A 288,358-nucleotide genomic window follows, 5' to 3' on the forward strand; every position below is an offset into this window, starting at 1 on the left:
TTCAAAATAAAGTTAATATTAACTTTAAAAAAATATATTTGAATTTGACCACATTTGACCATATTTGGCCGGTCAAATATCGGTCAATTGACCGAAACGTATTTGACCGGTCAAATGCACAACCCTGACTAAACGTCCCAATTTTTCATCAAAAATTTCTTTATATTTTTCTTTTAAATTAATCATGGCCTTCTTTAACAACACTAAATCCTCGTTATTTTCATTTTCTATTTTTTTTCTCACCAATTTCACCGGAAAATTTTGTGCTACAAGCAATTTTTCCCTTTCCCAATTCAATTCTTTGTAAATTTCATCACCATTCATATAACTATCCTCCAATCCCATTTTTTTTGGAATCAACTTTTTGTCTACCTCAAAACTAAAATTTTCATCACTTGTTTTCAAAATATTATCCATTTCTACATCCACAAAAATATCATCAACATTCAAATCAATATTTTCCTCAGAATCATATATTACAACTTGTTTATTATTCATACACTCAGGCTCCTCCTGAATCATTTTTTTTATTTATAATTATTTCATTTCTCTGAATTTCCTCAAAATCATTTCTCAAATTCTTAATTTCCTCAATTTTTAATATTCCAATTTCCGAAATTCCATTAATTTCATTATCACAAATTTCCTGATTATCATTTTCCATATTTTCCACTTTAACATTTTCTAAAATTTCAATTCCCACTATTTCATTTTCTACAAATTCATTTTCCCGATTTTTCATATTCACCTCCTTTACAGATGTTTCCAATACTTCAATATTTTTATCATCCTTTTTCCCTTGAAATATATTCAAAAATTTACTTTCTAATCCAAATTTCGATATCCAATTCCATCCCAAAATCGCACCCACCTCTTCTTTTATTATCCACAAATCCAAGAACTGCACTTCCCCCCATTCATTAACACCGGCAAATTCACTTTTTCCAAAACCGAAATAACAGTCCATTTAACTGCTTAATTATCATTTTATCATTTATTAATCGCTCATTCGGCCATAAATTCGAAAATTCCCTATACCCCATTACCGATATAGTTGCTCCCATATCTAACAACATTATAATTTCCTTATTTCCCACATTAATTTTCACGCGCGGACATTCATCATAATTAATATCTTTTTTCATCGAAACTGGCATAACACAAATTTATATTCGCCCTGGGCCACTCATTCCCCTTATTTTTCATCACTAATTCATTACTATTTTTCTTTTCTTCAATTTCCAAATTATTTTCAATATTTAGTACATTCCCTAATAATAAAATTTTTCCCTTGTCTACTGGGTTTTCCGATGTAATAGCCCCACATATTAATTCCTGTCCACCATATAGTCATGTGACCGGACAATCTCTCGCATAATGTCCAAACGACAGTTGAAACATGTTACATCTTCGACTTTCCTTTTTTCATAGATATTTTTTTCCCCTTTTTTTATATATTCTACCGCCGGAAATGCTTTAGAATCTTCTTGTTGATTCTTAAAACACTTATCATGACCATGACCAAAATTTCCACAATTTCCACAAGCTTTTTGAATTTCATTCACCAATTTATACGTAGGAACATAACATTCCTCAGTTTTATGCCCTTTATTTCTACACCTTTTACAAATTATAGTTAACACATTTGGATTTCTCCTTTCATTACATCCTCTACTTATATGTCCAAACTTCCCACAATTATAACACTTTTTATTTTCCCTTTCATCATTCCCATACACTCCTTTTCCTTCACTTTTCTTTTCCAATTCTTCTATTTTAATTTTATTTCTGTCATTTCTGTTCTCAACATCTCTTTTTCCCTTTCAATCAACTCCATTTTTTCCCTTTTCCTCCTTTCTTCCATTTCTTTTTTCTCTATCTCTTTCCTTTCATTTTCCCATTCTTCCCTCATTTCTCTTCTTATTTCTTCAATATTAATCTCCTTTTTTTTATGTTCCATTTTTCCAATTTCATTTTCCTTTTTTTTTTCATTTTCCTTTTTTTTTTTCATTTTCTCCAATTTTTCCATTTTCTCTTTTTTCAGACTCTCTAACGAAATCTGTTTTATTAATATCAATATCACATACCTTTTTTTTAGAATCTCTGACGATATCTGTCTTTAATATTTCCTTTTTTTCATTTTCATTTTTCATCATATATATTTCATTAAATAAATTTTCAATATTCCTCTTAAATTTTTCAATTTTTTTATTTTTCTCCCTTTCCACTTGCTCTAACATTCTTACTCGATTTATATCTTTATTTCCATTTCTTTTCTTATACCAAAAATATATTATAACCCACAATATAAAAACCATTAATATTTCAAAATACATTTTTAACGGCTCAACATTTTTGACCTCAAAATAATTGTTGGTCTTAATATTTTTGCGATTTAGCATTTCCTTAAAATTATTTTTAATTTAAACTCTTAATTTTCAAATTTCAAATTCTTTAATTCTATAATAAACTTATCAATAACTTTATCAAAAAAATTTTAACTGACTTAAATGATAAAATATACAATATCGAAATTATTACGAAAATCCCTAATACACAATAATACATAAAATTTCAACAAAAATATAAACTTTTACCTTATTTTTACGAATTTCCTTTTTCCTTTTTATAAATCTTTGGCCTGTTTCGTAATAGTAGTCATTGTTGTTCCGAATTAATTTTTTTTTATACAGGTATCTTTTAAATTAGAGGCACCACTTTTGAGATACTCTTTTATTTTCCAAAATTCAAACTTTTATTTTCTTTTAAAAACCAATAAAAAAAAATCAATAATATATTTTATACATTAAAAAAATCAATATTATTTTAATATTAATAAATAAACAAACATATGCCTAGAACAGGTGTCTATTTAGATGACGTAATTATTTCTGGTCGAAATGATGAGGAGCACTTAAATAATTTGCGAATAGTGTTAGACAGATTACATGCAGCAGGTCTTAAGGCGAAATTGACAAAAGTGAGATTTTTACAAAAATTTCCATTTTTTATAGGTGATAATTGATAAATTAGGTATACACCCTAACCCGGAAAAAGTGAAGGCTATCCGAAATGCACCTAACCCTAAAAATATACAACAACTTAGATCTTTTCTAGGACTAGTTAATTATCATGAACGTTTTATTCGCACTCTACATTGTAAAGCGGCGCTATTACATAGATTAACGAGCGTGAAAGTACCTTGGCGGGTCGAAAGATGAACAAAATTCCTTCGATGAGGTTAAGAAATTATAGTCATCAGAGGAAACGTTAATTCCTTATAACGCGCAGTTCCCTATAATTTTGGAATGCGACGCATCTGATTCAGGATTAGGGGCTGTGTTGTTACATCAATTAGTAGATGGAAGGACAAAACCTATTTCGTTCGCGTCACGTACTTATTAGAATCAGAGAAACACTACGCTCCAATTGATAAAGAAGCTCGAGCACTTTTATTTGGTATTGAAAAATTTCTTTCATTTATTTATGGTAGAAATTTTTTTACTTCGAACTGATCATAAACCATTAGAGCGATTATTTGGGGAGAAACGCGATTTACCTAAAATTTCTAATAATCGTTTGACACGTTGGGCCTGGAAGATGGCTTCTTATGATTTTACAATAGAATATAGACCTGGTAATAAAAATGTAATCGCCGACGCATTATCAAGGTTTCCGATATTAGACACGGAAGAGAATCAAGATTCAAAACATGCTTTGGATATTCGAAGTATTAATTTGGATGATATGCAATTGTTAGAAAATATGCTACGAAAAGAGTCGAAGCAAGATTTAATATTAAAAAAAAGTAGCAATACATATTCAGCAAAGTTGGCGAAACTTTTATCGTCATAAAGATAAAAAAATAGTTAATTTTTATAATCGACGGGAAGAGCTTTCTGTCGATCGTGATATTATAGAATGGAATGGGAGATTGGTTATTCCTAATAAATTAAGAAATGCAGTGTAGGAATGATTCACCGGGGACATCCTGGAGAAAATATAATGAAATCTATTTTTAGATTGTATTGCTGGTGGCCCAGATGTGAAGTTGATATAGAAAATTTTATCAAAATATGTTCAGGATGCTAGAAAAATAGACCTAGTATTCGAGAAGTACCTCTATATTCTTGGACTGTTGGGAAGGAATCTTGGGAGCGAATCTATATTGATTTTGCTGGACCAGTAGATTCGCGATATTGGCTAAATGGTGTCGATTCCTACTCCAAATGGTTAGAAGTTGATCTAATTCAAAATACCTCTGCTGATGCTATGATAAAACGACCAAAAAAATGGTTTGCTAGGTTTGGAATATCAAAGTACATTGTGTCAGACAATGGACCATAATTCTTATCTGGGGAATTCCGTAGGTATTGTGATTTAAATAATATACGTCATATACGTTCGGCACCCTATCATCCAAAAACTAATGGATTAGCTGAATGTACAGTACGAACTTTGAAAGGTCGGTATTATGCGACGAGTGATTCAATTAGCGATCCCGAAGAAGCTATGACACAGGTTTTAACAACCTACCGATTGGGAGAGCATAGCTCCACAGGGAGATCTCCTGCTAAAATTATGTTTGGGAGGCAATTGAAAACAAGTCTGGATTGGATCCAACCAAATGCCGAACACAAAATAGTAAAGGCCAATGATAGACAAAACCTTCATCATGATTTACATTCAAAGGAAAGAGAATTTGAAATCTCACAACCTGTATGGTTAAATAATGAAAATACCAATGGTTGGAGAGAGGGAGTAATTAAAGAAAGAATAGAACCTTATTCTTATATTGTTGAATCTTCCGGGAAAACATTACGGAAGCATGCAGATCAGTTAAGAAATCGTTTAGTTATCCCAAATCATGAAAGTTCTTTGGAAGTTAGAGAAATGGTTGTGCCAGTGAATGAAGAAAATACAAATACAAATACAAATACCACATTACGTTGTTCATCAAGAAACCGTAAACCTACAAAGAGGTTTATTAAAGAAATCTAACTTTAAAATGTTTGAAGGAAATGTAATAAATTAATAAATTAATAAAATAATATTTATAGATATTATATATAAAAATAGAATAGAATATTCGAAAATTAATTAATATAAATTTGATGTTTGAAATAAATTGAAATAATAGTAGTGGTATTACTACAAAATCCTTATTATATTTATTAAAAATATTACATAATATATTTCTAATTACATGAATTATAAAAGAAATGCTTATCTCTACTCCTGAAATCACGATAATTTTTAATATTCAACTGCAAATAAATATAAATTTTTATAAATTTTAACTCTTAAGAATAATTAATTTTCCTAAATTTAAACTCTTAGAAACGATTATTTATTTTAAGCTTTTAAATCTTTATATATTATTCAAAATATTTTATAATACATTTCTATGAATTGCAGTAAAAAAGTAATTTTCTAATTACATAAACTGAAGAATAAATTATAATATTTTTTAGAAACATATTCAAGAAATATCAATAATTATTCAAATTCTTCAAACTATAACTCTTAACTTGATTGATATTATTCCTAAAATTAAACAAATCATAAATATTTAAGCAAAAGATTTAAAAAATATATAGTCATATCTTATAAAAAATCAAATTTTTTCTAAGCCTGATTTGCTTTTTATTAACGATGATTGTCTGAAACAGTCTATTAAGGTATTCGATTAATCAGGTTTCCAAGCTACCCCACGGTATTTGGAGGATTTAACGCAATATATATAAATTTTAACATTAAATTAATTTTACAAAATATTCATAAATAATATTAAATTATTTAACAAAATTTTTATAAATGATATTAGACATAATGTTTTAAATAATTTTATTTACCGCGATATAATAGACCAATCAGAAAATGGACAAATTTACGATCGACTTTACGATTCAAATCTAATTTTTATGATGATTATATGGGGCATAATTATAACTAATGTCTGTCAATAACATTCGATCATGGCTAGCGAGATATAAAGTAACGTAATCATTCATATTCTTAATAATATATTTAAAATATGTTATGCGGTTAAGATTATTTAATTTTTATTTTAAAATTAACATTTTTTTTAGGCAATCACGCTATATGAGTATCTTATATCATGAATATAACAATATAATATATCTTTTAATTTGAATTACATTTAAATTATTTTATATAATATCAAATTAAATTATGCTATTTTATAGAACAAAGTATACTTTACTAAATTATATAAGACTCATTTTAATTTTAAGCTTATATTTACTCATTACCTTTTCACTCTATGCTTACGAATTCGATTTTCACTTTTATATATTGGCTGATCTTGAAATTATCATTATAGAAAATAAAATGTTTATCATGTATCAGGATATAAAATCCTGATCTCAATTTTAATTATTTTACTGATGGCATTATATTATAATTTATTTTATAAGATGTCAAAAGTATTTTTTTTTCAGATGAAGTTCATATAACTTTGCCATGTCCCAAGTATGAAATACTTTTTTTAACACAAATAAAGAAAATTTAAGGCAATAAGTTAACACTTTGTAATTTGGATTGCTCCCTAATTCAAATATTTTAACCTTGTTGTCTAGCAGCTCAAATCTAAAAAAACTTAATAAAAATATAAACTTAGGTTAAATTCTGATAAATATAAATGAGGATCTGAATGAAGATTCTTATGAAGATGATCTAATAAGATTTTTTATAAATAAAGGTCATTCCTTAAATATTATAAATAAATTACCTTAATTAATTTTTATTTATTTATTATATATAATACAACCCTTCCTTCCTTTGCCTGTTGAATAATTTTTAGCAAAGCAAAAGCTGAGTTGAGCACTAAACACTCTTTTTCATCTGATCAAAATTTAAAATCAATTGTTGCTAAAAATAAAAAATTATAGCTATAATATATTATTTTTATATATAATGTTAGTATTAACAATTTTTAATAGCAAGTAACATGTTCCTTTTTTCAAACATGATGAGTTATTTAATCCATGAATTGGGATAGTAGACCAAAAAGATAATGGGAAGAACACAATATTCACCATAACGAATATTTTTCAATATTTTTAATAATATTAATTAAATGTTTTCTTTATATTGTTTGCAGACCTGTAATTGTCAGCAACCTTTTAATATATATGAATAAAATTCCACTGTGTTTATAATCATCAAATTGGAAATATGTTTTTTCATAAGACATTCAGCCAAATCTGTCATAATGACATTCTGAAAGCTATGCTTGCATTTGATAGTGATGCACAGAATTATGCTAATACAATTTTGGAACTCTTTCAAATCATGAGCCATTTATTAATTTCATTTTTATCATCAATGTATTTCCTCATCCCATTTATTGCAAGATGCACATTGAGCTTTTGTCAGATACAAAATCATTTAATACACTAACATAATGGAGAAGGTCTGCAGGTGAGTTATCTTTTCTTTAATATTACCAGATAAGATAATAATAAAGGCTAAATTATATAATTTATATAGTATTTTTATTACTAATTATCTCAATTAGCATCTATTAACCTATTTGCATATTGTGTTTTAAGGCAGTAATGAATTAATTTCCTTTGATACCAGTCTGACTTCTATTTTCCTTCAATTTTATGAATCAAAATTTATTTATTTTCCTAGCTTCTTAAGCTTTTATAATTTAGCTTTTTGAAATATTAAATAAACATTCATTTAGAAATTATAAAGAGATTTAGAACATACCTTGCATATCCTTAAACAATTGTAGAATACAAATCTCTCACTTTATTGATTTTTCTGTCTAGGTAAACTGATTGTTCTTTACTAAAGCCTTAAAGATATATTGGACAATTCAAATAGAACATCACAAATTTAGGTGAGATCTGATAAGAGATCACAGCTTTATTATCGGATCAACATCAAGTTAAATTTTACACTTTTGTTAGATTCTGTTGAATTTTCGAAATGCAAAAAGCCTCATAATTATTCTAAAGGCTAAGTGATTGTCATGATTACACTTATTATTGCATTGGATACCACTAATTCTGAACAGTTATTTAAACAATACAGGGTATAATCGTCAAATACAATGTGCAAAAGGTGTGTTGCTAAAATAGGGAAGGGTTAGTTTTTAGAATTAAATGTACTATTAATACTACAATTTTGTTTATAAAATATCTTATAATGTTAATTTTGTTATAAAAAATATTAATTGGAAATACCAGAGTTGTTAAAGTATATAGAAACAAGTATATAGATACTGTATCTAAATTTAAAAATGTGTATCTGTATCTATATTTAGATAGATTTTTGATTAAATTATCTGTATCTGGATATTATTTTAGATATATCTGTATCTGTTTTAAACAGGAAATTTGGGATAAAACAATTTATGAAATGTTCACGAAATTTGCTATTGAAAGCATTTTTACAGTCTACTTTGATAATAGCTATGTTAGGAAAAGGATTTTAGAATACAAATTGCAAGCAAAGCTATGTCTACTCCCTTAATACCAAATCCTAATAAGTATACTTAATAACTTAAGACCCTGGGTTTTGACCCATGACAATTATTTTTGCCAATAATCTTCTAAATAGCCCATTGCTCTGGGGTGGATACCACCACAGTGTTCGTGAGATAATTAGGTGCCCTCATAATTGATTCAACCTATGATGGCAGGTCTTTTTTTTATAAGAGTATTTAGGAAGGTTAAGCATTTAAGTTATTTTTTGAGAATGTAGATTTTAAACGAAGTGAGAGAGCAAAAACCATTGCGTTTGGATGTGGAAAATCTCTTAAAATAATTGATATATATCATAACTCACAAATCATATTTTTTCTATTACATATTTTTCATAATATATTTGGCCTTTTCTCTAAAAATTTATAGAATTTTTGGAAGGATGAATACGGATAATCTATTTCTCTCATTTGACTATTATTCTGATTCATCCATCGTCAAATGAAGGTAAAAATTATTATTTATCCATATGGAGAAAATTCTGATTACCCGTCATTCTTGACGGGCTATCAGCTAGTATAAAATAATAATTTAAAAAATTACATTAAACAAATTCAATATAATAATAAATATAAAATATAAAAAATGATCAATCCTTATTTTTATGTTATTTTTTAAAAAAATTAATATATCATTTTTTTAAAGATATTTTAAAGCAGCTGGTTCCGATTATTTAATATCCATAGTATTTTTTTTTTAAAATGAAATTTTTAAAGTAGGTGTTATACTCAAAATGATAAAGCAACTTGTGAATGAGTTTTGTCTAAATAACCAATTATTATCGTCAGGAATACAATACGCTTTTTGAAACTTCATAATGCGGGTAGAAAAAAACAAGAGTCTGCCATACCGATGCAATATGTGTCCTAGATCTTTTTTAATTATGGGAGCTTCCTTTTGGCTTGAGCCTCGGTCAATTTTTGACTCAAAAACAAGCTGAATTTAGGGCTAAGCCGGCTTGGCCCGACGTTTTACAACACTAACAAAAAATAAATTTCTGCTCAAAAGTCGGCTTGAGCCAAGTCATGAGCCGACTCAAGCCAGCCGACTAATTTAGCTCAAAGAGCTGGCTTGAGTCAATTTTCGACTCAAAAACTAGATGAGTTTAGGGCTCAGCCGTTTAACAACAAAAATAAATTTTGGCTAAGACGGCTTGAGGCAACTCCTTAGCAGGCTTGAACCGACTCGAACCAGCCGACTAAAATGGCTTAATGAGGTGGCTTGAACCTTTGTCAATTTTCGACTCAAAAACTGGCTGAGTTTAGGGCTAAGCCGGCTTGGCTCAGCGTTTAGCAACACTAACACTAATCTCAAATAAATAAATTTCGCCTCAATAATCGGCTTCAGGGAGCCAACGGCTGAGCCAGCCGGCTCAATGAGCCGGTTAGAGCCTGAGCCGAATTTTTGGCTCAAAAACTGGCTGAGTTTTCGGCTAAGCCGGCTTGGCTCAGCCGTTTAACAATACTAATCACAACCACGTTTTAGGCTGTGTCCTAAATATTATATATAATAATTAAATTTATTAATTTTGAAGAATAAAATAACATAAGATATTTATAATGTAAAAATAAAATGTTCTTTTAAATCATTTTTCGTCATTTATTAAAATTTATTTTTGAAATATTAGAAATAAATAAATTTTTTAAAATTTTATTTGAATTTTACTATTTTTATAAATAAAAAAATGCAACATAGATGGTGTTATATTAAAAATTATTTATAATATATAATTTTTAATAAAAATATGAATAGTATTGTGATTAAAAAATCAATTGAGTATAACCAAGAATGATGTCCTGGGGCGATATATAAGCCGTCAGCCCATACAAATATGATTTTATTAGGACGCTAATTGTAAAATAAACATATTTTAAAATTTTATACACTAACAATATAAAAATAAATACCTCTTATTTTAATCTTATCTCATTTTGTGCTTATTAATAGAATTTCTTGAGACGATAATTTGTAGGTACGTCCTGTCACTGTAATAGGATCTACTATTGTTATTATTTGATTAATGGGTAACCATATCTTTTCCGCAATTGAAGGCTAAAAGAAGGATGGTGATGGTCCATGGGAATGTAAAAAGGAAATATATATCTCCTCAGTAATTTCATTCTTTTCTAGTACTGTGGCTAACCACCAAAAATCGTCATAAGCACATGTTACGAATCCTTTAATATCGGCAAAAGACAAATTATCGGCATTTGAGATATTGTTAATTTGAAAGTCCTCTGCATATGAATATATTTTTGATTTAAGTTTACTTAAACTTAAAGGAAATATAGCATGTATTTCCCGAGTTCCTGGAATGGGACTAGCGAAATTAAATCTTTCTCGTAGTTTAATCTCTTGTAAATTGTATGGTTCGTTGGTTATATACGTAAAATTTACTGATGGCATGTTTTGTTTTGCAAATTGATATAAATCAACTGGCATTAAAATGTGTCCAGAACTGATGCGCTGAAGGCTTGAACGTGCTGCTAATATTTTTAATGTTCCGCCAAGGCCATAACATGGACCTTTTCCATGGGATGAAGCTGAAAAATGCCATTCAGTTGCTACAAAATCTGATTCATGATATCACAGATTTATAAAAAAATTTCTGTTTTTATATTGCGCAGCTGATCCGTCAGAGCAGTAATATATTTTATTTGACTTTTTGCTGAATTGATTGGTTAAAAATTTTATCATTTTAGTCTGGTATAAATGTACTGCAATAACATTATGTTGAAGTGACTCTTATATTACCACATAATTAAGGTTTTCTATATTGCCATTATTATTATATGCTATCATAGGATGGATAGTGGCTTGATTATTATTCCAGTGGAATCCTTGAACAGCGTCTTGGATTATAAATGCATAATTTTCAGAGAATCACAAATTATCATAAATACATTTGGTTGTAAAAAATGTTTAAGTTTTGAAATATATGATGATTGATTGGTAGCGATGATAGGAATAAAAAAAATAAAATAAGCTGATAAAATCGTTATTTTCAAATAATAACGATAGTAGATCCACAACAATGAAAGGATATATCTACAAATTATGGCCTTAGGAATTTCTATTAATAAGCGCAAAATTATAATAGTTTGAATATAAAATTTTAAAATATGTTTATTTTACAATATAGCGTCAATAAAATAATATCTGTATGAGCTGCCTGCTTATATATCGCCCCAGGACATCATTCTTGGTTATACTCAATTGATTTTTTAATTTTAATCATAATACTATACATATTTTTATTAAAAATTCTATATTATAAAAAATTTAATATAACGCCATCTATATTGCATTTTTTATTTATAAAAATAATATAAATTCAAATAAAATTAAAAAAACAAAAACAAAAATGGCTATCGAGATTTTTTATTAAATCGTTTAATATAAAGGTAATAACATTTTTAGTGAATATTAACACCCAAAAAAAATCCCTTCCTAACAATGTTAATTTTTTATTTAAATAAGATAACACCTGTAATTTTTTAATTTATTTTTTATATTTTCCAACGTAAAATTTTAAGGGCTATAAATTGATATATAATTTGTAACTATCTTAAGTATTTTTTAAAATAACAAGATTTAATGAAATCTCGCATTTCGCGATTTTCGTCTTTGAAGGCGTATATCTTTGGATCTGGTTGAGCTATCACTCTAAAATTTAAATTATTAACATTTACAACATAAATAACTAACATGCCAAGTTTCATTCATTTTTGAGATGGTCGGCCGAAAATCTCGTTTTTTGGTCGATTTAACGTGGAATCAATCACCCATATCCAAAAGTTCCCATAGAGAATCAGCATAAGTTTCAACCCGACCCCATCAGATTTTCTAAAAATTTTACTAAAGTTTGCATATATTATAACTAGGGGGGTATCGATACCACTTTTTGGAGGCCGATCCGATATTCCAGATATTAAATTGATATCGGCCGATAACCGATCCGATATCTTATCTAATTTTGTATTCTGTAAAGATACCTATGGTTTTAATTTTTAATATACTTTTTATTAGTATAACATCTATAATTTTACTTTACCATAACATATGTCATTTAAATATATTATAATGATCAGTTATAGTTTATATTCAATTCAATTGCAATTCTAAAAGTATATAAAATATTTTTATTGATATAAATTACTTATTTATATAATAAATAATAACATTAATCTATTTACATAATTAGTAATAAACAAATATATTATGAAATGTGAAATTAATATTTAAAATTAAAATATCGAAGATTTCTTTTTAGAAATACCAAAATTTCCAATTTATCAGATGTCATTATCTCTAGCATCACTAAAAACACATTCTGAAGATTATTGAACACTTTTAATCAGAATGCGAAAAAAAATTACTATATGGCAGAATGTTTATTAACTAATTAATATATTAAAAAAATTAAAAATAAAAATGAATTTCGATTTTATTTATAAAAATAAATGGTTTTAGATATAACTTTTTCTAAAAAATTTTATATTTTATTTTTGTTAAAAACGCCATTTATCGGATCGGAAAATTTTATAATATATGCCGATAACCGATATTTTAAAATGGATGAAATATCGGCCCGATCCGATATTAAATATCGGTACATCCTTAATTATAACTAATAAAATATTACCTACCAATTCTGAACAGCGGCTGACATACGGGCCTCTAAAGGTCCATAAAAAGAGGCATTTTTGACAAATTGTTTAATTTTAGATATCTTTGGATAGAATTTTTATATTAAATATATAAATATAGATATTGAGAAAAGCCTTTTTAAAAAAATCTTATTCCATTTTATGTTTATTAAATAAATTTTCTGATCGAGTATTTTATAATTATCCTCATCTACATATATAATTTATCAATATTATGACTATCAACTTCTGAATATAATTTTCTTTTAATTTTATTCAAACCCAAAGGAATTATCATGTGCATTTTTTGAATTTCGGGAATTGCGGGAGCTTGTCTGAATTGTTCTTACACTTCATATCTTCTACATTATATTTTCCATTAGTCTCATATGTAATTAATAGCTAACATAATTTCTTTAACAAAATTATATAAATCAATCGATTTTATAATTTGCCCAGAAATGGGCTGGAACGTGGAACCAATCTTTTTAATGTGCCTCCAAGACATGATGTTGCTGTCCGATTCACGAAAACATAGACTTATAAAGTTTTTCTTTTATATTGTGCGGCTGTCATCAGTACATTAATATATTTTGCTAAGTTTGTGGCCAAATATATCAGTCAAAAAATTTATTATTCAATTGTGATACAAATGAACAGCAATAATGTCATGATAATGCAATTATGAACGATGTAATTAATATTTTGTACTTTAACAACATTATTATTATAAACTACCATAGAATGGATTGTCGCTATATAATTATTCCAATGGAATCCTTCAGCAGTATCTTGGATCACCAAAGAATTATTTTCCGAAAAGCCACATTATCAATATATTTATATTTCGAACATATAAAAAAATGTCTGAAAATGGGTCAAATAGATTTACAAACTCTTCAGCCGGTTTTGTGTTTTCAGTATGTTCTCGAAGTTATAAAAAAATGTCTGAAAATGGGTGCAATTTTTTCTGTAAAAAGATTTACAAACTCTTCAGCCGGTTTTATGTTTTCAGGGTGGTCCTATCAACAGATGCTCATTATTATAATGTTATATGATCTATATCCTTTCTTTAAATTTATATTTATAGTTGTTTTGAATTGAAAACTTACTGGGGGAATAATCGCATTCACCCAAATAGCAACTATAGAGTGATGGGTTGCATATATTTTTTGCTAATATATTTTATAATGGCTCACCCTGTTTAGTTGTTAATTTTTCAAGGTTACCATCGATATACATCAACTTTAAATTTTGATGTATTGCACAGACACATGAGTTCTGCTAGATCCAGCTAATACTTAATTTTTTGCATAAATCCGGGTTTCAAAAAGCTGACTTTTATATTAAGATACACTTCTTTAAATCCTTTCAAATTATTTGGAACTAATATTTTGTGGAACCTTGTTTTCCCCCTTTCTGCCTAGCATCACACGACCTGCTTCATTCTAAGAATAAAATTTTTCTATGATTATCAACAGTGTTTATAATTATTCGCCACATTTTAAATATGGGGATGACATAACTTTAAGTTTTTTGGATCTTTTCACCAAAGCAATTTTTTTTTGTTTTTAATTTTCGACAATCTCATCCTTTTAATTATATTCTACTTAATCTTCTGCTCCTAATACAAGGCTTAAGGCTTTTGTTATTTATCTTAGTTTTCTTGTATTTTTTTCTGCTATCTTTTTTTTAATTGGTGGCTCACCTAATTAAAAACGATTAACATGTTTAGAGAATGCAAAATCAGATATATCGGATTGGTAATCGGGCGATATCTATTAAATATTGGTAATATCGGATCTGATCGCCTCCAGAAATTATTAGCACTATCAACATTGTTTTCGAACAAAAGAAAAAAAATTTTAATAGATGAGCTTAAATTTAGGATTTTTATAAGGTTAATTTTACCATATAAGATTTGGAAAGTAGGTTAATGATGGATACTGCATAGTCAATGTAAGTAATTTTCTAAATAACAACCTAATTTGCTAAATACCGACCAAAATTTATTAAATTGTAAGACCTTCTTATTATTTAACATATTAACGGAATCACATGTTCGAGTCCGATCTCCTATATTATCATCCTCCAAGGATGGAACTACCAAGTTGGATTAAGGAAAAAAACATGACCTTTGCGCAAATTCTAACCTAGAACCATTGGTTTGGCAAGCGACGCTCTTGTCGACTAGGCCACAGACACTTTCCAAAATTCACGAGTTTTCAAATATATATTAGGGGAGACCGGGGTTATATTGTCCATAAAAAATTGAGAGGCTGTGAAAAGGAGGAGAAATAATTTATCAAAATAATTTTGATGTTATTTTATTCTTTATATAATTATCTACGGTAGAAATTAATATCTAATAAAAAAATATTATATATTTTTTTAAATTTAAATTTAAAAAAAATGAAAATTTTTGAGTCATGAAAAAGAGACGGGGGATGTATTATCCTTTTGTGGGGCATGTTTTAGACTATCATTTTCTAAGCATTTTATTCATTTTTTTCATATAAAAATCATAAAAATCACAACAAACATATAATATTAACATACAACACATTTATTACATATAAAAAATGGATTAAAATCACAATATGATCCATGTGCCCATAAATGACAATCCAATCTTCATTATGGTGGTGAGTTTGATAGTTTTTGTGGCACACTAAACAAAATTCTTTTTTGCCAGCATTCATATTTAAACTTTTTTTATTGTTGGTTTGATTTTTTTTTCAGATTATTAGCCCTAGATCTGGCTATTTTTTTGTAAGGTGAAGAGGGGAGGGAGAGTCAATAGAACTATACCACTGTCAGAGCACAGCTCAATGACTTCAATAGATTGATGAGATTTATGATTATCTAATATAAGCAAAACTTTTTTATCTTGACTGGGCTTAGTGTATTTTATAAAATGATTTTAAAAATATATAAAATCTTCAGCCAGCATCCACCCAGAACCATTAGACACGCCAATGCATCCTACAGGGCCATCTCTTAAATAATGATCATAAAATTTTTTCCTGGGATATATAAACATAGGTGGAATAGAATTTCCTAGAGCATTGACAGCAATTGCCAAGGTCATAAGTGTACCACATTCTGATGTAGTAATTGCCAGAACCTGTTTTTCGCCTTTCCTTGCAAAAACTTTATTAGGCCGTTGAACTGTTGTTAATCCTATGAAAATATTAAAGATTTGCTATCATTTATATTTTAATTAACCAGTTTCATCCATATTATATATATCACATGGTAGAAAGTTATTTTCCCTCGTGACAGTCAAATAATTAAAAAATAAATCAACCATTTTCATATTAAAATTGGTAGCCCTGGCTATACTTGTAGCCTCTGGTGTTCTCAAAGAAATGGTTGGATTTCTTTTAATAAATGCTCCAACCCAGTCTTCACCAGCTGATTGAGTTATTTCACAAGATTTTGGTACTTGTAAACTATACCTCTTGGCCATTTGATAAGCTAAAATTCTAACCTAAATTTAAACATAAGACATTAAATTATTTATATATTAAGGCAATCTAATTAAAATCCTAATTCTTAAATTTTATTCTGAATTTATTTAATAATTAATATAATAAAATATATCATACATAATTAAACCTCTAATGTATAGGTAAGAACCAAAATATGTTTTAATGCATGATATAATTTAATGCTAAATCAATGAATAAATCATTTTAAAATTAATATACATGGCAGCATCATTTTATTTTAAATATATATCATACACACATAATTAAATCTTTAATATATAGGTAAGATATGATTTAATGCATGATATAATATATATAATGCTACATTGAATAAATCATTTTAAAATTAATATTAATACATGGCAGCATCATTTTAAAATTAATATATATATACATGGCAGCATCATTTTATTTACATATATATCATACACACTTAAATAAATATCATTCTAATGTATAAGTTAAATTCTTACTTTAAAGTATTTTAAAATTAATAAAGATGTTTCATTAACATATAATGTAAATAATTTAAAAAAATTTTCTCAAGTTTATTATTATTTAACTAAAGAAATACCATGGCATAAATTAAAGATTATAAAAAAAATCATTTTACAGAGATATATGATATAACAAAGGATTAAAATACTTGATTAGGGCATAATCCTGAAAATAATCTTGATCCTTTAATTAAATAATCTGTTAATTTAGCTTCTTGAATAGGAGAAAATACTGATCTGTAAAGATATCGCTCTTGAAAATCTTCATTTCTTTTGAACAATTTATTATACCTCTTAATGCTTAGTTTCTTAAATATATACTAATTTAAATATATAAATATACCTCCCATAACTTAAATTCGTATTCATGGTTATAACTGTCAAAGGTATCTAATATTTCAGCATTTGAAGAATATTTGCCTTTTGATTATCATTATTTTCTTTGTTAGTTTTTCTAATATATGTTCGAACCATTTTACAAAATCAGAACCAATATTTTAATGAATGTATGTAAAAGGAAAAGACGCACCCCGCTAATACCTTCCCCAGGTCCACAGGATCATTTAAAAATTAAATTTAGAATATTAAAATAACATAATGATTGTCAATATTTTTATATATGATAAAATGGAGATTTTTTTATCATTTAGAATTTATATTAAGTCTGAACAATATAAAAAAAGTTATTCGTGAAAATGTAAAATTTAAAAAAGTTACTTTGGGTATGTTGAAACTTAAATTTGCATTTAAAATTTTTCATGAGCAATTTTGTCCGAAACAATTTTGGATCTACTTAAGCACCTTATTATAATACATATTTGGCTTAAATTACAAATCTTAAACTTTATTAATTTTTAAATTATTTGAGAAGGAAATACTTACCCCGGGAACACACTATCCCCGGTCTCCCCTATAAATAAATTTAGCAGTACCTATTCAAAAAATAAAAAAATACAAGATATCATTAACCTGGAAAATAGGGGTTATACCATGTTAAATGAGCAAGAAAACCAAGATTTTCGGCCGATCCCTTTCAATTTCTATAAAAAGTTGTAAGCTGGTTATATATGTTCGCATTAAATCATAAACAAAATTCAAGATCATTAACAACTATATGGAGATAATCGAGGTTAAAGGTCTAAAAATCATCTTTTTTAGCTTTGATGTTAAATGATTAGTTTTTAATTTTAAACTAAATTAGATGAATACTGAATCTAATATTAATATATTAGGTCAATAATTGAAAATTTTTGTGAAAAAATCAAATTTTTTTTTTTTAAAAATATAAGTCATCTTATGGTCAGTAGAAAATTTGAAATTAATATTTCGAAATGAATATGATCTCCAATTTTTAATTTTTTAAGAAATATTATTCGTTTAGTATTTTTTTAATAATTTCTTCAGCAATTAGCATGGCTGGATATTTATTTAAAAAAAATATTGCGAATTTTATACTCTAAAAAATAGATGTTTCTATATATAATAGTTTTAATATGATAAAAGTCATTTTAAATTGCTTACAACTCATGTATAACATATCATGCAAAATTGATTATATAATTTGTAAACCTCATTCCCCTGAGATATTTGCAGGATATAAATTTTTAATAGTTTTTTTTGTTTAAATGTAAAGTGAAAATAATTAAAAAATCTGACTAGCACACGAATAAAAAGTAGGCTTAAAGAAGTACAATAAAATTATTAAGGGAAAAATCGAAAATCACATTTATAACCAGGCCTAAGATTCTTTTATGGAATTGTCATAATCTTAAATTAATAAAAAAACCAAATCAACAAAATTTAAGTTTTTTTCGAAGGTCAATTTTTTTTGCTAAAAATTTATGATTTCAATTTGATTTTTTTTAATCAATATATATAACTAAAAATTTACTTTATAAAATTTTGGTTATCAAATGAATTTGAGCAAAAAAGATTTCTATGATCAATGTCTTTGAATTTTGAGCAAATGTTAAACACTGAAAAAAATATTAAAATAAAAGTCAGTTGTTTTTTTAAAAAAATAAGCTGATTAAATAAATCGTGAAAACCCTAATCAATAAATCGCAGTTGCTAAAAATATTAATTGATTACTTTAATATTTTTTCGCAAATTCTAAAAAAATAATATTAATTTATTTAACATTTTTCTTAAATTTTTTTAAAAATTAATTTTATATTTTTACATGCCTTTAAAAATAAAGAAATTTTTATAAATGAAACCTTTATAAGATAAGCTAAGGTGTATTGTGAATAAACCAAAACATAAAAATTTTAAAAAGAATTTATATCCTGTACTACCTTAGATACTTAGTATAAATAGCGATTTATATATTCAGGAAAAAATATGTAATACGTGCCTCCACCAGTTAAGTAAATTTGGCTAAGACATTCCTGAAGAATTTATATTTCCAATGACCTATAATCAGGAGTAGAGGTCTGCATTGGGCGCGATTTCGGCCTCTAAGTGGGCAAGCAAATGGGCGGGTAAAATTTTTTTGAGAATTGGCAAGCGGGTGGGCGAGTTAAGAAATTTAAACAATGGGCGGGCGGGTTATGGAAATTTAAAATTTTTGTTCAAAAACAAACTAAAGAAAAATCATAATTAATTAAATGATCAATAACAATATTTCTTTTTTTATTGTACCAATCGTTTTTTTAAGTGAAGAACACTACTAGTGTTGTTAAACGGCTCAATTTCAGCCGATTTTTAAATACGGCTAACTCAATATTTTAAATAGAAAAATATTTCATAAGCCTCGGAATTTCACTAATAAATGTCTAAATGTTTGTGCTATCTATGAGCGAAGTCGTTAGGCTTGCATAAAATTTTTATGGATAAAATATCGAGTTAGCCGTTTTTAAAAATCGGCTCAAATCGAGCCATTTAACAACACTAAACACTACTATTTTTTCGACATCTTTATTTTTCCCAACATATATAATGTCTCGTAATGGATTTAATTGTTGTACCCGGATGTCCCGTATGCAATATATGCAAAACTCTTTTTTGAAGTGAGTACGGAATGATTAATCTGCCATTTCAAAATAAAATACCGTCATCATTTTCTATTTCATCTATTCTTGTTCTAAAAGCTTGTAATTCTGGTGCTTGATTTTGTATATTTGTACCATTTCTTTTCTTGATAGAGTTAATGTGTCATAAGTAAGGTTTCTTATATATTTTACTGTTTTATTTTCACTTGTTATTCTACATTTTTCTCTATGGGTTTCGCGATAAAGCATCTGCAATTATATTATTAGCGCCATTCTTGTACATTATATTATAATCATATGCAGATAATTTATAAGCCCAACGTAATAATCTTTGGTTTGTTAATGAGCTTAAATCTCTGTTATTACCATATATCTTTATTAAAGGTTTGTGGTCTGTTCAAATTTTAAATTTTCGTCCATACAAATAGTTATGAGATTTTTCTACGCTGTTTATTATTACTTTTGCTTCTTTGTCTATTGTAGAATAATTCATTTCAGCGTCTTGTAAAGTTCTTGAGGTGTAAGCTAGGAAATTCGTTACCATTATCATATTTTTGCATGAATACAGCTCCAAATCCTTGGTTATATGCATCTGTTTCTAATATTAACTCGAGGTCTGGTTTATAAAACTGTATAGTAATTTGTTCTGTTACTATTCCTAATAGCATGAAACGATTACGAAAATAGCACGATATTTTATTTTGGAATGACAGATTAATCTTCGTACTCACTTCAAAAAAGAGTTTTACATATATTTCATACGGGACATCCGGATCTCACTTGCAGGAAGAGGATATACTTCAGACGAATATCCTACTTTGGTGGAAACGACAAGAGATTTGACAAAGCTATCAAGACTAGCAATAAAAATTTTGGCAATTCCTGCAACTAGTGCTTCTGAACGAGGATTTAGCATTGCTGGAAGGTTTTTAGAACAAAGAAGAACGTGTTTGAATCCAGAAAATGTCGATTCATTATTATCTTTGCATTATAATTACATATAATATCAATTTTATATTTATTTCATAAATATTCAGTTTGATCAAATAAATTGTTCAAAATTTAAATGAATATTTTTTTTATGCTTAATTTAATTTCCTAAATTATAAACTTTTTGTAGAGGTGTAATGCTCAAATATTTTTATTAGATGCTTAAAAAATTGAAAGAATGGCCATTATTAAATTTTATAAGTGGACTTGGGTTAAAATTTTTTATAAATAATGGGCGGGCGGGTAAAAAATTTTAGACTAATGGGCGGGCGGGTTAAATTTTTTTAAAACATTGGGTGGTCGGGCTTTAGTCCAAAAACCCGCCCCATTCAGACCTCTAATCAGGAGGCCTTTGAATCTATTCATGAAACATTACACAATATTTGAGAATCACCTTTAAAGGAAAACGTTTAATGAAGAAAAAAAATATCCTAAAAATAAAATTTATAAGATTGAAAAAGCAATAAAGAGTAAAGTTTGAGAAATATCTGATTCCGAGAAGGATAATCCAATTAAAGATGAAAATTCTTATTATATTAAAGGATATCTTTGATAAATTATCAACAATATTAAATTCTTACAATTTTGCCACAAAGATAGAGGTCAATAAAATTCAAAAGGAATTAAACGTGACATACCTGGCAAGAAATATGATGGTCAAAGAAACTGGAATTCTCTCATTCTCATAACATAAGGCAGGAAAGACACTAAACAAAATTTTAATTTGTCAAGGATTTTTAAAGTTCTGATGAAATAAGCTAACTCATACCTGGAATAAAAGATGTTGCATTTGTTAAAGGCGAGAAATAACCAGACCAAAAAAGACTAATATTGAATAATCTTAAAGAGACATTCAAGATGTTTAAAGAATAATACCCATATATATCAATTGGATTCTCTAAATTTGGCGAACTTAGGCCCTAAAACTGTATTTTAGTTGGAGCTAGTGGCACACAGTGTTCAGAATGTGAAATTAATGCTAATGTATTAGCTGAAATCACAGCGGAGAAAATTACTGTATAAATTCTTTATCTTTTGTTGACGCAAATTATTTGTAATCCCTCTCAGTCAGTTTAAACAAATTGTGATCAATGCCTTAGTATAAAATATCTTATTTATATCAATCAGAGAAATCGTGTAGAATATGTCACTTTTAAATAATGGATCACGGTGGATAGAGCAAATTTTGAAAAAATTATAAAGTCCGTTGATAATTTTTCTATTGGAAAAAGTTCAAATTTTACTTCACTCGTTTATAACTAAACAGCAAACTTTTGAAGAGCTCCAAAGAAAATTTAAAAGATGGTGAATTTTTAACAATTATAGATTATTCTAAAAATTATTCATATATTTTACAAGATGAAGTGTAAGGATTTCACTGGAACAACGTGCAAGCTACTATACTTCCATTTGTGGCCTATTATAAATCTGGAGAAGATTTAAAAATATTAGTTTTGTTATCTTTTTAAATTATATTATAGGGTATCCCATTCAAAAAAGGAAAAGTCCCAATCAAAAAAGGAAAAGGGTCAATCATAAAAGGAAAAAGTTCAATCAAAAAAGAAAAAGTGTTAATCAAAAAAGGAAAAGTTCCAACCCATTCATGAAAGAAAATATTTTTTTCTTGTCAATTTTTCTTAAATTTTTATTTATTATATTATTCCTTCTTATTTTATTTCTAAATTTTTGTGATTTCTTTACTTTATTTTTTCTTATTATCTTTTCTCAGTTTATTTTTCTTCTCATTTTTTTTGATTCTTTTGTCTTTTTAATAATAATTTGTGCATTTTCCCTGTTATTTTTATCTTTACACAATTTTTTAAACAATTTTTTCCTTTTTACATCATACATATTTATATTTTTATCTTTTACATTAATTTCTAAGTCTTTTCTCAATTTAATTTTCTTCTCATTTTTGATAATTCTTTTTTGTAATTTTTAATTGTCACAGTTTTTATTTCTCAATGGCAGACAATAAAATTTTAAATAATAATTTAAAAATGATTATATTTTAGTAATTTACATATCGTTTGGTATTACAGTTCAAACTATTTAATTTTAAAAAGGTTCATTATAACCAAACGATTAATTTAATTCAGCAATTGTAATTAAATAATTTGATATGTAAAAAATTCTAATAAATAAATATCTGCCATTAAGTAATAAAAATTAAGTGAAAATTAAAAATAATTACAAAAAAGAATTATTAAAAATAAGAAGAAAAAAAAATTAAGAAAAGATCAGAAAAATAAAAATTAAAAATGACTTAAAGAGATTGGAAAAATTAGAAATATATGTAAAAGAATACAATATAAGGAGAAAAAATCATAAAAAGTCAAAATATTGATATGTATGATGAAAAAAAGGAAAGAATTGTTTAAAAAATGGTGTAGAGGTGAAGAAAAATAACGGAAAATTTTTAAGTTATTTTTAAAAAGACAAAAGAATTATCAAAAATGAGAAGAAAAATAAATTGAGAAAAGATATAGAATTAAGTAAATAAATCGAAAAAGGTTAGAAATAAAATAAGAAGGAATACTAAAAATAAATAAAAATTTAAGAAAAATTGACAATAAAAAAAATTTAAAAAATAATGATTTTCCTTTTTTAAACAAGAATTTTCCTTTTTTGATTGACACTTTCCTTTTTTCTTTGACACTTTTCCTTTTTTGATAACCTTATCCTTTTTTGTTCGACACTTTTCCTTTTTTGTTCGGACCTTTTCTTTTTATGATTGACCCTTTTTTCCTTTTTTGTTCGAATTTTCCTTTTTTGTTCGGACCTTTTCCTTTTTTGATCGTACATTTTCCTTTTATGATTGAAATTTTTCCTTTTTTAAGGACTTTTCCTTTTTTGAATGGGAAACCCTGTATCTGTTTTATATATTGTTTTGCGGCTTATAAATCAATTTAAATTATCGTTAAATGTAAAAGTTAAATAATGGAAAATTAAAGATTACAATTATAAATTAGTATATATTAATTTAATTGAAAATTTATATAATATTAATAATTTAAGTAAGGGAAAATTTGTGAATTCTTCATCTAAAAAGTAGCATTAACTTTGCTTTGGCCTGTACATCTTTATTCGCGTTTTTGTTTTTGTCATTAATTTTTGCTGTCTGTTATCGCTTGAGATCCAAGTTCCTTTTTAGCGCCAACGTTATAATTGTGAACAAAATAGTCTAAGCCTACTATGCACAGGGGTTTCCATCATTGAAAGTATAAAACTGAGATGATTACACTTAATTATGTTTAGGGCCAACCTTTGACGTAATTAATATCCATCGTTGAGATCCTCACTCCTAGTAAAGATCCGATGCCCTAGGTCTTTAAAAGATGCCAGGGCATGATAGCCGAACGATGTTTAAGTAATGATGATATATGGTAGAAATGCATAGTTGGCAGGTAGCGATGGCGAATATTAAGCGATTTTTTTTCCTCGGCGTCCAATAGAGCATCCCTATTTATATTGGAAGGGGCTAGAGAATCTATATGAGATCCCATGTTCGGAATTCCCCCCTTTTCCAGATGGTTGAACTATCAGGTAATGACAAAGAATACAGTGATAGGGTATCACCATATCGCAAATGAGTCTAAGACCAATGGCATGACGTAGCTCATCGTTGCTTACGAGCTGGTTAAGATTTCGCAATGGAAAGCCTCGAGCTGCGGAAATTCCTCGGGTTGGCTCCTCTATTTAAAGTATGCAACGGAGTTGACAACTAGAGGCTTATCCCAGTCCTTCTATAGTGCCGATGAGGCAAGATCGATTAATGAGAGAAATTTCCAGAGATCAATTGCCTGCAGAAGCAAGGGGTCAGGATGTTTTGTGAGTGTGTGTATGATTGGCTCGTAAGATAGGCAAGAGTACATGAACGCACTAACGGAAAGTAGTGAGGGTGACCTTATACCAATGTCAGGCGCGTACGCAGGAATTTGGTCTGGGAGGGGATAATAAAATTTTTTAAGAAATATTATTGTTTTTTAAAAATATCAAGCATAAATTTATTAGAACTAATAGCTATTTCTAATACACAATTTTAAATTAATGTGAATTATAAAAAAATTATATATATAAATCATCATATAAAAAACTATAAAATAAATGTGAATTAAAAAATATTAAACGGATATAACTGGCGGTATAGAAAAACTATAAAATAAATGTGAATTATAAAATATAAAGTGAATATATCCACTATATGAATTATTTAAATGACCCAAAATAGAAATTTGAATTTTTTGAGCCTTTAAAATTTATATAAATAAAAAATTTAAATGTTGGAAATATAAATTAATACACAAAATGTTTCTTAGGAATAATTGTATTTTATATGTTATATATTTATATGTAAAATCCAATCTTCGTTGGGATTGAGCTAATTTTTCAATTATCTCATCCTTGCTTGTGTCAAATGCCTATGAATATTCAAAATATTCAAACCTTTCAATCTACTTTCAGAAGTTGTACTTCTTGGTATGTTTTTCAGAGACCTGCAGACCCGGCCCCTGGACAGGACCGTATTTTAATTTTTTAAATATACCCGGGCCTGGCCCGATTTTTTTAAAAAAAACATCCGGGCGAGGCCTGAATTTTTTTTAAAAAAAATATCCGGGGCCGGGTTGTATATTTTAAAACAGCATATATTTGAAATCGTTATTATTAGCTAACAAAATCAAAAAGAAATATAATTTATTATAAAAAAATCCGGGCCGGGCCTGAAAATTTTATTTAAAAAAAGCCGGGGAGGGCTTAAAGATTTTTTTAAAAACCCGAACCGGGCCGTTAAAATTTTTTAAAAAAAATCCGGGCCATGGCCTGCAAATGGTACCTCTGCAGGGCTCTGTTATTCTTAAAAATGAGAATGTTCTCTCATTAGTTTACTAATGGGAAGAGTTGCTAATATATATAAACCCTTTTAAAACATTGGGAATATAATTTAAATGTGTTTGATATGCAAGGCATCCATAGCATTTTTGGGACTATATCAACCATAGTTAATTTTATAAATATAGTTATTCAGCTAATAAGGCATCATAAGATACTTAACATCTTCATGATAAAAATCTAACAAAATTATATTTTTTCTATCACCATCTGAAAAAGGTTGGTAAGGCTTTTATGGAAGTAATATCTGAGATAAGTGCTGCATGATGAATTAAAATAATTCATTTATTTGGGTTATAAATGTATCTAAGAGAGGAGACATTTGTTTTATAATACTCTTCTACTCATCCTATATTAATGTTTTAACGATGAGCTTGCCTTGCTGCAAGTCGAAGGATACAAATATTAAACACATATAGCTCTGCTTTTGACTCAACAATAACATATAAAATATGAAATTCTTCATCAACATTAGCCCTAATTTCCTTGAGTTCTAATAAAATGCTCTCCGCTATTCTCATCTTCTTAATCAAGTCAATGTCATGTTTTTGAAAAGTATTACTGTAGTTGTATAATTAAATAATACATTATAATGAGAAAAAAAAATTGGAATAAGCATTGAATCCAATAATTTTATTGCTTCTGAGGAAATATTTCTTTCAGGCCATTGTGATATTTCAGTAATAGCAAATAATCGGCTCTTCTAACTCCATGAAAGCTGTTACTGCTTGAAGCTTGCAATTTCTTTCTCCCTGTTCGACAAGGAATTTCAGAAACAATTATTATTTGACTAGAAATTTGAAAATGGTAGATTATTACGCCACTAAAAATTTGAAAATAATAAGTAAATATCACGCCGGAAAACTTGAAATCGAAATTAATTGATAAAATAACTTAGTAGATGAATGTGATAAATAAATGTAATTAAATATTTAATATGAGATAGGAATAAATATTAACAAATATAAATTAATATAAACAATAATATTTTTGATAAATATATCCGACTACTGCATTTTTTGGCTGGGAGGGGTTTGTCCCCTTACCCTTCCCCCCCCGCTGCGTACGCGCCTGACCAATGCTACCGGATTTATTTGGTAAGGTAACCTGTAACCAAGATAGATCGTCAAATTTAAGTTTGAGTATATCTTCTGTGAGGCGTTTAATCTCGAGCTCATACGCAGCGAGGATGACATCGTATTGGAAGAATAGTCACGATAGCAGTGTATATAAAATTCTTAGAATTAGAAGGTAGTTCTTCAATAGGAAGAAATCCTGGTGGGCTTGTCAATATAAGAATCGCAAAAATTTTCTATAAATATGCCTTCATAAATACGATTTTAATATTCCTGCCGAATGACTTTTCTTCGGCAGCAAAAATGCGTATGACGGGATAGGAGGAATTGTCAAAAGATTAATTGCCAGATCTTCAAAGGCCATACAAAAATTAATCCTAACCCCATTAGAATTATATAATTATGTAAAAGAAAATATTAATGGAATTCTTGAAAATATATCAAATCTAGTATACATCGAAGGGGAATTAGCCCTTCGTAAAAGATTTAATTCTGCAATCCCACATGGGACCCAAAAAATATATCAAAATAGACTAAACACAAATATATCAAATTTCAAAAAAACTAGCATAAATCAAGTTTCGTTTTTAAATGAGGAAATTATATAAAATATTAATGGATATGCAACATGTATATATGATGATAGAGGTGGTTAGGATTTATAATCGGAAAAATGATACAAATGAAGTAAAAACCCGATTTTTACACCCTTGTGGACCTTCAGCCTCATTTAGATTACCTTTGACTAGACCTGTGCGCCGCCGGCAATTTTATTCACGCCGGAACAGCCGCCGATTGAGATCAGCGGCGTGAGCCGGCTAGCCGCCGATTTTTCTTATGGGGGCGGCACGGCGTGTATAATATTTAGAATGTTGTTTAATTATATTTATATATTACATATTATATTTAAATATGAATATTAACATTAATATAATAAAACATGAATTGTATTCTATTGCTTTATATAATAGAATAGTGTATATCATTTAAATTCATTCATTAATTATTTTTATGGATTTGTGCGTTTTAAACCACCCTATATACAATTATGAAATAACAACTCTCTACTAATCAAAAATCAAGTTATGTGTGGAAGTACTTTGGAAATCTTATTTTGAAGAATGAGAATAAGAAAAGCACGATAATGCCTGATTATATTTATTGTGAACCTTGTTTAAAATTGGGGAAAAAAGATGAGGAAGATTCGGATAAAAATAATCCATTTTCACAGTAATTTATTTTAATTTTAGACTTATATTTATATATAATTTATATTTTAGTTATGATATCAAATGTTATAGCAAAAATATAAGTACGAGTAACCTTTTTCGTCACTTAATTAATGTGCATAAAATATCAGAAAAAACTAATAATAATAAATCCATTCAAACTCTAAAAATGTTTCTAAAGCCAACGCCAACATGTAGCAAGAATATAAAAGATAAAAAATGGCTCTTAGGTTAGTATTAATGTTTATTAATATTCATTTTAAATTTTTAAATGGTTTGTTAAATTAATTTTATTAAGCTCTATTTGTTCAAAACAACTAAATTTTTTAGTTTGTTTTGTCAGCTCTTATTTTGAGAACTTTTTAATGTACAAACTTAATATATAATTTATTAAAATAATTATGTAAAACTTTAAAACAACTAAATTTTTAGTTTGTTTATTGTCAGCTCTATTTTGAGATCCTTTTAATGCATAATTTAAATTTATTAAAATAATTATGTAAAACTTTAAAACAACTAAATTTCTAGTTTGTTTATTGTCAGCTCTACTTTGAGATCCTTTTAATGTATAAACTTAATATATAATTTAAATTTATTAAAATAATTATGTAAAACTTTAAAACAACTAAATTTTTAGTTTGTTTATTGTCAGCTCTATTTTGAGAACTTTTTAATGTACAAACTTAATATATAATTTATTAAAATAATTATGTAAAACTTTAAAACACTAATTTTTTAGTTTGTTTATTGTCAGCTCTATTTTGAGATCTTTTTAATGAATAAACTAAAAATATATTTTATTAAATTATGTAAAACTTTATTTTGAAAGTTCAAAACTAAATCAAATTTTTTATTTGTTTCTCTTTTTTAAATATCTTTTTTCTAATAGGGCGAAATTATGTTTTGATGTGCTGCTTAGATTTATTGCCATTTGATTCTATTAGCAATAATGGGATGACAGATTTTCTAAAGGTTTAAAATTTAAATAAAATGATTATTAAAAAATAAATTGCCTAAAAAAATAGAAATATAAGATAATTGATTCCTCATCAGAATTGCCTAATAGGACAACTATTAGTCGGGGAGCACTTGATGATGTTTATTGTTCTATAAAGGCACATGTTTTAAACCTGATTGATTCTGGTCCAAAATTCTGTTCCATTACTTTTGATTTATGGACCGATCATTTCAAGCGGCGAAATTATATTACATTTAGTCTTCATCATTTAGATGAAAATTTTGATTTAGAATATTTTACCCTGGCAACCCGAAATGTGACTCAAAAGCATACTGGGGAAACCATATTATCGGAGATTGATGGTATCGAAGAGGAGTTTCATTTAAAAGCCAAAATAATACAAATGGTAACTGATGCAGGGGCAAATGTCAAAAGAAGCGTCAGATTGGGGGATTATGAGCATCATTTATGCTTAGGCCATGGATTACATAATTTGGTTACAGTTGATGGCATAAAAAAAGTTGCCAGAATTGATAATCTCCTTAAAAAAATTAGAGAAATTATTTCAGCCCTCAGATATCGAGTAGCTGATTTGGAATGTGAAATTGAAGATGAGCATCTTAAATGTCTCCAATCAATTTATGAGACAGGTCATATCTTGGATATTGATGATTCTGATCCATACCTTATCATTTTGATAACGAAGCGGATAATAGAAATGTCATTACACCAACCAATCTATATAATACAAAAACGTTAAAATTAAATTGCCCTACCCACTGGCACAGCATATTAATTATGCTAGAAAGTGTTCGTAGCGTGAACAAAAATCCTATTAATAATGTTTTGAATAAAATAGGAAAACAATGGTTAAAACTTTTTAATAATGAATGGGATATGATTGACGAGCTTTATGCCGTATTAATTCCATTCCGAGAGTCGGTGGAATTTCTTTCCTCCCAAAAGGGATCGACTATAAATCTAGGGTTATTATTTCGCAGTGAAATAGAAACCCACATACAGATCAATATATCTGATTCCTCAGATATTATTTGTTTAAAAGAAAATATGCAAAAAAAGCTTGACCATAGGTTTCTAATTACTGAACTTCAAGTTATTTTATATTTTTATTAATAAAATTATATTTTGAACATTAGATATTAGCGACTCTCCTTGATCCCAGATTTCAAAATCTGAAAATTGTGTCAGAATATTTTAATTCAAATTCTACTACATCATTGCAATTTTTAACAAGACATTTAAAACTTTTAGAAAATGATAAAAATGCACAAAGTGAAATCCAAGTTGAAGATAATGGGGAGACTTCCAGTTCTTATATCGCCAAAATAGCTCGTAAACATTCCATTCCAGGCAGTGATTATAACAATATAAGTAATTTAGAACAAGAATGCCATATTTTGCTAAGCCAAAATAATATCTCAGAAGAGGATGCATTAACCTTTTGGAAGAAAAAGCAACTGGAACTTCCTAGGCTTGCTAATTTAGCTAGGAAGGTTCTTTGTATACCTGCAACCAGTACACCCAGCGAAAGAATTTTTTCCATTGCTGGATTAATACTCAATGCAAAAAGGACTTCTTTATGTCCCACCAATCTTGATAAAATTCTATTTATTCATGATAATTATAATTTAGCTAAATCTGAATTCTAATTTATTATATTTCTTACTTAATATTTTGTTTGCATTCCAAATATATATTTGTTATAATAAAAATCAATAGAATATTACTAATATGTGTTGTTTATGTGACTCTGATCTGAGTGAAAATGCAATTTCTTAGTCTATTTCTGAGAATGAGAAAATACATGAATTTAAATGAAGTGAGACAGGAAATAATTTAAGAAATAAACTATGTTAACAATGTGTTAGAAAAGAGCGCCAAATTATAAAAAAATGTAATACATTGATTTATAAATTAAATTTATTAAAAATTTTTTTAAATAAATATCGCGCCGCCACCGGCGACAATTTAGTAGGCGGCGGCGAAATCCGCGCGCCGCCGAACGCCGATAAAAAATTAAAAAAAACCGCCGCCGTCAATTGAGACATCGGCGCACAGGTCTACCTTTGACAGATGATGTTTTAGTTTTTCTCAAATCTCATAATGCTGGTTAATCCTTCTATTCCCACCGGTTGAACATATATTATCTCCTGAAGAAATCTTACAAGCTAGCCAGGCTTTGTATTCCTTTAGATATAGTAAGATTTAATTAATTTATAAACTCTCTTAAAGGCAAAATTTGGGAAGATTTCAATGATATATACATTAAAATATATTTAAGCAACAAAAAAATGAATTTTAACATATTAAAACTATTTTATTTAGCGCCATCTATTTTTTAAAGTATAAAAATAACAATATTTTTTTAAATAAATATCCAGCTATGCTAATTATTGAAGAAATTATTAAAAAATATAGCAAAAAATTAAAAATTGAATATCATATTCATTTCGAAATATTAATTAAAAAAATTAATTTTGATGTTTTTGCCATAATTATCAATTATTGACTTAGCTATTAATATTAGATTCAATATTCTATCTTATTTAGTTTTAAATTAAGGCATATACCTTTGGATCTGGTTGAACTAGCACTCTAAAATTTTGATTTTCTTAACATTTACAACATAAATAACTAACATGCAAAGTTTCATTCATTTTTGAGATGGTCGGCCGAATCGGTCGATTTGTCATGGAATTACCCATTAATAAAAAGCAAAAAAAGACGATTTTTCCACCTTTAAACCCGATTATCTCCGTTAACCAATGGGCTAAAAATTTTTTTAAGATATGTGAATATATAACCAGCCTACAATTTATCTAAATCGAAAAGGGTCGGTCAAAAGATGGTTGATTTGAAATGGAATGACTTAAATACGGAATCTAATTATTTTAATGAAGGAGGTTTGAAAGAATGATATCAAATAATTTCTATTCTAAAAATATCATCATTGTGCCATCTTGAGATCACTAAAAGGAAATTTGTTCATTCATACAAAAATTTTAATTAATAAATATTTGAAACTTGGAAGACTTAATGACATTTACTTTTTATAAATATTTTTTTAAAATGTATGAAAAAAAATTAACTATTACATTGAAGGAATATATAAATCCTTGCTTAGACATGACGTCCAGCTATAAATTTTTAAAGAATATTTCGATTCTTTTTATGCGATATCATTGATGCGCAAAATTATATAAATTAAATTTATTTATTTAGAAATTAAAAAAAATAATTTTATGAATATTCAGTTGATTTTTATTTAAATAAATTATAAGTTTATTGTAAAAATTATATTTTTTAATAATTATTCGTTTTGGAATTTCTTGGAAAAAATGATAAAAATCGAGGTATTGATATTTTTTTTAAATATAAAAAAATGATGTTTATGTATTTTTGCTGTCATAATAATAATAACAGTTGCAAACCCTGTATAATCAGTGTTTAGCAGATTTGATGAGAAACATTTCCATATTTAATTTATTTGCAAATAAAATTATTTGATTTGCTAAAATAGTATATCTATATATTCTATCAATTTTTACAAGTTAAATAATTTTTGGAAATGTTTTCTATTAAATCTGTACAATACTTTAAAACAATGATAAAATAGGATTTGAAATATAAATAATATTAACAATTTTCATCTGATATGCGAGAACGTTTTGCAGTTAAAACGGAATTTACTACTTGAAATGGCGTTTACAGAACCTTAAAGTAGGATTGCCGTGTTCTATTTAATGAATAAAATTTTTATTATAGGAAATTTATAATGTTTATCTAGTGAAAGCCAATCAGAACCAATTCAAAACACTTTACAGCCAAAAGAATTATTCAATAAAGTCGTCTGAATTGGTCCTGGTTGAAGGTAGTTTTGTTTCTTAATTCACCTCGAGAAAAGCGAGATTTCAGAATTGACATTTTGTTCATGGGCTTCTTCAATTCTAGATTTTTCTATAGATTTCTTTAAATATGATAATATGTTTTGTAGGGTTGTGCCGACCCACAAATTTTTCATAGATCAGATCCGATATTACTAAAAAACGGATCCTATGCCGATCCGATATTTATATTGATTTTTATTTACCATCTATCTTTGTATAACAATGTCATAAAAATATCAATATTTGCTATTTAAAAAAAAACTGACTAATTTCACTAATGAAAGTGTATTTATTTTTTTTATTCTCCAAAAGTTAATAATCTCATTTTAAATTTTTGCAATGTTTATAGGTGAATATAGTGTTAACAGCTCCATTTAGCCAATTTTTAAAAAGGTCTAAATCAAAATTTTAGCCAAAATATTACCTAAACCTCGAAATTTTGCCAATATAAGTCAAATCCTTTCTGCTATCTCTGGGCAAAATCAATAAGCTTGAGTAATTTACTTTTGACCAAAATTTTGAGTTAACTTTTTTAAAATTGGCTAAATCGAGCAATTTAGTAAAACTAGCTGAATTCATTATTAGATTTAAATTCCTTTTCTTGTTGCATATAATATTACAAAAAATAGTGTAAAATTTTAAAATATTTTTTTTAAACCTTACAAAAAATAATTTTTTTTTTTAAAGTTAATAAATTTTATTAAGTATTATGGAATTGTTTATTAAATAAAAAAATTGCATGATTATATACATAATTATAAAATAACCCCAAAACAATAAAAAATATTTGATAAGATCGGGTTTTTAAAAAATATCGGGCTGATCCGATATTTTCTGAAAACGCTAAATTGGTGCCGATTTAATTCGATATTTAATATCGGCGTTCATTTAGTTGAAACCTTATCCAAATCCATTGGGATATAGGGAAGACGGGAGTACACTGGGCATGCTTTTGTAATCCTCATAAAAACTATATATGTTAACTAAGAAGAGCTAACTAACTATAATATAATATGTATTTAATTTTTAGAAATAATATAAACTTGAAAATATTAAAATTTTTAAGTAGAAATGGTCACATTGGACATAGTTGTAAGGGGATAATCAAATGAGCCCCATATGACTAACCACACGCTTGTCCCTTTTACTTATTTACCGATCTCTCAATTAAAAATATGTTAATTATTTTTAAAATCTCTTATCTTATACCTTAATTGTTTTATTTCTTCATCAATATGATAATATGTAAAAGACAATAAACGCACAACGTCATTAAATGAAACGTTATTAGCATAATAATGCCGCAAATTTATGATCTTTTCATAATTATATTTTTTTTTATAAATGTTTTAGAGTTTAAAGAAAAGCGATCTCGCTAATTTCGCTTGTGATATACATTCCCACGATGCCCTGATAAATGATATATTCTACGTTTTAAACGATCCCAGGCATCAAGTAAAACATTATTTATTATTATTACTTTCAAATATATTTTTTTTAAAAACAAAATATATTTATCTGTGTATGACGAAACCGCTATTTCTAAAATTTATATATAATTTATCTGAGTTGTTAACGCTTCTTCAAAGGAGCTAGCTCTCGCTCATAACATTTCAGAATCATCTAACTCCTGTTTTCGATATTGGGTTTTTAAATAGTGCCCCCCCCCCCCCACCCACTATTGAAAAACACAAAATAAAATCATATCTTTCTATATATTTTAATAACAAAAATGAGGCTAAAAAAATTTATAATCCTTTATTTGCTTTTAAAAGTAGCAAAGTTTCTAAATTTGAATCTGTCAAGCATCCACGCCTCTAGCCTAAAACCTCTATAGCAATACTAAACAAGCGCTCAACAAGAGCATTAGAGGGAAGAGGGGTATTGTATTTAGAAAAAATATTTTTTAAATCATTATAATTATTAAATATATTTATTCAGGTATTGTTTGTTAAAAAAAATATCTTTTATATTCTCTTCCAGATATCTATTTAATTGAATCCAAAAAGATCTTCAATCATTTGAAGGATATTTTCGGTGTAATTATAGGTACTTTTATGTTAGGAATTTTTTTTAAAATAAAATTAATTATGTTTTGAGTCCCTATTTTAGTAGCTGCTTTTCCACTCTCAATTCAATTTGAATGCAAGAATAATAGCAGTATAGATATTATCATCATTATAAACCAGGATTGTGTATTCTGCCAAATATGGGCAAATTCAAATATATGTTTTTTCAAGTCCATATTAACTTATTTTGAATATAATAATAAAATAAATCTATAATATTAATTTTTTAAATTCATTGTCATTCAATAACTAACGTTTAGCTCTCCTTAACAGAGCCTGTTCTGATTCATATTCAATATTTTCATTTTCTTTAATATTTTTTAATCAATTTTCCTGATGTCGAGATCTTCAATCGATTTCTATTTTCATAAGAATATTAATCCAAATCGACCTATTTCTTTCTAAAAAAGAAGTAGAACTAGGAATTGTTAGTCTCTTAATGGGCATGGTGGGCAAAGTTTAATCTATACATAAATTGTTATTAAACATGGTATTTTTGCCTCTGAAATTAATTATGTCCCTTAAAATATTTTTTTATTGTTCTTTCCTAAAAACAACCCATGTGATCTTTTTGTTCTTTCCTAAAAACAACCCATGTGATCTTTTTGTTTTCCTCCCATCCACTAGGAAAACTAAATCCCATGTCAGAAAATAACTGACATTTGATGTATTATATTAAATTTATTTCTTCTTTTTTTCAACAGCTACAACAATCACCATCTAAAATGGTTTCTTGAATTATATCACATACTTCATTGAATTCACTAGTAGTGAGATGCTCCTCTTGATATTGGGGACCCAAAATATTCAACATTTGTGATCACATGTATTTATATCGTTTTCTCCTTTTTTTAAACATATTCTTTATTTTTTTCTTAAGATTTTTTTAGAGTATTGATATTTGACCAGGTCAAATACTCCTCCGGTCAATTGACTAAATTTGACCGGTCAATTGACCGACTTGCCAACCCTGAAACAGTTGAAAATTTGCAATAAAGTTATGAAAAAATATATAATTTGTTTTTATAAAATTATAAACCTTTCTGTAGTTATCAAAATTCTAAATCTGTAAGATCATTTAATTTTCAAGGGAGTCTAGAAATAATTGGAGTTAAAATAACCCATAACTATATTAAGATCACCTTCAAGGTTTTTTTTCAAAGATTCTTTACCTGAAATTTATTAATTTTCTAAATTTTTTTAATAAATTTGCATTACTTTGAGTAAATTGTATATATGGTTTATGTTATCACATAATCTTTCTTTCTTTCTTTAAGATCTTTTTCGCTTAATATTTTATCGTGGTATTTGAATATATCAAATATCTTCCCTTTTAAAATTATATTTACAATATTTAAGGGTAGTGTTGTTAAACGGCCCGATTAAAATATTAGTCAAAATAATATGATGTAAGTCTCGAGATTTGGCATATAGAGGTCCAAACCGTTCTGCCACATAAAAATCTCCAGGCTTACATATAATTATTTTGGTTAAAATCTTAATCGGGCCATTTATAAAAATCGGGTCATAACACTATTTATGGGTATATTTTGTTAATTTCATAGAGACTGACGAGTAGGATATAATTTTAAAGCTTGATTTTCTAAAGCTCTACATCAACGGTGACTGCTAAATTGATATTATAGCAGATACCACGTAATTGCTTCGATTCTAGGAGCGGTTATACATAGGGATATGATGTTTGGGAATTTCTCTTATAGTTTCCTCAATTTTCTTAATGTGTTTTTAAATCAAATAATCACGATTTATTATATCATATTTTGCTAAAATATTTTTTCCTCGTGGCTCATAAATCATAATATATTTATGCATACGTTCATTCTCGATAATATAATAATAGCGTAACTCAAGTAATATTCATTTTATGTAAATTTTTAAATTAGCAGAAATATATTTCATGTAATAACTGAGGTAAGATAAAGGATATTAATTATTAAAGATTAGAGAGATATGTAACAGGGTTGGTGGTTAATTGAATGTATGGGAAATATGGATTAGGTAGGGTTAATTCATTTTTTAAATAGAAAATTTGACAAGTCATGTAATTATAGATTAACTAATAAAAATTCTAATGATGTAACGGCAATTTCCTTGAGTTAAGTCTAAATTTTTTAATATAAAATTTTAAACTTGTCTAAATTAATCATTATTCTATCATTAAAATTTTCTAAATTAATTACCTAGAATATTTTGTATATTTTCCAATAATATTATTTGTGTTCGAAATTGTCATTTAGTTAATTTTTTTTTTTCTCTTTAGCTTTCACCTTTTCTGGTGGTAACCTCCTTCAACATCTCTCTATACTTCTTTATATTGGCTCTAACTTTATGGCCCCATTGAAGTTTTGGCCTTCCTCTTTTACGTTTGCCCATCACTTCCAAACTCTTAACTTTATTTCCTATGTAGTTCATAGGCCTTCTCATTGTGTGCCCATACCACCTAAGTCTGTTGGCACTACCTTTAAACTACTTAGTATTCTTGTACTGCGCACTTTATCCTTTCATGTTACCCCAGCCTCATCTCCATGGTTTGTAGACTTCTCTCGTCTGATTCTTTGGTTGGCCATGTTTCCGAACTATATAGAATAGTTGGTTGTACTATGGAACTGTAAATTTTTCCCTTTAATTTGTGTGGGATTCTTTTATCAAATAGCACTCCAGATAAAGATCTCCACTTTAGCCACCCTTGATTAATCTTACTCTTTATCTCTTTTTCTATTGTGCCGTTTGTTTGTATAGTGTAGCCCAAATATTTGCAGCTTTCAATTGCCGATATCTGCCATTCATTTATATCAATACTCTCTGTTTTATCTCCTCCTATCACCATATACAAGGCTTTCTATTGGAATATCGTCTGGACCCCTAGCTTTGTTGTTTTTCATATGCTTGAGGCATGTGATTATTTCTTGTTGTTTTATTGGTTGTACAAGGTTTTGACATGGGGAGTGTTCGTCTAGATGCAGTATGTGCGGATTAAAGTTGAGAAGCTCCTGAAAATATTCTCTCCATCTATTCATTATTTCTTTTTCCTTTATTATCAATTTCCCATCTTTATTTTTGATTACTTTCGGAGCTCCGTTTATATCCCAGAGTTCTTTTCTCGCTGTTTGGCTAATCTGTATATTTTATTTTGCCCTTCTTTGGTATGTAGATCTTCGTACTCATCGTATGCCATAGATTTGGCTCTAGACACCGCCTTTGTAGCTAATCTCTTGGATTTTTTGTATCTTGTCTTGTCATCTGCGTTTTTGGATTTGTACCATATTTTATAAATAGTTCTTTGTATGATTTGTTGCCTCCTCTTGTCAAGCCTAGTGTCGATTTGGCAGTGTCTATTAATCTGGATGAAAGGTCTGTCCACATTTTTTCACTGACTTGTGAGGAATCTATTGTTTCAATTGTTTGCATTGATTGCAAATAATAATTTGACCCTCATTAGTGATGCCTGGACAAAGAGTAGAATTTATTATAATTTTATAGCAATGGCAAGCCCCATATTCTATAAATTATTGAAACAGGCACCATTATGAAAGAATAACACAAAAAATAATACCATTCACAATAACTGATAATAGAGTAATTTGAAATAAGCATGGACAGTATAAGAAATAAGCATTTAACAAACGAATACATCGGTTCATGGACTTAATTAGTTTTGAAAGAATTTGGCAAATAAAATATTGCCAATTAAAAATTAATAGCTAAGGCTAAAAATTTATGAAAATATGCAGAATTAAAAATAATCTTTTATCATTTAGTAAACTAGTTTTATAAGAGCAAATCTCCAATTTAGGAAAAACAACTTATTGGACATTTCATGTCAAATCGATCAAAGAAGGCATATTTTCGGTCGAAATTGTAAACAATTTCTGGAATTATTTAGGTTAAAAACGAGGGAGCCATTTATATTAGCTCGCTAGCACACCTGGCTCGAGAAACAGGGCCTTAAAGGTGAGAAAATAGTGACTTTTGAATCTGTAATTTTAAAATGCTTATATCTCAAAGACTATTTATCGCAAAAATAAATATAATATATTATCATTGTAGGCAAAAGAATCTCTAAAGACCTTTCATAAGAAGAAAAAAATTTGAATAATTAACTTCGAGTTTACTTATATTGTGTTGGTTTTCTAAATCGGCTTTACCGGAATAGCCATTTTTACCAAAGATTGAAATCTTTATTTGCATGAAATAGATGGCGATATATGAAACTACGGATTATGGTTAAAATTTTGTTGCTTATTTACCAATAACGGGATATTTTTATTTTTTATACTAAAATATTCCTTATTTCTGGGCCATTCCATGTCATATCAATCAAAAAAGGTACATTTTCCGTCGACCCCTTTTGTAATTGTTTAAAATTGCTGCAATAATTTAAATAGGTGAAAAATTAAGAAAACCTTAAATAATAACTCGCTACATTTAGTTCACGAGATTCAGAGCCTCAATTGCGAAAAACGAAGAATTTCGCACCTTTAAAATTTTAAAATTGCTTTTATTTCAAAAACTTTTTAAGGCATTAATTCTATTAAAATGAATTTAAATAAAAGAGAATACATCGTTCAGGCAGATTTTTCTTTGTGATTCAAGATGAAATACTAGGATTTCACGGGACTAACCGCATACCATGTATCCTTTTGTGATTTATTACAAGACATATAATAATTTAAATCATTTATATTATATAACTTTTTTCCATATAAAAATTCTTTGAATATTGTAGCCCTAAATATGATGGCAAGAGTTTCTCTTTCTATTTGGCTATAGTTTTTCTCTGCCGCATTTAGCGCCTTGAGGCGAATGCAGGTCTTTCTTACCCCCTTCTATATGTTTAATTCTGGTGATTTTTTTACTGTCTCAGTATTTATCTGTAGTTCTAATCCCGTTTTTAAAACATTATGTCCTAAGTACACTAAATTTTGTTTGAAAAATTTATATTTTTCTATCTTTAGCCTGATTCCGTTTTTACCAAAAGGTAGTCTTGAATATTTAAATAATCTTCTATGCATATTGATTTCAAGATATTTTTAGACTCCTCCCCTACTTTAATTTGAAAATATGATCTGAGAGATCCAATATTGAAAATTCCTCTCCTTTTCTCAACTGTCTAATAAATCTTGGATTCTTGGATTGGGTATGAATCAACATTAACATTTTGATTTAGTCCTTTTAAAATCCCTACAAATTATTTTTTCTATTACTCTTATTTTTAGCAATATGTATAAATCTTTTTCAACTTTTTCTTTTAATGTATATGATATGGGACGTGATTTATAGAAATTTAGTTTCTCTTTTTTCATATGTATATTTGTGCCTTAAAATCTTTCAAACAGCCCAATATATTAATGTTATTTATTTGTATGGCTCTTTCAGGTATTTCAGTCATTTTTGGAAATTTAATTATCCAGTTTCTTCCAATTAGATTTTTTATATATCCTTTTCTAATTATGAGAGGTAATTCTAATGTTATATTGTAATAGTGATAGGGAAGAGGGTAAAACGATAGGCATTTTGCATATTTACCATAAAAATTTTAAACTAGAGTCAAACACAACAAATTATAGATCAATATGTAGTCCCATCCCTCATCTACAAGATAAAAAAAGTGTAGCCCTCTATCTATAATATTTTAGGAGCTATGATTAGTTATGTCAAACTACTCATTTTCGTCATTTTACCCTGAGTTCGGGGTAATAAGCACTAGGGTAAAGTGGTTAAAATAATATTTGACACATATTTATTATTTTATTTAACAAATATGACAAATTTATGATTTTTATTTACTAACTAATCAATACATAAGGATATGAATAATTTTAATAATTACCAATACCAGTTCTATAGACTTAAAATGATATAATTAATTAAATAAATTCAATTAATTTCATAATTTTTATAATGCTCAATTCAAATAATTTGGTAACACTTTATTAGTAATGCTAAATTCAAATATATATTGTATTTCATAATTTTAATAATACTCAATTCAAATATCAATATTAATTTGGTAACTTTAATAAAAATGCTCAATTACCGTTTTTCTCTTAGATTTCTCATGGGGTAGGATTTTATCGGATAATTTGTAAAGGGAAGACGTAATCCCCAACGATTACAAATGGCATAGCTTCATTAAAACTTGGAAAAGGCTTAGGAGGGATCAAATTCTCCTCAGATATTTCTCTCTCTCCATGCTCTATAAAACAAATTAATTCTTCCTCGTTATTAGGATTTGGTTTCTGACAAAATCTTCCTCTGAAAAAATACATTTTCAATGGGATTATAATAAGGGCTATATGTTGGTAAATATATCCTTTCTATTTATTCTCTATTTGTATGGATATTATGAAATGGAATATTATCCATCTCAAAAATCTTAATCATAATGATTTTATTTTCATTCACAAAGTGGCAGTGTATAACGTTGCAACTCATGAAGAACCTCAATCTGAATATTTCCGCAATCGTTTAGAGCTGCAATGATAGTATAATTCATTGTCTTTATCTAGTGTTACAATGGCTCGATTTGAGCCGATTTTTAAAAAAGGTTAACTCAATATTTTAGCCGGAAAAATATTAAGCAAGCCTGAAGATTCTGGTCATACATAAATGGCACAAAGGTTTATTTTATTAACGAAGTCTCGAGGCTTAAGCAATTTATCTGCCTAAAATATTGAGTTAGCCATTTTTAAAAATCGGCTCAAACCAAGCCGTTTAACAACACTATCTTTATCCCTTGAACCTTTTTAATAATCTTTTTATTTTATAAAAATCCTTATAACCCTCTCATTGATACTGAAAACTGCTCTCATTGAAATAATTTTTCTTTCATATAATCTACATCCACAAACCAATTTGCGTATTCTTTGCGATGTATAATATAAACCCTATAAATTTCGGACTATGAACATTTAAAATTATTTTAATTCAAAATGCAAAACCTACTGCGCATGTCGGGAAAACCTATTAAACTATCGCCTTACCGAAAAATGACAGGGAAATTAATAAATTATTTAAAAAAAACAAAAGAGAATGATCAAAAATGAAAAGATAAAATTCCCATTTAATTTAAATGTAGGATGGATATGAGGGGCATTGATATTATCATTAGAAATGTATAATTTATTTTTATAAAATTATAAACCTTTTATCAATGCCGCTTAAGTAACACTCTAGAAGAGATTAACAAAACTCAAAATCTGCAGAATAATTTAACTATGAAATGAGTATAGAAATAAACAGAGTAAAAAACCTATATTCATAACTTTGACTCGTCAATTTAAATAGGAAAATTATATAAAATCTACAGTTCTACGGAACCATTCTAATTCAATCCGACCCTAACTGGATTGGTCAAATTCGGACCGACAATTTCGAGGCTTAAATCCGAATCGCCCTTGATTTTAAAATTTATATTGGACTCGGAGCCTTATAAAAGTTTAAGAAATTTTGTTTTCCTAATATTTATAAATTTTACACCAAAATTGTTTTATTCTTTAGTTCTTAAAATTTTGCCACTTGCGTAAAATATCGTACTTTTTCAATAACCCCTCAAAAATCGGATCGTTCTCGAACCTATTTCTAAAATACAATTTTGAATTAGGCTCTAATCTTTGAAATAAATACATAAATTGCATCGATCGGATAAAATTATTTTTTCGAATCGGGTCATTTTTGAAAAGTGGATCTAATTAAACCTATTTAAATTTATTTTAAACCATTTTCGAAACTTTAAAAACAGGAATACGATCCTGTGTATCATCAGCTCTACGATTTTTACCGTTCCGAAGAACATAAATTGCGTCTGTTCTGTGTTCAGTTTATTCCCACCCTCGTGTATACCTATCTCAAAGAACATTCCAGGCTAAAAGGGTTCGATGCTGAAGTAAGATAAGGGCATGAATTTAAGAATATAATTCCTTTTATTTACCAGTAACCATTTTATTTGCGATATATATATTTAAAAAAAATGTAAATATATTTATTCTCCCAAAGATTTACTCGAAGCTAGAATCCTTCCTTGTGTCTATTCACAACTTGGTAAAAATATTATTTATTATAATATTAATAATTTTTATTTATTATTTTTTGTACAAACGATTTGAGTTTGATATTTGAATTGACCAAAATTTTGAATTAGACATGATAGTGCTCCCTAAAATAATCGTTGTTTTCTAATAATTTGGTGCGTAGTTAATGGGCCGTTGATATTCTCTTAAATTTTATAAAAGTGAGGCCCTAATCGTCTTGTAAATAGGTTTCGATTAGAGGCCTTCTATGGGTGGATTTTAACCCGAAAGCCCCCTCACTTTTAAAACAAATTTAACCAACTCCCAGCCCAATGTTTAGGTTTGGACATCTATTAGCGAAATGGCGAGGTGTAGGCAATATTTTACTTGCTATAATATTGAGTTAGTTTTTAAAAATTGGTTCAAAACGAGCCGTTTAACAACTCTTAATTGAAGTCAATTCTGCCTATTTCGCCCGAAAGATATTTAAAATCTGCCCGCCAATTGGTTTAAAAATATTTGTTAACCCGCCACCTCACATAACCCGCCCAATGTTTAATCTTTAGAAATCTCTCACTTTATCCATTAAAATATAAAAAAAATATTTTTAGTCTTTAGCAAATGGAATATTGCAATGTGATACGAGCGATATGCAAGGATGCGAGATTTTCTACCCATTGAACCATCCCAGTATTTATCACAATGTATTATTTTTTAAATAAATTCTCAAAGTTTTATCTTTTGATTTCGTAAAAACATCATTAGTTATATATCTTGTAGCTTGAGTATAGGTGGGACCTGATTAAATTTTTAGACAGTAAATTATTAATTTTGTTTTGTATTAATTTTCTCACATTCTTGATTATTATAGAATTCTACTTCACTCATCAATTTTGCTGAATAGAGATTTAAATATATTTACTTGGCTATACTCTTTAATAAATTTACGTTCTTGAGAGTTATATAACGTATAAGCCCATGGACACCTAACTCATCAAGTTCTTTTTGTTTTCACATAATATTTTATTTAACAAAATCATAGATTCATAATACGAATTCCATCTAGTGGAATTTTGGCAAATCAGATACCTACCCATTTTTTTGATATTATCTGCCATATTATTAGACATAATTTGTTTATTCCATAAAGATTGACACTTTTGGAAGGAACTTATATTTTAACTGATAAAATAAAAAACCAATATTAAACTCAGTTTAACATTTTATATTGCATAAATTTAAATAAAATAAAATTTCATTTTTATTAAATTTTTTAATTATCAAATAAGTAGATTTATTAATATTTAAAAAATAATTTAACATTAAATTTAAATCCACTCCAACCCTAAAAGGAGCTATCTACCGCTCCCGCACCTGGATTTAGGTGTTTTTGAAAAAGTGTAGGGCGCTCCAGGAGCGCCTTAACAACTCTGGCAAAAACCAAATTATATCATAAAATATATTTTGATAATTTCTTTACCTCATTCAAACTTTTGTCATACTTAAAACAAATGGGATATTTTACAACTGGAACTGTGAGGAAGAATAGAATAGAGCATTACCCAGTTGAATCTATAAAGGCTGTAGCAAAAAAAGAAAGAGGATATTATGATTATTAATTCGAAAAATTAAATGAAATAATTATAGTTCGTTGGAAGGATTATTCGGTGGTGACCGTTGCATCGACATGCCACACCATCTATTTCAAGTAATTTCAAGAAAATATCTTCAAGATAAAAATTCCTCAACCAAATATGAACACTGCTTGTAACAAACAAATCGGAGAGGGAATGATGGTGACCAATATTCACCAATTTTATCGATGTAGTTTTGGTAAATTCGTGGAAAATCTGGAAATTCGTGAATCAAGATGAGTAGAAGAGTTTGCTATATTCAACTAGTGCTGTAAAGTAACGTCAAAAAACGTCTTACCTTTTTTTTAAGAAAAGAAACGTCATACCTTATCATTTTCTAGAAGTAACGGTAACGCGTTTCTTTTTTTTTTGGGTAACGGTAACGCAAAACGTTACTCGTTACTTTAAATTTTTTCTTAAAAAAATATTAATAAAAAAACATATTTTATTGTGCTATAAAATTACTTTTATTTATTTTTAATATAAATAATAAACCGAGTTTTTAATTCATATCAACCACCCCTTTATTTCTTATTTAAATTTTCGCTCATTATTTTCAATCAAATTTTAATCTAACTAATATTCAATCAAAATTCAAAGTATATATTAATATTATTATTCTATATTATAATTTATTTTAAGAATATATGCCAAACTCTATAATAGTTGATTCATCTGATGAAGAAAATTTAACCCTTCCTTGGCCTCAATTTGAGACATATTTTATTCCAATAAAGAAAATTAAGGGTACAAAATCGACACTTTGTAAATGTAGATTATGTCCTATCACAAATATATCAACCTCGATGTCTAGCAGTTCCAATTTAAAAAAACATATGAAGGTAAAAAGATGAAATAATATATTATTATTTTTAGATTTTAATAATGATATTAATATAATATACTATTATTTTAAACATGTGTATTATAAAATAACCATTAAAATAAGTATACTTTCATAATATTTTGAAAAGCTTAATCATGAAATTTAGATATAAAACAATTGAATTATACTATAGTATATAGGACTGGGAACCAACATTAAAAACGTAAGATTAACAAAATATCTAATGCATTGGGTTTAAACAATATCTTCTATTTCTTGTTTTAGTCTTGCTATTTGTTTAATATCAAATTGTTAATAAATTTAAAGAATAAGATAGTGATTTTAATATATATTTTAAACATATGTTAATTAAAGAAATTTTCTCTCATAATATTTGAAAAGCTTAATTATGAAATTAAAATATAAGCAATTAAATTATACTATAGTATATAGTGCAGGAAACCTACATTAAAAACTCAAGATTAATAAAATATAATTATTGCTAGATATTTTTCCTGATTCCTTTTTAAATGATAATTCTGAATTATGAAAAAAATAAGAAATTGAAAAACCTTTGGCCATCAGAATATCAATTTTTAATTTTTTAGTGAGGGATTCAAAATGCAGTTAAATTTTTAATCTACAATTATTAAAAAAGCTTAGTTATTTTTAATAAAAAATTCAGTAATAAATAATTATATTAATTATATTTTGTTTAAAATATAGGCTTTACATTCCTCATGTTTGAAAGAAATAAATGAAAACTTAAATAGTAATAAAAGAAAAAAAATTGAAACTAATCAACTCACAATCATTAATATGCAGAATCCATCTACATCAAAGATCAATATAACTCAATCAACTGTTGATGAATTAGTTTTTAATTTTGTAATTGAAGAATTACAACCATTTTCAATTGTAGAAAGCCCTGCATTTATTAATATTATCAAAAAATTGCAGCCATTTAAAAATGTGATATCAAAACCTACCCTTGTATCAAAAATTAACAAAGCTGGTGAAACCATGACAAAAAAATTAGTAGATTTATTGCGTATTCCAGAAATTGTTTGTACAACTTTGGATTCTTGGTCAGCTTATCATCGGTATATAAAATATTGTTGTAGATTGATAATATTGCCTTTTAAAAAGTTCTTATTTAGGGGTGACTGTACACTGGCTACACCCAGACACACTTGAGAGGGTTTCAGCTTGCCTAGCTTGTAAAATGCTAAATCAAAAACACACATTTGATTACCTAGCAAAAATAATCTTTGAAATTTTTACCAATTATAAGATACAAAATAGTGACCAAATGCATTACAGATAATGCAAGAAATTATATAAAAGCTTTCAAGTAAACAAAAATTATTATATATTTACTAAAAATTTATTAGAGTATATGAACAAGAAGAAGAACCGGATGATGAAATAGTTCATCTGCTATTATGTGATCTATTTGAGAATCATAATGATAGTATTGTATACCTACCCAAGCATCATTCCTGTTCAGCACACACTTTAAATCTGATTGCAAGTGTTGACATTGAAAAGGCAAATAACGATGTCCATTTTAAAGCCATTTCAAAAATTAAATTTTCTAAATGTAAGCTATTGTGGAATAAACATGGGCAATCTTCAAATTGTGCAATCATTTTTAAGGAAAACATGAGGAAGATATCTTATTAAACCGGTTATAACAAGATGGAACTGTTTTTATAACTCCTTGAAATTAATAGATGGTCTTATTAAGGAGAATTGCCAAAAATTTGATGACTCTTGTGATAAATCTGAATTGCAGATTTTTAGATAGCGACAAGTCGTTCATGGATGAATTTTGTATGGTTAGTGTAAATTAAGAAATATTATATGTATATATATGTTTTATAGGTTATGGACCTAATTGCTACGTCTCTTTCTATTTTAGAGAGCGAAGGAAAAATGTATTTGGGATATCTCACTCCCACAATAACCATTATAAAATTAAAACTTAAAAAAATGGCTTTAAATCATTATAAGTTTTGTAAGCCACATATTGACTCAATCCTGGAAGGCATAGATAAGAGGCATACATTTCAAATATTGCTTATATTTTGATTTTATTTTCAATAGATTCAAACACATCTACAAAGATGAATATATACTATCAGCAATGATTCACCCACTATTTAAATTAGATTGGCCTTGGATAAAATCAGAGATGAATAAACAAAGAATGCAAGATCTTATTTTCATTTTGAGAAAAGATCTTGATAGAGAAAGAGCAGACCTGATTCCCTTATCCAAAACAAATACCAAAATATTTTCTGATAAAGATAAATTTTTTTTTGATGAGGAAATTAATGAAAATCCTTGTGAAGATGTTTTATTAAATTTTTTTTCAAAATAAAGATACTTCTTTAAATATTTTTAATAAATTCCCCGAGTTAAAATTTTTATTTATTAAATATAATACCATCTTCCCATCCTCTGCTCCAATTGAACGTGTGTTTAGCACGGCGAAGGCTGTGTTGAGCACTAAGCGCTCTTGTTTGTCTCATGAAAATTTTCAAAATCAATTATTGCTAAAAATAAATAAAAAATTATTACAAAAAAATGTTATCTTATGATTATATATTATATATGAAAATTTTTATAATAAGATCTCATCATTTTATGTATTATTTTTTATAGTTTTGTCTATATTATATATTGTAAGAAAAAATAAATATATTTTTGTATATAATATTTAATTTTTTTTAAGTAACGAATAATACGTTACTTTTTTGAAAAGTCAGTAAAGCGCGTTCCTTTTTAAAAAGGTAACGAGTAAGGGTAAAGCATTCTTTTTTTCCAATGTAACGAGTAACGGTAACGCGTTTCTTTTTTGAGTTAACGTTTACAGCACTACATTTAACTACCTCCCTCAAACACCAGTAAAAATTGAGAAATATATTAGTACAGGGCACGCAAGCCAGTTAGCACTAAGGAGTGAAAACACTACTGCATCTGGACATTATTTATCCAAAATTATAGATGGGAAAAGACGCAGATGCAGATATTGTCATACGCACTTATGATATATGTTCCAAACATGCTAAATCGTACCTCATATTAAATGTAAGGATTTTCATAATATATACATTTCCCTTTTTTATTATATATTACAAAAAAGAATAAAGATTTCTGTTGTTTTTTGATCTTATAGTATTATACATAATTTTTATCTTTTTTAAACTCATGGTGGTTAGATATGCACCTGGCTAAATTTTCTATTTAGGATTATTTTTTTGGCTGATTTTTTTAGAATATCATATTTGAGCATTAATAAATATAATATATTTAATAAGCGAGAATCACGTTGAATAAAAACCCACTAGAATGGTGAAAACTTCACAGAGATTGTTTTCCCGTTTTATCTAATATGGCGAAAAATATATTATTAATACAGGGATCTTCAACCCCATGGCGACTCTTTTCTGTTGGCGTGCATATCTTTACCAAATATAGAATGTCGTTAAAATAAGATATAATCGGAAAAACTTTGGATATGAATATTATATTGATTTTTCTACATTATATTTAAATATACTCTATATGCATGCTTCTATTTTAACTTACTAATAAAATTTTTTATCTTTTATCCATTTGATCTTATTTGATTTATGGAAAAATAAAATTTTCGAATCGAATAATTATTTTATTATTCCTACGAATAATGAATTATTCGATTTAAACGTATACGAATAATAAATCGAATACGAATAATGCAATCATTTGATTCGTATTTTATAGGTATAATCTTGAGCAACAAGTAACATAATAATTGTTTATAATTTTTTTGAGCAGTAAATTAATCAGAATAAGCAGTATTTTTATTATCAAAGAATTAATCTATTGGCCATTATTTATATAGTTCTATTTTAACAGCATTTTTATTTTTTCTTAAATCCAAATATCTGCTGGATTTTTTGGTTCTCAACTCTTAGCATTATTACCAGGTTCATCAGAAATCCATTGTTAAGGTTTAAAAAAAATTAGAAACTTCCCAAGTTAATAGTAATGTTAATTATTGATATGAAGAATTTTGCCAGGTGGCCTAGTGGGTTATGATGTAAGCTTGGAAACAGAAGGTCCCAGGTTAGATCCTGGTAAAGAACGTAAAAATTTCCGGGTTTTTGTTCGATGAATGATGTGTAAAGACATATGGTAAGATGAATTTTGGAGCTTAGAGATGACACCCCGGTCACCGACAAGCTTGGACAGCCGGGTGCTAAGGATATTTATCCAATAAACAAAAATGAAGGACACAAATGAAAATACGAATATGAAAGCTTGTGCGTTCCCTCCAAGCGACGCGCAGGGTGTAGACATCCATCATGCGAAAAGTAAAATAAAGTTCAAAGCAAAGAAGACAAGGTTAGCAAATTTGAATATTGGTACACTTAAAGGTAAGACGAGTGAATTGGCACCAATGTTGAACATGAGATGGAAAGGTCAGAAGACTTTAATGATTGGAGATGGGTATAAATTGTACTATAATGGAATTGTTAGCAATAGGAACACACCATCCTCAGTCAAGATCTTACCTCCTCAGTAGTAGAAGTCAACAGGATCTCTGATAGACTAATGAAGATAAAACTCTGCATTGGTCAATCAATACTACACATCCTTCCAGTATATGCTCCTCAAACAGGATGAAGGAAGAAGAGAAAGATGACTTTAGAGCTATCCTAGATGAAGCTGTAATGGAAATCCCTAAGGATGACCTACTCATAATAGATGGTGACTTAAATGCTCATGTGGGAAAAGCAAGAGACAGCTAAAAAAAGCATCATGGTGGTTTTGGATATGGAGGAAGAAATGATGAAGGAGAGCACATACTGAAATTTGTGCAAGCCTTTGACCCTGCCATAACCAACACCTACTATAGGAAAAAGACAGTCATTTAATAACATACGAAAGTGGTACAAGGAAAACACAGATAGATTACATGCTAATCTCTCGCAGAAGATTAAAAGATGTGATAGACTGCAAAGTCATCCCAGGAGAAGATAACTCCGCACAACACAAGCCACTAGTCAAAGATTTACACATCTCAAATAAATCCACTTAAAACAAAATATAACTGGAACCATGCATCAAATGGGGCAAATTTAAAACAATGACAGATGCCTTTGCAATCAATGCAAACATTGAAACAATAGATTCTTCACAAGTCAGTGAAAAAATGAGGACAGATCTTTCATCCAGATTAATAGACACTGCCATTGTGGGAGTGAGATATCCCAAATACATTTTTCCTTCGCTCTCTAAAATAGAAAGAGCCGTAGCAATTAGGTCCATAACCTATAAAACATATAATATTTCTTAATTTACACTAACCATACAAAATTCATCCATGAACGACTTGTCGCTATCTAAAAATCTGCAATTCAGATTTATCACAAGAGTCATCAAATTTTTGGCAATTCTCCTTAATAAGACCATCTATTAATTTCAAGGAGTTATAAAAACAGTTCCATCTTGTTATAACCGGTTTAATAAGATATCTTCTCATGTTTTCCTTAAAAATGATTGCACAATTTGAAGATTGCCCATGTTTATTCCACAATAGCTTACATTTAGAAAATTTAATTTTTGAAATGGCTTTAAAATGGACATCGTTATTTGCCTTTTCAATGTCAACACTTGCAATCAGATTTAAAGTGTGTGCTGAACAGGAATGATGCTTGGGTAGGTATACAATACTATCATTATGATTCTCAAATAGATCACATTAGCAGATGAACTATTTCATCATCCGGTTCTTCTTCTTGTTCATATACTCTAATAAATTTTTAGTAAATATATAATAATTTTTTTTACTTGAAAGCTTTTATATAATTTCTTGCATTATCTGTAATGCATTTGGTCACTATTTTGTATCTTATAATTGGTAAAAATTTCAAAGATTATTTTTGCTAGGTAATCAAATGTGTGTTTTTGATTTAGCATTTTACAAGCTAGGCAAGCTGAAACCCTCTCAAGTGTGTCTGGGTGTAGCCAGTGTACAGTCACCCCTAAATAAGAACTTTTTAAAAGGCAATATTATCAATCTACAACAATATTTTATATACCGATGATAAGCTGACCAAAAATCCAAAGTTGTACAAACAATTTCTGGAATACGCAATAAATCCACTAATTTTTTTTGTCATGTTTTCACCAGCAATGTTAATTTTTGATACATGGGTAGGCCTTGATATCATATTTTTGGATGGCTGCAATTTTTTGATAATATTAATAAATGCAGGGCTTTCTACAATTGAAAATGGTTGTAATTCATCAATTACAAAATTAAAAACTAATTCATCAACAGTTGATTGAGTTATATTGATCTTTGATGTAGATGGATTCTGCATATCAATGATTGTGAGTTGATTGGTTTCAATTTTTTTTCTTTTATTACTATTTAAGTTTTCATTTATTTCTTTCAAACATGAGGAATGTAAAACCTATATTTTAAACAAAATATAATTATTTATTACTGAATTTTTTATTAAAAATAACTAAGGTTTTTTAAAAATTGAAGATTAAAAATTTAACTGCATTTTGAATCCCTCACTAAAAAATTAAAAATTGATATTCTGATGGCCAAAGATTTTTCAATTTCTTATTTTTTTATTCAAAATTATTATTTAAAAAGGAATCAAGAAAAATATCTAGGTTCTGTTCTCTAAAATAATATTGCTTCAGTTTCATTATATATTTAAAAATACATAAAATAAAGTTTTTTAAATTCATATTAACTATTTGAAGTAATACCAATAGCAATACTAAACCAAGAAATAGAAGATATTGTTTAAACCCTATACTATATTGAACCAATACCAATATTTTATTAATCTTGAGTTTTTAATGTAGGTTCCCAGCACTATATACTATAGTATAATTTAATTGCTTATATTTTAATTTCATAATTAACCTTTTCAAATATTATGAGAGAAAATTTCTTTAATTAACATATGTTTAAAATAATAATATATTAAAATCACTATCTTATTCTTTAAATTTATTAACAATTTGATATTAAACAAATAGCAAGACCAAAACAAGAAATAGAAGATATTGTTTAAACCCAATACATTAGATATTTTGTTAATCTTAAGTTTTTAATGTAGGTTCCCAGTTCTATATACTATTGTATAATTCAAATGTTTTATATCTAAATTTCTTGATTTAGCTTTTCAAAATATTATGAAAGTATACTTATTTTAATGGTTATTTTATAATACTTATATGTTTAAAATAATAGTATATTATATTAATATCATTATGAAAATCTAAAAATAATAATATATTATTTCATCTTTTTACCTTCATATGTTTTTTTTAAATTGGAACTGCTCGACATCGAGGTTGATATATTTGTGTTAGGACATAATCTACATTTACAAAGTGTCGATTTTGTACCCTTAATTTTCTTTATTGGAATAAAATATGTCTCAAATTGAGGCCATGGAAGGGTTAAATTTTCTTCATCAGAAGAATCAACTATTATAGAGTTTGGCATATATTCTTAAAATAAATTATAATATTGAATAATATTATTAATATATACTTTGAATTTTGATTGACTATTAGTTAGATTAAAATTTGATTGAAAATAACTAGCGAAAATTTAAATAAGAATGAAAGGAATGGTGGTTGATATGAATTAAAAACTCGGTTTATTATTTATATTAAAAATAAATAAAAGTAATTTTATAGCATAATAAAATAGTTTATTTATTAATATTTTTTTAAGAAAAAATTTAAAGTAACGAGTAACGTTTTGCGTTACCGTTACCCAAAAAAAATAAACGCGTTACCGTTACTCGTTACTTCTAGAAAAAATAACGACGTTAGTAATGTCGTTACATTTTTGACGTTACTTTCCAGCACTAATAAAAACATTAAAAATGAATTTCCTGATGTTTTTTTAACATAAAGTAGTGAACATTACTTCTAAGAATAATATTTTAACCAACAATAGAATTGTTTTAATTAAGCAACAATAAACTTTATATCAAATTTCAATATATGAATGTAAATATGTTTAATAGGAAGTTTGGGAATCAAATCTCAATGACACTTTTTGTCAACTCTTGAATTTCTGGAATGAGAGATTTTTTTTGAAAGTGATTTACAGATTTTGATAATTAATTAGAAAAATTTCAATAAAATTATGCAAGATAATCTATTTTATAAAAAAAATATGAAGATATTAATACAAATTAAAAATCTGGAGAGCTGGGTATCATCTCAAGTTTATTTGGGATAGGGCAAAAAGTTAGTAGCTTGCACTTGATGGAGAATAGAAAAAATTATTCTAAAGCCTAATTTTATTAAAATAATATATTTTATTTTGCTTATAATTTTTAAATGACTTGCTACGATTATTCATTCTTAAATACGATTTATTTTTCATATATTTTGTGTTTATTGCTATAATAATAAAATCATGAAACCGAAATCTTTATCTTTATTGGTTATTTCATAAAACATATTTATGGATTTTGAAAATCGTGCCTGAAAACCTTAAAAAATTAGAACCGGACCTGCCCTGGGGCTAATTTGGACTTGCCGGGTCGTCATTTAATGAAGATTTTAAAAATAACTATAACAATAAAAGATAAAATACACTTGCCCATAAAAATAAAACAACTAATCTTATACATATATTATGACGAATTCTAATAATCTTTATTTTCAAAAAATCCATCAATTATTTGGGTAAAAAGCCACAATTTATTTCTTCAGCCATCTTGTCAGAGCATTATGGAATTTTTTCGGATCTTAGCCTCGATCGTTCTCGTTTTTTGATCAATAATATGTCAATATCGCATTTCAATCAGGCGATTTCCAGTGATTGCAATTATGGTCAGCGTTCTGTCGATTTTTTATATTTTGACCAAATACCTGATACCGAACTGGTATTCACCATCAACGCCCAAAATAGGTATGTTATAAAACAATATAATAAACGTAAGTTATAAAGTTAGTTTGCAATGCAAAATATTAAATAAGTTATGAAGACTGAAGTATATTTAAAAGTTATTTTTTCTAAAATTCGAAATGATTTATATTTAAACTCTATACATATATTATATGTTCTTTTTTAAAAGAACGGAGTGAAGTAAATTAAAAAAAAATTATTGGATTTCAAAACCTACCAATATTTACACGCTTGTATATTCATTTGTTTTGAACATAGATTTCAAATACTGACCGTTCTCATATACCTCTACAATTTATTCCTGGCCGAATATCCTTTGAGATCTCTTAAGTTAGCCTGTATGGTCGTTGTTAAGTAAAAACTTGTATCATTTATAGATAGATTACAAAATTTAATATAGAATACATCTTACTTATGACGTTTCACAAGTCGATCAGAAATTTAACATCGTTTTTATAAAATATAATAATTATTCATTCGATACTATTTGTTTAATCTGGGGTAAATAGTTTGTATGAATTATATATTTTATAATTAATTTTGACATGAATCAATACAAGATTACCCGCGCAGTGCTGCTAATTTATTTTTTATTTTTAGACCCTTTCCTAATTTTAAGGAGGGTTTGAGCCCTTTGCCAAAATATTTCAACATTTTTTCAAAAAAATTTGAATCCCCTTTCACTTTATCTTGATTTAAAATTTTTATATATTTTTAGTATTATTTTATAGCCACATAGAAGATGAAACAAAAATTTTATTTTTCAATATTTTTATTTTCAACTAAAATAAAAATTTTAATTTCTCACATTTTAACAATTTTTATAGATTTTATAAAAAATTATCAGGTTAATAAAGGTAAAAGAATATTTTTTTGAAAATATTAAATATTAAAAAAGAGGCGAATAAAATCGGTACTCTTTAGAGAAGAATGACAGGTTTTAAAATTTTTACTTTATTTCAGGGGCCTTAACTCCACGGGGGTAATTATTTATCCAGAAAATTATTTTTAAACTTTTGAGATTGTACAATTCCTTCTGATAAAAGTTAACAAAAGGGAGACTCTTTAGTTCCTCTTATCTTTAGCTTAGGCATACATAACCTAATCAATTCTTTAAAAAAACTCTTTTAACCTACATTAATATATGGTATCTGTAGATGACACCATCTGCGGAATAGCTAAAAATATATACAGCAATAGATTAAGAGTTGAATTCTCTAAAAATAGATCTTACTCTTCTTCTCCGTTCAATAGCGATTTCCAGATTTATCCAGGTTGGCTTGTTTCCCCGATTTAATCATTAGGATTTGTAGCAAGGTTTTTGCTCGGATGCCCTTCCTAACATCAACTCCTTAAGGTGGTTTTTACACCCAATCGAGGAGACGGTGATCCTATTCTAGACCCATACCACAGGGAACCTTTTAGAACTTTATTAGCCGCCAAAAGACGTAGCCACTACCCCTCCACGATGAGGCTGAAGGTTGAATTTTAGGGGAAAATATGCCTTACTCTAAATATAGCTAAATCTGAAATATGTTTTTTAAATTCAAATTCCTGAGGTTTATAATTATTAAAGAAAGTGAAATAAAACTTGATTCACCTTTAAACAGTTATTCCAACTGTGAGGTGTTCATGGATTTTTTTTAAAAGGATTATTATGATTGGAAAATATTTTAAGACGAAAACCTTCACAGCAAAGTTTTTTTCTTCTAAAAAAATATTTATTTTTACCAAAAACTTTACATTCTCTTCTTTTTTTTAAAATAATTAAATTATTAATTGTTTATGAATTTTTTAAAATATTTTAGAAAATATTTTAATTTTAACTGGGGCATCTCACAATTACCCTCGAAAATGGGAGGTTTAGATTTGTATCTTTCTTTATTTTTGACATTACGTTTGATGATCAACGAATGATATATTCTTTTATCACTCCCTAAGAAAGCTTTTAAATATGACCTTGACCGATTGGAAGTCTCTAGCATTACCTGAAGATGTTATATCCACAGTTTTAGCACACCAATCAATTTTTGAACCTATAATGAAAAAAAATTTAAAACACTCCCCCTTTTGAGTATGTTTAACTATTACAAAATGCTGATTGTAATAATGATTATGAATGGTTGGAAGCAATACCAAGTTGTAACCTAGGTAACCTTTTATCAGATGAACAATTAAAAGTTACCATAGGCCACCGATTAGGATGTAACACCTTTAAATCACATAGCATAAAATGTAAAATAAAGGTTGATTCCAATGGAAAACATGGTCATAATTGATTGAGTTATTGGCCATACTCTTACTAGGGCTCAAATACCGAACATCCTGGAGCCTGTCAATATATAATCAGATATGGCCTGAAGTTAGTTAGTTTAAATTCGGTATATTGTTTAGGTCAATCCTTAATATGGGACTTCATATGGGTCTCTTCATTTCCAAGAAATGTTAACTCTAATCCATTGATATAGTCGAGAAAAAAAATTAATATTAGAAATAAACAGATTATGTTTTTTACCAATCGTTATCGCTTCCCATAGACATATGCAAACCCGTGTAAGTGTGAAAGTAAAAACTGAGATTTTAAAATCTCACACCATCAAAATCTCACGGCTAATACCGTGTGAAAGTGAAATCATGAGATTTTGATTTTTATCACATCAAATATATTTTTTTGGGGGAAGGGGGGGGGCATTTAAAATTCCAAAATCTCTCGGCTATTCAATATTTCAAAATCTCATGGATTTTTTTTAAAATCTCACATTATGGAATTCAATACGTATAGCTTAAATTGCCTCAAATTTAAAACGGATTTAAAATAAATTACGATGTTCAATATAACCACAGAAATGATAAGTATGATAAATAATAATATTTTTGCATGAAATTTTTATAAAATATAATTTTAAAATTTATATAGATAAATTTTTATCAATAAATCGCCGGGGTGGCCTAATGGGTTAGATGTATGCCTGGAAACAGAAGGACGGTTCAATCCTGGTAAGGATCATAAAAACTTTCAAATTTTTCTTCGATGACTGATGTGTAAAGACATATGGTAAGATGAATTTCGGAGCTTAGAGATGACACACCGGTCATCAACAGGCCTGGACAGCCGGGTGCTAAGGATACTTATCCAATAAACAAAATGAAGGAAACAAATGGAAATATGAATACGAAAGCTAGGGCGTTCCCTCCAAGCGACGCGCAGGGTGTAGACCGCCATCCTATGAAAAGTAAAGTAAAGGTCAAAGCAAAGAAGACAAGATTAGCAAGTTTGAATATTGGGACGCTTAAAGGTAAGACGAGAGAGTTGGCATCAATGTTGAACAATAGAAAAGTTGATATAGCGTGCATACAAGAGACGAAATGGAAAGATAAGAAGACTTTAATGATTGGAAATGGGTATAAATTGTACTATAATGGAATTGTTAGCAATAGGAACGGTGTCGGCATCATCCTCAGTCAAGATCTAACCTCCTCAGTAGTAGAAGTCAACAGGATCTCTGATAGACTAATGAAGATAAAACTGCATTGGTCAATCAATACTACACATCCTTCAGTATATGCTCCTCAAACAGGTTGCAAGGAAGAAGAGAAAGATGACTTTAGAGCTATCCTTGATGTAGCTGTAATGGAAATCCCTAAATATGACCTAGTCATAATTGGTGGTGACATAAAGGCACATGTGGGGAAAGCAAGAGATAGCTACAAAAGGCATCATGGTAGTTTTGGATATGGAGAAAGAAATGATGAAGGAGAACACGTACTGAAATTTGTGCAAGCCTTTGACCTTGCCTTAACCAACACTTACTATAGGAAAAAAGACCATTTTATAACATACGAAAGTGGTACAAGGAAAACACGGATAGATTGCGTGCTAATCTCTCGCAGAAGATTAAAAGATGTAATAGACTGCAAAGTCATCCCAGGAGAAGATATCGCCGCACAACACAAGCCACTAGTCAAGGATTTACACATCTCAAATAAATCCACTCAAAACAAGATATAACTGGAACCATGCATCAAATAGGGCAAATTAAAAACAATGACCGATGCCTTTGCAATCAATGCAAACATTGAAACAAAAGATTCCTCACAAGTCTATGAAAAAATGTGGACAGATCTTTCATCCAGATTAATAGACACTGCCAAATCGACACTAGGCTTGACAAGGGGAGGCAACAAATCATACAAAGAACTATGTTGGTGGAATGAACAGGTATTAACCACTATAAAGGAGAAAAAAGCCCTATATAAAATATGGTTCAAATCCAAAAACTCAGATGACAAGACAAATTACAAAAAATCCAAGAGAATAGCTACAAAGGCGGTGGTTAGGGCCAAATCTATGGCATACGATGACATGTATGAAAAACTACATACCAAAGAAGGGCAAAATAAAATATACAGATTAGCCAAACAGCGAGAAAAGAACTCTAGGGATATAAACGGAGCTCCGAAAGTAATCAAAAATAAAGATGGGAAATTGATAATAAAGGAAAAAGAAATAATGAATAGATGGAAAGATTATTTTCAGGAGCTTCTCAACTTTAATCCCCCATATTACATCTAGACGAACACTCCCCATGTCAAAACCTTGTACAACCTATAACAGAACAAGAAATAATTACATGCCTCAATCATATGAAAAACAACAAAGTTAGGGGTAGACGATATTCCAATAGAAATCTTTAAAGCACTAGGAGATGATAAATCTATACACAAAAATACCTGGAAATGAAGAGGTTCCCCAAAAATGGAGGCAGAGCTATCTAGTTCCTATCTTCAAAAATAAAGGGGATCCACACAATTGTCAAAATTACAGGGGTATAAAACTAATGTCACACTGTCTAAAACTATACGAAAAAATAATAGAAAAAAGATTAAGAGACATAATCGAAATAGAAGAGACTTAGTTTGGCTTTATGCCTGGATAATCAACAACTGATGCTATCCACGCAATTAGGCAAATGAGTGAAAAATACAGGGAAAAGAACAATAAGCTACACATGGTCTTTCTCGATCTTGAAAAGGCCTTCGATAGAATCCCAAGAAAACTTATCTGGTGGGCGCTACGCCACAAAAAGGTTCTTCCCGAAAAATATATAAGAATATACAGGATATGTATATGGGCCATACAACAATGGTCCGTAGCACAATAGGTACTTCAGCAGGCTTCACAATAGCCGAAGGAGTTCATCAAGGGTCGGCTCTCAGTCCACTTCTCTTCATTACAATAGATGTATTAGCACAGTCTATACCTCAAACAGTCCCAAGGAATATTTACTTATGATTATGTTTGCCGGATCCAAGGATGAAATGAAAGAAAGATTAGTGAGTTGGATAAATATCCTAGAAAAGCACGGACTAAAAGTAAATAGAGAAAAGACTGAGTATATGGTGATAGGAGGAGATGAAACAGAGAGTATTGATATAAATGAATGGCAGATATCGACAATTGAAAGCTGCAAATATTTGGGCTCCACTATACAAACAAACGGCACAATAGAAAAAGTGATAAAGAGTAAAATTAATCAAGGATGGTTAAAGTGGAAATCTTTATCTGGAGTGCTATTTGACAAAATAATCCCACATTAAAGAAAAAAATTTACAGAATCATAGTACAACCAACTATTCTATATAGCTCGGAAACATGGCCAACCAAAGAATCAGACGAGATAAGTCTACAAACTATTGAGATGAGAATGCTGAGAATGATTGCTGGGGTAACAAGAAAGGATAAAGTGCGCAGTACAAGAATACTAAGTAGTTTAAAGGTAGTGCCCATTAAGACTAAGTTAATGGTAAACAGACTTAGGTGGTACAGGCACACAATGAGAAGGCTTATGAACTACATAGGAAATAAGGTTGAGAGTTTGGACATGATGGTCAAACGTAAAAGAGGAAGGCCAAAACTTCAATGGGGCCATAAAGCTAGAGCCAATATAAAGAAGTATAAATTAGATAAAGAGATTGTATGAATAACATAAAGTGGAGAGATATGTTGAAGGAGCTTACCACCAGAAAAGGTGAAAGCTAAAGAAAAATTTTTTTTATATCAATAAAGTTCTTCATCTATCTTCTTATTTTTTCATCGAATTTTTTATAAGATGCCAAATTTGAAGTTTATTTTAATATTAGTGACCCAATTAAAATATATGTACAAAATAATATAGTTATCTTTAAAATATTATTTTTAAGCATTTGAATTGTTTTATAGAATAATTTTTGTCGTAAACGTAACCCAGGATGGCCGAAATAATATACTAATTCCTTTTGAATAAGTCGTATTTATATATTTAAAAAAAAATATCCCCCAATTTTTAATAATTAATTTTATATTTCAATGGTAAATAAAATAAGCATTACTTAAATATAATTATATTTTGAGATTAGCAATTTAGATAAAGATTTATTATTGTTTCTTTGCATAGAATGGGGACTGATTTTTAGAGGTAGGGTAGAATTTGAGGGTTTGCCTTTAGTAAATTTTCTTACATAGAAACTCTACATCTATTGCATACTACTTTTTGTCATTAAATTAATGACGAATATATCTTGTAAGGAAATCTGATGAGGAAATGTTAAGACGCCTCTGAATAGCTATGGGATCAGAGTCTTTTATTCTATTACCCATTTGGAAAAGAAAAGACAAAAATTTTGGAAGAGCAGTGAAAAAATTTTTTTAAATATAATAGAACGAATATTTGTTATTTAACACAAAATTGAATGAGCATAAATTATTAAAAGTAAATCGTTAACAAAATAATTTTGGCTGAGATATATTTTTAAAGATATTATATTTTATTGTACCTTACAATTATACACAATTATTGGAAAAAAATTTATATATTTGAAAATTACAATTATATAAAGTCATTAATTCTTGATATCTTTTATTGATTGAGAATCAAGTTCCCCTTTAGCGTTGACATTATAATTGGGAGCAAAATAGCCAAAGTCTATTTAGGGGGTTTCGGATATTGAAAGAGTAAAGCTGAGATAGTTGTATATTCTTATGTTTATGGCTAATCTTTGGCGTAGGTAGAATCTCTCTAGGATCCTCGGTCCTAGCAATTTTGTTTTCCCGGCTCTTTAAAGAAGGCCAGGCATGAACGACGTTAGAGTCTTGGCGATTATTGGTAGGAATGTATAACTGGCAGGTAACGATGGTTAATATTTATCTAGTTTATTCCCTCGGCATCTAGTATGACATCTCTATTTATATTGGAAGTGGCAAGAGGATCGATGCATGAGAAATCTCAAGTTAGGAATTCCCTTCTCTTCCAAGAGATGATAATCGAACCATCGGGCCGCTTACCATCCGAATTGTAAAGGCCAGGTTGATGGGATTCCTGCGGATTTTAAGGCCCTGGCAATGGTATCATTGCATTTTGAATGAGTAATGAATCTGCCTCTACAGCGCTTCAGTGTCGAGAGTGATGGCCTTTCGAGTTGACCGACGTTTGACTGAGGATACAGTGATAAGGCATTATCATATCGCAATTAAGACCGATGGTGTGACGTAGTTCATCATTGCTTAAGAGCTGGTCAAGGTTTCGTGATGGGAAATCCTCGAAAAATTCGTATCCACTATCTGCGCTAATGGAGAAAAGTAGAGAATGGTCCTCGGATTGGCTCCTCGATTTAAGGTATGCAACGGAGTAGCCAACTAGAGGTTTATCCCAATCCTTCTGTAGTGTGGACGATGGAGGATCGACTAATGAGAGGGACTTCCATAGATTAATTCCCTGTAGAAGTAAGAAGTCAGGATGTTTTGTGAGTGTGTAGGTGACTTTATGCCAATGCCGCCGGATTTGGTTGGTAAGGCAGCCTGTAACCAAGATAGGTCTCTAAATTTAAGATTGAGTATATTTTCTGCGAGGCGTTTAATCTCAAGTTTATGCGCAGCATGGTTGACGTCGTATTGAAAAATTCGTGACGATCGGAGTGTATATAAAATTCTTGGAATTAGAATAAGAAGAAAGCTTCGTGAGCTGGGAGTTGGGATAGTGTAACGCGCATGAGGGATATCTCGTAAAATATCGACGAAGAACTTGATAAAGGACTCGTCTTTACTTACTGGAGATCCGAGATGTGTTAAAGCGTTCAATGGTTTATGATTGAACATAGTATCGTGGTTAAGGTCGATGATTCCAAGAGGACAATATTCGCTGTTGTCTTGATTAATTCGCAGTCCCAAACTGCTCTCGCTGGATTTTATTATATGGATTGCCTTCATAACTTCAACCGGTGGGCCGCCTAGTATACCATCGTCGATATACCAGTTATAAAGACTTAGCTTGCATTGGTCATTAATGCCTCATATTAGCCTATTAATTCCCAGACAGAATAAAAAGCCTAGAGCTCCACCTTGTATCCAATCACAAGAAGGATTCAATCTATATCCAAATTGAAGATGCGAGGGATTAGCATAACGATAGAAGAAAAATTGTGAGTATTCCGGGTAGAGGGTGATGATAGGATTTAGAAACGCTCCACGCCTTAGAAGTTAGATGGAGTCCGTTTGCAGATACATCCGGGTCATGTGAAGGGATACCTCACATCCATCTTTTACGTTGACCCCTAATTGATTCGCGCAAAAGTGATTGGATATTGTGAACTACTAGCTTGGCGGTTAATCAGCGCCAAGTAGTTCCAATATCGATTGGGCGAATATCTTTTTTAGGTTTATGGAGAGCGATGAGTTTAGCTCCGTATATTAGTGTTATAATGGCGGGTGGTATGTCTCCAATAAGCATACGGTTGATTAATTGGATAATTTTTTCTAAAACGTCACATTGTTGTGTTATGTAAGGTGCGGTTAGGTCCTGTGGAAATATTGGGCGAAACCCATCGAACCCAGGTGAGGAATCGCGTTTGAAGGAGAGAATGGCCTTTCTAACATCGCTTGCGGTATAAGTGGCTTCAATTAGAGGAGCCTCAGGGTAAGTCGGTATTTCTTTCTTAAAATCTTGTAAGTGGTGTTTTAGGAGAAGAGCCTGATAAGTTGCTAGCTCATAGGGGCCAGCTTATTGTCGTAAGTTGCCAGACGTATAGCGGATTTAACATTCAGGTTGTTTAAAATTTTAGATAGCCTTGTCTTGGTGAGCAGGTCATTTTTGTGATTTATATTTTTATCTGTGTCATCACTCTTAAAAAATGTGATAATGTGTTTGATGGGTAAGGGGTCAAGGAAGTCAAGTTTTTCGCAACTTGAAGCCTTGCTCCCTTAGGTATTCGTGAAATTACCAATGGTTTTGGTGTCGTTAGAAATATTTCTACATTTGTGAAGTATTTGGAAATGCATTTTTATATGAAAAATTTTAACAAATATGATGTAATACAATCTTTAAATTTTCTAAAATTTTAGCAAATAATTTTTTAGCAGCCTCAATTTCATTTACTAATCCCTCTTCAGTAATATTGTTATCCAAAAAGATTTTAATTTATTTATGTGTAGAAAATTTAAATGGTCATTTGTTAATTTTTGTCTTAGGATCCCATTCTTCAATGTATTCTGTAATTATTATGTTTTCCAAGAACTCTTTTTTCAGGAACTTTCAGTTGGTAAAACCCGTTTTGTTATAGGTTTATTCGCCACTGTTTAAGTTATAGTTCTTACAAAGAAAGCAAAAATCTACAATTAATTCAACACATTTGTATTTATAAAACTTTAAAAAAATCTTCTTTCATCATTGCAATTTTTTTGAGTGATGTTGACCTATTTGGTATTACTTGATCTAGATCAGTTGGTTCTAAAAAATATTTGGAATAAGAATAACTAAAAGATCCAACCTCTTCTTTTTGTTTTTGGAACCACAGGCTTATTTTCCTTCTGAATTTTGGCGTCTATATCATTTTGATCTTCATCCACCAAATTAACTATGTATTTTCATTACAATATAGGGTGCTGTTAGTGCTACTACGTATTTCAGCTTGTGTTAAAAAGGATTTATATTTTAGCCAATAATATTATGTAAGCTTTTAGATTTTGCTCATAGATGGCAGCAAGGTTTTAACCTCTATTTCCTAAAATCTTAATCAGATCATTTAATCTTACTTTTTAGCAACTAATTTCAGCAGACATGAATGAATATATTTTTTAAACTGATAGCGGAACAGCAATTTTTTTCTCTTTACTTTCTTATTTTTAGAGAATTTATCCAAAAAATACTTTTTTCAAAAACCAAACGATTTTCTAAAAAATATTGAGGGGGGGGAGTGTTTGAAATTAATGGGGCAGCCCCCCCCCCAAGAAAGAAAGAAATAACAAAAAACTAAAAAAATATCGAGGGTAGGTAATATAGACTCACCAACAAGACCACTAATTACACTTAATGAAGTAATTTTATTTGTATATATAAATAGACTATTTAATTATATGCAATTAGGCTTATGTACAAATTGGCCAAGATAAGGGAGAAGAAAAGTCGCGATGTCGGAGTCCTTAAAATAGTCAAAAACGAGGAGGGTCAAACCCTATTCAAGCCGAAGGAGGTGATGGAAAGGCGGAAAGGATATTTCAAGGAACTTATGAATATTGTTAATGACAAAGATTTCCTTCCCTATATTGAGCCAAACATAAGCATGGTAGAACTTTCAGGAGGATGAAGTTAGGACGCAGAACAAGATGCAAAAGGTAAAAGATAATAGTGGCCCAGATGGAATTCCTATGGAAGCATGGGTCGGATGCCGAAAAGAAGGAGTCATGACCTTGACGAACCTCTTTAACAAGATGTTGGGAGAAGAACGAATTCTTAATCAATGGAGAGCAAGCACGATTATACCCTATTCAAAGGCAAAGGAGACCCTCAGGAGTGTGGTAATTACAGAGGTCAAGCTAACTTGCCACTCCTTATGGAAAGGATCTTAGTAACAAGGCTGAAGAACAAGGTGGAAATATCGGCTAACCAATTAGGATTTGTGGCCGGCAAATCCACAATTGATCTGATCTTCGCACTAAGACAAATGAGGGATAAATATGGAGAAAAGAAACCTACATATGGTCTTTATTGACTTGGAGATGTCATAATTTTTAAAGGGATCATGACTATCCGGGATCTTCACGGGATTTAAAGGGATCCCTTTAAAATTTCAATTTTTTAAAGGATAAAGAACTATACGGTAATATCACTGGGGCAGAGATTGACCTCCAGTTGAATAAATCTTTTGATTAGCTATCGAATGATACCCTATACTAGACATATCTTATATCATAAGGCCAAAAAAAACAAAATTGAAAATGAAAAACACAACGAAACTCGCGGAAAACGCTTTTAAAATAAGATTCCTCTTTATCACGATTAAAACGTGATAATCCCGTATTGACACCGTCCCTCGCGATTTAATATGGTGGTGCTTGAGAAAACAAAATATCCCTGATGCATATGTACGGCTTATGCAAAATATATATGAAGCTTCAACTTCTTGCGTTAGAACGACAGTTGGAGACTCTAAACCTTTTAGGGTTGAAATTGGATTACATCAAGGATCTGCTCTAAGTCCTTTTTTATTCAATATAATTATGGACACGATAACGAGAGACATCCAAACGCCATCTCCTTGGTGTATGCTATATGCCGATGATATAGTACTATGCGAAGAGACAAAGGAGAAAGTATTCTAAAAAGCCGAAAAGTGGTCAAAACGCTTAGCTGGATATGGTTTAAAGGTCAACAATCGAAAAACGGTATACATGGAGATGAACGTTACAGGCACCCCATCGCTGGATGACCAATTAAAGTACCCAAAAGTAGACAGGTTTACATACCTAGGCTCGATGCTACATCAAGAGGGAGGTTGCGCAAAAGAAGTCAATGGATCCAAAAAGGATGGCTTAAATGGCGAAGTATATTCGGTGTAATGTGCGACAAGAAGATGCCAATATGGTTGAAAAGCAAAGCTTACAAATTCATCGTAAGACCGGTGTTACTCTATGGAAGTGAAACATGGGCATACGCTACGGAAGAAAAGTTATTACAAGCCACGGAGATGAGAATGATACGGTGGAGCTTGGGGTATACTAAACTCGACCATATGACGAATGACTGTCTCAGAACAAAAATGAGTATTCAACCTATAGCAGACTTGATAAACGAAAATCGGTTAAGGTGGTATGGTCATATACTAAGAAGGGAGACGAATGATGTAAATCGAAAAGTATTGGACATGGAGGTGCCGGGGAAGAGAGGAAGAGGACGACCTCATGTTACGTGGAAAGATCAAGTAGACAAAGTTATGATGACTAAGAAGATAAATCCGGACATGGCCCTTACTCGATCAAGATGGAAGAAACTTATCAAAACAAACCCCACGACTGTGGGACCATATGCATGATAAAGAAGAAGATATTAAAAATAGAAATTATATTATATCCTTTTTTTGCTTAATGATGTTTATTGATTTTATATCTCCCATTATTCGACCTAATATTGTAAAAATATAAAGATGAGCTCTTGAAATGAAACAATGTATCTCTTGCAAAGCATTATTATAATATTATTCTAAAATATAGATTATAATTAAACAGTTATGTTTTATATCATTACTGTCTTTATATAATAATGTTAATAATTAATTTTACTTTAGATATCGCTTCAAATCATTGGGGGCCATTTATATCAAAATCTCACAACCATTCGTGTGATTTTAATAAATTGATAAAGTGAAATTAAAATCTCATAGATAACTTACACACGTTTCACCGAAACTTAATCTTTTAAAAAATATAGGCGGCTAAATAAGAACCCTTACATCAGAACCTAAGGAATTTTATTATCTAACAAAAATTTTATACAATTTTAAATATAATTATTTGTATTTTTTGGGAACTTATAGTCCCAATTCCATTTTTATAAAATGAGCGTTTTTCTATTATAGGTTATGATTGGAATATTATATGAATTAAATAATCAATAAAATAAAAAATATTAAAAAAAATAAATTATAATTATATGCAAATAGAATGTGAAAGATTTAATATTTCTAAAACTGTTCACAATATTTATAAATTTAAGGATATGATCAAATTCCACGCAAAAACATATTGAATCAAAACCATATTAACAAAGATAACATTTTAGTGTATTTCATATATTATATATTTTTATTTTGTCTACAACCATTTTATAATAATTTTATACATTCTTATTTCCTATAAGTTTGTGTATACATACATAATTTTACTCGTGATTTCGATGAATTAATAAAATCTAAAAATGGTTGAACATAGTAAGATATATTTTTTTTTAAAGTTAAAAGTCTTGATAAATTAGACAACTAGCTAAGTTAGGCAAAAATCGTGGTTTCAGTGGTCCCAAATTATAAAGATTTGACTATATATAGAACACTATTTTTAAATCATCGTTACCATTAAAAAATATGGGTAACATTAAATAAGAATACACTACCTAAATCCGGTTGGTTGTATAAATATTTACTTTGTTAAAAGCACGTGTTTATCTAGTTTCAACGAACACCTCCATAGAGCATCCATTAGGAACTCTCTTTACGAAGATACTCCCGAAAACAGGATATTGGCAAACGAAAATTTATACGTCCAATTTCTTAGGACGATCTACTTTTGCTTGTAAGATAACCTAAATCTCCTTACTCCTTTTATCTTTTTTAATATTTTTTTCGTTTAATTTTAATAAGGTTTTTTAATAACGGTCAGATGGATAGATTAAATTGGAATAAAAAATTATCTAAGGAAGATTGGAATGTGGATGATCTAGAAGTTTATCAAAATTTTAATTTTTATAAAGAATAGAAATAAATTCAATCCAAATTTTTTAAATGTTGGTGTATTTCAGAAGACCAAAATATTTAACATTAACATATTTAATTTTTCTATCCATTAAACAAGGTACAATGGTGTTTCAGAACAAGCCCTAGAGGCCCTAGAAGCTTTGAATACACGATCAACCTATCACCTCTACTCGAGAATACTTATGGTATAATTAATAATATAAAATGTTCATCTTTTTTTATTTTCATCTTTTGTTTTAGTATATAATAAAAACCTAAGAATTTGATCACTTTTGTTTTTTGTCCGAAACGAGAAGATCAAAAAAATAATATTTAGAATTATATATTTTTTGGCAAATCAAAGCAATATTTTCCACCGATGTTGGTAGCCCTTCCTAATTAACAGGACTTATTATAATTAAAATTTTACCTCAAAAAATTTTCTAATTCATAGTTCTTTTCGTAAACTTATTACAAACCAAGGAAGGGGGTGCCAGAAAAATAATTTAATGTAATTTAAATTAATTCGGTTTAACTTATAGAAGATTACTTCTCTTATATGTAAAATTAACTACAATTAAATATATTTAAATTTATTAGTATATTTCAACAATAAAACAAAATCAATTTTTTCCACCGATGTCGGTAGCCGTTCCTAATTATAAAAAAAGATTACTACTCTTATATGTAAAATCTACAATAAAAATATATTTAAATTTATTAGTGTATTTCAACAATAAAACAAATATAATTAAATAATATCAAAATCAAATCCATGTTGGATGATCTAAAATTTTGTACAAAAACATGGCTACAAATTACCCTTCCCAAAAAATATGGGGGACTTAGGCTACGCTCTTTATTCCTATCAATCGTATCATTCGTATCACCTTCCAATAGTAACCATAATTTACTCTGAAAAACCAGCCAAAGGTTTGTTACTTTATCTTGTGTTATCTAGCTGGTCCATACGTAACAGAGGGAACAAATTATCCTACAGTTAGATCACAAAAGGATTGGGCTATAGCTATCCTATCACGCTCCGTATTTACTTTCATGCAATGACGTAGCAGCTTGCAAACCTCTATTTATGGACAAATCCTGCCATGAATGGCTAGAGAACTATTCAAGCAAAACTAGTAGGTTACTTCTTACAGACGCCGAATTTAGTTATGCAGTGGCAATCATATTAGGTCTCAGCTCTATAAATGTCAAAGATGCGGAGCACATCCATTGTCTTTTATAGATACATATACATAGGGCATGAAAAAATTAATAGAATAATCCAAAATTTATTATTCAAAGATAAGTATCTTGCGAAGGAAAAGAAACTATATTATGCGTTTGTTGATTTGGAGATAGCATTTAACAAAAGTGCCACTCGAGGTTACTAGATGGGCCTTGAGAAAATCAGGTGTGGAGGAATGCTTGGTTATGGCAGTGATGGAAATGTATGCGGGAGCACAAACTGTAGTACGGACAGATGATGAAGATAATCAAAGCTTTGAAGAGGTAAGACCTCATTAAGGATCCATGCTGAGTCCATTATTATTTATCTTAGTAATGGATGTGGTGGCTAGAGAAATGCGAGAAGGACTTCCCTGGGAGTTATTATATGCAGATGACTTTGTATTAATGGAAAACAGTGAGGAAGAATTGAGGGATAAAATTAGTAATAGAAACAAAGGGCCTGAAAATGAATACATATACAGCAAAGACAACGGTGACTATTGGTGGGAAATCTAAAGATGGAGGAATCCGTAAGTGGTCTTGTGGTGTATGTGGGAAAGGAGTTGCTAGAAATTTAATCCAATGCACCAGATTCTAGAAATGGGTAAATAATAGATGTCGCGAGAAAAAAGGAAGTCTGATGTTAGCAAGAATGACCTTTATTTGTAGAACGTGCATAAAATGGATACATAATACTGATAACATAGAAAATGGTTTAGATATTGGCAATGGTTACCCACGAGAAAAGGGGATAAGTTTTGTTATTTGGGTGATATGCTAAAAGCAGATGGTGGTGTAGATTCTGCTGTTGTTGCTAGGGTCAGAAAAGCATGAAGTAGTTTAGAGAGATGTCGTCTATTCTAACAAATAAAAAAATTTCTCTGGTTAAAAGGGAAAGTATACGTAAGCTGTGTGAAAAGTTGTTTAGTTCATGGAATCATGGGCAATGAAAGCGACCAACCACGAAGCCAAATTTGAAAGAACAGAGATTAGGATGATAAGATGGATGTGTGAAATATCTCTGAGAGAGAGAAAAACTAGCAATGAATTGCGAGCAAGATTGGGTAGAAAAATAATTGGAGTAGTAATGCGAAGTAATAGACTAAGAAGGTTTGGGCATGTGGAACATAAGACAAAAGATGACTGGGTAAAGAGGTACACCTTGATAAGGATCAAATAAAATAGAAATATTTTATATGTATATGGAAATCAATTATTTTTATATTTTAATATTCTCTTATTTACCAGTATAAAATCAATATGAAATAATTATTAGTATTTTATTAAAAATATTTTAGTGTATAAAAATTAAAAAAATAATACTGAACTTTTTAATTTTTATCTATAGTATCATCCACATTTTGTATTATTTCACTACTTATATAATTATATATAATAGTTTAAAAATTTCATTGCTTCTTTAATTTCACTTGGTACTTTCTTTACATTATTTACCAAAATATACACCAAATCCTATTCAGATCACTGTCGTTTCCAACATTTTATCAAAATATTTCACCAATGGATCTCTTTTAACCCTATAACCCCTTTTACAGGTCTTACATTCTCATTTGTGATACTATTTAATGTTCATCGAGGAATAATGAAAGTGGTAAAAAATAATAGAGAATCATACCATTTCTATGGAGTGCTAGATTTAGCAGCATCCACTCAATGTGTTATTTTTCCTTTATAAAGGAATCTCTCAAATTCTACTATTTTAATTTGCATACTATTGGGGATGAATTAATTCTGGTAAATAATTAATAATTTATATAGGGTAATCTTATTTAAATAAAGATTTTTATTTTTTAATATATTAAAAGAAATATTAATTATTTTATAATTATAAATTAGTATTTTATTATTCAGATTTGTGAGGAAATGTCTAGTGCCCTAAAGGGATTAAGGATCATATGGATATATTTTTAAAGAAAAAACTTAGTGTGATTAGGGAGTATCGTGTGGATAATAAATACTAATAAGGGGAAATAAGATAGAAAAGAAGACTGAGGTTAATTTACTAGAAATAATAAGAATAGTTTCTAGTAAATTAAAAATATAAAATTTGAGTTTGACTTTTAGATTTAAAATCTTATATTGCTGATAATATTCGGCATGAAGGAATACATTTCCTCACAAATCTGTACAATAAAAATATAGTTCCTACCTTCAAAAATAAAGGGGATCCACACAATTGTCAAAATTACAAGGGCATAAAATGAATGTCACGCTGTCTTAAACTTTACGAAAAAATAATAGAAAAAAGGTTAAGAGACATAGTCTAAATCAGGGTTGGCAAGTCGGTCAATTGACCAGTCAAATTCAGTCAATTGACCGGTCAATTGACCGGAGGAGTATTTGACCTGTCAAATACGGTCAAATACTCTAAAAAATTTAAAGGAAAAATAAATTAAAAATATGTTTAAAAAAGGGAAAAAAGATGTAAATACATGTGATCACAATGTTTGCTTATTTTTCGGGTCCACAATATCAAGAGGAGAACTCACTAGTAGTGTAATTAATGAAGTATGTGATATAATTCAAGAATTAGCTATTTTACAAGGTAGTGATGACCAAAATATTTTAAGTGATATAATTAATTTCAGAAGCAAAAACAGCATGTTTAATATAGCAAAATATGTAGAAAGTAGTAATTTCCAGAAACAATCAATTCCGACCTCAAGTTAATAGATTAAACTTTATCTACGCTGCCCATTAAGAGACTAACAATTCCTAGTTCTACTTCTTCTTTAGAAAGAAATAGGTCGATTTGGGTTAATACTCTTATGAAAATAGAAATCGATTTAAGATCTAAGATATCAGGAAAATTGTTTAAAAAATATTAAAGAAAATGATAATATTGAATATGAATCAGAACAAGACTCTGATACAGATAGCTACACGTTAGTTATTGAATGAATTTAAAAAATTAATATTATAGATTCATTTTACTATTATATTCAAAATAAAGTTAATATTAACTTTAAAAAAATATATTTGAATTTGACCACATTTGACCGTATTTGACCATATTTGGCCGGTCAAATGCACAACCCTGGTCTAAATAGGAGAGACTCAGTTTGGCTTTATGTCTGGAAGATCAACGACTGATGCAATCCACGCAATTAGGCAAATAAGCGAAAAATACAGAGAAAATGATAAAAAGCTATACATGGTCTTTCTCTATCTAGAAAAGGCCTTTGATAGAATCCCAAGAAAACTTATCCTGTGAGCGCTACGCCACAAGAGGATTCCAGAAAAATATATTAGAATAATAGAGGATATGTATATGGGCCAAAATAGCTGAGTGAGTTCACCAAGGGTCGGCTCTCAGCCCACTTCTCTTCATAACAGTAATAGTTGTATTATCACAGTCTATACCACAAACAGTCCCGTGGAATATGTATTTGCAGATGATATTGTGATACTTGCCGAATCCAAAGATGAAAGAAAGATTAGTGAGTTGGATAAATATCCTAAAAAGCACGGACCAAAAGTAAACAAAGAAAAGACAGGGTATATGGTGATAGGAGATGAAACATAGAGCATTGATATAAATGAATGGCAGATATCGGCAGAAAGCTGCAAATATTTTGCTACACTATACAAACAAACGGCACAATAGAGAAAGAGATAAAGAAAATTGATCGAGGGTGGTTAAAGTGGAGATCTTTATCTGGAGCGCTTTTTGACAAAAGAATCCCTCACAAATTGAAGGGAAAAATTTACAGTTCCACAGTACAATCAACTATTCTATATGGTTCGGAAACATGGTCAACCAAAGAAGACGAAAAAAGTCTACAAACTATGGAGATGAGAATGCTGAGGATGATTGCTGGGGTATCAAGAAAGGTTAAGGTGCGAAGTACAAGAATTCTATAAAGTTTAAAGGTAGTACCTATTAAGACTAAGACAATAGTGAACAGACTTAGGTGGTATGGGCACACAATGAGAAGGCCTATAAACTATATAGGAAATAAGGTTAAGAGTTTGGAAGTGATGGGCAAATGTAAAAGAGGAAGGCCAAAACTTCAATGGGGCAATAAACTTCGAGCTAATATGAAGAATGTAAATTAAATAAAAGAGAGCATGAATAACATAAAGTGGAGAGAGATATTGAAGGAACTTACCACTAGAAAAAGTGAAAGTTAAAAAGGAAAAAAATTTATTAAAATTCATATTGAATATTAATTTACTATAAATAGTATTTAATTAAAAAATATATATTGATTAAAAATTCTAATTATAAAGTACTCAACATGAGGTAATGCAATATAAAAGTATTATTTACTTTTTATCACATAATGTCCATACTTCATCTACATAATATTTTAAGAAAGAGGAAGCGATTAAGATCTTTATATTTTAAAAGAACCGACCAAATGATAATAAGATGATCTTCATTCGTAACATCTCAAATTACTTTCTTATAAGGATAATTATATACATAATTATATAGCGCCTAAAATGCTAAAATTTTAAATCGAAACAAACATAAATATCTAACTTTATCCGAAATTATAAAATTAGGATTCAGGTTCTGCCTGGAAAAAATTATAATCTTACTGTGAAATTTAAAATCTATTCATTTACTGATTGTTTCTTTTTTGAATATAATCGATTCATTTACTGATTGCTCCTTTTTTGAAATTTAAACGTTCATAAATTTCATGTTTCCACTTGTTAATATTTCTTTAAAAAATCAATTATTTCTGTATTTTTTAATTGTCCAAGAATTTGAGGTAAGCACTATTAAATGGTGTTATATGCCTCCGAACCCATGATAGTAGATAGAAGTGTTGGTGATTTTACTCTTTCGTCTATAATATTATTCATCTGGAATTTATCAAATTGTGATAAGTATGCATGAATTACAGTGGATCTTGTAATTTCAAATATATACGACTACACCATGTTAATCTTGTATATCAATTATCTCAGGAAATTATATTTATTCTTTCAATAATCGTGATATATATTTCATAATAAACAATTAACTTTTAAGTTTAATTATAAATAAAAACAATTAATTTTATAATACGAAAAGGCTGAACTGAATTTATATACAAACAAATATAAACACCACCTGCAGTATATTTTTCCCGATCCCGGTCTAAATTTTCAACACTTGTATGGTGATTGCAAACCAAATATCCACATTGTGGGTCATTCCTTCAAAATTTATATTGGATCTAAATTTCCCCGTCCAGATATTTTGGCATACCTGTTATATTTTATATATTTTGAAAGGTTATAATATTCAACAACTTTATTTGAATATTTGCCATACAATAATATAACATATTTATATTTAATATTATATAAAAAGTCAGTTAAATTGAATACTTATTAATTAAATTGAATAATTATAGAATAGTATATATATATATACAAGAATTGAAAAGAAAAAACTATTAACTATATATTTGATTAAGCTTCTAAACGATATAAAAATACCAATTTTCTTTTTTCTTTTAAGGTATGTCATTATATCTAACAAAGCCCTAGCAGTATTAAATTGCCTAACATATAATTCTAGATATGAACATCACTAATTGTAGTATCAACTATATATACATACAAATGTTAAAATAAATATAATTCCTAAATACTGCACATATTCAATAGGTATGTATTTTTCACAAATTTCCATGAAATTAATTAAAAATCAAAGCTATTTATCATCACCAAACATATTTAAATAGCGTATACAAAAATTAATGTTAAAAATAATAAATTTGAACAAGTTTATAATAAGATATATGCGGTAAGCTTATTTTACATTCATAAATATTAAAAATTAATTTTTCTAGTTTTTTAATTGAATATTTACCATGCAGTATAGGTAACACCTTAAGAGTCAATAAGATTCTCTTTATATTTATATTATTTTCGTCATATTAAAAAAAGATGGTAGGATGCATCAAAAATTCTATCCTTCCGTCTCCCGCCATGATGTCTCAACTAAGTAGGTCCCTTAAGTACCGCCCGCTTGATCTGACCTCTTCCCCGTTGGCTCTCTATCTATCTTCCGTTCCGATGACGCACGCCCCCAAATCAGCCATAACCAACGCTTCTTTCAAGCTCAAAAAATTGCCTGGTTTATTACCAATAAATAACACATTTTTAGGTATATTATATTAGTTTCTTGCAAAAGCCCGGCACGACCCATGGAATTAAGAATATCTCTAACTAAAAATTATTATTTTATTCTCTATATCTTTTTCTTTGTCAACTACAATATTATTTCTCTGAAAGAGATTGCATAAAAATATAATATAATTAAAAAATTTATATATATATTTGAATGCAAAGAATAATTTGGTTCTATTATCAAGTCTAGTAACGCGTTTTCTTCCGAGAAGAAGTCTTTTTAGTGCTATTCTGTCATTTTGATAAGAACACTTCTTAATAAAATACGTGATTACTGATAGTGGTTGGCGAAACTCAACGCTTTTTTTATAAATCGCGATTTTAATCAAATATTTTAATTAAGGAGATTTAAAAATATCTTATATTATAATTTTTTTATATCAATATATTACCTTGCAAGTTAATGCTTCAAGAAGCGCGGTTAGGAAATTGTTCAAATAACATATTGATAAGCCAAGACCTAATTTAACCTTTTGTCAAATAAAAAACCATTGTCGAATATAAATTTAATGATATGGGCATAACCGTTTTTTAAAACAAACTAGCTAGTCATCAGTTAATCAGAAATAAAGTCATTCAATATATTCTAAATTGATTTTTTATCAAATGAAAAGCCGTCAGTCAAAAATTCGATATGTACCAAGAATTTTAAAAAATTTAACTAATCGATATCATTGAGTCGTAAGAACATTTTGAAACGAATAATATTATGAATATCCTCAAATAAAACTGTTAAACCAAATTTAAAATCTTATTTTATACTAATAAAATAATGTTAGTTTATTATTTTTAATTTTAGCTATTGTTATTTCCAAATTTGATTTCCTGATATATTTGCACAATTTAAAAAGCTAAGGTAATATTAAGGCATTTTTGGATTCCGTTCCCGTTCGGGACATATATATAGCGTTCCACCTTCGAAACTTTCTTTAACGAGTTCTTTATAAAATACCAAATTTTATTTAAAAAGAAATGAGTAGGGAGGGGCACAAAATTTTAAGCCAAAGGAGAACGAAAAGTGTCGTTCCTTTCGCGTTCTATCGTTTTCCCAAAGATCCATTCCTCTTTGATTAATACCCTTAATTTTCAAAAATCGTAATTATAAGTTTTCTGACAATTGTTTGATGAATTCCCAAAATCAATAATTCTTCGCTCTCCTCTTTCTATTAGAGGTTGGTTTATAAATTATATTATGAAAAATATATTTTAATTAACCTTTGAAGATAAATCATTTATTTATGTGCAACACAATATTTTACAACTTAATTTTTAAATTGTTTATTATATATCAGGAAATTTTGATAGAAAAGGATAAATATATATAATTTTTGAAATGAATTTAAAATTTTGTAGTTAATAAAGCATTATATTAACATGGTTGCAGTTAAAACAAAATTGAATTGTTTATTTTATTATGAATTTGTATACAAAGAAGAAATTATATTTTATAATAAAAAGTTTAATTTCTGACTAAATTACTACTAATATATGTTAACGATAATACAAAAATATTTGTCGAAATTACTACAAATGAACTAAATATACTTCAAAGATGGCGCAATCGATAAAAAGTCTAACGGATTCAAACCTGTAAAGATTGGTACGACTTAGAATTTAAAAACATACAACCAAGTTTAACATCATCACAAGAAAAATCAGTTATTAACAACAATAGGATGTGATACTTACAAAATTTAATTTATTTGCACCTGATAAGAGGTATAAGAAATACATAATATTTTGATCAAATTTGTTAATCCCAAACCGAATATAATAGTAGAGAGATATAATTTTTATCAATATAATCAAAAAATGAGGAAAAATTAATAGACTGTATGCAGAATCTTCGAAAATTATCAAAGACTTGTGAATTTTGAAAATATTTTAATACTTCTTTAATAGATAAATTTATATTTGGACTAAAAATTCCTAAAATATTACAAAGATTATTATCCGAGGATGATTTAGATATAAATAAGGCTATCAAATAGCTACTGCAGTAGAAACAGGTATAATTAAAACAAAAAAATGAAACTACAATTTATCAGTTAGAAGATGAACATAATAATATAAATATAATTAAAAAAGTTAATAATGATAATGATAAACAATCAAAACAATATAATAATTATAATAAAATCTACAAAAAACCAAATCCCTGCCACTCCTGCGGCGAAAATTCGTCCTTTCAAGAATGCCACTTGTTATAAATGTAACAAAATTACGCTCATTGCTCGAGTCTGTAGAAAAGATAGTGAATTTTATTAATAATACAAGTGAATATAATCCAGAATTTTAGGTGGATATCAAAATAAACAACCACGATATCAGAATGGAATTAGATACTGGAATGGGGTAACTATAATAAACGAAATAGATTGGGAAAAAACTTAATAATCCAGGATTAACAAATAGCATGCTACTTAAATGCTATACAGGTACCAATTTACCACTACTAGGTCAGACTATAGTAAAAGTACAATATAAAGGACGAACATTTGAACTATCTCATAATTACAAAAGGATATACAAAAAATCAAATTGGAAGAAACTGGATAACTAAATTTCCAAAAATGACTGAAATACCTTAAAGGGCCATACAAATAAATCATTAATATCCAAAATGAATTTCCTCGATTATTTACCAAATAATTAGGCTGTTTGAAAGATTTTAAGGCACAAATATAATGAAAAACGAGAAACCAAATTTCTGTAATCACGTCCCGTACCATACGCAATATCAGAAAATGTTGAAGAAGATTTAGACAGATTTAATCATTTACTTTATGCATCACCCATAGTAATTGTTCAAAAGAAAGATAAAAAATTAAATTTGCGGGGATTTTAAAAATACTATAAATCAAAATATTAGTATCAATTCATACGAAATACCAAGAATACAAGATTTATTAGCCAGTTAGGGAAAAGGAGAGGAATTTTCAATATTGGACCTCTCAATTGTGTAGAGAATGGGTCACAAAAATATCTTGTATACAGCATAGAAGATTATTTAAATATACAAGACTACTTTATAATATTATAATAACCAGGAACAAATTTAAAAAGGTACTAAAATATCTAGACAAAAATGGTATCACGCGAAAGATGGAAAAATATAAATTATTTAAACAAAATGTCGAGTACTTAGGACACAATATAATAAAACACGAGATTACAACTACAGAAAAAATTACTAAGGCAGTAAAAAAACCGCCAGAACCAAGAAGCCTATAACAATTGCAGTCATTTCTAGAGTTAGCAACATTTTATCAAAATTTATTTCAAATTTTGCAGACAAGACCAAATCATTATACAAATTATTAGAAAGAGCAGTAATTTGGAGGAGGACAAATGAATACAAAGACGCGTATAAAAAAATAAAGCAAGAAATAAGTAGTACTCCAATATTACAACATTATCATACAAAATTATCCATTATATTAGCAACAGATGCATCAGTCATAAGAATTGGGGTAGTAATATCACATATAGAAGGCAGTAAGGAGAGACCATTTGCATTCGCCTCAAGAACGCTAAATGTAGCCGAGAAAAATTAGAGCCAAATAGAAAGAGCTCTTGCTATCATATTTGGTGACTGCTAGAATACAAAGATGGACTATTTATTAGCAGGTTACCAATGTGAAATAGAATTTAAAAATAGTCGACAAATAGCCATGGTGACATGCTATCTCGATTTCCTAGACTGGGCACCACAATATTAAAAGAAGAATCAATAGATCAAATGCAGGTAGGAGAACAAACACCTTTGAATGAAAAATGAAATTGAAAGGAAAACAATACTAGATGAGGTACTTTCTAAAGTATACAGATATACAATAAACGGAGGGTGAATAAACTACCATACATGCTTAGGGGAGTATAGCCAAAAAAGGAGGGAATCACAAAAAAGTAGTTTATTTACTGTGGAGAACTAAATGATAATACTACAAATACCGAAACAACGTGTTAGACATAGTGTTGTAAACGAACGTATTTTGAACGCCTTCGTGAACGAAGTTCGCCTTTTTTTGAAAAAAATGAGTCGTTTTTGAGGAACTTTGAACGAGAACGCCTTAATTTTTTTGATGAACGCGTTAACTTTCATTCAATTTTACACTTTTTATTTTTTATTTATTTGAAAAATTTAATATTAGCCGAATTTTTTAAGAAAAATGTCTTACAATTTTTAATAAGCGGTTTTTCCTTTTTCACATTTCAATATTTTTAACACGCCATTATTATAGTTTTTGAATATTATTGTTTATATTTTAATTTAATAGATTAGCATAAGCATTTATTATTACCATCTAAATATGATAAATATTTTACAGTAACATCCTAATTTAAGGAACTAATTCAATACTTACCAAATGTAAAATATGGCCAAAAAGTATTATATCAGTTTCAAAATCTTCAAGTTCCAATTTAAAACGACATTTGGTTGTATATTAATTAGTCAGTTAATAATTTAGTAAATATAATTAAATTTTATATATTATATACATAGAATGAAAATGGTTGATATCATTTAGAATTTATTTTTAATGTCATTTTTTCAACTTAAAATTTAATCACTTTTTTATTTTAATCAAGGCTTTTATATTTTAATTGGAACACAATTTGAAGTATAAATTATGATATATTTTAATATAAAAATGACTTCTTTTATACCCAAGATTTTATATTTTTATAAAAATATTTAATATAAAATAATGATTTGTTTGTTATTCGATAAATTTTAATTTTAGATAAATTTTTTATAAGTCATTACTTTGCTATTACCAATTTAATAAAATATTATCATCTTTAGCATAATTTATCAAAAACTACCTTTATTTTTACAGAGTGCTCACGATGGTATGCTGCAAGAAATTAATGAATATTTAACAAATTATAGTGATAATAATAATAAAAAATTAAAAGCTGATAAATTAAACAACAAACTCTTCTTAATATGAAAAAAAATACATCAAATGTGATGCAGCCACAAAATGATGATGCAATTTTAGATTTTGTAATAGGTGAACTAGAGTCATTTAATATAGTTGAAAAACTTCCCTTTTTAAATATTTACAACCAAATAAAAAGGTTATGTCCACGCCCAACCCTTGTATCAAAAATATTTATAGATTATTATTGCAGTTGTGCCACTTAGAATATAGCCAAATTAGACACAGAAAATATTTTATTAAATCCCAAAATTACAATTTCAAAAAACAAACATAATATGAATAATGAATTTTTACAAATAATTCTTCCAAAATACAAAAAAAACATGACTCATTCTGAGTCTTATAATCTAAAGTCAAATCAAGGCGTCTATGTTAACAAACCAAATTAATTCGCGTTATAAAAATAGAATGAATTTATAAACAGTTAAAATATATACCAATATAATAATTAAAAAAATACCAATTATGACAATTATAACATCATGCTAGATAAAATAATAACTTCTTAAACCTAACAAATAATTCTTTTTATCACAGCAAATTCATGGTCATCATACCATCTGTATTTTTCTACATACTACTTTGAATCTATCAATTTTTAAAATATATTATTAGTTCATTTTTAGACATGACTGTACAGTGGTTGGTGTGTCACCGATAATGCAAGAAATTTTTTAAAAGCCTTTAGGTATAAATAAATAATCTATATTTTAATTTTTATGTTTATTTTTAAAAAGATTATAGATTATTTGACAAAATATCTGAAGGAGGAAAGATGAATTTTTATATGAGTTATTTGAAAATCAAAATAGAGATGAAAATCTTATTTATCTTCATAAACATCACTCTTGTGCTTGCCACAATCTTAATTTAATGGCAAGTGTTGATGCTGAAAATGCATAAGAAAATTTATTTTTTAAAAACATATTATAAAGGGCGTTTGATAAGTGCATGAGTGAAACCAAAAATGTTTTTTAATCAATGAAATATAAGCCAAAGACAGTGGTGTAGCTAGGAATTTTCCTTAGAGGGGGTCCATACATATAAAACCCTGGGGGGTTTCGCCTCCAGAACGGGCCTTCGGCCCTTTTGCCCGGCCTTCGGCTGGGTTTATCTTAAAAATCCTATTTGATTTTCTTATCATATAAAAGTTCTATAATTATCGATCATTTTAATTAGTGTTGTTAATCGGCTCGATTTGAGCCGATTTTATAAACAGCTAACTCAATATTTTAGCCAAAAAAATATTGCTCAAGCCTAGAGATTTCACGAATAATGTCTAAACCTTAGTATCATCCATGAGTAAAATTTTCAGGCTTGCATAATTTTCTGGCTAATGTATTGAGTTAGCCATATTGGCTCAAATTGAGCCATTAACAACACTAATTTTAATTAAAATAACACATTTCGAAATAACTTTTATAGATATACGTTATTTATTATACTTTTATAGAAATCAATATACAAATAAAAAGCGATTATTTAAAATATAAATATTTACTTTAATTATAAATTATATACTTTATAACTATTAGTATTACATATATAAATTGCTTTAATTATAAATGATATATTTTATAATTAGTAGTATTATATAACACATTTAAATTATAGATTAAAATATTATAAATGTTATATGTAATAAACTAAATGTTAAAAAATTTTATATATATTACAAAACATAAATTTTATATAAACTATTGTAAAACAATTTATAAATAACAAAATATAATTTTATGTAAACTAAATTTGAAACGATTGCTTTTGATTAAAAAAAAACTTTATATTTTATATATTTAACTTGTGACCCTTTAGCCATTTCCTCTATGACCTCATTTGGGGTAGGATTAAGATCTCTATATATATTCAGAAGAGCCAATCCATTGGTCCTCGCCTAGCCAGAGGTTGCCCTTAAATAACTTTTAAGTCGAGTCAATTTCGAAAATGACCGCTCATTGGTGCAAGTAGTTAATTGGAAGAGTTGCTAATATTAATAAAAGTGTTTTGTTAATCGACCAAAAAAACGAGATTTTCGGCCGACCATCTCAAAAATGAATGAAACTTGGCATGTTGGTTATTTATGTTGTAAATGTTAATAAAATCAAAATTTTAGAGTGCTAGCTTAACCAGATCCAAAGATATACGCCTTCAAAGTCGAAAATCGCGAAGTGCGTGATTTCATTAAATCTTGTTATTTTAAAAAATATTTAAGATAGATTTGCAAATTATGTATCCTTTTCTAGCCCTTAAAATTTTACGTTGGAATATATAAAAAATAATTAAAAAATTCTAAGTGTTTTCTAATTTCCGGTAAAAATAAAAAATTAACATTGTTAGGAAGGGATTTTTTTGGCCAGGGATCCAAACCGAAACGAATATCGGTTCGGTTCAGGTTCGGATAAAAATCAAGGTTCAGGTTCGGTTCGCAAAAAATAAAAATATCGGTTCGGTTCGAACCTCTAAAAACTGGTTTGAACACTTTTGTATTCAAACTTACATTAGGATTATGTATAAGGAAAAAAAATTTTTTATTCCATAATTAAAATAAAAAGCCTTCATTTTTATTAATTGCACATTATAAAATAATATTTAATTTATAAATATAACAAATAAATATATCATATCAATGATTAATTTTTAATATGAACAATTACTTAAATTTTTTTTATTAAACCGCACAAATTAATATATTTTCAAAATTCGTCTCACTCATATTACATCTATAAAGAGGTTTAATTTTAAAAAAAACATCTTTCCACACTAACTTGCAGAGATCCAAACCAAAACGAATATCGGTTCAGGTTCGGATAAAAATAACGGTTCAGGTTCGGTTCGAACCTCTAAGAACCGGTTTGAACATTTTTGTATCCAAACCTACATTCGAATTATGTATAGGGAAAATATTTTTTTATTTTATCATTAATTTAAAAAACACATGTATAAAACCTTCATTTTTATTAATTGCACATTATAAAATAATATTTAATTAAATATAAAAATATGAATATATATCAATGATTAATTTTAATATGAACAATATTTTACTTTTTTTTTACTTAAATTTTTTTTATTAAGCCGCACAATTAATATATTTTCAAAATCGTCTCACTCAAATTACACAATGAGGAGATAATATAAATTTAATTGTTGAAAAACATCTTTCCACTTGGGTATCCGGCACTGCCAATATGATATCAGATTTGATGTGTCATTTATAATAATATTTTGGATTTAATTTTTCTCTAAGCATTATAATTTAAAAGTTTAAAATATTTTAAAAAAATGTTGTAAAATGCCAAACTAAAGTTTATAAAAATTATGATTGATACTTATCAATCAAATGTGATTGATGATAAAATAATTTGAATGTAATTGAAATTTTTTCAATATACTAATAATAACTTACATATTGTTTTATAAGCATAAGATCATGAGGCTCGAACCGGTTCAGAGACATTATAGTGGTTCGGTTCAGGTTCGGCTAGAATTTTTTTAGCGGTTTAGGTTCGGTTCAGGTTCGATAAAAATTACCGGTTTTTAGCGGTTTAACGGTTCGGTTCAGGTTCGGTTTGGATCCCTGCTAACTTGGGTAGCTGGCATTGCCAGTATGATATCATATTTGATGTGTCATTTATAATACTATATGTAAATAATTTATATATTAGATTTAAATTTTTTCTAGCCATTATGATTTGTAAGCTTAAAATATTTAAAAAATGTTGTAAAATGGCAATATACTAAAGTTTATAAAAATTATGACTGACGTTTATCAATCAAATGTAATTGATAATAATTAAATTTTTGCAATATACTACTAGTAATAACTTACACATTATTTTATAAGCATAAAATTATGAGACTCGAACCGGTTCAGAGGCATTTTAGCGGTTTGGTTCAGGTTCAGCTAGAAATATTTTTAGAGGTTTAGGTTCGATAAAATATACCAGTTTTTGCGGTTTAACGGTTCGGTTTGAACCCCTGTAATATTCACTAAAAATGTTTATTACCTTTATTAAACGATTTAATAAAAAATCTCGATAGCCGTTTTTGTTTTTTTAATTTTATTTGAATTTTTATAAATAAAAAAATGCAATATAGATGTCGTTATATTTATTTTTTTTATAATATATAATTTTTAATAAAAATATGAATAGTATTGTGATTAAAATTAAAAAGTCAATTGAGTATAACCAAGAATGATGTCCTGGGGCGATATATAAGCAGGCAGCCCATACAGATATTATTTTATTGACGCTATATTGTAAAATAAACATATTTTAAAATTTTATATTCAAACTATTATAATTTTGCGCTTATTAATAGAAAATCCTAAGGCCATAGTAGATATATCCTCTCATTGTTGTGTATCTACTATCGTTATTATTTGAAAATAACGATTTTATTAGCTTAATTAATTTTTTTATTCCTATCATCGCTACCAATCAATCATTATATATTTAAAAACTTAAACACTTTTTACAACCAAATGAATTTGTGATTTCTCTGAAAATTATGCATTTGTAATTCAAGACGCTGTTCAAGTATTCCACTGGAATAATAATCAAGCCACTATCCATCCTATGATACCATATTATAATAATAATGACAATATAGAAAACCTTAATTATATGGTAATATCATAGTCACTTCAGCATGATGTTGTTGCAGTACATTTATACTAGACTAAAATGATAAAATTTTTGACCATACAATTCAGCAAAAAGCCAAACAAAATATATTACTGCTCTCACGGATCAGCTGCGCAATATAAAAACATAAAATTTTTTATAAATCTGTGTTATCATGAATCAAATTTTGGTGTAGCAGCTGAATGGCATTTTTCAGCCACATCCCATGGAAAAGGTCCATGTGCGGAACATTAAAAAGATTAGCAGCACGTTCAAGCCTTCAGCGCATCAGTTCTGGACACATTTTAACTCCAGTTGATTTATATCAGTTTGCAAAACAAAACATGCTATCAGTAAATTTTACATATATAACCAACGAACAATACAATTTACAAGAGATTAAACTACGTGAAAGATTCGATTTAGCTCGTCCCATTCCAGGAACTCAGGAAATACATGCTGTATTTCCTTTGAGTTTAAGTAAACTTAAATCAAAAATATATTCATATGCAGAGGACTTTCAAATTAACAATATCTCAGCCGATAATTGTCATTTGCAATTTGTCTTTTGCCGATATTAAAGGATTCGTAACATGTGTTTATGACGATTTTTGGTGGTTAGCCACAGTACTAAAAAAGAATGAAATTACTGAGGAGATATGTATTTCCTATTTACATCCCCATGGACCATCACCATTTTTCTTTAACCCCACAATTACGGAAAAGATATGGTTACCCATTAATCAAATAATAACAATAGTAGATCCTATTACAGTGACAGGACGTACCTACAAATTATCGTCTCAAGAAATTCTATTAATAAGCACATAATGGGATAAGATTAAAACGTGGTATTTATTTTTATATTGTTTGTGTATAAAATTAAAAAATGTTTATTTTACAATATAGCCTCCTAATAAAATTATGTCTGTATGATATTTTATATTAGTATTATATTAATATAAATAAATTTATTATATAATTTTAGGTTAAAGGATTTCTGTTAACATATCGCCTCAGGACATCATTCTTGGTTATGCTCAATTGATTTTTAAATTTTAATCACAATACTTTTTATTAAAATTATATATTTTTAAAATAATTAATATAACGCCATCTATATTGCATTTTTTTATTTATAAAAATAATAAAAGTTAAAATAAAATTAAAAAAACAAAAATGGCTATCGAGATTTTTTTATTAAATCGTTTAATATAAAGGTAATAAACATTTTTAGTGAATATTAACACCCAAAAAAATTCCCTTCCTAACAATGTTAATTTTTTATTTTTAACGGAAATAAGAAAATACTTGGAAATTTTTAATTTTTTTTTATATTTTCCAACGTAAAATTTTAAGGCCTATAAAATTATATATAATTTGTAACTCTATCTTAAATATTTTTTAAAATAACAAGATTTAATGAAATCACACACTTCGCGATTTTCGACTTTGAAGGCGTATATCTTTGGATCTGGTTGAGCTAGCACTTAAAACTTTTTATTTTTTTAACATTTACAATATAAATAACTAAAATGCCAAATTTCATTCATTTTTGAGATGGTTGGTCGAATCGCTGGTCGATTTGTCATGGAATTACCCTGATTCCAAGGCTTACATGTCATCTATGATTAGTCTAGGTTTCTCAATATTAATTTTAAGTTTCTCACCCAAACTTAAACATCTATCATATATTGATAAAAAATGTTGCTGGCATTTACCTCAGCATCTTCAAATATTTTAAGAAACCTTGTTGATATTTTCCCTTTGAAGATATCTACTTAAATTTTCAGTTTTTAAAAAAATATAATTCATACAAAAAATTGATATAATAAAGGGGGTTTGGTAAATTGATAAACACAATTCTTGTATATTAGATGTCTCTTTTTCATTCCATCTACTTATCATTTTCAAAGTTTCAACTATGCCTTCCAATGCTTTAAGAAAGCCAGTAATTGAATCTTGTCTTTGAAGAAATCTTGTAAGCAATATATTTTTAATTTTTGAACTTTGGATCCATCTGTATCTTTTAAAACATCATACAACACCTTTGATCGCTTCCCAAAACTTAAAAATTTAATTATTTTGATACGATTTCTATGAAAAGATTACATGAATTATGTTAATAATTATTTACTTAAACTATTATCAATCTCACGAATTCCAAAAGCTTTGGAGATAATTAAATTTAGAGAATGTTCTCCACAATGTACATAGAGAGCTTTTGGGCATTTTTTTTATATAGGCCTGAACTCCATTAATTTTTCCAGACATTGCTGGAGCACCATCATATCCTTGGCCCCGAATTTTAGTTATATCAATATTTTTGTTTTTTAAAAAACATATGATTTGTTTGGCTATATTTTCTCCTGTATCATTATCAAGTGGAATAAATTGTAAAAAGAATTCACTAATTTTTAGGTATCCAAGTTTAATATTCGTATAACCAACGACATCTGTTGTTGATTTGAAATATCGGTTGTTTCATCTGCAAGTACAGAGAAAAAGGCAGATTTATTAACAATTTTAACCAAATTTTCAACAATAAAATTATTACATATGTTTATAATTGCATTTTGTATATCAGGAGATATATATAGGGCATTATTAGCCACATTGTCAAATATGATCTTCTCATTAACTAAAATTTCGTTATAATCCAGTTTACCACTCTTTTCTCTGTGGACTCTTAACGGCATTCCCTGCTTTACCCAGGTAAATGATGGCTTGAATAATAATTTGTAAATATTTACGATTATTTGTTACCCCTTTTGCTTTTAAATTTGAAAGTTGGGTGTCAATAGCTGGAATAACACTTTAGCAATTTGGGTTAAATTGGTTATCATGTTTACTAAGTTTTGATGATAGTTACATTTTTGATTAGATGAGAATCTCTCTTTTGCATGTTTGTATTTGGCAAATCCATGCGAAACAAACTCTCCCACGTTTGATGATTGATCCCACCATATCTAGTAGAGATCTGCAAAAGTAGGCCCGACCCGAACCCGGTCCGGCCCTATCAGGTTTCGGGCCGGGCTTAATATTTTTTAAGAAAATTCTTGCCGAGTAAGGTGGCCTTAGAAATTTTTTAAAATATATCTAAATTTATCGATTTTATGTTGAATTTTTTATGTAAAATAAAAATATGTGATATATTCATAGAAAATCGTTTATTTTGAGTAATTATAAAAATTAATTTCTATATTTAAATAAATTCTGGTCAGGCCGAGCCGGCAAAATTTTTTAAAAAAATTTCGGGTTCAGGCCAGGCAGGGTAAAACTTTATAAAAAAAATTTAAGCCAGGTCGGGCTTGAAAAATAGGCCCGATGCAGATCACAAATATCTAGGACCAAAGATTACACATACTTTACAATATGCATAATGTGTAAGATGAGAATAACTAAGCTATATATACTGATTTAGCCATTTATTTTGAAATGACAACTTTTTCATTTTAGAATTGATAAGAGGGAAAGTATATGATGAGGGAGGATACCATATTTTAGAATATATGTTGTAAATGAACTTGATACCTTAGGCTCTAATTTACCGTTCACATCAGGTATTATATAATTTTGTTTTAATATTTAGTCTTATAATTATAGAGATATGCAGTTATGCCGATTCAGATTTCCCATATGATTATCGAATTTTTTACACATCATATTAAAGAAATTATACATATATTCTAAAATATGGCATCCTCCCTCATCATATATTTTCTCTCAAATCAATTCTAAAATGAAAATTTCAACATAAATGGCTAAATCAGTATATGGCTTAGTTATTTTCATCTTACGCATTCTGCATATTATAAAGTATGTGTAATCTTTGGTCCTCGATATGGATGGTGGGATCAATCATCAAAAGTTGGGAGAGTTTATTTCTCATGGATTTGCCAAATACAAACATGCAAAAGAGAGATTCTCATTTTATCAAAAATGTAACTATCATCAAAACTCAGTAAACATGTTAACCAATTTAACCCAAACTGCTAAGGGTGTTATTCCAGCTATTGACACCCAACTTTCAAATTTAAAAGCAAAAGGGGCTACAAATAATCGTAAATATTTACAAATTATTATTCAAGCCATCATTTACCTGGGGAAAGCAGGGAATGCCGTTAAGAGGCCACAGAGAAAAGAGTAGTTAACTGGATTATAACGAAACTTCAGTTAATGAGGGTAACTTTAAAGAGTTCTCAAATCATATTGTCATCTAGGTGGTGATTAAACCAAGATCATATTTGACAATGTGGCTAATAAAGCCATATATATATCTCCTGATATACAAAATGCAATTATAAACATACGTAATAATTTTATTGTTGAAAAATTGGTTAAAATTGTTAATAAATCTACCCTTTTCTCTGTACTAGCAGATGAAACAACCAATATTTCAAATCAACAACAGATGTCGTTGGTCATCCGAATATTGTCTTAAGACAAAAGTGAAATTATTATAATTACTCATAAAATTACTAAATTATATAATATATAATTTTTTATAAAGTGAGTAACTTTAATTTATTTTTCTTAATAAAATTAAAATATAATTATAAAATTAAATTATAAATTAAGTAAAAAAATTAACGCACAATACAAACAGTGGAATATTATGTGTCGTAGATTTACAATATATATTATTTTATCTAATATATGACAATCAAATAATTTTTACCAATAGAAGATTATAAAATATTGATATGGACATCATAAAATATCTTTTAAAGAATGCAAATGAAAAAAATAATTCTATATTTGTTAAATTAATAAACATATCTATTAATATTTAATTTTCTACCATAACAAAATATTGTTACATTCATTTAAACATGAATTATAAATATTTTAGTTTAACATATGATTTATAAATATTTTAGTTCAACCAATATCAATCCTCTTTATTATTATTATTTAACAATGTAAATTCTAAGTGGTGATGGATATTGATCATGTTGATTATTTTCAAAGTTGGATATAAAGAACTAGTTTTACTAATAATTGATTGTATTTGTACTGGTATTTTTATTTTATTTAATCATATTTTTATTTCTAGCTTCTCACAATGCTAAATAAAAGTAAAATTAACATAACTCTTCCATAATCAAGTTTTTATTTAATTAATCATGACATTTTTACCTCTCCTCTTATTTCCCTTGGGATGGGCGTGTAAGTAAGTAGCTTTGGCTCTTGATTAAACAATAGTGATTGTGCTAGAGAAAAATATCCCATCATTCAGATAGTCCCAATAGGTAGTGTATTTTAACATTATATTTATATTCTTTTTAAGCTAATGTTGATGGTAAATTTTATTATAATAATTTATTGATCAATGATACTATCTTATAGATAATACATTCAAAAGTATTATCTGATTAAATTTGCTTATATTTTAAAAATATGTAGATAATTAATTTAGGAACTTTACCATGCTTTACAAATAAGAATGAATGCTGATTGTGAATTTAGAAAGATATTTAACAAGGTTCAAAAAAAGGTGCATTCATATAATATGATAATTAACATGCCAAGGAATAATATTTCAACATAATCAGTTGAGAAGTATTATAGAATTATGATTTTTATACCACATATGGATGTACTTTTAACTTAAATTGCAGAACATTGAATCATAAACTGTTGCTTAATAACTTCCAAATTTTGTTATCCTCTAATCCATCAGTGAGCATCTCGGATGAGATTAGAGATAAAATTCACTATTTATATACGTTTTATTTTCAAGATATGGTAGGGACATGATTGGAAGTAATTTAAATATTGGTATGCAAGCATAAAAAGAATGGACATTACGCCGTGCGTTCAATGTTTGTAAACACATATTAAACTTTCCAAACATTACAAAATTATTTCAAATTTTATCATGCTTACCTATTACGACATGTACTAATCAAAGACCTTTCTCGAATTTACGAAGGCTAAATTTGTGAAATATTACCTCACAAAATAGATTAAATGGCTTAGCGCTCATAAATATTCATCGAAAATTAACACCAGTTAATTCTGAATTAATTAATTATCAAATTCTAAAAGAAAATTAGATCTAACATTATAAATTATTACCACGTTTTTGTATTAATGTGTATATGTTTTTTATTTTATATAAACTAATAAAAAATATATTTCTATTTGTTCCAGACTTATTTTTGATAGATCTCTTAACCAATTTCTTATATTTTAATAAAGATTATATTTCTTTATTACAATGAACCTCCTATCTTGTAAAAATATTTTATAACTATAAGGTCTGGGGGGCGAAGCCCCCATGAATTTATTAATTCCCCCCCCCTTCCCCCCTAGGAAAATCCTGGCTATGCCTATGGCAGTAGCGTATCCAGGATTTTCTTATAGGGGGGGGGGAATTCTTGAGGGCTTCGCCCCCAAACCCTTATACCTGGCCTACGGCCGGGTCCTATGTTTTAGCTATTCTATTAAATTATTCATAATTTAATAATCATAATTTAATAATAATTATATTTCTTTTATTAACTATTATTTGCTAATTCGTGCTTATAGATATTACAAGCCTATTTTTTATTATTTCATGTTAGGTATATTATATCTAATAAAGTTTTTTTAAATGTAAAGTTGAAATAAAATGTAATGTCATTTTTTTTATAAAATTTGCTTTAAAAACTAGCCTCAGCTTAAATTCTCAAATATAAGTAAAATATAATTTTTTTATTGAAAATACTAATAGTAGTTTGTATAAAATATTGACTAGAAAATAATTAAATTAACAAGTTTTTTTTTAACTTCTTATCAAATACAATATTATACAAAATATTTTCTATAATTATAATGTGATTTTTAATTTTCGTGGGGATGTTGCCAATTCATCAAGAATTTCGTTTGTCGAGGAACCAAATCTCTTTGGATATTTAACAGAGATAACCCATTTAGCCGAGATTCAGTACTTCGTAAATATGTTTTCAACCCTCTCAAGTTGAAAAAAGTCCTTTCATTCGTACATGTTGTAATAGGCAAACATGCAAGAATATAAAACAACTTCAAAATATTAGGAAATTGAGCCAAGGTTTCTTACACCGATTGAGCGCATCAATAGCATGCTCAGGTAAAATAGCTAAACGTAGCAAATATTTATACCACAATTCGAATTCACGATTAAATTTATTTCAGTATCAATCTCATAGGAATAAAATTTTGCTAAATATTTAATTTTACCAATAGTGGCATTAGAAAACGAAGAAGGATCTTTGGGTAATAAAACTTGAAGATTGCTAAAGACTTGTTTTTTATCTAAAAACCTTACTTTTATTTGCGATAAAAAAGTATCTAAGAATGGGATGAAAATGGATATTTTATAATATTCTTCAGTTGAGCCAATATTTATTTTCATCTCAATAATGGCCTAGATGCTAGACGAGGTTTAATTAGTGTTATATCATAAAATTTAGCCTTCGATTCAACATCTAGAATTCATTCTTATTGTATCTACCTGTTCATGTATATTTTCCGCCAAATCAATAACCTGAACCAAATCTAAATTTGGTTTTTGTAAATTTCTACAAAGTAGTGAGCTAAAAATAATTTATTGATGCAACTAGCATCAATGATAAACTCTGATTGATCAATTGAATTCAATAATGATATCGCTTCTGACGTCACATTACTTTTTTTGCTTAGCCTTATTTTATTTCTATTTCTTCTGTTCTACTAAATGGAAGTAAAAATGAAAAATATTTAATAAATTATAGATATATATTAATAATTAAAATATTATTAAAAATACTTATTAATTCTAACTCACTACTAATTTTGAATTTAATAAAATAAATTATCGTTTGATTTCAATCTCGTCGACTAAATATTTTTCCATTTTATTAATATTTTTGAATAATATGTTGGAAAATTGATATTCATATATTTGTAAAATTTTGATTGGAGGGGGGGGGGGGTAAAATTTTTAATAACTTAAAATGATATTTATGAAAATAGTCTAATTTGCTATGGGGGCCTATGGTATCTAATTAATATTACAATCATCGTTTTAAATTGGAACTTGAAGATTTTGAAATTGATACAATATTTTTTGGACACATTTTACATTTGGTAATTATTGAATTAGTTATAAAATATTTATCATATTTAGGCCATGGAATTCAAAATCAGATGATGATGAAATAATAATATCAATGCTTATGCTATCTATTAAATGTAATATAAGCAATAATATTCAAATTAATAAACTATAATAATGGCGTGTTAAAAAAAATGTGAAAGGGAAGGAAAAAGTACTGATTAAAAAATATAAGACTTTTTTCTTATAAGATTCGGATAAATATTAAATTTTTAAAATAAATAAATATCAAAAGTGTTTTTATAATTGAATGAACGTTAAATTCGAACGCGTTCGTCAAAAAAAAGGTACACGTTCAAAGTTCTTCAAAAATAAAAGGAAAACCGTTCATCATTTTTTTCAAAAACACGAACTTCGTCGTTTACAACACTAGCTGAAAGTGATATAAATCGCTGGTCAGAAATAGTTCGAAATAGTTCCCATGCTCGTACAACCACCGAAAGCACGATAAATATATTAAGAAATATCTTTGCCAGATATTTCCTAAGATAATTGTTTCTACGGGCCATAATTCAACTATAAAGAATGATTTTTGCGAAAAATAGGAATACAATTAGTGCACGGAAGTCCATATCATCCTCAGACTAACGGCATGCCGAACGGTATGTTCGAACTTTTAAACAGAGCATGAGTAAAAGAAACCAAGGGGATTTAGAAACCAATTTGGCTATTTTCTCTAAAATTATCGAAACACACCGGGGGCAGAAAATGAACAAAATCTAGCCGAAATAATGCTTATAATTAAACCTGATTGTTATACCAAATATTTCAACGGGGGAACAAAAAAGGAAAGTTAGAATACTACATTCAAAAATTGGAAATAAATGTAAAAGTGTGGTCGCGCATTTACAATAATAAAAAAAAGATAAAAGCCATTATTAAAAAGCATACTCGGACTACGATGCGAAGTAAGTATAGAGGGTAAAATGAGTATACGTCATACTGATCATTTCAGGAAAGAACCGAAAATATATTAACCAAAGAGCACGAAGTGAAGAGAGAACTGAAGAATTAGTAAACCAAGAGGATGTAGTAAACAATAACGATGAAATGAACCTAATCGAAAAGGAGAAAAATGATACAAGTGTTGAAGGAAATATTACACAAAAGTTAGAAACTACAATAGGTCAAGATCAATATCCTAAAAGAATACCGGCGACATTAATATAAATGTTGTGTATTATATTGTTTATTTTATTATTTTTGTAAATTTTTTTTTCTTTTGTTACTTTATTCTACTGGTAATAATATAATTATAGTGAAGTAAATAAACAGAGTTTTTCACAAATGGTAGATCGAAATATTTATGTTGTCCTGACGGGTTTTGCCCACTCCATCTTAGCCAAAAAGGAATCGTGGACTGACAGATGTTTGTCAATTAATCTATGTGCCTGAAGGTGGCTAGCAATGAAAGCACATATTGAGATCGACAGTGGGGATCTTATACCAAGTCCGTCATTTTTGGAAGGAAGTGTGTCTTGATGCCAAGCAATATCTGTAAACTTGATATTTAAGCAGCCACTAAGAATTACTCTTATTCTGGTTTCGAATTTTACTAGATGCACCCTCTCTAAAAATAATGGGCTCGATCGCGTAAAGGATTTTATCGATGTTGAAAAAATTCCTAATTAAAAAAAAGGCCTTGTGAACTGAGAGACTGGGAAGAATGCGTTTTAAATTTTCAAATATATCGTCCATATCGCTAAAATAAGAATTTACTGGCTCCTCACTAATGGGAGAGCCCAAGTGCTATCAATTTTTTAAGGGGGCATGTTTAAAGCCAAAAACGTTTATTGGAATTGTATTGATTTCACAATATTCGGTTTTGGTTTGGTTGATTACAAGTCCGACTGTCAGTGGAAGCCTTAATAATATTAACAGCTTTTACACCCTAGCAGAATCGCCGGAGATGACCCCATCATCAATGTACTATAAATGTAGGGGTAGCGAGCAGTCATTTTTTATTTTAATGATCAAATTATGGATACCCAAACAAAATAATATCTAGGAGATCACCCTGCTGAATACCTTCAAAAGAAGTTAAGATATATGGCCAAATACTAAATGGAATGGTTTTTTATAGGATAAAAGGATATAGTTTGTAAAAACTGGGAAATGTTTTATAAATTGTGAAATGATTACTTATCTGTGAATGCTACTGTAAGCAGTCGATTTTAACAAGGTGTTGAGCGTTTGTAGCATTCTGAACATAAATACGAGTTATATGTGCAGCCGCTTCACATCCTGTGCTCGTTCCAACACCTAATTGAAGATGAAATGTTAGAAACTAATGCAGAAATCCTGCTAGCTAAGCTTACATAATCTCCTATATACAGCACCAAAGGTAATAGACCTGATATCACCATTCTTTTTCTCATGGCGACAAGTTTGGCTCCAAAAAAGAGTGCCTTTACGAATCTGGGACGTCACCATTGATGACCTTATTTCATAATTAAGTTATTTTATCCAATAAAGAGGTTTGACTGTTGACGATGGGAGTAGTTAAATCCTGAAGAAATAAATGTTTGATGTTTTCAAATCCAAGGGCCGCGTCTTTCTGAAAAGATCCCACTGATTTAAATACTTCTTCCGAAGTGAAAATTGAAAATAGGTTCTTGATTTCACAAATGATTTTAGCCTCCGGTGTTTGGAGATGCTTATCTAGTAGCCTTTGGTATGACACCACATCCACTGGAGCAAGTGTGTCAAAGGAGCTGCACAATCTAAGAGCACCATTTATGTCTAGATTGTTTATTATGTTATCGATTAGCTTCACCTTGAATTTTAAATCGTCCTGTTTTTTGGGCAAATGTGAGTTTTGATATCATAGGGTTCAAAATGATATTAGAAGATGCTACCTTAATATTCGTAAGTGAAAGAATTACCATTATGAGCAGGAATTTGGAAAGATCTGTGGCCGTGACTGCAACTAACGCCCGTGATATTTATTGAAAAAACTAAATATCGCACCCTCGTTTATTAAAGCTCAAAACTGATATACCAGTATATTTAAAAGATGTGTTTAATTCTTCCATTTTTTTATAATTATAATTTTTATTTACTTGAGAAAATTTACAAGGTAATATTTTATATTAATAATTTAAAAGTATTTTTATTGATCTTAAGGAGTAACAATGAAAGGAATATAAGATTAACATAGCCATATTTTAAATATCAATATCATTCAAAATAATTTTAGCTGTATTCTGCAAATTAAAAATAATACCCCAGCCCAATTTTTAAAATCAAGCATGGTCCAGATCTGTAATTCTGATATTTCAGATAAAACTAAGATGGCTTAAATTTAGGAAGCTTGGAAGGATTAGGGAATAACTAATATAAAGTAATACACCTTTTTTAAGGTTACAATGACATTCAAGAAGAACTACTTATTAACCTAAGCTTATAAAATTGAAAAAGTTCCAAATGCACAACACAATCCCCTATAGCAAACAATTCAAATTGAAAAACTAAAAAATTTGAATATGGGTGTATAAATGCAATAAATATTTTTAGATTATGCCCCTTAATTGTAACCATATTTAATATAAAAAATATAAATAAAAAAGGTTCCTAAAAATACATTCATTAGTTTTATATGGTACAATTTTTTGATGTATTTTGACATAAAATTTATTTTTAGTTTTATCATCTGCAAATTAAAAAATATTTTGAACCTTAGTTTTTTTAAAACACCCTAATATTTAATCAAAAAATATTAATTTATAAAATTTTAATTTCTTTGTCGTAATCTCGAAGACTCTAGTTTTTTTAAATAAATAAGAATTAAAAACATTATTTTATATTTATCTGGTTTCTTAGATTTTAAGCCTCCTGCAACTTCTAAGGCATTAATTTTCTTTTTTGTTCAAATTTTATTTATTATACATGGATAAATACAGATATTTACATTTAATAACTATGACCAATAGTCAAAACTGATAATTAACCTTCTAAAATATTAACTGTTATTGAAATGAATTTATAATATATTATTTACATGACAAAAATAGGCTACAACAAATATACTTTTATGCACATATACAATTAGTTAACTAGATACTACTTTTTATTAAAATATAAAAAATTCCTCAGGCATATATGTTTATAAATAAATTGATAATATATTATTTACAGGATAAAACTATACTATAATGATAATTTAAATTTCTTATATATATATATATATGGTGAATTCCATATCAAATCAACTAAGGTTTCAACCCGACCCCTTTCAATTTTCTTAAATTTTGTATACTGGTAGTATATACTATAACTAAGAAAAAAATGAAATTTTACCTTCCAACACTGTTTACCCGCTAAGATATGGTCGTTTAAAGCGCGGAGACAAAATGCACCTCATTTATTTTCAAATATCTCGAGAAATAATTTAAATTTTATTTTGTACCTTAATAAAAGTTCTTTAAAATCACATAAAAATAAATATGATAGACATTTGATTAATATCGAAAACCGGATGTGTAAAACCGGAAATGGCCATAGAAAAAAAAGGTTTTTTTTCAAATTTTTTTTTCTGTACATAGATATCACATTGCTTTATATTTGTACAAAATCCTAGATTGGGATGAACATGGGTTTAGGAGTTATCACTCTTTATATGGCTAAAATTGAACAAATTTAACATTAATATCATCATATTACTTTTTTTTATTTTTATCAAAATTTTTGAGAAGTGGCTGGAATAATGAGTTTTGTTTAACACTTTAGTTAAATTTTGTCTAGAAGTTACTTGACAAAATGATTCATATTTATAACTTTATTTACCTCAAATTGCATTACATATAATACAATCAAAAATTTATAATCAAAATATATCATATATTATATTCATCCAAGGAATTTTAATAAATTGTGACTTTTGTTTTCATCTAGGGGAATAAAAGCTTGGAACTTTGTGTTCCAGAAATTCTCTTTGCTCTCAAAAATCTGCTATGACTTTCAATGTTCATATATTCATTATTGCTCACAAATATATAATTTACCCCATAGATATTATTTCTTGCATAGTTAAATAAATTTATTGTTGTCAATATGTGATAGTGTTGTTAAACGGCTCATTTTGAGCCGATTTTTAAAAACGGCTAAATCCATATTTTAGCTAGAAAAATAATACCTAAACCTCGAAATTTCGCTAATTGATGTCTAGACCTTTGTGCCATCTATGAGCAAAATCTTCAGACTTGCGTAATATTATTTTGGATAATCGAGCCGTTTAACAACCTAATATGTGATGTTAATATGGACGTTGCAAGCTTGCTCGAGCTGCTAACCATTTAGTAACGCCCCCAAAATGTCGCATGGACTTTTACCTTGTGCGGTTTCAAATAATGTCACTCAGCCTTTATTCCAAAATCATTTTCATGATTGTAGATAATGAAATCTTTTATTTTTATATTGGTTACTGCTCCATCAGAAAAATAATAAATTTTAGCCACTCTATTAAATCCTTCCTTCAAAAATACGATCAATTTTTAAAATAAATAAAATGCACATGCGTTGTGCTTTAAACAATCTGATATAACCACTAAATTTACATGTTTTATTATGTTGTTTTCATGGTAATAAATTATAAGAGTTGATAGTGGCTTGATTATTGGTCTGATCTAATCCTTGTGCATGGTTCTGCACTACAAATGCATAATTTTCTGAAATGTCTGCAATAACTAAGAATTCGCCAACATTTAAATTGAATTTTAAAAAGTTTCGAATTAAATTGTTAATTATTCAATTAAATAATCTACATATTCGTCAGCGGATTTTGTCAGTGTTTCGAGGGTAGTTCGATCAACTGCCATCCATTGTTTGAATGTTTTATAATCTATAGAATTTTCGTCATATAATATATTAAGCCTTTCTCTTAGTTTTGAATATATGGGGGAAAAGATATTGTTGAATTTCAATTTTGGTAGATTATATGCTAAATGAAATATTTAAAATTATTTTGTCAAGTAATTTTAATTTCGAGATAAAATTTAACTAAAGTTTAAAACAGCTCATTATCCCAGCCATCTCTCAAAATTTTTTTATAAAGATAAAATAAAGTAAGGGCCTATCATTTAGACATAATTTTTAAATTAACATTATTTCATAACTATTCATTAAATTAAAATATGATGATATTAATGTTAAATTTGTTCAATTTTAGCCATATAAAGAGTGATAACTCCTAAACCCATATTCATCCCAGTCTAAAATTTTGTACAAATATAAAGGATTGTGCTATCTATCTACAGAAAAAAAATTTTTCTATGGCCATTTCCGGTTTTACACATCCGGTTTCCGATATTAATAAAATGTCCATCATATTTATTTTTATGTCATTTTAAAGAACTTTTATTAAGCTACAAAATAGAATTTAAATTATTTTTCTAACTTAATTATTACTCGAGATATTTGAAAATAAATGATGTGCATTTTGCTAAAAATATACCATTTTTCCGCGCTTTTAACGGCCATATCTTAGCGGTTAAACAGTTTGGAAGGTGAAATTTCATTTTTTTCTTAATTATAGTATATACTACCAATATACAAAATTTAAGAAAAATTAAAGGGGGTCGGGTTGAAAATTGACTTTTTTTGTTGATTTGATGGAATTCATATATGTTAGCGTCAATGTGTTATTTTCGGCAATGTACACATTGCCTGATTATTTTAGGCAATGTATTATTTTTGTAATATTATATTTTAATAATATTTTATTTATTATTAATGATTTTTTAAGATTATTATTTTACTTAATTTATAATTTTTTTTATAATATAATTTGTTTTATATTTAATATTTTTATAAAATGATTTTTGATCGCTAATTTTTAATATTATTTTTTACGTATTTTTTCCTGATATATCTTTTGATCGCTAATTTTTAATATTATTTTTTAAGATTATTTTTAAATAATTTTTAAGATAATTTTTATATATTTTAAATATTATTTTTTACGTATTTTTTCCATATATATCTTTTAATGGTTAATTTTTTTAGGTAAAAATATAAACATGTTATTATAAATAGAAAAGTGACAATTGTCATAATCAATATTTTAGAACTTTATTGAATTTTTTTAAAGCAAATGGGTAAAAATATATATTGTAAACAAGTTAAATAAAAATTTAAGTGAAATGGTACCATAGATAAGTGACAATTGTCATAATCGTTATTTTTGAAAATTTTTGAATTTTTTTAAAGTAAATAGGTGAGAATATATATTGTAAAGATGTTAAAATAAAATTTCAGTGAAGATGTACCTTAGAAAAGTGACAATTGTCATAATCGTTATTTTTGAATTTTTTAAAGCAAATGTGTAAAAATATATATTGTAGACAAGTTAAATTAAAATTTCAGTGAAGATGTATCATAGAATAATGACAATTGTCATAATCGTTATTTTTGAATTTTTTTAAAGCAAATGGGTAAAAATATATATTGTAAACAATTTAAATTAAAATTTCAGTGAAGATGTACCATAGAAAAGTGACAATTGTCATAATCGTTATTTTTGAATTTTTTTAAAGCAATGGGTAAAAATATATTGTAAACAAGTTAAATTATAATTTCAGTGAAGATGTACCATAGAAAAGTGACAATTGTCATATATGTTATTTTTGAACTTTTTTGAATTTTTTTAAAGCAAATGGGTAAAAATATATATTGTAAACAAGTTAAGAAGATGTACCATAAAAAAGGGACAATTGTCATAATCATTATTTTTAAACTTTTTTGAATTTTTTTATAGCAAATGGGTAAAAATATATATTGTAAACAAGTTAAATTAAAATTTCAGTGAAGATTTACCATAGAAAAGTGATAATTGTCATAATCTATATTTTTGAACTTTTTTGAGTTTTTTATAGTAAATAGGTAAAAATATATTGTAAACATGTTAAATTTAAACAAAATTCCTAAATTCCCTTTTAATTATTATAATTAAAATTAATGATGAGTTATTTTCCTGCAAATCGTTAATGCCTTGATTTTATAAAAACGAGAGATATAAAAATTTCGGTAGATTTATTAATGACTAAAAGTAAATATATTTTAGATATTAATTCACTTTAATTAATGAACGATATAAAATTACAAGTTTATTGGAATATTCTAAACATTAACTAAGATTATATGATATTTGCGAGAGGTGAAAACCTTTGGGTAATTTTTTTACATAATTTTATTGAATTATGTTCCCTCCTTGAAGGCCGTTGGCCAGTTTATATTTTAAATTTTATTTGGGTTTATACTCCTTTTTTAAAAATTTCTCACAAATTTTATAAGGTCGTTATTTTTAATATTTTCTTATTATTTTTTTGACGTCATATACACATTTTTAGTTTTTTGATAGGGGTAAATACTTTATAATTTTTAAATAATATTTACCAAATTAGATTTGGTAGAGGGTGGGGTCCCCCTCCCCGTTTGGTTCCTTTTCTATGGTAAATTTTCATTAAAATTTTAATTTAACTTGTTTACAATATTTATTTTTACCCATTTGCTTTAAAAATATTCAAAAATAACGATTATGACAATTGTCACTTTTCTATGGTACATCTTTACTGAAATTTTAATATAAGATGTTTACAATGTATATTTTTACCCATTTGCTTTTAAAAAATTCTTAAAAGTTCAAAAATAACGATTATGACAATTGTCACTTTTCTATGGTACATCTTCACTGAAATTTTAATTTTACTTGTTTACAATATATATTTTACCTATTTGCGTTAAAAAAATTCATAAAAGTTCAAAAATAACGATTATGACAATTGTCTCTTTTCTATGGTACATTTTCACTGAAATTTTAATTTAACTTGTTTACAAAATATATTTTTACCCATTTGCTTTAAAAAAATATAAAAAAGTTCAAAAATAACGATTATGACAATTGTCACTTTTCTATAGTACAGCTTCACTGAAATTTTAATTTAACTTGTTTACATATATTTTTACCTATTTACTTTAAAAAAAGTTCAAAAATATAGATTATGACAATTGTCATTTTTCTATGGTACATCCTCACTGAAGTTTTAATTTAAAATGTTTACAATATATATTTCTACCTATTTACTTTAAAAAAACTTAAAAAAGTTCAAAAATATAGATTATGACAATTGTCACTTTTCTATGGTACATCTTCACTGAAATTTCAAATTAACTTGTTTACAATATATATTTTTACCCATTTGCTTTAAAAAAGTTCAAAAATAACGATTATGACAATTGTCACTTTTCTATGGTACATTTTCATTGAAATTTTAATTTAACTTGTTTACAATATATATTTTTACCCATTTGCTTTAAAAAAATTCTAATAAGTTCAAAAATAACGATTATGACAATTGTCACTTTTCTATGGTACATCTTCACTGAAATTTTAATTTTACTTGTTTACAATATATATTTTTACCCATTTGCTTTAAAAAAATTCATAAAAGTTCAAAAATAACGATTATGACAATTGTCACTTTTCTATCGTACATTTTCACTGAAATTTTAACTTGTTTACAATATATATTTTTACCCATTTAAAAAAATTCAAAAAAGTTCAAACGATTATGACAATTGTCACTTTTCTATGGTACATCTTCACTAAAATTTTAATATAATATGTTTACAAAACATATTTTTACCAAAAAATAGCGATCAAAAGATATATCAGAAAAAAGGTTCATATAAAATAAATATATTAAAAATCCTTTAAAAAAATATATATATTCAAAAATATATACGATCATAAGATATACCAAAAAAAAGTACGTAAAAAATTAATATATAGATGTATCAGATTTAAAGTACCTAAAAAATTAATATATAAAAATTCATTTAAAAAATTTATGTTTAAAACAATTATCATTCAAAAAATATATTAAAAAATAATAAATAACAAATTAAAATACATTATTTCAGATAAATATATTTAAAATCCTTTTAAAAAATATATTATAAATATTTACTATTCAAAAGATGTACCAGAAAAAAAGTATGTAAAAAATTAATATATAAAAATATTTACGATCAAAGATGTATCAAAAAAAATAAACCTAAAAAATTAATATATTTGCTTTAAAAAAGTTCAAAAATGACGATTATGACAATTGTCACTTTCCTAGGGTACATCTTCAATGAAATTTTAATTTAACATGTTTGGGCCATTCCACGTCAAATCGATCACGATTCGGCCGACCTCTTTTCAAATTGTTAAAAATTTCGGAATTATTTAGACAGGTAAAAGAGTGAGAAAGCCGTTTATTTTAGCTCGCTAGCACACCTGGTTCTTGAGATATAGGGGCTCAAAGGTACAAAAAAGAGCCACTTTGGAATCTGTTAAATTTTTAAAATGCTTATATCTCAAAAACTATTTATAGTAAAAAATATTATAATATATCATTTTGTAGGTAAAGAAATTCTCTAATGGGCTAACAAAGAATAATAAATATTGGCGCCATTATAGGCTTTTAACATCCGGTTTGCCTTAATTGCTTTACCTGTATTTTTAAGCAAAATAGTGAGTTTGTTTTCGAATTTTTTTTATTGTTTTTTATTTAGACACCTTTGCTAAATATATATACAATATCAAAACCTTGGCGACGCTATCGACTCCAAAAATTGACAGAAAAAATAGATGGCGCTTTATGAAATTACGGATTATGGTTAAAATTTTGCTGCTAACTTATCAATAACCAGATATTTTCACTTTTTATATTAAAAAATTTTGATTTTCTATTAAATATACTAATTAACCGAGGAGCAGAGTGGGCATATGCCCATTAGACACTTAATAATGTAACAAATTTCCAATAATTAATATCTTTCATATAATTTTTTTAATTTTTAAGGTATCTACAATTTCATCGAAATTTTCATCATTTGATGAAGAAAGATAATGGTAAAATTTCAGTCGTTAAAACTTTTTTTTACTCTAGATATTTTTTTCTTCGAATATTTCTTTTCACACATACGCGTTTTCTTTTAATGAGAGACTCCCCATTTGATTGTAGGGATATATTAATGTTATCAATAGCCTCTTGATTAATTATATGAAGGGGAGAATCAATATCTACATTGTCATTTGAAGTATAAGGAATGTTTGATAATTTTTGTCGCCATGAAGAGCATATTAACATATCTAAATTGAATGGTAAATTTTTTTGGGGCATCCAGGGTAGAATCTTTCTTAGATTCTCGCGATAATAAGCATGTCTCTGTAGATTAAATGGGTTGCAACATTTTAATATTTGGTACGTCCATCTGTGATATAGAATAAAATTTTAATTGATCTACACTTAGAATACATGTTTTTGCACTCTCCAAATCCAGATTGTTAGTAGACACACGATAAAATTAATCTGAACGGACAGGTTAAAATTATTTCTCAGAAAGAGAGATCGTTTTAAACAATTTATTTTGTAAAATATAATCGAATATATGCCTAATATTTTTACTGCAGCTGTTATATATTATCGAGCTAATAAGTCATTCGCTCGCTATAGTAGCAAAGTAGAGATCTAAAAAATGTAAAACATTTTAATGATAGTAGGAGGAGGGGGAGGGCAGAACTGGAAAATTTTATCACAATTCTTATAAACGTATCAATATTTTCATTTTCCTTAAGAATAATATTTTTCAACCATTAGCGCCATCTACTTTTTTCTTCAATTTTTGGTAAAAATGTATATTATGGAAAAGTCAATAGCGTCGCCAAGGTTTTGACATCCTATATATATTTATAATAGGTGTCTAAATAAAAAGCAAAAAAAAAATTCGAAAACAAACTCACTATTTTGCTTAAAAGTACAGGTAAAGCAATTTAGGTAAACCGGATGTTTAAAGTCTATAATGGCGCCAATATTTATTATTCTTTGTTAGCTTATTAGAGAATATCTTTACCTACAAAATGATATATTATAATTTTTTTTACTATAAATAGTTTTTGAGATATAAGCATTTTAAAAATTTTACAGATTCCAAAGTGGCTCTTTTTTGTACCTTTGAGCCCCTATATCTCAAGAACCAGGGTTCTAGAGAGCTAAAATAAACGGCTTTCTCATTTTTTTACCTATCTAAATAATTCCAGAAATTTTTAACAATTTTAAAAGGGGTCGGTCGAAAAAGTGCCTTTTTTGATCGATTTGACATGGAATGTCCCGTTTACAAAATATATTTTTACCCATTTGCCTTAAATAAAGTTCAAAAATGACGATTATGACAATTGTCACTTTCCTATGATACATCTTCAATGAAATTTTAATTTAACATGTTTAAAAAATATATTTTTACCCATTTGCCTTAAAAAAGTTCAAAAATGACGATTATTACAATTGTCTCTTTCCTATGGTACATCTTCAATGAAATTTTAATTTAACATGTTAAATATATTTTTACCCATTTGCCTTAAAAAAATTCAAAAAAGTTTAAGAATGACGATTATAACAATTGTCACTTTCCTATGGTACATCTTCAATGAAATTTTAATTTAACATGTTTACAAAATATATTTTTACCCATTTGCTTTAAAAAAAGTTCAAAAATGACGATTATGACAATTGTCACTTTCCTATGGTACATCTTCAATGGAATTTTAATTTAACATATTTGGAAAATATATTTTTACATATTTGTCTTAAAAAATAAACTTCAAGTCTGAGTCGAAAAAAACGACCAAACTTCAAGTCTGAGTCGTAAAAAACGACCCAAACTTCAAGTCTGAGTCGATAATTACTACCCATATTTTGGGTCGAGGTCTTTTTTTCGGCTTGGACTCAGGTCGAGCTCGAAAAAAACGACCCTTATTTTGTGGGTCGAGGTCGTTTTTTTCGGCTTGAACTCGGGTCGAGGTCGAAAAAACGACCCGCTCTTTGGGTCGGGGTCGCGACTCGCGGCGTTTTAAAAACACTAAAAATAACACATTGACGCTTACATATACAACCAATAAATTTATTTATTTCAGGAATAATGAATAATGCATGAAATAAAAGCCATTTGTCATTTAAAAAAATGAAGATGTTTGTTTTAAGCAATGTAGCTGAATAAGAAATCTCAGTATCTGTAGCCCACGTGCCATTGCAACCCATTTTGTTTTTCACAATGTAATCCATTGTGTTATCTCCTATGAATTCACTAAAGAAGTTGATATGTTTTTCTTGGAGCATAAAAGATATCAGAACAGTCCTGATCAGGGTTGCCAGGTCAAAATTTTCAAATTGCGGGAGAAATTTAGTATTTTGCGGGAGAAATATGAAAATTGCGGTAGAAATATAAAAATTGCTAAAAAAAATTTTTTTGCGGGCCAATTGACTTAATTATCCGTGTATTATTTTTTATAATTAGTTTATATAAATGCAAAGTCGGTAAATATTTTTCAAAATAAAAAAATATCTTGATTTATTAAAATATATTAATTTAAAAAAAAAACCAACGATCTTTTTTAAATATAAAAGAATATAAAGATAAAAAAAAACAAACAAACTATTTTAATTTTACAATATTTTATGCGAATATCCCGCAAGACCGCAATTAGAAATCTACCGTGTGTGTGTAAAACATAATAGGAATAGGCGCTTACTTATCACTAGTGAAGGTCAACAGTCCGGTCCTATCGGTCTTAGACCGGGACTGGACCGGACCGATTGCCGGATCGATCTTTTTTTGAGGACCGTGGTCCGGTCTTTTATTAATATTTAAGTTTGCTTTACTATTCAATTATTATAATTTTTTTGTATATTTTATTTTATGAATTAATATTTAAGTTTGCTTTACTATTCAATTATTATAATTTTTTTGTATATTTTATTTTATGAATTTTTCTAGAGGAGTTATTTTAGATATTGTTAATTTTTATTTTACAATATGAAAACCATAAGTTTGTCCAAGAAACATTTTACTTATAGTCCCAATAAAAAACATAGAGTATGTGTTCACTGCAATACCAAATATAATGTATCGTCAGCAACAAGTTATAATTGTTTATGATTTTTTAAGCAGTAAATTAATCAAAATAAGCAGTATTATTATTAAAATATTTTGGTTATTATTTATATAGTTCTATTTTTTCTTAAGAAAATGTCTAAATAATTCATTTTCAAAATAACTTAACCTTATTCTTAATAAAATAATTAGGTACCTTAAGCAGGCATCTGATAAAACATAAAATATATACCTCTAATGATGAAAATGAAAATATCTCAAAAACACAATCTACTCTTAATTTTAATATGCCCCCCACAAGCACAAAATCACTTTCTTCAATACCATTGGATAAATTTCAAACTGAACATATGAACCAATTAATAATAAAATGTGTAATAATGGACTGTCTGCCAATGAAGACTTTTGAAAGTTCAGGTCTTCATAATTTAATCAAATATTTAAACTCAACTGCTACAATTTGGTCTAAAAACAAAGTTAAAAATTTTTATACAGCTAATTTTGAGAAACTAAGAAGTTCTTTAAAAGATATTTTAAATAAAAATAATTCTTTAATAAGCTTTACCACAGATATGTGGAGCAGTATAAATAAAGTTTCATTCATAGCCATTACTGCTCACTTTATTGACTCTTCTTTTACATTAAAAAATATTTTACTTGATATAAATCATATCCCATGTCCTCATACTTCTGAAGAAATATCCTTAGCTATAAAAGAAGTAATTGATGTATATCAATTGGAGAAGAATATACTGGCTTGTACTACAGATAATGCCAATAAAATCCTAAAAAGCATGGATATTTTGCAGAATATTTACAAGGAACAAACTTTAAAGGTTTCAGATGCTGTGCCCATATTCTAAACTTAATATCTCAGGAAGGTTTATCAACAATTACAACTATCCTAGAAAAGTGTAGAGACATTGCCTTTTCTATAAATAAATCAAGCATATGTACAAATATGTGAAAATAAGGGAATTACAAAATTTAAAATCCCTTCTGATATCCCTATTAGATGGAATAGCTCCTATTTAATGATGAATACAATTTATGAGGTATTTACATTTTTATCCAATTATTTTTAAAAAATATTTAATTTTTAGAACATGGATGCTATAGAAGAAGTAGTTGAATTACAAACAATTTAAAGGGGTTTTCTTTACTGAGTGTGAAAAAGAAGACCTTAAAGAGGCTGTAGATTTTCTAAGGCCCTTCTATAAAACCACACTTGATTTATCAGGATCCAAATATCCTACAGTTGGGATTTCCATATTATATATGGAGAATATAAATAATGAAATTTTTAATAATATAAAAAAGGATAATAACAATACAAGAAATTCTTAATAACATGCTGGTTAAAATGCAGAAATATCTCAAAGAAATATTTTGCTATGAATCATATGTCTCAACATTATTAGATCCGAGATTAAAACAAGTTTAAATGCCTAATACTCTTAATAGAATTGAGTATATCACCAAATTTTCAAAATATGGAAAAAAGAAAATAAAAAAAATACAGGAATAACGGATTCTCAGGTATGTTTTAAATATTTATTTATTAAATCCTAATTTTCAAACATTTGTGCCAGGAGGAAATCAATGAATTTAGTTTTTTAAAAAGAATTTTATCCCAAAAAAGAAATTCAGAAGGGGATTGTATATCCTCAGAAATCATTGAAGAAAATATATCAGAACTTCACACCTATTTAAATGAACCTCTTGTTTCTTTAAAGGATGACATATTAGTATGGTGGAAAACCAATAGTGAAAGGTCTTTTATATTTTGTAAAAGTCAATATAGTTTATTATTTAGATTTCCAGTCCTCTCATTAGCAGCTAGAAATTTTTTAGCAATTCAAGCAACATCTGTCCCCTGTGAACAAATATTTTCGAAGGCAGTAGATCTTGTCACTAAAAAAAGGAACAGGCTTTCAAACAAAACAATACAAGCTTTGATGTGTATGGGCTCTTGTTTAAAAAATGGAATAGATCTACCGCCTCCATTAAGCCCCTCTTCTAATTCCTTCCATAGCAACTCTACAAACAATGACATTAGCATTTATAAATTGAATATTTGCATTAATTATTATATTATTCATAATTAATTTTATATTGTTTATATAATACTCTTATATTTAATAAAATGATAAAACAAATTAAATTAGGACCGGTCTTTTTATTAAGGACCACGGTCTGGATCGATCTTTTTCTTAAGGACCGTGGTCCGGTCCGGTCCGAGGGTATCGGTCCAGTCCGGACCAAAGACCGGACCGTGACCTTCACTACAGGTATCAAGTTTAAATACATAATAAGATAATATTGTACTCATTTCAATGATAATAATTATTTTATTTATTATAGTTCAATCACATTATTATGATCAGTGCAGGAGAGTGTATCTACATTCATTGCAAAACAAAAATATTCTCCATAAATAAGAAATAATACAGATGCAACTACAGTTGCGGCAATTGTAATCACTTATCTTATAATACAACATTCACAGAGCTATTTATCATTACAATGTAGGTAGAATCTTTCCTCATAATATTTAACGACAAGATTAATGAAAGCTTTACTTGTGAACAAAAATGAGCAAGGGTATCATCAATGTTTTAGAACCTGAATCCTGGAGGTCAATTCTTGACGATTTGAAAGATGAGCATACATGCAATTCTAACAGATGCATCTAATAAGGAATATTTTAATATTTCCCTTGATCCTCTCCTCCGCTATTTCAACAAATTAAGGACCTTTCAATTAAACTATTAAATTTTTTTCCCTCAAATAGTGAAAAATCCAAAGACATAGCTAACCATATAATGGTAAATATAGCAGACTCGGGATTATCAATAAATTGCATGTCAGCTTTCTGATCTGATAATGCCTCAGTGAATTTGGAAAAAACCAGAGTATATTTATAGAATTAAGTCAGCATAATGTTGGTTGAGATTTGTTCCTAATACCCGCCATAACAGAATTATAAAATTTTATAAACCTTTAAAAAAAATATTTCTTAAATATAGATTTTAAAAGCTCTCCTAACATTTTGAAAATTTATTCCAATAATGAATGGCAGATGTATTAATTAGATGTTAACATGTTGGAAATCTACTACATGCTGTTAATGTGCAGTTGCAATAGGAAGAATCTTAACTAAGATTCATAAAATTATGCTGCAGATGTGTTCATCTTTACAGTTAAAAATTGACAATAAATTTTATGACGCCATTGCTAAAACTATATTAAAATGTTCAAATATTTTAAAAATACCGATAGACATTGATGTCTTGTTTGAGGAGATTGTAATGCTCTCTATTTTTGTTTTACAATGTAAAAAATATATTTATTTTATGCGAATGTATAAATAAGATTTTATAAAATATAAAAAAAATATGGAAAATGAAGTATTTTGTGAACGAGTCGTAGACATTATTGTTTAATTTATCGTTTTATTAATATCAAGAAATTATTTTACAAAAAGAAAAATCAGATATATCTAAACTATAAAAAATTCAACAGTATTTTAAACATAAAAAAGATTAATAAAGATTTTCAAAATTATTTTACAGGAAAAAATAAAGTATATCTAAACTATAAAAAATTCGTCCCTTTTATAGGGAAAATAAAAGGCGCAATTATAAATTAAAATTAAATTGGCGCAAAGTGAAAAAAAGAACGTTTTTGTGGAATCGAGTTGTGTTAGTTTTATCGTACATAATTGGGGATAAAACCTACCCCCCTAAACTTCCCGAAACTCAAAATATACCTTGGGATGCAGGGTGGTCTCCCGGACCCAACGGTCTAACTCATATTTTCGGATCACCTTACTGAGGACTCCTAAAGTAAGAAATCCAGTAAAGTGAGAGAAAACACAAAAGCCATATGTTTTATTTTCACTGTGTTTAATTTAAAACAAAATAAGGACCAAAAAGAGAAACCTTTTTTTTAACTTTCATTTTATTGTAAACAAAGGAGGGGTATTAAAAAAACTTTATTTATCTTTAACATAAACAAAAGAGGGGGATTAAAAAACTTTTTCATCTTAACCATAATAAAAGAGGAGGATAAAAAAAACTTTTTTTTTCATCTTTAACAGAAAATTAAATAGTTATAATGTTAATTATATTTTATTTGAGATTTAAATAATGGAACTAAACGTTTACCGTCGTTATTGAGAATAGATTTTTGCGGGAGATTTCCAATTGCGGTAGTTTTGCGGGAGAGAGATGTTTGCATGTAAACTAAAAAATTGCAGAAGTCTCCCGCTGATGGGGGAAGACATGGCAATCCTGGTCCTGATCATTTCATGATGTTGCTCATCATTGTTGATTTCCTTGCTAAGACATCTATAATAATATTTTGAATAGATTCTATAAGTTGTTATTAATAAAATACCTGAAAAAACAGTTTCCATCACTTATAATTGGATCAACCTTATCTACCTCATATTGATGTCAACAACAGACTTTATACAATAATGATTAAAAATATATTTCATTGCATAACTTAATATAGAATTAAAGTTTCTCATCATGAAGTAAGATATTTGTGTAATATATTATAAAATCTATTAACTAAGCCAGAAATTAGCTTATAAAATTGATAACATTTGGACTGAATTAAATTAAAATTTAGAATAGCATAAAATATCTGCATGTCATATTTAAATTAGATTTTTAAAAAATTGTTTATACAGTAAATTTTTAGCAGAGAAAGGAGAATCAAAAAATTTTGTTTTAACCAGCCATAGTTTACTATTTTAATTTAATATCTAAAAGAATATTTGAATGTACTTTAAGAATCTGTATATGATAAATTAAAACTATATTTCTAATTGATTAATTATTGAAATATAAACAAAATAAAATCCATTTTTTTTATAATATGGATGATTTTAAATCGCGGGCACATGGTGTTAAACATATTTAATAAACGATACGAGGGTGTGATATTTAGTTTTTTACTAAATATCACGGGCGTTAGTAGCAGTCATGGCCAAGATCTGTGGCCGAATAAAAGAAAGGCTGACCATGCATCCTTAGAGGAGAAGTTTTTTAACAGTTTATCAATACATTGAGCATAATTCGTGGGAACAACTTGTCTGGCACCTCTTGGAATTCTGGACATTAAACGAGGTTTGAGCAGTCCAAGGAATTGGTCAATGAAGGAATTGTTGAAATGAATATCAGGGATATTGAATTCGAGAATGCTTGATGTTGCAATATTTTCATGATTTAATGTAGATGGAACAGATGACTGTGTCACAGTATTAAAGAGGGAACTGCGGGGTATTGTTAGGAGGAATAGAGGGGACAGAGCCAGAAAGGGAGCATCTTTGTCAATTCACATTATGGGATTTTAAACAGACATGCCCAAGTATTAAAATAGAGTTTCTGCATTGAGAACATAAACTTCTTTCCAACATAATATGCAGGTCTTCCATTGGGTATTACAATCTGATGATCATTCATTAATATTTTTTATTATTTCATCAGAAAATAAAAACTGTTTACCAACTTCTTTGAATGCAAGCATATGTTGTTGCAAGAATCTATATTTCTTTCATTAATACTGATTACACACACAAGAATGACAATTAAAATAATTCAATAATTTCCATATTTTGCTACTAAAGATAAATAATATAATATTTACTTATGTATTAAGTTAGTTTCACTAAATTATTAATATTGTAATGTAGTTGTATAAATGTTTACTTATTTCTTTCATAATATTAATTATATAAGAATGATATCTAAAATAATTTCCATACTAACATTTTAAAAGTAATTTTGAATATATTTATATCATTGAACTCAGAATTTAATTCTCTATCCAAAACCGCTTAGATGTATTTTTTTACGTTTCCGGTTCACAGAATAAGTTTTTTGTCCCGAATGACATTTATAGGGGAAAGGCTAACATCTTAATCGTAATTTTGAATATATTAATATCATTGAACTCAGAATTTAATTCTCTATCCAAAACCGCTTAGATGTATTTTTTTACGTTTCCGGTTTACAAAATAAATTTTTTGTCGCGAAAGACATTTATAGGGGAAAGGCTAACATCTTAAACGTAATTTTGAATATAATTATATCAATGAACTCAGAATTTGATTCTCTATCCAAAACGGCTTAGATCTTTTTTTTTACGTTTCCGGTTCACAAAATAAATTTTTTGTCGCGAAAGACTTTTAACGGGGAAAGGCTAACATTTTAAAAATAATTTTGAATATATTTATATCATTGAACTCAGAATTTAATTCTCTATCCAAAACCGCTTAGATGTATTTTTTTACGTTTCTGGTTCACAAAATAAATTTTTTTTCGCGAAAGACATTTATAGGGTAAAGGCTAACATTTTAAGAGTAATTTTGAATATATTTATATCATTGAACTCAGAATTTAACCCTCTATCCAAAACCGCTTAGATGTATTTTTTTACGTTTCCGGTTCACAAAATAAATTCTATGTCGCGAAAGACTTTTATAGGGGAAATGCTAACCTTTTAAACGTAATTTTGAATATAATTATATCATTGAACTCAGAATTTAATTCTCTATCCAATACCGCTTAGATGTATTTTTTTACTTTTCCGGTTCACAAAATAAATTTTTGTCGCGAAAGACTTTTATCGGGGAAAGGCTAGCATTTTAAAAGTAATTTCTGAGTTCAATGATATAAATATATTCAAAATTACTTTTAAGATGTTAGCCTTTCCCCTATAAATGTCTTTCCCGACAAAAAATTTATTTTGTGAACCGGAAACGCAAAAAAATACATCTAAGCGGTTTTGGATAGAGACTAGAGAGTTAAATTCTTTACCAGAATTACCATCGCCCCATTTGTCATAAAACGATTCAGTTTGTTTAACAACAGTCGTAATTTGACTGGTCGATGGTATTTCATTTACTTCCTGAGCCTCTTGTAATTTAATATAATCTTTTATATAGTTTTCCGTCATTGATCTGTCCCTGACTACATACGTAATTGCTTGAATTTGGGACAGAGAAAAAGAGAAATAAAATGATACTTGTGTAAAACAAATTTTTCAATTAAAAAATGCTTTATATTAAGTAAAATCAATTTTATTTCTCCTTTTCGCTTTGAAAGGTATTACAAACTTTAAGAAGTGATATTCCTTTATTTGTTTTGGTAAAATATATTCTAAAAATTTAGATATGAATTATAAAAAAATATAATAATACTCTGAATAAATTTGCAGGAAATTAATAATTAGATTGATCTGTGGGTTGTTAGGTAGTGTTAACCATCACCCAATATTATATTAATCATAACTATAATATAATATAATCTTATAACTATTAACTCATAATGTAAAAATTTTTATAAAAAATATTAAGGCCCGGCACGGGTTTAACAATTTTAGGCCCGGCCCGGATATGTTTTAAAAAAATTTTTTTAGGCCCGGCCCAGCCCGGATATATTTAAAAAATCGGGCCTGCAGGTCTATGATATAAATATATTCAAAATTACTCTTAAAATGTTAGCCTTTCCCCTATAAATGTCTTTCGCGACAAAAAATTTATTTTGTGAACCGGAAACGTAAAAAAATACATCTAAGCGGTTTTGGATAGAGAATTAAATTCTGAGTTCAATGATATAAATATATTCAAAATTACTTTTAAAATGTTAGCCTTTCCCCTATAAATGTCTTACGCGACAAAAAATTTATTTTGTGAACCGGAAACGTAAAAAAATACATCTAAGCGGTTAAATTCTGAGTTTAATGATATAATTATATTCAAAATTACGTTTAAGATGTTAGCCTTTCCCTCTTAAATGCTTTCTCAAATTAAAAATACCTTAAAAATATTATGTTTCTCATTTACTTCTTTATCAAGTAATTACAATATATTTATACTTACTTAATATATAAAATAAAATCATAACCAAATATTATTTTAATTAATAATATTAATTTAAAAATTAATATAGTAAAATTAATTTTTTAAAACCGCAAATATTTCAAAGAATTAATAAAAAAATTGAAAAGATCTTAAGATTTCCATATTTTTACTATATTATAATGTAAAGTTATTATAATATTTTTTCTCTAAAAAAAGCAATCAATCAATCAAATATCTCATTACTAAACATTTTCTTTGTTATTTTTATTTTCAATATTATTTTTTAGCCTTTCGTATTACCAAGCCTTTCGACTTATAGACCTTGCGGTTAAAAAGATTAATATTATTTTTATAACGTTAAAAAGATTAATATTATTTTTACTATATTAAGAAATACTATTATTTTTAATACGTTAAAAAATTTACTATTATTTTTACTACATTAAAATATTTACTATTATTTTTACTACGTTAAAAAAATATACAAGAGGGAAGCAAATTTAATATTGCTTATTTTTTTTAATAAATTAAGAGAAAATCATGCCATGGTATTGTGTAATTTTACCATTAAAATATAAGCATTGGGGAAGAAAATAAAAAAATGCTTATTTTTTTAAAATAAATAAAAGAGAAAGAAATTTTTTTATATAATAATTTTTTCCTTAAATTTTTTAAATAAAAAATTTTTTCGTTTTTAAAATCCTTAATTAATTTAATGTTTAATAATTGTAATTGTATTATTGAAAATTTATTAACATTATCATTTAACTCAAGAAATTTTGATGCGAAAAGATTGATTATTAAAAAAGGAAGATCAAAACCAATTTTACAAAACTTAAAAAAGTAATCAAAAATTGCATCCGTAATTTTTCTATCGATAAATATGATAAATATGAATGGCTCACTGGATGTGAATATTCTAATTCTCTATATTGTTGGTCATGCCTATAATTCCCAAAGGAAAAATATGTTTGGAATGATAAAGGATTTTCGGATATGAGTAATTTTTCAAAGGCAGTTAAATGGCATGAAGAATCAACCGCTCATTTGCAGGATTCAATTATAAACATTTGGCCAAAATCGTATTGAAAATATGATAGATTCGATGCGCAAAATATCAATTGAACAGCATAATTCGAAAGTCAAATCAAATAGAGAAATATTGATCAACTCTATATGTTTTCTTGGAATTCAGGAGCTCGCATTCCGTGGTGATGATGAATCTTCTAATTCAGTAAATAGAGGAAATTATATTAAATTAATTTATATGCTGGCGGAAAAAATTTACTATTGAAATATCATTTAGAAAATAGTATAGTTTTTTATTGGACTATCAAGCGATATTTAAAATGATTTAATAAATTCCATTTCATATGTCTTACACCAAAAAATTCTAAATGAATTAGAAGAAACGGAATTTATATCAATAATATTAGATGAAACAACAGATATCAATAATAAATCTCAACTGGCTGTAGTTCTTTGATATGTTTTAAATACGGGACATTTATGAAACAAAATATTTATTAGATTTAAACGACACTTATTCTCAATTTTTCGACTTACACACGCTGGAAACTGAATTAAAGGTAGTGTTTGGGACGATGAATTTAGAAAGGATAAGAATGTTAATGAAATACTTGAATTTTTAATATGCACCGATTTGATGAAAAGTTTTAAAGAGTTTTTTAAATTATGCAAATTCATCTTAACTTTGGCTTCAACAATAGCAAGTGCAGAACGGAGTTTTTCATCTTTAAAAAAAATCAATCATTGCAGAAAACAGGATGAGTCAAAATCGATTATCGAATCTATCTTTGATTTCGATTGGAAAAAATTATTAAAAAATTTAAAATCTAGCGATAACTTTTATAATGCAGTACTTGATCATTTTACTCAAAAACAAAGACGAATACCACTAATTTATAAATCTTAATGTTTTTATGGTTTGAGTTTGACTAAAATATAAAAATAAAAAATTATTTTTGATTGCTTCCCTAGTAGTAAACTTGACGCTTCGTCACTGCCATAAAGTTATATATATTAATATTAATGTAGTTGTATAAATGTTATTTCTTTCAATAACATTGGTTATATAAGAATGACAACTAAAATAAGTTATAATTTCCATATTTTGAATGAATAATTTTAAATAATGTATTATTGTAATGTAATTGTATAAATGTTATTTCTTTCAATAACATTGATTACATAAGAATGACATATAAAATAAGTGAATAATTTCCACATTTTGAATGAATAATTTTAAATAATGTAATCTAAATCGTCAAATATATTTTAATATTACAATTTATTATATAGAGGAAAAGGAATATATAGGAAAATATATATTTATTATGGAAACATAAAATAAAATACAATAAATATTGGCGACCATTTATCTCTTCTTTTTTTTAAAATTATTTTAAAAAGTTTATTTTATTATTTTGCCATTATTTTGTGAAATTGCATACACATGATTTTATGATAAAATACAATAAAAAGTTAATTTTTGGCTACATTACTACCAATATATGCTAACGAACGATAATACAAAAATATCTGATATACTACAAATATGAACTAAATATACTTCTAAAATCATAATAATAAAATATATTAAAAGTTTAATAACCTAAATAACTAAAGATAATTAATTGTTTCTCTCATAAAATTAAATAGACAACAAAAATATGCCCATGTAACCTCTGCTAGAAAGGAATTCGTCTGGCACTAGAAATGTTACATTTGCGGATGCAAATATAAAAGACGAATTAATAAATTACCATTAAAGGAAAAAAAAAAGATAAAAGCTTATAAAATAATTTGGATATATATATACTAAGAGAATATAGTTTGTTATAGGTAGAAGGCTTCAATATATACATACTAAGAGAATATAGTTTGTTATAGGTAGAAGGCTTCATTACTATTGCCACTTATTTGGTCTAATGTTTTACTTAATAATGTGATATGATAGGAATTTCTCACCAATATCAAGGGTATATTGGTAATAAATAGGATCAATTACATTTACCATGTTCGCATATCTATTTATAGAAAGTTCGGCTGAAGGCATTTCTATTGGTTCGGGTTGCAAAATCAATACAAGTGTAATTCCAAGCTACTGGAAGACCAAGGTATAAGACCGATATTAAAATGATTTGGTTCAAGGTTATTTGGAATATTAGCCATTTTCAGAGTTTTTGAAATCAGGTACATTTGTATGCTTTGTGAAACGACCTCTGGAATGTGTTAAGGATGGTATCCTTTGGAATCTGATGGTATAGCAATGCATTTTGTAGGAAGCGATATATCGCACCCGAGACAAAGCTAAATAGCTATGCGCAGTTCTTTATTGCTGAGAAGAAGACCAAGATTTTGGAATATCCAACAACCATTCATTACTCGATTAAGAATTCATAATAACTTGAATGTGACATTGTTCTAATAAATCACTCGTTAAGTAGAAATCAACGAAGTGACTAGACGAATATCCAAGCTTTCTGGAGAGTGGATGTTCTGCATAGGCCAGGTTGACAATTGCTCTCCCAAGTTTGGAAAGCGTCTTGTATATCTGGATCATGAACGGAAGCTATCATCTCGAAATCTCGAACAGCTTAATCTTGAAGAGATATAAGCAGCAAGAGAGAGAAGATATGGATGACGGAAACTTATCCCGCCATTTTTTTTAAGGAAGAGAGAACCTTGGTGCCATGGCATATTTGATAATTTTATATTAATAATAGTTTCAAGCATGGTACAGATATTATAATATAGCTGACACTAGTGTTGTTGAACGGTTCGTTTTGGACCGATTTTTAAAAAGCGGCTAATTCAATATTTTATAGAAAAATATTACGCAAACCCTGAAGATTTTACTTGCAAAACTGTTATAGATATGGTATTTTGACTATTAATGGGTTAAATGTTGTGAATGTATTGTCATCCAAGCTTTTGAAAAACTTATTTATTTTATTTTTTTTATCTTTATGAAAATTACAAATAATTTATAAAAAAGATATATAATAATTAGAATTTTGTTCTTCTTAACTTTTGTTTTTTTTTACTTGTGATATTTAATCAGGGAAAAAAATGGAAATTTTTTTATTGGTAATGTTTAAGCTCATGATTCAGTATTATATTAATTTATAAGATTCAATTTTTTGACCTGTACCGGACTTGATCCTAAATTTTTATTTACCAGTACCGAATATAGAAAAATATTTATTAACTCTTATTAAGATGTAAATTTAATTCAGTAAAAATCTATTAGTTAAATATTATTTTCCCTTTTTACATTTTAATTCATTAAAATGAGTATATTTCTAAGGTTGAAATCTTAGAGAATTAATCCCAGCAGATTCATAGAATGCCCTCTCTCCAAATATTACCATTTATAAGTAGAAAAGATTTTAATAAACATGAATAATTAAGTGAAACACCAACAATGATGTTGGAGCATCTTGATAGTTTTTAACGTCTTTAAAAAAGTTGTATCAAATGCAAATTTAAGGTAAACAACTCAAATAATATAATTTTTTACAGAAATATATATATATAAATATCTATCATACTAGAGGACATCTCACCCGTTATGCCTCCATTCACGCAAGGACTCCACAAAAATTTGGAAACTTTAAAAGAGGAAGATCAGCGCATGGCCGAAGGCGAAACCAAACCTATAACAATATTTGCAGAGAAAAAAGTAAATATTCTTTAATTTTAATACCACTATATTGCAAGCAATTTGGATTTGGAGTTTTTTAATTTTTAAATAAAAGCTATACTTGTTTCAAAATATTAAAACTTAAATTTAAAATATTACAAAATTTAAAAAAAAATATTTTTGTTAAATTTTTCATTAAACGAAGTTTATCACGTGTTTTTCTATAAAGTTTTAAAAGTTTTCGATATTATTTTTTTAACAGTGCAATTATTGAATATAATATATATGGTAGTAATAATTTACAAAGATATATCACGCGACACTTTATCATACGACACTTTATCACGCGACACTTAATCACAACGACATTTTATCACAGCCACACTTTATAACGACTTCACTTTATTACTCAGTCATTTGATAACGCGACACTTTATCATGCGATAGTTGAACACGCGACATTTTATCATGCGACATTTTATTATGGTATACTTAAAACTTAATATAATATATTTGAAAAGTTAAATTTTATTAATATCTTATTTTTGACTTTTATGTTTGAATTCTGATATTTAAAAAATTTTTATTAATTTTTTTTGTATTAACTCATATTTTAATTTTCATAAATATTATCAAATCGAGCCGTTTAACAACACTAAGTTCCATCATTTTTCTTCTTTTTCATAAAAGTTTGAATTTGAAATTCAACTAACAATATGAATATAATTTTCAAACGAATATTTTAAAGATTTATTTTAGAATTTTATCTAGAAAAGCACCATTTTATTTATTTTATATTTAAAATCCAATTTTATTTCCAAAATTTGTCAAATTTTTAGCCAAAAATATTTTTAAAATCAAAATTTTATGTCCTTTAAAAATAAAGAAACAGGAGACATAAGCAATAAGAATGATTTCAATTTATACTTATTATTAATAAGTAACTATAAATCAATACATCACGAGTAAAAAATATAAATTATTTACAAAATCACCCCACTTAAATTTTCTTACGCATGATAAGGTATCGTCGTGATAAAGTGTCGCAAGATAAAATGACGCGTAATAAAGTGACTGAGTGATAAAGTGTCTTCGTGATAAAGTGTCGCCGTGATAAAATGTCGTCGTGATAAAGTGTTGCATGATAAAGTGACGCGTGATAAAGTGACTCCAAATCATATACCCATATATTAGTGTTGCTTATTGTTAAAAACTACCCCTAAGCCTAATTAGGTTTAGCCGAAAAATCGGATAACGACACAAAGAGATTTTCTTAACCCTCGTCTGGCTAACCAAGAAATTGTTGAGCATAATAAAGTCTATTACGCCCTCAATTTATTTGTTGCCTCATCAAGAATCACATTATGAACGTTCAATCATATATATGATAATCATAATACAATCCAAATAAACTGTAATACAAAATGTATGAAATATAATAATATATTATATAGCATTTATCACATTTTCCCACACTTAAGATTTTAAAACTCCTCAATCAGACGATGTGTAGGCTACCTCGATCGTTCTAGTTCCCGAAGTAATGAAGACATATTCTCTGGACCCGAATTTTGTCATTTCCATTTCGCCATTTCTTCCTCTATAGGTAGTCCTTCTACATTTTCCAAATTTTCGACTCCATATTTTCTTCCTCTCTCCCTGACTTCCCCATTTCTTTCACTACATCCAGTTTTCTTATATGATTAGCATCTTTTTGTATCGTTCTCTCTTTACTTTACCGAATAGTAGAATCTACCATTTTAATTATTCTTTCTCTCCACCTTGAATTGATTTCATTATATACCCATACAGGTTGTTGAATTCGTTTATCATGAGCTGCTTTTTGTCGCATATTAGATCGTTCCATCTCATCCTTAACATTTGGATGTGACCAATCTAATCCAGTTTTTATATTACTCCCCAACAATAGTTTTGCCGGTGAACGTTCAGTTGGATTGATGCTCGCCTATTCTGTATGCTGTGAAAACCTCTCCTAGCTTCCTTTGGCTACTTAATATCTTTTCTAGTGGCAAAATCGACTTTTAAGTGTTCATATTGTTCTTTAGCTAACCAATTCATTTTGGAGTGGTAAGGTTTTGAATATATTTATTTATATTTTTCTCTAAACATATTCTCCGAAATTCTCCAGAAATAAACCGAGGGCCATTATCTGACTCGATTTGACTTAGCGTTCCAAAACGTGCTAACCATTTCCTTAGCACCCTGATCATTTTTGTAGACGTGGTCTCTCTCATCAACTCGATCTCAACCCATTTAGAATATGCATCAACTCCAACTAATTATTAATATGAATCGATAGGTCCCGCGAAATCTAAATGAATGCATTCCCATGGCGTATTGTTCCACGAATATAAAGGAACCTCCATTATATGCAACCGGTTACTTTGACATGGAGTACATTGACGAATATGTTGTTCTATAGCTTTATCGCAATTAGGCCACCAACAATACATTCTAAAAATTGATTTCATAGCATTTATTCTTGAATGCCCCATGTGTATGATAGTTAATATTGATTTCCTCAACACGGTTGGAATAACCAACTTTCCATCATTGACATCTTGATCTACTGATAATTTCTCTTGATCTACTGATAATTTCTCCCAACGATTCCTAAGACAAACACATAATTTTTCATCAAACCCCACCCATCTTCACTCGATGTTTTCAATTGCTTTATTTAGAAACCTATCTTTCCTTGTTTCTTGAGTTCAACTTGACCAAAATTTATAGAGCAAATTCATAGCTCTAATTTTTAATGCATGTTTCTGGTCGATATTCGAACTCCATATTTGTTACTAGAAGTCTAGATAATATATCAGCCATTATATTTTCTTTTTCTGGACGATATTCAATTTCAAAATCATATGCGGACATTTTCCATCCCCAGCGTGTTAATCGACTATTTGATATTTTTGGTAATTCCTGCTTATTACTAAATAATTTTTCCAAAGATTTATGATCTGTTTGCAATATAAATTTTCGTCCAAAAATGAAAGATGAAATTTTTATATTCCAAAAAAGGTGCTCATGCCTCTTTTTCTATTGGTGCATTATTTTTCTCTGGCTCCATTTGTGTCACATTCTAATATGATTGGTAAGTCTGGTGAATAAGGAATTAAAGAGTTATCAGTTGACAAAAGCTGCTTTATTTTATTAAATACATCTTGCTACCTCTCAGACCAAACCCCATGAACTCTTAATGTTTGTTATATGCAGCGGAGCGGCTATACCATTTAAATATGGTGAAAATCTCTCGTGATAATTCACAAGTACTAAAAAAGATCGCAATTGATGTATATTTTTTAAGTTATATCATGTTTTAAAAATTTTGTAACATGGTACCCCGGATTTTTACCTTGAAAAGGGGTACATTTATTTTTTTTATGTAAAAATAATATTGGGCGTAAGGAATTATTATTATTATTTTGTTTAAAAATCGAAATATATGGATTAACCCACATCTATCCAATTATCCTTGAATCCCTGTCTGATGGCAAAAGACCAGATGGCCTTACAAATGTCCCTTAATTTAGTGGAAAACATATTATTTTGAATCACCTGTGACATCCAGTTTTCCCCCAACCCAAACTATTACAGCTGAGAGATCGAAAATCAGAAGTATCACGATTTTTAATATTTTATTTCACCTCAATACTTATTTCTACTAATGGATCCCCCTAGGCTACACTTTTTTAAGATTTATTTTAGGTAAAAAAATTCTTAAATCAATGGGGATAATGGATCCTCTTTTAAAATTTTACATTCAACCCAAATAACTTTTTCAGGCAGCATTTTAGTTTTTCGGATCAATTACGGCCTTTTTTTTTAAAAATATCTCATTGTTTTTTTTAATATGGCTTTTAAATTTTATTTTAACCCTGTATTGTATGGACGTATTTATAACTTAGTAAACTTAAATAACCAATGTGATTCCTTATCTCTATGCTTAAGTAAAACCATTTTATTTTTTTAAAATTATACAATTGTATAATCTCATCATTATAATATAAATAATATTTACTTCATATGAAAATCTGTAAAACAATTATGATTTGGCGTGAAACAAAGAGCCACACTACATTTTACATAACTAATTTCTGTAAATTATACTTTTACCAGTGTGCCATTCCTGCCTTATTTCCTTTTAAGGAATGGTATTGTTTCCTTGGCTAGATTTTTTTTGGAGCCCAGTCTTGATCGATGTACGTTTACCATTTTTGTAACTGACTTGTTATAAAATCATATATAATTTTCTGCTACTAAACTTAAAATCTAAACGATTGGATTCCTTCACATGTAAATTTCTGGATTTATAATCCCATTGATATACATTATGAAATAGTTATATAATTATATTTTATATTTTTAAGCATATATTGTCGCAATCATAAACAAAATAAAAGATGTAAATAAATATAATAACAATTTTTGTGTGTGACGTTGGACATCCCCTCTTGGTTAGTGAAGCAATAATCTCAGTGTATTAATAACTGGTTTGATCCGGTTTTGTTTACCCTAAGATAAAAACCAGGATAGCATTTCAAAAAAAACGATTGTTTATCAAATAGAACAAACTTTTCAAAAAACTTAAACATAGCACTCCTCCTCTCTTAATATGTTGCAACTTTAGGGTTTCTATTGGTGGGCCTGATGAAGGGTTATCTCCCACCTCTATGAGCTTAGATCCTCAGTTGAGTAAAATCCCCTAATTTTAGCTTAGCCTGGAGTGTTTTAGAAGGAAAATAAACTATAAAAACAATCGTAAGGGGATGTAAAAAAATCTTGTTATTAAAAAATATTAACCCAAACTGAATGAATACAAAAATAATATCCCCCTCCCTTGGCGTATGTTTACAGGGTAAAAAGGCCGGTTATTAGGAGTTTTCCTTTTTATAGGGATTTAGATGGTGTGATTGATACCTCGGTAGTAAGTGTAACGGAGTCTATGTACGTGGATTAGCTGATATTAATATCATTTTTAAACGGTGTTTGCTAGTATGGATGCTTGTCATCGGATGTTTCGGAACTACCGTAGTTTTCGTGTAGGCGATAACTGGGGACGTTCTTCGAACGGGTAAGCTATGTTAATTTTTCTTGAGGTGCAGTGGAGTTATGGATTTCGAAGCATTCTGGGAAATCGTTGCATGGGGTTTTGGGGTGTCTCTTTGGTTATTGCATGGTGGTGGGGGGGGGGATTTTGATTATTGTTTGTGAGAAGCTCTACTCTTTTGAGAACATGTAGGTTTTGGGTTGCTGAATTGTTCCTGGTGTTGGTGTCGGCGGTTAAATCCTTTATAGTGGTGACAAGGGCAACGGTCCTTGATTTAGTCGTTTGAGAGACGGATAGTTGGGATCGTTGTTCACGGCTTCGAGTCGGTGGTCATTTATTGGGGTGGCCCGGGCAACGTTCTTCTGTTTATGCTTCATCTTTAACGATTTGGGAGACTGAGAACAAATCTGGGCTTTAGGTTTTTGGTAATTAGTGGTTCATTCATATGAAAAATGGCCTTTTCGGAATCACAATATGGCACATTTTCAGGCCTCCTTATGGGATATATTGGATTTGGTTTTCAGTTCTGCTATAAATGTTTTCACTAGTGCAGGAAAATATGGTTGATTTTACGCATTTTTGCTATAATATCTCTTCCTTAAATAGAGAGGTGGTTTGGTTACTATTAAGCTTCGGATATGCAATTATCCCTGATATGTTATCCATGTTCTGAAGCATCCCCAAAAGGGCCGTAGCCAGGAATTTTCAGTTAGGGGGGCCAGCTGCTTATTTATGGGGGCTTATTTTTTTTAAATAAAACAAATAATTAAGCATTCATATAAATTTTTTGCTATCTTTATTAAAAAATTATTAATGTTATATGAATGCAAAATAATACTATAATATGAACATACAAAATATTACTATAATATAATACGACGATTTTTTATTTTAAAATTTTAACATAAATGAATTAAAGGATAAATTTTGTCTTAATTTATTTTTTCATAAGCCATCAATTCTAAATTTTGCTTACATTTGATCTTTCATCGACCCTCTAGTGCTGGATAGAACTCTCTTTATTATAGAGAAAGAAGCCACACAAGAAGCCGTTGGTTGATGATGGCTGCTGAGTAGCATTTATACAATTCTTTAAATGCATGATGATATTTTTTTTATACATAATATTTAGGATATTTTCAAAATTATGTGTTTCTTTAACTTCTGCAGCTAATAATCCTTTAGCTATTTTCATTTCATGATGTAAAATTTCCATATTTAAGTTTAATAATCAGGCCATTTTGTCCGATATAAAATAATCACTATCAAAGGGGGACAATGCATTAAAACTTGATAGAAATCTTGTGTAAATCTATCTAATAAATTATCCACAAAGTAATCAAAAATTCCCTTTTAAAGAACTCCAATTGGAGTCTTTTTCACATTCAAATTATAATTTGGTCTCGACTAAAAAATGTTGAAAATTTATAGGCGTTTTATGTATCCTTGATGATTTGTGGGGAGTGAGATTAAATTTTGCTAAAAGTTTTTCAGCCTTTATTCTAATCAAATAAATAGAATTATTGCTTCTTATATTTTTTTAATATATTGATAGTGGAATCAATACAATTTTTAGCATCCACTTGATAAGTACCTACTGACTGTTTATACTTATATAGTGGATCTAGTGTTTATCATATCTCATAAATTATAAAGGCTAATGTAACGTAATTTATATTAAAGTATTGAGATAAATAACCAGAGGCTTCGACAGAATCATGAGTGGAAACTCTGAATTAAGAGTTCTATTAGAAAAGTAAACTAATACTTCACCAATAGCCTTAAAATTAACATAAATGATGCGAGATGTTTCTAAATGACCAGCATCTCTGGTCTAAAAGTCTCATAAGAGTATGGCCTGCATATATACAAGATACGTTAAACCACCTAAAAAAAATTGCAATGCATTGAATAAATTTAAAAAAATTATAAATGATAACAATATTATTATACCAATTTTGAACCACTAGATACAACATGTGGTTGTAGCAATGTATAAAAGGAACTTTTTTATTAATTCATTTTTGAAGTAGGGTTTGCACTCCTCCATTTCGGCCAGACATTACGTTTGCACCATCATATGCCTGGTTTATCATATTCGTTGAATTAATATTTAACTCATTAAGTTGCTTTAAAATGCAATTAGTTATGCTTTTTTAAGCAGAAAAACACTGCAAATTAATAATCCTTATTAAATTTTTTTGAACTTCTCCAGAAAAAATATAAATAATTATTCTCAGGTTTTCACAACCTGATGCATCTTTTGTCACATCAGCCTTAAGACAAAAGTTAGGGCATCTCATTTTTATTATATTTATCTGAAATATAATCAAGCACCATATCAACCATAATAGATATTACTTCTTTTTGAATCTGGGTGTTGTAATCACGTATTTTTGTAATAGATTTCGTATTTTTATTTAATTCAGGATCTTTTTGGAGTGTATGAAAACATTGCTAGAATTAGTCCAGAAAGAATTAATTATGTTTTCTACATTTGCAGCATCCGTAATTTTTGTTGAACCAGTCCCACGGAAAGGTAGCTCCTGTATGTTAATAAATATCATGAAATATTGATTTAAGATCGTAAAGATTACTGTTAATTTGTTGGCTTACCAAAATTGTTGTTATCTCAGTATTTTCTTTATAATGCTAAAATATTCACCGCTGATTTAAATAACTGGTTATATCGTATAATTACCAAATTTTATAAAAATTTAATAAGAACCGTTTTTATTTTATAAATATTTACGGATCGGTATCAATTTGTTTCTATACATTTTGATTGTAAATAATTATCACTCTAAGTGGGGGGTCGAGGTCTTGGGGGGTCAGGAATAATTTTTATATATATCAATGTTTTTTATGATTTGCACCCAGATCTATATCAGAGACCTTCAAAAGGTAATAATATTGTGATTGAACCATAATAAATAAAATAATTATCATTGAAATAACTACAATTTAAACGTTATAATTAAGCGCCTATATAATGTTATACACAAACACACATGAAAATTATAAAATACGAATGAATGATGATTTATTATTGGAAAAAAATAAAACAGGATAGGAAGAAATTTACAAACAAGACATGTTTTTTAAATAAATATTTAAAATTTATTTTTAAAATATAAAAATAATCATTTACAAAAAAAGTTTTTTTTCCGTGTCTACGGCCCTGATCCCCAAGGTCGAATGGTGTGTCTGGAGAAGGATTTTAGAATGTGGTTTGGAGAGGTATTTGTTTGAAATAAGACCAATTCATTATAATTTGTATATTATTAACTTTTAGGGTTGCCATAAACATCTGATATTTCTCGTTTCCTATGATACTTAAATTATTTATATGTTTATATTATTTTCTGGGTATCTCTTTTGAATTTGATCTATTGTTGGGGATGGCATTGCCGGTAAGGTAAACTTTGGTAATATTGGTGTAGCTGGGGGTAATAGGAAAAAAAACCCCCGGAAAATAAACCCCCAGGAAATAAAACCCCCGGAAAAAAAACCCCTTGGGATTATTTTTATAACTCTCATATTTTAGTATAATCTAGCAATAATTTTTATTGAATTGGTATTTAGACTTGCAAGTTAATAATTTGTTTAAAATATTATGACCTCATCAACTTTTTGCTGATAGACCATTCATGCTTCCACCCCCACCTCCTCCTACTGTCATGGGCCTTGCTGGAGTTGGTGCGCCTCCTATGAATATGATGCACCATCCAAATTTGCCCCCCACCCAATAATATTATGGGTTATTTATATTTACTATTGATACTTAAGACGTTATGTATATATTCTAAATTATTAGAAGTAACTGTTTGCATAAATAGGCCAATCCAAACAGATTTTTTTAAAATACAAATTTATTTAAGCAGATAATCAATTTTTAGAAATACATCTGTATATAACTTGATTGGTTGTTAGCAGCCAGTATATAAAGAAATAGAAACCTAATTCATTGCATATTTAAAAGATGAATATTGAAATAAATTCGTGATTTATTATAATAGAAACAAATATACATTCACCCAATATACAATTTAATTCAGTTGAAACCAGTAAAATGCAAAGGGAAAATACTCGATTTTTTTGCATTTGGTCTTTTGAATATATGTGATCATTTTAATTTATATGATTTCTCACTTCATTGATATGCAACTACCTTTAGTTTTTAGCTTATTAAAATATATTATGATCATTAAGTTTTAAAATGTTTTATGATCATTAAGTTTTAAAATGTATTTTTAATCAAAAGAATAAAATTGTTTATAAATTAAAAACGCTATAATTGGTATTTAGACAATTGCAAGTTAATAATTTGTTAAAAATATTATTGTTTAGCAACTAGTTAAATGAACAGATACTAAAATGTATTATGATAATTATGTTTTAAAATGTATTTTTAATCAAAAGAATAAAAATTGTTTATAAATTAAAAACGCTATAATTGGTATTTAGACAATTGCAAGTTAATAATTTGTTAAAAATATTATTGCTCAGTAACTAGTTAAATGAACAGATATTAAAATTTATTATGATCATTATGTTTTAAAATGTATTTTTAATCAAAAGAATAAAAATTGTTTATCAATTAAAAACGCTATTGGTATTTATTTATAAAATTAAACAATAATAATTTGGATCTTTATACCGTATATAAATACAAAAAAAAAATTAAATTTACAAAAATATTTTATTCATAAAATTTATATTTTATAAAAAAAATTTAATGGATCTTATGGAAAGCTCATATTTGAAGGTTATTCTTATACCATACATAAAAAATGCTCAAACAAGATTAGATGGCGCTGCTCAAAGTATTCTTCTTTTAAATGCCGAGCAATACTTTTTCCAACACTCGATAATCAAGACCCGGTTCTTGATACAGCTCATAATCATCCATCAAATATTGATGGACTAGTAGCAATGAAATCCATTGCTAACATGAAGAAGCGATGTGCAGACTCTTTGGCAAAACCTCTTCAAATTTATGCAGAGGAAATTGTAAAATTAGACCAAAGGGTTCAGTCGCATATGTTATCGGAAGATTCTATAAAAAGAACTCTAAGGAATCATAAAGCAATGCAACACCCTTTAAATCTTGAGAATTTGGAAGACCTAGTTATTGAAGATATTAGTTTAAATATAATTATATTTTCATAAAAATTTAAATATTTGGGCAAATTGTGACTTCCAGAACTCAAAACGATTTTTATTATTTGATAATGGCCCACAAGCTGAAGAACGCATAATAATGTTCGCAACAGATGATTCCTTGAATCTAATATCTAATAGGACAGAGTGGTATATGGATGGTAATTTTGCCATGTCTCCAAAAAATTTTCTACAATTATATGTGATTAGTAGCAATAAACAATATTTTTATGACAGCGGTTTATTGTGTACTCCAGAATAACTCAAAGTACTTATGAAATAATATTTCAAACAATAATGTCTAAATGTTAGGAAAGGGATTTATTTCCTGATCCATTATATATATACATGGATTTCGAAAAGTCTGCTATGACCGCGGTTAAGAGTATCATTGGTATGATTTAATATGTTTAATAATTTATATTTATTTTTTCAATAAGTGGATCACATCGTAATTAGAGGATGTTTTTACTATTTGTGTCAAAGTACACATAGAAAAATTCAGAAGCTGGGTCTGGAAAGCGAATACAGGACCGATGAAACTCTTTTTTTTGTGGCATGATGGACGGCTTAGCATTCGTTCCATTATGTGATATGGACAATGCAATGACATTCCTGAGATCAGTTACTCCGAGCAATGGTAAGGACATTCTTGATTATTTCGATAAAAATTATGTCAATGGAGTATCAAGGGAGGTCATGAGAAGCAATTCTCAATCCCAAACACGTCGAATTGAGCCTCGATTTCCTCCAGAAACCTGGAACGTGAATCAGAGCTATCTCTCAGATGAAAAACGAACAAATAATCAATGCGAAGGTTGGAATCATCGTTTTTCTAATCTGGTTGGGAATAAACACCCATCAATCTGGGTACTCATTAAAAAATGAAATGCGAGGTGGCTGCCGATGAAACCAAACTTGAAAGATGGCGCGTAGGTAGTTGGACATCGAAAACAAAATGCAGAGTTCTAACAACCAGATTCGGCTAAAGAAACTTTGCGAAGAATACCGTGGTGCGAAGCCTTCCAGATTTTATAAGAGCGATTTCCTTCAATATTCGATGTCAACCCATATAATTATTATTATAAATTATAAAATTTGTATATACATAATCATGATTTACCAATAAAATAAACATTTCTTATTTCTAAGTTTTGTCAAATTTAGTCTATTTAATATCATTTAAAGATGGTATTGTATTTTTACTATAGTAAATTTTTTTACAATACATAGTTATTTTACTGAGGCATTTTTTCCCAGTACCAATTTAAACATCAGTTTTTCTTATTTAATCATTTTTTTATGGAGAGTAGGCCAAAAAATATACCTATATTATTAGGTCTTAACTAAATTCTATAAAAATGAAAAAAATTCTTGTGGGGTTTATTTTCCGGGGGTTTTTTTTCCTGGGGGTTTTTTTTCCTGGGGGTTTTTTTCCTGAGGGTTTATTTTGCGGGGTTTTTTTCCTGGGAGTTTATTTTCCGGGGTTTTTTTTCCAGGGGTTTTTTTCCGGGATTCGTAGCTGGGTTATGGGATAGATTTTTGTTGTCCCTATTCCTATTTGGGCAGGTAACGATAATGGCCAAATTTTCTATAATAATAACAACTTTAATTGTTTACTCTTACATAATTTAGGTTTGTAAATTTCGGGATGCATTGTCTATTGGGAGCCTATATAATTTCCGGGTAACTGGTTGGCATAATCATGTATTCTATATATTTGGTGATTAGGGTTTATATTTTATTATTTAAATTTAAAAAAGGCTGGTGGTAAAATGAAATAAAATTTTTTATTATTTAAATTTTTTTACATAAAATATCATTTACATTTTTTTACATAAAATATAATAAAAATGATTCCACCAATAAAATATTAAATTTAATAGTTTTTGTATATGTTATTTTTTAAATTAATAAATAAAGACTACATTTATAAATGAATAGAAAATCATTCATGAACCCGAAACCTTAAATTTATTAAGGGCTTAGGCTCAGTAAATTCATCTCGAAGCTAGGATTCACAGCTCTGATAATGATAACCACTTCTCCTTGTTTTCTTGATCACTTAAGTTGTTTGCTGTATAAGATGCCTATAAAATTATATTTACCAAAACGCAACCTTCATAAAGTGACCACTTAATGGTAGTATGACTTGTGGAAAAAATAAGACAAAGGTACACTTTAATAATATCAAAAGTAAAAAGTAATAATAAAATATGCAATCTTTAAAAGAAACCTAAAGTAAAATTATATAAAAGTACATTTTTTTTAAAAAACAAACAGCAATAAGCAAAACAGAAAATAAGAAAATCAAATGTCAACTCATTTTTTGAATTAGAATTAATTTTTAAATTTATTTATTAAAGTTAATAAATAAACTCCAAAAATAATAAAGATGTAGGAAAAGAAAGAATCAAATAAACAAAGAAAAACTAAAATCAAGACAAAATTTTTAATAGTTCTTGATTTTTGTTTTGTTTTTTTTAATCCCAGAGCTAAATGGAGGGTTTGCTTGGTCCAGTCTCTTGATATCATTTTTCGCCCCGGTCTGTCTTTGTTCTCAAATAATAACTGCTGTAAGATATTTATTATAATAGAAACCAGAGTTGTTAAAGTATCTATATATAATGGGTTATCTGTATCTAGATAGATTTTTGATTAAAGTATCTGTATCTAGATATATTTTTAAGAGGTATCCGTATCTGTTTTTAGATACTTTTTAAGATTCATTTTGATATACTTTTATTTAACACTTTTTTATATTATAAATAAAAATACTTGAATGCAAAATTTATTTTATTTCATATGAGCATATAACTTAATATTAATATATATTAAAAAATTATTAAGACTACTATAATAAAAAATTATATATATATAATATTAATACTTATATATAAAAATATATTGATATTTTATTTTATTATTTCTAGATTATTAATGAAGCCGATGATATAATCAATGACGACATTCTTCCATAACCAATTTATAGACCATATTTTAAAATAATATCTCAAAATATAGTAAAATGTTTGCCATGTTTACCAAAAAATACACAAATCTCAGTTAGCATTACCTCAACTTGCAAAATTGTAAAACATTTAAGGGTATATATGGTGAATTCCATATCAAATCAACCAAAGTTTTAACCCGACCCCCTTCAATTTTTCTTAAATTTTGTATACTGATAGTATATACAAAAATGAAATTTTACCTTCCAACACTGTTTACCCGCTAAGATATGGCCGTTTAAAGCGCGGAAAAATGGTACATTTTTGACAAAACGCACCTCATTTATTTTCAAATATCTCAAAAAATAATTTAAATTTTATTTTGTACCTTAATAAAAGTACTTTAAAATCACATAAAAATAAATATGATAGACATTTGATTAATATCGAAAACCGGATGTGTAAAACCGGAAACGGCCATAGAAAAAAAGGTATTTTTTAAAAAAAATTCTGTAGATAGATATCACACTGCTTTATATTTGTACAAAATCCTAAACTGGGATGAATATGAGTTTAGGAGTTATCACTCTTTATATGGCTAAAATTGAACAAATTTAACAATATCATCATATTTTAATTTAATGAATAGTTATGAAATAATGTTAATTTAAAAATTATGTCTAAATGACAGGCCCTTACTTTTTTTAAAATCTTTATCAAAATCTTTGAGAAGTGGCTGGAATAATGAGCTTTGTTTAACACTTTAGTTTAATTTTGTCTCGAAGTTACTTGACAAAATAATTCTAAACATATTTATAACTTTATTTACCTCAAATTGCATTACATATAATACAATCAAAAATTTATAATTAAAATATATCATATATTATAATCTTCCAAGGAATTTTAATAAATTATTACTTTTGTTTTCATCTAGGGGAATAAATCCTTGGAACTTTGTGTTCCAGAAATTCTCTTTGCTCTCAAAATCTGCTATGACTTTCAATGTTCATATATTCATTATTGCTCACAAATATATAATTTACCCCATAGATATTATTTCTTGCATAGTTAAATAAATCTATTGTTGTCAATATGTGATGTTCATATAGACGTTGCAAGCTTGCTCGAGCTGCTAACCGTTTAGTAACAGCCCCCAAAATGTCGCATGGACTTTTACCTTGTGCGGTTTCAAAAAATGTCACTCAGCCTTTATCCCAAAATCATTTTCATGATTGTAGAGATTAATGAAATCTTTTATTTTTATATTGGTTACTGCTCCATCAGAAAAATAATAAATTTTAGCCACTCTATTAAATCTTTCCTTCAAGAATACGATCAATTTTTAAAATAAATAAAATGCACATGCGTTATGCTTTAAACAATCTGATATAACCACTAATTACATGTTTTATTATATTGTTCTCACGGTAATAAATTATAAAAGAGTTGATAGTGGCTTGATTATTGGTCTGATTAAATCCTTGTGCATGTGCACTACAAATGCATATTTTTCTGAAATGTCTGCAATAACTAAGAATTCGCCAACATTTAAATTGAATCTTAAAAAGTTTCGAATTAATGATTATCGTGAAGCTATAAACAAATAAGGAATTAAATTGTTTAATTATTCAATTAAATAATCTACAAATTCGTCAGTGTTTTGAGGGTAGTTCGATCAACTGCTATCCATTGTTTGAATGTTTTTTTATCTATAGAATTCTCATCAAATAATATATTAAGCCTTTATTTTAATTTTGAATATATGAGGAAAAATTTATTGTTGAATTTCAATTTTGATAGATTATTATATGCTAAATAAAATATTTAAAATTATTTTGTAAAGTAATTTTAATTTCGAGATAAAATTTAACTAAAGTTTTAAACAGCTCATTATCCCAGCCACGTAAGGGCCTATCATTTAGACATAATTTTTAAATTAACATTATTTCATAACTATTCATTAAATTAAAATATGATGATATTAATGTTAAATTTAACCATATAAAGAGTGATAACTCCTAAACCCTTGTTCATCCCAGTCTAGGATTTTGTACAAATATAAAGCAGTGTGATATCTATCTACAGAAAAAAAAATTTGAAAAAAAATACCTTTTATTTCTATGGCCATTTCCGGTTTTACACATCTGGTTTTCGATATTAATAAAATGTCCATCATATTTATTTTTATGTCATTTTAAAGAACTTTTATTGAGCTACAAAATAAAATTTAAATTATTATTCTAACAATTATTTCTCGAGATATTTGAAAATAAATGAGGTGCATTTTGTCAAAAATGTACCATTTTTCCGCGCTTTAAACGGCCATATCTTATTAGGTAAACAGTTTTGGAAGGTAAAATTTCATTTTTTCCTTAGTTATAGTATATACTACCAGTATACAAAATTTAAGAAAAATTGAAGGGGGTTGGGTTGAAAATCGACTTTTTTTGGATTTGATATGGAATTCAGACTAAATAAATGTTTACAATTGTAATTTTAAATTTTAAAAGAAAACATCAAACACTCTTAATCAAAATAAAAAAGGGGAAGGAAAAGAAATCTATTAAAGAAAATATTGGACTAGGTTCATCGTCCATTGATATTTTTCCAAGAGACCTCAGACTTTAACCCAAACCACTTTAGATGATTTAATATAGCATTCAGCCATTTTCAATTGTTGGAAATTTTTCATTTATAAAAATGATCAATACATTAGCTTCACAAAAAAAATATAATTTGCCGACAGACAGTGGTTGCTAGATTTTCCCAAAGATGGGAAAATGAAAAGAAAGAAATCATAAAAAGTCTAATAGAACCATCACTAACACGCACAACAGCAGATTGTTAGAGTGTTATCACTGGTAGCTAACATTTAAATTTGTATTATAATTTAATTACGAACAAATTATTATATTAATATCTAAAAATCATTATTTTAGTTATAATAAATGTGATATCGAGTCAATAAATATTTAGCTCATTTTATAATTTTCGCAATAGAATCCTAATTTAGGTTTATTCCAACCTTATCTAAGAGTATAATAAAAATATCTGTATCTAGATACATTTAAAATTGTATCTGTATCAAGATAACTTTTTGGAAGCTGTATCTGTATCTAGATAAATTTTTAGACGATGTATCTGTATCTAGATCCATTTAAAATGTATCTTATAACAACTCTGATAGAAACACAGGTATGTATCCCTTTCGTGTTAAGGTTACATTTTTCATACACAAAAATGTCCATCTAAAGCTTAGTGATCATTAATGGCAATCAACTTTTTAAGTATTAGCTACCAACCCCTGTTATAATACGACATTGATTTTTTTACATAAAATTATAGAATCTATTTGGTATATTAAATTTTACATTCTTTCATGATTACTATAAATCCACCCCCCCCCCCCTTAATATAGCTTGTATCCAAATCTCAATCGACTGCTAACCGCTTAAAAGATGTTTTCTTGCCTCACCCTCATCAGCCACATTTGGCGCCAGATCACGTGAGCACGTACGAAACATCTCAACATCCCATAAATGCTCTCAGCTCTTTTTTGCCCCAAGGTAACACCCTCATTAAATTACTAATAAAGACAAGAAAAAAATTTCATATCAATTGGTCAATCCCGCTCGTTATTTTAATTGTATGTTAGCCTGCCCATCCATGGTTTTAAAAAAATATATACCCTCTCGCCCATTTGATTCAATATCTTTCACCCACCCGCCAATTATTAAAATTTTTTTAAACTCAAATAGCCCATATAAAATTTTAAATCGCCCCCTCCTTTTTATGCACCTGATTAAGATATGCCATCAGAAATATTTTATAATTTGGGAATATAATAGATAATAAAATAATATTCAATCAAATATTACGAATGTCACTAAGGAATTTATTTAATCGATAAAATATGAAATAAAATAATTAAGAGGAATATATAATTAATATTATTTATAATTATAATGTAAATATTAGAAACACATGATAGCTAGCTAAGATTAAGAAAACTATTAAAATTATTTTTATATATCTAAAATTTCAACGTTATATAGTTATTATCTTAGAATATAAATTTGAATGTTATTATATAAAATAAAATGAAATAAGTAAGAGTAGAAAATGAGATATATTTTATAAAAGGTTATTCGAATTATTATAAATTATTTTAATTAATATTATAATTTAAAATTTGTATTATATTTTTATTATTATTATTCAAATTAATTAAAATATTATTTTTAACATACAATGAGTCCACATTTTCTGGATTTAAACATGTTCCTCTTTGCTCTAAAAACCCTCCAGCAATGTTTTAGATCCTCATTCAGGAGTGCTAGTTGCTGGAAAATCTTGATAACTTTGGTAACTTTTTTCTCGTTTTTTTTTCACCAAAGTTAGGATATCCAGGTAATATTTTCTCAACTATAAAAAATAAAACCAATAAACAAGCCCATCTGTTGTAATTCAATTTTGACATGGATGTTATTTATTTTAAACATTTGATTTAATAGATAAGGATTTTTATTAATTGTTAAATGGCTATTTATAATTTAATTTAAGTGTAATCTCTTTGCTTTTGAGAAAATAGGAGACAGTAGATTTTTATCCATGTCTATATTCTTGGATATAAATTATATCCAACATATTTTTTAAATAACTTTCTACTGCGTCAATTTCATCTAGTGATATTATTCTCAATCGTCAGAATTTAATCGAAAATAAGTAATGCACAACTCTCACCTAGCAAGAATAAATTTTTTATGTCTTAAATTACAAATACCAAATGTATAAAAATTTCGTTGGAAATATTTTTTATTGTCCACATACAATTTTTTCAGGTATTATGAAATCGATATATTAAAAATAGTATATTATATATTTATGTTACAATTATTTGTTCATATTGAAGGTACTAATTACATATTTAACATATTTTATAAAAATAATTAAAAATTTCGGAATAACCTTTCATCAAAATAAAGGTAAATGTCTGATTCACACCTCAATAGGAAAATTTATGAATTATCAAATAATAAAGGAGAAAATTCTGATTCACTTTTCATTCTTCGTCGATTTCATAATATCTAAAAAACTATTTTATATGCACAATAAAGAATCTTTTCAACCAAATATTTATACATATATATAGTTGTAATTTATGACCTATAAAAACTTATTCTTGCATTTTTTCATTATCTATACAGGACATCAAAAAAGGACCTTGTTTCGATTCCTGAAATAACACAAAAAATCCAATAATTCAAAAAAATTTTCACCGAAACTATGTGCCACATTAACACCTCTTGGAATTATCAAAACAACAGCCGTTAGTCAGGATTGCTATTTACCCCATCCTCTCCCCCATCCTCATCGCTTGAAGGTGGACAGTGGATTTTAGTAGAGCATAGAAGGAAAAGAAGGAAGAAATGAAAAAATAGAAACGATAAAAATATAATAAGCACAGTTTTCAACACGCTCGCATTTGTAGCCATATAAAAAAGAAAATAATATAATAAAATTTTACCAAAAAAGTATAAATCAGGTATTTCCAAAACTAAGGAGTCCGGTATATGTTGTAGGAATTTCCTATTGCCCAAATAAAATAGTCGAAGGCTTGAATTTATTTTCTCTGAATGTCAAGGTATAAATCAAAATTTATAAAAATATATAATACCTTTATAAAAGATTATGTCGGGAATATTTTTATGGTATTTCCTACTTATGTCTTTTCCCAATTTTCATCTATAATTAGGAATAAAGTTCAAATATATTTTTAATTTTTACTTCATTGTAAATATGTTTTTATTTCCCTGAGTGCCCTAAAAGGGATAAAAAGAATTATTCATAATATTATATTTATATTATACCTTATAAGAATGTGTTGTGGTTATTTCTTTTAATAGTTATTAATCTAAAAATACAATAGTAAAAGAAAAACAATTTGAAAATAAATATACCTCATTTAGATCCATTGATGTAAGAAAAATTTGAAAATACAGGTAGATAGTAAAACACAATTATAAATAAACTTGAAACAGAATATAAAAAAATAAAAAAAATAGGCATTTCATAAGAACCGTAAGGGCTCAGTGTTTAGTATCTGCGACTAATATTCAGTTGTAACTCTGGATATTGACACTTTTTCACAAAATGAGACACGACTTTTATTATTTAAGATTTTAAATCAAATCATACAATATCAAATTAACACTTAACTACTTTATATTAGAGAATTAAAAACTGAAAATATACATTGATAATAAATGATTACCGATAAGAAAAGTATGTATATAGCAACAAAATGCTAACAATAATTTATAGTGGTGTTGTCAAACAGCTCGATTTGAGCCAATTTTATATATTATGTTATTTTTGATATATATTTTAAAATTTTTTTAAAAAATTAAACTTTTGTGATTTTTATGCAAAAAAATCTTTCAGAACAAATTTTTTTTAGAAAATTTTTCACTATGAAAAAAAATTATCAAATTAAAGCTCAGGACAATACTATCAATTAAAATAGACCTTCAGTAAAACAGGGTAGCCTAAATAACATATTAAATTTTGAAAAATAACGCTTATTTATATTAAAAAAATCATTAAAAACAGGAGCGGCTAAGTATTGGGCTAAAGCTTTTTCTATGCAAAATCAAGGTGGTGAGCCAACTTATTCCGGACTACCTGGGACCGAATCAAAGCGATCTTCATTCAGCCATAGTATTCGCGCTGCCACCATTCAGTTACCAGCTAACCAAACTGGTCCGGCTGCTACCAACGCCAAAATCAAGCGAAAACTAGATCAAGTCAAGAACAAGCTGAAGGAAATGCAAGCATCCACCCCACCACATATCACCACCGCTGCTAATCATCAAGGTTACAATTTTTATATAATATATCTATTTGTTTTTCTCTCCCCTACAGATAATTCTTTCTTAACTTTATTTATTAATCCCCATACCCCTTTCCATTGTTTATCTTATTTAAAAAAATTTGCGAATCTTGGATAAAAACTTGAAAAGTATTATAAACTTGTATAAAATATGGTGTGAAATTCTTTAATTATTTTTATATTATGCTTTTCAAGTTATCCAGGACTCTTAATCAATATTATATACTACAACATTTCATTCATATCCGCCGAGGCCTGTAACTCACAGGTAAATAATGTTAAAATCGGGCTGGTTAAAAATATTTTTAAAATAATGGGTGTACGGGTGAATTTGAAATATTTTTAAGGCGAAATGAACAGAACAGGTTTATATTTATTAAAATTTATTTTTATTTCATTGCATATTTTATAAGTAAAAAGATATTATAATAAACCAGCTGATAGCCAAAAACTAAAACAATATGCAGGGTTCAAACTATTATAAATCCATGCACCCATCAATGCAAACGCAAGCACTATTATAAGAACGGATATGTTTCATGAAGTTTGAATGATATTCATTGTTACTACGATTATAATAGATCTTGTAAAATATGGGATATATCTGATTGATATGTTAACTTTACCCTTATGTCAGCAATTCTCGAATCTGCCTTGACCAAAGAACATAAAATGATGATTTAAAAAATTAAACTTGTTTAATATATAAAATTAGAGGCCAGCAAGATTGACCAAAACATGCTTTGAAATGATGATTAAAAACTTAAACTTGGTTAATTTGATTTTGGAAGTATATTTTTATGTGATTTTTTGTTTTTGTTGATTGGTATTTTGTGCGGGAATATTTTTCTAAAATATAAATTATATACCAATTCAAATGTGCATAAAAATGGATACCTTTGTAACCTAGTATTTTGTTTCTTTTACCACAATTCTGTTTCATAGGAGACATTCCAAAAAATGGTTATGCAATTTTCTTATATATTCAAACTCTCTTATAAGTTCAAATTTGTTAGTCTGGGATTACTTATGCATTGGTCGTTTTACACCATTCTTCAGCTCCAATCCTTTGTCTAGATCGGGAATTAGAAAAATTTAAATATTTAACATTTCTAATATCACTTAAATCCCCATTTCCGACACAATCGTGGCCTTCGGATTCAGCCTTGAATTTCTTCAAAGCAATCCGCCAAAATGCGCTTATTTGGGGTGATCCTCAGGAAAGTTTTTACATACTGCAACGGATTTCATTTGAAATATGTAGCACATTGTATATCAATCCACTGATCCCTTACCCAGAGGCACTTTCTTACATTTTTTTAAACATATTTTTTATTATATTTTAAATATATTCTTATTTCTTTTTTTAAATATATTTTATTTTTATATTATTTATATTATATCTTATTTTATAAATTTTTTTTTTTTAAATAAAATAAGATATTAGTAATTTATGTAATATTAAATATAAAAATAAAATCATAAATTCAATATTAATTAATGAATAAAATTTAGATATAAATTGTAAGTAATTAGGGGGTATCAGTCATTGAGAATATGAAGCTGAGGTAATTGGATTTTATTATATTAAGGGCTAATCTTTGGCTTAGGTAGTAACCCTCGTTGGGATCTTCGGTCCTAGTAGAGATCCGTTTCCCCAGCTCTTTAAAGAAGGCAAGGGCGTGAGAGCCGAACGATGTTAGAGTCGTGGCGATTAGTGGTAGGAATGTGTAATTGGCCGGAAGCGATGGCGAATATTTAGCGAGTTTATTCGTCTCGGCGTCTACTAGAGCATCTCTATTTATATTGGAAGGGGCAAGGGGATCGATGCATGAGAAATCTCAGGTTAGAAATTCCCCCCTCTTCCAAGGGATCATGGTAGAGCCATCGGGACGCTTACCATCAGAATTGTAGAGTCCAGTGGGTTCTAGGGTTGATGGGATACCGGCAGATTTTAGGGCCCTGGCAATAGTATAATTGCATTTTGAATGTCTAATGAATCTGCCTCTACAGCGCTTGCAGTGTAAAGAGTGACGGCCTTTGGAGTTGACCGGCGTTTGACAAAGGATGCAGTGATAGGGTATTACCATATCACAATTAAATCTAAGACCGATGGCGTGACGTAGCTCATCATTGCTTAGGAGCTGGTCAAGGTTTCGCGATGGAAAAGCTTCGAGAAATTCATACCCGCTGTCTGCGGAAATGGAGAAGAGTAGAGAATGGTCCTCGGGTTGGCTCCTCGATTTAAGGTATGCAACGGAGTTGCCAACTAGAGGCTTATCCCAGTCCTTCTGCAGTGTCGATGAGGGAGGATCGACTAATGAAAGAGATTTCTATAGATCAATTGCCTGGGGAAGTAAAGGGTCAGGATGTTTTGTGAGTGCGTGTATGATGGGCTCGCAGGACAGGCGAGAGGATATGAACGCACTAACAGAGAGTAGGGAAGGCGATCGTATGCCAATGCCGCCGGATTTGGTTGGCAAGGTAGCTTGTAGCCAAGATAGGTCTCCGAATTTGAGATTGAGTATATCCTCATCGTTTTTAAAAATTTTTATTTTTAGCTAAGAGCGAATATCAGTGAATTGGGGTAATTACTCTTTTCTTCAATATTGAAACCTCAACTTATTTTACCTTTTACCCTTCTCACACAAAAGCGGCCTGTCGTATCCATCCTAGCAACAGCGATTCTGATTCGGAACTCAAGCCGTTTCCATTCGAATCGGACCGTGATATTTCTAAAGCAAATAGCGCAGACGAAACATCTAAGGATGCGGGTGGTGTTGCCGGTCTCGGCAAAAAACTCATGAAAGAATGGAAAGAATTAAACAAGGACAAAGAGGAAAAGGACAAACACAAGAAAGTATCAGGTCATCCCATATCGCTCGAGAGGATTGAACTTATGCGAACCTCTATCATGGCTGACATGCCCAGCATAAAGCCCTCCTTGCCTCCCCTCACACCTGTACCTCATGGCTCGTCTAGCCATGGTAACATACCACTTTTAATATATTGTTTTTACTTAATATTTAAATTATAATTTGGATTTAATTATTCGATTTTAGTATTAGTCTAAATAAATCATGTTATAACCATAGATAATAGTTAACTCTTAAAAAACATAATGCCTATTTAAAAATATTTTACGAATCGTTAGATTCTTTTGAATCTTTCTTAAAGTTTTATTTTATAATTTAAATATAATTGTGGATTTTATATAAATTTAAAATTTTGAAAACCACCTTAAAAGGAATAATAATACCGGATCGACATCAGCCCTCTATCTTGCCCATCATTTCTGACCTGTACGAGGATGAAAAGGATAGGGAAACGGTACAGATTTCATCTCAACAAAATCAGGCAGGACTAGGAGAAGAACAACGTAAGGCTACAGCACATCGCATTAAAATCTTTTTCGATAGCGCCATCTCTAACGTATGTCACTCACTTTAATTAAGGTGTTTGCTCTAAGGTAAAAAGAAATGCGAATTAAAAAAATTTAAAGAAAGTAAAAAAATATCTTTTTTTAAAAAAAATTTGATATTTAGATTATACATTATTATTTCAAAATATAGTAGTTATACTATGATGATAATAAATTATAATTTGTCAGAATCATTAGTAAAATTATCTATGTATGCATACACTTATACAAAATAAGAATGTATATATATAATTATTATAAAAAATTAAGTGACATTATGTTACAATTGAAACAAAATCGAAAAGGGAATGAGTTAATAAGGCAATGGAAATTTGATTTAATGAACTGGATTGCAAGTCTTTGACAAATATAAAATCTTTTAGTTCCTCTGTTTATTTGACTTGCCATCTTCCCAAAATAGCCTAGTCATTCCATCTAGTCTTCTATCGTCAAGAAACAAACCGATAGGTTTTGTCGTCAAAGGAATTCTAGCTGAATTTAAAGCATGCTTGATAAGTGAATTGCATAGAGTATGCTGGGGAGCTAGCCCGCTACTTCTTGCATTGAAGGCATTAACTGTCTGAATCCGCCTGTTTGTGACGAGTAGACGTTGAAATAAATAGCTAGCGTAAAACTGAATTCCTGATTAGTGAGATTAAGGCCTAAGTTTTTAGAAGGAATTGCCTCCAAAAATTCATCATCTGAACCTATGTTCAGACAGCAAAGAGGAATGACAGATTCCAAGTTGATGCAAAGATAATCAGCGGTATCTGCAATCATAGGGTATCACAATCTCTGCTTGGTTAAATTGAGAAGAGGAGTGTCAGATTACGTTTTTTTGCCCCATAAGGAAACAGCCTCTTCTAGTAAACAGTGTTGAAAAATGAGAGGCAAGGATATCATTATTCGCAAGCCTAGAAAGAAATAACGATTGGAGACCGAATTTTGACTCCTCCATTGGAGGTATGGAATGGCTATGATCATTAAAACGAAGTCTTTTTTAACTCCTTAGTTTCGAGTTATCTGGTAAATTTGAATATAATATTAGATTTTAAAACATAAAGAATTTTGGGAAGGTTTAAAAAGTTTTTTTATTAGGAAATGCACCTAGTGAGCAGAAAGGGAATATAGAGTTCATCCAAGTTTTTGAGGATAATTGAGTTTTAGAAAATTGTTGGATCACTCCCACACTACAGATAGAAGATCCTAGATGGGAGATTTAATCTTGTATGATATTCTTAATAATTATTTTCAACGTTCGAATGTAAGGGGCAGAATAAGGTTTTGTTTAACCTAAGACCAATAAAGACTTCTGCATTTTTTTATTATGCTGTAAGCCTTCGCGATCCCCACATGTGAATCAACTTATTATACCGTCATCGATGTACCAAATATGGAGATCAAGCTTGCAGTAGCTTTTAATTTTTTCAATAATACTATTCAGACCTTAACAAAATAAAAATTAACCTAGAGGGTCTCCTAGTTGAATGCCTTTAGCAGTTGAGGTAGTTTGGTACCAAAATTGAAGAAGGGAAGGATCTTGGTAGTAGCTAATTAAGTAACAGTTTAGTTAATATTTGGTGAACTCTATGTGGAGGTGTTTCCCGTGGAGAATATTGTAAGAATTCCTGAAGTCGATAATAATTAAATCTGTATTCATGTGATCATTTAAAAAAAATAAGACGTAACCAGGACACGGAATTCGAGCAGCATGAATCACTTATTTTTTTTTAAAAAAAAATACAAATATTAACATTCGAAAATTATAGCTAAGAAAAATCAATTTTACTTTTTTTTATAATATTAATATAAATTTTTATCAGGTAAAAGAAGAATTTGAGAAGAAGGAAGATTCCCACAACATCGCTAAAAAGGATATTGAAAGTTTATTAACAATATATATTAATATAATACAACATATCTTAAGAGGTCAGGTTTTAGTTTTTCTAATTTCGTAATTTTAAATAATATTAGCTGTATTCTGTAAAAGAAATTATTTGAAAATGTAGCAAATTTAATGATTTTCGAGTGATAATGAAGATGCTCATATTTTTTCGCTCAGAATTAAACTGAATGAATATTTAGAAGAAAGAAATCCTAGAACGCTCATAAAAAATATTGAATGTGTGCAAATAAACAAATGCTCAGATATAAAACTGTTTCTTAAAATAATACTAAATATACCATGAAATTTTTCCTTTTTTCACAAATTTTATTATGATTGCTAGATACATTCATTAAAAGATAAAAAGAATTTTTGTTTATTTTAACTCGTGGTCGTTTTAATTTAAGACCCATATCAAAATATTGTATTATAACCCCACTCAGGGACTTCTATGGTGTGTGTGGGGGGGGGGGGGTTATGACGCTAGATTATTGAAATTGGAGGATAGTAGGTAGTTATTATTATGCTCTCTTTATTAAATAAAATTGGAAGAGGGTAGGAAAATAGTTTTGATTTGGATTTCCTTTTTAAATATTTTTGATTTGGTAGCAGGGAGTGGGGCTGAGTAAATTTTTATGAGGATAGGTGATAAAAATTTGGAGGGTATAGGAGTAAAATTTTTGAGGGTTAATATCGGCATAAGCTTAGGGGTGTGTAGAAGTCTGATATTGTACCCAGACCGATAAAGCAATTAAAGAACTTTTATTTTACTTCCTTCCGTTGAGATCCATGCCAAAAAAATTTATTAATAGTTTTTTTTTAAAATCTGTTTTACCCACACATGATTTATTATAGCTTTGTGGGTGATTAGCAAAAAATGTCTAAAAACTTTTTTATTAAACTATATCTAGATATTAAAATTTTTATCCTCTTTCCCCCAGACTTATGCTGAAAACATAAGGGCGAATAACAATTAAAACAATCATTTATTTTATTAAGGTAAATACTTTATTTAAAAAACAAATTTTCACAAATTATTCTTTTACAAATTATAATTAAAAATATATATATATTAAAAAACAAATAAGCATATATAAAAATGAATTTAAAAAAAAATATATATAAAAGAACTGAGGGAAAAATTTTTTTTTAAAAAGGGTACAAATCACCCTAGAAAAGAGTGCATGCTTAAAAAATTGGACCGGCAGTCATGGCACATTTCCCCTATAATGTCAATATTATTTTTGAATACCCCTCCCCCTCCACGCAATTCACCCTGGTAACGATGAATTAAAAATCTTTTTAATAGCTTTCATTTGATACTCTTGTCGAGATATTTAATAAATTATTTAACACTCCATGACCTAGAAACGTTAAGTTTTATAGAATTCAAAAAATATTTTTGATTATCTTTTATTTAATACCCTTGTCGAGTATTTTTATAAAAAGATTTTACCCCCCCCCCCCCCCCCCATGAGCTAGACACAGGACTTAGAGTGATGATTAAGGATATAAATTTCCCGGGAAACTTTGTAAGGGTTATTTCCGGGAAAATAGAGAAACAATGGAAAAATGTTTTACTGTTCAATTTTAGAGTATTAATATATTATTTAAACAAGTTTGATATACATGGTTTCTCATTCAAAAAAGGAAACATGTCAATCATAAAAGGAAAAGGTTCTATCATAAAAGGAAAAGGTCCTATCAAAAAAGGGAAAGGCCCGGTCAAAATAGGAAAAGTGTCTAACAAAAAGAGAAAAGGTCCAATCAAAAAAGGAAAAGTGTCAATCAAAAAAGGAAAATTCCAAAAAAGAAAAAATGTCAATCAAAAAATGAAAAAAAGTTTTTAATTTTTTCTTCTTCTCATTTTTGATCACTCTTTTTTGTCATTTTCACTTAATTTTTATTTCATTACAAAGTTTCCCGTGAAATTACCCTGTGTTACATTCCTTGATTAATTTTGTACCATTCAAAAAATCATAAATAATGTAAAGTAGATTAAAAAATTTAAATATACTTATAAATAAAACATTGAAATTACTGAACGATTTAGTATATTTTCTATGAAATTTAATAAAATATATTAGCGTTAAATTATTTTAATTCTGAGCCAAATAATATTAATTATTTATTATATTTAAAAAAATTAGATTATTTAAATTCTACCATTTTTCAAGCAGGGCTCCAGGCCCGGCTTGTGGGTTTCTGTAATATATATTAAATTACAGTTTAGAATTTACCAAAGATGTAACTCGATCCCCTTAGATTTTTTTAAAATTTTGTATAAATAAGAAAAGAAAATTACATCCCAACTCCAATTACTTTTTGAAGATATGGAAAATTGACAAGAGACACTTTATTAAATTCCAAATCAATGAAAATAACCTTTAATAGTTTAATATGCATAATAAATGTAAATCAGCTTATTATTAAAATCTGTAAATAATCAATAGATAAAAATGGGATTTTTTTATTTATATTTTATTAAAGTAGGGTAGGGCAGCTTTAGATTTGTGCAAAATTCAAGTATGGGCCGACGATCGAACATCGATCTAGAAGTTATGACTCATGAGGATTCGTCTTTTTTTGCGTTAAATATTATGTATTTTTTAATTTTAGCCACAAGATAAATCTTTAGCATCCTAATTCCTAGATGAATGTTCTACCATCTTCATTTTCGGATTTTCATTTCATAATAAGCAAACTGATTTTTAATAATGAAACTGTCTAATATAAAATATATTGAAAAATAAATACCTTTTTTCTCTATCTACATTTCCGGATTTTCATTTCATAATAAGCAAACTGATTTTTATTATAATTCTATTAAGCTATATTCGAATTTTTAATTATTGCTCTATCTTAATTATATCAAGTTTTTGTAATTATGCATATTTTTATTTTGCGCCCTTATCTCTGATGAAAGGATGAGGAGTTGATTTTTTTTTACATATTTTAAAAAAGCAAAATATAAATCTCCACAAAAAATCAAAAATACTTGCTTAAAATTTTTCATAAAAGGGACCGTGGCTGGGCAAATAAGGGTGAGAGCGAATCCCACTCCCCCACCCTTAAAAATCGTAACTCCATCTTAAATGAATCAAATCAAAAAATTGAAGATCTACGTAAAAAAAAATTGTGAGCACGATCAAAGAAGATTTTTGTGCAAAATGAAAAATGTTTTTGTGAAAAAATCTCCTATGAGCAAACTAAGTTTTTTCTTACAAAAATATACAATAAAATTTCCCAGTTGTTTTTTAAAAAAACATTAAAGAGAAAATCAAAGAAGATTTTTTACAAAAAATATTTTTAATTTGCTCAAAATCTTCTTTGAGCATGTACAAAATTTTATTTTACAAAAAATCATAACATTTTTTGATCTTCAAAAGAGATAGGATCTTTGAAGGTTTTTTTAACTAGGCTAGACTCAACTCATATTTTTATATTGATCATTTTTTATTTATAAAAATGAAATATTTTGGTTAACGTGTATTTCTTATTTTATTCATAATTAGTTTTAATGAACTACTATATAATTCATGATTGCAAGGTGACGACCTGACTGCTCACAGAAAAAAGGACAAAAAACGCAAACTCTTGACCCAATTTCTTGATCATCGGGCTCCTTTGCCTGCTTTATCCGTCACCAACAGCTCCAAGCGTCTCAACATGAAAAACACTTATCAATCTGACCCAGTCTCATCCCGCTCGGAAGAATCCGATACAAGTTCGGATAAAGACAATGTTGATGCTGATCACGGAGAAATGGAAAGTGGAAATGGAATGGTTATAGCTGAGAGACTAGGAATCGGTTCGAATCAATATGAAGAAGGGCATAGGGTATTTTCGCAGCAAGAGGCAGATGAGGAAAGTTTTATCAGCGAAAAATTTAATCGGTTGCAAAAAATGAAAAGTAAATAGTCTTATATTTATAAAAATAAATTATATTGTGCTCAAAATAATGAGATATCATAATAAGCAAAAAATATGTTATTGTGCACAGACCTTTTAAAAATTTGGATTTTTAAACTTGAGTTATTTTTAAATTTATACAACGCAGCTTATTTTCGTCTTTTTTGCTATTATTTGGCTAAATCGTTTTCCCCTTCATCAATTTTTTATTTAATTTGCACGGAAAACGTAGGGATTTAACTCGGGAAATTTTCCTCAATTTTATATTGTTTATTTTTCAAATAATCACGATTTTAGTCATATTTTGACAAAATATTTTCCCTCTAAGTTCATAATTTGTTTTTATATGTACGGTCATTTGCTACTTCAAATCTTTGGTATTGTTTATATCTTCATCATCGTTTAATGATGCTTTTCCAGGTTTGCCTCCGTTGACTAGCTTCCCTTCTCATCCCTTTTCTCCACTTTTTGTAATAAAAAAATCTTATTCAAATTATCCCAAAATATCTGTTAAATTTCCAGGAAATATTAGGTTGTGGTGTTATGACAGGAAAAAGCTGAGAAAATATATTTACAATCAATGCAATTATAAATTCATTTGAATACCAGCAGATTTTATCATTAAATCATTCAAAATGAGGTTTCTATGTGGAGAATTATTCTTTCAGCAAGTCTATGTTTCTTGTTATATTCATCAAAATCAAATACAAAAGTTTCTATTAGATTTTAAAATTGTACTAATGGATTGTCTTGTGCGTTGTCCTTATTTAAAACTAGAAGGAACCTGGACATAAAAGGGTTTCGAATATGAATATTTTTAAAAAAATTGGTTTTGGTTTCGATTCCAAACTTCTAGTATTCAAAATTAAATTGTAAAAAATTTGAACATTTAAACAATATATATAAATTATTCTCACTTTTGTTAGAGTTCTTATTTGGATTGTAGTGAACATGCAAAACCACCTGCTAATTTGTTTCTAATGTCTTCACGTATGTAGTAAATATTGATCAAAAAGTTAAACGAAAGTCTCCACAAATTCTTACTCTAGCATCTTTCTTATAAAAGTTGGTTTTGCCCATCAACAGTTTATAGTATTTATCCTTCTATAACCGATGTATTTCTTCATCCACTAATTTTCTTAATGAAGAGGCACGCATTTGGATTGTATAGATATAGATGGTGTATCTTCTTTAAAGTGTATTTTCATTTCATTAATTCTACCTAGTTTATCTTCGAATATTTCTTAAAATTTTTTAATTTTTTTTCCTGTGCTATTTGTTGCATTTATACAATCTACTCTCAATTTTATTAAATGCTAAAATTTACATCAAAACAGTGGTAATTGTTGTTTCACAATTGTCGTTAGAATTTATATGTAGTCTCTTTAAAATCATTATTTTTACTTTTGTTGTGACAATGTTGTAAAAGAAATTTTTAATTTCAAATATTTCATACAATTTATATTTTTTTATTCTAATTTGTATTTTTTTATTATCTTTATATATGTATATATACTTCGATTTTAGATAAAATGTAATATATATAAATTTTGATTACTAAAAACATATTTTGATTCCTGCTCTTCATGCTTTTCTATCACATTCTTATAAATCATATACTTAATGTTTGTATTATTTTGCCTTACTTATATACAAAAAAATTAAAGGAAAACACATTTAAATTAATTCAATTTATTAGTTAATAATACACGTACACATATAATAGAAATTTATTATTATTAAAAATACGCATTCATACAAAAAATATAGAAAGTTAACTTAATATAATTTTAAAAGTTCGATTTCCCAGCAATCAATGCATAAATATTGCTACAAGGTTGTCCATCACCTTTACTAAAGTAACGAAATATAATTCTAATAAATCTCCTTTAAAAACTTTTCCAGTGTTTTTTTAATAAAAATGAATATTTAAATACTATCGAGGCAACCTCAATTATAATGTAAAAATAAAAAATTTATTTTTAATGAAAATGGATATTAAAATTATTTTAGTAAATTAATTCATAATGAAATTCAAAAACTGATAATTCTCATTTAAAAATTTATTTTTGATCTAAGAATATTTTTAAAATCAGACTTATCAGGTAATAACGAGTTAAATATCTAACTTAAAACGACAATAAAAAAATCAACACATAAATTTATTGCTATTTTATAAATAAACGAATATTATTTGAATTTTATTTATTAAAAAGATATAGATTATTTGCGCTTTTTTTGTGTAAAAATATCCAATATTATAGCTGTTTATTTTTTTAAGCAATTAAGCTCAAAATATATATTAATCAGTTAAAAACAACTTAAAACAACATTCTATTCACTCTAATCTAATATCATATTCTTATAAATCATTTCAATATCATATTCTTAAAAATCTTTTCAATCAAATAAATTTGAAATATAAAATCACACCATCACCCAAAATTGATCACAAACTCGAATGTTAAATATAAAGGCCTTTGCCCTCCTTGAGGCATATTATACTGCTCTATTGCATATAGAGGTTCAAATATACACACTCTGGTTCCACTCACCATAGTATTCCTCCATCTTCATCACAAATCCCACAATACAATATTGCTGTTATTAATGATATAGATCAATTACCCCATTATGAAACTATCTTTCTTTCATATCATAATCTCATATGGTAAGCGGGAAATAATTCCTCGGAAAAAAATCCCTAAAAATAATTCCCCGGAAAAAAATCTCCTGGAAGATAATTCCCCGGAAAAAAAATCTTTGGAAAATAATTACCCGTAAAAATTTTGGCCCGGCATAAATTCATATCATTTTTTGACCCGGATCTGCTCTGCACTATTTAATTAAATAGAAGTGTTTTTTAAAGTCAAATTCCTTCGAGGATTTGAGGTTTTAAATTATAAAACAAAAGTTAAATAAATCTAGTTCACCTTTACACATTTTCATCAACTTTAAGATATTTATTGAAAATCAAATTTTTACTTTTAAAAAAAAATTATTTTTACTCAAATTTTAATCATTTTTTTAGAAATATATTAAAAATTTAAATATCAGTTGGAGATGGGAGACTTTTCACAATTTACTAACTCTTAAATAGCGCCCTTTTTTGTTTTTATAAGGATAGCTTAATATAATTATAAATTCTGTGGCAAAATAGGAAATTTGCAATTCAATCTGATCCCCTCTATTTGATAAAAATTATTTTACTGAAGTATTTACCTACTTTAAGAATTTAACTGACTGAATACAAAATCAATATAAAACTTGCAAAATTATATTTTTTACTGGCCAATTTTAATTAAATACTGTCAAAAGTAATGAGAAATGCTGACCATTTTAATCAAAATACATCTAGAGGTGATTATCAACAGTGAGTATTATATTTTTCGAAACAATTATTATTTACTTATGAATTTTTTTTAAATTTACAGAAAAGAAATAATTATAATTTTATTAAATGATATATGGAATAATAAATTATATTATTCAAATGAAACAATTCTAGAACGTATATGTTCTCCAATTTAGAGAGAAAATTAGGCAAGTCCCTTCTCTCTTCTAAAAAATCAATACATAAATTTTTTTAAATATTTTGTTTCGTTGCATAACGACGATTTTTTTGGGAGTCCCAATACTGCATTGGTCGATTTTACCCATGTCGACGGCTATTTCCATCCTCATTTTTTCGATTAGTTCCCATATCTTAGGTTTTTTGTGGCCTATAATATTCTGAAATCGATTATTCCATCCTTCACATACATTGTTTGTTCGATTTCCCCCAGCAATCGTAACGTTGATCACATTCCATGTTTCAGGTGGGAACAATGTCTCTACTTGTCTTTGAGAGTTTCTCCCATATGTCTATTCTCCATTCACATAATTTTTATCAAAATAATAAATAATTCTTTGTTTTCATTCTATACAATGGTTTTTAAATACTCCATACCTCGTTTGACATCGTGTATAAGTAAGAATGCTAATCCATCGATCATAGCTGCAAATAAACATAACGTTGGATCATTCCGATATGATAATTCTAACCCCAATTCTTGAATCTTCCTATGAGTGGATTGAGTTAGATGATAAAAACATCCTTGGATGATGATATCTCTACCTAAAATTTGAAAAATTATAGATTAAAATTATTGTATAGGTTTTATTTAATATTTATGTCTTTATCAATTTTCATTAATTACTAGAGGCACTCATAAAAAATCCGTTTAAAATATTCCTAAAAACAACAGAAAAGGAAAATAGAATTAAAAAAAATTAATGTACATTTGTATCTTTTAAAAATTTTCGTAGTTTTATGATAAATGTAGGAATAGCCCTCATGAAAAATTTTAGCATGCTTATTTAACGGAAGAATAAACAAAAAAATTATCAAAAATGTTTAAAGTTAAATAAAATTTTATTAAAAGTAATAAAAAAACTAAATTAAAATCGTTTGTTTCAAAATTACAAAGAATATACCACCCAAATATATAAATTTATTTATTCTTGAGCATAACTTTCCTTTCAACGTTATAAATAATAATATTAAAATAGAAACTTTTTTTATTTGAAAGTTTCCAACTCCGGAAATGTTATTACATAATCCCAGTTAGTGTAATGGCTGGATAATAAATCTTTCTTTAAAAGAAATCTTGTTCTGTTTTTTAAGGTTTTGAGAGTTCGAAACTTTCAAATAAATAAAGTTTCTATTTTAAGATTATAGTCCCTCCTGTGTTTTCTTTGATGAACTAAATATATTAAAAATTATAATATTTATAAAAATAAACAAATATTATATAGAATAAATAGTATATTTTTTGGTAGATTCAATTACTTGAAATGTCTTTGAATTAAATAAGCTTTTGTAATCAGTGATTAGGATCAATACTTTTTTTGAAAATTTATAATCAAATACAATTTTTAAAATCAATAGTATTAAACATAAAAAATTTCCATTATGTTATTTTTGTCCGGGATCCAAACTGATATAAACGAACGGAACAGAATAGTGTCATAATATTCATTTTAATGTTATATATATTTTAACCTTAGTGGCGTGTTAGAAATAACCCCCCCCCCCTTCATGGTAAATATAATGTGGTTTAATTACCTGTTTTCATAATATCTATTCAAGACCTTTCTCTTTCTAGGGAAAAATTTGCTTTCACAATTTTCTTTTCAATTTTAAATTGTAAAACCTCTTTCATAATTTTCATATATTTCTCTAAAATCTATTGTCACAAATCTATACTTTTTATGCTATCTACTAAATTATAAAATATAAAAGCTACCAACCGATTTATCAATTCTCATTTAAAGATTGCCCTTTTGGAATTATCAACGTTCAGAAAATACTAATATAACTTTTTATAAATATTTTCGTTATTTTAGCGGCAGGATTATTTTTTGATAATTTAAAAAAAATTATTCGGGGAATTTTTTCCGGTCTTTTCTTCGGGGATTAATTTTCCCCCATATTTAATTTAAAATCTAAAAAATGGGGAATTTATTTCTGGGAAAGTATTTTCTATGAGAATTTTTTTCCAGGGGAATATTTTTCTGGGTATTTATTTTCCAAGGATTTTTTTCCGGTGAATTATCTTCCACAGGATATTTTTTCCTGGGATTTTTTTTCTGGGGAATTATTTTCCAGGGGATTTTTTTCCGAGGAATTATTTTCCGCTTACCATAATTGATGGTAACTGTCAACATAAATTTCATCACATTCTACTTATATGAATTTTAACAGAACAATATATACATTTAGCCATAAACACAATTGTGAATTTTAACAATAATGATATTCACCTTCAATCTGGTAAATATTTCCAATTCAACCTACCAGACCTCAGCACAGCTCCTACCAAATATAATTGTCCATTATGTAATAAACTTATTAAAGTAATCAAATGGGGCTATTGCCATCTCATCATAAGCATAAAATAAAGTGTCCTCAATCTGGGCTACCCATCTTATCACCAGCTATTCCTCGAACCCTTAATGCCTCCTTTGCCCTTGCCCTCACAACTAAACAACTCATAGTCACCATTTCCACATCATTGGCTTATGTGCTAACTAGCCCAATAATCCCTACCTCCACTGTCACAAATGCTTCGACGTTTGATCCAGTCTACTCCACAAATGTAGAAATATTTCTAACGACAACAAAACCATTGATAATTTCACGAATACCTAAGGGAGCAAGGCTTCAAGTTGCGAGACACCTGTCGAAAAACTTGGTTTCCTTGTTAAATAATTTTTCTTCTGTAAAACACTGGCTAGACACCCTGTCATTTGCCTTTACTACATTACAAGTTCCTGATTCTGCCAGCAATAAATCTCTGACCCAGCAAATTAAGGATGCAACTATCTACCCCTTACCTATCAATCACATATCTACATGTTTTAAGCGTGATGACACAGATAAAAATTACAAAAATGACCTGATCACCAAGGCCAGGCTAATATCTAAAAAACTAGATAATCTGAATGTTAAATCCGCCATACGTCTGGCATCCTGACAATAAGCTGGCTCCCTACGATCAAGCAACTTATCAGGCTCTCATAAAATACCACTCACAAGATTTTAAGCACAAAATATCACCTTACCTTGAAGCTCCTCTAATTGCGGCCACCTATACCATAAGCGACTTTAGAAAGGCTATTCTCTCCTTCAAACGCGATTCCTCACCTGGGTTTGATGGGTTTCGCCCAATATTCCTACAAGATCTAACCGCACCTTATCACACAACAATGTGATGTTTTGGAAAATACCCAACTCATCAATCATATGCTTACTGGAGACATACCACCCGCCATTATTCCACTCCTACACGGAGCTAAACTCATCGCTTTCCATAAACCTAATAAAGATATTCGCCCTATCGCTATTGGAACTACTTGGCGCCGATTAACTGCCAAGCTTGTAGTGCGCAGAATATTGCATACAATATTAAATCACCTGTGCCCGAATCAATTAGGGGTCATCGTAAAAGGTGGATGTGAGGTATCCCTTCACATGAACCGGATATATTTACAAACGGTCCCCAGCGAAGATATCCTAGTAAAAATAGACTTCTCGAACGCCTTTAACTCTCTAAGACGTAGAGCGTTTCTAAATCCTATCCTCAAACTCTACCCAGAATACTCACAATTTATCTTCGATTGTTATGCTAGTCCCTCGCATCTTCAATTTGGACATAAATTGATTCCTTCTTGCGATGGGATACAACAAGGTGACCCTCTAGGTGTATTTTTATTTTGTCTGTGCATTAATAGCCTAATACGAGATATTAATAACTAATGCAAGCTAAATCTTCATAACTGGTATATCGACGATGTTATACTAGGCAGCCCACCGACTGAAGATATGAAGGCAATCCATATAATAAAATCCAGCGAGAGTAGTTTGGGACTGCGAATTAATCAAGACAAAAGAGAATATTGTCCTCTTGGGATCATCGACCTTAACACGATCCTACGTTCAATCATACACCATTGAACGCTTTAACACATTTCGGATCTCCAGTAGGTAAAGACGAGTCCTTTATCAGGTTCATCGCCGATATTTTACGAGAGATATCCCTCATGCATGATACACTATCCCGCTTCCCAGCCCACCAAGCTTTCTTCCTATTGAAGAACTACCTTCTAATCCCAAGAATTTTATATACACTATCGTCACGAATCTTTCAATACGATGTCAACCTCGCTGCATCATGAACTCGAGATTAAATGCGTCACAGAAGATATACTCAATCTTAAATTTAGAGACTATCTTGGTTACAGGCTACCTTACCAACCAAATCCGGTGGTATTGGCCTAAGGTCACCTTCTCTACTTTCTGTTAGTGCGTTCATATCATCTCGCCTGAGTCATACACACACTCACAAAACATTCTAGCCCCTTGCTCCTGCAGGCAATTGTACTTTGGAATCTCTCATTAGTCGATCCTCCCATATCTGCACTACAGAAGGACTGGGATAAGCCTCTAGTTGGCAACTCCGTTGTATACCTTAAATCGAGGAGCCAACCCGAGGACCATTCTCTACTCTTCTCCGTTTCCGCAGACAGCGGTTACAAATTTCTCGAGACTTTCCCATCTTGAAACCTCAGCTCCTAAGCAATGATGAGCTAAGTCACGCCATCGGTCTTAGACTTAATTGAGATATGGTAATACCCTATCAATGTATCCTCTGTTAAACGTCGGTCAACTCCAAAGGCCTGCACTCTTTTCACTGCAAGCGCTGTAGAGGCAGATTTATTAGACATTCAAAATGCAATGATACTTTTGCCAGAGCCTCGAAATCTGCCGGCATCCCATCAACTCTTAAACCTACTAGCCTTTACATTTCCGATGGTAAGCGGCCTGATGGTTTTACCATGATCCCTTGGAAAAGGGGGGAATTCCTAACCTGAGATTTCTCATGCATCGATCCTCTTACCCCTTCCAATATAAATAGAGATTCTATACTAAACGCTGAGACGAATAAACTCGTTAAATATTTGCCATCGCTTCTTGCTAACTATACATTGGAGATCTGCAAAGTTAGGCCCGGCCCAAGTCCAGCCCCGGGCCTAATTTTTTTAAATAATCGTGTTCGGGCCGGGCCTAATATTTTTAAAAAAATTCTGGCCGAGTCGGGTCGGACCTTGGAAATTTTTTTTAAATATATCGAAATTTATCAATTTTATATTGAATTTTTTATGTAAAATAAAAATATTTGATTTTATTTATTGAAACTAAACTACATATAACATATATGTCTTTTATTTTGAGTAATTATAAAAATTAATTTCTATATTTAAATAAATTCGGGCCGGGTCGAGTCGGTAATTTTTTAAAAAAAATTTCGGGTTCGGGCCGGGCCGGCAAAACTTTTTTAAAAAAATTTCGGGCCGGGCTTGAAAAATTAGGCCCGATGCAGATCACTACTATCATTCCTACCACTTATCGCCACGACTCTAACATCGTTCGGCTCTCATGCCCTGCCCTTCTTTAAAGAGCTGGGAAAACGGATCTCTGTTAGATCCAAGGATCCCAACAAAGGATTCTACCTACGTCAAAGGTTAGCCATAAACATAATAAAATGCAACTATTTCAGCTTTATACTCTTAATGATCGAAACCCCGTAATTGAACATCCTATGCATAAAATAGACTTAGGCCATTTTGCTCCCAACCATAACGTTGACGCGAAAAGGGAACTTGGATCTCAATCAATAAATTCAGCAAAATTAATGACTTTATATAATTGTGATTTACTAATATTTAAATATAATATTTTATGATATATTTAATACATACCTTTGTAATATATTAAATTCCATAATCTTTATTAATAAGCTACATTATAATAATACCGTGATATACATTATTTAAAAAATAAATATGTTTTATTCAAGATCAACTTCCCAATAATTTAGGGATGCGCAATGTTTTAGAGTTGTGGGTGACATTTTACTTCTCTTTTTTGTTATCATTCCACTGCCTTGCTAAAAATCCTTTCGCTAGCAACACTCATAGTTTGTTGCGCTAAGAAATCTTTGGCCATTAACGATAAATGTGGATATATATTGTTATTATTCAACCATCAATCTAATACATTTGTTGATGGATGCTGCATTTTTTAAAAATAGCGATATTTCATCTATCAATGAATCCTTTAATTATAACGCAGCCCTAAATAATAAATATATTAAACATATATATATGTATGTATTCATATTACTTTCTTAGTCTATTATGTATGCTTACAGAATATGGTAATGCCTCGATATCCAATATATCACTTTCAGAGGCTGACGACTTGATAATGAGATGTTATATTTCATATATAAAGTTTTAAATTGATTAAAACGTCGGATTTATTTATGAATTTATGTAAAAATATTTGCTTCGTTTTAGGATCCAATATACTTCATATAAAATTAGATACTGATGTTATATGTTTAATATATTTTACATATTTTTTTTAACATCACCTCCGCCTTATTTTTCAATACAGTATCTTCAGTAATATATTGATTTAAGATATTTTCAATGCAATTTATGAATAATACCGCAGAACCAATAGTTTAATTGGCAGCTGATTATACTTCTAAGGTAATTTTGTAAAAAGATTTTAAAAACTCTCCATCTTGTTACAACATCTAGTGGAATGCGTGTACCAACAGTTAGGTCTATATACTAGTAGCTCGCTACTTTAACAATTCTGCCAATAGGGGTAAGGAGATTTTATATATCTTCTAGTGACCCTATATTAATATTGAAATGATGGGCTTTCCTTACTGCAAGTCGACGTAGATAAATATTAAATTCATGGAGCTCTTTTTGATTCAACATTGACATAATTTACGAAATTCGTCATCTGCATATGCTCCGATTTCCTTAAGTTCCAATATGATTTCCGCTATTCTCATAGTTTCAATCAAATCGATGACATTTTTTTGAAATATTTTTATTTAATTTTGCAGTGAAAAAGTTTCAAATGATTTGGCAGGAAATTAATATATAGAATAAATTAGTAACGTATTTATTTCATCCGTGAATGCGATAAGATGTAGGAATCAATAAAATTTTTAAAAAATATTTTAGCGGCATTTAAATAGAGGGGATTTGTGCCTCTGCCCCCTACCACGGCGTACACGCTTGAAAATAATATTATTAACGTTGTGATTTATTTATTAAAACTATTATATATAATATCTATAAAAATGTTAAAAAATAATTATATAAACTTTATAAAAAAATATTTAATAAAAGGAACAATAGTTAAATTTAAAATTCGTATGTTCTGTTAAAGGAATAGGTTCCCATAATTTAGTATTCTAATGAATATTGCAAAAAGATTGTAAAATTTTTATAATAAATATATAAAATGCAATTAATTACCATTTTTCTAAAATCCACGCCACTTCCCCGATTTTTTAATAATTGATTTGGTCCGGCGTCATTCTTTTCATTATAAAGCACCTTTAAAAATATGATTTAATGAACATTGTATATTTCAACGAAATACGCAATAAATATTATATTACCTCATAATTATCTATAGACAAACAATCAATCAAACCATTTTATCCCTGCAACGAACCATCTTCCCTTGAACAATCCCAATTGCCTTATCAACCTGCCTTGCACGCTTTTAAGGGCTTGAAATTCAACAAGAAACACTCCAAGCGTCATTCCGACGCCGAAAATAATAATCAAATTCAAGAACCTCATATCACCAGGCCAATAATTCACGCCAGTCAATCTTGTCAGGTTAGCCAAGAGCTGCATGCTAACAAAACCTATCCAGAGCTCCTGGATAAAAAGTTTAAATGTCAAATTTTATATTTTTAACGATTATTTTATAAATATCTGAATCCAAATTATCTAATTGGCTGAAAAAAAGTTATGCCTATTGATTTGGCAAAATAATTTGTATTAGAGCTTGGTGTTTCTTTTAATAAGTGTAACTTATTTTTATTTAAGCATGATCAACAAACGAGGAAAAAATTAAAGAAAGGGAACGGAAATGAATATTATTTATATATTTCATTTCTACCAGAGACTAACAGACTTGCAAAGCACAGGGAGGTCCAAGTCAAATTTTTATAGGTAAGGGGCCAAGAGGAATTTTGTAGGGGGGGGGGGGTATATCTTTTCTTTATACCTCTGATTTCTACCCTTTTTTATTCTTTACTAAGTTTAAATTTGGTACAATAATATCTATATATAAATCAGAGACCTGCGGGCCCAACCCTAAGCCCGGTCCGGGTACACTAGCCCAACCGTATTTTAATTTTTCAACGGCCGGCCAAAAAAACATTTTTTTAAAAAAATACCCGGGATGAGCTGTATATCAAACCTATTTTAAATCGTCATTATTCGCTATAAAAATAGATAAATAAAATCTATTTTTAAAAAATCCGTGTCGAACCATAAATTTTTTTTAAAAAAAAATCCGGGCGGACTATAAGCTTGAAAATATAAAACCCGGACCGGGTCGAAAAATATTTTTCAAAAAAAATCCGAGCCGGGCCGGGCCAAAAGTTTTTTTAAAAGAAATCCGGGCTAGCCTAAAAAAAGAGAGTTAGTAACATTTTAATCAATACAAAATATCGGTGGTTATATATATTCACTGGAAGTATTCACTTTTGGTTTTAAAGGATTGAACTTGATCTAGGGGGGGGGGGGGTAAAAATAAAATTTGATATGGGTATCAAATAAAGGCTAATTAAAATATTTTTTAATTCAATAAAAGTATTCACTCTTTGTCTTAATGGGTTAGACTTGATCTGAGGATGGGGGGATAAAAATTTGATATGGGCATCAAATAACAGATAATTAAAAGATCTTTTGACTATAATAGTAAATATCACTTTAAGTGCCTCATCTAGCAAGTTTACATTTTTTTTTAGGTTTTAAATTACAAATGCAAGTGGGATCCTATCCGGCACATCAGATCGATTTTTAAAATCTGTTTATGAGGTCAATTAATTTTTATTAAAATTAATTCTTATAAAGATAAAATTAAATTTGATTTCATAAACAGATTTATGCAGCCTTGAAATATAAAATTCTGATTTCCCATCAATCTTGAAGGCACAAGCCAAATTTTTATAGGTATACTGGTTATAGATATCAAGAGGATTTTTTTTTTTGGGGGGGGGGGGTTATTTTTTCGTTATACCTCTGATTTCAACTCTTTTTTTATACTAAACTAAATTTTTGTACAATAATATTATATTAATAATAATAACATAAATTTAACAAAAAATTTTTATGTGAATTAAAAAATATGAATTTCAATAGAAATGTTCTAACTTTATTTCAGCATAATTTTTATACATATATCAAAATAATGATTAAATTCAAGTATTGGCATGATTAAATTTATGATTTTTATTGAACAAAAATCACAATTTAAATCAATTTTATTTATATTTTAAATAATTATTTTTTTTCAATTAATAATATTTTTTTATAATTCATTTTCAATGACTTAAGCGTGAATGGGGGAGGGGGAGTTAAAATCTTATAGAAAGTTATTATATATTATTGATTTTTTTGTGGTTATATTTATTATATCTGTTGAGTTGGCTGAACAATTTAAAGCACTATTTCTAAAATAATGGCAATGTTTTATGCTCTATTAGTGTCTAACTTTAACCAGTATAGTAGCCATTATAAAGAAAAAATTAGTAGTAACAAAATTTTAACCAACCTTAAGATTAAGGAACGACTGAAAACATTTATTCTCCAAATTTTATCAATGTTTAGTACTAATTGTATATTTATTAAAGACAATATAAAGAATTAAGAAAATTGCTAAAATGGAAATTATAAAAACTATAAGTTAATATTTTGTACCCGACTAGTGCTTTCAATTCCTCAGAGAACCACAAAAAAAATAGTGTTATTAAAAAAAATGAAAACTATCTCATTACGCTTTGAGCGTGAAGTAAGCCAAGCTTTTTGCACTAATTTTGAAACTTCCAAACCTATTAGTCCATTTTATTGCTCTATTTTGTTTGGTAGATAGGTTAACCCTCTATTGCCCACATCAATTCACATACCAAATTTTGTCAAAAATGAAAGAGAGCTATCAATACAAAAATTTTAAAATACGTAATTTACAATCTTCGAAGCATTTCTATTATGAGGTCATAAAGGAAGGGCTGGTTTACAATTTCAAAATATATACGAGAAAAATTTAACAAGTAAATGGATATATCCAAATATTGGGGCAATGCGGTATTTCAACTATTGTAAATGTACCACTACGTTCATATTTTAGATTGTGTTTTATTAATTGGTTCTGTGGTATAGAACAAGTTATCGCCCAAAAGAAAATTTATAGTATTATTGCAGAGAAAGCTAATAGAATTTATAATTTCCAGATTCCAACAAAACAAAATTCAAAAAGATGGGACGTGGATTTTTTATAGGGAAGAAGGCAACAATAAATGGTGTAGAATTATGGAATTATAATAGGTTTGTAATTATTCTAAGTACGTATACAGGTTGTTACCATGTTGGAGATTGTGAACGGTTTAATAGAAAGTAACGACGGAAAATTAATTCCGTGTCCAGCAGCTATAAAAGTTTGCAATAAAAATATGGGGGGGGGGTAGATTTAGGGGATTTTGATTGATTTATATCGAATACACAATACATACGTAAACTATCACTTGATATGATGCTCATAAATTCTTGATTAATGTATAGGCGAGATTTTGTAGCTTTAAATTACCAGTAAAAGAACAAATACCGTTATTAACTTTTAAAAGTTCAATAGCAAAGATACTCTGTAAGTGTAAAAAAAATATGAACTTTACCCTACAAAACGAGTATCGATTGAAGCCAATAGAGAAAAATGTCATAAGGGAGAGGCAAGTCTTATTCCGCAGAAAGTATTAAGATATGATATAATAGCTCATTTAATATATTTCAAAGACGCGGTTCAAGAACCTTGGATATAAATTGTTTGCTAAAGTGATTTGTACCAAATGTTGTGTTTCATTATGTTTTATTTCTAAAAACGATTGTTTTAAATCATTTCAAAATTTATAAATTTATTTTATTATATTATTTATCAAATAATAAAATTTTATGTCTTTATTTTGTAATAAGTAATGAGTAAATATATTATTAATAATTTTTTTTTAAATTATATCATTTATTGATGTGCCGCGCAATAGAGGGTTAAAGAGGAAAAGATTATTGAAAAATAAAAAATTGTAACAATTATCATCATGCTAGTAAAACCAGTTATTTCTTGATTTTTTACTTAGTTTATGCCAAAACACGCCTTCTACTGATTCTCTTTCTATCTATTTTTTTAACATTAAAAATAGCTTAACCAAAAACTTGCGCCATCATTTTTTATTTTAATTTAATCATATATTTAAAAAGTCATCTTGTTTTTGTTTATTTTTTTTCGAAAGGAAAAAACAAATATAAATTACATTTTAAAAACAAGTTTAACATCCAAAATATTTTAGGTCACAATATCAAAATTAACTGAAATATCATTTATTCATGGGTCAAAGAAGATAAAGAATGTAGTCTAAATACAATTTATATGATATGCAATGCAAATTTAATAGCAATCACGGAGGAGTCCGTGAGTTAAAAAATATTGAACAAGGCAAAAATATTTCCAATTTAAAAAAATAAGGAATCATCAAATAATATCCAATCTTACTTCAAAAACAGTATATTATGCGATGATAATACTGCAATAGCCGAAACGATATTCATCTATCACACGATAAAACATTCGCTTAGTTATATATCTACAGATTCTGCTACAAACTTATTGCCTATACTCTTTCCTGATTCTAAAATAGCCAAAAGCATAATGTAGAAGAACAAAAGCCTCAAAAGTAGTGTTAAATATCTGAAATGTATTCAAAATAATAATATAAAGTGATTTATTTCATATAATAAAATATATATATATGTTTTTCTATTTTTATCTATTATAATAAATTGTAGCTTAAAGCAAATATAAAAATCAATTTATTTAAATATATTACAGTTCTCCACACTATAAATTGAATTCATCATAATAACGTAATGGGGGTTTCGAAACTCTTTTTTTAAGAGTTGTATTTTCATTTTGTTTTGCATCTTCCAAATCTTCAGTCATTGTTGTGGATATTTCCTTGGCTTATACATAAGCATCCCTCAGTTGGTCGGCATGCTTGTTTTTTTTACAATACCCATACAATATCGCACTTTTCCGTTGAACCAATGTCCCTTCATGCCATCCCGCAGTCCTTTCGTTTTTTTACCCAAACCTTTTGCTTCTCTTCAAATTCACGGGGCTCAACGTTCCTATCTGTGTGTAATTAAAACATTCTCAAAATTTAACCGGTCCGGAGTCCCACTTCTCCTTCCAGCGTAGAAACGCGTCTTTATCGTATGTATGTAACGCTCAGCCAAACCATTCGATTTGGGGCTATAAGGGGCCGATCTAAAATGTTTTATATTATTTTTAAAAAGAAACGTTTTGAATTTAGATCCAGTAAACTGAGTACCGTTATCTGAAACAATGTAACGAGGTAAACCAAATCTAGCGAAATAATTACGCAGATTATTTATTATACTCGTCGAATTAATATGTGTTAAAATTGCAACTTCAACCCATTTGGTAAAAGCGTCTACGCAAATTAATCAATACTTTCCAGATACGGGGCCTGTCAAATCAATGTGTATTCGTTCCCAAGGTCAGGTAGGAATGTTCCAATTGTATAACGGCCCTTCTCTGGCTCCCAGTCTTCCTTCCTGACAACTCTTGCAGCTTTTGACGAACTCTTCAACATCACGATCAAGATTCGTCCAAAAGACATAGTATCTGAATAAAGATTTCATCCTCACTATCCCAAGATGTCCTTGATGGATAACATTCCAAACCTCTTTTTTTTAGATTATTAGGAATCATTATAAAATAATAACCCTTCTTCGAAAGAAATAAATTAAGATGATTTTTTTTAAACTCTCCGAATAATTTTTCATATTATTAATATGCCAATGATTTTTTATTAACTTAATGATCTCTTTGAGATTTATATCATTAATCGTTTCACTTATAACTTTACTTCGAGAACGATAAATCTTCTATTAAATTGATTTTTACTTCTCTAATTTCATCTTCAAATTTTTTTTTAACTTCATTAATTTTTTCTCTCTCTACCCTCAAATGGGATAGAGCGTCGGCGCATCTGTTTTGATTACCCGGCCTATGAATTATCTCATAGTCTTAATTTAAAAGCTTCGTCGCCCACTGTATTAAACGGTTATTTGTTATTTTATTTAGGTTTCTTTTATCACCTAAGATATATTTTAAAGGTTTATGATCTGTAACCAAAATAAAATGTCTTCCATAAATATATTGATGAAACTTCTCGACAGCGAACATGATCGCCGAAGCTTCCCTATAAATGGTGTCGTAATTCTTTTCAGCCGCCGAAAGTGTCCTCGATGCGTATGCAATCGATTTTTCCTGGCTAGTAAGAAATCGGTGTGCAATAACAGCTTCTAAACCATCTTCGGAAGCGTCACAAGAAATCACGACAGGAATATCGGCTGAATAAGAAATTATTGTATTTTCTTTTGATAATATTTTTTTACTTTATTAAATATTTCATCTTCTTTAGCTGACCAAAATCCTCACATTTTTACTCTTTAGTTGGTGTAAAGGCGCACAAATAGAATGTAAATTTTTTATAAACGATTCATGATAATTTACCATTCCCAAAAACGAACGTAATTCTTTAACATTAGACGGTGTTTTACAATTTTTTATAGAATTAATCTTATCTTCGGTTCAATAACATGACCTAAATAAGTAACTGACTTTTCTCCAATTTTAATTTTGCCTTAAAATCTTATTAATACTTCTTCTAGATTAACTATATGATCAAAATTATTTTCGCCTACAATAATTACATTGTCTAAAAACACTAAACATAGAAATTCCCTTTAATAGGTTTTGCATAAAGCGTTGAAATATTATCGGAGCGCTAGTCAACCCAAAAGTAATTCTTTGGTATCGGTAATAACCGACATGAGTCGAAATTACTAATAGGTCTCTACTACTGGACTAACTCCGAATTGTAAAAATGCACCTCTTAAATTTATCGTTGAAAATATTTTACCACCCGCGATCCTATTTGTCAGGTCGACAAAAGTTGGTAGTAAATCGTTATCTATCGCTAAATATTTGTTGATTGTTAAACGAAAATCTCCGCATATCCGCAGCACCGGATTTCTTTAAAATATTAACCGTTGGCGTAGCCCAAGTAATTGGAGTCTTTGTTGGATCCACCTTCTCGATAACGCCTTCATCTAAAAGTCTGTCCAACTCAGCTTCAACGGTTCGACGCAACGGGGAATTCTTCTAGATGGCAGCGCAATTGGCACCGTATTTGGTTGTATCTTGATAACGGCTTCATGTAATTTTATTTGCCCTAATTTTTTTTTTAAACTTTTGGAAATTTTGAAACAATAGTATTTAAACTGAAATCTTTCATATTTATATTATTAATTCGAACTTCTTCAGGAAGTTTTATATCAAATTTTTTAAGAAAGGGCATTCCAAAAATAAGAGAATTCTCACCCTTAACTACCCAAATGGGAATTTTGAATTATTTTTTACTTCCACTAAACATTTACCCAATACTTCGATTTTGATATGGTTATATCCTACTAGTTTATAAGCAGGTGATAATGGTGGTTTGCCTATGCGACTCCAGGTAACCTCATCTATCACTAAACTCCGCGCCAGTATCAAATTCCATAGTAAGCTGCAGCCAATTTATCTTCGCATCTTTATTAGCAAAAGACAGGCGAGGTGTCCGCGGTATAATCATTTGTTAGCATGCGTTCTACACTCTTTCCCTATGTGGTTTGCATATTACTTTTTTTGACTGAAATTAGGTTTTAAACTTGGTTTATAAAAATTATGGTTGAATTTCTTAGCATTATAATTATTATTATTGAATTTGTTTACGTTATTATAATTATTCCTAAAATAAGTATTTTTGGAACCTTGCATAGGCTTATGTTTAATTATTTTATTAACTTCTGTCAGGGTTTCTTTCTCCAATGAAGAGAGCGCGATAGCTAGACGCACAGTATCTTCAAAAGTAATATTTCCTTCGGCATATTTTGACCGAAGTTCTTTGTCTAGCTCAGGTAACCCTACTCCTAAGATGAAAATATCTCTTAAGAGTTCATCAACCGTCGATTTAAAATTACATAAAGAGCAAATGCTTTTTAATTTGATTGAAAAATCGATCTTTTTAAAGTATAAAAGTTATTGCTATATAGAAAAATACTCGAAATCTCTTAAATATTTTTTCTAAATTCTCAAGGAAAATTGGATAATTTATGTTATCTAAGTTATTAGGAAAGTAAAAAATTTTAATTATCAGTGCCTATATAGGCTAATAATAAATCTTTTTTTTATTTTGATCAACAATATTTTTTACTTTGAAAATGAGTTCAATATTATATAGGTAATCCAGAATATTAACTTTTTCTTTTATGAATTCAGGAATATGAAATTGAGTAGGTTCTTCAATTTTCTTCAGAGTCATGGTATAATTTTAATCTTTTTATTTTTATAATAATTCATCGTCGTCAAAAATGACTTGAAAATAAATCGTCGCCAAATGAAAATTCAGAATAATAATATAAAGTGATTTATTTCATATAATAAAATATATATATGTTTTTCTATTTATATCTTTTATAATAAATTGTAGCTTAAAAAATCAATTTATTTTAATACATTACAATATCCTAGATTCTGAAACTCAGAAACATATCTTAGAAGCTTTTAAGGAGAATCATCCATTTTCTCTATTAACTTGCATCATAATAGAAATACTAAAACATTCCCAATAATGTTATATTTTAAGAAAGATAGAGGTGTTTAAAGTAAACTTCTAAAAAATTTTCATCTGACTCAAAGAAATGGAAGGATATTGCCTTTATGCCTGTGCAGAACCTTGAAAATTGTAACCCTTATTATCAATTCGTATGCCCGGGCTGAGCCTGCAGGTCTCTGCAATATATCATACAAAGATGAATTTTAAAGAAAAATTATTTAATAACTTTTAAAATAACCACTATATTTTCAAAATTTTTCACCAAATAAAACACCCGCAACCCTGTAATCTATGTTAGTGAAGGTCACGGTCCGGTCTTTGGTCCGGACTGGACCGATACCATCGGACCGGACCACGGTCCTTAAAAAAAGATCGATCCATATTTGTTTAAAAAACATATTTTTTTTAACCTAATTTAATTTGTTTTATCATTTTATTAAATATAAGAGTATTATATAAACAATATAAAATTAATTATGAATAATATAATAATTAATACAAATATTTAATTTAAATAAATGCTAATGTCTTTGTTTGTAGACCTTCCTTGGAAGGAATTAGAAGAGGGACTTAATGGAGGCGGTAGATCTATTCCATTCTTTAACCAAGAGCCCATACACATCAAAGCTTGTATTGTTTTGTTTGAAAGCCTGACAAGATCTCCTGCTTTCGAAAATATTTGTTCACAGGGGACAGATGTTGCTTGAATTGCTAAAAAATTTCTAGCTGCTAATGAGAGGACTGGAAATCTATATAATAAACTATATTGACTATTTAAAAAATATAAAAGACCTTTCACTATTGGCTTTCCACCACTAATATGCCATCCTTTAATGAAACAAGAGGTTCATTCAAATAGGTGATATTTTCTTCAATGATTTCTGCCGATATATAATCCCTTTCTGAATTTATTTTTTTGGGATAAAATTCTTTCTAAAAAACTAAATTCATTGATTTTTTCCTGGCACAAATGTTTGAAAATTAGGATTTAATAAATAAATATTAAAAATATACCTGAGAATCCGTTATTCCTGTATTTTTCCTATTTTCCATATTTTGAAAATTTGGTCATATACTCAATTCTATTAAGAGTATTAGGCATTTAAACTTGTTTTAATCTCGGATCCAATAATGTTGAGACATATGATTCATAGCAAAATAATTCTTTGAGATATTTCTGCATTTTAACCAGCATGTTATTAAGAATTTCTTGTATTGTTATTATCCTTTTTTATATTATTTTAAATTTCATTATTTATATTCTCCATATATAACATGGAAATCCCAACTGTAGGATATTTGGTTCCTGATAAATCAAGTGTGGTTTTATAGAAGGGCCTTAGAAAATCTAGAGCCTCTTTAAGGTCTTCTTTTTCACACTCAGTAAAGAAAACCCCTTTAAATTGTTTGTAATTCAACTACTTCTTCTATAGCATCCATGTTCTAATAATTAAATATTTTTTAGAAATAATTGGATAAAAATGTAAATACCTCATAAATTGTATTCATCATTAAATAGGAGCTATTCATCTAATAGGGATATCAGAAGGGATTTTAAATTTTGTAATACCCTTATTTTCACATATTTGTACATATGCTTGATTTATTTTGGGTGATTTATTTATAGAAAAGGCTATGTCTCTACACTTTTCTAGGATAGTTGTAATATATGATTAACCTTCCTGAGATATTAGGTTTAGAATATGGGCACAGCATCTAAAGCCTTTAAATTTTTGTTCCTTATAAATATTCTGCAAAATATCCATGCTTTTTAGGATGTTATTGGCATTATCTGTTGTACAGGCCAGTATATTCTCCTCCAATTGATATACATCAATTACTTCTTTTATAGCTAAGGATATTTCTTCAGAAGTATTAGGAAATGGGATATGATTTATATCTAGTAAAATATTTTTTATGTAAAAGAAGAATCAATATAATGTGCAGTAATGGCTATAAATGAAATTTTATTTATATTGCTCCACATATCTGTGGTAAAGCTTATTAAAGAATTATTTTTATTTAAAATATCTTTTAGAAAATTTCTTAGTTTCTCAAAATTAGCTGTATAAAAATTTTTAACATTGTTTTTTGACCAAATTGTAGCAGTTGAGTTTAAATATTTGATTAAATTATGAAGACCTGAACTTTCAAAAGTCTTCATTGTCAGAGAGTCCATTATTACCCATTTTATAATGAGTTGGTTCATATGATCTGTTTGGAATTTATCCAATGGTATTGAAGAAAGTGATTTTGTACTTGTGGAGGGCATATTTAAATTAAGAGTAGATTGTGTTTTTGAGATATTTTCATTATTAGAAGTATAAATTTTATGTTTTATCAAATGTCTGCTTAAGGTACCTAATTATTTTATTAAGAATAAGGTTAAATTATTTTGACAATGAATTATTCAGACAGTTTCTTAAGAAAAAATAGATATATAAATAATAACCAAAATATTTTAATACTGCTTATTTTGATTAATTTATTGCTTAAAAAATTATAAACAATTATTTTGTTACTTGTTGCTGACGATATGTTAAATTTGGTATTACAGTGAAAACATATTCTTTGTTTTTTATTAGGACTATAAGTAAAATGTTTCTTGAACAAACTTATGGTTTTCATATTGTAAAAAAAAAATTAACAAAATCTAAAATAACTCCTCTAGAAAAATATCATAAAATAAAAAATACAAAAAAATTATATTAATTGAATAGTAAAGTAAACTTAAATATTAATAAAAGACCGGTCCGGAACACGGTCCTCAACAAAAAGATCGGTCCGGTGCCGGTCTAAGACCGATAGGACCTGACCGTTGACCTTCACTAATCTATGTTAAAAAAATATTGAACAACTTTTTTAATGTCACACTTACATAAAAAATTATAAAAAGTTTTGTTATCACCTTTTTTTCTTTTGCTTAGTTAAAGATATTCTAGGTATAATAATTTAAAAATAATTATATGTAAATTAGAGGTCTGCATTGGGCAAGATTTACGCCCGCCCATACTTTGAATAGACATGGTCAGGTTTTTTAAAATATTTTCAACAATGAGCGGGTGGCGGGAGTGTTGAAAAAGTTTTTAAGTAATGGGCGGGTAAATTTTTCATATTTTTCAGACGAAATGAGCAGACGACTCCAATTATTAAAAATATTTATTTCATAATATGGCATATTATATATGTTTAATTAAAAATACATTTAAATAAATAAAAGAGCCTAACCAGCCATTAAAATAATTTTTAAAAATTAGGTGGGCGGGTTTAATAAATTTCAAAATAACGAGTGGGCAGGCTTTTTGGCTAAAAACCCGCCCAATGCAGACCTCTAATTTAAATATTCATCTTAGTTATTAAATCTTAGTTAAAATCTTTTATTTGAAAATTGATTCTTTTTAAAAATTTAATTTTTTTTTCTCTCACTTTATTTTATCATATGTGAGACATAACTTTTATTATTTAATATTTTATTCAATTCGTATATTACATATAAACATTATATAATAAGAAATATATTCGTAATTACACTGATACGTGAATATTGATTATATAAAATATTTAAATGGTATTCATAGTCATAGAAATTGCTTGCTTAGTAGTACCTATTTAATTAAAATATTAAAAAATGTTAATCTTAATTTATTATATATTTAGATTACTTTAGTCAATTGGTATTGATGCATAATTTGATTTATATTGGTTATTATTTGCCCCCTTGTGCTTGGTCTGGGAATTAATGACCTATATTTGTTTTTGAAGACCCCGAAAAAATTTTCAATTGTGGTAAATATGGGGGAAGATACTCTATTCTCTCTTTATAAGCATCAATTAGATGACTTTTATGTATTGAAGCATTATCCATAACTAAGATGGCATCAGGTGGTAACATGCTAATTATATCCGTTAACGAATCACGGAATAATATTTCATTATATGATCCTTCGATGATTTTATAATGCAAAACTCCACAAATTCCTATAGTGCAAAGTACATTTATATTTTTTCCTTTTGAGGGTGGAACCTTTACTGATGGTCTCACATTGAATGGTGCCCAAGCATAGACAGGTACAACATGAAAATTGATGCCTGTTTCGTCGAGAAAATAGAGTCTTTCTCTGGAAATGTTCAGCAATCTGCGGCAATACACTTGCCGAATATTGATAGCTCCCGGTGTATTCATGCGATCCGGCTCTTTCCCAGCTCTTTTTTGGACTATCGGATGTTTTTGATATATTTTCTTATGGTTCCAATATTTTTTGGCGAACCAGAAGGCAAATTCTCAATTATATCCTTCACTGTGTAGGTATTATTGGCCATTAGCAGGTCCATAATTAGCCTTTCAATGTTTGCTGTACCTTAGATTTTACTCCCTCTTTGTAAGAGAGAATTTTTTAAGGAATCACCAATAATTTCTGGAAATGTCGACATATTAACAAATTTAACTATGTCCTTAATCTTCATCTGTTATTCCTCTGGCATTGCTCAAATTTTCATTACCATTTCAATTTTATCTTTGTTCCAACAATTGTATGTTCTTTTGGGTTTAGGAATAGAGGATAGTTGAGGATGATTTATATTTTCATTAATAGTTGCTAAAGAATTATTATTTGCAGAAATGTTAGAATGTGATTGATAATTTTCCATATCATTCTCATCTGAGATTGGCAAAGAATAATTTACAGAAGTACTTGGGAATAAAGGAGAGTTATTAAAATTATGTGAAAGTATATAATCAATATTAAACATCGAAAAAGTAAAATCTATATTAAAGATAGGAAAATTAATTAATATTAAATTAAATATACAAAAATATTAAATTAAATGATATGTGAAAAAATATATTTTTTTATGTATTAAAAAAGTTTTTTTTAATTACAAACTTCAAGTGCGGCATTGTTTGAAAGTGTTATATATTTTTAACATAGATTAATGTTTAAGTATGATTAAAATAATATCATTTATTTTTTTTTAACATCTGGTAAAAAATATCCCCCACTTTCACTGTAAATATTTTTTTTTAAATTATTTTCAGAAACATTTTTTTTAATGTACATAAATAAGTTTTTATTAAGTAAAAAATTGAGATTAAATATCAAATAATTTAAAATTCTATTTTTACGTAATATTATTGGAAAAAAAAAATATTTACTAGCTTATTACAACTTTCTTCTTTTTTTTGGCATTGGCTACAGTTTTTATTTTGTAGGTGAGCGAAAGGGTTACATAAAAATTTATAATTTATTTTATTTAAATAACATATTTCACAATAAATTTTATTTTTCAAGTACAGGAATTAACAAATATATATCCATAAGAGGGCGTTAAATGCATAAATATGAAAATATATTCTTAGGAAACCAGAATAATTATTGGATAGCGCTTTTTTTATATTTGGGTGTAAATACATGTGAAAAACCTAAAAATTTTTAAAAAATATAGGTTTCTTTGACATTTAATTAATGAGTAGGTTTAGAATCGAAAAATAATAGAAAATTTGTAATGCAAAATCTCTTCATTTTTGGTTTACACCTGTATATTTAGGTGTTAAGCATTATCCTAAAAAATATTTTGAAAATATTATGATTTGAACGAATGCCGAGCTCAAAACCGACCACTTACTAAATATTCGATTGACCAAATTTGGTAGTAATATTAACTGGAAAGTGTTCATTTTTGATTTATTTATCTATAAATACGTGTAAATCATTATCCCAAAAAATATTTTAAAAATATCGTGATTTGACAGATAACCGATTTGAAACCGTGCCTGCCTATATACTTTGCATTGCAGGCGTTATCCATGGAAAATTCTTCATTTTTGGTTTATACATGTACAATAACGTGTTAAGCATTATCATAAAAAATATTATGATATGACCAAATGCCGGGCACAAAACCGACCACTTACTAAATATTCGATTGACCAAATTTGGTAGTAATATTAATTGGAAAATGTTCATTTTTGGTTTATTTAGCTATAAATATATGTAAATCATTATCCCAAAAAATATTTTAAAAATATCGTGATTTGACAGATAACCGATTTGAAATGGGCCAATGACTAAATACAGCATTGCTGGCGTTATCCATGGAAAATTCTTCATTTTTGGTTTGCTTGTACAATAACGTGTTAAGCATTATCCTAAAAAAAATTTTAAAAATATTATGATTAGACCGAATGCCGAGCTCAAAGCCTACAACTTACTAAATATTCGATCGACCAAATTAGGAATATTAACTGGAAATAGTTCATTTTTAGTTTAAATATCTATAAATACGTGTAAAACATTATCCCAAAAAATATTTAAAAATATCGTGATTTGACCGATAACCGATTTGAAACCGAAATACTGCATTGCTGGCGTTATCCATGGAGAATTCTTTATTTTTGGTTTAAGGTATTACGCATTATCCTAAAAAATATCATGATTGACCGAATGCCGTGCTCAAAATAGACCACTTACTATATATTCGATCAAATTTGATAGTCATTTTTGTTTTATTCGACGAAACGTTAAATCTAACTGAAGAAAATAATACGGTCGGATCGGACAAACTCTTGGACAATGAGGAACGCTCCCCTGACCCGGAGGAACGTGCTTTACCTCCTCCGCAATAACATACTCTTTAAAACTTGATAGCCTTTAGCACTAATGCATTATATAGCAATCATAAATTGATAATTAGTACAAATATTTTTGTTAATAAAACACCAATATAGGGGGTAATAGTCCACCAAACCCAAATACTTAATTTTAAAAGCGCCGATAAGCCCACTATATATGATCGATAGATCTATTTGCTAAGCATTTGAAAGTCGATAGACTTCCCTTGTCTTAGGGTCGGAAACTTTTTAGGATACCCTCCTCGGGTGAGCAGAAATAAAGTCCTATGCATATAAATGCCAACACAAGGTTATAAAATTACTTTTTATCAAATTTGAATCAATAACCTTTTTAACTCACCAGGGATACCCTTAAAAATTTCTGACCATTTTGTAATAACTAATAAGCCATGATTTATATACAATTAGGCCTACAAAAAAACCAATCGAATCGAATAATTCGTATTTCGAAAATTTTTCTAAAGCTTATAAAATATTTTACAAAAAAATTTTTACAGATGTTTAAAGATGAAACTTTTAAGGATTCTCTAAACTAATTGTCATTACAATATAAAAATTTATAGAAAATAAACGAAATAAAACCCAATGATTTCATATAACGTTAACCAAACAAATTGACCAAAATATCCGATTTTTAGAATTAGAATTGCTTATAAAAAAATATTTAAACTATTTCTTCAATCTAATATTCAATTTTAGTAAAAATTTTTAAAAATATATAATAATCTCATTTTATAATAATAGAAAATAATACACAAAAATATAAAATTATAGTAAATCCGAATTTGATAATATCCAATTTTTTAAGCATAAAGTCTTTCTAATAGTTTCCTCCTTCAAAGACATTCTTTTTTTCATTATCATATTTGTTCCTATTGAGAACAACCGCTCACATGAAGCTGAAGATCCCTGAATTGACAATATATCAGTTGCCATTTTTGACAATACAGGAAAACGATCCCCATGCAATCTCCACCATTCTAAGGGACTCTTATTTGAACTGATTCTTATTTCGTTAAGATATGTCTCCACCTCACATACTGATGCGATGTTATTTTGTTTAAAAATTCTATCCATGTTCGACTGTACTATTGGTTAACTGATGTTGATTTGATATTATATTTTATTTTGTAATCATCATATACATCTTTAAATTTTTCTAATAGATTTGTCGTGTCTATGTTATATGTAGTTGGTAGTTGGTAGTTGCTCAAAAAATTCCATTTTTAGTCTAGGATCCAGTATTGTTGATATTATAGTGTGAATATTTGTTAAGTTATAATAAGTTTCTATTTTCTCAATCGCACTGATAGTTTATAAAATCGAGATCAAATGAATTTAAATGTTCGATTAAAGAAACATAGAAAGGATCTTCGGTAAAATCAAAAAAAGTCTTTAATTTGTTTTGTATGTTTATTAAAGTAGTCCAATCATCCTGATAAAAAATAATAATTAGTAAATAAAATTAAATTACTACGCTCAGTTTTCTTTCTTCGATATCAGATATATCATCATATATCTGAGTCACAACTTCATCAATAGCCCTTCTCATTTTAATAGCTCTTTCGACCATTAAATAAGAGCTATTCCATCTGATGGATGTGTCTAATTTTAATTTTAAATATTTCATATGGGGGAAGTAGGGAGCAGCACACATTTTGCATAATATTTGTCTTTGTAAAAGAATTGCGAATAATCTTTATGATTGTTCTTAATTTTGATACTTGCCTGTCTACTTTCTTAAGTATTTCCTGTACTACTAAATTGAGTACATGTGCAAAACATCGCACATGTAAAATTTCACAATTTGGGTGTTTTATACGAAGAATTTTTATGAAAGTAGAATTAGAGCTAGCATTATCGCAAGTAATTGCTATCTTACTTATGTCGATATTATAATTTTTTATAATTTGAGAAAACTCTTTATAAATATTTTCACCAGAATTCGAATCAGTAAATAGAACTAACAATGATTTCATCTCCCATTTTTCATCAATAAAGTGGCAGGTCAACCCTAAAAATGGTACTTTAGTAAGGCTTGACCATATGTCAGTTGTAAAGTTAATTTGGCATTTTAAATTATTTATAATTATTTTAACTTTATTGAATTTTTTATTAAAAATTTCATTCATATATAGTTTAATTGACGGTATTGAGCATATTTTTATTTCAGGATTTAAAGTTCTAAAGAAGGACTTGAATTCCTGAGTGGCGAGAATTTTAAAAGGTATATTTGACTTTAGCAAAAATTTTAATAAATAATGCTTAACATCATCAGCATTTGTTTTGGGTATATCATTTAAATAGTTTCTAATAGTATTATTTTGTTTTTGATGAAATCTTTTGTTATGATTAATTAGGGCTGACGTAGTTTTTTTCTTGCACATTATCTCCACATTGCATATTTTACATTTAGCTGTTTCTTTTTTAGCATCATGGAGACAATGATTCCATATTAAAGAATTTTTTCACCTAGCATTAAAAGGTTCAGATTGATCAGAGATTGATGTAGATCTTGAACTATTTGAGGATTGACTATGTCCTTCACCACATCTTCTTCCATCAAGATTTTCTAATTGATCTTTAAATATATTTTAACATTATATCATATAAAATCCAAGTTTACCATCCTTCCTGAATTTCCAGATTAATGACACATTAGAAGCTGAAAAAAAAAACAGTAAATTAATTAAAAGTGGCATAGGCATGTGGGGGGGGGGGGTCTTTTTTTAAAAAATAAAATTATTTTAATTTACTATTTTTATTCCTATTATGAATTAGCAAAACCTTAGAGAAAATTACTTTCTTTATAAATTCAAATCAAAAATAGCAATATGATAATATTAGTTTTAAATAATATTTATTTTTGTAAAATAAATTCTTAGTTATAACATTTATATAATTTTTGTATTAATTCTTAAAATTTATGGAAATACTATTTTAATCACAGTGTATTATTTATATATTTTTTTAAATTTATATTTTATGTAATTGTTAAATTATATTTTTTTAAATAGTTTTTATATAATAAAAATTTTAAAATAATCTATATAAAATATCTACATTTTAAAATTTATTTTAAATATTTGCACAATATATAACAAATTTTAGAGAGTATTTCATTATAGATTTTATTTATTAAAAATACTTTAGTAACATAAATTTCCTATATTTAATCATGTATTTATTTTTATTATTAATATCATTTTATTAGAGGTGAAGGTGATTATGACAAAATAAAATTTTTAAAATTATAATCTATTTAAAATATCTACATTTTAAATATTTGCATATAAAATATAACAAAATTTTAGAAAGTATTTCATTATAGATTTTATTAAAAATACTTTAGTAGCATAAATTTCCTTTATTTAATTATTAATATAATTTTTAGAGGATGAAGATATTATAATGTACTATCTGAATTAGATTGTCTTTAAAATTTGCCAAAAATAAGGTTACTAAATGGGAAAAGGATTTTCCTAATCAAATAATAAGAACTAGTCAAAAAAAATTAGTTATTTATCTGCCAGAAGCTCGAGAATATGGGAAAGAGGCACACTCTATAAAAATGTTTTGACTTGTTCATAACATCAAAAATGATTAAAGAGAAACAATTAAAATAAAATAATTATATTTTACTTTGAAGCTTTTCCTTTTCTTCCATTAAACTTTTTCAGCAAATATAACTTGTTATGATTTGATATTTGATAATAGGAAATAAAATAAAACGAAATGATATCCAATAGGTAAATTTATTTATTTCTTTTTATTTTACTTGCAATAAAATATTTGCGAATAATTACGAATATTTATATATAAATAATTTCGAATAATACGAATAATTTTCTTCATTATTCATATTCGATTCAAAATTTCGAATCGAATAATTGTGTTATTCGTATTCGTAAAATACGAATCGAATCGAATATCAAATAAATCGTTTTAGGCCTATATACAATGTAAACTCCGCCATATTTTAGTTTACGAAATTGTAACCAATTATATTATATTGATAATTGTTTATATCAATCGTCTTTACTTTAAAATTGTAGATATATAGTTTAATAAAGACAATTAGAAGCCTTAGCTTACCAAATTAGATATGATTTATAATTATATAATAATTTTAAATTTTAATGGCTATTGTAATTATTATTTATTTGTTTATTATTTTTTTACGTACTTTCGCTTTTCATTTATTTTAGCTTTAGGAAAATGTCAAATTTTTTAAAAATTTTTAGAATTTTAAATTTTCATGAAATTTAAATATAGCAAACATTCAGGTAATCTCGACGGAGGTGGAGAGAGGGGTGGAGGGAGAAATTTTTGTTATTGAAATTATTTTTTTTGGAACATTAAAAATTTTAAAGATTATTTATCAAGTGGTGGGGTTTGAGCTCGGCATTCGGCCAAATCATAATATTTTCTATATTTTTTCAGGATAATGTTTTACACGTATTTATAGATATATTAACCAAAAATGAACATTTTCCAAATAATATTACTACCAAATTTGGTCAATCGAATATTTAGTAAGTGGTCGGTTTTGTGCTCGGCATTCGGTCACATAATATTTTCAAAATATTTTTTAGGATAATGCTTAACACGTTAATGTACACATATAAATCAAAAATGAAAAATTTTCCATGGATAACGACAGCAATGCAGTATTTCGATTTCAAATCGGTTATCGATCAAATTACGATATTTTTAAAATATTTTTTTAGATAATGTTATACACGTATTTATAGATTTTACCAAATTTGGTCAATCGAATATTTAGTAAGTGGTCGGTTTTGTGCTCGGCATTCGGTCACATAATATTTTCAAAATATTTTTTAGGATAATGCTTAACACGTTAATGTACACATATAAATCATAAATAAAAAATTTTCCATGGATAAAGACAGTAATGCAGTATTTCGGTTTCAAATTGGCTATCGATCAAATCATGATATTTTTAAAATATTTTTTGGGATAATGTTTTACACGTATTTATAGATTTATAAACCAAAAATGAACATTTTCCAAATAATATTACTACCAAATTTGGTCAATCGAATATTTAGTAAGTGGTCGGTTTTGTGCTCGGCATTCGGTCACATAATATTTTCAAAATATTCTTTAGGATGATGCCTAACACGTTATTGTACACCAAAAATTAAAAAATTTCCCATGGATAACGCCAGCAATGCAGTATTTATTCATTGGCCCGGTTTCAAATAGGTTATCTGTCAAATACGATATTTTTAAAATATTTGTGATAATGATTTACACGTATTTATAGCTAAATAAACCAAAAATGAACATTTTCCAATTAATATTACTACCAAATTGGTCAATCGATTATTTAGTAAGTGGTCTGTTTTGTGCTCGGCATTCGGTCATATCATAATATTTTCATATTTTTTAGGATAATGCTTAACATATTAATGTACACATATAAACCAAAAATGAAAAACTTTCCATGGACAACGCCAGCAATGCAGTATTTCGGTTTCAAATCGGTTATCGGTCAAATCACGATATTTTTGGGATAATGTTTTACACGTATTTATAGATATTTAACCCAAAAATGAACATTTTCCAATTAATGTTACTACCAAATTTGGTCTATAGAAAGAATATTTAGTAAGTGGTCAGTTTTGAGCTCGGTATTCGGTCAAATCATAATATTTTCAAATAATTTTTTAGAATAATGCTTAACACGTTATTGTACACGTATAAACCAAAAATGAAGAATCCATGGATAACGCAGCAATGCAGTATTTAGTCATTAACCCGGTTTCAAATCGGTTATCTGTCAAATCACGATATTTTTAAAATATTTTTTGATATAACGATTTACACATATTTATAGATAAATAAACCAAAAATGAACATTTTCTTATTAATATTACTACCAAATTTGGTCAATCGAATATTTAGTAAGAGTTCGATTTTGTGCTCGGCATTCGGCCATATCATTATATTTTCAAAATATTTTTTAGGATAATGCTTAATACCTAAATATACAGGTATAAACCAAAAATGAAGAAATTTTGATCAAAAACGCCAGCAATATGTGCCTTACAAATTTTCTATTATTTTTCGGTTATAACCCTACTCATTAATTAAATTTCAAAGAAACCTATATTTTTTAAAAAAATTTAGGTTTTTCACATGTATTTACACCCAAATATAAAGAAGCGCTATCCGATAATTATTCTGGTTTCCTAAAAATATATTTTCATATTTATGCATTTAACGCCCTCTTATGGATATATATTTGTTAAATTTTGTAATTGAAAAAATAAATTTAAGTTGTAATAAGCTAGTAAATAATTTTTTTTTCCAATAATATTACGTAAAAATATAATTTTTAATTATTTAATATTTTATCTCCATTTTTTACTTAATAAAAAATTGATTTATGTACATTGAAAAAAAAGTTTCTGAAAATTATTTAAAAAAAAATATTATATAATCAAATTTTGATTGATTATGATTAATTGCTTTTTAGCAATGCAGTATTTATTCATACCCTTTTATCTTACTTATCTTATCTTATCTTGCACGTTAGTCATAGACCTACCCAAGATGAGCGAACGTGAATTATATGATGGCCCATCCTTATATAATTATTTTGGTTTTTTTCTCAGGATAACGACAAACCATGTACCCAGGAAACTAATATATGAGTGGAACTAATCCCTTCCAATGAAGTGTATAGCAGGAGATAAATAGAAATTATATTATAAGGAGAACTGAATAGATATAGGAAACTGTCTAAAGTCTTCCAAATACAACCGTCTAATTATTACATTAAGGAATAATTAAATACAATAAAGGAAGGAAAAGCCATTATCATTTTGCCGATAATAAGAAAAGACTACTAATCTTTAAGAGTATATCACAATTACTTAAATTAGAACAATTGGAATTAGGCTTAAGGAAAAAGGAAAAGAAACTTAAATTATAATAAATTAAAGAAGAGACCTAGTCAACTTTAAATTAAACAAGTATCAAACAGTAACGTATGATTAAAATACAATTGGGATACAATTAGGAATAGAATAAAATTAAACTAAAATTACAATAAATTTAGAGAAGAAGTTTGGCCATCTTTAAATAAATATCTAATAATAAACTATTATTAAGACGATTATGGAAAGAAACCTTAAGTCCTAATAAATATTAGAAAAACCCCATTTCTAGAAAATAATAACTTAAAATACATATTATGAACAAAGTTTCAATTTTAAAGTTATCAATTTTAACCTCATTTAGCAGTTATTTGTCATATGCTCATATATGAGTCTCAGAATATATTTGAATATTTTCCTGTCTGATGAAGCCGTCTTTAAAAAATCTCAAGATAAATCGAGTTCTATTCTACCAAAGACCTTACCATTCTTCCAAACCAACTGCCCTTAAAGGATAGAAAAGGTTTAAGAGCAATGTCTTCCTGAGATTGATTTATAAGAGCTTGATGTATTAAGTTGTTCGAAGGATGTCTTATTATGTGACCCACCAACTCGATTTTCCTATATTCTATCATTCTATGAATAGGAAGAATATCACATCTAGCCCAAAGCCTATAATTTGTAGTATTACGAGGATAGAAGGTTCTAGTAATGTATCTTAGACATTTATTAATAAATATTTGCATCTTGTTATTATCCGACTTAGTATCGTTCCATGTTTCTACACCGTAGTAAAGAGAGGCCATAATTAAGACTTTAAATAGTCTAATCTTCAATGGAATCGAAATTTGCTGTGAGGACCAAATCTTCATCAGAGCCCTGTACTTTATTCTGGTCTTATTTAGTTTAGACTGTTGATCTTTTTTTGTACAACCTTTCTTGTCCAATAAAACCAGAGTTGTACATTTGCTCAAAATAAAAAGATCTAGATCTTTGAAGATCTTAAAATTTGAAGATCTTTTATTTTTTAAAAATTTTGTGTAACGATCTTCAAAGATCTTCATGATATTTATTTTTTTTACCCCTTTATTAAAAGCCCAGATGTTTTTCAATTTTATTAATATAATATTTCTTTTATGTTTTATACCTCTCCTCCTGCCTTGATGAAAATTGAAAAACATCTGGGCTTTTAATAAAGGGGTAAAAAAATAAATATCATGAAGATCTTTACGTTACACAAAATTTTAAAAAAATAAAAGATCTTCAAATTTTACGATCTTCAAAGATCTTGCTCAAATTTTTGAGCTAGATCTCGCTCAAAAATCTTCAAAGAAGATCTTTTGTACAACTCTGAATAAAACACCTAGATATTTTAAAGTAGTTACTTCAGTAATCCTACATCCATCTATAGTTAAATTAATCAGTGGAGAAGAATAGTTGGACGTCATAATTTTTGACTTGTTTTTATCTAGTAATAAGCCAAAGTGTCCCGCCTCTAAGATGATACAATTTAAGGCTGACTGTAAAACGTCGATTCACCGACTAAACATAAATCATCGGCGAAAGCTATAATGCTTAGTTTTCCGGGAAACCATTGAGCAAATTGTGTATCTCTGACTTTGATTATAATATGGTTAATAACAATGTTGAATAGAATCGTTGATAAAACACAACCTTGCTTCAATCCCAACAATATCAAAATTTTCGGTGATTTTTCCCCCGCATGAACAATTTGAATAGAATAATCCTTATAAATTAATTTCAACAGACTTATCAAAATTAAAGAAGTACCCAACTCCTCTAAAGTCCTCCAAAGTTTGGAAAGTATTATCGAATCAAAAGCTTTTTTAAAATCTAGTGCAACAATTATCAATTGTCTTTTCCTTACTAACGCTCTCTCTAGTTGAATTTTTAATGCTAGAATCGCCTCCAATGCGTTACGATTTTTCCTAAACGCAACCAATGAATTCACGAATAGAGGTTCCACCAGAGGTTTTAATCCATTTAGTATAATATTTGCAAAGATCTTATACACCACCGAGTTTATTGATATTCCCCTCCAATCCTCAAGGGATTTAGGATTTTTGATTTTGGGGAAATTTACTAAGATTGCGGTCATCCAATCGTTCGGACAAAACCTTTCGGTCCATACCCTGGATATAATTGGAAGAAGGATCTCCGCACATAACATGGGGTCAGTCTTCAAGTATTCACTATGTAGTAAATCCTGGCCACTTGCCTTATGATTTTTCAATTGCCTAATTATTCCAACTAATTCAGCTTTTGTTGGTTGTAAAATCCTAACATCGGATGAGATTTGGGCCATAGATGAACTTTGTTGGAGAATATTGGTTCTATTATTTAAGCTCATTAGTGGAGGCCAAATATTCGAAGTGGAAGGATGTTGGTCAATTAAATAAGAACAGTGTGAGGATTTATTTTTAATATTGTAACTATTAGAATGGAGAGGGGAGTTGGAGTGGGAATAATGTAAAGATTGTAAAGATTTGATAGTAACATCATGGTTATTTGGTTGAACACGAAGATGAGAACGATGTAATAATGTAGATTTGGCATTATCTTCTTTGATAATAGCGGAATTTGAAGATGGGATTTGTAGAGGCCAAAGCCTAGAAGTGGAAGGACTATGATCATCAATAGAGTTAGGAGCTAGGTAAACATTTACAGAGCTCACCTGGTCACTAAACAAACTAGAATAATGATTGTATCAAATGTCCATTTGGGTCTTTGGATTAGTTATCAGGGTATTCTGATGCCAGAATTTAAATATACGCTGCTTCCGGCCAGATGTAAAATATTGTCTGAAAGCCTTGAAAGATTCATTTTTGTTAAATAAGTTATTAATTTCTACAGCACGACGTTCCAAGTATATACGTTTGTCTCTCCTAAGTTTATGACTAATATCATCTAATATGTATTTAGCCCTATTTCTTCTATAGTGACCTTTCCCATTTAAATTAACTAAGAGACTTTTCGATTCAGTCGAAATCCAATTCGGATAATCATCTATTTCTGGTAAGGACATGGTCGCCGCCTCAGTAAAAATACCACTAGTATTTTCCCATAACGAATCAATAGATAATTTAGAGAGAGAATCTTTCTGAACTAAATGTCTTTCCCGTACCAGTTTGATATATTTATCCTTTATATTTTGGTCACTAAGTGCCTCAATATCCAATTTGGGCATTTTGATATTAGACTTTCCTGTAAATCTTTTCCTTTTATACAGACACTTGGATCAATCACCATGTAGCAGACAAGGAACTTATGGTCTGAATTAAATAGCACACGATGAAGAACTTTCACATTTTTAATCCAGTCACTCGTTGAACGATTATTTAAAAAGTAATCAATTTGTGATCTAGTATTATGAGACGGACTGTAGTATGTCAATATGTCACGATGTTGGAAGAATGTATTGTTATCCTAAGGTCTAACTTAAGGCATATTTCTAATAACTTCTTACCTCCTACATCTAAATGAATATCTAAGGCTCCTGGACCCAACGATAAGTGATTTTTGATACCTCGACGCCCAACTTTGACATTAAAATCCCCTGCGATTAGGAGGTTTTCCCGTTTAGGTAAGGAATGTAAGTAATCCGATAGAAAAGGGAAAAACGCCTTTCTACTTATATACTGTGCTGGTATATAAACATTTACTATGTTTAACGTTTTACACTTGGTTTTTAACTTTATGTAGCATAACCTACTACATAAAGCCTCGAAATTAATTATATAGCGAGATAAATACTGTTTTATTATAATACTCACGCCCGACAATTTATCATTTGATTCACCAGAATTAAATAGGATATAGCCCCTACAAACTAGTTTATTGGTTTCCATCCGGTGGGTCTCTTGAATACAAGCTATATCGATATCTAATGTATCTAAAAGGATCCTTAATTGATCAATTTTATCATCTGTCATAGACCTGATATTTAGAGATAACACATTCAAGTTTTCCGAAAAGAAATTCGTCATTTACAAATTATTTAACGAGTGTAAGGTAAGCGATATTAAAACAAGAGAAAAGAAAAATTAAATAAATTCAAATTCGGTATATAACAAGAAAGAATATTAATATCTATTAAATTAATGTAATTCAATTGCTAGTTTGAAAGAAAATAATTACAAAACTTAAATTTATCTTCTAGCGTAAGAATAATATTTTCTTTTTTACATAGTATTAATGAAAGGGAATCGGAGACATGTGCAAAAGTCGGAGAAACTTTATTCTTGGAAGGAGAGAAAAAAATTTTAAGAAAAAAAATAAATTCAATTTCAAAACAAATATATTAATACATATTAGCACATGTGCGTCGTAAATAATAAAAAATTTTAAAAAAATGTAAATCCTGAAAGAAAAAATATTTAAAAGTAAAAAAAAATTTATCAAAGTTAATTCTAATTCTAACGTTACTATAGAGATAAATTAACATTTATAAAATACTAGCGTTACTAATTTAAAAGTAAAACTTTATGAAAATAAATTGTAAACGAACGTTACTACAAAGTAAGTAAAAGAAAAACAATTATAAATCGAACGTTAGTACATGATAAGTTAATAATTATGAAATCCTAGCGTTACGATTGACATACATTTACAAAACGAACGTTAATACAGAGATAGGTTAATAATTATGAAATCCTAGCGTTACTATCGACATACATTTACACATTTATTAACAATAACTTTCTTTTATTATGAAAAGAAATCTCCTTTTTATTTAGTAAATAATTAACTATCACATAATAAGAAACAATTACCAGCCATTATTATGTAAGTTACTTTCCTATTCTTATATTTAGTGAAAAATTAGAAATCTCCTTTTTTATTTATTAAATAATTAACTATCACATCTTTCAATTTAATAAGTAATTAACTAACACATAATTAGATACAATTTACCAACCTTTATTATAAATTGCTTATCTAATCCTGAGTGGGTTTATAATTTACTATTGGTACAAAAAAATATAAGTCAGAGTAATTAGAATAGGACTACTTACTAATGAGAGTTAATAATATACTATTAGCACTAAAAAATATAAAAGAGTAATTAGAAGAGGACTACCTACTAATGAGAGTTATTAATTAGCTAAGAAACTCTAAAAAATATAAAGTCAGATGTAATGAAAGGATAACTAGTAAGAAGAATAACTAATAAGGGATAAGCATCAAGTTTAGTAATAAAATAAGTTGAAACTAACTAAAGTAATTATATATGTAAGAAGAGTAAAAACTACTATAAATTCAGGATTTTAAAGAAACTATCTGTAATATTTGGACGGTCCCCCAGTCTGAATGGGAAAAATACAGTCCGTGATCGGGGGTCCGGGATGGTCGATGACGGGATCCAGGGGGCCGGGTTTTATCGATTTAGTCCTGGAATCACTTGGACAACGTAGTTAAAATAATATTTTCAAAGTTTATTCAACAAAGTAAAATTACAAAAAAATACCAATTTTCAAAACGAAAGAAAAATTATTAATGATCCAAAAAGGTGTTTTGTTTTCAACCTTTATAATTTTTAAAACAATGAGGAAAAAAAGTTGTTATTTAATCGCGATACAATCATTCATGAAACTGGTAAGAACCAGTTTCATATGCAATATAAAAATAAGGTATAATTTATCAATTTCATAACAAAATAAAGGAAGATGGGAAAACAAAAGAAATAAGTTGTACGGGACAAGGGGGGGGGGAAGAACATAACACTCCTCCCCTCTTAAATCACTCCTCCCCTCTTAAATACGGCTACCCGGCCGTCGGCGCCGATTTCATTCTTAATTCCTACAAAAATAAATAAAACGGCATTCGCCGTACCGCTGGTTTAGAGCGGATTTAATAACGAAGGTAGATCCTACCTTAAGTCAATAAAATAAATAAAAGGGCATTCGCCGCACCGCTGGCTTAGAGCGGATTTAATAACGTAGGTAAACCCTACCTTAAGTCAATAAAATAAATAAAACGGCATTCGCCGCACCGCTGGTTTAGAGCGGATTTAATTACGACTAAATTTTGAAAACACGTGGAGGTCATATAAAAAAAAGGGATTTGTAACAGGTGGATGACCACAAAAAAAAATAATATATATAAAATCAAAATACAATGTTTAAAAAAAAGGAGGGGAAAAAAGGTGTTTTTGTGGAAATACGGCATTCTCCTCCCCGCTTAAATTGGGCTACCCCGGGGTGGTAGGTCCAAGAGATCATGTGGGTTATTTGAAATTTGTTGAGTCTGTTTGTACGCAGTCGTTTCGTCTGGTACGTTGGGTTGGGTCGTAGGTATATTTAGAGGAGTATACCGAGAGGAGTTATAATTGTTGAAAGTTTGTTTCATTGGGCAATTGTATTTATAATGCCCCACGTTCCCGCAATTATAACAGGTTGGGTTATCATTCCGTGGGAAATTCCGACATGGGGGTTGATAGTAATTCTCTAAAGTTTGTGGGGTGTTTTGTACATGCATATACTTTGTGGGTATGTTTATTTGGTTGCTGTAGGCGTGGTTCGTCGCATTATTTTGGTTAAGCGCTTCGGCCATATCCCAGGTTTGCGCAATTTTTAGCTTCCCTTTAAACGTCGTTATATTATCGGACGTGATTACGTGACCTCTTATTCCGGAGGATTGTATCCCCGCTCCGAATTGGGAGGACAGGAAAAGGTCCCAGCTGGGGCCTAGATCGCACTGTGAGGCCAAAGCTTTCAAAGCTTCCGCATATTCAGTAATCGTTCAGCCCTCTTGCTGGATGCGTTGACGAAGCTTGTTGATTGATAGACCTTTGTTGTTATTATTGTTTCCCAAAATCGCTTTTACGTCCTCTATTGACATTTCCAACATAGGCCTTGGTGCAAAGGCTAATTTTAATTTTGAATATAGGCTGTGACCGCATGATGATAAGAATAAGGATAGTAAATTTGCCTCAGGTTGATGCGGTGGATAAGCATAAAACGTTCGAGGTAATGATCTGTTGGTTCTTCCGGGTCGTAGATTATCGAATGTACTTTGGGCGCCAGTGTAATATTTGGACCTTAGTATTTGGACCGATGGGTCCCCCAGTCTGAATGGGAAAAATACAGTCCGTGATCGGGGGTCCGGGATGGTCGATGACGGGATCCAGGGGGCCGGGTTTTATCGATTTAGTCCTGGAATCACTTGGACAACGTAGTTAAAATAATATTTTCAAAGTTTATTCAACAAAGTAAAATTACAGAAAAATATCAATTTTCAAAACGAAAGAAAAATAATTAATGATCCAAAAAGGTGTTTTGTTTTCAACCTTTATAATTTTTAAAACAATGAGGAAAAAAAGATGTTATTTAATCGCGATACAATCATTCATGAAACTGGTAAGAACCAGTTTCAAATGCAATATAAAAATAAGGTATAATATATCAATTTCATAACAAAATAAAGGAAGATGGGAAAACAAAAGAAACAAGTGGAGAAAAAAAAGAAATAAGTTGTACGGGACAAGGGGGGGGGGTAGAACATAACACTATCTAAAACAACTCCTGTAGTAAAAGGGCAATGACCAAATAAGCAACTACTAATTCTAAAAAACTATAAATTAGGACAAAATAAAATCAGAACTTAAAAGATGCAATAATGAAGGAAAACTATTTACTAAACTATTAGTGGTTGTCACTATCAGTTTGATATTAAAAGATAAATTGAGAAACTGAGAAAAGACAAAAACCTACTGTAAAATTTAGAATTTAAATACTATCTAAGACTACTCTTAGATTAAGAAATGATAATGGCTAATTAATCAACTAATTTATTTTACTATAAATCTTATAAGGGCATAATATAATCTAAGATCCAATTGTATTTGGAAAAGATAGCATAATAAGAATAAAGTAAGCAAATATAATATATAAAAGCACTTATCCTTTAATTTGAATATCCTTCACTATCTTCAAAATATTAGTATTTTCAAAATATATAAACATATGATTTCCTTCTGAAAAATTCATTTTTCTAGTTTTACCAGTATTGTTATTCATGTAATCAGTTTTCTGTAATTAATAATGCTTTATCTAATGTTAGAATTTCTTGACTTAATATTCTATTGTACATAACAGAACGTTCTGTAGAATTCAGGAATATCTGTTGAGATTTTTGATTATCATTATTATCTTTATTTGATGTGGCAATATTATGTTTAGGGTGCATTTTTAAAAACGCTTAAATTTTATTCATTATTTATCACACTCAATCTGGTCTGCATAATCATCGAAATTTTTGCTAAAGTTCAGTTTGTTAGGAATCATATTCATCAGACATCATAAATATTGATTCATATGTTATATTTGCAGTACCATTTTTGGTGATATATATGTATGGTCAATATTTAAATTCATTCATTTAATTTGTATTTTATAAATTTAAAAAAAAAATTTTTTTTTACGTTCAAAAATATTTTTATAATTAACTTATTTTTGAGACTGCTCTATTTTCACTTTAATCATTATGGATTTATAGTCTCTCTTCAATAGGGGCGACTGATTTCATTAGAAGAGTAAATTTGTCTATAATATTCATGGTTTCCTGATCACCCAGGTTATATTAGGAGATAACATATAAATCCTTGTTATTCTATCAGTTTTTTAGAATTTCTCACCAAGTAATTGGTAACTTTGAACTCCATCTCAAGTAATTGGTAACTTTGAACTCCATCTCAAGTTTTTGGAGGCCCAAGATGGGGGCAACATAGTAAGAAGATATTTTTTTCCTTCTAAATAAATAATTTCATAATTATGTCTTAAATGTCCAAGAAGTTTATTATTTTGTATATCAGGCTCAGGAAAGCTGATTTTTAATATTTTTTTTAACTAATAATTTCGTTATTATTTTGTTTTGCGAATAATTCTTTTTATTGGGAATTGGCCCAATTCTTTCAGCGATGTATTTACTATATGCAAGGTTGAACTAGATGGGCTGGTTCAGGCTCTTCATTCTCAAATATCCTCAATAGATTCCATCTTTATCAAATATAAGCAACATGTGTGACATAAATAATGATTGAACTATGTTAATAGACTTTAGATTATTTAATAATGCTTGGTGTCACCTAGTTTTATATATTTAAAATAATCATTATAATTATTAAAAATTCAGAAGAAATTAAGATGGTTCCAATCCATGCATTTAATCTAAATTAACTTTTTTTAGACTTTTTTAAATAGCCTTATTCTACAGCATGGAAATCCCTACATAAAGATTTCATAAAAGATTTTTACAATATCAACATATCAAGTGTAATAAAAATATCAATTTTTACTAAATTATAAAAAAAAATTAAAAGTCAATAAATAAATATTTTTTTAAATCTTATGCTCTTTTCAAATCATTAATTGATGAAATTAAATTTCCTATTTATCGATTTAAGAATAACAGAAAGAAAAATAAATATGCTGATACCATAAAAATCTTTAATTTTTTAATATATTTTAAATCAGATTGGTTGGAGAAATATATTTTTTAAGTAATCTCTGATCCAACCTTACAAAAATATGTTTAATTGAGGGTTCAGGTTCAAATAATCCGGTCGATTACAATTTGTAAATCCCTATACAATAATATACATCAATAAATTGCTAAAATTATTTGAACGAAAAGACGCAATTAATTTTTTTTTGATTAAACAGTTTAATATAAAGGTAATAAACATTCCTAGCCAATATCAACATCCAAAAAATTCCCTTATCAACATTGTTACTTTTTTCATATAAAAATTTTTTTTTTAATTTTCCAATATATAATTTTATGGGCTATAAGATGATATATATTGGGACTCTATCATAATATCTTAACTTGCTGGAATTGTAATCTATATATTCTAGTTCTATATCTTCTTTTTCAAAAAAATTATTTCTTCAATTTAATTTTTAGTATGAATGTTGCTCATTTTAATAAAATAGGATGAAACATATAAGATTTTTATTCTGTTCTTGAACTCGAATAATTAATATTAGAGATTAATTATGGATTTATATTTAAAATATAATATAATAAAAAATATTTATTTGAAATGGTAATAAATACAAAAAATGCATAACAACTTATCATAGTTCAAAAAGTTAATATAAATTTCCGATTTCTTATAAATATATAATTTTTTAATTCAATCATTTTTTTATCAAATCTAAAATACCAATTCAATTTTTTATCTATATGTATATTACAAGCATCCTTATTCAAGAACATAAGAAATCTGTTGAATCTCCCTCTACTTTCTCCGAGAATTTGGAAGGCATTTTTAAGGGCAATAAAAAATCAGTCGCTACCTTCGATAAAATACCCAAACAATTGCGTTACAAGAAAAAGAATAGGAAGAAAAACAAGGATCATACTTCCCGGAGCCTGAGTGTATCGGCTCCTTCTAGTGGGACTGATTCTAGCGAGGAAACATTAAACAAATTGGCCGGTAAGTTGAAGAAGATGCTCAACGTATCCTCATCCCCTGGGGATTGAAATTTCGGGTCCTATTTATTAAAATTCCTTTTTAGTATAAACAGTCTATTTATTCCGACCCGCGATTCAGAGATATATTATAAACAGCTTGATTCGGGAAGCTGTTTTTGCTATTTTGATTTTTCTCTTAGGTTTTTTTAGATCATCTTAAATAACAAAAAGATTGAGAGAGATGCTTGTTGAAAATTTTGTTAAAAAATAATAATTCCTCATTTTTAATGTTTACAGTTAAAGGCTTTATAAGTTAACAGATGATTACGCGGTTTTAGAACTAGTTTCATATCTTAAATAATTTAATCAATATTGTTGTTAATACAGATTATGAACCCTTAAAAAAAATAAAACTGTATTGCTTTGTTTATCATCATCAAAATGCCATTATTTATTTTCCGCATAATTTTAAAATTATTTATAAAAGAAAAATAAAAAATGGATTATCTAATTTATAATCTCCATAATATATAAGTGATCGATTTCCTATCTTCTTTATTTTAATTTTATCTCTCATCTTTCCTATCATCTTAATGTTATAAAATTTGAGGGATACTATATAACCTAATGTTAAATTTTCGATTTAGGTAAAGCAAATAAGTAATCATTTATTAATCTTATATTATCATAAGGTAATGCAAATAAGTAACAATTTATTAATGATCTATCTATAAAATATATATAGTCTATATATTTTTTATCTAAATAAACAATTATCCAAAATTGGAAGAAAAATGATATTTTAAGTTATGCCTAGATAGAATAACCAAATATAAGAATAATAATAGCTGTTTTTAATTAAAAGAAAATATGAGAACACTAAATCGAATATAATAATATCCATTTTCAATTTATACAAAAATGAAAAAATTCAAAAACGAATTTAACTTACTATAAATAAAAGATTTATTCAAGTTAATTTGAATATTGAATCTTAAAATAAAAAGAATTAATTGGTTAGCAAAAATATGTGTTGTGTGAGTATCTAACAGTAAATTTATAATTGAGTTTCAATAAATATATGTACAAGGACCCGAACTTTTATTTATAACCGTTCGGTTTGGTTACGGTTCTATATATAAAGATTACGGTTCGATTACTATAAAAATTTATAAAGGTTCATTGCTGTTATAAAAAAAATTTTAAATTATTAATCAAGCAACACCATTATGATTTTAATTAATAATTATGAATATTATATATTAAAATTTTCCATCACTTAAGTATATATTGTTTATTTACAAAATAGATGTAATTAATTTATTTTTATTATAAGTATCTATCTATGAATAATATATAAGAATTATAACTCTATACAAGAATTTATTGTTTTTATTCATTTTAACCCTGATCGACTGCTCAGTAGAAATATTATGGTTAGATTTCGATATTGAGGCCAAAAAAGATTTAGAAAGCTTTAATATTTTTATGGTTAGGGATTCATGTTCCTTAGAATTATGTCTTTTCAAATGAGTTTCATGGTCATTTTTAAGTATGATTTTGCACTTATCTTTATTACAGGTTAATTCATTTAAGAGAATATTATAAGTAAAAAGGAACGGAAATGTTTAACTCATGCGGACCATTTAAATTTTTTCTATAGAAAAATAAAACAATAAAAAATATGAGGTCAGACGAGCAAACAAATATTCTAAGAGTATGATATTGATTTAGAATTCAACATCAATTTATAAAGCCACATCATATGGATATTATTAGTTAAGATTAAAAATTTCATAAATATATGAAATAATATAAAAAAACAGATTTGAACAACTTTGAAAATACTTGCATTTCAAGACAACACAAAATCTACTTTTCATAATATAGGCTATTACAATACTAATGCTTTAAAATATACTCAAATGCCAAAAGTCAATAAATAATATATAAAATTAAACATTATAAATTTGGTTATTTTAAAATTTATATGGGAATAATGGCCCTTCTATATAATATTCCTTGTCAAATCAATCAAAATTGGCACATTTTCGGCCGACCCCTTTTAAAATTGTTATAAATTTCTGGAATTATTTAGATAGGTAAATATATGAGAAAGTCATTTATTTTAGCTCGTTAGTACACCTGGTTTCCGAGATGTCTGGGCTCAAAGGTGCAAAAAAGAGATTTTGGAATCTATATAATTTTTAAAATGCTTATATCTTAAAAACTATTTATAGTAAAGAAATATATAATATATCAAATTGTAGGTAAAAAGAATCTCTAAAGGGCTATTAAAAAATAATAAAGATTGGTGCCAATTTGAGCCGTTAACTTCCAATTTACCTATTTTGCTTTACCTGTGCTTTTAAGCAAAAAAGGGAGTTTGATTTAGAAATTTTTTTATGCATTTTATTTTGACACCTTTGCTAAATATATATACGATGTCAAAACCTTGGGGGATGCTATCAAATCTTTCAAAATCTACATTTTCATTAAAAATGAAAAAAAAAATAGCGCTTATGGTTAAAAATATTATTCTTAAGGAAAATGAAAATATTAATACATATATAAGAAATGTGATAAAAATTTACAGTTCTACCCCCCCACCATCCTTAAAAAGTTTTACATTTTTTAGATCTCTACTTTGCTACTATAACGAATGACTTAATGACTCGATAATTTATAACAGCTGCATTAAAAAAGAATATTCTAGTAGGCATATTATCGATTATATTTTACTATCATATTATTTTACAAAATAAACTGTTTAAAACGATCTATCTTTCTGCATAATATTTTTAACTTGCCCTTTCAGATTATTTTTAAACAATCGTCTGTCTACCAATAACATTCAGGATTTTGAGAGTGCAAAAACATATACTCTAGGTACAGATAATTTTATTCTATATAATAGATGGACTTACCAAATATTAAAATATCAAAATGTTGCCCATTTAATCTAAAAAAACATGCATATTATCGCAATAATCTAACCCTAGATGACCCAAAAAAATTTATCAATCAATTTTTTTTCTATAATGAATAATAGTGAAAAGATTCAAGTCCAAAAAAGATTAATTTACGAGAGCTATATCTTAAATTTAAAGATATTCATTCAAATATTAAAATTGAATTCTCTAAATTTTGTAATTTTCGTCCCGAGAATTGTTTTGTTGGCAGAAACGGGACCCATTCAATATGTGTATGCCCCATTCATCAAAACACAAAATAATGCTGATGAGTTTGCCCAAAATGACTATAAATGAAGATTTAATTAAGATTACATATTTGGATATATTGCCAAAAATATGCATTGTGCTCAATGCCCTTGATCTTCTAATTTAAAGACCATGATAAGTGAAATATTATAATTAACCAGATATCATAGAGATTCTGAAAAGAAAAAGATGAAATTAATACGGAAAATATAAATAGGGGATTTGAAAATGATGAAATTGATATAAGAGATATGATTAAGTGTATAGTAATAAAGGAAATAGAAATTGAAAATATTAAGAAAAAGAAATTTGAAAGGAAAAATTTAGAAAAGAAAATAAAGTGAAAGAAAAAATGGAAATGCCTAGAAATGTTGAAGAATTGGAATTGGGTAAAATTATAAAAATGGAGGGGAAGAAGATGAAGTGGTTGAGATTTGTAAAATGGAAAAAAAGGATATGGAGAAAATTACAAGAAGAAAAATTGAGGAAATGAGAAAAGGAATAGACGAAGAAATGGAGTGAAAAGGGAAGTAGAAGAAATTGAAAATAAAGAGAAATTATAATAGGAAATGGAAAGAATCGAATAAGAAGAAATTTAAAAAAAGGAAATTAAGGAAGTAATAAAGAGAGAGAAGAAGGATATAAAAAAAAGGGAATGAGAAGAAAAAGGAAAAAAATGAGGGGGGGGGGGGGGGTAGAAAAAGTTGAAGCAAAAAAATGGGAAATTTTTAGATTGTATGTAGAAAAAATTAGAATGAAATTAAAAGATATTGAGGAGCAGATAAAAAAAATGAAACTGAGCTTAAATATGAAAATAATAGGGCAAAATTTATATCAAGGAGAAAAGATCGTAGATATTGGCAGATGATAATGGGAACGAGGGGAGTCGTATTTTCTTTCCCAAAAATATAGTCATATTAGCTGAGATTGTAATGAAAGAATAATGCAGAGAGCTCTACCAATTGTCTGTGGAAGATGTGGAATTACTGATCATAATGTGGATATTAAATTGGATGATAATGTAATACCTAAGGAATTAAAAATTGAACGAAATAATGCCAAAGACTTGTTTCCGATGCAGAAATATTGGTCATTATGCGCGGGATTGTCCTAGCATGACTGTATTATAGTGATAGGGCAACTTTTGGAATTATTACATCGAAAACCCTATTGAACAAAAAAAACATAATATCAAAAAATACATTAAATTTTAAAAATAAAATGGGAATCAAAAGGAGAAAGTAGTACTGATTATAATATTAATTATGATGTGAGAAGTGGAAAATAAAGAAATTACTATATCAGTCATGGGGTTTGAGGAATTTTATAGATTATGACCGAATAAGCATATAAAGATGAAATGACAGTAAAACACTTAAATGAAGCTGAAATTGTGGTCTTATAGGAAGGGTAAATTTACCAGTGTTAATAAAAGAGGCAATGCATTTTTTTGGATCTTTAGAGAAGAAAATGCGTTATGGGATGGAATTGGATATCGAACATTTTTAAGGAAAAGAGTAAAACTGAAAATCTTTCAAGTTACGTTTCAGGAATTACAGTAAATGTGGAAATTAAGGAGGAAAATATGCCAATGGGTTTAAAATTTTAGATAATAAAAATGTGGTAAATAATCAAGAAATAGGAAAAATTCGGAATTAGGTATTGTTTTAAAAACTGAGATAAGTAAATAATGAAAGGAATTTAATTAGAATATAAAAAGCGATATGGAAAAAATGAAGAAATCGGTTTTATGGAAAATAAAGTTCAGGATAAGTGATAAAATTGAAAATGTTGTAAATAATATTTTGGAAATCACGGAAGATGTAAAAAAGATGGATGGGAAATTTGACAGGGTATGCCTGAAATTTCAGATATTAAATGTGAAGGGGATATGTTATATATTAAAGAAAGATAATTCTTGATTTGGAAGTCTATAATATTTCTAATAAATTGGAATGTTGCAGATGAGTGATTTATCTTAGAAATAAATATGGGAAATTGGTGGTTAATGATGCTTACTACCAAGTAAATGAATGGAAAAATTCTAAATACCGACCAAAATTTATTAAAATGTAATAAGACCCTTATTATTTAATATATTATAATGGAATCACGTGGTCGAGTCCGGCCTTCTATATATCATCCCTCCAAGGATGGAACCACCAAGTTAGATTAAGAAAAAAATATTGACCATTCCGGAGATTCGAACCCGCGACCATGGGATCAGTAAGCGAAGCTCTTGCCTACTAGGCCATATAGGCATTCCAAGAAACACGATTTTTCAAATATATATTATAAATATATTTGGTAGTGCCTATCCAAACGAAAAATAAACAAAATTCAAATTTGATAGGTAGTACCTTAAGGTAGTAAGCATCATTAACCGAAATTGGTCATTTCGTAGATTTTGACGTAGATTTACTTTTAAAAGAGGACTACGTTCTGCTGTAATATCCGTGCGAGTGCCTTTTGAATGGAGAGTAGAAATGGAGAGAGAATTAGATAATTGGGTTAAGTTTCGGTTTATTTTAATATTTTATGTGTATACCATGATAATGTATATGGGAAGTCAGAGAGTCTAGACATATTTTTACCTATTTACTTTAAAAAAACTTAAAAGTTCAAAAATAATGATTATGACAATTGTCACTTTTCGATAGTACACCTTCATTGATTAATTTAACATGTTTACAAAACATATTTTTACCTATTTACTTTAGAAAAACTCAAAAAAGTTCAGAAAAAACGATTATGACAATTTTAACTTTTCTATATTACATCTTCATTGAAATTTTAATATAACATGTTTACAAAACATATTTTTACCTATTTACTTTCAAAAAGTTCAAAAATAACGATTATGACAATTGTCACTTTTCTATAGTACATCTTCACTGAAATTTTAATTTAACATGTTTTCAAAATATATTTGTACCTATTTATATTAAAAAACTCAAAAAGTTCAAAAATAACGATTATGACAATTGTCACTTTTTATAGTTCACCTTTTTAACATGTTTACAAAACATATTTTAACCTATTTACTTTAAAAAAACTCAAAAGTATAAAAAAACGTTTATGACAAATGTCACTTTTCTATAGTACATCTTCCCTGAAATTTTAATTTAACGTGTTTACAAAATATATTTTTACCTATTTACATTAAAAAAGTTCAAAAATATCGATTATGACAATTGTCACTTTTCTATAGTTCACCTTCACTGAAATATTAATTTAGCATGTTGACAAAATATATTTTACTATTTAATTTTAAAAACTTAGAAAAGTTCAAAAATAACGATTATGGCATCTGTCACTTTTCTATAGCACACCTACACTGAAATTTTAATTTAACATGTTTACAAAACATATTTATACCTATTTACTTTAAAAAAACAAAAGTTCAAAAATAAGGACTATGACAATGTAAAAATTTTAAAGTTTTAATTAGTATTTCTATAGTACATCTTCACTGAAATATTAATTTAACATGTTTACAAAACATATTTTTACCTATTTACTTAAAAAACTCAAAAAGTTCAAAAATAAGGATTATGACAATTGTCACTTTTCTATAGTAAATCTTCACTGAAATATTAATTTAACATGTTTACAAAACATATTTTTACCTATTTACTTTAAAAAAAGTTCAAAAAAAACGATTATGACATCTGTCACTTTTCTATAGTACACCTTCATTTAAATTTTAATTTAACATGTTTACAAAACATATTTTTACCTATTTACTTTAAAAATACTCAAAAAAGTTCAAAAATAACGATTATGACAATTGTCACTTCTCTATAGTACATCTTCACTGAAATTTTAATTTAACATGTTTACAAAATATATATTTACCTATTTACTTTAAAAAAACTTAAAAATATTCAAAAATAACGATTATGACAATTGTCACTTTTCTATAGTACACCTTCACTGAAATTTTAATTTAACATGTTTACAAACATATTTTTACCTATTTACTTTAAAAATACTCAAAAAAGTTCAAAAATAACGATTATGACAATTGTCACTTTTCTATAGTACATCTCACTGAAATTTTAATTACATGTTTACAAAACATATTTTTCCCTATTTACTTTAAAGGAACTTAAAGTTCAAAAATAACGATTATGACATCTGTCACTTTTTGATAGTACACCTTCATTGAAATTTTTATTTAACATGTTTACAAAACATATTTTTACCTATTTACTTTAAAAAAGTTCAAAAATAATGATTATGACAATTGTCACTTATAGTTTATCTTCTCTGAAATTTTTTTTTTTTTACTACATCAATCCCCCGACCCTTATTGAATCTGAGATAAGTTTTGCTTTGTATATCAAGAATCTTTCAATATAAAGTAATCTTTAAACATAATCATACATAACAATATATGAACCATGGTGATATGTCCCACATGCTTTGAGAATGTTTCCTTAACAAAAGGAAATAAAATTATTTGTCATGGTAAACGAGCCAACAGATGCCCTTCATCAGGTACTTTCTTTAACAACAATGAATTTGTTATACCTCCTCCTTATCTGCTCTTATTAATAGTATTAATTTGGAACCAATACCTACAACTTCAAGAAACAATCCCTTTAACTATATCTTCATGCCCAGATAATAACATTAATTCAACTTTTATTGCTGAGGCACAAGAATGGCTAGAAAAATTTATGAAAAAAAGTCCCCCCTCCCCTCCCACAATAGCTCGTATTCCACAAGGTGCTAGAATTATATTTTCACAATTTTTTTTAGCTATTTTAACTTCCCTAAATAAAAATATTAAAAGTTTAGATAATTGGATTAGATTTTTATCATTTATATATTTAAATCTACACCTCCCAAAATCAAAATTAAACTTAACACAAAGCATCAAAAAAACATTAAATTCAAATGATATTAGTTACTTTGATATTCCCAAACAACCTCCACATTCTTTCAATAAGCTTTTGACAGATAAAAAAAAAAGGCCAAGCTTATTTAAAATAAAATAAACCTATGCAATGTAAATTCAGCTATCAACATAGCCTGTTCAAGTGATACTATGGCCCCCAATAATGATATAACTCTAACGGCCATGCAATCTAAACATCCTCAAGATTTTTCATAAATCATCCTTCCACTATCTAATAATCCCATTCCACTAACCGAGATGGAAATATTGGAAGCAATAAAGAGAGTCAAAAAAGATTATTCAGGGGGCATCGATGGTTTTCGTGCCATTTATCTCCAAGATATAATTAAACCAACTATACCCCTATATCAAAACATACACAATTCACCGTATTGCTTAATCATATCTTTCATAATAAAATACCTAATCTCATTCAGCCCTTTATTTTTGGAGCCCCCTTATTATCCTAAAATAAAACTAATGGAGACATCAGGCCTATTGCAATAGGGTCACTCTTCCGGCGAATCATTTCCAAAATGATTTGCTCCCATATAAAATCTAACCTATCTAATTTACTACAACCAAACCAGCTTGGTTTTAATGTTCCTGGAAGATGTGAGGCTGCCCCACTCGACACGTGTCGTCCTCCATAATACACATGATCATTGCATTCAAAATCGACCTACATAATGCCTTCAACTCACTTTAAAGAGAACATTTTATACCCTCCTTTTGTGAAATTTTTCCAGATTATACAACATACATCGCTGCATGTTACAACCAACCCACCTTTTTAAAATTTAATGATTCTATTATTCTCTCTAAACAGGGCATCCAACAAGGAGACCCTTTAGGTCCGGCATTATTCTGCCAAGGCATCCAATTAATTATAAAAGAGATCTCTTTCAATTGTGATCTTAAATTAAATGTATGGTACCTGGACGATGGCACACTAGCAGGCCCTTATAACGAAATCATAAAAATTCCATCAATTATAAATCACTTAGCTCCTATTACAGGACTATCATTAAACCCTCATAAGTGCGAATTTTATTCCCCTTCTGAATCGGACTGCCCACCCGAAAATTTTATTTTAGTGGACAAAGCCAGCTTTACCCATTTAGGTTCACCTATTGGAGGGGAAAAGCTATATTTCATTTTAGAGATGAATTCCTTGCTAAATTTAATAAAATGAAAAATATTTTAAAATATTTACCCGCCTCACCAGGCTTTTACTGAAAAATTTTTTATTCATTCCAAAAATTTTACATGCCTTTCTTTCATCTACAATTTTCACATCCCCTGATGTATTATTGGACCTCGAAGTCCACTTAATATCAAATTTTCATCATCATCCTGGATGCAAGCCGCTCTTCCACCAAAGCTAGGCGGAATAGGCATACAATCCCCCATATCCCTAAGCATTTCAGCTTTTCTATCCTCAGTGGCTAAATTCCGACACACACTGGGAGACTTCTATATCGACCCACATCGAACGGCAGCACTAGACCTCTGGAGCAAAAATGCCCCAAATCGCTCATATCCAGATTCACTAAAACAAAGAGACTGGAACTTTCCATTGATACAGCATTGCGTTGATTACTTACACTTCAAAGCTGTTCAAATAACATCTCCATAGCTCTTTCTCCATCTAAACCCTAGCCCAATTATACATAATGAAAATAATATGACCCCTCTGCCAGATCCAATAATTCCTTCACTCATATGCCATCTAGGATATGAATGGTTAGAAACTGTATCTAGTTCTAATCTATATTATTAACCAACGAAGAACTCAGAATAGCCATAGGCCTTCGCTTAGGATGTAAAATCGTAACACCTACATCATGCGTTCAACCTACATCGATAGTCTTGGATACCACCCCCTTCACTGTCGTTTCTCAAAAGGCAGATTACCCAGTCACCATGCTATCAATTCAATCATCAACAGAACCTTGAAATCCTCAAATATTCCCTCCACCCTGGAACCATCCGGCCTCAGCCCTGACAATCAAACTAGACCAGATGGTAAGACGCTAGTCCCTTGGAACCAAGGTCTACCTCTCGCCTGGAATTATACTTGCGTGGATCGTTTTGCCAGATCTGCCGAAAACACAAAAACAAACAAATATAGCAACCTTAATAATGTTTTGTTTGTTCCGGTAGTCTCAGATACCTGTGGATAACAATAGGGCAAAGGTTACGCTTTATCACATGTAATCCAAAAGAAGGCTTCTACCTTCGACAGAGAATATCAACTGAAATCTGCCGTTCTAACTGCATATCCATACATGGGTCTATAGCCCCGTTGATCATACCTAATTAAATGTTTAATTATTATTTTATTTAATATAGTTTTTATATAAATTTTATTTTACAAATAGTTTACATGTTATTTTAAATATATATAATTTTTCTAAAATAAAAGAAATGAAGCCATTTACAAATAATAATTAAAAAAAACATATTTTTACCTATATTTACTTTAAAAATCAAAAAATTCAAAAATAACGATTATGACAATTATGACAATTGTCACTTTTCTATAGTACACTTTCACTAGAATATTAATTTAACATGTTTACACAATATATTTTTACCTATTTACTCTAAAAAAACTCAAAAAAGTTCAAAAATAACGATTATGACAATTGTCACCTTTCTTATAGTACATCTTCGGAGAAATTTTAATTTTACAAGTTTATTATATAAATTTTTACATATTTGCTTTAAAAACATTCAAAAAAGTTAAAAAAAAATAACGATTATGACAATTGTCACTTTTCTATAGTACATCTTCACCGAAATTTTAATTTAACATGTTTACACAAAATATTTTAACCTATTTACTTTAAAAAATGTTCAAAAATAACGAATATGACATTTGTCACTTTTATCTAAAAAATTTGCGATTAAAAGATATATTAGAAAAAAATACGTAAAAATAAATATATAAAAAATAATCTTAAAAATATATTTTTACTATATATATATAAAAAACATCAATCAAAAAATATATTTAAAAAAATTATAACAAATTAAAATATATATTCCAACTCCGCATCACTAACGCCGCACTGGAGCCAGTCCAGAAACTCCGGCGTCAAATATTCTCCCAACATTCTTAATTCCTCGTCGTTTGACTCCGCCAACCGTCATCCTCTTCCTCGCCTGGGTTCGTTGCCCTCCCAAATCCGTTCCCCAACACGGTCATGGACTTGCTCCGATTCCCCGTCATCCCATCTCTCAACGCTTCGCTCATCCTTGTGCCACACGATCTCCCCCACACGTATCGCGGTCTCATCCGTTGGCAGGATGTCTCCAGCTTGCTCATTCTCCCAGACTGACCGTTCCCATGTCTGACCCGAGCCAGCCAAATGGGGGCACTGATGGGCTAGATGTCCCCTTCTTCGGCAGCAATATCACCTCCGTCGTTCCACTTGGATCGGTGCTCTCTATCAGAACACGCCCATTCTAGCCCAACAATCGGGTCGTCTGTTTGCCGCACCGTTATGTGTACCTCAAAGTCCCGGAACACCCAAATGTTCTGCATTCCCTATTCCTAATTATGGGGTAAGCTGATACATATATATATATTACATATTTGTCCCGGTTCCCTATTCTCCTGCCCTGTAACACGGTCCACCCTGCTTTATTCAACAATAACCCCCAAATTCCTACCCCTTACCCCAAAATTAATCCTCAACTAGATTACTTATTTAATAACTCACAATACTCAAATATTTCCCCCAAAGCTTCTACTTTCCTTATTTCCGACCTATTAAACTACGATATATAACACAATACATTTAATTATCAATAACAATTCCCTATAACACAATACATTTAATTATTTCAATAACAATTACCCTTTAATTTCCAAAAAAAAATATATAACACCATACATTTAATCAGGATTGTGCATTTGACCGGTCAAATACGTTTCGGTCATATTTGACCGGTCAAATATGGTCAAATACGGTCAAATGTGGTCAAATTCAAATATATGTTTTTTTAAGTTAATATTAACTTTATTTTGAATATAATAGTAAAATGAATCTATAATATTAATTTTTTAAATTCATTGTCATTCATTAACTAGCGTGTAGCTATATTTAGCAGAGTCTTGTTCTGATTCATATTCAATATTAACATTTTCTATAATATTTTTTAATCAATTTTCCTGATGTCTTAGATCTTCAATCGATTTCTATTTCCATAAGATTATTAACCCAAATCGACCTATTTCTTTCTAAAGAAGAAGTAGAACTAGGAATTGTTAGTCTCTGTGCAGGGTAGACAAAGTTTAATCTATTAACTTGAGGTCGGAATTGATTATTTCTAGAAATTACTAATTTCCACATAATTTGCTATATTAAACATGCTGTTTTTGCTTCTGAAATTAATTATATCACTTAAAATATTTTGGTCATCACTACCTTGTAAAATAGCCTATTCTTGAATTATATCACATACTTCATTAATTTCACTGCTAGTTAGTTCTCCTCTTGATATTGTGGACCCAAATAAACAAACATTGTGATCACATGTATTTACATCGTTTTTCCCTTTTTTAAACATATTTTTAATTCATTTTTCCTTTAAATTTTTTAGAGTATCGTATTTGACAGGTCAAATACTCTTCCGGTCAATTGACCGGTCAATTGACTGAATTTGACTGGTCAATTGACCGACTGCCAACCCTGCATTTAATTATTCAAATAACAATTCCATTTAATTTCAACCCAACTCAGTTCCTACACCAAAAAAAATAAACTCCCTCATTCCAACAAAAATTACCCTAACTCAACTATTTCCTAAAAGAAATTATCGTACTCTAAAAAAAAAATAACATAACATTTTTTCTTTTACCTTATTTGCCTGGATATTTTTTTTTTGCAAAAAGAAAACTTTGAAAATTACTTTTGATAATTCCAACTACAAAAAAAAAAACTTTTTATCTTTTTCTCACCCCAAAATCTCTAGTAATCTTTATTTAATTCCCATCTAATTTTAATTTAACTTTCTTCTTTTCCCACCAATTTTCTTATTCAACTTGATTTATGACTCCTTTTATAACTCTTCTTTTTTTCTCAAAACCCAAATTTTTGGCATATCATACCTTTTTTTCAATTTTATTTTCGACTTTAACTTAACTTCCCCAAAAAATATTTTCAATTTCTTGATTTATTACTCCCCTCACCCTTTCCCTTGCAACATTTATCTTGACATTTTCCTTAACTTAATCATCATTTTATCTTGTTCATTATTTCCTTATTTTATCTTGCTAATTATTTTCTTTCAAACCTTTTGAATTAAATTCCCTCCACCTGCGCGAACATCTCCCAACTTATTTAACTTAAAGTATCTTTGTTTTTCAGCAATAATAATTTAATTTACAATTATTTCTTGTTACGACGTTTCCCGTGGTTATTTAAGATAACCTCCTTAATCTAGGCCAAATGATAATGAGAAATCTTTTATATATATATTTTTTTTATATATATATTTTTCTTTTTATTTAACCCCAACTCATATACTTTACATATTGATCCCTTGATCTCTTCTGGCGAACCCTCTCAATTTCTCCGGGTCAATCCGCCTGCGAAGCTGATCCCTGTGTCGCACTCCTTGAAACCAAAACGAATATCGGTTCGGTTCAGGTTCGGATAAAAATAACAGTTCAAGGTTCAGGTTCGGTTGCAAAAAATAAAAATATTGGTTCGGTTCGAACCTCTAAAAACCGGTTTGAACACTTTTGTATTCAAACCTACATTAGGATTATGTATAAGGAAAAAAAATTTTTATTTCATAATTAAAATAAAAACCTTCATTTTTATTAATTGCACATTATAAAATAATATTTAATAACAAATAAATATATCAAAGATTAATTTTAATATGAACAATTAATTAAAAATTTTTTATTAAGCCGCACAATTAATATATTTTCAAAATTCGTCTCACTCAAATTACATTTATAAGGAGATATATAAATTTAATTGTTGAAAAACATCCACGCTAACTTGGGTAGCTGGCATTACCAGTATGATATCAGATTTGATGTGTCATTTATAATACTATATGTAAATAATTTATATATTAGATTTAATTTTTTTCTACACATTATAATTTATAAGCTTGAAATATTTAAAAAATGTTGTAAAATGGCAATATACTAAAGTTTATAAAAATAATGACTGACGTTTATCAATCAAATGTGATTGATAATAATTTTTAAAACAATTTGAATATAATTAAAATTTTTGCAATATACAACTAGTAATAATAACTTGCACATTATTTTATAAGCATAAAATTATGAGACTCGAACGGTTCAGAGGCATTTTAGCTGTTCGGTTCAGGTTCGGCTAGAAATTTTTTAGAAGTTTAGGTTCGGTTTAGGTTTGATAAAAAATACCGGTTTTTAGCGGTTTAACGGTTCGGTTTGGATCCCAGCTCCTTGTCTCCCATCGGCAAACTCCACCCTATTTACCCTGCTTTCCAGATTTTTCAAAATCACCCCTGGCTCCCATTTTTTGTTGCTTCCATAGATTCTTGCCCATATTGTTAAACCCTACCATGAATTCCGATTCATTCTCCTTTCCGAACCGTTTCTCTCTCTCACCGGCCGGTTTCAGTGAATCCAACCAAATTCGAGTTCTTCGTCCCAAAAACTTTTCCGCTGGCGACGGCTCCTCTCCTTTTCTACTGTTGTTATAATACGCCACGGCCACCCACATCTCTCCGCCCCCATCCTTTGACTTTCTCAACCAGTTCTTGACCACCGCTACCATCCTCTCCGCTTGTCCATTCGAACTCGGATGATATGGCGGCGCTAAAATGTGTTTCTCTCCAGTTTCTGCACAAAAGATTTTGAATTGTCTACTAATGAAGGCAGGGCCCCCGTCCGTTACTATTGTCATAGCAACCCCAAATTTGTCCCATAAATTTTTTAATATTTATCACGATCTGAGTGATTAATCCTTTTACTTCCTCATACTCTACTTATTTCGAAAAAGCATCTACCACTAATATATATATTTTATTTTCGAAGTCAAAGAAATCCAAGTGGATGCGCTTCAAAGGCTACGCTGCCTTCGACCACACACTTTCTTTATATTTTCGCGGCGGAGCCCAAGAATTACATCTAACACAGGTTCGACTGATATTTTCAATGTCTCGGTTCATTCCTGGCCACCAAACATATCAACGTCCCCACTGTTTCATTCTTTTCATTCCTTGATGTCCAGCATGAATCATCGCCATTACCGATTCTATTAGCTTGGACGGTATAACACTCCTATTTCCTCGTACCAAACATTCATCTATTATCGCTAACTCCTTCTGTACATATTTATAGGTCTTGTCTCCATCCCGCCACGTTTTCTGTCCCTTAAGGCACGCTTTGATCTGTCTCAATTCCTTATCTTTCAAAGTCACCTTATCTCTTCCCATCTGGCCTGCCTCTAGATACTCCCGCTATAATCCAATCAGTCCTTGTTCAATTTCTTCCTCCCGTTCCTCTAGTTCTTTCTCCTCTAAATCTTCCCCAGCTCCGCATCTGGTTAAAATGTCAGGTAAATAATTTTCCCTCCCTGGTCGATATTTCACTTATACATCTAAACTGCCCACGAGCAATAACCATCTCTGCAGTTTAGGCGACAGCATTCGTTCTTTGTTGTCCTTTCTAAATAGATGCACCAACGGCTTATGATGCGTGTAAATAATAAATCTGCACCCAATCAGATATTCACGGCACTTCGTTAACCCGAAAATAACGGCCAATGCTTCTTGCTCAATCACTGAATACCTAGTCTCTGCCACTCTGAAAATTCTTGAGAAAAATAACACCGGCCTCTCTACCCCATCGATAGCATGCAACAGCGCTCCTCCTACACCTTTATTAGATGCACCCATCGCCATATCACCTCCAATTCATTGTTAAAAAACACTAAAACGGGTTCCTTTCCTATTCGACCTTTTAATTCTTTGAAGGACTCCTCTTGTTCATTTGTCTAATCAAATTTTCATCCTTTCTTTAATAATTGATATAAAGGCGCTGCTATTTGAGAAATCCTTCCACGAACCGATGATAATAATTTACCATCCCCAAAAATGCCTGTACCTTTGCTTTATTACTGGGTCTTATCATATTATTAATTCCAGTCATATTTCTGTCCACAGGCCGCATCTCCTTTCCTGTGATTTTATGCCCCAGATAAGTCACTTCGGTAACCCCCAACTCGCTTTTCTCCCCGCTGGCTCTCAATCCTTTCTCCTTGATTCTTCAAAATATTTCCTCCAATCTCTGTTTATGTTGTTCAGGATTTCTTCCCGTCACCAAAGACATCATCCATATAGTAGAAAACTCCCTCCATTCCCTGGAAAACAGCAGCCATCGTACGTTGAAAAATAGGAGCTGAAACACTTAGCCCGAATGGTAATCTACAAAACGCGAACAATCCCCGGCATAGTAATCGTTAATAACTTCCTTATCTCCGGCTTTACCCGTAGTTGCAGATATGCATTAGAGAATAACACTTTTGAAAAATAAACAGTTTCTTTTAAACTAGCTAGTATTTCTTCAATTCTCGGCAAAGGATATTTAACCTCCACTATCCACGGATTTACTGTAACTCGAAAATCTGCGCATAAACGAAGTTTCCCATTGGCTTTCTTCACAGGCACTAACGGAATCGCGCATTCACTGTATTCCACCGGACATACAATACCTTTCCATACCCATTGATCCAACTCCAATTCCACTTCCTTTTCCCATTCAAACGGTATCCCCCGTAACGCACAGAACTTCGGAACGCAACCATCCTTTAATTTAATGTCTACTTCATAATCTCTTAGGCATCCTAAGTCTTTTTTGAAAATTTCCTATAACTTTGTACCAACTTCCGTACTCCTCCTCGCACTCAGGTCATGGCGAATTTTCTTCCCTCGTCTTCTTTAGTTATCAATTCTTCTTCCCTGGGCATTGTTCCTTCCTTCATTACCTCCCGATTTCCTTTCGTCTTTGTATTCATCATTTCTCAATTTTCTTGCGTCGTGGTATTCATCACTTCTCGATGTGACATTTCATTTCTTTTCTCCGCCTTTCCTTCCTCCTCCCACCACGTAATCCCGACCCCTCTCAACGGCTCCCACATTCCCCGGGTAATTTCTACCTCCTTCTTCTCTTAAATCATTATTGCTGCTTCTCTCCTGGAATTCCTTTCCCTTATTTTACCTTAAAGATTCTTTTTCCCTATTTCGCCCTTAGAGTTATTCTCTTTTATTTTCGTTCTATCATTACCCCTCTTTATTTCGCTCCTTAAATTATTTTCTCTTATTTCGCCCCTTGAATTATCGCTCCTTGTTACGTTCTTGGAATTATTTTTCCTTAGTTCGCTCCTTAAATTATCGCTCCTTGAATTATTTCGACTTGTTCCGCTCCTTGAATTATCGCTCCTTGAATTACTTTGTCTTGTTTCGCTCCTTGAATTAACGTTCCTTGTTTCGCTCTTGGAATTGTTTTTCCTCGTTTCGTTTCTTAAATTATCGCTCCTTGTTTCGCTCCTTGAAAGATTTTCGCTGGTTCCCTCATTAAACATGGTCTCAATTCCAAGCAACACATTCTCTCTCAAGGCAACGGCATATTCCTCACTCGTTATTGGTACAAATATACCCCACCATGAAAATACTCCCCAAAAACTATACCATGGACCAGGGTTGGGCAGTATCGCGGATATTTTTATCTTTTTTTCAATTTTGGAAAGTATCTTGTATCCAGTATCTAAGATACATATTATTTAAAAGTATTTGTATCTTAACCAACTTTGTATTCAAAAAGATACAGTTAAATAGTATTAAAATTTAAAATGATATTGTTTTAACATTTAAATGAAAAATTTAATCAGAATTTTTATATTTGAAAATAATTTATGATATATGACGTTTGTCCTCATATAGCAATTTGCTAACAATTAGAACTACCATATTTTATTTGAATCGTTTTATATCCGTCTATTTTAAAATAATGGAAGAAGAAAATAGAATAATATGTTTATATTCATCTTCAGATGATTCTCCAACCGAAAAATATAACTATAAGTATTTTAAAGATCAGCACTTCCGTGTATCTGGCCTAATTTCTAAAATTTTGGGTAAATTTGTCTAGCAAATTTATATTTGCAAAAATTTGGGCAGCACTTCCGTATACTAGGCTTATTTAGTAAAAATTCGCACGAATTTCTAATAGATTTATTTTCGCAAAAATTCGGGCAGTACTTCCGTATAATTTGTCCTTTTACTTAAAACCCATGGGTCAACAAAATCTTTCTCAATGAAACCTACCCAACAAATGGGTAAATACTCTTAATTGACTCTTGCTGACTATCACCGCCCAACAAATGAGTAAATACACTCTTAATTGACTCTTGCTTGCGATAACCGCCCAACAAATGGGTAAATACACTCTTAATCGCTTGTTCACGCAGAGGTCGCGAATTATGATGATAAATTATTTTTATGGCAATAACCCACCCCTCAGACAATGTCATACTCATCAAGACAAAAAAATGAATACTTTCAATCTTAAGATATTTAAATTAGCTTTTATTTGATACTAATATCCATATTTTATGTTGATAAAAATATTCCTGGCCCCCCAAGACATAGATCCGCCCTCTATGATTGATTATTATTATTAGAATAAAAAAACTTTAATTTCCTTTTATTTGATACCCATATAAAAAAAATTATTTTTTACATCGCACCATTCCATCCACCCCCCAGACCAAGTCATACCCATCAATACAGAAAATGAATACTTTCAATCAAAAGATATATAAATTAGCTTTTATTTGATACTCATATCGATATTTTGTTTTGATAAAACTATTCCTGACCCTCCGAGATATAGACCAGCCCTCTATGAGTGATTATTATTATTACAATAAAAAATATTTTAATTACCTTTTATTTGATACCCATATCAAAGAAAATTTTTTTACACCCTCTCCCCCTTTTTCCACCCCAAAGACAAAAAATGAATACTTTATTTAAACTACCTTTTATTTGATAACCATGTCAAAAAAATTATTTTTTAAACCCTCCCACCTCCATCCACCCTCCAGACTAAGTCATACCCATCAAGATAAAAAATAAATACTTTCAATCTAAAGATATTTAAATTAGCTTTAATTTGATACACATATCGATATTTTGTGTTGATAAAAATATTCCTGAACCCCCAAAACCTAGACCCACCCTCTTATGAGTGATTTTTTTATTAGAATTAAAAAATATTTTAATTTCCTTTTCTTTGATACCCATATCAAATAAATTATTTTTTACACTCCCCCCCCCCCTCCATTCACCCTCCAGACTAAGTCATACCCATCAAGACCAAGAATGAATACTTTCAATTTCAATCTAAAGATATTTAAATTAGCGTTTATTTGATACCCATATCGATATTTTGTGTTGATAAAAATATGAGTGATTATTATTACAATAAAAAATATTTTAATTACCTTTTATTTGATACCCATATCGAAAAAAATTATTTTTTACACCTCCCCCCCCCCCCCAGATCAAGTCATACCATCAAGACCAATAAAGACTTTCAATCAAAAGATATTTAAATAAGATATTATTTGATACCCATATCGATATTTTATTTTGATAAATATCAGAGACCTGCAGAGGTACCATTTGCATGGCCCGGCCCGGATATTTTTTAAAAAAAATTTTTACGGCCCGGCCCGGATTTAAAAATTAAAGGCCCGGCCCGGATATTTAAAAAAAAAATTTCAGGCCCGGCTCGGAATTTTTTAAAATTATATTCGACCTGGTATATACAAAAATTCGCCTATGAGGTATTTTACCATATTTTTCAGCGAGTATTATCGCTTAATTTAAAAAATACATGTAAAAAGCTAATATTTTGAGAATATTCTATATCATTTTATTTATATTATAATTTCAAGTTTTATAATAAACCACTTATTTATACAATCCTATGACATAGATAAAAAGTACAAAGTTGAAATATTGTTTACAATTTTTAAATATTATATTAAATTATATATAAATAAATTATTCATTACGCGATTAAAATAATATAAAATATATTCTAATCATCATGTGAGATGAGGCTGCCAATGAAGCTGATCTAATTGGCCCTGTGAATTGGTATTGCGAGTCTTTGTCTTAAGAAGAAGCCTTCACGAGGTTCATCTGTTAGTTTGCGGATTAGCGATCCAAGTTCCTTGAAGAAAGAAAGAGCACGATTCCCAAAGGTAGTCAAGGTAGTGGAAATGATGGGAATGAATAAGTGATCTTGGCATATCTCTGAATATTTTGCAATTTTTAGAAGCTCCTTGTTCTCCAGAATGTTAAGGGATTGATTGGAAGGAGCCAATGGATCAATACAAGAGTAATCCCAGACCAAGAATTGACCTCGCTTCCAGGGAATTTGAGAGATCCCGTCAGGGCGTTTCCCATCAGATCTGAAAAGACCAGAGGGTTCGAGCAGAAGGAATTTGAGCGGATCTCAGAGCTCTAAGAATTATAGAATTGCAAATGTTATGTCTAACGATGCTGCCTCATGAACGACAATGTAGACTATGCCTTCCATTACTCAAAACAGCAGAACTGCAGCCGGCACAGATGTGGGGTTGGGTTACTAAGCAATTTAAACGGATGCCTATAGCATGAGTTAGCTCATTTTGGGTCAATTGTAATTGTAAGTTAGCGGCAGGAATGGCTTCGAGAAACTCATGTCCAGAACCATTAAGCAGAGAGGAGAATAAGGGACGGTCCAATGATTGCATACTGGAAAGGAGAGATTCGACGCAGCTTGCAATAATGGGCTTATCTCAGTCCTTCTGCTTGTTGTTTCTGGAATTGGGTGGTCGGCAATGAATCGAGATTTACATTCAATGATGGCACTATCAAAGGAAGGGTCAGAATTTAAGGAATTAGGATTGACTAAATTTTTGGTTAAAAGACAGCTCGATATAAAGGCAGTTAAGGCAAGATCGGAAGGGGATCTGATGCCTAGTCCTCCCATCTTGGTAGGAAGGGTGGCTTGTGTCCACGCGAATTCATGGAATTTTAGATTAAGGATACTTTCAATTAAGACTTTAATCCCATTTTCATAAATGCCTAAGGAAGTGGGAAATTTAAAAATAGGGGTAGAGCGGAGCGCGTAAAGAATTTTTGGGATATTGAAGAAATTTTTCAGGAGAAAAAAGGCTTTATGAGAGGGGAGAAGGGAAAATAGGTCAGCTAACTCATTAAGGGTTTCGAGTGTTGATTGTAGGAAGGATGATATGGCTGTGTGTCCACCAACGGGAGCACCTAAGTGAAATAATTCCTCCAGAGTAATCTGTTTAAAATTATGAAAATTGTTTTCAGATGAATTAATTAATATAAATTCTGATTTTTCATGGTTGATTGATAGACCAATGGATAGCCCTGCATCCTTGATTATCATTACAGCTTTATTGATTTCGTCGTTTGGACCACAAAGGATTCCATCATCGATGTACCATGCATGCAATGATAATGAACATGCCTTGTTAATAGATTTAACAATTTCATTGATCCCTAAACAGAAAAATAAAGAACCTGAGGATCTCCCTGTTGTATGCCCTCAATCGAAGGAATTTTATAGGTATCAAATTGGAGAGTGGAAGGCTGTTGATAGCATGAATAAAAGAATTTAGTGTAACCAGGAAAGAGAATACTCGATGAGCTCAGAAAGGAATTCCGAGAAAGAGTGTTATAAGCATTGTTGAAGTCGATTTTGACTAAAGATTCGTTGGTTGGCTGGGTTTCTAAGTGTATTCTCGTTAGATGAACAACAGCTTCACAGCCGCCAGGTATACCAACTCCAAGTTGGAAAGGACTTAGTATATTTGAAGCTTCATGCTTTATTCGAGAGGAAATCGTTTTAGCTACTAACCGACGAAAGGTCGAGCCAATTGCAATCGGTCTTAAATCATTATTGGGTTTTTGAAGGGCTATTAGCCTGGCACCGAAAAGAATAGGGGAAACAAAGGTTGGCACATCACCTTTTAAGATTTTGTTGCAAAAGTTTGTAATTTTGGAAAAAATGGAAGTTTGAGAACATATTAAGGGGGAAGTAATGTCCTGGAGAAATATAGGACGGATTCCACCAAGGCCATGTGCTGAATCTCGATGAAAGGAAAGGATAGCTTTCCTCACTTCATCAGTGGTAAATTGTGATGCGCATGTTAAGTGAGGCTGTAGAGATATAGGGGTTATAGTTGTAGAAGGGTGTTTTTTGCAGAGCTTCAAGTATGTGTCATAAAAATGGTAATAATATTTTGAGCATTTACTATATTTTATATTGCATTTAAAAAAAATAAAACTAATATTTAATTTATAAAAATAGAAAATATTTTGAGAATATAATATATTGTATTTAATTTACTATTTAATTTATTAAATAAAAATAAATCGCTATTTAAAAAAATGCATATATAATAAATAGTATTTTGAAAATATAATCTAATTGCACAATATTAATATAATTAATTTTATAATATAAATTTTTAATAAAAGAAGATAATTGTATTCAGGGATCCAAACCGAACCTGAACCGAACCGTTAAACCGCTAAAAACCTGTATTTTTTATCGAACCTAAACCGAACCTAAACCTCTAAAAAATTCCTAGCCGAACCTAAACCGAACCGCTAAAATGCCTCTGAACCGGTTCGAGTCTCATAATTTTATGCTTATAAAATAATGTGTAAGTTATTACTAATAGTATATTGCAAAAATTTTAATTATATTCAAATTGTTTTAAAAATTATTATCAATCACATTTGATTGATAAACGTCAGTCATATTTTTTATAAACTATAGTATATTGCCATTTTGCAATATTTTTTAAATATTTTAAGCTTATAAACTATAATGCCTAGAAAAAAATTAAATCTAATATATAAATTATTTACATATAGTATTATAAATGACACATCAAATCTGATATCATACTGGCAATGCCAGTTACCCAAGTTAGTGTAGAAGGATGTTTTTCAACAATTAAATTTATATTATCTCCTTATAGATGTAATTTGAGTGAGACGAATTTTGAAAATATATTAATTGTGCAGCTTAGTAAAAAAAATTTAAGTAATTGTTCATATTTAAATTAATCATTGATATATTTATTTGTTATATTTGTGCAATTAATAAAAATGAAGGTTTTTATTTTAATTATGAAATAAAAAAAAAATTTTCCTGATACATAATCCTTATGTAGGTTTGAATACAAATGTGTTCAAACCGGTTTTTAGAGGTTCGAACCGAACCGATATTTTTATTTTTTGCGAACCGAACCTGAACCTTAAACCGTTATTTTTATCCGAACCTGAACCGAACCGATATTCGTTTCGGTTTGGATCCCTGATTGTATTATATAATATTGTAAAAAAAAAATGAAAAATGTTGGATTAAAAACTTTCATGACTCAAGGTAAATATAATAAATGCAATAAATATTTGACAGTTTGCAAAGTAAAAAACCAGCATGATTGACGAAACCATATACTCAAGAAAGATATTAAAAATTCACAAATTATCATGAAGAAAGAGAAGCATATCTACCTTTTCAGGTTGAAGATTACTTCTTCTTTCTTCAAGAATTCTCCCAGTAGTGGAAAAATTCCGCTCACAGCTTGCACTTGAAGCAGGAATTGCCAATTTTGCTAAAATTGGAAATTCGATTTGATCAGCCGCCCACCACTCTAACAAATTATCCACCTTAAATGTTTCATCTATTTTTTTATTTTTTTATTTATGTAATTATAATATTCATCATCGGGTATTAACATATTACCAGAATTACCATCGCCCCATTTGTCATAAAACGATTCAGTTTAACAACAGTCGTAATTTGACTGGTCGATGGTATTTCATTTACTTCCTGAGCCTCTTGTAATTTAATATAATCTTTTATATAGTTTTCCGTCATTTTGCGATCTGTCCCTGACTACATACGTAATTGCTTGAATTTGAGACAGAGAAAAAGAGAAATAAAATGATACTTGTGTAAAACAAATTTTTCAATTAAAAAATGCTTTATATTAAGTAAAATCAATTTTATTTCTCCTTTTTCGCTTTGAAAGGTATTACAAACTTTAAGAAGTGATATTCCTTTATTTGATTGTTTTGGTAAAATATATTCTAAAAATTTAGATATGAATTATAAAAAAATATATTAATAATACTTGAATATTGGGGCTTATTTAAGATATTCCTTTATTTGATTGTTTTGGTAAAATAATTAATAATACTTGAATATTGGGGCTTATTTAAGATATTCCTTTATTTGATTGTTTTGGTAAAATATGTTGTAAAATTTAGATATTATAAAAAAATATATTAATACTTTGAATATATTTGCAGGAAATTAATAATTAGATCGATCTGTGGGTGTTAGGTAGTGTTAACCATCACCCAATATTATATTAATCATAATTATAATATAATATAATCTTATAACCATTAACACATAATGTAAAAATTTTTATAAAAAATATTAAGGCCCGGCCCGGCACGGGTTTAATAATCTTAGGCCCGGCCCAGATATATTTTTAAAAAAATTTTTTAGGCCCGGCCCAGCCCGGATATGTTTAAAAAAAATTTTTTTAGGCCAGGCCCAGCCCAGGTATATTTAAAAATTTTAAAATACGGTCGGGCCGGGTTTAGGGCCGGGCCGGGTTTAGGGCCTGGCCTGCAGGGCTCTCATAAATATACCTGACACCCCAGATCTAGACTCGCCCATTAAGGGGGAGAGATTGACCTCCAGTTGAATAAATCTTTTGATTAGCTATAGATTGATACCCTATATTAGACATATCTTATTTCATAAAGCCTAAAAAACACCATTGAAAATAAATAAATAACAATTATAAAAAAATAAAGCCAAACGCGCGTAAGACGCGTTTTAAATTAAGATTCTTCTATATCATGGTTCAAACGTGATAATACGGTATAGTTGTTTATCCTTTAAAAAATTGAATTCTTAAAGGGATCCCTTTAAACCCCGTGATGATCCCGGATAGTTCTGATCCCTTTAATAATTGCGACATATATATATAAATATTCATTAAATATTATGTTCGAGTTTATCCTTAAACCAGACAAATTTTAATATAACAATGCACTCAAGGAATTTGCCATTTAAATTTTCAATATAATTGGTTAATTTTATTTTATTATGCTAATTTTACAAATTTATTTTAGATTCATATTTATAGTGACGAAGAGAAAGAAGTAATAATCAATGAAGCATCAACAAGTTCAGATAGAGCATATTTTAATAATATCTCAAAATAAAGAAAACAAATCTCTGATGGTAAAATGTTTGCCATATCTACCAAAAATACGAAAATTTTAGTTAGCATTACCTCAACTTGCAACATTGTAAAACATTTAAGGGTATAGATACTAAATAAATGTTTACAATTTGCTAAATGTGATATCGACTCAATAAATTTTTTAGCTCATTTCATGCATTTTTACAATAGAATCCTAATTTAGGTTATGCAAAGCTTATATCAGAGTATGATAAAAATTGTATCTGTATCTAGATACATTTTATAAATTGTATCTATATCAAGATAACCTTTTAGCCGATGTAACTGTATCTGGATCTAGATCCCTTTTTAGATGATGTATCTGTATTCGTCTCTAGATCCACTTAAAAAGTATCTTTTAACAACTTAGCAAAATTGCATGCCATTGGTATTATATTCAGAATCCTCTTCTTAACATGGATATTAACAAAGTATACTCTATGCATTTAATAACAAATTTCGAGATTAGGAATATCATAGATTTATATAAAACTATATCACAATTTTAAAATAATACTTTGAACGTTAAAAGTAAAACATATATACGTAATTTAAAAATATATATTAAAAATATCATGTAAACTATTTGTAAATTAAAATCTATATAAAAAACTGTATAATAACCCTCCTTTAATAACAACTCATTCGTGCGAGCTGAAAACTCTAAAATTAATAAATACACTTCCCTAACTAATTGCAATTTCATACCAGTCGTATCCGACACAACCGGTTTTTTGGAAATCATGCCCTAACCTTCTTCAAATCTCTTGGTAAAAAAATCCGCGCCATCACTGGTGACCCACAGGAAGGCTTCTATCTCAGATAGCGCATATCTATTGAACTGCATTGCCATCCACGGCTCTCTTTCTTGACCTCCTCCCACCCAACATACAATTTACTTTCATTAATTGTTTTACTCTTAAATTCCTAGAGACATACTTTGACATTAAATTCTCCTATATTCAGCCCACATGTCATAGACTCTAATGGATCCAGCATGGAGGCACGCGTCCTCTCTTATTTTACCTTGGTATTCGTGATCTCATCAAAAATAAAATAAATGAAGTTTAAATATCTTTGAAGTTAATTTTAAAAGACACATTCTTAATAAATCCAAACTGCTTCCAATGATAACAATTAATGCAAAATAACAGACCTATTATATTTCATAGATATTTACTTATATAACCTTTTTAAAATAAATAATCATACAAAATGCAAGTGGTTAAGCTAAATTTCTTAATTTGATAGATTTCTTTTTATTGATAATTTATAGTGTTGTGTGAACGAAGTTCGTTTTTTTGAAAAAAATGATGAACGGCGTTCCTTTTATTTTTGACGAACTTTGAACCTACTCGTTTCTTTTTTTTTGACGAACGCGTTCAAATTTAACGCAATTTTAAAAACACATTTTATTTTTATTTATTTGAAAAATTTAATATTAATTCGAATTTTTTTACATATTTTTTAATCAGCTGTTTTTCCTTTTTCACATTTCAATTTTTTAACAAGCCATTATTATAGTTTCTTAATTTGAATATTATTGATTATATTTTAATTTAATAGATTAGTGTAAGCATGGATATTATTATTTCATTAACATCCTCTGATTCTGAAAATTAAAAATCAGATGAATTAACATTGCCATGATCCAAATATGATAAATATTTTACGGAATTCAATACTTACCAAATGTAAAATGTGCCCAAAAAGTTTTATATCAGTTTCAAAATCTTCAGTTCCAATTTAAACCGACATTTGATTACAATATTAATTATTTTATTTATATAATATAACTAAGTAAAATCATTAAATAAGAAGAAAAAATGCATTCAGACTTAAAAATTAAAAAAATTATGATCAACCATTGATAGAAGCAGTATTAAATGGGATTAATAAAAGATATTAAACCTATCAATATCAAATTAATTACATATATTTTTTTTAAAGATTAGAACATGTATATGAAGATCAATATGTTTTTTCTGTAATTATATACCCAATATTCAAGCCTCAATGGCCATGGATAAAACTTCCACAGAACGAACCTAATAAACTTATAGCGTTATTGAAAACCCTAGAAATGATAATGCAATAACTGTTAATTTCGAGATATCCTCTTTTTTTTGACTAGGAAGTAGAAAATAGATTGGAGGAGGCTAACTTATCTCAATTATTTGAAGCAAAGAGCAGAACAATAAATGTTTTTAATAAATTCCACGCGTTAGAAGAGTTGTTTATTAAGTATAATCCCCTCATTTGCGTAGTGCGTGTTTTTAATATAGATAATGTCGTATTAACTGCCAGCGTTTTTGTCTATCAGATGAAAATTTTGAAACATTGTCATTAAAAATTAATAAGAAAAATTTTTTATAAATAAAAATATTATTTATTCGCTATATTATATTGCATTTATAATTTTAATATCAATAAAACTATATTATTTTTTAACATGGCTAATATAATGGGTTAAAATATATAAGACATTTAATTATATTTAATTATATTTAAAAAAATTTATTTGAACGAATGTGAACGCGTTCGATTTTTGTCAATGAAGGTTGAACGCGTTCGATTTTTTTAGAAATGTTTACAGCACTAATAATTTATCTAAATAAAATTTGTTAGATTTTATAGTTATGAAAAATGATATATAGCCAGCAGCCCAATATCTTAACGCCTTCTATGGGTTGAGTATATAAAAGTTGATTTTCGTAGTATAATTTATTATTTTAGAAAAATAATATGACTAAAAGAAAACTATAAAAAATTTAACCTTATGAAGATGGTAAAATGTGTTAGAAATAAGTGGATGAATGTTTGAGTTTGGTATATTGATTACCATTGGACTGAATACATTTTTATTGGAACAAATATTTTTTTAAAGAACACTATTGGCTAAATTTGATTGACGTTTTTTAAGGATTATTATAGATGGGTAATAACACTTATTATATAAAGGTATTTATAATCATCACTTGATTTTACTAAAAATTTATTTTTAGATACCTACATATACGAATGCACCATTTGGAAATAAAATAAATTAGTGTTATTAATCGACTGAGTCGAATCGACTTAGTCGAAAATTGAGCCAAGTTCGAGCCGTGAACTCAAGTCAACTCGAGTTGTGAACTCAGTGGACTAGATGCGTGAACTCAAGTCTATATATTTGAGTTGACTAGAGGATAAATATTTCTATGAATTTTAGTCGTCAATTTGAGTCGACTAGAGGACGAATATTTCAGATTTATTATTATTAATTAATATATTTGTTCTGTTTTTTGCATTTTTTTTACTTTAGACTTCTAACGTGAGTCCTGAATAAGAATTATATAATTGAGTCGAATAGAGAAGGAATAGTTCTATGAACTTGAGTCATTAACTTGAGAAGACTAGAGGACGAATATTTCTATTAACTTGAGTCTTCACTTTGAGTAAGCTAAAGGACGAATATTTATTTATTAATAATAATTAAGATATTGGTTCTATTTTTACATTTTATTACTTTAAACTTGAGTCGTGAATAAGAATTATACATTTGAGAGAGGACGAATATTTCAAATTAGTAATACTTTATTAAGATATTTGATCAGTTTTTACATTTTTATATTTTAGACTTCTAACTTGAGTCGTGAATAAGAATTATATACATGAGTCAACTAGAGGACAAATAGTTCTATGAACTTGAGTCGGCTAGAGAACGAATATTTAAAATACATTATTAATTAAGATATTTGTTTAGTTTTTGCATTTATTTTTACTTTAGACTTCCAACTTTGAGTCGACTAGAGGACGAATATTTCAAATTTATTATTATTAATTAAAATATTTATTCTGTTTTTTACATTTTTTACTTTAAATTTCTAACTTGAGTCGTAAATAAGAATTATATAATTGAGTCGACTAGAAGACGAATAGTTCTATGAAATTGAGTTGTCAACTTGAGTCGACTAGAGGACGAATATTTTAAAGTAGTTAATATTAATTAAGATATTTGTTCTGTTTTTTACATTTTTTTACGTTAGACTTCCAATTTGAGTCAACTCAAGATATGAACTAAAGGAGAATATTTCATAATTACCTTAAATTAAAAAATAGTTTTTATTTTTGTTATTTAAAAATGAAATTAAGAATTTGTAGCCAATTTTTTGGAAAAGATCCTACGTTATCTTATGTGATAAAAAAATTAATTTATTTGTACATGAATTATTAAATCTAAATTATTATTTTAATTATATATAGATGTGATATCACTTTAATAAATTTTTTAGCTCAGTTTCTGTACCGAGATACATTTGTAAATGTATCTGTATCTAAAAAGTTTTAGACGATGTATTTAGTAATTTTATCCAGATTGTAACGTTTTAGATGAACTCCCGATTCAAATAGATTCTAATTTAGTGATATTGGCATTTATGACTGACATGTTAAGATTTAACCTTATTTTTTTTAGTGATATTGACATATTTGATTGAAGTGGGAGTTCGTTTAAATCAGATTTATGAAGAATCTATCAAAATCAATTGTAAATATTGCTGGCCTACAAAAATTGCAAAGTAGTAAATAATATATCCTTCTAATATCTTAATTTAATTAATTTTAGATAAAGTATATTAAATGGCATAAAAACCTATTATTCTACCAATACTCAACTTTGCAAAGTAAATGATTGTAAATTTTTCTAATAATAAATTTTAGCAATTTTAATAGAATATTTATTTATTTTAAGTATACCTACTAATTTTTTATTTCAATTAGCTATTTAAATTTTTGCTAACTTAAAAAATATTGCAAATTTACAATAAATTAAATTTTTGGATATGATCTTGGGCCTGATAATTTTTCATTCCAATTAAGTTTATTTAAATCTTTGCTAACTTAAAAAATATTGCAAATTTTTTCTATATGATATTCAGTATTGCAAATAAAATGATTGCCTAAATACACTGAAATATTCTTTATTTTATTGTAATTAGGTTTATTTAAATCTTTGCTAACTTATAAAAATATTGTAAATTTACAATAAATTAAATTTTTGGATATGGTCTTAGCATGATAATTTTTCATTCCAATTAAGTTTTTTAAATCTATGCTAACTTAAAAAATTTTGCAAATATTTTCTATATGAAAAATTTCAGAATCGCAAAATGATTGCCCTAAATACACTGAAATATTCTTTATTTTATTTTAAATAAGTTTATTTATATCTTTGCTAACTTATAAAATATTGCAAATCTATATGATAAATTTCAGTAATGCAAACAAAATGATTCTAAATACACTGAAATATTCTTTATTTACATTGAATAATATATTTATTGTATTTAAGTTTATTTAAATCTTTGCTAACTTAAAAAAATATTGCAAATTTTTTCTATAAGATAAATTTCAGTTTGCAAACAAAATGATTGCCTAAATACACTGAAATATTCTTTATTTTCATAGAATACTATAAATTAAATTTTTGGATATGTTTTTGGGCCATTTATTATATATATTATTTTTTTATTCATTTCAACAGTTGTTTTTGATACCAAAATTATCCTTTGTTTCCCCAATCAAATGACGAAAGACGATAAATCAAGGAAATAAATTTTGTTTAGTATATTTCTATTCATTTTAATAGAATTCGATGAGATACAGGATTATATCCTTTACCAAAAATATCCATCATCTATGTCTTCTAATAAAGGCTTAAGGCGCAATCTGCGAGTTCAGGCCTCGAGATATAAAATTTGTAAGGGTAGAATGCATCACCATTCTCATAATGGTGAAGTTGTTTTGGACCTTGACCGAAGAATTCAACTTCTTCAAATGGTTCACAGTGGATGTGATACTAATGTGTCAGCAATATCTCTTGCTGCCCATTTTGGTATCACCAAGACTTACAGCAAATTGGCTGATATGTAAAATATATAAAAATTATAATATTATATGATCAATAATATATTTTTAAATATAATACACAATAATAAATTCAATTTTAGATTGTAACAGAAGAGTTTAACTTCTTTAAAAAGTTATATTGGAGTGGATGTGATACTAAGCTGACCATTTTGGTATCACCAAGACTCACAGCAACTTGACTAGTAGGTAAAATATTTCTGCATAATAAATCTATATATTATATCATGTATTATATTTTTAGCTTCTGTAGGCCAAATATGAAATTGGATGGTTAATTTTGTAAAATGTTGTGATATTTGCCAGCGTAGCAACACAAGGTTTGACAAAACTAACAATGAGTTGCATTCAATTCCTATTCCAACAAAGGTATTAAAGTTGTACATAACAAATCCTTAATTTGAAAATTTTTATAGTTTGGTCATTATAATTGTTTCTAATTTTTGTTTATGTATTTTATATTTTTCATTTGTAGCCTTATTAATGATCTGTCTATTATAGCTTATATGTATGTGGCACTTGTTTTTATTAGTTATGTTAGTTTCATATATTGAACCATTTAAATTTTATTGAATTTTTTTACAAGAAATATAGTTTCTTTAAGGTTAATATAATTCCAAAATAAAAATATAATTTGCATATAATCTACTATTAAAACTTATAATCTGAAAATATAATAAATAAAATTAATATAGTCCCCTTCAATCTCAGGTAAAAATTGATATATATATCATAATTTCATTTTTTAGCTAATTTAGATTTTACCTCATTCTTTATTATTATGTTTTTTTTCAGCTGCAATCATAAATAATGGTAAACAGCTTTACTTTATTACATGACACCTAACCTCCTAATGGAGTATATAATATAACAACAATCTTTTATTTTACAAAAGGTATGGACACAAATAGGTGTTGATTTAAGTGCTTTGCCTGAAAGTGAGGATGGCTATAAATACATTGCTGTAGCAGTTGATTATTTCGGCAAATATATTGTAGCCATGACTTTAAAAGATAAAACAGCAAAATCGGTATCGCGCTTCCTTTACTCGTTACTTACTATGCACACATGGTAGGGCAAAAGTATAATAAATTTGGTAATAAAATATTAATATTATATATAGATTCAAATTAATGATCAAGGACGTGAGTTCGTGAATGAAATAAGCAATAATTTTCACAAACTCATAGGGACCATACAGAGGGTGACAAGTGCTTATCACCCTCAAACAAATGGCATGGTTGAAAGAGTGAATAGGACAATCCAAAATGCACTACTAAAGTGTATTAAGGATGATCAATTAATTTGGACAGATGCCTTGCCTGGCATGATATTTGCCTATAACACTTCTCTACACGAATCTTCGAAGTTTACACCATATGAGCTGATGTATGGTAGAAAAGCAAAACAAGCTTATGGGGTATGATAAATCTCATTTTATAATCATATACTATATATTATGTCTCTATTTAAGATTGACGAGGAAGAGGATATTGATCCTGACAATGTACCTGAAGCAGATTTGGAATCTTGTTTTCAAGATACAGTTTCCAGGATGAATGATATTCATGAGATAGCTGCTGGCAATATAGATCTTGCTCAGCTTAAACAGCAGAGGGATTATAGAAGTCGTAATGCTGGTAGAAATAATCATTATTTAGTCAATGATCAAATGCTTATTTGGAACAGCCGTCGGGCTGATAGGAAAGGTGGTAAAATGACCAGTCCTTGGATGGGTCCTTATACAATAGTTAGGATTCTTAAAAGTGAAATTTATCATTATTATTAAATTATTTTTAATATTTAGGCAATGTTGAGCTCATGAATGCTAGCGGTAGCATTTTAAAGAGCAAAGCAAATATATGTAATATAAAACATTACTTTGCAAGAAAAGGTATATAATTGTCTTAATTACTTAGTAATATACATATTTTTTAGATGATAAAAACTCTGAGGTAGTGAGTTATAATGAGGAGTTAAATGCTCAAGAAAATCACTTGAACGGTATTATTTATAAAACTCACATTAATTTTTTTAAATATTTAGTCTCAAAATTACTCAACACGATTATTGGGGAAGAGAATAAGAATTGTGAAGACCAAAAATATAAAATATTTATTATTATATGTATTTTTTAGATGATGCAGATTTTAAGAGGATAAAGATATTAAATGATGAAACGAAGATGGTAGAGCTTGGTAGCCATCGAGAAAATAGTAATATTTTTATAAATCGATATAATTTGTTTTTTAAATTATTAGTTATGCCTTCTAATCCTAATATTTCAGCTGTAATTGACAAAGTAGGACTGTTTATTGAGAAAGGTATTAATATGTGTTATTATTTAATTATGCATATTTTTTAGATAATGAATTGACAGTAGAGACTGTAATTTCTAAGAAAGATGATGCAAATCTATTTCTTCCCACCAACAGAATATGGTAAATTTATCATTCTGAACGTTTTCATTTTGCGATCAAGAAAAGATATCCAAAATATGATAATGGTGTAATGGGAGATAATTTTTCTACCGAGCGGATTATTGATGATGGAAATTGTCTCTTCAGGTATACATATTTAAAATAAATTATTGTTAATCATTATTGTAGATGTATAAGCAAAGAAGTTTGTGATGACGAATGCCACTACGATTTTCTGAGACAATGCATTCTCTTTATGAGAATCAAAGATATTGTTGAGCAGATGGAGGGGTTTTTGGGAGAACCCGTTGACAAATATTTGGAGAGAACAGGCATGGCTCAAAATGCAACTTATGGAACAGAGGTGGAGATAGTTGCATTGGCAACTATGCTTAAAACAAATATAATTATCCATACCATTTATAAATGGGCATATTATATACCAATTAAAAAAATTAAGTTGCATTAAAAAATTTAATTTGAATATATATTTAAGAAATTATCGCGAACATTTTGACAGCATAATAAATTTTAATTAATCTTATTTATATCGTATATCTTATTTATACCGTATATCTTATTTATATCGCATATCTTTATAATGCATGTCTTATTTACATCGCACATCTTTATAACGCATGTCTTATTTATATTGTATGTCTTATTTATATCGTATATCTTATTTATATCGCATATCTTATTTATACCGTATATCTTATTTATATCCCATATCTTATTTATATAGCATATCTTTATATCGCATATCTTTATATCGCATATCTTCATAACTCATGTCTTATTTACATCGCACATCTTTATAACGCATGTCTTATTTATATTGTATGTCTTATTTATATCGCATATCTTACGTCTTGTTTATATTGCATATCTTTATAACGCATGTCTTATTTATATTGCATATCTTTATAACGCATATTGTATGTCTTATTTATATCGTATATCTTATTTATATCTTTACACGTCAGTCTTAAATGTCTGTATTAATAAAAATATTATATTTAATCTTTACATATGAGTCATAAATGTCAGTATTATTAAAAATATTATATTTAATCTTTACACGTCAGTCATAAATGTCAATATCACTAAAATATTATATTTGATCTTAACATGTCAGTCATAAATGCCAAAATCACTAAATTAGAATCTATTTAAAACAGGGATTCACTTAAATATCTTTAACAATAGAAAATATAATACTTAATCTTTACACGTCAATCATAAATTATCACTAAAAATATTATATTTAATATATGAGCGTCAGTCATAAATGTCAATATCACTAAATTGGAATTTATTTAAAACGGAATTCATTTAGAACGTTGCACCGGGTCTATTTTTTATTTTTTTAATATAGCATTACATTTAAATTGATATATTTTTAAAGATTAACAAAGTTTTTATTTTTCATCACAAATTATATGTTTGCAACATAATTTCTTTTTATTTAAACATCAATCTTGATTAATATTGTCCATATTTAATTTCAATATGTATTGATGGAATGACGCTAGCCCTTGGAACAAAGGTTTACACCTCGCTTGGGATTATACGTGCGTTGTTTTGCAGATCTTTTTCTGCCAACTCCATCGCAAAAGCGAATAATACAAAAACCAATAAATTTTGCCACTTTAATAATGTTTTGTTAGTTCCAGCAACATCTGTGAATCATTTGAACTCCAAGCCCTTCAATTGAAATTTCTCGTTCCAACTGCATATCCATACATGGGTCATTAAGCCTCGACGACCATACCTAAATATAAATTTTCTTTTTTTTATAATTTTTTTTTTAATTCCCCTTCTTTTAATTATATATTTTTATTTATAGGTATAGTATGTTAATAATAAATTTGTTTTAATTTGTATTTAAACAAATGTAATTTTAAAATTCAATAAAAATAATTAATTTAAAATAAAATCTTACTTTGTTTACCCCCTTTTATTGTATATATATTTAATAATAATAATTGTTTGCGTTTCATTGTAATCGGAAATTATGAGGGGGATAAATTTGTTTATAAAAAATGAAAAGTAAAATAATATATATTTTATTTATTAATTTTTAATTACAGTAATAATATGATTTGTTGTAACACATTTTCATAATGTGAAAAATCTTTCTTATATATAATTAAAAAACTCTACATAATTAATGTAGAGAAATTTTTTAATAATAAAAGTTTTAGAAGTGTTTTTTAATGTTTTATACACATGTTTAAGTGGGAAAATGAGAATTTAAAAAAAAAATTTCTAAGATTTTTACAATAATTTTATTATTTTTAAAAGGGGAAAAAAATCACTGAAACTCGGGGAAATTTTTAATATTTTTTTATTACAAAATAATAAATATCCGATCGTTTGGATTGGATATTGGTGGAAATTTTCTTTATGAAAATTTTAAAATTGAAAAGGTGTGTGCATTATTAGAAAGTTAGGACTATAATTTATTTTGTTAAAATTTTTAAATGTACATTGTTAAATATGGATTATTATTATTATAATGGTTATTATTTAGCGAAAATTTTTATATCTTACATTAATTTAATTAACACCATTTTTTCATTTAATTGTTTAATAGATTTTTTATATAAATAAAGGATAAATTTATATATAGATTTTTAGTTAAAAATATAGTTAAATTGTAGTTTAATATTTTTTAAATACATTATATAATAAAACTTTTTTGTTTATTGCCTTGATCCCTGCTAACCTTTTCAAAATTATTAAAAATGGAGTATATTATTTAAAATTTTTAGAGAGGCGTATGCTATATTGGATGTTACTAAGCTAGGATATAAAATTTCTTTGTAAAATAGTGTTCTAGCTAAATTAATTTTGTGGGATAATTATCCCGATAAAAAAAAGTCAAAAATAAAGTCAATCTTGGTCTTAACATACTAGAGCTCTGGTATATCCACAAAATCGACAATACACATCAGTACGCCCTCCCCCTCCCCGCGTTGGTATAAGTGTATCGGTATATTAAATTAATGTAATGTTTATCCATAATTCTGATAAAAGCCTTAAATATTCTAAAAAATATATTAAAAAGTCTAGACTAAATTTAATTTAACTCTGATCTTCCCCATTCCTGGCTCAAGTATATAATATGTATTAACGACACAAGTTGGAAGTCTAAAGTAAAAAAATGTAAAAAATAGTATAAATATCTTAATTAATATTAACAAATTTAAAAGATTCGCTCTTTAGTAGACTCAAGTTCATAGAACTATTCGTCCTCTAGTCGACTCAAGTATATAATTCTTATTCACGACTAAAGTTAGAAATCTAAAGTAATAAAATGTAAAAATCAGAATAAATATTTTAATTAATATTAACAAATTTGAAATATTCGTCCTTTAGTCTACTCATGTTCATAGAACTATTCGTCCTCTAGTCGACTAAAGTATTTAATTCGTATTCACGACTCAAGTTGGAAATCTAAAGTTAAAAAATGTAAAAACAGAACAAATATCTTAATAATAAATCTGAATTTTTCGTCCTCTAGTCGACTCAAGTTCAAACTATTCATCCTATAGACTCAACTATATAATTTGTATTCACGACTCAGGTTGAAGTCTAAACTAAAGTTTAAAAAAATGTAAAAAAACAGAACAAATATGTTTAATTAATAATAATAAATTTGAAATATTCGTCCTCTAGTCGACTCAAATTGACGACTCAAGTTCATATAAATATTCGTCATCTAGTCGACTCAAGTTCATTGAACTATTCGTCCTTTAGTTGAGTCGTTTCGACTAACGACTCGAGACTTTGAGTCGGAGTCAAGTGAACTCGACTTTTTAACAACATTAAAATAAATCAAAAATTAAAATTAGATATTAGATATTAGGCAAAAAGGACAATAAAAGAGTAATATAAAAATATGTTATTTAACTTAGATATTTATAGGTGAAGGAAAAATTATGATGAAAATTTTTAGGAAAAAACTTTACACTTTATTGAATAATACATTTATTTTATTAAATTTAAATATAACACATATATATTGTTTGTATTTATTATTGTAAAAATTTAATTCGTATTTATTATTGTAAAAATTTATATGATTATTATCTTTTTTCGCAATATATATTCATTATTGATTTTTGTGAATTATATTTAAATAAAGAGATATTTACAAATGGATAGTTTATAATTATTAAGGAATAACATATTCAAAGTACACATAACAAGACTTATAAATTATAATCTAAAGGAATTATAAATGCTAAAAAAAATACAAAAGAAATTATATCAGGAATTTTTTTTATATAATTCAAAACATTGATCAATAAAATTATGTATATTCAATTTTGTTTTTCATAGGAAATCTGCCATAAATAATTTTTACCAAAATAAATAGATTAATAATATAAGTTTTATTTAAGATTTAAATCTGACAAAAATTAGAAATAAATATTTAATTTGAAATATCATACTATGAAAGGAAATTTTGCTTCCTGTACAATATTTTTGGTTACAGCCATATGCACTGCAATATATTATCATTTTCTTAAAATATAAAAAATATATTAAATTTTATAAAAGATATCAAATCATATGAAAAAAATTTAATTCAAAATGATGAATTTACTATAAAATTAAGTAGATAAATTGTTTTTCTGATATTATGTAATAAAAAATATAAGTCATTTCAAGATTATATAATATATCTTTCCTCACTTTGATTTTTTTTATTGAATATATATATATAAAATATTTAATTGAATTCTTATAAAAAATATTCATTCTAACTTGATTAGTCTAAATAAACGAAGAAAGAAGAATGACGTCCTTGGAGAAAAAGCAAAAATATTATTATATCTCTTTTTATTTCTCTTTTTCATAAGGTTTAAAATTAGAAAATAATATTAAAAAGGTTAAGTTATAAAATAAATTTATAACTAAAATAAAAATATAATTTGAATAAGTTAAATGAATACGCGTTACATAATAAACATATACTATTTAATAACCAAAATATATAATATTAATTTCTATAATATAACATTCTCCCTCTTCTAAAAAGCCTTCCCATAATTTCATCTATGAAGTCATAGAGAGTTAGTTGTCCAAATGGTTTATTGTTTTGGTTGTCAATGTTGCATCAGTCACATTTTAATTGTTGGCTTGTCCAAATCGTTGGTTTGTTTAAATCGTAAGCTTGATATCCTTATCGAAAGTTGTCTCCATAAATCATGATTTTGTCATATAGCTTGCTTGGTAGTACTCAGTTGTTAATATTATCATTTTTCAAAATTGTTATTATCAATAAGTGCGAATAATGAGAAATAATAGTTCATCAAGTTGGATACAAGAATAAATGAAGAATGATAAATCAATAGGATTGTTATATAATATTTTTAGTGTTTTAATTTTTCGCGTTTTAGTGTTCAATTTATTTTTTGCGTTTTAGTTATTTTTTCGCGTTTTAGTGTTTAAATTTATTTTTATTTATAAATTAATATTTTCAATCCTGAGGTTAAAATATGCAAATAAAATATTATTCACATTTCCCTCTCTTTAAAAAAAATTTTTAATTTCACACCCTAGTTTTAATTCAATAAATGTTTTTTTTAAATAATAATTCTTCATAAGATAATTTTTAGAAAATGATCTCCTCATCACATCATTTAAATATTTTTCTAAAATGATGATGTTTAGTTTTTACATAACTTCTTTTATTTGTCTTCAAGGCTTTAAATTTCAAAAACTTTTTATCACATTTATTACTTTGAGTTATTTTAATTTTATAATTTTATAATATGCAATTTTTATCTATTAAATCTTTTAATTCATATGTTTCAATTCAATTACATTTTGATAAATCATATTTCTTGTTTAGGATTTTTAATGGTTTAACTTTGTAATATTTTTAATTATATCTAAGAATTCATCTTTAGGTAATTCAGTTAATTTACACAATTGGTCATAATTCAAGAAAGAAAAAATATATATCAATAGGCATTTCACTAAGAAATTCAAAATATCAATAGGCATTTCACTAAGAAATTCAAAATATCAATAGGCATTTCACTAAGAAATTCAACTGTTAATTCATTATTAAGTAAATATTTTTTAAGGCTTTTTATGTATTCAAATATGTCCATTATGATTGATTTATATTTAAGTTATTTTAATAAGTAAATTTACAACATGCCTTTATCTGGGCATAAAATTTTAATTTATAATAACTTTTCTTTTTACGTGGATTTAGAATTATTAGTAAATCATCATTGGTCTCACTATATAGAATTCATAACCTAACGTCCAACTTCCATATTGGTTCTAGGTTGTCACATTAGATTAGGTTGGTCATCATATTGCAGTCCACCACCCAGAGCCAGGACACCATGAAGAAGCTTTTGGCGTGAAAGAACGTGCTAGGGTTTGATTCTTGGTCATCTCAATAGATTAGGCATTGGTCATCTCAATAGATTAGGCATTGGACATCAATAGATTAGACATTGGTCATCTCAATAGATTAGGCATTGGACATCAATAGATTAGACATTGGTCATCTCAATAGATTAGATAGTCATCTCATTCTAGTTCACCACCCAGAGCTGGGCACCACGAAGAAAGGAGAAGGACGTCCTTGGAGAAAAAGTAAATATATTATTTTATCTCTTTTTATTTCTCTTTTTCATAAGGTATATATAACATTTTTACAAATTAAAATTAGAATATAATATTAAAAAGGTTAAGTTATAAAATAAAATTATAACTAAAATAAAAATATAATTTGAATAAGTTAAATGAATGCGCGTTACATAATAAACATATACTATTTAATAACCAAAATATATAATATTAATTTCTATAATATAACAATAAATTTGAAAAATCTTAAAGATATTCATTAAGTAATAAAGAAAACAATAAATCTCCTTACTTCTCTGGAAATTTCAATAAAATTTTAAATATTCTTATTACTATACAATTTTTATTTTATATTGATTATTCTATATAAAATCTTAAAAATATTAAGTAATAAACTTTAAATGTTAATAAAGAGCAGAAAATATTTAATTATATTATGATCACTATAGAAGGTATTTATTTTAACTTGATTAGTTTAAATAAATCTTAATAGTATTCATTAAGTATTAAACATGACCTTTATTTGCTCTGTAAATGTTAATAAAGAGCAGAAAATGTTTAATTATAATTTTATCACTATAAAAGTATTTATTCTAACTTGACTCTAAATCAATTTAAATAATATTATGCTCTGTAAATGTTAATAAGGAGCAGAAAATGTTTAATTATATTCTTTATCACTATAAAAAGTATTTATTCTAACTTGATTACCTAAATAAATTTTAAAGATATTTATTAAGCAATAATCAAAACAGTATAACCATAATTAACTTGCTCTAAAAATGTTTTTTATCTAGTAAAACATATATATATTGTAAATATAAAGCATAATAATTATACCTGAAATTTATTTAATTATCATGTGTTTCTTTGGTAACAGGCAGGGGCGTCGCTAGCCTTTACAATCTCGAACGCCTTTATTAAACAGCAAAAAATGGTGTCATATAAATTTATTTTATTTTTTTATTTAACACGCTTGTTTTTTTATTTAACAAATAAATATTAAAAAAAAGTTGTTTATTTTTTTAATAAATTATTTTTAACGCAATTTTTTTATTTAATGGAAAATGTAATGGTAATTTTAAAATTCAGGCAGAGAACCTTTAAACAATATTTAGTAATGGTTTTAAAACATTTATATTCCAATAGTATGGACCACAATTTATAACCCAGAGTTGAAACTTTTCGGCAACTCACTGAATCACGGGGAAATTTTTAATATTATTTTTTTTTTATTTTTTTTTTTATTATTTTTTTTTATTTATTTATTTTTATTATTTTTTTTTAATATTTTTTTTTTTAATTTAAAATAAAATATAAGATTGTCTGGATTTAGGTAGAAACTTTTTGATGTAATAATAATTTAAAGTTTCATTACTCAAAAGTTTTAAGAATTTTGCAGAGTTGTTAAGGAGCGGCGTTCCTGGAGCGCTGCTACATTTTCAAAAACACTTGGAGCGCCCCTCTGTTTTAAATTGGGGAGCGGGAGCTAGGTCCTTTTAGGGCTGGAGTGGAGGAGCGCCGCTCCCCCGCTCCTTTAAATTTAATATATAAATTAAATTATTTTTTAAAAATTAATAATATTTATTAATTAAAATTCATTTTAGCCGAGTTTTATATTGGTTTTTATCTAATCATTTTAAATATTAAACATCAAGTTTTCCTTTTTATATTGAAAATTTTTTGGAAAATCTTGTAAGTCATATTAATATTCGTTTTATAGATATATAATAAAAAATAGTTTTAGATATTATGGATTTAGATATCATAGATGAAGAAATCGAATTTCCATTTCCATCATACAAAAAATATTTAAAACTTCTAAAAGATGTTGATCCAAATGATCAAACAAATTACGGGCAAAATGTATTTTGTGTTTAAATAAAACTATTTAATTTTCAAAAGTGAGCAGCTTCCATCTAAAAAGCATCTAAAAGTAAAAAATCTTTCTTTTAAATACAAATTAATTTGGAAAATGTTTTTGGATTCCATGAAATTGATCATCAGGAAGATAATATATTGGACAAATATTTTTTTAATAATGATACCAAAATTATTATTTTTGATAAATTCCCTGAATTAAAAAATATCTTTAAAAAATCCAATACCCTGCTTTCCCTCTAGTGCTCCTGTGGAGTGCCTATTTAGTATTGCAAAACAGGTCTTAGGGGAGAAGCATGGATGTTTGTAGATTCTAATTTAAATTTTATTATTTTTAAAAGCTAATAAAAGTTTATAAATATTTTGATAGATAATTTAATATAAATAAAGCTTTTTGATAAATAAAAATAAGATTTTATTTCATATACCCTCTAAAAAAATGAAAATCAAAGGAGCGGTTATGGAGTGGCACTCCATTACTTGGAGCGGGACTTTTAAAAAGGAGCGTTAACAACTCTGGAATTTTGCATACATTTTTGGTTCAATTGGCGATATTTTAGATTTTTTTTATTAAAAAATATAAATAAATGATCGTCTGGATTTTGACGGAAATTTTTTGATTCAATATAAATTCATAGTTTTATTATTCAAAAGTTTTAAGAATTTAATATTTTTTTAAATTTAACATTTTACATCTTTATATAAATTTTAACAAAATTATAATTTCTTATACAAGGCCGATGGCTTTTTTAAAAGATCATGAATTTCTTATCAATCACACGTGTTGCAATAATAGCATGAAAATAGAAAAATGGAGAATTCAAGCAGCTATTCTATATGGAAGGGTTTAATATATTATTTTTTAGATTATATTTTATTAATTAGGCACTATATTTGAAAATGTAAATCTTCCTATTAACAAATTTATCCACCTAATATATCTTTTTGTGTCCTGGACTTCTATTAGTGATAGTCTTGTTTTAATCAAATTAGCCCAAAATACTATTGGAAAATGGTAAAATATATCTATAAAATTTGTCAATAATTTTTTATAAGATATGCAATATTTAGAAAAATTTGCTACCATACACAGGCCATCTCTTTTGAGGAAATAGGGGGTCCTAGGCATGTTATTGAAATAGAGGAATCTCATATTTTTAGGAAGAAAAATAACACAGAAAGGATTTTAAAATCCAATGCCATTTGGGTTGTAGTCGGTATATCGAGAAATAATGGAATTTTTTTTAGCTGAAACTGAGAAAAGAGATAAAGAGACCCTTCTGGGTATAATTAGTAAGCATGTCCATAATGATTCAATTATAATGACGGACAAATGGAAGGGGTAAATTAAATATTGATAAATCTTAAAATAAATATTTTTCCAAGTTATAACATTCTGGACGAAAACGGATATGATCATCATCAATCATAGCAATATATCAACCCACACTCAACGTATTGAGCGTTTATGGAGGGATCTTAAGACAAGCATCCCCAGAAATGGAAGAAAATCTTCCTCTCATTTATATGTATGTGAATATTCCTATTTTCGTAATATTAAAAATATGTCTAATATAAATAAATTAATTAAATTTTTAAATGATATAAATTTATATAGAACTATTTCTGTTTTTCCTTAAATATATATAATTTGATTTAATAGCAATTTGTAAGAATTATGAAAATTTTCACAAATAAAATACTCCATTTTTTAAAATTCTTAAATATACTCCGTTTGTTAAAATTTTTAAATACAGTCCTTTTTTAAAATTTTTAAATATACTCGGTTTTTTTTAAACTTTTAAATTTACTCCGTTTGTTATTTTTTTAAAAAAAAATCTGTATAAAAAAATAAATAAAAAAAATATATTAAAAAAAAATATTAAAAAAAAATAAATAAAAAAAAATAATATTAAAAATTTCCCCGTGATTCAGTGAGTTACCAACTTTTCAAATATACTTAATCTAATAATTATTTAAAAATTTTATAGATGTTGAGGAATTTACCAACTTTTCAAATATACTTAAGGCCGTGTCCTAAATCAAAAAAATAATTTCGCAAAAGTTTTGCGAAATGCACAACTTTAGCGAGTTTTGCGAGATACGAAACATGTCCCGAATCATACATTTATTTTCAATTTTAAATTGTTTGATATGCATTATACTATTTCTCTATTTTATATTATTTGAAGATACGACTGAGTCTAGAAGAAGGCATAGATTTTTAGAAGGACGGTATATATGATATGATTTATATTATATGTATTAATTCTAGAGATCAAGGAATTTTTAGAACATTTGATAGTATTCCTTCATATCCTGACAAATTTTGTCAGATGTTCCATATGCATGTGAAAACATTTAATTACATTCTTACAAAAATCATAGCACAGATATAAATCATGAACAATACCCAATACTCAATTTTACCCAATCTCAGTTCCAGCGATGGACTGAAAGCTCTAATAATATTAGAGATTTATTTGTAAATAATTATATGTAAAATTTTTGTACACATTAATTTTTGATTCCCATAATCTTATATTTCTTAATTCCCATAACCTTATATCTCTTATGAATGTTTTCATTTGTCAAAGTTATATAATTTATTTATAAATATTCAATAAAAAGTGCAAATAAAAGTGTTGTTTTGATTACATTATATAAGTAAGTTATTTCTAATTAATTTAATGAGTAAGACAAATGACTAAATTTCAATAATTTTTATTATAAATAAATATACAAAATATGTTTAACATATTATGGTATTAAAAATTAAGATATAAAAATGTATAAAATAATTAAAAAAATACAGTATAAACTAAACTAACATTGTTGTTATAAATTTTAATTTAAAATCAAAAATTTCTTTATCACTCATAATATTAAATGGAGCTTGATATGATTTGAAAAAACCCATAATATTATGGGGATCATCTCCTTGGGATGTATGTTTGGCAGCAAAACCTATTTTAAAAATTAATGATTATTAAATATATAAATGTACCCCTAAATATCTCCATTTTTTCATCTTCATACTTCTTAGATTTTTTAGCTTTAGATTTAGGAGTATCTAAATTCTTCCTCTTTGAGCTACATGGATTAATATTTTCTTTATTAAAAGAATTGTCTAACTATAATTAAATTAATAATATATACATAATATTAATTTAACCTCTAAAATTTCTTTCTCATATATATCAGTAGGATTAACAATATCAGTTAAAAGATCATGTGTATTTAACTCGTAATCCTAATATATAGTTCATTATATACATTTCATGTTATAATACCTGTGATGATGTTTGTACATTCACCACATCTTGGATATTTTGTTCATAATCCTAAAATATTGTTATTATATAATTATAATTTCATGTTATAATACATGTGAAGATATTTGATCCAAACTAAAACTTGCCTCTGCATTCTTACAAATATCTTCCACATTTTCTTTTAGCCAAAAATAATCTTCTATAAATTTCAAGTGCCTACTGCTTATCATAGCAGCACCAGAACCTATATAAAATTAAATTATAATATATTTAATAATATCAAACCTGATTTTTTTGAAAGGGAATAAAATTTATTAAATTTTGACTTTATAGCTGTGAACTTTTTTTTTATTTGCTCATAGTTTAATTCATATATCTTCCCTATCTCTTCCCATTTTATTTTACTTGCTGCATCGCCATCTTTTCGCACAAATTACAAAAGTTTAAAGAAAAAAAGATTAAAGTTTTACGAATCGTAAAATTTGTAAGAATCGTGTAGTATGCGCAAAATCGAAAAAATCATTTAGGCCAACATTTTAATTTTCCGTTTAAAATGGCTTATATTTTTTTTTTCGTTAAACTCGCGCAAATTGCGCGAGATTATTTTTATGCAATTTTTGATATTTAGGACATAGCCTAATCTAATAATTATTTAAAAATTTTATAGATGTTGAGGAATTTAACAACATTCTCAAACAAAATAGGGCCAATTAATAGGATTAATTGAATATCTTATTTAATTATGAATTAGGTTTTTATTAACATTCATTCTTGTCATAATGTTCATTTAATAACTTTAAAAAAATTAATGTTAATAAAGTAAAAACCCTATATATCCTAGTACACCAGACCTGTTATGATTTTTATATTTATATAGATGCATGGCCTAAGCTTAATGTGCAAAGATTTATAAATACAATTTTTTATTTTAATCATGTAAGGTGAATGTAATATCAAAATTTACTAAATAATATTTATTCAGTTTGATATTTTATATATAAAAGTATAATATTTTTGTTTATATCAGTTTGATATTTTATATATAAAAGTATAATATTTTTGTTAGCTTATTAGGCATGAGATTTCTTAATCAAATCCCAAATTATGATATTATTTTTTTTACATAACATAAAAATAAATTGGCTGAAAGATACTAAAATAAATTGCAAGGGGCCTGAGAAAAACATGAACACCAATGTCTACAGCTTATTCTTATGCCACTGAATTAAAATCCAGGAAAGACTTCAAATTTTGACCTCTACAATATATTGATTCAAATATTTCTTAACTTTATAACTTTGCTAATTATGTAACTCCTAATATTTCCATTATAGGATTTTCACAACCTGTTTTATACTTTGTTTAAATCATTCAAACCTAAAAATTTACTTTATTTTAATATTTATTATATTGTGTGATTCTTATATTATTTTAAATGGTGATCAATCATTGCAAAAAACTATTCTTATGAACAGTGGCGTGGCAAGGGGGGGGCGCAGGGGCTTGAGCCCCCTGGAATATTTGAATAGCCCTCTGAAGCAAAAAAAAATTTTTTTAATGGAATCTTAACCCCTTGAACTAAAATAAATTTTTTTGATTGCCCCCTGAAAGATTTCTTATATAATTCTGTTGAGTAAAATATAGATTTAATTTTATATTTAAAAGTTAATAAGACTATCTAAATATTGATTAAATGAATAATATTTTAAATATTAGATTAAAATAATACATATAAATTATATTTTCACTATGTCAGCTAGCAATCAAATTTTGTGTTAAAAATAGAATATCAATATCACCCACTAAATATTAATTTAGGATTAACAGCTGAAGCTTAATTGACTATTATTATTTAAATTATTTTATAACCCTAATAAAATAAATATAATCATTTATTAATTGAAAACTAAAAAATTTAATATTGTAATTAGCAGAGTACAAAATGACTAATCAACTGTATATTTTTTTTTAAATTTTATTATCATACCTATTCCTAAAAATATTTTCAAGGTCCAAATAAGTATAATAAAAAGTAAGTAAGTAGACATATAGTTTATAATTCTCTATTATATACAGTTGTTAATAAAATATTAGATAAAATGCCACTTTTATAGACGTGTTTGACAGTTATAATATATTACAGCTAATATTAGAATAATTTTACTAATAAATGCTTTTTATAATAAATATAGTAACAATTTGCTTTCAAGTTTAATGCCATCTATTTAGTTATAAATAATTTTAAAAATAAAACATTTTATTATTCATCCTACAATAGATGTAATAAATTTGATTTCTTTTCTTTTTTACGTTAGGAAAGCTATTTTTTTCTTTTAAAAAACAGTTAAGTATATTTTTGATATTTTTACAAACTACTTATATTTTAAGATAGAATATACCAACTAGAGGTGGTGCGACAATTCTTAATTGTTTCATAATATTATTCTGGTCCTTATTTTATAGTTCCAAAATGTTTCATTTTTAATATGGCATCCTTGCCGTGTAAACAGTCGCGTAGTTAGGAATTTTTCTTAGAGGATGTCCATACACAGGGTTGCCATATCTTCCCCCATCAGCGGGAGACTCCAGCAATTTTTTAGTTTACACGCAGACATCTCTCTCCCGCAAAACTACCGCAATTGGGAATCTCAAAAATCTACCGCAATTATTTTAAAAAGTATTTTAACGTTTTTAATATATAAATAATGATTTTGAGAGACATTAATTGATTATTTTTATATTTTTAAAATAAATTTTAAATATTTATTCAAAAAACATGTCTAGTTTGTAAATTTCTTTCTATCCTGTTTTATTTTTATCCAATAATAAATCAACATCATTTCATTCATATAAGTCAGTACAGGGGAGTATATCAACATGATTGCAATACAAAAATATTCTCAAAAATAATAAATAATACAGATGCAACTACATTTTCGGAAATAGTATACATCTATCATGTAGTTCAACATTCACAGAGCTATATCATCACTGGGTCGAATCTTTTTCTCGTGATATTTAACGACTCCAATATAAGTGTAAACCTTACTTGTGGCCAAACAAAAATGAACAAGGCTATTACAAGTGTTTTAGTACCTGAATCCTAGAGGTCAATTCTAGATGATTTGAAAGATGGGCATCCATATGCAATAGATGCATTTAATAAGGGAAATATTAAAACATTTCCCTCGATCCTTCACTATTTCAACAAGAATAAGAACATTTCAATAAAACTGTTAAAATTATTTCCTCGAATAGTGTAGCTAGCCACATAATGGTAAATATAGCTGATTCAGGGTAATGAGTTGCATTTCAGCTTTCTGCGCTGATAATGCCTGTGAATTTTGGCAAAAATCAAAGTGCATTTACCGAATTGAGGCAGCACAATAATGAATTAATACTAATTGGCTTATATGCCATATGCTACATAATTCTTGCAAAAAGGCAATGAATGTACTATCTGTGGATGTCGAAATAATTGTGATGAAATGTTTTAACGAATTTAGTTCATCAACTAAAAGAGTTAATGAATTAAAAGAGTTGGTGAAGTGGTCTGACTTGGAATGGTGTGAGTTGTTTGCGATATATACCTATCAGGTGGTTGTCATTAATACCTGCCATCGATAGAATTTTAAAATTTTACAAACCCTTAAAAATTACTTTTTAAATATGGATTAAAAGCTATCCTAAAATTTGAAAAAATTTTTTCGAGTATGAAATAGCAGAAGCTTGTTTGGTTCATTTCACATGTAGGAAATCTACTTCATGCAATTAATATTCAGTTGCAATAAGATTATTCTTTATTAAAAAAGATTCACAACATGCTACAGCTCTGTTCATCTCTACAGTTAAAAATTTATAATAAATTTTATGGCGTTATTGCTAAAAATACTATATTAAAATGTTCAAATAATACTCTAATTAATACATTTTTAAAAGAAGAATATATTTTTATTAAGACAATTTTAGAATATCTACAATCAAAATTTGATTTTAATAACTCTATTTACAAATGTATAAATATTATGACCTTAGAACAGAAACCATCAATTGATGGTTTTTATAATTTAATAAATATATTAAAAATACCAAAAGACATTGATTTCTTGTTTGAGAAGATTGTAATTCTCTCTATATTTTATAATTCGCCAAAATACCTAAAGTTAGATGGTCTAAAAACAGAGGAGAAATGGGTAGAATATTTTCGTAATAACGATAAATCCCCATGCTTGGAAATAATATGCGAGTATGTATTCTCCTTACCTCATTCTAATGCCTCATCCGAGCGCATTTTTAGCCTGATGAGGACTGCCTGGAAAAATGAGAGAAATCGGATTGCTATAACAACATTAGAGGCCGAGCTAATGGTTAAACAAATATATAATATATGCCAGGAATTTTATAAATATCTCAATAACGACGGTAAACATTTAGTTCTATTATTTAAATCTCAAATAAAATATAATTAAATTTTAGCAATGGCGCCATAAAATTTATTGTCAATTTTTAACTGTAAAGATGAACACATCTGTAGCATAATTTTGTGAATCTTTGTTAAGATTCTTCTGATTGCAACTACACATTAACAGCATTTAGTAGATTTCCTACATGTAAAATCATTCCTAAATATACCTCTGCCATTCATTATTGAAAAAATTTTTCAAAATGTTAGGACAGCTTTTATAATTTTTATTTAATAAATATTTTTTTAAAGGTTTATAAAATTTTAAAATTCTATCGATGGCGAGTATTAGGAACATAACTAACATTGTGCTGACTCAATTCTGTAAATACACTCTGTTTTTACAAATTCACTGAGGCATTATCAGATCAGAAAGCTGACATGCAATTTATTGATAATCTCGAATCTGCTATATTTATCATTATATGGTTAGCTATGTCTTTGGATTTTTCACTATTTGAGGGGAAAAAATTTAATAGTTTTATTGAAACGACCTTAATTTTGTTAGATGCATAGAATTGCATATGTATGCCCATCTTTAAATCGTCAAGAACTGACCTCCTGGATTTAGGTCCTAAAACATTGATGATAGCCTTGCTCATTTTTGTTCTACAAGTATAGTTTTCATTTATATTAGAGTCGTTAAATATTATGGGAAAAAGATTCTACCAACATTGTGATGATAAGTATCTCTGTGAATGTTGCACTACAAGATTGATTAAAATTGCCTCAACTGTAGTTACATCTGTATTATTTCTTTTTTTTGGAGTACCTTATTATGTATTTAAACGTGATACGTGATAATTATGCGCCTATCCCTATAATGTTATACACACACAGGGTAGATTTCCAATTGCGGCCGTTTTGCGGGACATTCACATAAAATATATTTTAATTGTAAAATTAAAATCGTTTTTTTTAATAAAATTTTATCTTGTTTACATTATTTTATATTTAAAAAAGATCGTTGGTTTTTTTTATAAATTAATATATTCAAATAAATCAAGACGTATTTTATTTTGAAAAATAGTTACCAACTTTGTATTTATATAAATTAATTATAAGAATAATAGGTGGATAATAAAGTCAATTCAAAATCCCGGCCGAAGGCCGGCAGAAATTTTTTAGCAATTTTTATATTTCTACCGCAATTTTCATATTTCTACCGCAAATTTCATATTTCTACCGCAATTTTCATATTTCTACCGCAATTTTCATATTTCTCCAACATAATACCAAATTTCTCCCGCAATTTGAAAATTTTGACCTGGCAACCCTGTCCATACATATAAAAGCCTGGGGGGCTTCGCCCCCAAGCCTCCTTTAACGGGCCTTTGGCCCTTTTGCCCATATCTTCGATAATATATAATAAATATATTTTTTAAATGCATTAATAATATGTATTAAAATTTAGTAGATTATTCTCAATGACTTTATAATAATACTATCAAGAATAATTTCAATAGTAATATCCTTCCACAAACATCAGGACCAGAAAAATATAAATATTAATGGTATTTATTTGATATAAAGTCACTTTTAAGTCTTTTGAACGTATAATCTAAAAAGATTTTTGCTGTGGGAGGGGTCCAAACCCGAAAACCACCCATGTAGCTACGCCATTGTGTGTAAATAACTCAAGGCTTCAATATATTTGCACAATTATTTCTTCCAAAGATTTTTAGTGTTTTTATTTTATCAATTTATCCAACATAATAAATTCTGATGCTGGTTTATATCATGAGTGTCAAGGCTATTACTGCAAATTAACCAGTATCTATTATATGTGTTGCTATGTAATTTAGGATTATTACTACAAGGGCTGAGAGCATATGATTGCATATTTTTAGGCGCGTACGCAAGGGGGGGGCAGGAAGTCAAAGCCAAAAAATGCAGATGCCGGATTATATTTTTCAAAAATATTATTGTTAATATTAATTTATATTTGTTAATATTTATTCCTTTCTCATATATATATTTAATTACATTTATTTATCATTCATCTACTAAGTTATTTTATCAATTAATTTGATTTCAAGTTTTTCTTGGCGTAATTTACCTATTAGTTTCAAATTTTAGCGGCGTATTATTTATCTAAATTTTTAGTCAAATAATAATTATCTCTGAAACTTCTTGTCCATCAAGGAGAAAGAAATTGCAAGCTTGCCTAACGAGATCGAGTCTCCGCCATCAAACAATAACAGCTTTTATGGAGTTAGAAGAGCCGATTATTAATGCTATTACTGAAATATCACAATGGCTTGAAAGAAATATTTCCTCAGAACGAAGCAAGAAAATTATTGGATTCAAAACTTATTCCAAATTTATTTCCTCATTAGAATCTATTATTTAATTATACAACTATTTTAAGTAATATTTCAAAAACATGACATTGACTTGATTAAGAAGATGAAAATAGCGGAGAGCATTTTATTAGAACTCAAGGAAATTAAAGCTAATGTTGATGAAGAATTTCATATTTTATATGTTATGGTTGAGTCAAAAGCAGAGCTATACGTGTTTAATATTTGCCCCCCTCCACTTACAGCAAGCAAGCTCATCGTCAAAACTTTAATATAGGATCAGTAGAATAGTGTTATAAAATAAATGTCCCCTCTCTTAGATATAAGATTGGTTTTTAATTCATCATGCAGCACTTACAAATCCGCAGATATTACTTCCACAAAAGCCTTTCCAACCTTTTTTTGATGGTGATAGAAAAAAAAATAGTTAAATTTTTATCATGAAGATGTTAAAATATCTTATGAGGCCTTATTAGCTGAATAACTATGGTTGATACAGTCCCAAAAAATACTATGGATGCTTTGCATTATTTCAAACACATTTTAGATTACATTCCCAATGTATTAAAATGGTTATATATATTAGCAACTTTTCCCATTAGTAAACTATTTTAAGAATACTGGATTTTTTTAAATAAAATTTTTAGGCCCAGCCCGGCTTTTTTGAAAATAAAATTTTCAGGCCCAGCCCGAATTTTTTCTAAAAATGGCGATTACAAATATTTGGTTTTAAAATATACAACTCAGCCCGGATATTTACTTTAAAAAAATTTTCAGGCCCAGCCTGGGTGTTTTTTAAAAATAAATTTCGGGCCCGGCTCTGGTATATTTAAAAAAATTAAAATACGATCCGGCTCGGGGGTCGGGCCTGCAAGTCATTGAAAAACATACTATGAAATACAACTTCTGAAAATAGATTGAATGATTTGGATCTTTAGAATTCATAGGCATTTAACGCCAAGCAAAGATAGATAATTGAAAAATTAGCTCAAAACATACAAAATACAATTATTCCTAAGAAACATTTTTTGTATTAATTTATATTTCCAACATATACTTTATATATAAATTTTAAAGGCTCAAAAAATTCAAATTTCAATTTTGGGTCATTTAAGTGATTCATATCGTGGTTATATTTACTTTATATTTTATAATTCACATTTATTTTATAGTTTTTCAATGCCGGTTTATATATATAATTTTTTTGTAATTTACATTAATTTAAAATTGTGTATTAGAAAAGTTATTAGTCATAATAAATTTATGCTTAGTATTTTTAATTAACAATAATATTTCTAAAAAATTTTATTATCCCCCCCCCCAGACCAAATTCCTACGTACGCGCCTGCATATTTTAGATGAACAATAATGGTCAACTGTGTAGTCGTTTATATATCATTTAAAATGGAATATAATCTTATAGAAATTTAATATCTCACAATAATTTTCGCGATTACTTATCTAGCTTCCATCATGTCATCTAAAAGGAAGCTCTAACCATCATATAGTTTTATTATTTGGATTGGTCGTTTATACTTCAAAAATTCTTGATTTGGTTTAGGCCTATAAATTTTTATTTATTAGTCCATTCTATAAAACATTGTCTAAAATGGTAACAGAGAATTATATTAGTTTGATAACCTTTTGTCAATGTAAGTTGCCAAGAATTATATTACTGCATTACGTGATTTTTAAAATCTATTATCAAATGAGGCATATGTATGAATTAATTAATAATTTTTATCACTTGTAATTCTTTAGACGCAAATTTTTTTTATATCAGCAATCGAAAATATTTTATACTATAATAAATAGATTTTATATTAAAAAATTTTAATTTTAGAAATGTCTTGTATTGTTTTAATTATTTATATGGCAGTTTATTTTGTATGCATAATATAATAATTGAGAAAATTAAAATTCAGAATAATTGTTCAGAGTTAACAAATTTTAAAAATAGTATAATATAATAATATAAAACCCTGCCGAAGGCAGGACAAGCCCGCAAATTCGAAGATTTGGGGTGCGAAGTCCCCAAAATTTTTTTTTAGTTAAACCCCCTTAGATTGTAAAGGCTAGCGACGCCCCTGCTATGAATATATCTTAAACAAAATAATTTAACATTTATAATCATTTTTATTGTTTATTTTGTCAAAAATATATGTTTGTTATTTATATAAGAACAAAATATAATATTGTCATGTACACAAGTGTATTTTATATTTTTTATTCTATATTTCAGAAATATATTGAAAATATATATATAGAAAGAAAATTTGTATAGAATACAATAATATATTATAATTGTAAATATATATACAGAAATTAAATTTGATATAATAGAATACAATATAAATTATAAATAGAAATCGCTTTTTATTCAGTTTTTGAAATCTTGATCATATTGTTTTCTGGAAGCCCTATTAGATTGTATTTGGTTCCTATATATTTTTAAATTTTATATAAACATTCTAAATATATAATAACTATCTGTTTTGTTTAATTGGGTTTCTAAAAAAATTTTTGGAAGATTTTGAAGAGAATATCCAGTGTAGGCTGAAGTTTTGGTTGCTATGATTTTTGTTATATAAAACAAAGAAAAAATGTTTCTTATTTGGTAGCTTAATTTAAGTCCCTAAGATATTTTTTGAAATATTTTGAAATGAAGAGAATTTGAATGCTATTTTTATTTTATATTTAATAAAAATTAACTAGCTGGTTTACTATTGCATCCTTGTTTAAAGGTTCTCTTTTCTCTTAAGCTTGTTGAGCTAGATTTGAAAATCCGGCCTCCTCTTTTGCAACACTATGCTATTGTTTTACATTATTGGATCATGATGAGGCTTAGAACGCGATATATAAAAATTTGAAAAGGTATTTTTCTCATAATTGCTCATAAATTGTTTTAAGTATAAAAATCTTTTAGTTCTAAATTATATCTTAATTCCTATTAAATAATAAAAGCATCATATAAAATAATTTTAAAATTACCTTTTCATTTTTAAAAAAATAAACAATTTTTAATATTTATTTCTTAAAGAAAAAACAAGTGTGTTGAATGAAAAAATAAAATAACTTTATATGACACCATTTTTTGCTGTTAAATAAAGGCGTTCTACAATCTAAGGGGGCTCAACTAAAAATATTTTATAGGGAGCTTCGCCCCCCATGCCCCTCAATTTCCCGGCCTTCTGCCCGCTTTTGCCTGGCCTTCAGCCGGGTTTTATATTAATATATGATACTTTTTTTATATTTGTTAACTCTGAACAATTATTCTGAATTTTAATTTTCTCATTTATAATATTATGCATACAAAATAAACTGGCATATAAATAATTAAAACAATATAAGACATTTCTAAAAATAAAATTTTTTAATACAAAATCTATTTATTACAGCATAAAATATTTTTGATTGCTGATATAAAAAAAATTTGCGGCTAAAGAATTACAAGTGATAAAAATTATTAATTCATACATATGCCTCATTTGATATTAGTTTTTAAAACCAACATAATGCAATATTATAATTCTTAGCAACTTACATTGACAAAATATTATCAAACTAATATAACTCTCTGTTACCATTTTACACATTTATAGAATGGACTAATAATGAAATATTTATAGGCCTAAACCAAATCAACAATTCTATAGGAAGAGAGTATAAACGACCAATCCAAATCATAAAACTATTAAGTGGTTAGAGCGTCCTTTTAGATGACATGATGGTAGCTAGATAATCAATCGAGAAAATTATTGTGAGATATTAAATTTCTAAAAAATTATCATCCATTTTAAATGATATATAATATATAAACGACTACACAATTGACCATTATTATATATCAAATATAGACAATCATATGCTCTCAACCATTGTAGTAATAATCTTAAATTACATAGCAACACAAATATTAGATGCTGGTTAATTTGCAGTAATAGCCACACTCACGATGTAAACTAGTATCAGAATTTATTATGTTGGATAAATTGTTAAAATAAAAACACAAGTTTTGAGTTATTTACACGGTAAGTATGCCATATTAGAAATGAAACATTTTGGAACTATAAAATAAGAACCAGAATGATATAATGAAACAATTAAGATTTTATATATTGTAGCACCACCTCTAGTTGGTATATTATATCTTAAAATAATAGTAGTTTGTAAAAATATCAAAAATATATTCATATTAAAATTTTAACTCAAAACTGTTTTTTAAAAAAGAAAAAAAATAGCTTTCCTAACTAAAAAGAAAAGAAAAGATATCAAATTTATTACATCTATTGTAGGATGATTAATAAAATGTTTAATTTTCAAAATTATTTATAACTAAATAGATGGTGTTAAATACTTGAAAGCAAATTGTTACTATATTTATTATCAAAAGCATTTATTTGTAAAATTCATTATAATATTAGCTGTAATATATTATAACTGTCAAATACGTCTATAAAAGTGGCATTTTATCTAATATTTTATAAACAACTGTATATAATAGAGGATTATAAACTATATGTCTACTTACTTACTTTTTATTATACTTATTTGGACCTTAAAAATATTTTTTGGAATAGCTATGATAATAAAATTTAAAAATAAATATACAGTTGATTAGTCATTTTGAACTCTGCTAATTACAATATTAAATTTTTTAGTTTTCAATTAATAAATGATTATATTTATTTAATTAGGGTTATAAAATAATTTAAATAACAATAGTCAATTAAGCTTCAACTGTTAATGCTAAATTAATATTTAGTGAGTGATATTGATATTCTATTTTTAACACAAAACTTGATTGCTACCTTAAATAACGAAAATATAATTTATATGTATTAATTTAATCTAATATTTAAAATAGTATTCATTTAATAAATATAGATAGGCTTATTAATTTTTATATAATAAAATTAAATCTATATTTTACTTAATAGAATTATGAAAGAAATCTTTCAGGGAGTAATCAAAAAAATTTATTTTTTAGTTCAAGGGGTTAAGATTCCATTGAAAAATTTTTTTTTGCTTCAGGGGGCTATTCAAATTATCTAGGCCACTGATTTTAAATAGCTAACTCAATATTAGAAATACATTACACAAGTCTGAAGATATATTTCATAGATGGCACTGGAGCATTTATTTCGAGGCTTTTATTATATTTTTCTGGTTAAAATATTGGGTTAGCCGTTTTTTACAAATCGGCTGAAATCTGCTCTTTAGCATCACTATTTGATATCTATTACATAATTTTGAACTCTTATTCGATAATATTTTTATCATTTAGCTCTTAATAATTTTTATCACCGTAAAATTATAAAATAATTATCACTATATTTTATTTTTTTACTCTTTAGCTTTCGCCTTTTCTGGTGGTAAGCTCCTTCAACATCTCTCTCCACTTTATGTTATTCATACAATCTCTATCTAATTTATACTTCTTTTTATTGGCTCTAACTTTATGGCCCCATTGAAGTTTTGGTCTTCCTCTTTTACGTTTGCCCATCACTTCCAAACTCTCAACCTTATTTCCTATGTAGCTCATAGGCCTTCTCATTGTGTGCCCATACCACTTAAGTCTGTTTACCCTTAACTTAGTCTTAATGGGCACTACCTTTAAATTACTTAGTATTCTTGTACTGCGCACTTTATCCTTTCTTGTTACCCCAGCAATCATCCTCAGCATTCTCATCTCCATAGTTTGTAGACTTATCTCGTCTGATTACTAATCTTTCTTTCATTTCACCATTGGATTCGGCAAGTATCACAATATCATCTGCAAATATAAAACTCCACGGGACTGTTTGAGGTATAGACTGTGCTAATACATTTATTACTGTAATGAAGAGAAGTGGGCTGAGAGCCGACCCTTAATGAACTCCTTCTGCTATTGTGAAACCTGCTGAAGTACCTATTGTGCTACGGACCATTGTTGTATGGCCCATATACATATCCTGTATTATTCTTATATATTTTTCGGGAACCTTTTTGTGGCGTAGCGCCCACCAGATAAGTTTTCTTGGGATTTATTCGAAGGCCTTTTCTAGATCGAGAAAGACCATGTGTAGCTTTTTGTTCTGTTCCCTGTATTTTTCACTCATTTGCCTAATTGCATGGATACCATCAGTTGTTGATTTTCCAGGCCAAACTGAGGCCATAGATTTGGCTTTAGCCACCGCCTTTGTAGCCATTCTCTTGGATTTTTATCTTGTCTTGTCATCTGGGTTTTTGAATTTGTACCATATTTTATAAAGGGCTTTTTTCTCCTGTATAGTGGTTTGTACCTCTTCATTCCACCACCATAGTTCTTTGTATGATTTGTTACCTCCCCTTGTCAAGCCTAGTGTAATTTGGCAGTGTCTATTAATCTAGATGAAAGGTCTGTCCACATTTTTTCACTGACTTGAGAGAAATCTATTGTTTCAATGTTTGCATTGATTGCAAAGGCATCTATCTTTGTTTTTAATTTACCCCATTTGATGCATGGTTTCAGTTTTATCTTGTTTTGTGTGGATTTATTTGTGATGTGTAAATCCACGACTACTAGCTTGTATTGCGCGGCTATATCTTCTCCTGGGTTGACTTTGCTCTAATACATCTTTTAATCTTCCACGAGAGATTAGCATGTAATCTATCTGTGTTTTTCTTGCTTTCATATGTTATTAAATGACTGTCTTTTTTCCTATAGTAAGTGTTGTTAAGGCAAGGTCGGAGGCTTGCGCAAATTTCAGTATATGCTCTCCTTCATCATTTTTTTTCTCCATATCCAAAACCACCATGATGCCTTTTGTAGCTATCTCTTGCTTTTCCCACATGTGCATTTATGACTAGGTCATCCTTAGGGATCTCCATTACAGCTTCATCAAGGATAGCTTTAAAGTCATCTTTCTCTTCTTCCTTGAAACCCGTTTGAGGAGCATATACTGAAAGGATGTGTAGTATTGAATGCAGAATTTTATCTTCATTAGTCTATCAGAGATCCTGTTGACTTTTACTACTGAGGAGGTTAGATCTTGATTGAGGATGATACCGACACTGTTCCTATTACTAAGAATTCCATAATTTATACCCATCTCCAATCATTAAAGTCTTCTGACCTTTCCATTTCGTCTCTTGTATTCATGCTATGTCAACTTTTCTCTTGTTCAATATTGATGCCAATTCTCCGTTTTACCTTTAAGTGTACCAATATTCAAACTTGCTATTCTTGCCTTCTTTGCTTTGACCTTTATTTTAATTTTCACAGGATGGAGGTCTACACCCTGCGCTCGCTTGGAGGGAACGCCCTAGCTTTCATATTTTCATTTGTTTGCTTCATTTTGTTTATTGGACAAGTATCCTTAGCACCCAACTGTCCAGGCCTGTCGGTGATCGGGGTGACATCTCTAAGCTCCGAAATTCAACTTACCATATGTCTTTACACATCAGTCATCGAAGAAAAACATGAAAATTTTTATGCTCCTTACCAGGATTGAACCTGGGTCCTCTGTGTCCTTCTGTTTATAAGCATACATCATAACCCATTAGGCCACCTCGGTGACAAAATAATTATCACTATATATCATATTATAATTTTTTGATTACTAGTCTATTTACATTTTAAAAGAGCTTTAACTTTTATGTAATATAGGTAAAATAGCTTTTTCTAAAAATTAAGCTTATGCAAGAAACCTATTCCATTCCTAAGTAACTTATATACTCATCACGCTCTTCCACTATTAACTGTGAATGCAGGGCACACAGTTAGCACGGATTAACGCGAAGTATACAAAATATGCTGTAGTATACAAAATATGCGGTAATTTTGTACACTTTATATACTTCGCCGCCAATTCGTACAAACTAAATTCTGAGTAAAAAAAACCCTTCAAATTATTTATATTTATTCATATATGTCAATGTTATCATTCTATATAGACTTATGCTCCAATAGAAAAATTATCATTTTGAATTTTTATTACTTAATTTTTATAAAATTTCAAGAACACTAAATTAAATAATTCATATGGAACAAATATTTTTGGAATAAATTTAATTTTTATAATAACAATATGATTCGATCTTTTAAGTTTAAGGTTAGCCTATCTACAGAAAATACATGCTCCCTAGGTGAGCTTGTAACTGAAACAAATAATATTTTTTTGGCTAAAATGGAAAGCCTAGGCAGCTCCAATCTTTAATTTTTTTAAAAGGATAAAGCATAAAGAAAGATAAAGGGGAAAATAAAACATAATATTATTGTTCCGTATTTATGATATCGTTTTACGTAGCACAATTAAATAATTGTTTATTCTTTAGTTTTTGTTTATAATCTAATTTACAATAAACATCTATTTTACATTCTAGAAATTGGTTCATCTCATTGTAAAGATATAGCGCAATAGCGTAATTACATAAATATTTAACAGGAAAATATTTATCCTTATGATAAATGATCACTATAAATAAAATCCTTATAAATTTTGAAATACTGACAAAAATCAAAATTAATTTTGCATACATATAATTTATTTAAAACACTATAATATCAAAACAGTATATAAAAATATATAAAATTAGAGAATAAAAATAAATATATATATAAGTATAAGGCTCTAAAAAGAGCTTAATTTAATGATGAATATGTACCTAAAAAACAAGTATAATATAATTGTGTTTAAAAATTTCTAGTTGAAGTTTTTGTTTAAGAAATATGGATTCGCGATTTTCGTTTGACATTAAAAAATTTTCGCGATAATATTATTTTAAAAAAATATGTAGACTGGGAAAAATTGCCATTAGTTGATATGACTATTGGCTGAAATATAAAGTTAAATAATTTTTGAATATTTATTAATTTTTTTATTTTCCCCGCAAGTAAGAGGGTTTGAATTAATTGAAGAAGGAAAGGAGTCCCAAATAAGGGATTTCCAGTTGAGGGAGTACAGGTTAAACCGTCGGGTCTGAGGCCGCCCTGTAATGAAATGAAAGGTTGGTTGGTTCGAGGATGTTGGGTATTTTAGCCTTATTAAAAACGTTATGGATGATTTCATTAATTGTGCTTTATGCCGGAGATTGCGACCTTGGCTGCGGGTACAGTTTGGGACGTGTCGGCGTTAGGTTGACGGGTAAGTTGCATTGGCGGCAAGTATGTGTCTTTGTAAGCGAGCATCCAAGTCTAAATCCTATAGTAACTCTCAGTTGGTCATTGGTTAAGAGATTATCTAAGGTTTGGCTTGGAAGTGCTTCGAACCATTCATGCCCGCCATATTTATCGTTGGATTATGATAGTTGTATGTCTTTAATTTACACTTTTTTTAATAAGTAAAAAAGTTGGTGCGATTGAATTTGGTTGATGAATCTTTCCAGGTTTTGCATTTCAGAAAATGTTTTATCGATAATTTTTTCCGATATATTACTTTTAAGTAATGGGGAGCCCAAGAGTTGGATATCTTCTTTTTCGATAAAAGTGTAATCTTTAAATAAATCAAAGGGTATCTCGGAATTGAGGGAGCATATTTCCGTTTTGGTTTTGTTTAATTGTAAACCGATTTTAGTGCATTCTGTTTCGAAGTGGCTAAGGGCTTTGTTTATCTGATGTGAATTACCGCAAAGCTTGCCATCATCAAGAAACCATAGGTTAAAGTCGAGGTCAAAATCATATTTAAGATCTTTCATCATAAGCTACTAAACGATTCAGTCAAAAATATCGAAAGATTTTAAGTAACGTTTTTAAAATGACCGCGGTGTGGTGCAATGATGTGTTAATTGCGAAAAAATAATTAAATTAGAATACAAAAAATTTCCATAAAATTTATATTAAATTTATAAAGAAAAATATGTATATTATAATAATAAATCCAAGGCGTTACTCGGCGGCGCACAGGTCTATATTTATTTTAAAAAATCTAATCTATTATCAATTTCAATTTTTATAATATCCTATGATTTAATAATAAAATAAATATTATGTATTATGAAAAATCCCAATATTACTAATGGAATTGTATATAATATATCATATGAAAGCGTATAACAAACATCACTTAGAGGGGCTGGGTACCTAGGACCTTTATACATTAGTATAATCTATACCTATTAAAAGCACAAATTTAAATTTTTTTTAATTGTTAAACTTTAAAATATAAAGTATGGGTAAGTTATAGAAGAGTGCTAACCTTAGTGCCTTTTTATTTAAATATAAATATAATAAAAGAAATATAAACAATAAACTTATATTTTAAATAGTAAATTGCTTAGCAAAGAAGGTAAAATAGCTTTCTATTCTAATGCATGTATCTGCAAGACCTATGATACATGGGTTCATAAGTGTTGCCTCAATGAACATGATGAATCTTATAGGATTTGGGCTATATTAAAATCACAATATGTTGTAATAAAATAGAAGACTCATTAATGAGATTAAAAATCTCCCCGTATGTATCAACCGCTAACAATGAGTTAGCATTAATTAACATGTACTACAAGCATCCCTCTTGTGAAAGAGATAGTAAATAATTAAGGAAAGTAGATAAAATTTCTAACAAATGGTTTGAAAGTTTTCGTCCCGAACTACAGGTATTCACCTAGGTCTTGCATAGGAGATGAAAACTGCTGCTATAGAGTGCTTCCATTGGCAATTTATGGTAATGAAATTTATTATTTATAAATAAGATGCGTAACTTGCATCGAAATGGTAATATATATGTCGTAATTTTTAAAGGGATCATGACTATCCGGGATCTTCACGGGATTTAAAGGGATCTCTTTTAAATTTCAATTTTTTAAAGGATAAAGAACTATACGGTATTATCACGTTTTAATCGTGATAAAGAGGAATCTTATTTTAAAAGCGTTTTCCACGAGTTTCGTTGCGTTTTTTAATTTTCAATGTTGTTTTTTTGGCCTTATGATATAAGACATGTCTAGTATAGGGTATCAATCGATAGCTAATCAAAAGATCTATTCAACTGGAAGTCAATCTCTGCCCCATAAAGGGCGGTCGGATGGGGGTGGGTGGGGGGTTGTAAAAAATAATTTTTTTGATATGGGTATCAATCGATAGCTAATCAAAAGATCTATTCAACTGGAGTTCAATCTCTGCCCCATAATGGAAGGTCGGGTGGGGGTGGGGGGTGTAAAAAATTTTTTTTTGATATGGGTATCAATCGATAGCTAATCAAAAGATCTATTCAACTGGAGGTGAATCTCTGCCCCATAATGGGCGGTCGGGTGGGGGGGGGTGTAAAAAATAATTTTTTTTGATATGGGTATCAATCGATAGCTAATCAAAATATCTATTCAACTGGAGGTCAATCTCTGCCCCCTAATGGGCGGTTTGGGGAAAGGGTGGGGGGGGGGTGGGGGTGTATAATTTTTTTTGATATGGGTATCAATCGATAGCTAATCAAAAGATCTATTCAACTGGAGTTCAATCTCTGCCCCATAATGGGCGGTCGAATGGAGGTGGGGGGGGTGTAAAAAATATTTTTTTTGATATGGGTATCAATCGATAGCTAATCAAAAGATCTATTCAACTGGAGGTCAATCTCTGCCCCCTAATGGGCGGTCTGGAGAAAGGGTGGGGGGGGGAAGGGTGGGGGTGTATAATTTTTTTTTTGATATGGGTATCAATCGATAGCTAATCAAAAGATCTATTCAACTGGAGTTCAATCTCTGCCCCATAATGGGCGGTCTAGGGGGATAGGGGTGGGGGGGGTGTAAAAAATAATTTTTTTGATATGGGTATCAATCGATAGCTAATCAAAAAATTTATTCAACTGGAGGTCAATCTCTACCCCAAAGTGGGCAGTCTAAGGGGGTGGGGGTGGGGGGTTGTAAAAAATATTTTTTTTTGATATGGGTATTAATCGATCAGGCGCGTAACCAATGGGGGGAAAGGGGGAAATTCCCCCCCCCCATAGCAAATTTGACTATTTTCATAAATAACATTTTAAGCTAATAAAAATTTTACCCCTACCCCCCAGACCCCCCCCCCTCCACTTCACCAATCAAAATTTTACAAATATTTGAATATCAATTTTCCAACATATTATTCAAAAATATTAATAAAATGGAAAAATATTTAGTCAAAGAGATTGAAATCAAACGATAATTTATAAATAAGGTTGAGCATGAAAAAAAAGTAATGTGTCGTTAACAGCGATATCATTATTAAATTCAATTGTTCAATCAGAGTTTATCATTGCTGCTAGTTGCATCAATAAATTATTTTCCTATAGCTCACTACTTTGTAGAAATTTAAAAACCAAATTTAGATTTGGTTCAGGTTATTGATTTGGCGGAAAATATACATGAACAGGTAGATACAATAAGAATGAATGTAGACGTTGAATCGAAGGCTAAATTTTATGATATAATACTAATTAAACCGTCTAGCACCTAGGCCATTATTGAGATGAAAATAAATATTGGCTCAACTGAAGAATATTATAAAATATCCATTTTCATCCCATTCTTAAATACTTTTTTATCACAAATAAAAGTAAGGGTTTTAGATAAAAAACAAGTCTTTAGCAATCTTCAAGTTTTATTTCCCAAAGATCCTTCTTCATTTTCTAATGCCACTATTGGTAAAATTAAATATTTAGAAAAATTTTATTCCTATGAGATTGATACTGAAATAATTTTAATCAGTGAATTCGAATTGTGGTATAAATATTTATACGTTTAGCTATTTTACCTGAGCATGCTATTGATGCACTCAATCGGTGTAAAGAAACCTTGGCTCAATTTCCTAATATTTCGAAGTTGTTTTATATTCTTGCATGTTTGGCTATTACAACATGTACGAATGAAAGGACTTTTTCCAACTTGAGAGGGTTGAAAACATATTTACGAAGTATTGAATCTCGGCTAAATGTGTCAGCTCTGTTAAATATACACAGAGATTTGGTTCCAACGACAAACGAAATAATTAAAAATCTTGTATTTGATAAGAAGTTAAAAAAACTTGTTAATTTAATTATTTTCTAGTCAATATTTTAAACTACTATTAGTATTTTCAATAAAAAAATTATATTCTACTTATATTGTATGAGAATTTAAGCTGAGGCTAGTTTTTAAAGCACCATCGATTCACAAATTTTAAAATGACATTATAAATTTTTCTTATTGCAGTTATAAATTATTGCACATCTTTATCAAATCATCTATATTATAATATATTTTTTCAAGCCATATAATCAACAACATATTTTATTGATTTCGATAATTAATTTAAAATATATGAAATTATTTATTATTTACACAAATAATATGACATTTTGTGGAACAATTAATGCCATTTTTAAAACATTGACACCTCTTATTGTTGCAACTTTTTTGGCAATTGCAAATTGATTTAAACTACCATAAGAAGATGTTATTCTTGATGCTGTTATTATGGAGATCTTCTATTAAGAATGGTAAAATTGGTAAATTTTATTGATTTATGAATGTTCGTTTTTAAAAATGGGGAATCAATTTTTCCCAAATTAGTTCCAACCCATAATTTCTCGCCCTCCATTTGTATAATTTCGGTCTCAATATTTTTGGGGCATAAATTAGATATATCATTTTTATTTATTGAGATCAGTACGTGATCCCCAATGCAAAATTTTATCTTTTTAATTTTATTCTTATAAGCATTCTCTTGCTTCTTCCTATCTATTAAATATGAAATGAACGAAGGTAGTCTGGTTAAAATATTTTCGATGCTGTTGCCAATCGAGTTTGTAGTATAATTATCTTTCCATAATATTATATTTCCAAATACCTAGCAATTTTTTATATAATCTTTGAGCTTATTCACTGGGACAGTTGCATATATTGTTTCAATCGATTTGATAGTTGTGTTCACTCCTAAATATTTAGGAAAAAAGATTACTAGTTTTTCTTAAAAAATAATAGGCCCGGCCTGAAGCCCGTTCGGACCGGATACATAATATATATATTTTTTTTATATTAAAGCATAAACTAATATTTTATATTTTACATGCCAATAAGAACACACAGTGTTTGATGGCATTGTAATTTTTCTTATTTTTCTTGTGTTTTTCGATTTGTTTCTTTAGTTTTTTTTGTATAAATCTTACTAAACTGTTTAAACGAAGCTATTATAGCAGTCCAAACAGCCTGCTGTTTACCAATAAATCGAACCAAGATACACTTTAGGTGTCCAATACGACGCAACCAATTTTTTCCCTTAAATTCCTAACCACAACATAATTGACAAAATCCAAATCAAATTAAAAATATAAAATAGATTTACTTAAAATTTATTTATTTTTTTGTATATTATTAGAAAATGATAAATTATTTTATAATAATCTTAAAAAAAATATTGCAAAATAATCTAAAATGAAAATTGCAAAATTATCTAACATTAAAATATTATCCATGATTTATGGTCCTCCCGCACTTTCTGGCTGGGTAGGGCCTAATATTTTTAAAAATAATTCTGCCTGGGTCGGGCTGTTATTATTCAATTTTATTAAATAAATTAATATATTTTAAAACTTGCAAGAAATAGGACGTATTATTTATATTTGTAAATTTATTTTTTACAATTAAAAAATGATTAATTTTTTCTATATTTAAATAAATTCGGACCAAGCCGGGCGGGCTAATAATTTTTATATGGGGTTGCGTTTTTTGGACAAATATATGAAAAAATTGGGGATAGGGCAGAGCCTAACAAATTTTAAAAAAAATGGATCATGCTTAAAATATTAATCCCGAAGCAGATCACTAATTGATATCATTTATTAAATTTAAATTCGATGAAAAACCCATATGGAAAAATAAATTTCAGACAAACCGAAATAAAATAATCACAATTTGATGGGTTGGGTCGGGTCGGGTTTAACTAACATCAAATAAACTACAATATGAAAATAAAATAATATTCTAATATTTTTCAACTATGCTAATAATATATTAGTGAATATTTATTTAATCAATCAAATTATTCGAATACAAATAAAAAGTAATTCAATAAACATTTACCTGTATGATTATTATCATTGTGATGTGTCTTAAATATTTCACCCAATTCGGACAATATAATAATTGGCTTGTTTTTCTTCGAACACATTATAGTATTATTTTTTAAATAAAAAAGTCCTTTAATTATAGATTTTAGTTTGGCATCTATTCCATCAATATTTGTATAATTTTAAATATTATATTCAGTAAGATTTTTAGGTAACTAATTGGGGCATTATTAAAAATATTAATATTTTGAATTATAAATATATAAAAAAGAAATTTGAAATTAAGTATTAACTAGAAAAAAAATTCTAAATCTTAACTTTTTTATTTCCTTTTATAAAAATTTTTTTAAATTGAAAGAAATTTTTGTTTGTAGTATTTTTATCATTAATCATTTCCTAAAAAATAAATCTTACTATATAATGAACATTATATTAAATGAAATAAAATGGAAATAAATTATGACATTAACATTATTGAAAATTAAATATTTTAAAATTGAAGAGGGAGATCAGAAGAAAGGAAGCATTTTATAATGTTGTTAAAAGCTACTTTTAAAAATAGCGTGCTTAATCGCTATTTTATAAAAATAAAAAGGCGCGTTATCGCTATATTTTCAAAAATGTAACGCACTATTTTATCGCCAGTTGAAATATAGCTTGTTTAGACTAGGCCATAAAATCACATAAACTCATCTAACTCAAAAACATTATAGATGCTCTAATTTTTTTTAAAGATATATTTTTGTTTGATATATTACCTTTAAATGTTTTCTCAAGTTGAAGCAACTTTTGATGATAAAACCTCGGCCACATCTTACAGCAAAATTTATCCTGTGTTAATTTTTTTTATCGAGATTAAAATAATTTGTGAATTAAGGAAAAGGAAATTCCATATCATCATCATTTTCAAGGGATATTCCTTTGTCGATATGATCTGTACCAAAATTATTTTCATTATCATTCTATACTGTCAACATTTAAAAAATTTTATTTTTTTGAAAAATATATTTACAATGCATATTTATAAATGTAAATTTTAAAATAAAATTAAATTAAAAGATAATGATTTTAGAATTAATTAAAAAATTATTATAATAATTTTTGCTATTTATTTAGTAACGAGCTACCGTAATCTCTCTTTTAAAAAAAAATGTTGCATGCTAATATCTATACTAAATAAATAGCTATGGAATATCGTGAATAGAACACTGCAAATTATATATTTCAAGTTCAGGATTGGAACCGAAAAGAGATTTAAAAAATTGTTTTATCTTCATTCTCTTTTATTTCTGTAAATTCTATCCAACTAGACATTTTGTTAATATGTTGAGAGATGGCAGTCATACCCATCAAGACAAAAAATAAATATTTATATCTAAAGATATATAAATGAGCTTTTATTTGATACCCACATCTATATTTTATATTGATAAAAATATTCGTCACCCTCCAAGACCTAGAACCGCCCTCTATAGTGAGTATTATTATTACAATAAAAAAAATATTTTAGTTATCTTTTATTTAATACCCATATCAAAAAAATTATTTTTTACACCCCCCCCCCCCACTACACTCCAGACCAAGTCATACCCATCAAGACTAAGAATAAAGAATTTCAGTCAAACCATATTAAAATTAGCTTTTATTTAATACCCATATCAAAAAAATATTTTTTTTACATCCCACTCCTACCCGCACACTCCACCCTTACCCCAACACCCCACAACAGTCATACCTATCAAGACCAAGAATGAAGACTTTCAGTCAAACCATATTAAAATTAGCTTTTATTTGATACCCATATCAAAAAAAAAATTTTTACACCCCCCACCCCCAACCCCACTTTCTAGACCGCCTTGTATGGGGCAAACATTGACCTCCAGTTGAATAGATCTTTTGATTAGCTATCGATTGATACCCATATCAAAAAAAATATTTTTTACACCCCCCACTCCCACCCCCCCCTAGACCGCCCATTGGAACAGAAATTGACCTCCAGTTGAATAGATCTTTTGATTGGCTATCGATTGAAACCCATATCAAAAAAAATTATTTTTTACACCCTCCCCCCAGACCGCCTATTATGGGGTAGAAATTGACCTTCAGTTGATTAGATCTTTTGATTAGCTATCAATTGATACCCATATCAAAAATAATTTTTTTCACCACCCCCGCCCTAGACCGCCCATTATGGGGCAGAGATTGACCTCCAGTTGAATAGATCTTTTTATTGGCTATCGATTGATACCCATATCAAAAAAAATTATTTTTTCACCCCCCCCCCCCCAGACCGCCTATTATGGGGTAGATATTGACCTTCAGTTGAATAGATCTTTTGATTAGCTATCGATTGATACCCATATCAAAAATAATTATTTTTTACACCCCCCCCCCCCCCCCCACTTCTACCCTTCTAGACCGCCCATTATGGGGCAGAGATTGACCTCCAGTTGAATAGATCTTTTGATTAGCTATCGATTGATGCCCATATCAAAAAAAATTATTATTTACACCTCCCCTAGACCGCCCATTATGGGACAGAGATTGACTTCCAGTTGAATAGATCTTTTGATTAGCTATCGATTGATACCCTATACTAGACATATCTTATATCATAAGGCCAAAAAAACAACATTGAAAATTAAAAAACGCAACGAAACTCGTGGAAAACGTTTTAAAAATAAGATTCCTCTCTATCACAATTAAAACGTGATAATCCCGTATTTTAATTCCTTAATTTAAAACCCTAATTTTTTAGTTATCCCTTTAAATCCCGTGAAGATCCCGGATAGTCATGATCCCTTTAAAAATTACGACATATATAAGTCAACATACGATATAAATTATCTCCCATATATATTAAGCAAAAAATACAATGGCCTAAATATTTGGGACACTTATATTATCAATTATTAAAGGACGTTTTGACGCCGATTGAAGGTGGGCCGAGATGGCTAATATACTGCAAACACAGCTTTACAGGTAGGAATTGGGTCCTATCACCTAAATGAAATGCTTGTTGCTCATGAAACCAAAGATAATAATCCATATAATAGTGAGGTTTATGGATCTGTACCTATTTCACAACCAGTGGGCATAAATATTTTATAGATAAAACCCTCAATAGGGATAACGCAATGTAATCATACTATATATGATCAAACTTATTATGATTTTCAAAAGTCTTCACCAACACTCTCTGATGATGGTTCATATATTTCGAGCGAAGCGAAGAATTTGATTTCATAAGCATATATTTGTTTAAAAAAATATTGATGATAAAACCATGGTTAAATCGATACCATATAACATAACCGATTATTTGAAATCATCACCAGTAAATGATAATAATGTAGAAATATTTAATTTCAAGATTGAAGATTACTCCGATATTTCAGGTGAGAATATATTGAAAATAATAAAAATAGATATATTAGATATATCATATATTTCACTTGAACAATTTGTGAAGTATATAGATAAACTTTCTAAATCTTTACATAAAAAAAGATAAATTATTAAATAAGTCTTTTGAAGATATTAAGGTTAACAAGATAATAAAACACGATACCTTAGATGATAACTATACTGATAGTGTAATATACTAAGAATCATTGTAAAGACATGTTATTGAAACCAGAAAATATTCCAGAATCTATTCCACAAGGGGCTAAAAGTAATATTTATTGTAAACAATAGTATTAATTTAAAAATAAATAAGGATGGTTTAAAAGTTGTTTCTCAGATGATTGTGTAGCATGGATAGGTTAAAAATGGGTGGTAGTAACTCTTATTTTGATTTGAATGACCAAAGAAAAGGTCCATATATCATGATAGACAAAGTATTTTATATATTAAGAAAATAATTCCAAAGCTCTCAACCTAATTTGAATAATGTAGTTTGCTTAAGTCAATATAGTTGTACAAAAAGGTATAAATTATAAGTAAAAATATCATATTTGATGATATTGAAAGATGAAAGTTCTTTAAAAATAGAACTTACTTTTTAGTAGAATTTATAGGAATATATCCTGGCAAATTCAGGCATGAGAATAGGAAATATGATAATATTATATATATTCCGTTAATAAGAAAATTAAAAAAGATGTTATAGATAAACCTACTAGAAAAATATACAAGAAATTTATAGTTTCAAAATATAATATAACTAGAAATACAAAACATATACGAAACTTAAAGTTTAACTTACACAAAAATGATATCGATTATAATAGCAATCTTGCAGATCAAATTCTGTTAATTTTAAACAATATAAATGATTATCCGATATTCAAAAATATATGTATACGACCTGATAAAGTTACAGCTATTGTGTTTTATACTCGTTTAATGCATGAAAATATAAAATTTATTCATAGCTTTGATATAACCTATAATTTAAGCTTGTGATGCCTAATGTATTCAAGCTTATAGCTCTTTGTAAAACAGGGAAAGATAAGGTACATCCATTATTTTTTTTACACGGTAATTCAGATTACCGGACATATAATATATTTTTTTCTGAGTTAGTGTTTTTAAAAAGCATCAAATTAATGTGGATAATATTATTTTAGGATCAAACAAAGAATTTACCATAGTTTCGGCTAAAAATTTTAAAATTCCGTACATTTATTATGTAGTGAAGGTCAACGGACCGGACCGATTGTCAGACCGGTCTTTTTATTTTTTTTATTATTATTTAAGTTTGCTTTAATATTCAATTAATATAATTTTTTGTATATTTTATTTTATAATATTTTTCTAGATGAGTTATTTTAGATTTTGTTAATTTTTATTTTACAATATGAAAACCATAAGTTTGTCCAGGAAACATTTTACTTATAGTCCCAATAAAAAAATAGAGTATGTGTTCACTGCAGTACCAAATTTAATGTATCGTCAGCAACAAGTAACAAAATAATTTTTTAAGCAATAAATTAATCAAAATAAGCAGTATTATTATTAAAATATTTTGGTTTTTCTTAAGAAACTGTCTGAATAATTCATTGTCAAAATAACTTAACATTATTCTTAATAAAATAATTAGGTACCTTAAGCAGACATATGATAAAGTATAAAATATATACTTCTAATGATGAAAATGAAAATATCTCAAAAACATAATCTACTCTTAATTTTAATATGCCCTCCACAAGCACAAAATCACTTTCATCAATAACATTGGATAAATTTTATTGTTTATATAATACTCTTATATTTAATAAAATGATAAAACAAATTAAATTAGGTTAAAAAAAATATGTTTTTAAACAAATAAAGAGACCGGTCCAGGACCGGTCTTTTTATTTAGGACCACCTGGATCGATCTTTTTCTTAAGGACCGTGGTCCGGTCCGGTCCGAGGGTATCAGTCCAGTCCGGACCAAAGACCGGACCGTAACCTTCACTATGTACCCTTCACGTGAGGAGAAACTTGTCAATTTCTATGAAAAATAACCAAGGGGTCCCCATGAGATTAAGAGAATATATATAAGTAATATGATTTTTGGTGAAAATGGAATAATACATTCCACTGATGACATTATGTTTAGAGAAAATTTGTTAAAATTTAGAAATATTTGCATACATAATAAATATGATAAATTTCTTAAGAATATGTTTAAAAGTTTCGAATTATAAATACTTGCATATATCTATAAAGAGCAAATTTATACTAATAACAACAGTGAATCAATGTAAAGTGTCCTAAAGATGATGATTAAAAAGGTTGTTCTTTTGCATACAATAATAGCCATTATATCCGACCAAGTCTTTTACTATGAAAAAGAATTAGAACGAGCAGTAATTGAATTAGGAGATTATTATATCGATTCTGATTTAAATAAACATGATAGTTCTTCGTCCTCACATTTCTTACTCCAAATCTTAAAAATAAAAACTTTTACTCTAAATTCTAGAATGCCTTAATTCTTAAAACCAATATATAAAACAATTTTTCACTTCTTTTATTTTTAATAAAAAATAATCATTAAATTTTACATAAAAATTTTTCCCAAAATCAAAAACTTATAATTCATATTAAAACAAAATATATAATAATTATTATTCTTCTTTGTTATAATATTATTTTCCCCTACCAATCCACAATAAGCAATATTATTGATTGACGGATATATTAAAAATATTGTAAAATTTACAAGACACGAGGTATTCATCCAAAAAATATTGTATATAATATCTATCTATTAAATATTTAAACTATAGAGTATGTTAAACATGAGATATTACAAAATATTCTAAATAATTAAACTGAGAGGATTTTCCCATATCATATCTATGTTCATGGTGAGTAATATTGATATTATGAGAGTAATTGCTATGGTATCATCCTTCGGCGTCAGTGAAATATTTGTCGAGCCATTAGTGCTGTAAAACGGCTCGTTTTGACCGATTTTTAAAGCTAACTCAATATTTCATCTAGACGCAAGCATGAATATTTTGTTTGTAGAAGGGACAAAGATTTGGACATCTATTAATCTCGAGGCTTAGGCAACATTTCTCTGGTTAAAATATTGAGTTAGCCCCGTTTAACAACACCAAGAGCCATCATCGCTAAAGTCAGATGAACAGGTCAATAAGCATAGTATGTTGTTCATATAACCATCTGGTTAAACGGTTATATGAAATTGGGGTATTCGTTGACATGGATATTGAATTTGATTTGGTTATTCCTTCACATCTTGAGAAGACGGTCATATTGCTCCATCATATGTCCTTCAAACTGACAACTGTAACACATTTTTTTTACAATTAAATGTTTATTTCTGGAATTGTTTAATTTCCATGTTGACATTCTTTTGGATCACGGTCACATAATATTTATTAAAATCAATCAATGGAGTTTGCATGGTAGCAAAAATTTATAAACAAATTTAATCAAAAAAAAACTATATTATTTATTAAAAATTTTTAAAGTAAAATAAATGTGATAAATTCCAGTTATTATTTTTCTTCTGGTTGTACAACCAAACAAAAATTGCACATGGTACCATAAAAAAAGAATTTCTTCAATCAGCAATATTTAAGTTATAATATATTGCCAATTTTCCAAAATTTACCACCATTACCAGTTCTTTTTTCTTTCTTTTACACTTAAAATGTGTTACATACAGTCATACAAAAATTGCATATGGTCAATCATAAAAAGGAATTTCTTCAATCAGCAATATTTTAAATTTAATTTTCTTTTCTTATAATATACAACAAAGAGCACATGATAAGCCATAAAATTACTATCACTGATACAAAATCACATTGAGAAAATGCAAATTTTTTTTATTCCCTTAATTTAGTGGTCGTTGTGACGGATAACCGTGGTACCGTCCTCAAACTCTATGCGATTCAATTTCGCCCCCACCATTTTTTATTATATTACCTTTTTCCCATTTTTTATTCTCATTGTTGAATAAACGAGCCTATATATTTTGTCCCACACTAAACCTAACCTTTTGATTTACGAGGATTATATCACTCTTTTTCTTTAGTTTTAACAAATCCAACGGAAATTTTGTTCTTCGACCAAGAAACAATTCCGAAGGAGTGACACTGGGAGAATTAAGATAATACAACTGAGACATATTAGTCTCATCTTTATGTTTTCCAGCCTTTTTGAGCCAATTTTTAACAATTGTTACCATCCTCTCTGCTTGACCATTCGAGCTGGGATGATATGGTGGAGCAAGAATGTGTTGAATCTGTGACTCAGCACAAAACTGTTTGAAATCATTATGAAAGCTGGATCTCAATCACACACTATTGTATCAGGTAAACCGAATCGGGCCCATAATTTCCGTATCTTCCTAATAACAATTTTTGTGGTGTACCCATATACCTATGCATATTATACCCACTTTGAATATGAATCAACCACTAAAAAGTATGATTTTTTATCCATATCGAAGAAATCAATGTGGATCCTTTCCCACGGTCTAATTTAGGGAATACATATCCTTGTAATTTTATCTATATCATTACCCATACCAGGCCACCATACATATTCATAAACCCAAAATTTTATTTTATCCCGACCCTGATGTCCGGCATTTAACAAATCTACAATTTTACTACTTAATTTAAAAGGAATCGAATTCTTTTTCAATTTTTTTATAAATTTTACAATTATTTTTCCAAGGTTTTTCTCCCGTTCAGAATAATTTTATCTGGCTCAATTCCTTATCCTTTAAAGTATTGAGTTTAAGATCTTCCCAATTAGTAGGACCACCTCTTAACATATGTGAAAAAGAACAAACCAATGATTTCTCCTAATCCAGTATTTTTTAATTCTTCTTCACTCGATCCCAACCTGGATAAAATATCCGGCAAACAATTTTCTTTGCCTCGACGATTTCTTAATTCCGCATTAAAACTTCCCACTAATAATAACCAATTGTAATCGTGAAGATAACATTAATTCTCGATTATCCTTTTTGAATAAGTAAATTAATGGTTTATAATCGGTATAAATTACAAATTTTTTCCGATTAATAATTCCCGACATTTGGTTAAACCAAAAATGACTGCCAACACTTCCTGTTCAATAACGGAATATCGTGTTTCCACTTCTCGGAAAACTCTTGAAAAAAAATAAAATTCGTCTTTCTAAACCATCAATAAAATGCAATAATGCACCTCCAACACCTTTGTTAGATGCATAAACAGCTATTATTATTTCTAAATCTTTGTTAAAACACACCAAAATTGATTCTTCCCCAATTTTCTGTTGTAACATTTCAAATGCAACTTGTTGTTCACTTTTCAATTCAAAAGAACACCTTTTTTCAATAATTTATATAAAGGTAAATCCTAGCGAAATCATCCAAAAATCCATGAAAATAATTGACCATACCCAAAAACGACTGAACCTCCGCTTTATTGGTTGTCGGGTTCATATTGGATATTTTTCAAATTTTTATCCAGATGTTTCACCTCCATCCAGACGCGTACACAGCGGGGGGGGGGGCAGGAGGACAAATCTCCCCCCCCCCCCCAATTTAAAAAATGCAGATGCCGGATATATTTTTCAAAAATATTATTGTTTATATTAATTTATATTTATTAATATTTATTCCTATCTCATATTAAATATATAATTCATTCATTCATTCATTACCACGCCAGAAATTGCACGAAGTGCAATTTCATCACCCACCAGGAGTTGTAGCGTGCACCATGTATATTCACTAGTATATAGATCCTATACATGATGTATACCCGTTTTATTATAGTGGACGGTACCACTATGTAGTCAGCTAGCATAGTAAAGAAGAGAGGAGTAAGAAAGAGGGGATCTATTAGTTCCGTTACCGGCAAAATAGTGTTAAGATTGTAGATAATATTAATAATAATAATGTACCTGACACCTGGTTAGATTTAAGAGATGGGAAAAAAAAATTTCTTAATGTTTGGTAAGTATATCCTTGGAAGATAACGCAATGTCTATAGAATCCATGTTATTCACTATTATCATTATTATATTGAGCCTGGAGATCGTTATCATTATCAATATTCACGGTTTTAAGATTATCATTGACTTCGTCAAAAACATAATTCCTATTGCGCCAAAACATAAGTTGTCATTAAACTGGGGATAAGAGATTGGAAATAAGGCAGTGTGAGAAATAGTCTGATACGTCCACGATTCCTGCTCTAGTTTAAACCATATTTAAGCATGTATTGCAGATGTTCCTTTAAATGTTTCTTGTTTTTGCTGAGTGCAAGAAAATCTATAAACGTAAGATTGATCAAGTCCATGTCCTTCAGACATTTTGCCAGCCAATAGTATTTGGGGATTCTTCCTTCCATAATCCGGGGTCCACTCCATGGACGAAAATATCATTTATTATCACATTCATCAACTAAGTTATTTTATCAATTAATTCCGATTTCAAGTTTTCCGGCGTAATATTTACTTATTATTTTCAAATTTTTAGTAGCGAAATATTTATCTACCATTTTCAAATTTCTAGTCAAATAATAATTATTTCTAAAATTGTCCAACAGGGAGAAAGAAATTGCAACCTTGTCCACCGAGATACAGTCTCTGCCATCAAGCAGTAACAGCTTTTATGGAGTTAGAAGAGCCGATTATTTGCTATTACTGAAATATCAATGGCCTGAAAGAAATATTTCCTCAGAAGCAAGAAAATTATTGGATTCAATGCTTATTTTTTTTTCTCATTAGAATGTATTATTTAATTTTACAACTATTTTATGTATTACTTTTCAAAAACATCACATTGACTTGATTAAGAAGATGAGAATAGCGGAGAGCATTTTATTAGAATTCAAGGAAATTAGGGCTAATGTTGATGAAAAATTTTATTTCATATTTTATATGTTATTGTTAAGTCAAAAGCAGAGCTATATGTGTTTAATATTTGTCTCCCTCGACTTGCAGCAAGGGAAGCTCATAGTTAAAACATTAATATAGGATCAGTAGAAGAATATATCTTAGATACAGATACATTTATAACCCAAATAAATGAATGGTTTTTAATTCATCATGCAGCACTTACCAATCTGCAAATATTACTTCCATAAAAGCCTTCCCAACCTTTTTCAGAAATATTTGTTGGATTTTTATCATGAAGATATTAAAGTATCTTATGATGTCTTATTAGCTGAATAACTATGTTTATAAGATTAACTAGGGTTGATATAGTCCCAAAAAATGCTATGGATGCTCTGCAATATTTCAAACACATTTTAGATTACATTCCCAATGTATTAAAAGGGTTTATATATTAGCAACTCTTTCCATTAGTAAACTAATGAGAGAACATTCTATTTTTAAGAAGAATAACAGAGCACTGTAGAGGTAACATTTGCAGGGCATGGCCCGGATTTTTTTTAAAATATTTACGGCCCAGCTAGGGATTTTTTTAAAGAAAATTTCAGGCCCGGTCCGGCTTTTTTTTAAAAAATAAATAAAATTTTCAGGCCCGACCCGGATTTTTTTAAAATAAATTATATTTATTTTTGATTTTTATAGCTAATAATAAAGATTTCAAATATAGGCTGTTTTAAAATATACAGCCCGGCCCGGATATTTTTTTTTTAAATTTTCAGGCCCGGCCTGGGTGTTTTTTTTTAAAATTCAAGCCCAGCCCGGATGTTTTTTTTAAAAAATTTTGGGCCCGGCCCAGGTATATTTAAATAAATTAAAATAGGGTCCGGCCCGAGGGCCGAACTTGCAGGTCTCTGAAAAACATACCAAGAAGTACAACTTCTGAAAGTAGATTGAAAGGTTTGGATATTTTGAATATTCATAGGCATTTGATGACAAGCAAGGATAAGATAATAATTAGAAGATTGATTTTATATTGTAAATATATAACATACAAAATTAATTATTCCTAAGAAACTTTTTGTGTATTAATTTATATTTCTAAAATTTAAATTTTTTATACTTTATATATAAATTTTAAAGGCTTAAAAAATTCAAATTTCTATTTTGGGTCATTTAAGTGATTCTTTACATATAATTTTTTTATAATTCACATTAATTTAAAATTGTATATTAGAAATAGTTATTAGTCCTAATAAATATATGCTTGATATTTTTAAAAAATAATAATATTTCTTAAAAAATTTTATTATCCCCCCCCCCCCCCCCAAAAAAAAAATTCCTGCGTACGCGCCTGCCTCCATCCCATTAATTTGATGTCCCAAATTGATAACTTCTGTTACCCCAAGAACACTTTTTTCTCTGCTGGCCCTTAGACCTTTATAACAAATTCTTTCCAAAACTTCCTCCAAACGTTTATTAAGTTGCTCCGGTGTTACACCCGTAATCAACACATCATCGATATAAAAAAACTCTTTATTGGCCCTGGAAAACTGATGCCATAATACGCTGAAAAATCGACGCTGACACACTAAATCCAAGCGGTAACCTACAAAAGGCAAATAATCCTTTGGGAGTCGTTATCGTAAACAATTTATGAATTTCCTATTTTAAGGTAACTGTAAATACGCAAAAGAAAAATCAATTGGAAAAATATTTATCCCCCTTGCCAAAATTTCTTCAATTCTAAGCAATGGATATTTTACTTCCACATCCCCAGGATTTAAAGTAACACGGAAATCTGCACACAGCCTCACTTTTCTATTAGATTTTTTCACTGGGATCAATTGTGTGGCCCATTCACTATATTCAATCGGAATAATAATCCCATCATTCACCCATTTATCTAATTCGTCTTATATTTTCTTTTTCCATACAAAAGGAACTCTTCGACATGCCAAAAAAAATGGGTGAAAACCCTTCTTTAAGTTTAATGTTTACTTGATAATCATTTAGAAATCCTAACTTTTTTTCAAAAATTATACCATATTTTTTAACTAAAATAGGTATAGCATTATTAACTTTATTTCATTCATTACTTTCAAAATTTATCATTTTATCTTTATCAATTCCACTATTTGCTTTAGGGTTACTCGACTCTATTATTAATTTTTCGGGATACTCAAGAATATGATTATTAACGACAAGACTCTTTTCTTCTCTCAATAAATTAAACCATCATTTCCCTAATTTTATTTCGGATGCTATCCGCAATTTTTTTCCTTTCGGCATTATCAGCTGCCAATTCGCTATCAATGATAAAAAAATCCCAATAGTTATTACAAGGTCCGATTTTAGTAATCAAATCCCACCCCACAATAGTTTCTACATTCTTTTTTTTTTTTGGGGGGGGGGGCGTCACAATCTAAGGTGATGTTATAATTATTTTAAAAAATACTTTAGCATAAATAACATTCCTTTATTTAATCATGTATTTATTTTTATTATTTAAAATAAATTTCAAAATGTAGATATTTTAATATTAAAAATTTTATTGTATAAAAACTCTATTTAAAATTTTTTTTAACAATTGCATAAAATATAAGTAAATGTTATGCAAATAATATTATCAAAATATAAATACACAGTACTTTAATTAAAATTAGTAATGACCGTATAAATTTTAAGAATTAATACAAAAATTATATAAATGTTATAACTAAGAATTAATTTTATTAAAAAATTTGATTATAAATATTATATATTATCATATTTTGCATTTTTTTGAACTGAATTTATAAAGAGAGGTCTACATTCTTTGAGATTTTGCTCATCTAGAATCAAATTTTTATCTAGAATAATTTCCTTAGAAATATTTTATAGGGCTAATCCAGTTAAACGTTTTTCACCGGTGGTATTTCTTAAATAGGTCTTTAACCTTTTTAAAGTTGAAAAAGAATTTTCATTAGTGCAGGTACTAATTGATAAGGAAGCTAAAATAAGCAATAATGATTTGATAAAGTGCAATTACACATGGAAAGGGCCTGCAGAGCATTTTTTGGTTTCAAAGAATATTCTATTCTGTCAAGATTTTTATACAAAATTCGACATCACAAAGTAACTTATCATATGAGCCTATTAAATCTCAGTGTAAAACTCTGAAATTTTCTTAATATCCTCTCGTTTATTAAGTGTAATTAACAGTTTAGACTCAACCGGCAAAAGAAAATAAAAGCTTTTTAAAATAAAATTATGACTAATAAATCTTTCCTTTAATGAAATAAAAATGTATCAATATAAATCCTCAATCGTAGATGCATCAATATTTGAGAGATTAGATTGTCTAGAAACTACTCTACGTTTAAAAATTTCAATCCCAAACATATTAAATCTCCTTTACTTTCTCATATATTTCATTAAATTTTTCACCAACATTCTTTGATATTTGTTAATATTTCAACAATATCCTTTGCCCTACTCATAATCTCTCTTATATCCAAATCAATTTTTATAACATTTTGCTAAAATCATATGTATAATTAAATAAAAAATAAACGCAATAAATTACTTTATTTGGGTTTTTTTTACAATGTAAGAGAGCCTTTATCAAATAAAATATAATAATTTCATATTAACATACTATATCTATAATCAATATAAAGATATATAATTAAAAGAAGTGGAATTTTTTTAAAAAAATTTATATTTAGGTAAATGACCCATGTATGGATATGCAGTTGGAACGACAGATTTCAATTGATATTCTTTGTCGAAGGTAGAAGCCTTCTTATGGATCACCTGTTATTATAACCTTTGCCCTATTGTTTTGAATAATTTTATGGCTTGGGGGATATTAAAAATTGCGGCTTCGTAATAGCCTGCTAAAGATTTTCAGCATCTGCGGAATCTTTTTCTTTGTCTGATATGTAGGATTCGAGCGATATTAGAATTATAAATAGATATCTATTTCTATAATACATAATAAAATCTAATAAATTCCAATTAAATAAAATTTTTTTACGTAAACTGTTCCGGATGTCTCGAATTTCCCATGCCTCAGATATCATCAAATTTAGTGTGAACCACAGTGAACATATAGAGCTGTGCTATACTAGGTCTTGAAGGAATGCAAAAAATTTTTTGGCTCTCGTCTCTGATTTAATGTGATGTAAGTCAATAAATTGAACAAAAAGTTCCTTAATTTTGAAATCACCTGATTCCATATCAATAAACCTTACTGCTATGGATAACTGCTCTATGTTATCAACATCCGAAGTCTCATCCGCCAAAACACTAAAAAATGGTGATGCTTTCATTCTTGTAGAAATTTCTTTTAATACGAACCTATTGCATATGATTATTATTTCAATTTGAATACTTGGACTAAGGCAGTGGACATTATAAACAGAGCTTTTAAAAAGCTTTATATAGTTATCATTATTATTGCATAAAAGTATCAACAATTCCTTGAAATTCCCTACATTATGAGAAGAGTGGTCAGTAGATATTCTATGAGCTCTTAATGCTCTACCTCTCTAGTCAAATATTAGCATCAATAATTATCATTATCCTTTTTATATCATTTGTAACTTGTTTAAATTTTTATTCATCCAAAACTTTGGTTATTGATATTTTTTTACAATTTGATATTGCTTTTAAATTGTCAAATATTTCATATGAATTTATATGATATTTGTTTTGTTGATGAAAATTAAAATTTTCTAAGGCGTCTTTTCACTTGGTATACCCAGTACTAATAATGTTTATAGCTTTTGCAACCCTTTCCCAGCATATCTTGGTGAGATAATGACACACACCTTACAAAAAGCCTCTTGTTTTATCACTGAGTAGGCAAGCCACTTATATATTTTTAGCAATGATAATTGAAATGCCAAATTTCTCATATTTAATGACACTGGAAATTTATAACCAATCCTAAGCTCCCAAATATTTTTAATGCACATTAATTTTTCATTGTCATTATGGAAATTGTGGTGTAAATAGGTTGCAACACCTTTTTGACAAAGGCTGTCTATAATTTTTTAAATTAAAATTTATAGCTTTCAATATGAACTGTTGTACTATAATATAATAAACCCAATTATCTCAGAGCCAAAAAGACAACCTTATTATGAGTTTGTTTAAAAAACTGACTAACAATTTGCCAGGTCATACTAATAAATTTGCAGGGTAAGATAAATATAATTTCTGTGGGAGAAATATAAAAATATAACTTCAATAAATATAAGTAACAAAATAAAAATTCATACTTTCATCATGAAGATAATGAGCCTTCTCTACTAAATTTGAGTTGGGTAGATATGTTGGTGATTGAACTATGTAGTATAAAAATATTTCCTTAGTAAGAAACAAAATATATATCTATACCTTTATCAGGAAGATGATGAGCCTCATCTGTAAATTTGTGATAGGTAGATATGTTGGTTATTGAACTATATGATATAGGAAATATTTCCTTACTGAGAAACAAAATATATATACCTTTATCAAGAAGATAATGAACCTTATCTTGTAAATTTGTGATGGGTAGATATGTTAGTGATTGAACTATGTAATATAAAAAAAATTACTTACTAAGAAACAAAATATATATCTATACCTTTATCAGGAAGATAATGAGCCTTGTCTTGTAAATTTGTGATGGGTAGATATGTTGGTGATTGAACTATGTAATATAAAAAAAATTACTTATTAAGAAACAAAATATATTTATCAGGAAGATGATGAGCCTCATCTTCAAATTTGAGATTTTTAGATATGTTAGTGATTGAACTATATAAAAATAATTCCTTACTAAGAAATAAAATATATATCTATACCTTTATCAGGAAGATTTTCCAATGTAGTAGTAGGTATAAGTAGTGTCTGTGCTTGACTGTTGAAATAGGAATAAATTGAATATTGTTTTTTTTCATATTGGCAAAATATATATTTTTATAAAAATATTTTTTTTTTAAAATATTTAATTTAATTTTATAAATATTTATTATTAAAAAAAACTATTTAAATAATATCTAACCAATAAACATAAGTATAAAATAAAAGCATAGAAAACAATATATCAATATAAAATAAAATAAAAAATTATTTTATAAAAATGGAGGTGGGACTACAAGTTCCCAAAAAACATGAATAGTTATATTTTAAAATAGTTATTTGTAGGATTTGTTTTAAAAAATAGTATTCTTTTGGTTCTGATGTAAGGGTTCTTATCTTATCGCCTATATTTTTTAAGAATTTTAAAGTTCAGCTAAGCATAAGTCCAAGGGAAGAGATAACGATCGGTGTAAAAATATAATTTGTTAATTTGGAATATTTCATTGTTTTTTTTCCTCGGCTATATCAACTGGATTAGAATTTAAATTTTTTGGGAAAGAAGATACGCATGTGAAGTCCCAAATTAAGGATTTCCCTAAAGATCAAGGCACGGTAGTTAAGCCATCTGGTCTAAAGCCATCATCTAATGATAAATTTGTAGGATCCAGGATTTTTGGTATTCGGGCCCTGATAAGAGAACGGCTAATAGCTAAATTAATTGCTGCATGCCTTGCATGCCTGCCTTGACTATATATACAATTTAAACTAGGTCTCCCTTTGGAGTCAACTATTATTTTACATTTGATGCAGGCGCGTAACCAATAAGGGGGGGGAAGGGGGAAATTTCCCCTCCCATCGCAAATTTGACTATTTTCATAAATATCATTTTAAGTTAATAAAAATGTTACCCCCCCCCCCCCTCCAATTAAAATTTTACAAATATTTGAATATCAATTTTCCAACATATTATTCAAAAATATTAATAAAATGGAGAGATTTAAATCAAACGATAATTTATTTTATTATTATATATATTTATTTTATTAAATTCAAAATTAGTAATGAGTAGAATCAATAAGTATTTTTAATAATATTTTAATTATTAATATATATCTATAATTTTTTAAATATTTTTCATTTTTACTTCCATTTTGTAGAACAGAAGAAATAGAAATACAAAAGTTAAATAAGACTAAGCTTGAAAAAAAGTAATGTGTCGTCAGAAGCGATATCATTATTGAATTCAATTGACCAATCAGAGTTTATCATTGCTGCTAGTTGCATCAATAAATTATTTTTAGCTCACTACTTTGTAGAAATTTACAAAAACCAAATTTAGATTTGGTTTAGGTTATTGATTTGGCGGAAAATATACAGAGATGAAAATAAATATTGGCTCAACTGAAGAATGTTATTCATCCCATTCTTAGATACTTTTTTATCGCAAATAAAAGTACGGTTTTTAGATAAAAAACAAGTCTTTAGGAATCTTCAAGTTTTATTACCCAAAGATCCTTCTTCGTTTTCTAATGCCACTATTGGTAAAATTAAATATTAGCAAAATTTTATTCCTATGAGATTGATACTAAAATAAATTTAATCAGTGAATTCGAATTGTGGTATAAATATTTACTACGTTTAGCTATTTTACCTGGGCATGCTATTGATGCGCTCAATCGGTGTAAAGAAACCTTGGCTCAATTTCCTAATAATTTGAAGTTGTTTTATATTCTTGCATGTTTGCCTATTACAACATGTACGAATTAAAGGACTTTTTCCAACTTGAGATGGTTGAAAACATATTTACGAAGTACTGAATCTCGGCTAAATGGGTTAGCTCTGTTAAACATACACAGAGATTTGGTTCCAGACAAATGAAATTCTTGATGAATTGGCAACATTCCCACGAAAATTAAAAATCACATTATAATTATAGAAAATATTTTGTATAATATTTTATTTGATAAGAAGTTAAAAAAAACTTGTTAATTTAATTATTTTTTAGTCAATATTTTATACACACTACTATTAGTATTTTCAATAAAAAAATTATATTCTACTTATATTGTATGAGAATTTAAGCTGAGGTTAGTTTTTAAAGCAAATTTTATAAAAAAAATGACATTACACTTTATTTCAACATTTAAAAAAACCTTTACATTTAAAAAAAACTTTATTAAATATAATATACCTAACTTGAAATTATAAAAAATAGGCTTGTAATATCCATAAGCACGAATTAGTAAATAATAGTTAAAAATAGAAATACAATTATTATTAAATTATGAATAATTTAATAGAATAGCTAAAACATCCGAAAACCAGGTAAAAGGGGTTTGGGGATGAAGCCCCCCAAAAAATCCCCCCCCCCTATAAGAAAATCCTGTATACGCCACTGATTTGATGCATGTATGTGGTTGAACAATGTTACATCCAAGTCAATGGCCTATGGCAACTCTTAGTTGTTCATCTGATAAGAGGTTACCTAGGTTACGACTTGGTAATGCTTCCAACCATTCATAACCACTAGTACAGTCAGCATTCTGTAATAGTTGAATATACTCCAAAGGGGGGTTTGATGAGATTATTTTAAAAAAAATTTTAATTAAAGGTTCGAAAATAGATTGGTGTTTTAAGATTGTGGGTAAAACAGCTTCAGGTGGAGCTAAAGTACCCAGGCTGTCAAGGCTGAGTTTAAAAGGTTATCCTTAGGAGAGATAAAAGAAGATATCATGGCGTTATTCATAAAACGCGATGCCAAAAATGAGGAAAGTGATATAAGATTTAAAGGATATAAATCGAAACCACCCATTTTCGAGAGTAATTGTGAGGAACCCCAATTAAAATCTTCCAATTTAATATTTAAAATATTTTCTAATAAACTTCTAAAAAATTCATGAACACGATTAATAATTTCATTATTTAAAAAAAGGAAGAAGATCTAAAAATATGTAAAATCTTTGGTAAAAATAAATATTTTTTTAAAAGAAAAATGCTCTGGTGTGAAGGAATTTCTTTTAAAATATTCAAGTCCTAATAAACCTTCAAAAAATTTTTTACGAACACCTCACAGTTGGAAATGCTTAAAGGTGAAGCTAGAAGATTAATTTCACTTTTTAATGATTTTCCTTGGACTTCGAGAGTATTTGAATTTAAAAAGCATATTTCAGATTTAACTTTATCTAGAGTAAGGCCTATTTTTAGAGAATTCTTCTTTGTATATTCTATCGCTGCAAGAATATTTTTAGAAGGTCTGCAAATGGTACCATCATCTAGAAACCATATATTTAAATCTAAATTAAAAAAGGATTTTAGACAATGAACTAGGTTATGTATACCTAAACTAAAGATCAGAGGGCCCAAAGGGTCTCCTTGTTGAATACCTTCGTCATAGGCCTATTCAAAAATAATTCGAATATTCGATTCGAATAATTCGAATCTAATCGAATAATTACGAATCCGAATAATAAATTATTTGTTTTATCTGAATACGAATAATCATTTATTCGATTCGAATATAACGAATTATTCGTAATATTTAATAAATTGTTTAATAAATCTAACATTTGTCATTTCTATTTGTTGACCTGCCAATCTGACAGGTGATGTGTTTGTGTTTATAAAGATTCTAGCACAAATTTAAAAATTTCTGAAGTGAAAATTTAAATTTTTATTTGCCACATTTTTTGAATCTCACGAAAAGTTTATTTTTTGAATCTCATAATAAATTATATTAAAAATTAAACAAACCAGAGGTATATAAAAATATATTACATCTCTAACAATAATTATTGTTAGCTAACCTAATTTAGAGGTGAATGCTTCTGATGAAATTATGCTTGATGTTGAAGATGAGAAAATTTCCTCACAAAAGAGAGCAATCATATGGGATCAATATCAAATCCTTAAAGAAGGTGAAAAGGCTTCTTGCAATCATTGCAAGAATATTATAAATTGTAAATGCAAAACAACCTAACCTCTTATTAATCATTATAAGAGGTTTCATTCACACCTTAGTAAAAAAAATAATTAAAATTGACATTTTTTTAAAGTCTACACCAAATTCTTCAAAAAAAATTAATTTTAAGTATAATTTATTAAAATTATTGATAAATAATAATATACCTTTTAAAATTATTAATTCAAATGATTTTAAAAATTTTATAAGTGATCTTGATTGTTCTGTAAAATCATTATGCTCCAATACTTTTAAATTACACATGTATAATATATTTGCAGATAAAGAACAGCTGGTAAAGGAAAAATATATAAAAATAAAACTCAGTTTAATTTTTCATCTGACATTTGGACTAACAACACAGGTTCCTTTTTTAAGGCTAACAGCCCATTTTATTGATGATAATTTTAAAATAAATAACATAATTTTGGATGTCAGTCCAATAAATAAAACACATTCAGGTGAAAATATATTTAAAGCCTTTGTTATGATAATTAAAATTTATAATTTAGAGAATAAAAATTTTTATATAACTTTTAGATAATGCAACTAATAATAAATTATTGATACATTTTCTTTAAAATATCCATTAATAAAAATAGGGCACATTCTATGCTTTGCCCATGTGATTAATTTAATATCCAAAGAAATTTTAAAGATTTTAGATCCTTCAATTCTAAAACTAAGAAACATTATTAGAATTATTCGGTGGTGGAAGGCAAATGCATATCGGATCCCCATGCTCTCGAAAATGGCAAGGGATTATCTATCTATACAAGACATCAACTGCTTGTGAAAGGCTTTTCTCAGTTGGAACTAATTTATTGTCAAAAAACCGCATGTCATATAAGGAAGAAAATAAAAGAAAAACTCTTTGCCTTAAAAATTGGCTTAAATTATAAAATAAATTAATAAGATACATTTTAATGTTTATAACTTGATTATATATTATTTATTATCAGATTATTGATTACATATTATTATAATTTTTTCTGTTTAAAATCAAATTTTTAATAAAAAAATTTTTCAATATATTTGAGTATGATTTATTTTATTAAAAAAATTAATTCGAATAATTTGAATCGAATACATATAGTAGATTTTATTATTCGTACGAATTCAAATAGTAAATTATTCGATTCGTTTAAACGAATGGAATATGAGTAATCCACTATTCGATTCGAATTCGTTTTTGAATAGGCCTACTTCGTTAGATGGAATTGTATATTCCCCGAATATGAGAGGGGTTCTACAGCCATAAGACTGTTCAATAAATCTTGCATAAACTGGGAATTTTTCATAAAAAATGTTCAAAAATGCTTTTCTGGATAAAGAATTAAAAGCATTTTCAAAATCAAGCTTACAGACTACGGCGTCTGGAGGAAAATCTTCGATATATATGCGAAGAGAGTGAGCGGCTATTTCGCATCCCCCTTTAGTACCAAAGCCTGGTTGATATGTTTGTAACATTTTTGAAGCATCAGGTTTGATGCGCTCAATGATTATCTTAGCTAATAGTCTCCTAAAAAAGGACCCTATTGCAATTGGCCGAACTCCACCATCAGGCTTAGAAAAAGCAAGTAATCTTGCGCCAAAAAGAATTTGGTGAACTTGATTAGGTAAATCATTGTTCAATATATTTTCACTAAGTATTACCAATGAATTTACAAATGAATGATAAGGATATTTAGGGTTAATTAAAAATTGGAAATAAGAGGGGCGAAAACAATCAATTCCCCCTGCAGAGTTTTTATTAAAAGATAAAACTGTTTTAATTAGTTCATCCTTACCTATTTCGATTAAATTAGATTTTATAGGGATAGAAAGATCTTCAGGAAAAGCCTGAGGGTGCAATTCTTTTAATAAAGTGAAAGTATGTTCATCAAATGGAGCCAATTTATCATTAGATGAAGCTAATTTAAGAGCTCTACATACGTCCCCTTGATCTATTTTTTTTTATATAATTTTGCATTTATGGGCAAAATCAGATGTAGCCCTTACATCAGGAACGTAATTTTCCAATTCTAAGTCATAAAAATGGTCTATTTTATATTTTATATATTCATGCAAAATGGTTTTTTTATTTTTATCTGTAGGTTTAATTAAGACTTTAAAAGGAAAGGTTAAAAGATTCTCCCAAGCTTTAAGGGAATTTAAATTTGAATTAACTTAGTGTTGTTAAAAAATTAGAAATTAAAAACCTTGATTTAAGGGGTAGGTGGATTAAGGTTGATGGCTTTTCCCACTTTAAAAAATTATCATAAAAATCAGGCTGAAAATTTTGAGTTACAATGGGGGTTGTTTCAATTTTGTTGTACAAAATTTCATTTGAAGGGGATTACCAGAGTTTATACATGGTTTTGACCTTGGCCCATGTTTATTAGAACAAATAGCTTGGGTCAAGGTTATATTTCTATGGCAGGCATTACAAATGCTTGACATACCCATATTAGAAGAAGAAAAAAAGAAGGAGGGGGGAGGGAGTTTTATGAATGAATGCCTTATTTCTAAAATTCCAAAAATGTTATTTTAAAAAAATAAAAATTATAAAATTAAATTAAAAATTTGATTTTGATGTATCAAGATTCATGAATATTAGGGTTTAAATAATTGAGTAATGTTTAAATATATTTTAAAAAATATAATCCAAACTAACTTAAAACCTATATTTTTTGAAAAATATGTATTAAAATTTGAGATTTAGATGGTTGTGGAATTTTGGAATGTTTATAAATATAATGATCAAGTAGATAAATTAACTTAAAACTATATATGATTGAGATAAGTATTTTCATCATTGATTGAATCAAAGAAATCTTGGTCGTATGTTAGTGTTGACGTTGAGCAAGCCACAATAATGTTCTTGTACTAATGATCGTTGTGCAGGAATATCTATTTAAAACTATATATGATTAAGATAAGTATTTTCATCATTGATTGAATCAAAGAAATCTCGGTGGTAAGTTAGTATTGAGCAAGCCACATAAATATATAAAACTTAAAATAGCTTGGGCCGGTAGATACGATATTGTGTAAATTATACATTATATTAATTTTTATTTCTATTTTATTAATTAATTTCACTTTAATAAAAATTTATGTTACTTTATCATATTTTAAATTAAATATTAATGATCTTTAAATTGCATATCAATAGTCTTTATATACAATTCTAAGAAAGTCTATATGATTATAAGGTAAAGTTTGTTAAAATTAAATAAAATCTTAAGTTAGGAATATGACAAACTAGGCAAATTTTATGCAATGCAATGCAAAAAAAATTAAATTTATTTTAAAAAAATATTAAAATAATCTTATTTATAATAAATTATAAACATAAAAATAGTTAATTTTTAAATTTCAAGTATTTATTATCAATTTAGTAAATTCAAATAAAAATGAAAAAAAATTTTTTTTTTCCATTTTTCATTCCCTCTCCCCCATGCCTACGTCACTGCTAGGACAAGAACATTGTTCAATAAATTTTTCAGCCATCAAAATTTCACATGTTTTAACGGCATTAATATTTATTCTATTGAAATATCAATTTCATTAGAATCTAAATTCAGGCATAAATTAAAAATATTGATATGTTTTTTTTGCAATAACCCTGAAATTATATACACCTTTTATTCGGATTATGATAATATTAAACATTTTTCATGTTATCACTGTAATAAAAATTTTTTTTATCATAATTACTCTCTTTATGGGAATTATATCTCATTTAACCATTATCGTATACTTTACAATAATGTATCTTTAGTAATAAATCCACAGGAGTTTTTAACATATTATATTTATTTTTAAAAAAAATCTAATGATTTCTCGATATCTCAACCTTTATATGATTACACCTGCAACCCTGAGTCAGTTTATATTATTTGACACTTCGACACAATTCATGGCTATGTTCCGATTTTTTACACTTAAAACACAAAAGCGAATCATCATAATCTTTTGTAACGCTTCAAATTTATTCTCTCATATTAGAAATTTCCAATATTGATTTTCTTAAGGGAAAACCCACAATTTTATTCTTTTACCATACAGGTTTCAGACTTATAATCACAACAATTACATATAATATTATTTAAACACCAAAATTTTCACCAAACTTTCTGTCTCTTGAAAAACCGTTTTTTCAAGACCATTTTTACCACATAACTAGCATTTAACTGAATTATTGTTCACATTAATCAATTTACATACATCCTGGTGTATAATTTTGATTATATCTTTCATTTCTTTTAATTCCTGAAGGATAACCGATCTCTCCACACATTCCGGACCATCACACAGATTATCCTTTAAATTTTTAGCCAATTCTGATTCATCATTCTTAATTTTCATTTAAAAATACTTATAAATTACTTTCCAAATCCAATATTCTTTTCAAATAATTATCTACGCCACAGCATCTTTCTTCAATTCATTCGATACCTTTGTCAATATATCTGCATTATGATTTCTTTTTCATTTATTTATCAAATTTTTTATTACTATGAATAATACATATATTATGTTACTAAAAATAACAATATCATAAATAAATGACCAATTAAATTAAACTCATTAACCTTTTATTAAGAACTTTATAATAAAAATATTTATATATAAAAACTTTATCAAACATATTAAGCTCACTATCAAACTTTAAAAAAAACCCATTTCCTATTTTATTTTATAGAAATCACAATTTTTATTTTAAATATATACAATATATATATATATAATTTTCTTTTACCTTTAAATTTTGGTGAACCGCAATTATCTCGGATGAATATCCTGGATTCAAGAGCACTAATTTCTTCGTCCTCATTTCTTACTCTAATTCTTAAGAATAAAAACTTTCTCTAAATTCTAACAATACTTTAATTCTTAAAACCAATATAAAAAATAACAATTTTTCACTTCTTTTAGTTTCAATAAAAAATAATCATTAAATTTTACATAAAAATTTTTCCCAAAATCAAAAAGTCTTAATTCATATTAAAACAAATACATCCTATAATAAATATATATTATTTTTCTTTGTTACAATTATTATTTTTTCTCCGACCAATCAACAATAAGCAATATTATTGATTGACGGATATATTAAAAATATTGTAATATTTGCAAATACTAGGATAATAGGGTATCCCTTTTAAAATTTATATAGGATTTTACAGCAAGTTCAAATAATCATACATCAACACACACCAATCTCTAAATATATTACATCGTCATATGGTAAAATAACGCTGATGAGACCTAAAGTTTCAAAAAAATTTAAAACATTTATAATGATAATTGAATTATTAAGAATTTGTTCTTTGCTAAAAATGCATAATATGGAGTGAAAGATCACGAAAAATAAATATGTTTTCATGGCATGATAGATAGATCATGTAGAGATAAAATAAATAATTTCCATGGCGAGAAAGGTCATGAAAGCACTATAATGTATTCTATGGCGAAACCGATTATTGGGACACGAAATAATTGCCTATAATGGCGAAAAAAGCTGTGAGGAGACAAAGATGCCATGAATAGTTTCTATTCTGTCATTTGACCCAAGCTGATTATGGCAATTGAATTTTCGTAAATTACAATTCTTATTTATTTATGATTTAATTGAATATACAAAAACAATATAGCAAAGTTTATAGGACTTAATGGGCAAATTTTTAATTAACCAGCTGCCCCATCAATTAAAAAAATATTTTCCCGAATATATTGTGGAATATTATTAAAAAGGTATTTTTTTAATATATATGACGCCCACTAAATCTATAAATATATTTTAACCTGCCCGTAATAGACCTCTATAATTATATGATTCAAGTTTAATTTATAAATATCTTGAGATAATTTGTCAGGTATTATGATATACAGATGGTCCACAATTACGTAAACATAGTAGCAATATTTATCTTTTCCATAACGAGAAATGTGAAGAAGGCACGATATATATGTATTCCATAGCGATATAGGTCAAAGGGACATCATAAATGCTTTCAATGTGGAAAAAATTATAAGGAGAAAAAAGCCCATCGTTAATAGTTTTAATACTATGCATTGATTGAAATAGATATGGTATTAACGATGATGGTAAATTAATTTTTGTATTATAATTTATTCTTATTTATAAATATATGATATAAATATATAAAATCAATATAGTGAGGTTTATTATTATCGCCATTAGAGGCCCTCATTGGGATAATTTCTAAATAAACCGGCGACCCTTTCTGTTGTTTTAAAAATTGGCTTCTAATTTGTTTTAAAAATTGGCTTCTAATTTATAAAAATGGTCCTAATATAAAAAAATAATTTATTTATATATATATTTTTTAATAATATGACACGACCCGACCCGACAAGCTCACAGAATTTAATTTTAACATTCCTGATATCTCTATATAATTGAATTAATGTTAAATACAAATAAAATATTTTAATAATTTGCGATAATTTTTCAGGTTTATAGATGTTTTATATTAAAATACACATAGTTTACAGGAGAAATAAGAGGCAAAGTAATAAATTTTGTAATGTAAACATTCCTTAGCCATGGTATACCACCAACTCACTAATTTTATTCTTAGGATAAAATATGACATTTTTGTTATTAGAATGATCGATATTGTGTTGTTAAACGGCTGAGCCAAGCCGGCTTAGCCCTAAACTCAGCCAGTTTTTGACCAAAAATTGGCTTAGGCTCAAGCCTACTCAGAATTTGGCTCAAGCCAATTTTTGGGCCGAAATTTATTTATTTGCGATTAGTGTTGTTAATAGTGTTGTTAAATGGCTGAGCCAAGCCGGCTTAGCCCTTAAGCCATCTAGTTTTTGAGTCGAAAGTTGACTCATCAAGCCGCTTTTTGAGTCATATTAGTTGGTCCAAGCCAACTTTTGAGCCGAAATTTATTTATTTGAGATTAGTGTTGTTAAATGGCTTAGACAAGCCTGCTTAGCCCTAAACTCAGCTTTTTTTGAGTCGAAAATTGACTCAGGCTTTTGTTAGCTTTATTATTTAAATTCATTATCATATATTTGGTTTATTTTGGCCTAATAGTTTTTAATATAATAAATTAAATATTTCAATTAAAAAGTAAATGAAGATAACAAGTGGCTATTTTTTATATTTTAAATTGGTTATCAAATAGTAAATTATAAGTAAAAACGGAAAAGATTTAACCAAGAATTTAAAAAGAAAATAAAAAAATTTTTTAAATTGTAAATTTTCCAGTATTGAATGTTATTTACTTTCTAACACATTTTTATAAACAATAAAAAATATATAATACTTTTAGACATTAATTGAAATTATAAAGTAAAATAGACGAAACGGCATTAAAGAAAAATTAATCTCTGATGTTTTTGTGTTTTTAATATTTTCTTAAAATGTATAAGTTATTTTAAAAACTAAAATATTATTCATAAAATTATCCAAAACAAAGTACTAGAGTGGAGTGGAAGAATTTTTAAATATATTTATACTTGTTGTTAAAAATAAGCATGTGAGCTACCTAAGAGTTCTGGAGGCCACTCATGTGGCTCAATGAGAGGATTTTCCAAAAGGAGACAAAATGTATATATATTATAAAGTAAAATCTTTGTTGATATTGAAGATAGAAATATCAATAATCAACTATAACGATTGAAAGATGTGGTTAGTTAGACCTAAAACAACAAAGGCTATGTATAAATATTTTTTTAAAAATCCTGGCCCTAATTTCTTTTTGAAAATAAAGCCGAGACGAAATTTTAAATTCGGGCCATGCAAATGATACCTCTACATTAACAAACCACATTTAAAAATTCATAAACAATACTTAATATTAATAAAAACCACCTTTATAATATTTAATAAAAAAATTAATTAATACATCAAATTCTATGAAAGAATAAAGAAATAAAATGTTGAGTTAATGAAAAAAATCTTAAGCCTAAAAGAAAATGATGATTTATAATTTAATTTCTACCTTAATTATAACACTAATTTTAACCCTACGTCAAAAAAAATTAAAAAAAACTTTAAAAATAACGATTATGATAATTGTCACTTATCTTTGGTACATCTTCACTAAATTATTAATTTAACATGTTAGCAATACTTATTTTTGCCCATTTGCATAAAGTCAAAAAACTTTAAAAATAACGATTATGACAATTGTCACTTTTATATGGTACATC

General features: G+C 28.1%; 4 protein-coding genes and 2 long non-coding RNA genes across 10 annotated transcripts; 2 read left to right on the forward strand and 4 right to left on the reverse strand.

Moving 5' to 3' along the window:
* The first annotated feature begins 5,892 nt into the window (after positions 1-5,892).
* On the forward strand, positions 5,893-193,035 carry LOC135931483 (uncharacterized). 4 transcript variants are annotated; one of them, XM_065468621.1, is made up of 20 exons: positions 5,893-5,997; positions 34,560-34,661; positions 43,038-43,181; positions 43,292-43,336; positions 43,917-44,009; positions 54,507-54,724; positions 54,980-55,075; positions 68,175-68,312; positions 68,592-68,679; positions 75,617-75,806; positions 119,956-120,083; positions 136,654-136,801; positions 139,893-140,111; positions 142,782-143,114; positions 143,375-143,559; positions 145,372-145,432; positions 148,984-149,066; positions 149,148-149,346; positions 160,399-160,660; positions 192,493-193,035. In XM_065468621.1, the coding sequence occupies exons 1-20, from the start codon at positions 5,956-5,958 to the stop codon at positions 192,776-192,778; spliced, it is 3,060 nt and encodes a 1,019-aa protein (XP_065324693.1). In that variant the 5' UTR covers positions 5,893-5,955; the 3' UTR covers positions 192,779-193,035. The 4 variants fall into 4 exon arrangements, with proteins under 4 accessions (XP_065324693.1, XP_065324694.1, XP_065324691.1 ...); XM_065468622.1 differs by lacking the exon at positions 192,493-193,035 and adding an exon at positions 165,527-165,683 and having other exon boundaries at positions 139,848-140,111; XM_065468619.1 differs by having other exon boundaries at positions 5,895-5,997; positions 139,848-140,111; positions 192,493-193,034.
* On the reverse strand, positions 152,949-160,643 carry LOC135931485 (uncharacterized). The gene is made up of 4 exons (XR_010573048.1): positions 160,382-160,643; positions 160,236-160,316; positions 153,295-153,462; positions 152,949-153,209 (listed from the first exon to the last, which is right to left on the reverse strand). It is a non-coding gene; the product is annotated as an uncharacterized LOC135931485 (long non-coding RNA).
* Positions 193,036-213,566: 20,531 nt separating the features above from the next.
* LOC135927139 (uncharacterized) lies at positions 213,567-219,204 on the reverse strand. Its single transcript, XM_065463088.1, has 3 exons — positions 219,166-219,204; positions 214,466-215,152; positions 213,567-214,412 (listed from the first exon to the last, which is right to left on the reverse strand). Exons 1-3 carry the CDS (start codon positions 219,202-219,204, stop codon positions 213,567-213,569), a joined length of 1,572 nt encoding a protein of 523 aa, XP_065319160.1.
* A 7,192-nt stretch (positions 219,205-226,396) lies between these two features.
* On the forward strand, positions 226,397-227,022 carry LOC135927147 (uncharacterized). The gene is made up of 4 exons (XM_065463098.1): positions 226,397-226,457; positions 226,499-226,521; positions 226,615-226,700; positions 226,743-227,022. Exons 1-4 carry the CDS (start codon positions 226,397-226,399, stop codon positions 227,020-227,022), a joined length of 450 nt encoding a protein of 149 aa, XP_065319170.1.
* Positions 227,023-237,850: 10,828 nt separating this feature from the next.
* LOC135922023 (uncharacterized) lies at positions 237,851-238,839 on the reverse strand. The gene is made up of 7 exons (XM_065456429.1): positions 238,807-238,839; positions 238,622-238,756; positions 238,450-238,580; positions 238,355-238,405; positions 238,237-238,314; positions 238,069-238,195; positions 237,851-238,028 (listed from the first exon to the last, which is right to left on the reverse strand). Exons 3-7 carry the CDS (start codon positions 238,564-238,566, stop codon positions 237,883-237,885), a joined length of 519 nt encoding a protein of 172 aa, XP_065312501.1. The 5' UTR covers positions 238,567-238,580; positions 238,622-238,756; positions 238,807-238,839; the 3' UTR covers positions 237,851-237,882.
* A 35,179-nt stretch (positions 238,840-274,018) lies between these two features.
* LOC135932049 (uncharacterized) lies at positions 274,019-276,322 on the reverse strand. 2 transcript variants are annotated; one of them, XR_010573268.1, is made up of 7 exons: positions 276,222-276,322; positions 276,002-276,067; positions 275,906-275,949; positions 275,770-275,861; positions 275,652-275,717; positions 274,403-275,413; positions 274,019-274,350 (listed from the first exon to the last, which is right to left on the reverse strand). It is a non-coding gene; the product is annotated as an uncharacterized LOC135932049 (long non-coding RNA). The 2 variants fall into 2 exon arrangements; XR_010573267.1 differs by having other exon boundaries at positions 275,770-275,834; positions 275,884-275,949.
* Positions 276,323-288,358: the final 12,036 nt, after the last annotated feature.

This window comes from Gordionus sp. m RMFG-2023, chromosome 1 (genome assembly GCF_954871325.1).
Source record: "Gordionus sp. m RMFG-2023 chromosome 1, tfGorSpeb1-WG-v2, whole genome shotgun sequence".
Taxonomy (NCBI): Eukaryota; Metazoa; Nematomorpha; class Gordioida; order Chordodea; family Parachordodidae; genus Gordionus; species Gordionus sp. m RMFG-2023.

Coding starts and splice junctions, on each gene's coding strand:
- LOC135931483 (XM_065468619.1), top strand. CDS start 5,956: ATGTCTGTCAATAACATTCGATCATGGCTAGCGAGATATAAA. Junction 120,084..136,653: donor CAATATTTGCAGAGAAAAAA/GTAAATATTCTT, acceptor CCCTTAATATAG/CTTGTATCCAAATCTCAATC. Junction 136,802..139,847: donor CAGCTCTTTTTTGCCCCAAG/GTAACACCCTCA, acceptor CATTAAAAACAG/GAGCGGCTAAGTATTGGGCT.
- LOC135927139 (XM_065463088.1), bottom strand. CDS start 219,204: ATGACATGTGGGCTGAATATAGGAGAATTTAATGTCAAA. Junction 215,153..219,165: donor TAGGAGAATTTAATGTCAAA/GTATGTCTCTAG, acceptor ACATACTTGAAG/CTCTGCAAAAAACACCCTTC. Junction 214,413..214,465: donor TACAACAGGGAGATCCTCAG/GTTCTTTATTTT, acceptor TCTATTAACAAG/GCATGTTCATTATCATTGCA.
- LOC135927147 (XM_065463098.1), top strand. CDS start 226,397: ATGCCTTCTAATCCTAATATTTCAGCTGTAATTGACAAAGTAGGACTG. Junction 226,458..226,498: donor AGGACTGTTTATTGAGAAAG/GTATTAATATGT, acceptor CATATTTTTTAG/ATAATGAATTGACAGTAGAG. Junction 226,522..226,614: donor ATGAATTGACAGTAGAGACT/GTAATTTCTAAG, acceptor TTTGCGATCAAG/AAAAGATATCCAAAATATGA.
- LOC135922023 (XM_065456429.1), bottom strand. CDS start 238,566: ATGATAAGCAGTAGGCACTTGAAATTTATAGAAGATTATTTTTGGCTA. Junction 238,315..238,354: donor ATGTACAAACATCATCACAG/GTATTATAACAT, acceptor ACTATATATTAG/GATTACGAGTTAAATACACA. Junction 238,029..238,068: donor AAAAATGGAGATATTTAGGG/GTACATTTATAT, acceptor TTTTTAAAATAG/GTTTTGCTGCCAAACATACA.